The sequence below is a fragment of the Pongo pygmaeus genome, chromosome 18 (assembly GCF_028885625.2).
Source record: "Pongo pygmaeus isolate AG05252 chromosome 18, NHGRI_mPonPyg2-v2.0_pri, whole genome shotgun sequence".
Classification (NCBI taxonomy): Eukaryota; Metazoa; Chordata; class Mammalia; order Primates; family Hominidae; genus Pongo; species Pongo pygmaeus.
Genome location: NC_072391.2, coordinates 85,174,792 through 85,461,465, shown reverse-complemented (window position 1 = coordinate 85,461,465; position 286,674 = coordinate 85,174,792). Strand labels below are relative to the sequence as shown.

General features: G+C 51.5%; 4 protein-coding genes, 1 long non-coding RNA gene and 1 pseudogene across 31 annotated transcripts; 5 read left to right on the top strand and 1 right to left on the bottom strand.

Moving 5' to 3' along the window:
* Positions 1 to 55,007: 55,007 nt before the first annotated feature.
* Positions 55,008 to 56,689, top strand: LOC129015415 (uncharacterized). The gene is made up of 2 exons (XR_008494581.1): positions 55,008 to 55,373; positions 56,568 to 56,689. It is a non-coding gene; the product is annotated as an uncharacterized LOC129015415 (long non-coding RNA).
* An 8,657-nt stretch (positions 56,690 to 65,346) lies between these two features.
* Positions 65,347 to 66,068, top strand: LOC129015407 (uncharacterized). The gene is given in 3 exon segments (XM_054453324.2): positions 65,347 to 65,855; positions 65,857 to 66,046; positions 66,048 to 66,068. Coding segments are annotated over 3 exon segments (720 nt in total).
* A 12,727-nt stretch (positions 66,069 to 78,795) lies between these two features.
* Positions 78,796 to 79,834, top strand: LOC129015408 (large ribosomal subunit protein uL6-like). The gene has a single exon (XM_054453325.2). It carries the CDS (start codon positions 78,833 to 78,835, stop codon positions 79,319 to 79,321), a length of 489 nt encoding a protein of 162 aa, XP_054309300.2. The 5' UTR covers positions 78,796 to 78,832; the 3' UTR covers positions 79,322 to 79,834.
* On the bottom strand, positions 79,822 to 203,898 carry BANP (BTG3 associated nuclear protein). 25 transcript variants are annotated; one of them, XM_054453300.2, is made up of 14 exons: positions 203,551 to 203,894; positions 179,718 to 179,874; positions 174,023 to 174,114; positions 170,863 to 171,062; positions 154,023 to 154,139; positions 152,168 to 152,343; positions 139,135 to 139,374; positions 130,101 to 130,268; positions 124,481 to 124,617; positions 122,331 to 122,402; positions 119,710 to 119,748; positions 92,199 to 92,264; positions 85,025 to 85,168; positions 79,822 to 80,486 (listed from the first exon to the last, which is right to left on the bottom strand). In XM_054453300.2, the coding sequence occupies exons 2-14, from the start codon at positions 179,803 to 179,805 to the stop codon at positions 80,415 to 80,417; spliced, it is 1,611 nt and encodes a 536-aa protein (XP_054309275.1). In that variant the 5' UTR covers positions 179,806 to 179,874; positions 203,551 to 203,894; the 3' UTR covers positions 79,822 to 80,414. The 25 variants fall into 25 exon arrangements, with proteins under 25 accessions (XP_054309275.1, XP_054309276.1, XP_054309282.1 ...); XM_054453301.2 differs by having other exon boundaries at positions 122,331 to 122,393; positions 203,551 to 203,892; XM_054453307.2 differs by having other exon boundaries at positions 85,052 to 85,168; positions 122,331 to 122,393; positions 179,736 to 179,874; positions 203,551 to 203,892.
* Positions 203,899 to 209,518: 5,620 nt separating this feature from the next.
* LOC134738527 (small EDRK-rich factor 1-like) lies at positions 209,519 to 210,943 on the top strand (annotated as a pseudogene).
* Positions 210,944 to 218,920: 7,977 nt separating this feature from the next.
* On the top strand, positions 218,921 to 268,399 carry CA5A (carbonic anhydrase 5A). Of its 3 annotated transcripts, XM_054453321.2 has the most exons (7): positions 218,921 to 219,188; positions 228,572 to 228,769; positions 250,743 to 250,861; positions 253,120 to 253,215; positions 253,670 to 253,732; positions 264,616 to 264,771; positions 268,141 to 268,399. In XM_054453321.2, the coding sequence occupies exons 1-7, from the start codon at positions 218,930 to 218,932 to the stop codon at positions 268,282 to 268,284; spliced, it is 1,035 nt and encodes a 344-aa protein (XP_054309296.1). In that variant the 5' UTR covers positions 218,921 to 218,929; the 3' UTR covers positions 268,285 to 268,399. The 3 variants fall into 3 exon arrangements, with proteins under 3 accessions (XP_054309296.1, XP_054309297.1, XP_054309298.1); XM_054453322.2 differs by lacking the exon at positions 253,670 to 253,732; XM_054453323.2 differs by lacking the exon at positions 264,616 to 264,771.
* The last annotated feature ends 18,275 nt before the right edge of the window (positions 268,400 to 286,674 follow it).

Genomic DNA, 286,674 nt, shown 5'->3' with positions numbered 1-286,674 from the left:
CTCCAGGAGAGAACATCCCTGTCCTTCCTCCTCACTTTGTCATCACCTGGTGCTCCAGGGTCTGTAGGATGCCAGCGCATAGATAAGACACCCCTCCTGTGAATTCAACCCTTGTAATAGCAATATGATGCAGGTATTAATTTTTATCCTGATTGCAAAGATATAAATCTAACACTTCAACTTCTAATATGTAGGTTCAATTGATTTTCAACAAAGGCATCAAGACTATTCAATGCAGAAAGAATAGTCTTCAACAGTGCCAGGACACCTGGATATCCATGTGCAATGGGATGGAGCTGAACCCCTACCTCACACCATACACAGAAATGGACTCACAGTTGATCAAGGGTAATGTAAGAGGTAAGATTATAAAAGCCTTAGAAGAAAGCAAAGGTATTAATATTTATCATCCTGGGTCAGGCAATGGTTTCTTATATACGACACCAAAAGCACCATAAGAAAAGAACAAATAAATAAATTGCATCAAGAGGAAAACTTCTGTGCAAAGGATATCATCAAGAAAGTGAAAAGACACACAATGGGAGAAACTACTTGCAAATCACACATCTGATAAGGAACTTGTATCTGGACTATATAAAGCACCTCTACAACTCAATAATAAAAAGACAGATAACCTCATGAATATATGGGCAAAAGAACTCAATAGGCATTTTTCCAAAGCAGATACACAATGGCCAGCAAGCACATGGAAAGGTGCTCAGTGTCATCAGCCACCAGGGAAGTACAATTTGTCACAATCATGCAAGAGGCACCTCACACCTACAAGCACGGCTGTAAGAAGAAGGCAGACAGCAGTGAGTGTGGATGAGAACGTGGCGATGACGAGGCCCTCATGCACTGCTAGTGGGAACGTCATGGTGCAGCTTCTCAAGTTAAACACAGAGTCACCCTACGATGCAGCAATTCCACTCCTCCGTGCACACCCAAGAACAAAAAGCTGATGCCCACGTAGAAACTGACGCACCAGTGTTTTCAGCAGTGTTATTTGTAATGGCCAAAAAGTGAAAACGACCTAAATTCCCACCAAATTCATGCATAAACTGTGGTCCATCCACACCATGGAATATGATTCAGCCATACAAAGGAATGGGGTTCTGGTCCACGCTGCAACATAGATGGAGAACGCCATTTGGAGTGAAAGAGGCCAGAGGCAGAGGCCACATCTTGTGTGATCCCGGTTCTGTGAAACATCCCGAACAGGCAAATCCACAGAAGCAGAAAGCAGAGGACAGGTTGCCAGAGGCTGGGGGATGAGAGGATGGGAGTGGCTGCTCAGTGGGGACAGAGTTTCCTTTTGGGGCAACAAGAATGCTCTAAAATTGATTTGGTGCTGGCTGCACACCTCTATGTCTATAACCAGTCATCACTGACTTGTACACTTTAAAAAGCTGAATTGTATGGTAGGAAAATTATGCCTCAATAAAGCCGTCATTCAAAACAGTGGAGGTTCGGCAGGGTCATCAGGGGGCTGCGCACACACCAACGGCAGAAGCAGGACTTGAACTCAGCCATGCGGGCCGGCGCTTGCAGCTGGGCTCCATGGCCCACTCTGGACTTGGAGGCTCTGTGTCTGTCCCCAGCTCTGCATCTCCTCATCTGTGCTAGCCTAGCCCTGTACCCCGTGGAATGCGGTCTGTGAACCAGCAGCGTTGCAGTGCCTGGGTCTGCTGGTGATGCAGAATCTCCCGCCCTACCTGGACCTGCAGACGGGATCTGCATTTTGTCTGCCATACAGGTGGCTCATGTCCGCATTAAAGCATGGGTTGAACCCTGCCACCCACACCCCACTGCCCAGAAGCGCTTGCCAGCTGTTCCTGGATGTAGATGAGTCACATCAGTCACCAGGTTAGTGAGGAAAAAAGCCCACGATCTGGAGCGAGAAGACCCAGGCTTAAATCCCATCCGTGCCACTCCCGTGCACATCCCTGCCTGCGTTCACCATCCCCTCGATGGCACGGGCAGCTGCCTGTGATGTGGCAGATGCTGCTCTAGGGACACAGACAGTGATAGACAAATGAACAGAATCTGCCCTACGCAGCTCACAAAATAGCAAGTCTAAGCAGCCCTTACAAACAGGAAAGTCAGCAGCCAGCTCTTCTCTCTGAGCCTCAGCTCCTTCTCAGCAAATGGTGATGGGGATATGCTGGCCTTGGAGGCTGGCGAGGCTTCAATCAGGAAACACAGGGGCCTGGAAATGGCAGAGCTTTCTACGATGGTACCATGGCTCTTCCCAAAGCGTTTTTTGACAGAAGCAATGGGGCAGACCGGGCGCGGTGGCTCACACTTGTAATCCCAGCACTTTGGGAGGCCAAAGTGGGTGGATCTCTTGAGGTCAGGAGTTTGAGACCAGCCTGGCCAACATGGTAAAACCCCATCTCTACATCTCTACTAAAAATACAAAAATTAGCTGGGCGTGGTGGCGCATGCCTGTAATTCCAGCTACTCGGGAGGTTGAGGCGGGAGAATCACTTGGACCTGGGAGGCAGAGGTTGCAGTGAGCCGAGATCGCACCACTGCACTCCAGCCTGGGCGACAGAGCGAGAATCCATCTCAAAAAACAAAACAAAAACAAACAAACAAAAAAGATGCTTAGAAAAGCATGAAGGCTGGGCAAGGTGCCATTACACACCGTGACGGAGACTGACCAGAGGACCGGAGAGGCTGGAAGCACGAATTCACACCTCCCGTGGATTGAGCTGTGTCCCCAAATTCATACCTTGAGGCCTTAATTAGGCCCCAGTGTGGCTGTATTTGAAGATGGGGCCTTTAAGGAGGGGGCTCAGGATAAATAAGGCTTTGAGAGGGGGGCCCTGATCCAATGGGGCCGGTGCCCCCTAGGGAGAGGAGGAGACACCAGGGATTTCTGTCTCCCCTTCTCTCTCTGTCTCATCCTCCCCCGAGGTGTGCACAGAGGGAATGCCCTGTGAGGACACGGCAGAGGAGACGCCTTCTGCAGGCCATGGAGAAAGGCCTCGGGGAATCCAACCCTGTAGGGCCCTTGACCTTGGACATGCAGCCTCCAGAACTGTCAGCAGCAAGCACCTGCCTCAGGCCCCGGGGCCAACACGAGGCCTCCCGCACTCCGCAGTCAGCGACCTCAGGCCCCGGGGCCGTGTGCCTTGCAGGCGGCCTGGGCTAACAGGAGGCCTCCTGCGCTCCACAGTCAGCGACCCTGCTGAGGGCTGCTATGACCTTCTCGCCTGCACATGCCATTTGTGTCCCCATAAGCAAAGGTCAACCTCACCCTGTGATGGGCAGGTGCAGGGCAGGTGCATCCTTCTACCCACTCGGGAAAAATCCTCAGGGCAATGGGTAAATTCTACCTTATTTTCCCAGCCACTGTTTTTCTTCCAAAACACCAGGTAGCATCACCGACACCGCGGTATTAGCATCGGAAGAGACAACGGAGACTCTTCTAGACCAGCCCATTGCTTTACATGTGAAGGGATACAGGGAATAGCTGGGGTTAGGGTGCTCAGTGTGAAGCCCGGCACCACCGCAGGCCCCCACGAAGGCGAGGGACACCCCGGAACACCCTGGTTGGAGCCTACGCTGTGGTGCAGCCACTCAGCCCCTTCACCTGGGTTCCAGGGGTGCAGAGAGAACGAGATTGGGCTGGAAATGGGACACCCCGTCCAGCCTGTGCTGGGCACTGTCCACACCCCCGGCCCCGCCAACCTGCCCGGGGCAGCAGGAGTTCAGAAAGAAATATCCTGTCGTGGGAGGGAACCCTCACGCTATCCCCCCATACAGCGCAGAACGTCACCACAGCAGCAGATGACAGCCGGAGCCAGGGTGTTGGGGGCGCGCCGCGCCAGAGCCCTTCATGGCCAGTGAGGTGGAGGAGACGGCATTTGGAGCACATCCCCTTGACAGAAACTTGCCCCGGCTCCAAAACCATTAATGAAAACGCAAATGGTTTAAGTCTGGGAAATCATTAGACGGCGGCTTGTGTCAGAAACACAAAGCAAATCACCGGGGCTGCAGCCTCCCTGGCAGCTCTGCAGTCCTTCCAACCCTCGCTTTCCCAGAAAGGGACAGTTTCTCTGGAAATGAAGAGAGGGAAGCGGTTTACCAACTGCTAAATAATTCTTACATTTTAAAAAAATCCATCCAGAGGCCCAGGTAGAGGCAAATGGTTTTTTCCAATTAGCATAGATGTAGCTACAAAGCACCACAGAGCCCGCCTGTGGACGCCGGGATTCCGTCAGGGCTGGCACAGGGGGGCTCAACAGAAGACCCAGCCAGAGACAGATTCCACGGAGAGGCATCCAGCGGGCCAAGCAGACATCAGCAGCACGGATCCGGGACCGCGGGGGCAGCCAAAATCCACAGCTGCCAAGGCCCCGGCCCCAGCCCCGGCCAGCACCATAGAGGGAAAAGCAGCTGCGCTCCCCCAGCCCCAGAAGAAACCCTGCAGAGGAGTGTTGGAGAGCTATGGAAACCAGAGCGTGTCTGTGGGCTGCCCATGGCTGCCCATGACTTTTCCAACGCCAAAGCGCATCTCAGAGGGCCACGCGCTAGCGCCAGAGCAAGGTGGGGCCTGGTGCAGAATCTTAGCCAAATGATTTTTTCAACACATTTAAAATGAAATCTTCCTTTCGCTACAGTTCTCAGAATTGTTTTTGCATCCACAGCCTGAGACGCCTGCCCTCCTCCGCCCACGGCCTCACCTCCAGGCCATCTTCTCCAAAGCCAGCTCTCTCTGTGGGGCTTTCCCCACACCCTGCCCCCAAAAGCTGAGACGCAGGCGTTTCCATCTCTTCTGTGTGAGAAGGGAGTATCTACTGCTGGTGTGGGAACATCAGCTCCTCCACAGAAACATCCTTTACACAAGTATTTATTTATCAGAAAAGGGTTTTCTGAGTTTCTGCGTTCCCATGACTTTGTTGCTCAGAGCAATTCTGCACTTTTGCTGTGATGAATTTGGGGACGTCCTTACTAAGATGCCTTAAAAATTGTTTGAGGCTTCCTGCCAAAGCCTGGGCTCAGGTTCTTGGGAGCTGTAGCTTGCAATTCAGAAGTGGCCGAACGAGGATCCTTCTCGACCAGCGGGTTGGGTTACGGAGAACATTTACAGCAGCAGCCAACTGAGGGTGCACACAAGTATTGTTTGGTTTTAAAAGAATGATTACGATACTAATGGTGCCTACCAATCCACACGGAAGACACTAGAAGTGGTGGTGTGACGCATACAATTATATTAACAGCAAAGGACTGCAGCAGACGCCACCTTGGCAGAGGTCTCACCCAGAGCCCTGCGCATCTGTGGATTTTTCGACAATCTCTTACAGGTGAGCACTGCAAAGTGAAATTGGTTGGAAGCAGGAGAGTCTGCGGCCATTTCTGTCCCGCCATTCCATCGGGAAACACTCATTCTCTGACACGCAGCTGCCCAGCGCTCCCCAGCTTCCGTGTTTTAAGCTTTGGCTGAGTCACAGAACACATCAGGCTGGCTGACCACGTGGATGCTCCCGGCTGACCACAGCCTGCGCCCGTGTGATCTGGGGTCGTCCCGGCTGACAGTCCAGGCCTGGATGAAGCCGGTCTGCTGGGTTTGACAGTTGGCACCAGCCCCCGGGCGGCCCCTGAGGGTTCCTGTTTCAAAGGAATAAGACTTTGTTTGCAGAGGGGCTGCCCTTGGGCTGAGCCGGCGGAGGAGCTCGCTGAGGTCCCAGAAAGCTGCCCCCTGTGGGGCTTCACCTGGACGGGCGCTGGCTCTGGAGTCGTGTGTCGCTTCTGTGCCACTTTCATTAGTGAGTCATAAATTACACGTAAGCACTTTCCTCCCAGACTTCTTTGGATGATACTTTCAAACTCTATGGCTCCAAATCCCTTCCCGGGGCCTGAGGAATTCAAACCCCTGCCTCTACCCTCAGTTTCCCCACCGTGGCGAGAGACGGATGACGTGGCGCGGAATTCCACAGCCTGCCTACCGGAACCCCACGGCGCTTCTACGGCCGGGCCAGTTTCATGTTCTTCCTTAGAGGCTGCTTCCCCAAAATTAGCGCCCTCCCACCCCCTGTCCTGAGTGTTGCCTCCCAAAGTCCAGAAACTTGAACCTGGAAAGCTCAAAGCTCCCGAATCGTCCCCACCCAGTCCTGGTGCTTCCTGTTCACGGCACTTTTCCCAGGCCGGCAGGATTTTCACCGTGGGGTCCAAAGACCACCTGCAGCCAGTCGCCTGAAGGGCTGATTCACAATGCAGCTTCCTGGGCACTGTTCCAGGCGCTGAGAGTCCACCCACAAGAGGGGGAGCAGCTATTTGCTGTCAGCAACCCCTCCGGATGACCCTAACACCCACCTGAACGTGGAGGCAGCTCAGAGGGCAAGTCTAGATTTTACCCAGATGCTATGGATTGCCCTTCGAAATATTTATACAAAAACCAAAAAGCAGCTCTAACTGAATCCAGAGAGGAAAATGGCTCTAAATTGATTTTTGCAGCCACTTTGTAGTTTATTTGTTTGGTTTTTTTGTTTGTGTTTTGAGATGGAGTCTCACCCTGTCACCCAGGCTGGAGTGCAGTGGCGTGATCTCGGTTCACTGCAACCTCCGCCTCCCAGGTTCAAGCGATTCTCTTGCCTCAGCGTCCCAAGTAGCTGGGATTACAGGCATTTACCACTACACCCAACTAATTTTTGTATTTTTTAAGTAGAGACGTGGTTTCACCATATTGGCCAGGCTGGTCACGAACTCCTGACCTCAGGTGATCCACCTGCCTCGGCCTCCCAAAGTGCTGGGATTATAGGCATGAACCACTGCTCCTAACCAACAAATGTTTTTTGAACCCAGTGATGTGCTGGAGGGCTGTGCCCCTGCCTGACAGAGGTAGGCAACACCTGGAAAGTTCTATGGGGAGCACAGCAAAGCTGGAGGATGGCAATGCCTGTCCACCTGGAGAGGAAGGGCATGTGAGCAAGGCTTTGAAGGATAAGTAGGAGTTCACTGGGGGCAAAGGAGTTTATAGACCAGTTCCTCAGCCTGTTTTCTGAGGAGAAACCTGAGACTGAAAGAGGGAAAGAGAGCCTACCCAGCACGTGTCAGGGGTAAAGCTGCAGCCAGGAGCTGAGGCCCAATGCCCCGGCATCATCCGTGTCTCCGGGAGCTGCTGGGGATGCGGGGGGTTCTTCAGTGGTGAGACCACGTAAGAAATAAGTCCCCTTGCTACTTTTGGACTGAGTGCAAGACTCGGCCACTGCTTACTAAACTCCACTCCTCAAGCCGCAGCCCTGCAAAGGGTGTCAGGAGAAGCAGAAAGGGTTGTTCAGGGATGCGCCCATCTCTGCACTCCGGCTGCGGTTGCACGGAGACAGGGCGGGAGAGGCGGGGGCCGACAAATGGCCTCTGTCAGGACACAGACACTAGCCTGACAGATAAGGGGCGGCTGGACGGCTTTGGTCTTTTCTGTGAAAACGAATCCATGGAAATCTCCCCCGCCCAGCACTCACCAGGGGAATTATCTCTGGCCGAGTGAAGGCCGGAGAGCCCACGGAGGTCTCCCATGTGGCCTGTGCACATCTCTTTCCAGGAATAGCACAAAGAAGCGGGCCTGGCTGCTGTCCTTCAAGGAGAATGCTCCACAATATCAGCTGATGTGGTACCAGGAGACCTTGTGTGACCTTGGAGGAAAGACTGTGAGCTCAGCTTCCGACTCTGAACAATGACAAATGAACCAGGCCCAGCCCCTCCCGACCCCAGGGAACACAGGTGGCTTTGATTTAATAAATGGAGCAGGCACAAAGACAGCCAGAAGGGCCTGACCTCACCCTGGAGGACATGCTACGGTGGCCCGCAGCGAGGGTCCCTGCCACCCAGCCACGGCCAGAGCACCTGCCACGTGCCAGGCACTGTCGGAGTCCTAAGGACCCTGCAGCGTGTCCCACACATGAATCCCCCTGGCACAAGAGGTCATGGCCACACAAGGGGATGCTCAGCTCCATGCCGGACTCAGGCCAATGGCCCAATGAGAACAGAGTTGGCCCCAGCACGGCGCCTCCCACCAGCCCAGCCCCAGAATGATGACAGCCTCACCGCCACCAAGGCAGGGTGGTGGCAGACGCCCGAGACAGGGTTGCCAAGCCCAGAGGGAGGAGCCCATCCAAGGCCCGGATCCGCTGACAGCTTCTGGAAGGGTGTTTGCCTCAAGGACACCAGTGACCTGGGAGCTCAGGGACCCCGGAGAAAGGGTCCCATGAGCTCTAAGGAGCTGCGATTCACAGAGACATTGGTGCCGCAGCCAGGCTTCCACATTGCCCCTCTGGCCAGTTGTGCCCCACAGGAGACCTCCTCCCTTAGGATTCATGATTAAAGAAAGACTTCGCAGAGTGGGGTGCTGGCGGGAGGCACAGCGCCGGGGCCAGCTTCACCCTCCTTGGTCTGTTGGTGTGTGTCCGGCACGGAGCAGGGCGTCCTCTTGTGTGGCTGGACCTCCTGTGCTGGGGGATTCATGTGCAGAACACACTGCAGGCCCCATGGGGGTGGTGGAGCTGGGAATGAGGCCCCGAGGGAGTCTCTGAAGGAGCAAAACACCGCCCGCCTCTGCCCCTCAGAGGGGCAAGTTGGTGAGTGAACACACATTGATGCGTGGGAGGAACTGGGGGAAAGTCCCATTGCAGGCTGCACAGTGGGGTGCAAAGACAGGTGACTGCCGGCGTACACACAACGACGAAGGAAGCCGAAATCGCTGCCCCCTGGAGGCTGCAGAGCGGGGTGCAAAGACAGGTGACGGCCAGCGTACACCCAACGACGAAGGAAGCCGAAATCGCTGCCCCATTGCAGGCTGCAGAGTGGGGTGCAAAGACAGGCGACCGCCAGCGTACACACAATGACGAAGGAAGCTGCAATCGCTGCCCCCTGGAGGCTGCACAGCGGGGTGCAAAGATAGGTGGCTGCTGGCATACACACAACGACGAAGGAAGCCACAATCACTGCCGCCTGGGGACTCCAGGCTGTGGTTTCTCTTCGACACTCAGATTTCCTCCACATGGGATATTCTCTGAGCTCAGCCGCCTGGTCAGCTGCACGTGGGCTGTGGAGGGCAGGAAGCCCCTGTGATGACCAGGAGGCCAGCGTGCATCCAACATGCTCTCAGTCTAAGGGGTATGTTGGAATGGCCCAGGGTTGAGCAAGCAGCTGCCCGGGGACTCCCTAGCTGGCAGGGGGCACAGCGTCCCATGACCACACCACACCCAGCAGGTGCTCTGCACACTGGCCTCGAGGTCCCCACCTCCTCCAACTCACAGGCCCCTCCCTGAGAGTGAAAGCAGCCTGGCCTCTCCTCCCAGCACCGACCAGAACCTCTCCTGGCTCCCACCCACACCCCTGGGGGCTGGGATTCCATCGGCCTGAATTCGCAGCCCTGGACCCCAGTAGGTGCTCCCCACCCGGGAGCTTCCTGTGTCTCCCACTGCTGCCAGAACGATGGCCACAGTCTCCGTGGCTACAACAACACGGACTGACTTCGGCTCTGAAGGTCAGAGGTCGACGTGGGACTCCAGTCTCCCTGGGCTACGGTGAGGGCGTGGGCAGGCTGGTTGCTCCCGGAGGCTCCAGGGGAGAATCTTCCCCACCTTTCCAGCTTCCCAGAGCCTGCATCCCTTGGCTTGTGGCCCCTCCTCCGCCATCAGAGCCAGCTGCGTGGCAGCTCCAGCCTCTCCGTGGCCTCATCCTTCTGCCTTCCTCTTCCAAGGACTTGAGATGACAGGGAGTCCAGGGTCCTCTCCCTGGAAAGGGAACCTCAGTCACATCTGCAAAGTCCCTTTTGCCACATGAGGGCACATGTTTGCAGGGTCCAGGGATCAGGACATGGACGCCTCTGGGGCTGTTATTCAGTAGACCCCTCCTGACGTGGGGACAGTTTCTCTGAGCTTGAGACACCCCTAGGAGGCCACCCACGCTGTACCGTGGTGGAAGCCCCACTGCCCTCTCTTCCAGTGTGTTCTTCCAGCCCCTTCAGCCTTAGTCCACCCGTTGGTCACGTTCAGCCCCAGGGGTCCCTTCCATCCTGGCAGCCCCGTGAGTGCCCTGGGGTCCCACAGGCCCTTCAGACAGCAGCCCCTTCTCTCAGGTGCAGATGGATCTCATGGGCTGGAAACCACCCTTGTGCTGTGTGGAGGGCCAGGGAGAGGTGTAAGGAATGCCCCCCACAAATGCACAGCACACAAGAGCAGCCGTCCCCAGGGCAGAGGCCGGAGACGGCGGGAGAGAAGAGCTGTCCCCATCCCTGGGGTTTCTGCTTCGGGCCCTGGCCACCAGATTCTTTCCCAGGAGCCCAGAAAACCCCATGGGGGCTGAGACTAGGGGGAGGGTGCCGCTCTCCCCGGGCCTCACCTTAGCTCCTGCTGTGCCTGGGGGCGTGAGGCCCGGGTCCACAGGGAGGAAGACTCCAGCCACGGCTGCCACTGCAGGTGGCACAGCCCTCTAGTCACCCAGGCCCAGGTGGGTCGTGGTGCCGCTGGCGCATGGATGCCTGAGGAGCCTGGACTGTGCCCAAGGAGCTGGTGGTTCCAGGATTACAGGCAGCAAGGAGGGGTGCACAGGCAGCAAGGAGGGGTGCACAGCCAGGGCGAGCAGGCAGGCCCTGCACCGGGCGCCATGTGGAGGGAGGTGGTGCTGGATGAAGCTGCTGTTCCTGTTCTCAAGCCCAGAAAACACAAAGTGGCCCAGTCTCCCAACACGGGACTATGAGGCTGGCTGGGAAAATTCCAGCTTCTCGGCCGCTTCACAGAGGCCGGACCGCTGGGCCCTGGTCTGAAGGCCCCATCAGGACACTCACCACTCATCACCCCACATCTGCCACCCACTGCCCTCATGGCCTCGGGCCACAGGAGTCTCCGGAGGCAGGGGGAGCCCGTGCATCTCCCAAGCATCCTTCTGCAGAGCAGCTGCCCGGCAATGGGGGCTGGGGCAGCACCCTAAGCCTGCAGCGAGGGGACAAGAGGCCCCCTGGGATCGGGAATAAGGAGGACGTGAAAGCCCAGCCAGGACACAACATCCAGCTCTGGTCTTCACTGGGCCCCTAGGGGAGCCAGAAAGGGGAGCTCTTGCCAGAAGCAATTAGAAGCCATTTGGAAGACCAGACCTGGCAGCAGAGCCGCTGCCCTGGGCCCATCGCAGGCGCCTCTGCACCAACAGCGGCAAACCCAAGAGGGCAGCTCGGCCCGGTGAACAGCGGCCAAGCACAAAGATCTCAGGGGCTGGATGGCAAAGCTAGTGCTGTGGGATTCCAATGCATGAGTTTGAGAAAGGCATCTGGGATATGCCACCAATAGCCCAGTGGGAGGGGAGGTGGGGGGAGCAGAGATAGCACGAGGGGCTGTGGTGTTGTGGCAGATCCCCAGGTGGCGTGCATTCATTATGTGTGTGTGTTTGAAATGCTCCAAAATAATTGCTTTTAAAATGCTAGTCGGGTGACTGCAAAGCTGTTTCCTTACAAATGACACATCACCCTTCCCTGGGACTTAAGGTCACTTAAGGCTTAAAGATTTTTTTTTTTTTGGTAATCGTTAAATAGGCAACAATGGGCCGGGTGCAGTGGCTCATGCCTGTTTGGGAAGCTGAGGTGGGCGGATCACTTGAGGTCAGGAGTTCAAGACCAGCCTGGCCAACATGATGAAACCCTGTCTTTACTAAAAATACAAGAATTAGCTGGGTGTGATGGTGGGAGCCTGTAATCCCAGCTACTCAGGAGGCTGAGGCTTGAGAATTGCATGGGCCTGGGAGGCGGAGGTTGCAGTGAGCCGAGACCACACCATTGCACTCCAGCCTGGGCTACAGAGCGAGACCCCGTCTCAAAAAAAAAAAAAAAAAAAAAAAGGCAAAAACAGGGCACGTAACTTCCCAAGATAAGAGACTCTAGAATATGGACACGTCTAGAAAACAAGGTGAAAACAGCTACAAAGCCCAACGTGTTGAACTTCTAACTTCACCGTCTGAGGTTGAAAAGCAAGGATAGAGCTTCGCCTTCTCCTTAGAGTTCAGGATTTCGCTGGGCCACATGGGTGATGACAGACAGAACATATGTCTTAAAGAGGCTTTGGAATTAAAGGCCAAAAATTAGCCTAAAACATTTCAAATGCAGCACACACTGCGTCTGTGACCTCATCTGTCCTTGAAAATAGAAAAATGTGCCTCAAAGAGCACATTTAAAGACAAAAAAATCTTTAAATGTCACGTGTCATGGGCTGGGGTGGCTGGAGGGGCGTGATGGCCTCCGTCCTACCAGGGCAGAGGCAGCTGGCGTTAATCACACCAGCCCCTTATCTCTGCCCTACCTCCTGGCAGGACATGAGACAGCTACGTCGACGCCAGGCAGAGTCCTGTTTTATTCTGGTTACGGCATCTCGTGGCCAACACTGTGCATGGTTCTCGAAGTTAAACATGACCCAATCAACAAACAGACGTAGTAGTGACTGGCAGCTCTGCCGGGACCAGAGAGACGCCCCCCGCCCTCCCCACCACGCCTTTGGCCTTGCTGTGGCCTCTGTGCCACCGGCTGCTCACTGCCACAGGCTGGACCAAGCCTCTGCTCTGCTCCGGGACGGCCCCCGGCGTACCTCCTCCATCCCCTCCTCTGGGGTGTGAGGCCACTCTCCACTCCTGTCTCCCCAGCAGGCGGGTTCTGCCTCCAACCCTGCGCCGTTTCCCCCCCACCTGGCACGTGGCAGACCCTCATAAACGCTGGCGATGGGCGGGAGGAAAGGCAGATGGGAGGTCCAGAGTCAGGGGCTCTCGGTGGCCTTGGGAAGAGGAAGGCAGCGAACACAGGGAAATAGCGGCGGGTCCTTGGTCTGGCGCCGCTGGCTGCCAGCCAGGCAGACAAGTGAAGATGCAGGAGACACAGCCAGCTGGGACAGCTCCCCCCCAGGCTGCAACTTGTTCACGACGTTCCCTTAATGAGAGCAAACGTGTGTGATGTTTCTGACAAGCTGTCATTGTTTAACAGCAAGAGACAGACGTCAGACACAAAGGCAGCATTTTCACCCGTGTCTGACACATGTCAGCCCTGGGCCTGGGCCACCTCCTGGCTTTCTCCTGCTGCAGGGAGACGCATGGCCGTGGCCACGTGTTGGGGCAGCAGAGGCCTGCAGGTGGGGGAGATCCCCACTTCCAGTTCCAGGCTGGTGGTTGCGTCTTGGGGGAAGGAGTTGGGGGGCATCTGTATCCCCCCAGCAACAAGGAACACAGCCTCGGCGCCCCACCCCGCTCGGCGCCCTACCCCGCTCTGCGCACCACTCCTTAAGGCTGGAGACAGCCCTGAGTGCATTAAGCACGCTAACCTATTCCATCTTCATGGTGTTGTACAGGTTGGAACTGCTAAAATCTCCATTGACACAGGAGGAAACTGAGGCACAAAATCATCAAGCACTTGCCCCCGATGCCATGACTGAAGAAGCCCCAGGTGGGCATTCCGTGGGCAGGGCTGCTGAGCTCCCCCCCTCCCCCCCAGGGCTTCTCCAGATGAGGATTCGGTGAGTGCTCACCGGGTGACGGTGAAGTGCCTGGGGCCCCGTCTCAGGCTGTCTCCTCCCATCCTAATCACAGGCCGGTGAGGTGGGGATGGCCACCCCCAGTTTTCAGGCAGAGAAACTGAGACCTCTGCTTGCCTTTATTCCTGAGACTCTGACTCTGCCGCAGGGGCTCTCCCTAAGGGGCCCTGTGCTCTCAGGCCCCTGTGCGTGGAGGGTGACAATGCCATCCGTCCCACCCTCGTGGGCCATGCTGGTCCCAGGCTGCATATCCAGGTGGGGCTGGGGATTAAAGCCAGCACATAGGTGTGACCCACATCAGGGACCTTCGGGTGGGATCCACAGCGACGCAGCTACTGCCGGCCGACTCCCTGCAGAGTGAGCTGCTGAGCCTCCCCGAGCCTCAGTTTCCTCCTCTGTAAAATGGGGTGGTGACAACATGTGCTTTATAGACCGGGCAATAAAGTTCGAGCCCCAGGGCCACACCTGGCACATCACGCGTGCTCAGTAAACAGAAGGAGTTCTTCAAGCTCCTGAGACTTGAGGCTCACGCTGAGGTCTGTGCTGTTGATAAGGACCTGCTCAGTCCTGAGGCTGGAGTTCAGTGCTTGAGGCTCACACTGGGCTGTTGATAAGGACCCGCTGAGGCATCACTCTGGGCTTTTCAAGGTCCCTCCCATCTATTTCCACCTTCGAGCCTCAGGATAACCCTCACAGGATTCTGGCCTGCCAACATCATCTGCCTAGCCTGGATGGCAGGGCCAGGGCCAGGAGGCGAAGGTCAGGTGCCCCCATAGCAAAGCAGGGCAGGGCTGTGGCTGAGAGCCCAGGTAACCTGCTCACCCTCCCAGGGCAGCCTTTCCCAGACCACCCACCCAGCCAGGTCTCGCAGGAAGGACAGCTGATTTATTTTCCCCTTCTTTCCCTGCTTCCCTGTGCTGAACGAGGCCCTGCAGTTTCACCCTGGACGCGCCCTCGGATGTCGCTGTGTTGTTCTCCTGGAAGCCTGTTGAGATCCTGGCCGCTGTGGACTATTTCCTATTGTCTGCATCAGGCATCTCGAGCTCAGCTCCGATCTGCACACATGCGCCTGTCTGCGTAGCCTCCTGCGGCTGCAGTCACAAATGGCCCACAGAGTTACTGCTGAAACAACACGAATGCATTCTCCCACAGCTCTGGTGGACAGAAGCCCAACCCGGCTCTCACGGAGCTGAAATCAAGGTGTCAGCAGGGCTGGTCCCTTCTGGAGGCGCAGGGAAGTATCCATTTCCCACCTTTTCTGGCTTCCAGAGGCTTCTGTGTTCCTGGGCTCATGGTCCCTCTGACGTCACCATGACCTCTGCTTCCATTGCCACTGCCTGCTGCTGACCCTCCTGCCCCCGACCTCACGCCTCCCTCCTACAAGGATGCCCGTGATGACCTTGGGCCACCCAGATGATCAGGATGGTCCCCACCTGGAGGCCCCTCGCTCAGTCCCATCTGCACAGCCCCTGCTGCCGTGGGAGAGGCACATCGCAGGCTCCGGGAACTGGGATGCAGGCTGAGCGTTTCATCACAGGCTCCGGGAGCCGGGACGGGGGCACCTCCCAGGGCCTCTTTCCCAGGCTGAGCGTTTCATAGCAGGCACCGGAGACCAGGACGGGGGCACCTCCCAGGGCCTCTTTCCCAGGCTGAGCGTTTCGTCACAGGCTCCGGGGTCCGGGACGGGGGTACCTCCCAGGGCCTCTTTCCCAGGCTGAGCGTTTCGTCACAGGCTCCGGGGTCCGGGACGGGGGTACCTCCCGGGCCTCTTTCCCGGGCTGCATGTTTCTTTCCTAGTCCGACTCTTGTCTTCTAACACTGGTTTTGGTGTCTTTTGTTACACAACTGCTTTAACTTCTTATGTAACTGAAGATGTCCATCTTGTCATTTTTGGGTTTAGAATTTGGGGTAGAAAGTCTTTTCCTCCACCAGAATTATACAACTATTCTATTTTTCTTCTAATACTTTTATACTTTTTTTGCAATTTAGCGGATTAATCTGCACAGAATTTATTGTGTCCGTAGGTGAGGTTCTAACTTCGTTTTTCCAGATGGGGGATTGATTGGCCCAATGATGCCTTTGAATGATTCTTTCCTCTCTTTCAAACGTGACCAATTTCCTGTATTAAATTCTCTTGTAAAGGGCCATATGCTAGACTTGATTTTTTTGTTTGTTTTTTTGAGACAGAGTCTCCCTCTGTCACCCAGGCTGGAGTGCAATGGTGTGATCTCAGCTCACTGCAACCTCCACCTCCTGGGTTCAAGCGACTCTCCTGCCTCAGCCTCCCAGGTAGCAGGGATTATAGGTGCCCGCCACCACGCCCAGCTAATTTTTTTATTTTTTAGTAGAGACGGGGTCTTGCCATGTTGGCCAGGCTGGTCTGGAACTCCTGACCTCAAATGATCCACCCAACTCGGCCTCCCAAAGTGCTGGGATTACAGGCGTGAGGCACTGCACCCGGCCTCAATTTAAAATCCACTTACCTGTTTCTAAACTGAAATTCCTCCTGGATTAACACAGTTTTAGAGTATATTTTGGTAACTAGAAGAGCAAGGCCCTGGCTTTTCCGAAGGATCTTTGAACATCGCGTCTCTCACACTCTGCCTGCTCATTTGTAAATCAGTGTTGTCGCTGACTTTCCACGCTACTCCCCGATTTCTAAATGGCTCCATCCTCCTTTCCAAATATTTATTCCTCTGTATTTTATTTCCCTGGCCACTTTTCTTACCAGCTCTGTTACAGCTTCCATTTAATATAGCCAAAGTGTTTTTTTTTTAATGACTATATTTTTCTTTTAAATCGGTTCTGCCACTTCAATTCCAAATCCATTTCTCTTGCTCTGGCCTTTCATTACGATTCCCTCTTTTGTATTAAATAATTTTAGATAAACACATGTATTTCCTGCTGTTCAATTATTCCCCGTTGCACAGTGCTGATTCTGTGTTCACTGCACTTGATCCTGACAGTTCATTTCTTCCTGTGGCTGTTTATTTGAGCTCAAACGCGGTAGGAGTTGTTTTGTGTATCTTTTGTTGTTGATGCTGTTGTTTGGAGACTGTCTCATGAATGCTGGGTTGAGGAAATGTCCTCATTTACCAGATCCTCTGGCCTGGGGTTCTGTGAATTTCTGTCTTAGGGATCCTGTGCTGTGCCAACAATGCAGTCACCAGACTCAGGTGTCGAGAAGGTCTGGAGATTCTATTTCTTATGGGAAACTTCTTTCCTCTACTCAAAGCCTGGACAGACAGCAATTTTCCTCATCGCGTCCCCATGCCAGGGGGCAAAAAGGTTTCAGATCCACTTTTTGCAGCATATGCAGTTCTTTAGGGCTCTGAGCCTCCCGGCCGGACTCATCCCAACTTCTGGCACGTGGGATGCAGAGCAGTCTCCGCTCTGACACTCGTCACAATTCTCAGGGTCTCAGAAATACCCTCTCATTTCACTCTTCATTTCTAGTCCTGAAAGCTTTCCCGGTCTTTCTTTCAAGCTTGTCTATGGACTTAAAATGTTGCAGGTTACATGTCACCCAGAATGTCTACGTGTTTACAGTGGGAGAGGGTCCCCCCTGTCAGCACAGCCTAGCATTTCACCAAAGGCCTCCCTCTAGCATTTTCCAGGTAGCCGAATGGTGAATAGCCGAATAGCTGTGCTTACGCTGCTTATTTCTTTTTCTTGTCTTATTCCTTTGGCGATGACCTCAGATACAACATAGAAAAGTAGCAGCAAGGCCGACACCCTTGTTTTGCTACTGACTTTAGTGGAAATGCTTTAAATGTGTTTCCGTTAGGAATAATATCCGATGCAAGTTTATGAAGTTAAGAAGGCTGCTTTTTGTGTCTAGTTTACTGAAATCAGGAAGAGGTGAATTTGGTCACATTGCATTTTGAATGGATTTAGAGGTTAATCTGGTGATGGGTTGTTATGTTCCTTTGCAGAACCAACCTTGTATGACTACAAATGTCCCTTTTATTCAGACACTGCCACATAAAGTTTACTAATATTGTGTCTAGGGGCAGATTCCTTTTAAAAAGATGATTTTTCTACTATTCCATCAGGCTTATGTAGAAGGAAGATGAAAATTAGGAGGTTTATGTGTTATGTTATTCCAAGAGGTAAGGAAGCTGGGGCTATGACTCTGTGTAATCATCCCTTGACAACCCGCTGGGCATTCCCAGGCCCAGCCAAGACTGGTGTGGCATTTGGGAAAGTGAGGTGAGGGCAGGGGAGGGGCCAATCCCAGCACTAGGACATGGTTTAAACAGGATTATGATTAGAAGACAAACAACAGTGAACTCTTGCCAGTGAGTAATGATTCACCAAGTACTACAAAATTATGGCTGAGTTTGGAATAGTAAAGTCCCTGCTCTTGGATGCCAAAAGAGTCCATGGAACATTTTAGGATGTGATAGTTTCAACACACCTTGATAGTTTGTGTGTCTGATTCCACGGTTCTGCTGTCCAGCATCACAGACACCGAGTGAGATGGGCACTCCCTTGGACCGGGAGTGGTGGAATGCTCCATGATGGGGTGAAGGCCACACCAGCTCCTCTCCAGGCTCTGCTGTTGCCTTAACCCAGCTCTATGGTCTTGGGCAAGACAGCACCCCTAGAGCTTTCCAATCCCATCTTCCTCTTCCCACCCTCTGTCTCCTTGGGCTAGCCATGGTCCCCCAGCCAAATCTGCAAACCCAGGGCTCTGCACCTCACATTGCTCCCTGAGCCTTGAACATGCCTTGTATCAAACATCTTTCTCCTCCTCAGTTGTAAAGAAGCTCTTCCTCTAAAGACTATAATAACCCCTTGGCTGTCTTTCCTTTCCCTCTTGCAGTGAGTTACCGTGGCTCATAGCATAGTTATACACGCACAGTTACATGCACACATGGTGGTATGCGTACATAGCCGTGCACACCCCGTGGTGGTACACACGCATAGCTGTATTCATGCACAGTTGTAAGCATGTATAGCTGTATACATGCATGGTGGCATGCACATATAGCTGACACGTGTTTGCATGCATGCGTGGAGTATGCACACATGGTCATATGTGCATATAATTGTATACATGCATGATTGCATGCATGCATGGCTGCACACACACGGTTGCACACACATATAGCTGTCACACACTTGGTTGTATGCACACATGACTGCACACATGGTGGTATGCACACATGACTGTTTACAGTTATACATGGCTGTATGCATGCATAGCTGTATACAGGCTTGGTGGTATGTATGCATAGCTGTATGCACACATGGTCGTACACACACATGGTTTTACACATATGTGGCTCTATGCATGTGTGGTGGTATACGCGCATAGCTGTATGCATGTATAGTTGTATGCTCACATAGCTGCATGCACACATGGTTGTATGCACAGGTGGTTATTGCATGCATGGTTGTATGTGCACATGGCTGTATGCACACATGACTTGCACATGCATGGTTGCACACACATGGTGCGTGTGTGGTGGTATGCTCACATAGCCATATGCACACATGGCTATATGCACACACAGCTGTACATGCACATGGCTGTATGCATCCATAGTTACATACATGCATGTCTGGCCAAGGATGCTGAGATCTTTGAGTGTGGAGGACAGAACTTATCTTTGCATCCTCCCCTCCCAGTGGTCAGGCTCAGGACAAAGCCCTCCACAGTCATCACTTAGGTACAAACTGCACCAACCTGAGCACTCACCCAGGCCCTGCCCTGTACTGGGCATGCTCAGTACGTGAGACTCATCTAATCTTCTCCACAAGGAAGGCAGAGCTGGCAGGATGGCAGCTGGGGACAGACTCGTAACAGGCACAAGGCAATCTCTGGATGAGATGAGCCATCGGATGTCCATCGTTCAGGCTCCAGGCCTCCTCTTTGAGTAACTAGCAAAATGTCAACTGGCCCCCATGGGCAGGGCCCACGCTACATCTGCTAGCTAGGTTTATTTGTGAAGGGCACACGATACAGCAAGTGCTGCTGACCAGGAGCGCACAACTCATTCATCTAAATGTTCAACCTGGCCTGGGGTTACGAATAGCCAGAAATAGACCCTGCTGCCGCCATCTGGACCCAGCCTCCTGGCCAAGCTGGAGACGGCTGCAACACGCCATCCTCAAAGCTTGGGACAGCTGCATGCCTTGAACATGTCTCTGCTTTATCCCAGCAATCTGAGTTAACAAAATGAAAATCAGAGTTGTGAGAGGGACATCTGTGCCTGTAGGGCGGGCCGGATGAGATGAGGAGGAGGAGGGCAGGGGCCAGGCTGGAAGACAACACTGGAGGTGGCTCTACTCCTCGCAGCCTCCCCAGCGCAGAGGAACCTGACTTAACAGCAGTGGCTTGCATTTCACAACGCCTCTGGTGCTGCTACCCAGCTGCACTTTCTTAGGTCCAGGGACTAGGACGTGGACAACTGGGGGACCTTTGTCCAGCTGAACACATAGAATAAAACATGGCTGGCCGGGCACGGTGGCTCATGCCTGTAATCCCAGCACTTTGGGAGGCCGAGGTGGGTGGATCACGAGGTCAGGAGATTGAGACCATCCTGGCTAACATGGTGAAACCCCATCTCTACTAAAATATAAAAAATTAGCCGGGCATGGTGGCAGGCGCCTGTAGTCCCAGCTACTCGGGAGGCTAAGGCAGGAGAATGGCATGAACCCAGGAGGCAGAGCTGGCAGTCAGCTGAGATCATGCTGCTGCACTCCAGCCTGGGCGACAGAGCGAGACTCCGTCTCAAAAAAAAAAAAAAAAAAAAAAAAAAAAAAAAAAAAAAAAAAAAAGAATAAAACATGGCCAGCTTCACAGTGAGATCCCTGAAGACAGATCTGTGCCTGTGGATCATGGGTCCCAGCACCAAGCCAGTGTTGCTGAGGAACCGAATGCCCAGGAAAGAGGGGCCCCGGGTGTGGGTGTTCCTCTGGGTGTGAGTGCTCCCCTGGGCGTGGGTGCTCCTCACCAACAGCTAACGTACGGGGCCTTCCTGTGCCCCAGCCAAGGTGACACGAACACCCCAAGTTTTCACCCCTCAGGCACCCATGAGATGGCCCCTGCCCGGGAAGCAGCAACAGGCTGGCACTGTTGGCCCAGATCGACCCTGGCCAACCCCGTCCATCTGGAGTCAGCCCCATCTGGCGGTGTCACTGACAACAGAGTCAACCAGCCCCAAATTCTCCCCAACAGATGACTTCTCAGTGAGCCTGGAATTCCAAACATTGAGCAGCAGAACAAAGCAGACGACAAATGATGTGTGCCAGAGAGGATTCCTCGGGGGAGACTGGGCTCAGCCAAGAGGCCTTGTGAGATAAAGGAGGGGAGAAATGAGGACACTGAAGATTTATAGAGACGATTCCTTCATAGCCCTGCCCCACGGAATGCTCGGGTCCCCAGGCCAATAGGCTTCTGTTCCAGACGCCAGCAGGGAGTGCCAATTCTTTCCAGGTGGTCAGCAGCCCCTGCTGCCTGGGGCCTCACCCTGGCTGCATCAGCGAGGCAGGCACATGGGAGTGGACTGACCCCTGTCTAGGAGCTGCCTGCAGGGAGGAGCGGCCTGGGGACTTTCTTTTGAAACAAGATGAAAACTCTGATGAAATGAATCAGTTAACAGAGAGAAAAATGGCAACGGGTGTATGGCAAGGAGTAAATATCCTCCATATAGAAAGACCTCTTATAAATCAATGAGGAAAAGACAAATCCATTTAAAATTTTAAAATAATATACACTGGCAATCAGCCAAAGAAAAAATGCAAACAGCTGTCAATCCTGACTCACAATCAATGACACCAGCTTGCTCCAGGCACAGGCCACCTGCCAGGCAGCAGGGATTTACAAGCGTGGCCACACCCTGCTGTCAGGGTGAGAGGGATGGGCACACCCACACGGGGTCGGCAAATGGAAATTGATGCGGCTTTTTCGGAGCTACTTGGACATCCGCCTGACTTTTAAATGTGCTTATTCTTGATTCTGTAATTCCACTTCCAGGAACTTATTCTAAATAATTAATAGATACATATGCAAAGATGGATAAGTGAAGACATGCATTGCAACATGGCTCATTGCAGAAAATAACCACACGGAATGATCTAGACCCATCCATAAGGGGTTTGTGAAATGGATGGTGGTGCATCCACGCAGACCTCTCTGTCCTCCTCACTGTGTCCCCAGCTCCCAGCACATGGTTCCAGCACACAGCACATGGTTCGTAAATGTTTGCCCAAAGAGTGAGTACAACAGTGCACCGTGCAGCCATGAAAAGGAACAAAGCAGTGTGTCTGGATGGCCACAAAATACCACTGGGTGGAAAAAGTGGTTATAAAGCTAAATGCGAAGGGCAGCCCATTTAGATGACAATACATTCAGAAAGATGATACTCTAAACCTAAGTACTGGGATCACTGTGATGATTCCATTCATTCATTCATTCATTCATTGAGACAGAGCCTCGCTCTGTCGCCCAGGCTGGAGTGCAGTGGCGTGATCTCAGCTCACAGCAACCTCTGCCTCCTGGGGGGTTCCAGTGATTGTCCTGCCTCAGCCTCTCGAGTAGCTGGGATGACAGGCACCCACCACCACGCTTAGCTAATTTTTTGTATTTTTAGTAGAGACGGGGTTTCACCATGTTAGCCAGGCTGGTCTCAAACTCCTGACCTCAGGTGATCCACCTGCCTCGGCCTCCCACAGTGCTGGGGTTACAGGCATGAGCCACTGTGTCCAGCTGATGTTTCCGGTTTTATGTATAACATACAATCAGAAAGCCAGGTCGAGGTATTTCCAATATTCAAAACACAAGAATTTTACAACTTTAATATCCTATGAATGTTGTTAGTTAATTAATTTAATAATTATTTAATTTTATTTATATTTATTTTATTATTTTGTTTATAATTTATTTTATTAATTTATTGATTTATTGATTTATTAAAATTATCGAATGATTTAATTTATTGCTTGAATGATTGAATTTACTGGTTAAATCTGTTGGTTTTATTTATTTTTAATAATAAATTTAATACATACAGTATTAAATTAAATCTTCCTGTGAGAATCCGCGTCCGGCCTGGACTAAGAGCCCCAGGTGGGGTATGCCATTCCCACCATCTGTGTGAGCTGCGGCTTCCTCAGCCCTTCCCTGAGAGGCCCCAGGGGCTGCTTGACAGGGAGGGTTGAGGAGCAAAGATGAATCCTGTGTGCAAAAGACGTTCTCAAGCTGCCATGCGCTGGGAACGTGCAGGATCGCCAGCAGTAATGATTTGACCACAGGAATCATCAGAAGTAACCCTTTATTCTTAGGCTGTCAGAAACAATACCAAGGATGAGGGCGGAAGGAGCCCTAGCAGGGCCCTGTCTCAGTGCCCGCCTTCCCGAGTGAGGTGCTGTGGCTGGTATGCTGCAGCACAGCTGGCGGGTGATGCTGATCACAGGCAGCAACTCTGCCTCAAAGCCAAGCTGCACAAGAAGGGCGGCCCCCCACCGGCCCCCATCCCGTGTGTGGTGACCCTCCCATGGGAGCTGCCCATGGGTCTCCTTGCATCTCTCCCAGCGTGCCCACTGCACCTGTGCCTACCTGGAGTGTCACGCCTTGGCTCTGTGAGCTCTTCACCCGTGGCGGTCTGCTCGGGGGTCCACAGTGCTGCCCAAGGCAGCTGCTCTGTGCAGGGCCCTCAGCTGACCTGTTTATGCCCAAATTCGCTTCACCTTCCTGTAACTGATGCTGCACGGAGGTCTCCACCTCTGACTTCACTAAAGAGGAAGCATGGGCTGACATGGCAGACGGTCACTGCCCCTGGACACTCAGCCAGGTGCACAGCCACCAGGCCCAGGAGAGCCGCACTTATGTCTCCGTTTAGTTTGAAAACTTGAATCCGCTCTCATAAGATGAAAGTTTGTCACCACCGAGAGCACAGGAAAGAATGTGATATGGATTCTTTAAACAATTCTGAAAATGTTTTGCTGATGGTAGCAGAGCTGGGGCCAGCGTGTGTCTCCAAGACCCCGGGTTGTGTGAGTTCAGATGAGTTTGTGACACTGGATGGCCACGTGTTGTTGGGAAACGCTCAGTCTCTCAAGCCCCATGGAGCTGGAGAGAAGGGGCCAGTCACAGATCCAGCCCCACCCAGCGGCGTGCCCTGGGTGGGCTGAGCACCCAGGAGGGAGCGATGGGGACGATGGAGCTGCAGCCTCTCTTCTGGGCAGCCAGTCGCCACGCAGAGCCGAAGGCCAGGGCATGGGGAGGACAGAGAGAGCATCCGTCCCCGAGCACCGAATGACTGGGATCACTTTCTGGGTGCAGGAAGGCGGGGTCGGAGGCCGAAAGCAACCTCCCCGTCCTGGGCAGGGGCGGGGGCCTGGCGCTGTGGCATGACCCCAAGTGCAGCCTGAGCCAGCTGAAGTCATCGGTACGGCCGGGGCCACAGACGGCGATGTCTAACACATGGGGAGGAGAGTGGCCACGAAGCATCGGAACTCCGGGCCGTGATTCAAAGCAGATGGAGAGGCTGGGAGTGCCGTCCCGCCACTGCCCATCTTCCCACGGGCGGAGCATCGCTGCCCTGTCTTCAGCAGCCCCGGAGATGCGCGGGCCGGGCAGGAGCCATTAGAGGCTGGCAAGGCAGCATCCCACCCAAAGCGGGCAAGTGGGCACGGGCAGCTGGGGGCCCCAAGCCACCCACCAGGAGGGGAATTCCCCACCAGGAGGTCACAGAGCTGACCCCAAAGCACAGCCGTGTCCCAGGGAAGCATCTAGGCAACAGCCAAACCTGTCCCTGACCTCATCCCTGGACAGAGTGTCCACTAAAGACATGCAGTGGATGCCATGCGGCCAGGTCAGCCCCTGCCTTCTGCGAGCGGCCCCTCCCTGCACCGGCACGTGGGGTCCAGGAGCACCCCAGCCTGCCTCGCCTCGCCTCACAGGACGCCCAAGCGTCCTGTGTTGTTTTCAGAACTGGGGAAACATAAGACCTTCTCTGCCTGACTATGAGAAACCCGGGGAAGGGGTGGTTTAGGAGAAGGCCTGGGCCCCCAGGAAGGGCAGCGCCAAGAGGTTCTAATGGGCCCCTGGGAAGGCAGCGCCAAGAGGTTCTAATGGGCCCCCGAGAGGATCTAACAGGCCGGCCCGTCTGCATCCATTCCCGAGAGGTTCTAACGGGCCGTCCCGTCTGCATCCAGACAGGGGTCACAAGGGCTTAGACGACACGCCAGCCTTTGTTTTGTTTTGCCTTCTTTTGTTTTGTTTTTCATTTTTTTCAAGTCTCTGGCTGAGAAAAGCAGTCACTTTTGAAATTTCTTCAACGGGGTGTGATTCTGCGCGTTACTCAACACGGAATGGCCCAGACAGCCGGTTCGGCCGCACGTTTGTTCTGAAAATGCCAATTGGTTCCAAAGCAATTGATTTGTAGGAGACGATCTGAACACGATGCAAATTTGTGTTTGCCTTTGTGCAATTTCACCCGCCAGAAATGCCAGGCGAACACCGTGCTGCCCGCTGTGGAACCCAGCCACGCAGGAACAGAAGCACATACCCCTCGCACCCCCGTCCCCGGCTGCCCAGGCACCTCGTCCTCATCGGGACACGACTCCCGCCTGTCTCTGCCGACACCCCACGGCCACTTCACACCCCCCACTCCGCGGGGCCTTCCCACGCACCCGCCATCCCAGGCAGCGTCGTTTCCCAGCGCCGGTGCTGTGTTGAGACCAGCCTAGGTAACATCTGTATTGCTGTCTTCGTGTGTCTGAATGACTAAGTGCGTGGGAGGCTGTGCTGCCGTTTTTATTAGGTGCCTCTCCTTTTTTTTTTTTTTTTGAAACAGAGTTTCGCTCTTGTGGCCCAGGCTGGAGTGCAATGGCGTGATCTCGGCTCACTGCAACCTCTGCCTCCGGGGTTCAAGCGATTCTCCTGCCTCAGCCTCCCGAGTAGCTGGGACTACAGGCGCCCGCCACCACGCCCAGTTAATTTTTGTATTGTTAGTAGAGACAGGGGTTTCACCATATTGGCCAGGCTGGTCTTGAACTCCTGACCTCAGGTGATCCACCCGCCTCGGCCTCCACTCCCTTTGTAACCTGGTGACGGTGAAGTTCTTGAGTGCTGCACCCTTGGCTTCCTTTCCCCACACGCCCTGTGGTTTTTAACTGCACCATTCTGTGTGCGTGGTAGTTTCTAGGAACGCCGACGTCACGTTTTGGCAGAACCGACTATACCTGCTGTGTGTGGCGTGTCGTTTGTCCACAGCATACAGCCAGACCTCTCTGAAGACCCCCAAGTGGCCTCGACCCCGGCTTTTGAGGGAGGGCTGAACAGCTCGGCCTCGCGTTTCCTGCGCACGTACCCCGATGCTGCAAGCTGCCATCTGGGAGGCGTGGCATTCAGCTTAGAGACAAACAGCGCCTGACAGTAATGGTCCTCGAGCCCAACTCCACCGACCCACGCATTCGGTTTAGTCCTCTTAATGCAGATCTAGAAATGTTTTTCACTGAAGACAATGCTACAGAAACTTCTCCCACTGCAGGACCAGGATTTGATCACAAGCAAGAAAAGCTGAGTCTGAAACTGGTAACTTTTCCAAACCAAAGACCAAAGCACGCCAGGATTCCCTCGGAGGGGCTTCGGTGGCTGGTGTGGCAATAGCCTCCTTTATCTTTTTTTCTCTTTTTAGACAGAGTCTCGCTCTGTGGCCCAGGCTGCTGAAGTGCAATGGCACAATCTTGGCTCACTGCAGCCTTGATCTGGACTCAAGTGATCCTCCCACCTCAGCCCTCCTGAGTAGCTGAGACTGCAGGCGTGTGCCACCACATCTGGATAATTTTTTGTATTCTTAGTAGGGATGGAGTCTCCCCTGTTGCCTAAGCTGGTCTCAAAATCTTGGGCTCGAGCAATCCTCCTGCCTCAGCCTCCCAAAGTGCTGGGATTATAGGCATGAACCACCACTCCCAGGCAGCTTCAATTTAACAAAAATATATTTATCACCTATTGAATTCCAAGCACTGTGTTGAAAGAGGGCAGGACCCCAGATAAAGAAAAAGATATTTGCATAAGTCAATGCAATGCAATATAGAACTTGTAGCAATAAAAAAACTGTATGTGCAAAGTACAGAAGCAAAGGACGATGAGTTCTGTCTTCTCGGCTCCACAGATTCCAAGTAAGAACAGAGACAGTGGCAAGACTCACCGAGGGCCTCCTGCCCGCCAGACCCCGCCGAGAGCCTGCCGTGATGGCTCACCAGAGGCCGAGACAACCCTAAGGCTAACCCCATTTTAAGATGAGGAGGCTGAGGCTTGTGTTAGTTTGGTGCCCGGCTTGACGGTGTGGCAGGGCTGGGGAACTCATCTCTCTGACCCAGAGCTCGCAGGAATGAGCTCCAGTTGGAATGAATGAGTCAAGTACTTTTTGATAGTTGGGGTTTAACGCTTTATCACTGTATTACCGATTGTTTCTCTTAACTTATTTTACGTATTCTTCTCCACTTAATGCTATATCTGTAAGCACAGCACCTTCATTCAAAGCAAACACGCGTATTTCACACATTCGTAGTGTGGTGCAGTTTCCAGTCATTGAAGATTCTCTCCATTCTTGGTCATTCCTGTGAGCCAGGAGCTTTCTCAGCAGCGGCAGATGCTGGCGAGGGGAGTGCCTGCCCTGCGCTCTGCTCTGCCTACCTGCCTGCCTGTCAGATCCTCCCAGCCCAGGTGAGCAGAGCCCCGGGATGCTCTGTCTGGACTGTCCCAGGAAGCTTAGCAGAGGCCTGGAGGGGCTGGGAGGGCCCCAGCTCTTGCCCAGGCAGCTTGGGGAACCCACAGCCTAGAGGGGTTTACGTGACCAACGCGTCATGGGGAGCAGGCTCAGGGGCAAAGGGAGACCTGGGGTGGCGGGGAGAAGCCCCTGCCTCTGCTGGAAGTGGTCTCTTGTCTGGGCTGTGGGCTTTCACACCCACAAAGGGAGTGCCCACACCTTTGCTTAGGAGCTCAGGTCCTTCCAGGTGGAGCACCTTCTAAGCAAAGTGTGAAGTGTTCTGAATCACAATAGCGCCACTTCATGGAGGATCGATTGTATTTGAGGGTTGGAGGGTGAGAACAGCAAAAAATAATAATTCAACCAGTTGGTTATTATGAACATCATTTTCATATTTTTAAAAATATGCTATATCATGGAATTCAATGTAAAACCTCAAGAGACCCCATCCTTGGAGAGGGCTGCACCAGCCTGTGCCCCAAGTTACCCGGGGTCACCCCCTACTTCTCCTGACAGCCCCCCGAGAAAGGCCTGCATTCTGGGTGACGTGGCCTTCAAGAGCTCAACCCTTGGCCTCGAGAGGGGCCACCCATCCTCAGCGGCTGAGGCATCTGTGCTGGTGCCGTCTTGCCATCTGGGTCACTCAACAGCTGCTATCCTCTGCCCTTCTCCCAGGGCCCAGGGAGTAATTCCCACAGAATTCACACAGACCAGAGGCCGGTGGGCTGAGACCTAAACAGGGACACGGCCCCTCCTGTGCAGAACCCTTGGCCTACACTGACTGTTGTAGCCGCTGGTGCGGGCAAGCCTCGTGCCTGTGTGTCCTGGAGCTTGGTTCTGGGGAGGCATTTTGGGAATAAACTCTTTGATCTTCAGTGTTGGGCTGGTCCTTTAAAGTCTCCCTTATTTAACTGAGGTGAGGAGATAGCAAAACCCTCTGGAAATTTGGAGTAGATGTTGCTTCAAGAAACAGAGTTTTCCTTCTAAACACGGGTCCTGTTGTCACCAAATCCAACCTTCTTCATCTGAAATACAGAATTCAGATGAAAAGGAGGCCACCCCACCCTCAGCCCAGTGCTCAACTCACATAGCACCTCCCAAGGTAGAGGCGAGACAGGGCATCCCCAGGTCCTCCCTGCCGCCTCCAGCACTGACGGTGCTCATCATACCAGCCTTTCCACTCTCAACAAACAGTTTTGCCGTATCTAATACCACCCTCCTCCTCCCGCCCCAGAATGCTGTTCACTTATCTTTCTTTAAACAGATTTGCTCATAAGCGGCAATGCAAGTATTGAGAAATCAAACTTGATGTTGCTACTATAAAGGAAAAATCAGAATCAACTGACCAAATAGAAAGTCGCCATAAAAATGAAAGCAATGAAATCAAGGCAATAATATTCTATTCTAGCGAGATCCTGGAAGCCAGGGATTTGTGGTTGAATTCTATTAGACATTTAAGGAAGAGAATGACGTCAAACTCATACAAACTTCTTCAGAAAGTGAAGGAGGAGGGACTGTTTTCCCATCTGTGTTATGAGGGCTGTGACATGGACAACACTGGAAGGAACCTGCAGGCAACAGCAGAGCAAGGCCCTCATGAGCATGGCAACATTCCTCAACAAAAATGAGCAAATCCATCCCAGAAAACATGAAACTGGGCCGGGCGTGGTGGCTCACGCCTGTAATCCCAGCATGGTGGGAGGCCAAGGCAGGCTGATCACCTGAGGTTAGGAGTTCAAGACCAGCCTGGCCAACACGGTGAAACCCCGTCTCTACTAAAAATACAAAAATTAGCCAGGCGTGGTGGCGTGTGACTATAATCCCAGCTACTCAGGAGGCTGAGGGAGGAGAATCACTTGAACCCGGGGGACAGAGGTTGCAGTGAGCCGAGATCGCCCCACTGCACTCCAGCATGGCCAACATGGCAAAACCCCATCTCTACTAAAAACACAAAAATTAGCTGGGTATGGTGGTGCGTGCCTGTAATCCCAGCTACTCAGGAGGCTGAGGCAGGAGAATCGCTTGAACCCGGGGGGCGGAAGTTGCCGTGAGCCGAGATCGTGCCACTGCACTCCAGCCTGGGTGACAGAGCAAGACTTTGTCTCAAAAAACACAAAAAACAAAAAACATATTATCGCCAAGTGAGATTCATCCCAAAAATGCAGAGTTGGCATTCAAAAATCAATCAACACAATTCACTATATAAGCAGAATACGGAGAGAAACAATAAGATCATTGTGGAAGAGGCAGTAAAGGCTTTGGCAAAACTCAACATCCAGTTATGATTAAAATCTCCAAGCACAACTGGGATAGGAAATAACTTCCTCAACTGATAAAGAACATCTCTGTAAAGTCTAGAGCTAACATCTACCTTAATGGTGAAATACGAGACGTTCTTCCCAAGGCCAGGATGTCTCCACACATCACTTCTATCTCACATTGTACTAGGTTCCAGCCAGTACAGTGAAGACAGAAACAAACAATAAAAAGCATACAGGAAAGGAAGAAGTAAAACTGTTTTATCTACAGACAATGCAAACATCTACTTGGATAATCCCCCCAATTTTTTTTTTTTTTTTTTTTTTTTTTGGTGATGGAGTCTTGCTCTGTCACCCAGGCTGGAGTGCAACGGTGCGATCTCGGCTCACTGCAACCTCTGCCTCCCAGGTTCAAGCGATTCTCCTGCCTCAGCCTCTTGAGTAGCTGGGATTACAGGCACCCATCACCACTCCCGGGTAATTTTTTATATTTTAGTAAAGACGGGGTTTCACCATGTTGCCCAGGCTGGTCTCAAACTCCTGAGCTCAGGCAATCCACCCGCCTTGGCCTCCCAAAGTGCTAGGATTACAGGCGCGAGCCACTGCGCCCAGCCGGAACTTTTAAAAAAGTTATTAGAACTAGAATTAAGCAGGGTCTCAGGATAAAGGCCAGTATGCAAATATTAACAGTATTTCTGTCTATAAGCACAAGCAATTGGAAATTTAAATTTTTAAAAAATACCATTTGCAAAAAAATAAAATACCATTTGCAAGTGAATCATAAAATTCTTAGGGATAAATTTAACAAAATATGAGCTACTATACTCTGATTTCTCTTCAGATCATATAAATCCTTCACCTTTTACAAAGTATGAGCTAGACCTGATAGTGAAAACTGTAAAATACTACTGAGAGAAATTAAAGGAGATCTAAATAAAAAGAGAGGCAAACTATGTTCATGGATTGGATTACTCGATAGAGTTAAGATGGCAACCCTTCCCAAATCGGCGAATAGATTTAACTCATTCCAGTCCAAGCCATGCAGGCTATTTTTGTAGAAACCGACATGCTGATTCTAAAACTTATATGGCTTCATAGAATGACTTAGGGAGGATTCCCTCTTTCTCCATCTTTTGGAGTAGTTTCAATAGGATTGGTACCAATTCTTCTTTGAATTTCTGAAATGCAAAGGATCTATAATAGCTAAAATAATTTTGAAAAGAACAAATTTAGAAGACATACTATCTTAAGATATAGTATAAAACCATAAGACAGCATGCCAGTGTAAAGATAGATGTGTAAATCAATGAAAGAAGTCCAGAAATAGACCCACACATAAATGGTCAATTTTCAACAAAGTGCTAAAGCAATTCTGTGAGGAAAGAACATTCTTCTCAACAAATGGTGCTGGCACAACTGCAAATCCATATGGAAAAATATGAACCCCACCTCACAGCACATACAGAGTATCTTGAAATGGAACATAGATCTAATTATAAAAGCTTAATCTAGAAAACTTCTGGAAGAAAACATAGGAAAAATTATTCATGACCCTGGGATAGACAAATATTTTTTGGATAGGACACAAAAAGTATTTTTAAAAGATTGATAAATTAAACATCGAAAACTTCTATTCTTGGCCGGGCACAGTGGCTCACGCCTGTAATCCCAGCACTTTGGAACACTGAGACGGGCGGATCACCTGAGGTCGGGAGATCAAGACCAACCTGGCCAATATGGAGAAACCCCGTCTCTACTAAAAATACAAAATTAGCCAGGTGTGGTGGCACATGCCTGTAATCCCACCTACTCGGGAGGCTGAGGCAGGAGAATTGCTTGAACCCGGGAGGCAGAGGTTGCAGTGAGCCTAGATTGCACCATTGCACTCCAGCCTGGGCGACAAGAGCAAAACTCCATCTCAAAGAAAACAAAAACAAACAAACAAAAAACAATTCTATTATTCCAAACACATGATTAAGAAATTAAAAAGCAAATCAGCCTGGGCATGGTGGTTCATGCCTGTGATCCCAGCACTTTGGGAAGCTGAGGCTGGTGGATTGCTTGAGCCCAGTTCAAAACCAGCATGGGCAACATGGTGAGGCCCTGTCTCCACAAAAAATACAAAAATTAGCAGGGTGTGATGGCATGTGCCTGAAGTCCCAGCTACTCAGGAGGCTGAGGTGGGAGGATGGCTTGAGCCCAGAAGGTGGAGGCTGCAATGAGCCATGATTGCACCACTGCACTCCAGCCTGGGTGACAGAGTGAGACCTTGTCTCAAAAAATAAGTAAAATAAAATAAAAATAAAAAACAAGTCACAGACTGGGAGAAAATTTTGGCCAAACAGATACGTGATAAAGACTTGCATCCAGACCACAGTCAAAAGCTTTTGAAACTCAACACAAACATCCCCATCAAAATGAATGAAACTGGCTGGGGCGTTGGCTCATGCCTGTGATCCCAGCACTCTGGGAGGCTGAGGCAGGTGGATCACCTGAGGTCAGGAGTTCGAGACCAGACTGGCCAACATGGAGAAACCCCGTCTCTACTAATAATACAAAAATTAGCTGGGCGGGTGGCACACGCCTGTAATCCCAGCTACTTGGGAGGCTGAGGAAGGAGAATCGCTTGAACCTGGGAGACGGAGGTTGCAGTGAGCCGAGACTGCGCCATTGCACTGCAGCCTGGGCAACAAGAGTGAAACTCCATCTCAAAATTTAAAAAAGAGTGAAATATCTTAATAGACGCTTCATCAAAGATTGCAAAGAGGTATAGGAAAAGATTCTCAAAATCATTAGTCACTAGAAAATGAAAAATAAACTAGAAAAATAAAAAAGAAAATCATAATATGCCACCCACCCCTACACCTATCAGGGGAACAACCCCTTTGGCAAGGGTTTGGCGCTGCTGATGAACTAAGACATATACTCACCACGTGGCCCTGCAATTCTCCTCCTAGGCCCTCACCCAAGAAAAATGCAAACCCAGGCACACACCAAGACTTGCTGTTAATATCCACGGCAGTTTATTCCTAACAACAGCCCAAAATTGAAAACAACCCAAATCTTCATCCACGGCAGTTTATTCCTAACAACAGCCCAAAATTGAAAACAACCCAAATCTTCATCCACGGCAGTTTATTCCTAACAACAGCCCAAAATTGAAAACAGCCCAAATCTTCATTGACAGGTGCACATGCAAACAAACCATAGTACATCCAAAAATGAAGCACTACTCAACAATAAAAGGAATGACCTTCTGAGAGGCAACACTGCATGGATAAACCTCGATACTCCGCTGGGTGAAAGAACAGACACACAGCCAGTGAGTGCTGCCTGACTCCACGGACACGAAACCCTGGAAAACCCTGTCTCATCCAAGTGAGGGAAGGCAGACGGGTTGGGGCATAGACGGGGTGGAGCAGGGCCTTTCCAGGTGATGGGTAGTCTCAGGGTGGTGCTGGCTATGTGAGTGCAAAAATGTGTCCACACTCACCAGCATATGCCATTCAAACCACTAAAATCATTTAGCAAAAATAAATAAATAAAAGTGACAGCCAACAAAGAGGCAATTTGAGTATCAAAAATATAACAATTGCAGCTGGACCCAATGGCAGGCACCTGTAGTCCCAGCTACTCGGGAGGCTGAGGCAGGAGGATCACTTGAACCCAAGAGGACAAGGCTGCAGTTAGCTATGATTGCACCACTGCACTCCAGCCTGGGGGACAGAGTGAGACGCCGTCTCTAAAATATATATTTATATACACACACACACATATATACACAGAGTTAAGCACATATATACATATATACACACATATATATACACACAGAGCTAAGAATATATACATAAAGTATACTTATGTACACACACATAAAACTGTGGTAGACTAAAGCATACAAATATGTGTACAAATCCTCCAGCTCCTGACCAAACTGACTATGTTTGCCTTTTGGAGGTCGCCAGCTCACACAGGGTAAATGCTTGACCTCCCCATTTCATTGACCAAGTATCCGAGTGGCCGCCGTGGCTGTAGCGAGTGACAGAGTGTAATCTGAGTGGCCGCCATGGCTGCAGTGAGTGACGGAGTGTGATCCGAGTGGCCGCCGTGGCTGTAGCGAGTGACGGGGTGTGATCCGAGTGGCCGTCGCGGCCATAGTGAGTGACGGAGTGTCTACACTGTTTATTTGGCTTCTGTGGAAGTTTGGCAAAAGGGAGAGGAATCACTTTGATGAGAGGACAGGGATGCACCATCTCTGTAGGCGTTACCATGAGCCTCTGTTCTAGTGGCCAGTGAGTAAAAAAGAAGCATATTTTGACAAATAAATTCCTAATCATAAACAGTAAACTTCAGCAAACCGGGGACCTAGTGGGCGAGTATTCGCACAGTTACATCAGAACTGTGCAGTGCGGCCTGCAACCGCCTGGCCAATTTAGGATTAGGAAGGCAGGCTTAAAAGTTACTGAACAACAGACAAAATGATATATGATTCCTTAGGTCATTGGAATAAATTATAGATAAGCTTAAATATGTATGGAATTTTGCCTACTCAACTCTCACAGCAGCCCAGGGCCAGATTTCAGCCTGTGAGCCGGGGTTGTGACGTGACAGCCAGACTTTAAGGGCCCATCTGGCCAAGGCTGAGCTCTCTTCAAGGTCAATTTTGTTTCTTTGCAAACAATATCATTCTGGAAGTTCACTGAGCCAGCCTCTCCGATGGCCAGAATCAATACTGAAATGTTCGGCCCACAACACGGCGCTGGCGACAGCGGCTTAGTTTCTCTCTCTTTAACTCTCTGAGTATGTTTTTTTGTTTGGTTGGTTTTTGTTTTGAGTTTTAATAATAGGGTGAACTCCTTGGAGGGTCTGGACAAGGACCAAAGTCAGTGTAAGGAGAGCGCCAAGTACAGCGCCCCCACCCCTCCGACCCCCCCCCCACCCCACCGTGCATGGTACACAGAGGGTGCCAAGTGCAGTGCCCCCTCCCCGACCCCCCACCCCACCATGCATGATACATAGCGGGTGCCTCATGCAGCGTCTCCCCCAACCCCCCCACCCCACTGTGCACAGTACATAGCGGGTGCCTCGTGCCACCCCAGTGAAGCAGAGGGTGCAAAACACCCCACACCTATGGTGAGGCCTTTCTAGAACCTCACCCAATGCCTGCAGCCAAGAAAGGCCGCATGGCTGAGGACCAAGAAACCACATGGCCTCCCACCCTCGGGTGAGGCCAAGCGGCTCCAGTGGACACAACCAGCCGGGGCTCACGCCTGGATTCTAATTGCCCTTGACACGGGCGTCTCCTCCAGGATTCATACGAGACGCCGTCGACAAGCTTTGTTCTCCGAGTTCCATTTTCCAGCCAGTGTTCCCAGGGCTCAGGCCTTCCGCCATGCTGGGAGCTGCCACGTGTCCTGACGTGTCCCAGCGCAGTGAGGCCCGCCCGGGAGCTGCGGTGACTCAGGCATTCTGGTGGGTCTGGATGCTCTGTGGACAGGGAGGCTCTGTCCCTGGTTGAGGGCTCTCGCCTCCCTGCTGCAGCCTGCCGTGGAGCTCAGGCTGTGGGTCCAGCATCCGGCAGCCTGCGACCGCCCAGTCCAGGTGACCATCACGGTAACACCGCCCACGTCCTCCAGCTGCCTGTGTTCTCCGAGGTGGGGCGCGCCATCTCCGCTGTTTCCCAACCCTCTGGCTAATGCGTCCCGCCGGCCCGATGACATCACTCCGGGAAATGAGCACCAAGCTCTGATGGAGGAATTAGTTTATCATCTGCCATTTCTGTAACACACATGCTGCAGAAGGCAGGGGCCTGGGCCTCCTGCATGGACCCCAGAGAAAGCAAGTGTCCCTTAGCAACCACGGGGCAGTTCTGTGCTCCCTGGAAGCAGGGAAGCTGGAGAATAGCTCAGGGGTGATGCCTCCCCCTCCACGGGACATGTCCACCCACCCTGGCCCCAGCACACTCTCCCCGGTGCAGCCTCCACCCTCCCAGGCAGACTTGGGGGCCTCTTGGTTGTGTGTGGTTCCCCATCCCATTCTTCTCAGAAGAGAGTGCTCTCCTCACAGCGCACACGGAGGCGGCAGACAGACCCAATACCAGGACCCCACGGGCCGGGACTCCACAGACGGCTCTCGCTTTGCAAATGTGGTCTGGCTGAACCATCCTGTCCCAAACCGTGGGCAGGACAAAAACCAGATGTCCCCATCTCTTCCCTAACCCCACTCCCTACCACACGCTCCCAGTTAACCAAGACCAGGCGTCAGGGAGCTGGGCAAAACCTTATCAGTCAGCCGTCGACTTCCTAGCAGAGAACCAGGAGAGGCAGCCGCCTGGGAACAGCCCAGTCCCACACATCCAGAGCTGAGCCGGCCAGCATCCACCCAAACGGCTGGACCCGGTGGGGGACCGTTTCCGGCACCTGTGTCTCCACCTCCTCCACCCCACCCTCTGTGTAAAACACATCCAGGCTGCCGGCCCTGTGACCCAGGAGCAGGTGTTCATCAGTGCACGTGGAGCGAGGCATTCTGATGAAAACTTTGGTATTTGGTTGCTTTGAGCAATTGGCTTGGAGGGAAAATTGGTGACCAAGAAGAATGCTGAGTTGCTCCCAGCAGTACAAGGTTATTCTCATCAGGGTCACTTAATAATGACTAACGCCCGGCACAGACGGGCCCTGAAGGTGCACCACAGGCTGCGGACGGCCAGGCTTCTGCACTGAGGGATGTGGCCTTAAGGAAGAGTGTGGGGATGAAGCGAGGGAGGGAGACAGACCTATAGGAGATCATGAAACAGTGAATTTCAGACCCGGTTCCCAGGGTGCCCAGAGCTAACCATGAGACCGCCTCGGCTGATACAAAGAAGCCTCTAGAAGACATTTCTTCACTCACTATCTTTCTTTTCAAGCTTACAACTCCTCGAGGACTGGACAAACTTTATTTTCATTCCACAGATGGCAAAACAAGCCCAAGAGTTACGAGTGTCAGGGAAAATTGCAAAAGACTTTGAAACGAGCAAAAACAGTGACTCAGTTCCTGCCTAGCGCCCTGCCTCTCATTGTCTTGGGGCTATTTTACAACTTTGTAAATCCTAGAAAAGTGAGAGCAATGGAAACACAAGTGAACTGCATCTCCACAGAACGCAGCCGACAACCGCCTGGAGATAAAGCAGCTCCGCATCTATTTGTAAACTCATCTCAGCATTCCCTATTTCTTATCCGTGAGGTTCTCTGAATTCTCTCCCAAATGCCGGAAACATCTTACTGGTGCCTGCATTAGTTAATGAGTTAAATAAAGTCTTTGACATGTATGTATCCTGTATTTGTGAGTCAGAATTGTATCTTCTTTTAAAAGCAGTCGTTTGACACCAGGGCCACTCTGCTAAGGAAGCTGTAGAGTCGGGAATCTGAGCCTGGATCAGCGCACTCTGAAGGGAAGAAAAGAGGAAGATGAGCCTCCAGGAGCACCCGGGGCGTGCCTGACCCCTGTGCGCCATCACCCTCCTTCTGCAGAGGCGGAGGCGACAGGTGAGCTGACACAGAAAGCAGAGAGTCAGCCCAAATGGTAGGCGTTGCTCCCACGGTCCTCTGGGCCCACAGCGGGCAGGACCAGGTCGAGCGGTTGAGACTCTTGTGCCTCCTTTGCTGACACCGGCCCCATCCGAAGGGCTCCCGTCCTCAGGGTGGAGCTGTGGAGAGCCCATGAAAAAACTCAAAAGGCTCCACCAAAACACTGTGAAGAATTCTAAAAAGAACTTAGAAGAAATGTACAGTCTTTAAAAGCTGCGAGGCAAGATTTCAATGAAAAGATAGGAGCCGGGTGCGGTGGCTCACGCCTGCAATCCCACCACTTTGGGAGGCCGAGGCAGGCGGATCACCTGAGGTCAAGAGTTCGAGAGCAGCCTGGCCAACATGGCAAAACCCCGTCTCTACTAAAAATACAAAAATTAGCCAGGTGTGGTGGCGGGCGCCTGTAGTCCCAGCTACTGGGGAGGCTGAGGCAGGAGAATGGCGTGAACCTGGGAGGCGGAGGTTGCGGTGAGCTGAGATCGCACCACTGCACTGCAGCCTGGGTGACAGAGCGAGACTCCGTCTCAAAAAAACAAAGAAATAAAATCACAGTATGGCGCCTCCCCTCACGTTCCTCCTCCTGCTCTGCTGACGGGCGCTGTGTGCGGAGCCTCCCTTTGCCGGAGCTGCCTCTGACGACATGGCGGCCTCCCGCCTTCACACAGCTTCCCTCACCGTCGCCCCAACAGGTCCACCTCCCAGGTCACTTGCACACGACCGGGGTTCCGAGAAGCTGGGTCCCAGCAAGAGTGCAGCAGCGTCAAGCCCTTCCCCAGGAAAAGCCCCTCTTCCACGGTCCCTGAAGACACGTGGCACTTCCACAGGTGTGAACTGGCCTGAGCCTCAGAGGCCCAGCCCTCCCCAGGGTCTTCTAGGCAGTCAGTGGCTGAGTATTCAGAGACCTGAATCATCTCTCCAAATAAAAAAAAGATCAAAGGGACAAAATAGGAATTTGCGGTGATTTTTTCTTCATTTTTTTCTTTTTGTAAAAAAACTTTTATTTTTGAAATAATTATAGATGCACAGGAAATTGCAAAGAAAGGCAGAGAGAGCCGCACACATCTGTCCTGGCTCTCACACATCCCCGGCCCTCACACACCCCCAGCTCTCACAGGTCCCCAGCTCTCACAGGTCCCCGGCCCTCACGCGTCCCCAGCTCTCACACGCCCCAAGCTCTCACGCGTCCCCGGCTCTCACACATCCCCGGCCCTCACACACCCCCAGCTCTCACAGGTCCCCGGCCCTCACGCGTCCCCAGCTCTCACACACCCCCAGCTCTCACGCATCCCCGGCCCTCAAGTGTCCCTGGCCCTCACACATCCCCAGCTCTCACACATCCCCAGCCCTCACACATCCCCAGCCCTCACATGCCGCCAGCTCTCACACGCCCCCAGCTCTCACAGGTCCCCGGCCCTCAAGCGTCCCCGGCCCTCACACGTCCCCAGCCCTCACATGCCCCCAGCTCTCACGCGTCCCCGGCCCTCACGCGTCCCCGGCCCTCACACATCCCCGGCCCTCACGCGTCCCTGACTTCCAGCCAGCCACACCCTTCAGAGCATCAGACGCGCCAACACAGCAGCACGCAAAGCCATCAACCTGGCATGACCCACAGGGCCCGTTCAGATTCTCCCAGCTCTGCGTGCCCTGGTGTGTGTGTGTGTGTGTGTGTGTGTGTGTGTGTGTGTGTGCACGCACTTCAGGCAAGGCCACTTTATCACATGTGTAGATTCATGTAACTGCCGCCACCACCAAAGCACTAACCGTTCCCCTCATCACAGGCTGCCTCCAGGTGCCCCACCTGCGGACCCTACTCCCCCCACCCACCATCCCCAGCCCTGGCAAACCACCAACCTGTTCTCGGTCTCTGGTTTGATTACGCCAGTTCCATAAACAGCATCATGGCATGTAGAGCCTTTTTGAGGTCGGTTTTTCCCACTCGGCAGAATTCTCTGGAGATGGTCCAAGTTGCTGTGTGCAGCTGGTCTGTTTGTTTTCACGGCTGAGTAGCGTTCCACGGTGCGGCCGTTCGTGTGTCCACTGAAGGACGCTCGGGTTGTCTCCACGTTCTGCCTGTTACAAATGCAGCTGCACAGTTTTTGGCATGAAGATACGTCTTCATTTCTTTGGAATAAACACCCCAAGAATGTCATCGTGGGGTTGTACGTTAGTCGGGTGTTTAGTTTTGGGTGAAACTGTCAAGCTGGTGTTTAGAGTGGCCATGCCATTTGCATTCCTGCCAGCAATGGAGGTCCAGGCCCCATGCCTACACCACGATATCGCCGGTTCTGGAGGTCCAGGCCCTGTGCCCACGCCGCAGCACCGCTGGTTCTGGAGGTCCAGGCCAGCCCTGTGCCTACACCGCGGCATCAGTGGTTCCGGAGTTCCAGGCCCTGTGCCTACACCGCGACATCGCCGGTTCTGGAGGTCCAGGCCCTGTGCCTACACCGCAGCATCAGTGCTTCTGGAGGTCCAGGCCAGCCCTGTGCCTACACCGTGACATCGCCAGTTCTGGAGGTCCAGGCCCTGTGCCTACACCGCAGCATCTCTGGTTCTGGAGGTCAAGGCCCTGTGCCTACACCGTGACATCGCCAGTTCTGGAGGTCCAGGCCCTGTGCCTACACCGTGGCATCAGTGGTTCTGGAAGTCCAGGCCCTGTGCCTATACCACGGCATCTCCGGTTCTGGAGGTCCAGGCCCTGTGCCTACACTGCAGCACCGCCGGTTCTGGAGGTCCAGGCCCTGTGCCTACACCGCAGCATCAGTGCTTCTGGAGGTCCAGGCCAGCCCTGTGCCTACACCGTGACATCGCCAGTTCTGGAGGTCCAGGCCCTGTGCCTACACCACAGCATCTCCGGTTCTGGAGGTCCAGGCCCTGTGCCTACACCGCGGCATCAGTGGTTCTGGAGGTCCAGGCCCTGTACCTAACCGTGGCATCGCCGGTTCTGGAGGTCCAGGCCCTGTGCTTACACCGCGACATCGCCGGTTCTGTGCTGGCCGTCCTGACGGGGGTGCGGTGATCCCTGCCTGTGGTCTCAGTGCGTTTCCCGATGGCTGCTGGTGAGGGGCACCTGCCACGCCCTGATCGGCCGTCTGCATCCTCTTCAGGGAAGAGCCCCCCTACATCTCGCCCATTCTCACATTGGCTTGTTTTTTCACGGTTGAGTTTTCAGAGTTCTCTATACAGTCTGGACCCCAGGGCTTTAGTTGGGCGTGTATGTTTGTGAATATTTTCCCTGCTCTGCAACTTCTCTTTCCATCCTCATCACAGAGCCTCTCCCAGAGTGCACGCTTTTCACCTGAGATGGGGAGGCCACCCTGGATGACCAGGTATCCTTACACGAGGGAGACGGGGGGGCGGGGTTTGCCCCCAAAGATGAAGAGGCCACACGAGGATAAAGGCAGAGATGGGAGCGATGTGGGCACAAGCCCAGGTATACCTGGAGTGCCCAGGAGCTGGGAGAGGCTGGAAGGGCCCAGAGCCTCTGGAAGGAGTACGGCTGGAAGGACCCAGAGCCCCCGGAGGGACTACGGCTGGAAGGGCCCACCCCAGAGCCTCCGGAGGGAGTACGGCTCGGCGGGCCTCTTGATTTCCCTTCTGGTCTCCAGAACTAAAGTTAGGAAGTCCAGGAACAGGCAAGTCCCCCGAGGCCACAGAGCTCCAGCACCTTTCTCTTTCCACTCCACTGTCCTGGACAGTGAATATTTTTAGCGGAGCCCATGGCCATCCCAGATAAACCAGGGTCAACTCAGGAGGGAAAGTGGGAGGGGACGGGGTTGTGTGCACCGTGCAAGGCTGACATGAGCTGGACGGGTGCAAGGTGGTGACCCCCGAGCTTCTCCAGAGGAGCAACCTTGGCTGATCAGCCGGGACATGTGAGCGTCACACGTGTACTTGTCTTCCTAAAGCTTTTTATAATGTGTTTTTCTGATTATGAAAATAATATATATCTATTGTAGATCAGAAACGGCAGCAATGCATAAAATAATCCAGCCCCTGGAAAATAAACACAGTGGCTGTTTTTGGTGTGCTTCCTGCCACGTTTCCCCTTTGCACACTAAGGTTTGGTTTAAGTATTAATTAAATGAATCACCCTGAACGTGCAGAGCCCGGCACAGAAGACCAGGCGGCATGGTTAAGACAGGCTGGGCAGGGGCAGAACCAGCTGTGTTTTCCTGCAGAGCCACCATTCACTGCCCTGCGACCTGGAGGGTTGGTGGCTGTTTTTTAAGTCATCTCTGGGTTCTGCTTCCCCGGCCCCAGAGGCATCATCTCCATGAGAGGTCATGGCAAGAGAAAGGCGGCTGAAGTTTTTTACAGACTGATAAGACATTTTCCCCCTGGCCTGTTTCCAGTACCCACTTCCTCCCAAAGCAATGGCGCCCAGGAATCCTCAGTGCAGCGGCCACAAGGAACCAGGTTTGCTGGGCTTGTAGGTGGAGAAGGGGAGACACCTCGTCCCCAACAGCCCCTCTGACTTCCCTGTCCCTCTGTGGGCCCAGCAAGCAGACTCATTGCACACACAGCAGCAGCTGGGGGCCAGGCCCGCCCTCGCCAGGCAGCAGAGAGGCTCAGACAGGGCCCCGGACGCCCAGGGCAACACTTGCAGAAGCTGGAGGCACAGAGGAGAACCAGAACCAGAACCACGGCTCCGTCTACCCTGGCTCGTGGGCTGGAAAGTCAGCTGGGCACCGCACGTTCCCTAATCCAATCTCACCTCAGACTCTGCAGTGAGTGTGGTCCCTGTCGTTCCCCACCCTGGAGACCCCCGCAGTGGGTGAGTGTAGTCCCTGTCATTCCCCACCCCAGAGACCCCCGCAGTGGGTGAGTGTGGTCCCTGTCATTCCCCACCCCGGAGACCCCCGCAGTCAGTGAGTGTGCTCCCTGTCATTCCCCACCCTGGAGACCCCCACAGTGAGTCAGTGTGGTCCCTGTCATTCCCTACCCTGGAGACCCCCGCAGTCAGTGAGTGTGCTCCCTGTCCTTCCCCACCCCAGAGACCCCCGCAGTGAGTGAGTGTGGTCCCTGTCATTCCCCACCCCAGAGACCCCCGCAGTCAGTGAGTGTGGTCCCTGTCATTCCCCACCCCGGAGACCCCCGCAGTGGGTGAGTGTGGTCCCTGTCATTCTCCCCCGAGACCCCCGCAGTGAGTGAGTGTGGTCCCTGTCATTCTCCACCCCGGAGACCCCCGCAGTGAGTGAGTGTGGTCCCTGTCATTCTCCCCAGAGACCCCCGCAGTGAGTGAGTGTGGTCCCTGTCATTCTCCCCCGAGACCCCCACAGTCAGTGAGTGTGGCCCTTATCGTTCTCCCCATTCACAGGTGGGCAGACTTGGGCACAGAGAGGTGGAGGGACTTGCAAAGACCATGCTGGGGGTGGGGGACAGGACTGGCTGTGGGGTGGGGGAGCCCCTTCCTTTGCCACCCATGGTGCTCACCGGACATCATGGGACCACAGGACCTCTCATCGCACAGCCCACAGCCCTGCCCAGTGCGGCCCTGGCAGGAGCCAGGTGTCCCATCCCACAGCACTCTCAGTGCAGCAAGAACTTTTTCCTCATACCCGGGAGCTTCTCCACGCTCTAGACCACACGGTGAGCTTTTCAAAGCAAGAGGCTACACGTGTATCTGATCTCCCTGCAGCCTGCACCGGGGGATGTCAAATCAGCCGTGTCGGTGACATTAAGCAGAAGGGACGCACGCCTCACAGCTGGGGCCCTGCACCGCCTGTCCCAGAGGGGCCACTTGTTACCCGTTTAAGACAGGCCAGACGTGACTTACGATAGGCCCTTCAGCTGCAAGAGCCTTTGTGCTTTCACCACAGTCTGTGGAGGTAACTGAGACCCAAAAAGCATGGCCTTGCCCAGGACCGGAGGTAAACTGTTCCTCCCCGAGCCAGGCTTCGGCCACAGGTCCTCATGTCCTGCATCCACAGGGCAGGATCCCTGCTCACCAGGCTATCCTGCCACCAGGTGTCAAAGTGCCAGAAGCCATGGAAACTCACCAGCTGGAAGAGCCGCCCATTACCCATGCACCTACAGTGAACTCACTTTCAACAAAGGTGGCAAGAACGTACACTGGGGAAAGGACAGTCTCTTCCATAAACGGTGCTGGGAAAACTGGCTACATATCCTCAGAAGAGTGAAACAAGACCCCTAGCTCTCGCCACATACAAACATCAAGCCAAAATGGATTAAAATCTGGAATCCAAGACCTCAAACTATGAAACTACTACAAGAAAACACTGGGGAAAATCTCCAGGACATTGGCCTGGGCAAACATTTCTCAAGCAATACCCCCACGCACAGGCAACCAAGGCAAACACGGACAAATTGGGCCACCTCGAGTTAAAAAGCTTCTGCACAGCAGGCCAGGAGTGGTGGCTCACACCTGTAATCCCAGTGCTTTGGGAGGCAAAGGCGGGCAGATCACGAGGTCAGGAGATCGAGACCATCCTGGCTAACACGGCGAAGCCCTGTCTCTACTAAAAATACAAAAAATTAGCCGGGCGTGGTGGCAGGCGCCTGTAGTCCCAGCTACTCGGGAGGCTGAGGCGGGAGAATGGCGTGAACCCGGGAGGCGGAACTCACGGGTGATCTCAGTGAGCCGAGCTCGTGCCACTGTACTCCAGCCTGGGTGACAGAGCAAGACTCCATCTCAACAACAACAACAACAACAAGAAAGCTTCTGCACAGCAAAGAGAGCAATCCAGAGTGAAGAGACCCCCCCACAGAATGGGAGGAAATATTTTCAGACTACTCCTCTGACAAGGGATTCATAACCAGAAGATATAATGAGCTCAAACAACTCTATAGGAAAGAATCTAATCATCTGATTAAAAATGGGCAAAAGATCTGAATAGACGTCTCTCAAAGGAGACACACAAATGGCCAACAGGCATCTGAAAAGGAGCTCAACATCATTGATCGTCAGAGAAATGCAACTCAAAACTACCATGAGACATCATCTCACCCTGGTTAAAATGGCCTTTATCCAAAAGACAGACAATCACAAATGCTCGCGAGGATGTGGGAAAAGGGAACCCTCGTACCCCGTTGGTGGGAATGTAAATTAATACAGCCGCTATGGAGAACAGTTTGGCGGTTCCTCAGAAAGCTAAAAATTGAGCTACCATAGGATCCAGCAATCCCACTGCTTGGTATACACCCAAAAGAAAGGAATCCATCTATCAAAGAGATGTCTGCAGTCCTGTGTTTACTGGAACTCCTGACCTCAAGGGATCCGCCCACCTCAGCCTCCCAAAATGCTGGGATTCAGATGTCAGCCAATGCGCCTGGCCGGCACACCTGTGTTTACTGCAGCACTGTTCACAGTAGCAAGATTTGGAAGCAACCTAAGTGCCTATCAATAGACGAACAGATAAAGAAAATGTGGTATGTACACAATGGAGTACTATTCAGCCACAAAAAAGAACGAGATCCTGTCACTGGAACAACGCAGATGGAACTGGAGGTCATTAAGTGAAATAATCAAGGGATGGAAAGAAAAACAACATGTTTTCAGCCGGGCGCGGTGGCTCACGCCTGTAATCCCAGCACTTTGGGAGGCCAACGCAGGCGGATCACAAGGTCAATAGATCGAGACCAGCCTGGCCAACATGGTGAAACCCCATCTCTACTAAAAATACAGAAATTAGCTGGGTGTGGTGGCAGGCGCCTGTAGTCCCAGCTACACAGGAGGCTGAAGCAGGAGAATCGCTTGAACCCAGGAGTCGGAGGTTGCCGTGAGCTGAGATGGCACCACTGCACTCCAGCCTGGTGACAGAGCAAGACTCCGTCTCAACAAACAAACAAAACAAACAAACAAACAAAAACACGTCTTCACTTATTCGTGGGAGCTAAAAATCAAAACGATTGAACTCATGGACATAGACAGTGGAAGGAGGGTTACCAGAGGCTGGGAAGGGAAGTGGGGGCTCGGTGGGTGGATGGTTAATGGGTACAAAAAAAAAGAAGAAATGAATAAGACCTATTATTTGATAGTACAACAGGGTGAGCACAGTCAACAATAATTTGATTGTACATCTTAAAATAACTAAAATAAAATCACTGGCTTGTTTGTAACAGAAAGGATAAATGCTTGAGGGGATGGAGACCCCATTCTCTCTGATGTGACTGTTATGCATTGCATGCTTGCGTCAAAACATCTCATGTACCCCATGAATATATACATCTACGATGTACCCACAAAAAAAAAGTCTTTAGAAAAACAGCCCATTGCAGACTGGCCACTGTGGGGAGTGGTTTTAGTTCAAAAGCGCTTCCTCACGCTGGCCTCTTCGGCAATGGCATCACAGCCCCATCGCTGCAGGAAATGGTTTGACATGGGGCGGTACGGGAGAGGCCCTGACAGTGGGGTTTGGGAAGCCCCACCCGGCCCGGGTGCCTGGGGGCTGAAGAAAAGCAAGGGGCCTTCGACACTGACTGCAAGCGCCAGGAGTGCCCGTCTGGGCCGCAGCGTCTTCATCTGTGAAGGGGGCTGGACCACAAGCTTCCTGAGCTTCCCTGCCACGGACACTGTGCCATCACTGGCCCGGGTCTGCAGTTTCTAAGGTCTCCCAGTGCCTGTCCGAAGGCCCCATGGAGCCCGGCTGCAGACACGTCTCCAGTGAGGCTACTCCTGGCCGAGCTGCACCTGCTGCCCTGGGCCCCTCGTGGAAATCCATTTGTTAGCGCCCACAAGCACCTGCCCAACCCGCACAGCACTCCCTGGGTTGGAGGCCATTTTTTTTCTCCCCTCCCCACCTTCGATGGAAAAGGCGTTTTTTGTCTAGAGAAGGCACTTTAAGACGAGTGGTTCTGAATGACCACGTTATGATTCTCACCCACAGGACGGCAGCCCACGCTGGGAGGACATCTCTCCGATACAGTTCACACCGAGGCAGAGACGGGCCTGGAGTCAGGAGGCTGCACCAGGGCTGGAGAAGCTGCTCACGCCACGTGGGTGCGGAGGAGCAGGAGAGGGGCCTGGGGTATTACACACAGACCCTGTAAGCAAACTGAATTGAAACAACCAGGCACTCGGTGACACCTGGGAGAGCCAGCCCCTGCCAGAGAAGATGGACGGAGACTGTGGTAGGCTGGGCAGCAGCCAGCTCAGTCCAGCGTGAGCCGGAGCAGAGTTCTCCAAGCGGGCCGGCAGCGGACCACCTGCAACTTGTCAGCAATGTGGCGCCTCAGGGCCCGCCCCAGTCTCCTGAACCAGAAGCCCAGGAGGCGGCCCCCCGGGGGTCTGAACTCACCCTCCAGGGGGTTCTGATGGGTACTAGGGTGGGGCGGCCTCGGCCTGGGTGATTTGGGGAGGGGCAGTTGGACTTGTGTGTGACTCTGAAGCTGCTTCCAACTCTAAAGTGTTAATGATTACATGCCTTTGCCTTCCTCATAGTATTTGCATTCTACACATGAGGAATGAGGGAAAAAGGAGTCACGAATGGTGAGGCCCAGGCATTCTGGTGCTAGGTTCCAGGAGGCTGTTTGCAGGAAGAGTTTTCTAGAATTGCTCACACAGATGGCCACCTAGCCTGACTCCTCCCATGCCACTCACTCACATTTACTCAACTAACATTTGGTAAGAGTCCATCATGTGCCCAGGGGCCAAAGCTGAGCAAGCTGGCAAAGCCCCTGATGCCAGGGAGGAGACAGCATGGACACAGACGCCCAGCATTGCCTGATCCTGGAGAGGAGACAGCATGGACACAGATGCTCAGCATCGCCTGATCCCAGGAAGGAGAAAGTGTGGACACAGACGATCAGCACCTCCTGATCCTGGAGAGGAGACAGCGTGGACACAGATGCTCAGCATCGCCTGATCCCAGGGAGGAGACAGCATGGACACAGACGCCCAGCATTGCCTGATCCACGTGACATCAGAGGCTGCCAGGGAGAAGCCTCATGCCTGGGTCCCAGGAAACAGATCTGAGTCTGGGAAGAGGGGCAGAGGCTCCTTGGAGAAACACCTGCAGGGGTGTGGGAAGCGGGCCTGGGCAGGGGGAGCCACTGGGCTGCGATGCGGTTGCGGCAGAGGCCTCAGCTGAGTCTCACTGTTGAGGTCCCACTGTTGAGGCTCACCCACAAAGAAGAGAGACCCTCTGTGGGTGGTGGGTGTCCTGAATGGAAACATGAGGACCAGTCTTTCTATGCAGCTGCTCCCAGGAGAAGGCACTACGTGGGGTGACACAGCAGCCATTTCCAGAGGCACCCAGCTATGAGCCGTTGACAACCCTGGCAGCTGGTGCATTTGTTTTCTGCTTTTGCATAACAAGTCACCTCTGAACTTAGTGGCTAAAAAGAAAAACAGTCATTGATTATCTTGGTTTCTCTGGGTCATGAACATGGTGTGACTTGGCTGGGCAGCTGTGGCACAGTCTCACTCATGAGGCTGCCATCGAGATATCCTTGCTGGAGTCATCTGAAATCCCGACCGGGGCTGGTGGCTCAAGCCCTCAGCACTCCCCTGTTGAGCCTCCCCACAGAGCTGCTGGCACATGGCGCTGGCCTCCCTGGGAGCAGGTGGTCTTGGGGAGTGGGGGCAAGAAGCTATGGTACCCATGATGACCTAGCCTCAGCAAACACATGCATGGCCCCCGATACAGTGGACAAGGCACTGAAAGAGGGTGAGGCCAGGAAAGGAGGCCAACACCCTACAGGGTCACCACCACCTGCTTTCAGGGAAGTCATGCCAAAGTGGGGACCCTTGAGCCGAGAGTTCTCTGGGGAAACAGAAGTGGGGAGAAGATCCTAGGACATCAGCAACTCAACCCCCAAAGATCCTCACCCCCAGAAGTCCCCTTCACCACAGTTTTGTGCAACTTGACAGCCTGTTTCTTCGGGGTGGAAAGAGCAATTGAATTCTGGGCAGCAACCCCAGAGTCCTGCCTTCTGCCTGCACCCAGGAGACGTCCAGTGTGACCATTGAATCTCAGTCCAGAATCGAGATGTGCTGCACCAGCAGCCAGACCCAGACGCGCTGGCCCACAGGGATGGGCAGGGCCACAGTGTGATGGTGCAGGGCTCACCGGAAGGCGTCCTCTGTGCACCTCCATCCGCACATCCCCACAGACATGCACCTCCGTCCTGGGATTCCCAGAGATGTGTACCTCCGTCTCTGCGTCCCCACAGACGTGGACCCCCGTCCCCACATCCCCACAGACGTGCAAATGGACTTATTTCTTTAAAGAGAAGGGGACAAAAATCCTCAAGAAAGTCTTCTCTTCTCTACCCTGCATCCACCTCCAAATGATACACAGATCGCACGGAGGAGTTCAGACTCGGGTCAGCGAGGCCTGCATGCAGGGCATGGGAGGGCACCTCAGCCCTCAGCTGTTACCAGGCTCCTGGGCTGCCATGACGTCACAAACTGAGGGCCTTAAAACGCAGTGTGGGGCCGGAGCCCAACATGGGCCCTGTGGGGACAAAGCCAAGGGCTGCAGTGCTGTGCTCTACTGAGGGTCCTTCCTGCCTCTGCAGTGTCTGCAAGCCAGGCATGCCCTGACTTGTGGCTGCTTCGCTGTAATCTCTGCCTCTGCGTCTGTGTCCCAGGGCCATTGCCTCTGTGTGGGCTGAATCTTCCTCTGCCTCCTCCTTAAAAGGACCCTGCCATTATGTTGGGCCCAGCTGGATCATCTGGGAAGACCTTGCCTCGTGACCCTCAGCCACCGGCAGTGCTGTGTATGGCAGTGGCATGGTCAATTTCTGTGTCTCCACCCAGCTCTCACCTCGAATTTAATCCCCATGATCCTCACGTGTGGAGGGAGAGCCCAGGGGGCGGTGACTGAATCACGGGGCGGTTCCTCCATGCTGTTCTCATGATAGTGAGTGAGTTCTTGTGAGAGAAGATGGTTTTATAAGAGGCTCTTCCCATCTTTGCTCTGCATTTCTCCTTCCTGCTGCCTTGTGAAGAAGGTTCTTGCTTCTTCTTCACCTTCTGCCATGATTGTCAGTTTCCTGAGGCCTCCCCAGCCATGCTGAACTGTGAGTCAATTAAACCTCTTTCCTTTATAAATTACCCAGTCTTGGGCAGTTCTTTATAGCAGTGTGAAAATGGGCTAATCCAGGCATCAAGCACAGGTTCTGGGGATCAGAGCATTTGGGGGAGCCTTTTCCAGCTGGCCACAGTCAGCTTGTCTGAAGCCTGGGACAGTCATGGCACCTCCCGCGTGGGCCTGAGAGAGCCGAGGCACGCAGACCCCTGCCCGCCTGCCAGCACGCCCCAAAGGCAGAACTCATGACCCTTGCTGCTGTTACTTGGATATTACGATGGCTCTTTGCCCCATGAGGCTGAGCTGGCCATGGTGAGGGCCCAGTTTCTGGGATCTAGAGGGGTCTGTTTCTACCGAAAATCACCCTGGAGAGGCTGGCGTTGCTCCGCCCCCCCGAAGGCAGACAGTGGGATTCCCTCCTGGGGGTGATGGTTTCAGCTAAATTCACCTCCTGGCCTGTGCGGCAATGGCAGGTGGTGGCTGAGCTGAGCTCCGTCCCGTGGCATCCCAGGCTGGTGGCCAGCAGGCATCCATGCCCAGAGTGCGGCGCCATCCCCACCCCAGCCTGCACCTGAATGCCCGTCGCTGGGACCAAGAGCAGCCATGGCCCACCCAACCTGCCTCGGCTCACGTGGTGCAAAATGAACAAGGGAGTGTCTGTCAAGGCCACAGACAGTGGGGGCTGCTCCGGGTGCAGCATTGCGGAAAAGCCACTGGTTGGCCTAGACACGTGGGCACAGGCAGCCTACTCCTTTCTCTGTTCACATTTGCTCTCTGAATCGGTTTTTAAAGTGAAAAAACATTTCAAAAGAAAATTAGGCAGGAGGTTGCAAAAATAAATAAGGTGACACCAAAAGAAAGTTCTAGAACACAAGAGTACACAGGGTTCTCCTCTGCTAGACAGCCAATCTCATCTGTGGGAGTTTATCGTACTGCCTCTCAGATGGAGAAAAATTCCTTCAGGAATCCCTGTGCTGAGCCCCATAGGTGAATCACGAGCAGGGAGAGGCGGGCGCAGGAGCTGCATGGAGGAAGAGGAGGGGCTGTCACAGCTCTGCAATGCACTGACTCCAGGGTGTGGGGGCGCGAGTGGGGGCTGAAGCACGGCCTGCTGGCACCCGGCCACACTGTCTCCCTCTGCAGGGACCCGGCTACCCAAGAAAGACACACACTGTGCTGGGCCAGATGTTGCAGATGTGGCAGGGCAATGGGGTCTGGTTTTTAAATCCTCCACTACTCAGAGGTGGCTGACCTGAGAGGCAGCTCCTCACAGACTCCCTGAAAGCAGCTTACTAGGCCCACACCAAGACCCAGTCGGCCTGCAGCTTGCAACCATGATGGAGCCTCCTGGGCCAGGCCAGCCAGGCCCTGCTGTCCACACACGAGGTGGTGTGAGTGCTTGCTTCCTGGGTGTGCCCACCCTGACTTCTGGAATCCAGGGACTTCTCCCACCCAACCAAATCTGCACCAGATGCCACCACGTAGCACATGTGCTGTTAACTCCCTACCCAGCCATGGCAGACATCATCAATCGACTACCGAGCTCCCACCAGGGCTTCCAAGTCTTTACAACTTAACACTCAGGCTTTCAGCTCTTCATCCGTTCCCAATTATGCTTATTTGCTAATCCTGCCTGGGGTTGCTGGGTTCACTGTGTCTCCCTGGGCCCTTTGAAAATGCTGTATGTAGTCAAGCACGGTGGCTCACACCATAATCCCAGCACTTTGGGAGGCCGAGACAGGTGGATTGCCTGAGGTCAGAAGTTCAAGACCAGCCTGGCCAACACAGTGAAACTCCATCTCTACTAAAAATACAAAAATTAGCCAGGCGTAGTCACAGGCATCTGTAGTCCCAGCTACTTGGGAGACGGAGACAGGAGAATCACGTGAACCTGGGAGGCAGAGGTTGCAGTGAGCCAAGATTGTGCCATTATACTCCAGCCTGGGCAACAAGAGTGAAACTCTGTCTCAAAAAAAAAAAAAAAAAAAGAAAGGAAAAAGAAAATGCTGTATGTGTTATAGAGGCCTTTATAGTGTTGAGGATCAAAACTCCTCTTTCCTTTTTTTGAGACAGGGTCTCACTGTGTTGCCCTGGCTGGAGTGCAGTGGCACCATCCTAGCTCTCACTGCAGCCTTGACCTTCCCAGCTCAACTGTTCCTCCCGCCTCAGCTTCCTAACTGGCTGGGACTATACACACGTACCACCACCCCTGGCTAATTTTTAAAAATAGTTTCTTGTAGAGATAGGGTCTCACTGTTTTGCCCAGGCTGGTCTCAAACTCCTGGACTCAAGTGATCCTCCTGCCTCAGCCTCTCAAAGTGCTGGGATTACAGACATGAGCCACTGCTGCGCCCGGCCAAAATTCCCCTTAACACCCAAGTAGTGTCCTCTCCAGGAAAAAAATAACCAGAGGTCCACACACTGATAGTGAAACGCAGGCCTGAAGGAAGTCTAGCTGGAGGCCTCCAGGTGTAGGAGAAAGGGAGGGGTGGGGAGCACATTTTGTCAGGCTGTGGGGACAGGCAGAAAACAGGCTCACAGAAGGATAAGGGTGTCCACACTAGCTGGAGCCAATGAAGCTGAAGTTTCTAACCTTTCTTTAGGAATCTTTGTAGGCTGAGACAAGAACATCTGGGGTGGTGCTGGCTGCATGGACAGGCCCCCCAGAATGTGACGCTGAGCAAGGGAGACACTCCCAAAGGGCCACGCGTTGTGTGACCCACACATGGGACAGGACCAGAGCTGATGACTCCTGGACTGAAGCAGAGTGTGGCTGGCGGGGCCGGCGAAAGGCTGGGGGCTTCTGTCCGGGGTAATGAAAGGGGCTGGCGAGAGGCTGGGGGGCTTCAGTCCGGGGTAATGAAAGGGGCCGGCGAGAGGCTGGGGGCTTCTGTCTGCGGTAATGAAAGTTTCTGAGTTGATAGTGGTTGTGGGTGCACATCTCTCTATGTTCTAAATGGAATTGCACTTTAATGAGTGAACTCTATGGTATGTGAAGTGTATCTCAATAAATCCCTTGTCTTTTTTTTTTTTTTTTTTTTTAAGATATTGTCTGGGAGGCAGATGACGTCCCCATTGGACAGTCCTGGTGCAGGCGAGGCCCGGAAGCTTCCCGGCCAGTGTCTTAACCTCTCTGATGTCCCATTTCTTCAGGCATGAAAAGAGTTGAACACTGTTTGCCTTGCTGGGCTGTCTGGGCTTCTTTGGCAAGGAGTAAAAACCACCCTACGAACCACCTGGGGCAGAGCAGACACAGGCAACCCCGTTCCTCAAACAGCAGCCCTGGCGACTGTTACAGGCGCTGCAGCTAAGAGTGACGAACGCGGTGACCGTCCTCGTGCCACGGAGGATTATTCCACCGCCCCCGCCCAGCCTCGGCATCCCAAGCCTCCCGTGGGGTGAGGAGATGATCTGATTCATGCAGGAGAAATGAAACTAGGAACCCCCACTCTCCCGATGCCCCCCAAGGGATTAGGGAGGGGGAGATTCGGGGGGGACAAGGAGGGCAGGCCCCCAAACTTGGGCAGTGACAGCACCAGCCAGGAGCCCCAGCACCAGGTCTTCACGCCAGTCCCGAGGGCGGGCGGCTGGAAGCATTTCTGAGTTTCTGAGCTGGGTCTCTGGCAAGGGGCACTGGGCAGCCACAGCAGGTGGAGAGCTCAGACCAGCTTGGTGTGAAGGATAGAGAGCAAAGCGTCCGGTGCCCAGCCTTTGAGATCTCACGGCCCATGGACTGCTGTGGGGACAAACAGGACCAGCGGAAGGTGGCCAGGAAGCTCTGCATCGCTAACAGCCACCACACTGGGCGAGAGGCCCTGCCAATGTTTTTAACCAAAAAGCCACCGACACCCTCTGTCCTGTTCCTGCTCTACCCAGGGGAGGGGGGAGGGGCCGGGAGGGGCGTCCATCAGAAACCAGCCCCTGCAGTGGACACATGAGAACAGCTTTAGCAACTGATGACGGTCCCATTCTTGGCGTTGAAGAATCGCATTACCGTCAGGCACCACATAAAACACGAGAACAAAACTCCTATCCATGTCTAAAGAGTTGGAGGAGAGCGATTCCTGTCCTTGAAGAGTCTTTGAACACCTTCATCTTGGGACACCCTTTCCAGAGAAACCAAAGCCATGAGCACATGCATTCTGCCACGTGTCACGAAGCCAAGGGGCCAGGTCCCTGCGGATGGAGGCGGGGAGGCAGCGATCAGGGGCCCCGCAGCGGATGCCTTGGTAGCAAGTGTCCTGCCACCCGCATCTACCCCAGGGAGAGTTTCTCCTCTTTCTCAGCCCAATCCAAGTACTGGGTCTGCAAAGAAACTCTCCTTGAAGTCTGGGAGGACAATGAGGGCTGTCGGTACCTTGTGATTTAGCCCCTGGACCGCTGTGAGAACAGATGGGACCAGAGCGGAAGTGTGGCCAGGAAGCTCTGCATCCCTAAGCCATCACACTGGGTGAGAGGCCCTGCCCATGTTCTTTTGTTTGTTTGTTTTGTTTTGTTTTTTGAGACAAAGTCTCACTCTTGTCCCCCAGGCTGGAATGCAATGGCGCAATCTCCGCTCACTGCAACCTCTGCCTCCCAGGTTCAGCCTCCCGAGTAGCTGGGATTACAGGTGCCTGCCACCACACCCAGCTAATTTTTGTATTTTTTTTAGTAGAGATGGGGTTTCACCATGTTGGCCAGGCTGCTCTACAAACTTCTGACCTCAGGTGATCCACCTACCTCGGCCTCCCAAAGTGCTGGGATTACAGGTGTGAGCCACCATGCCTGGCCTGCATGGCCCTGCCTATGTTTTTAACCAAAAAGCCACCGACGCCCTCTGTCTTGTTCCTGCTCAGGACACTGGAAGGTGTGATAAATCACCACCACATGGGAATTCTGCACCAATATCTTAGATCACACCAGATTTCTGCACAAAGCGTAAGGACACTGGGTGGGGGTCGGGGGTTGGGGGGGGGGATGTCACTTCTGAGGCCGGCCTGTCGCTAAGCTCAGCCACTTTTCTTCCCTGTTCCGTCACTTAAGTCCCCTCCTGGAGTTTACAACCCTGACCTGCCACCCTCACCAGGATCATGACGGAGCCAAGACGCACCCGCGGCCGACCTCCCAGAGTGATGGCTTTCTGGTTATGTCTACACGTCATGGAGGAACCTTCTAAAGGAGTTTCAGGAAGTTTATGTTTGGAAGCTGCGATTGTCACTTTCGTTCAAGGCCCAGCTTTATAATGGGAAACAGACACCTCACAGAAGTGCCAGGAAGGGGTCTGCTTTGAAACGTGTTCAAATAAAAGGACCGAGGAGAGCCTAGTTCTTATAAATATCGTAAAGGCACTTTGTTATTGACGGCGCCTGCCTCAGATTCGCTGTGGACTTGCAAGCCCCAAACTCATCCTGCCCCTAGGTGGCCGGGGAACCCAGCCCTTCTGCCTCCACACTTTGTTTTTCTTTTCTTAAAAAAAAAAAAAAAAAAAAAAAAAGCCGTAATGAGATGCACATTTAACAACATGTTTAGCTAATTGAATCTGTCCACGGCATAGCCCAATCCGGGCGCTGAGAGATAAGTCGGTCACCTGGAGCATGCCACAAAAAGGAGAGAAGACAAAGCCAGCAGCTAATAGAAATTGTTAATTGGGGAGGACGCCCCTAACCACGTCAGATCAAAGACGCAGATGGACTCTTCCCACCAAATGAATTCGCCTTTGAGCTCTTGGCGTTGGGTTCAGCACTCCCTATTATCAACTGGAAAGCAAAACGCTTTGTTTTGCCTGAAAGACGTTCCCAGATGGCACGTTCCCCTGCGTGCACCCCCTCGGTTGTGAGTCTGAAGGCATCGCGATCATCACCATCGTCAATCCGGATGGCCCAATCGCATCGAATCCAGCCTGTGTGAAAACACTTCACTTCTGACCTCCTTAACACCAGAGCCACCCCACACACCGCACACTGCACTTACCCTGGAGCGAGCGGGCGTGTCTGCCAGCGCCCATCCCCTGTGGCGTGTGGCTGCAGAAGGACAGCTGCCCCGTGCCCCGGCTCCACACCCCAGGTGCCCGCAGCGGCAGCAGCGAGTTAGGCCTGCGTCTCCGCACACTGGCTGGCTCTGGGCTGGGAAGTTTCAAGTTCCAGGCGGTCTGCATTCCCTTCTCCCCCTTCACACACTTAACCCTACCTTGTCTGGTCAAGAGAGATCCAGACAAAATCAACCTTCTGCGTCAAGAGCCGCGTCCGGCTGCCTCAGAGGTACAGAGTCTGTTTCTGGCTCCACCTGGCTTTCACCATAAACTACAACCAGCGGCCAAGACCCCAGATGCTGCGGCTTTGCAAGGGTGAGCGGGTGTTTCCTAACCCACTGGGCTTTTTTCCTCCTAGGCAGCAGAGGGGTGCACCTGCTCCAAGGAATTCAGGATGTCCAGCCCTCTGGTCTCTGGGGGGGTCACCCTCGGTGGGGGTTCCCCTGGAGAGTTTAACACTCAGACCCCAATCCAGGCTCAGCAAGGGGCACTGGTTGAGGGGGGGATTTCCAGCCCACTTCTCAATTCCGTGTGGGGACCCTCAGCCAGCCTTTGTGCTTTCAGAGCCCTGGTTTCCTCGTTCGTAGGAGATAAACAGCACCCAAAACTGAGCTGCAGCCACTGAGGCAGGCTACTGCCGGGCGGAGTGCAGGTGCATCAGTGATCCTGCCTGCCTTCCCCTGAGCCCTGAGCCGCCGTTCCATCCACTTAAGGCGTCCTGGGCTCTTATGAGCTTCCAGGGAAGCCGAGTCACAGGAATTTAATCATGGCCAAAATTTAGCCAATAAATAGCTACTGAGCGGCTTCATGCAGGATGGGGAGATGTGAGGCGTGGGTGCAGGAGGAGGCGTGGGCAAGTACCCCGAGGGCAGCAACAGGCCACGCCTTCTCAGTTAGGTCTGGAAGGCAGATTCGCAGCACCTTTTCCCACTTTCTACTTTCCTGTATTTTTGAAGTTTGCTACAATGAGCATACATTGCCTTTATAATCAGAAAACAGACATTTAAAAACTGTTTCAGAAGCCCGTCCTGACCGCCCCCTCATTTTCCCCAGACCCTCCTTCCATTGCTTCCACACTGCTGTTTTCACACTTGCCTTCTGATGGGCACCTCCCACGGCCCGAGCACCCCAGTTTCACACTCGCCTTCTGACGGGCACCTCCCACTGCCTGAGCGCCCCAGCAGCCCCCTTTACTCCCCTGAAGCAGGTGTGGCCAGTGAGCCTCTGGGAGGGAGATGTGCCTGTCCTTACGGGGCCTCCGGCCTGAGCGTTCCCCGTGCCTACACAAAAACCGGCTCTCGCTTCCTGGAAGCTTCTAGAAAGGCCCCAGCGCTGTGGTCGGAACACAGAGTCCCAGCATACCGGTTGGTGCACCCTCAGCCGCCCCTAAGTGACGGGTCTGACCTCGAGAACATGTGGGTGGGGCAGGGTCCACCCGAGTGACGCACTCCCCCCTCGAAGCCCCAGGCTGCTAGGACACCATCCCATTCTTTTGGGGGCTTCGTACAGGTCGTTGACCCCAGGAGGGCAGGAACGGCACCAGGTTGGGAGTCTGCAAGTGTGTGTGGGGTGTGACATTCATCTCACATGCACAGAGCACACAAGGAGTAAACAATTCTCATCCTTGGGTACTTCTCTTCCTGTTTTTTAAATTGAGGTGAAACTCACTGCACATAAAATTAACGTTTTAAAGTATGACACTGTAGGTGGCATGAGGCGCATGCTGTACTATGCCCTCTGTTTACTTCCAAAGCGTTTTCATCATCCCCCAAAGGCCACCCAATGACTGCCCATCCCCTCCAGCGCCAGACAACCACCCATGGGCCCCCATCTCCGCAGACCCACCTGCTCTGCCATGTCACAGGCATGCAGGTGGCCATGTGTGGTCCTCGCGTCTGGCTTCTTCCACTTCCATGATGTTCTCCAGACTGGCCCACACTGCAGCACGGATGAGGCCGTCATTCCTCTCTGGCTGAGTCATACTCCTTGGTGGGGAGAGACCCCATGTTGGGTAAGCAGGCATCAGTCCACCCAAGGACATCCGGGTTGAGTCCACCTTTTGGCCATTGGGGGAACTCTAGAGATAGAAGTGCCATTTTCACCCCGACCCACGGTGCTCCCCCAAAGTTTGAGCTGGAACCACCCACCTCTCAACGTGTCCAGACGGCCCTATTCCTCCAGCATTTCCGAGAACGCGCCTGGCACACATCGTCACCTGGTCTCGATCCCATGGAGGGACCCTGGGGTTGCTTCTATCATTGCTCAACGTTTACCGTCTCTGCACATGGCTCAGGAAGAAGGTGGGGTGGGGAAGAGAGATCTCTGGGTGATCAGGTTGTCTCGGGGCTCAGGACGCTGCTCTCAGTGTTGGTTGACATTGGTAGATTCCAATTTCTGGAGCCTCTGGCGGCTCAGATGAAATATCTAAAGTTGGCACAAATGCAGCCGTCCCCCAGCAGGGCCCCATCACCCTCAGGAAAGCCAGGGCATCTAGCAGGGAGCTGGGCAGCTCCATCACCCTCAGGAAAGCCAGGGCATCTAGCAGGGAGCTGGGCAGCTCCATCACCCTCAGGAAAGCGGGGGGGTCTGGGCAGCGGGGAGAGTCCCCTGTCATATTTTGGACATCCTGTGGACATCTGTTATTTGTGCAGAAGCATCTACATAAGATAGAAGCAATGTTTCGTGGAAGTTTCTTACAAACTTACACCAAGGACAGAGGGTCCTAGAGGAATTGAGGGGCTTGCTGTCCACTTTAAGTGGAGGGAATTCTTTTATTCCTTTACTGTCACTAAAGGTTGGATTTCAGAGCAAGCACTCAAGCGCATGGAGGAAGATGAGGGAGGGAAGATGGGAAGAGAGTGAGGAAATGTGGGCATCCAGTTCCCTGGCTGCGCTCTCAGGGGACCCTGGGGGACCAGCTGCTTAACAGGCAGATGGCTCTGTGAGTCACCGTCAAAGTGAGGACGTGGCTGAGCCCAGTTAACACTCAGGGCGCCCATGCACAGCTGGAGCCTGTGCACTCTCTTGGTGACAGCAGTGACCACATGGTGTCCTCCTGCAGGAACCACATGGCTGGCTTTTATTCTCTCTATCCTTGGGCAGAAAGAGGAGGCAGAAGCGATGAGTCCTGCCCTTCTACCTTTGAGTAAGTCAGAAATGTTTTCATAAGATAAAAGTTACAACTGAAAGAAACAGCAGGTCTGGGCATAAAAATCCTGCATTTTCAGCCTCGAGTGTGTGTGAGAGAGTGGGAGCTCAGGGTGTCTCTCCTGGGGGCCATGAAGCAGGAACAAAGGGCTGTGGGGCTGATGCCGGCCCCACTTCACATCCGTGTGCTGGGGCTGCCACAGCAAAGTGCCACAAACCGGGGGGTCCGTGTGATAGAAATTCACCCTCTCCCTCGCTGGAGGCTGAGTCTGAGAGTCAGTTGTTCCAGGGCTGTGCACCCTCTGAGGGCCCCAGGGAGGCCCTTTCCCACCTCCTTCAGCTCCCAGTGGCTCCCGGGGTGGGCAGCTGCGTGTTCAGAGCTCCCAGGTGTCTCCAGGGCTTAGCCAAGGCTGACACCCTGGTTTGGCACTAGGACTCTGATTAGGCATTTTGGACAAAGCATTTCCTCCACGGGGCAGACACAGAGCACACCCGTGGGTAATGGCATGCTCAACTTTTTAGAAGAGTCACCGGTCAAACACTGGCCACCCAAGTGAGAATCAGTGAGATTGCAAAGTGGTTGTCATTAGTGAGGGTGTCAGATGGCCTGGCATGTTTAAGTAACCAAAAGCAAGTCCTTCTCATACCTCGCATCTTAGAGGGGACATGCCAGTGCTGGTTAGAATTAAAACCCAAAGCAGGTCATTGATTCTGATAGGAGTGCCCTGACCCCAGGATCATTAAGAAGGGTTTCAGGGAGGAAAAACAGATGATATTGTCTGTCCCTGGTCCAAATCCATCCCCACTTCCATAGGAATTTTGTGCAGGTCTTTTATATGCTGCTATATTTTATATCTGTTGCTGTGTTGCTACACACCCAAAACTTAATGGCTTAAAGAGCAAAACTCACTTTTTATCTCTCACAGACTGTTAGCCAGGAAAGTGGGAAGTGCTCAGCAGGGCGGTTTTCCTCAGGGTCTCTCATGTGGTCTTATGTCAGCTTGGGCTGCATCACCTGAAGGCTCAACTGGGGCTGGTGGCTCCCTCACGAGGCGGGTGGGCTGGTGCTGGCTATTGGCTGAGGGCCCCAGTTACTCTCCAGGGCCTGCCTGATGTCCTCACAGCATGGTGGCCAGCTTCTTCTAGAGTGAGTGAGCCAACAGGCCAAGTGGAGGCTGCAATGACATTATAATCCAGCCTCAAGGGGAAGTCACACGTTGACCACCACCACACTCTATGCTGAGCACACAGACCAGCCCTGCTGTGTGGGAGGGGAGCACACACAGACAAATACAGGAGTTGGGGGGTCACTGGAGCCATCTGGGAGGCTTGCCACCATCACCTGTCCTGTTCCCTAAATGACCTGCATCCCCAGGTTTCCTATTCTTAGCATTGTGTGCCACCTTGAGGGGCTGGGGATGAGAAAAAGTATTGTTTTCAGACAGAAAGCGTCTCTTTTATATTTAGCAGCCCTTCCTTTAGTTTATCTCTTCCCTCTCTTATTTTATTTAAAAGTAGCAAGAGGCCAGGTGTAGTGGCTTATGCCTGTAATCCCAACACTTTGGGAAGCTGAGGCAGGTGGATTGCTTGAACCTAGAAGTTTGAGACCAGCCTGGGCAACATGGCAAAACCCCATCTCTATTTTATAATATTACTATTTAAAATAAATAAATAAATAAAATAAAGTACAAGATATGCCACCCTCAGTGCCCTCCTTGCAAAGCTTGCTAGCTTGATCATTCAGCTCATTGGGCCACTTTCTACATTACTGCAGTCCATGGTCTTGCTAATAGAATAAGAGCCCCTATTTCTGGAGGGGTTTGACTAAGCATTCTTTCCTGAAGTCTCCTGAAGCTGTAGTATTGCATCAGCTGGAGTTGCAGTCTCATTTGAAGGCCTGACTGGGGTTGGAGGAGCCACTTCCCAGGTCACTCCATCACACACTGGCCAGTGGTGCTGCTGGCCAGAACTCAGTTCTCTCCAAATGGACCCTGCCATGAGGCCACTTGAATATCACAGCATGGGGCTGGCTCCCCTCGGAGTGGACAGCCCGAGAGACCAAGACAGAAGCTGTGGTACCTTGTACAGCTCAGTCACGGAAGTTACACGCTGTCAGCTCTGCCACGTTCCACGGGTCACATGCATCAGCCCTGAGTCAATGTAAGAAGATGATAAACCCCAGGAGGCGTGGGTCAGTGGGTTATTCTTGGAGGCCACAGAGCTGTCTCAGCATTGTCCCAGAGGGGGATTCAGTGACAGGGCCAAAGGGATTCCAATGACTCAACCCAAGAATGACCAGATTAGACAGGACTGATCAAGATAAGATGATGAAAGGCCGGCTGACATGACACATGTGACAGGCCCTGGGCAGAGTCCCTGGATTGAAATCTCCACCCCAGCACTTCCCACCTGGGGTTTGGGCTTTATCCATTGGCAAGGCAGAGATAATAGTGAAACCCAGCCTTCTCCCACCCGTGTGCTGGATGATCAAAGGAGCAAACAGAAAAAAAAAAACAGGAAAGTGCCAAAGAGTCACACTATTATCATTTATTTTTGTTATTAGAATGATAAATCCCTTTAGAAATAGCTTTCTTGGATATAGTTAACATACTATACATTTCACCTATATGAAGTGTACAATTCACCAGTATTTAGTCTATTCAGAGTTGTGTGACCATCATCATTATAGAATAAGGTCTTATTGATGCTTGAGAGATGATGATGATGATGATGATGATGATCATGATGATAATGATGGAGACAGAGTCTGCTCTGTCCACCAGGCTGGAGTGCAATGTTGCTATCGTAGTTTACTGCAGTGTCCACTTCCTGGGCTCAAGTGATCCTCCTGCCTTAGCTTTCCGAGGACTCCAGGCATGAGCCACCACACCCAGCCGAATTTTTTTTTTTTCTTTTTTTTTAGTAGAGGTGAGGTTTTGCTATGTGGCCCAAGCTGGACTCGAACTTCTGACCTCAAGCAATCCTCCTGCTTTGGCCTCCCAAAGTGCTGGGATTATTTTTAGACCACAATGAAAAGTTCCAGTTGGTGTTACAGGAAGCAAGCCAGGGAACACTTGACCCCCAGGCTCTAGGAACCATCAAGGTCAAGCTAGAAAAGGGCATCGGCAAGAAGGGGTGTCTGGAGGCGTCAGGGCTGCGCTGTCTGTGCAGAGAGAATTCCACTGTGTGGAGCAGCTACGCTCCCTTGGGGTGGCTGGGTATGAGGGCTATGGCCTGTCCTCGAGGGTCCCACCTCTTCCCCAACTCCCAAGATTCAGGGGGTAGGACTTCCCCTGGAACCCTGGAAAGCAGGGAGCACCGACCGCCCATGGACGCCAGGAAGGAGGGAGTGTTGCTGCCTTTGGACCCTGAGAAGGAAGGAGCATTTCTGCCCGTGGATGCCGGGAAGGAGGGACCACCAGCCACCTGTGGACCCTGAGAAGGAGGAAGCATTGCTGCCCGGGGACCCTGAGAAGGAGGGAGCATTGCCACCCGTTTACGCGGGGAAGGAGGGAGCATTGCTGCCCGTGGTCCCTGGCTGCGTGCCCTCCCCTTGTCTCCTCCACCCAAGAGCGAAGTCGAAGCTGTTTTTCCAAAGCTCTGTCTCCCCCACCTCCTCCAGCTTCCCTCTAAGAGTTCCTGTTGGTGTCCTCCGCCCCCAGTCCACAGTCCAGGAGCCAAGAATTCGTGGCAGACCCCGAGCCACAGCTCGCCAAATCATTCGCTCATTGTTAGACATCTGGGGTTTTCAACTTTCTGTTTTCATAAAGGACAAGCTAAGTGCCCCTGGGCAGCGGCTCCTCTGGAGCTCCAGTCTGAGAACGTTGGGGGTGAAATTCTGTTCTCAGCTCCGCCCCTGCCCAGGCTGCTTTACCATCCCACGAGAGGCTGGAGTTGGAAGCCCCTTGACGTCCCGGCCTCCATGGGCATGAGCATCCCGAGCACCCAGACCTCGGCTTCTCAGTATCGTGTTCCATTCAAAGTGGCCAGGACTCCTGGGAGAACTGGCCAGCTCCAACCTGGGCAGGGAAAACACCAGAGACTTGTAGGAGATCGCGACCCTCTGGGGCTACGAGGCCGCACCAGAGCACTCAGGAGCCTGCTTGATGGGGAGGGTGGGGCAGTGGGAGCTGACGGTGCCAGGAGATGGCCTGGGGCACAAGCGGCCCCACAGCTCAGGCTCAGACAAGCAGTTGGAAGCCTGGCGCGTGTGTATGTTCCCATGGCTTTAAAGGACCCCCCACAGAACACGGATTAATCATAATAGAGAGAAAGGACAACGTTGCAGGGGAGCCTGCAGACACGGCATCAATTAAACCGTCAGCGTTCACGTCACCAGAGACAGCCCAGGGTGAGATTTTACACCCGCTGCCAGGACACCTGCGGAAGCGCAGCCTCACCCCCTGCTGTCCCTGCCCACCCAGGATCTCATCACCAGGAATCCACAGGCAAAGCAGTTCGAGTGCCCACAGCACGGAGGGGCCAGGAGCCTGCACAGGCTGACAGAGATGGAGGAGAGACGGCGGCTTGGGGGAGGGTGTGACACCCTCAGACTCCGCTCTCAGAACCTAGTGGGGACAGTGACCAGGCTGCAGTGGGGCCTCGCAGGGACCTGTCCATTCCCTGATTCTGACGGTGCTGAGGGCTTGTGAATGTCCTTGTGTGGAGGAAACACACCAAAGAGCCTGGCTGTGTGGACCGTGGTACAGCCCGGTTGCACACACTGCGTTTCCTGTACCATACTCGGCACTCTGGCCTCCTGCGCACTGCCTAAGTCTGCGTTATCTCTGTGTGTAACTCGGCCCCGCCCCGGGATCAGGGGAGGCTGATCCCCCACGGGCCTCTCCCAACCTGAGCGGCGCCCTCCTGGTCACTGTCCACTGCTGCCTGAGGCCCTGCCCCAGCAGAAGGCACAGGCTGGGGCGGGCCTGCAAGAGTGGCCAGCAGGGGCCTCCCAGGGTCGAGGCATCTGAGCAGCACCCTGCAGGACCGGCAGGCCCCTCGGGCCCCAGCACCCGCACAGGGCCGGCGATCTCGTGCATTCGAATGGTGCCGCATGGGCCGGGGTGTCCTGGGGGATCCTGTCGGGCGCCCTCCTCAGCTCTTCCACCTTCCACAGTAAGTACTTCAATAGTAGGGCTCATGGTCACCCCAAGTCCCCGAGAAGGAAAGAGAGTGACGCCATGGAGATGGGAGGCCAGCCCTGCGAAGGGCACCATAGTCCTGGGCACTACCTCTCCTGGGGAATGGGGGCTTGGGCACCTTCTTCTCCTCCTTCCCCCCTCCGTCCCTCCCTCCTCCCTCTCTCCCTTCTTTCTCCCTCCCTCCTCCCTCTGACTTATACCCCCAAATTGCCAGTATCGCCCCCTCCCCAGTTGCAACAACCCCAAACATTCAGATATTGATTTGTGTTTCCTGCTTGGGGGCAGAATCACTCCTGTTCCAGAACCACTGAGCCCCCCCATTCCCCCACGGGCAGGGACCCACCTCACTGCCCCCATGCCCATGAGGCTCTGGCCCCCACCCCCATGGCTGCTTGGTGAAATGACAGCCCTGCTCTGCCGGGAGCCGGGGAATAGGAAGGGGCTGGGGCAGGGAGTCCAGCTTGGGAGCCCTGTGAGCCCCTCTCGGAGCCTGGCCCTGGCTAGAGGGAGAAGCACTGGGATGAGACACACTTTATTCACACGGCACAGGATTGCCATCTGCAGTGCTTGTGCTAAACTCCAGCAAAAAGCAGACGCAGGCTTTCCTTCCTGGGTCCAGCCCGGGGCCTGGAATCAACTACGCCCACTGCACCGAGATCAGCTTTGAAAAGTCCCCATTGCAGACATGCGGCAAAGGCGGGGGGAAGCTGGAAGCTTTGCTAAGGCTGCTCTGCTGTGATCAGCCTGGCCTGGGGCGCCCTGGGGGATTCCTGAGCCGCCTCCTGCACCCCTCCCCGTCCTCCAGTATGAGGCCCTCACTCAGGCACGCCTGGCCCCTGGAGGCGGAGAGCCTGGGACTCCACGGAGAAGCCGTGCCCTGCGCCCACTTGGCCTGGATGGGAGCCCGGGCCCTGTGTGGTCACACCCGGAGGTCCTCGCCGGCAGCGGCGGGGGCAGACTCTGTGGGGGCACCCCCTCCTCCAGCAGGGCTGGCCCCAGTGGGGTGGGAGGGTGTGGTGGAGGGTGTGACCTCTAGGAGAAGCTTGGCCGGAGCAGCCCTGGGGGGGCAGCCAACTGCCGGGCAGGGGCTCCGGTGGCCCATTTCCCATGACAGGCGGCCTGGCCGGGAGGCAAGCACAGTTCCCACCACCTGGGCCCAGCTCCCCAGCTCTGGGCATTCAGATGGGCTTGTGGCCACCAGGCTGTCGGGTCCAAGGCGCCCTGTTGCTTATTCCAAGGGTTGGCGGCCAACAGGGTCTGAGGGCCACCGAACGGAAACGTGCCCCAACTCAGAACCCCTGGCCATGGGCAGGCGGCCTCAGCGCACTCCTCTCCTCTGGGTCCTTTGCCCGCAGTGAGGACTCCGCGCCCAGCACCTTCCTGTGGTAGAAATGAGGGAGTTTGAGATGAGATCAAGGCCGATCCAGGCCTTGCGTGGCTCCTGCTCACAGGATCCTGGGGACCGTTTCAAGAAGAGCCTCAGGACACGGAGAATGCTCAGTTCCCTGGCTGTCCCCGCCAGGCAAGAGGGCCTGGGGGTGGAGGGAATCCAGGGGCCACGGTCCTCACCCCACTGTCAGCGCCGGCAGACCCCAACACTCATCCCCCAGCCCCAGGCACACAACCCACCCTGCCACCCCTCGCCAGGCCCTGCCGGGTGTTCACCCGCTGCAGCAGCAGGCCGGGGAGGAGACGTGCTGGGGAGGGGCCCAGGCCTGGGCGGGCGCTGCCCTTCCTTTCACTCCCCTTCCAGGCAGTGCCTGCGCCCACCCCCACCCCTCGACCCCCCGCTGGCTGGGAGGAAATGAAATGAGCACAGGGCGGTTGGTGTCTTTGGTGCTGCTGGGGCGGAGTCAGGGGCCAGATCCCATCGTGAATTTGACAGAAAAGGAAATGGGCTCCGAGCGCAGGTGAGGCTCAGCCAGGGCTCCGCGGCTCTCACCCAAGAGCTGAGCTCCAGCCTTCCTGGCCCAGCTCTGTTTCCCGAGCTGTGGAAAATGCCTGTCCACCCGGCATGGCTGGGGGTAGTGCCTGCTTCCTGCTTCCCCCACGCCAGCCACGGGCCGGCTCCCCAGTCCTCTGTGGGAGGGTTGCTGGTCTCTGTTAAAAGCCCCCCGGGTGACTTGCATGCCGCCAGGGCCTGTGTCCCCGGGAGACACTCTGGGGAGGGGCCACCACAAGGAAACCTCAGTCCAAGCTGCCCAGCGGAGGCTGGGCATGGCTGTGCCAGCACAAGAAGGCAGGTAGGGGTCTCCGGGGCAGGCAGCTCTCCTACCGGCCCAGCCCCCTGTGTGAAGTGCTCAGCCTGGGTAGGAACGTGCTTCCCACTCAGCCTCCTCCAAGCCGCTGGAGGTCCCGCTGGTTCCCCAAATGGCTTCTGTCCTGAGCCGTGGGCTCCTGACCACACACCTACCTTGCACGGTCTGAACAAGAGTCTGCGCCAGGGACCCCGCTCAGGAGGGGCACAGAGGAAGCCAAGGGCCCACACAGGTGAGGGGTCTCGGGTCTGAGCTCACCCAGCCCAGGCTCAGCAGCAGCCTCAGAATTTCCTGGCATCTGCTTGCCTGTGTTGCAACCCAAGTGGGGTGTGCACGCTGCCTGAGAGAGAAAACACTCGGGGAGGATTATATAAGCACTTTCCTCCCCAGCACAGGGCCGTCTTGGGCACATTGAGACCAGACCATGTGCAAAAGCACTTCGGGAGAGTGGCAGGAGCTGAGCCTCCAGGGAGGGATTAACCCCTTCCGGGATGCTGGTGGCTCATCCTGGGGAACGTGGGGCTGGTCAGGATTGCAGGACACAGAGGGGCGGAGTGTGAATGTGGAGGCACCGGTGCTGCGTGATTTTCCACAAGTTGTCTAACCTCTCTGTGCCTTCATTGCCTGACTCGGCTGTTTCCAATGCAGCTGATTTTAACAGCACCTGTTTCATGAGGCCGCAGCCAGGATTCTGGGAGGCAAAGCACAGAAAGCCCTCAATGCGGTTTGAGGCTCCAGGCGACGCTCAGCTGATAGTAGCTGAAAACAGCAATTTCAGCCGCAGAGTCGCCCGCCCTGTGCACCACAAAACGAATAAGGCTTTCCAGCTTTGCTCGGATTTGTGGGGACCACTGGGTTTGGACTTTAGGAAAAGCTCATTTGCCTTTGGGCAGAAGTGACTGGAGCTGGGGTCACCCGAGGTCTGGGCAGGAACCTCTCGTTCGCTGACGCAGGACCTGGGGAGGGGCTGTCTGTGTGGGGCAGCTCTGGACTCAGACCCGTCAATACCTGTGAAACCTGTCAGGCTGAGCCACCATCCAGCAAGCGAAGAGACTGCAACTGGGCCACTGCGGAGTCACTTGGCCGCCACCCCCGGGTCCTCACAGCCCTCATGTGTGTCCCAACCACGAGCAGGCAGCCGACAGTGCACCCTGACAAGGCACGCGTGTACCATCGGGGACACCTCCTTCTTTAAAGTGACCGGACGGTGCCCAGGACCACAAGAACCAGCCTCGCAGCAGGGTGCCCAGCCTCCTTCCCCCTCCACTGTTAACTTTTTTGCCCAGATTCCAAAAACGAAGCTGCAGCTGAAAATAATTTCTTTTTCTTCTATAGCCCAAATGAACGATGGTGTCGAGATTTTCCCATCATAGAACTGCCGTCTCCATTTGTAGTAGGCCCAGGCGGTGACATGTCTGAGGTTGGGGTGCCTTGGGGCCAGAGCCCAGAGGCGAACCCACATTGGCGTCCTAGTAATGTGAACCCTCATAAGAGCTTCAGGACAGCAGAGGCAGTGGAGATGCCGGCAGGCAGGGAGAGACGGCCTGGCCAGCCCCTCAGGAATGAGCTTCAGTCCTATTTTAGCTCAAAATGATAAATCTCATCTCAGGCGGCTGCTTGTGACTCCAAGAGACCACCAGGCCCTGGTGATAGCCAGCAAGGTACCTGGCACATAAATCCCGCCCACCTGCCTGGCGTGGCTGGGAGACCCGCCCGGGTGCTGTCCGTCTCTCCCTCCCTCTTTCACTGCTCCCTGAAGGCAGCATCTAAAGAGGCTGAGGCTGTCCTGTCGCTGCCCCGACCTCTGGGGAGAAGCCCACAGTTCTGATCACGGACCTCAGACGGCGAAGCGCACAGGAGGCCTCGGGTGGCCGGGCTGTGCTGCTTCTCCCTGGACGGGCAGAGCTGGCACACAGGAGGTGCTTCACAGGTGACTAAGGAGGCACAGACCCGAGGCCTGGGGGACTGCAGTGTCCGGTGGATCCCAGCTGCGGCCATCAGGCCCATGGGTGGGAGATGCAAGTGGGCGGGGGACACTGCTGGGAACTCCCTTCACTGCACAGCCAAGAATGTGCGTAAGCAAACAGGGCGGGAGAGCTGCATGTGGCCTCGGGCAGTCACTCAGCCTCTCCGCCCGTTTTCCTGGTCTGTAAAATGGGCCGAAACGCCTGCCCCGTGCTGTTCTTTGGGCAGTTTCTATAAATGCTTGGCCCAGCCTCCCCGGCACACGGTTGCTACCTGGGTGACTGTTCTGTTATTTTCATCCCTGCCCCTGCTCTTTGCTTAGACTGACTTCCACTGACTCCGGTGAAATCAGCCTCCACAGGCATTTTGTCAGCCCTTGTTCGTCCACAACACAGCTAGGCAGGTGTGCTCACGGGGTCTGAGGCTTTCATGGACGTTAAATGTATGTCCCTGCAAGAAACAGGTTTCTGTACAGCCCCAGAGACCAGCAAGGTTAGGGGCTTGAGGGGCAAAGATCTCAAGGATGCTGGTGCCAGGGATGGGGCTGTAGTCACGGGGGTGTTGGGGAAGGAACACCTGCCCTGCCAGGACCTCCCACAGCCGAGTCCACTGAGAAGCCAGCCTGCAAGGCCTAGGGTGGGGGCACAGGGAGCCCACCCAGCAACACGGGGAGGACCCAGAAGTGGACAGAGAACCGCAGCGGCTCTATCACAAGGCCACACACGTGACACACATCTCTCGGGACCGGGACTTCAGCTCTTGGAGGGCCATTTATAGAAACGAGCCGTCTCCTTACACAGAGTTCACTACCCTTTGTTTCACGGATGTGCCAAAGTTTAAAATCAGGACGGTTTCCTTCCGCCACTGTGTAGAAATGCCTGGTGTTCTTTCAATGTGAGATGTCGTTTCCCCACTGGGTGGTGGTCTCGGTTCGTCCATCACACTCACGGCTGCTGGATCCTGATGGTCTCAGATCAAACCCCCCGGGGAAGATGGGCCGGGCAATCCATCATCCATCCGAACCTTCGAGCTGGTTGCGGCGAAGGTCTAGTCTGACTCCAGGGACCAGAGATGGAGGGGAGCTTGCCACAGCCCCCATGCCATTCTGCTGAGGGGCACCCCTGCCCGGTGCCAGGCTGACGTCCACACCATCCTGCTGTTCCCACCAGCTGAGCTGACCGCCTGCTGCCAAGCACTCAGAGAACTGACTCTGGCCCATCTTCTTGCAGCCGGGCTGCTGGGGGAGCCGGGCGGGCACCCGCCCATGTCGGGGAGCAGAAGGAGGCAAGCGTGGGGCGGGTGGGTGAGTGGATGTGGCTGGGGTGCCCATGGGGTTTCTTTTGATTACTTTGGCTGATGAACAGGGAGGCATCCCCAGCAGTGGAGTGGAGGTGGGGAGGCGGCATACAGGTTCAAGGCAAAGGGAAGGGAAGTGGGGCTGCTGGGCAGAATGAAGAGGCTGCCTGGAAGCCTGTGGTTTCACAGCAAAAATGCAAACAGGTGTGTGCTGCTTCTCCAGCTCTCAGGTACAGGGCAGGTGAAGGTTCATATCATCTCAGTTTGGGGCTTTGTCTAGGTGAGTCCTACGAGGTGAGTCCTCGGAGGTGCGAAGGGGTGGAGGGTGTGTCCACGCAGAGGTGTGCGCGGGTCTGGGCTCCTGGCCCGGCTGAAGGAGGGGCCAGGGGAGTCAGCTACAGGGGAGGCGGCAGAACAGGGGTCAGCGCAATGTGCTCTGCAATCCACGGATGCGGGACGGGGCTCCTTTAATTTAGGTCTGCTTTAACCTCTTTCAGGAAAGTTTTATGATTTTTTTCCCATAAACATCTTTTGCATCTTTAATTGGAGTTATTTCTTGACATTTCTATATCTTAAAGCTTTTTGAATGGCGGCTTTTTAAAGTTTCCTTTTCGCATGACTGCTGATGACAGAAACGCAATGACACCTTGTTACTGACTTTGATCCCCAAAAACGTACTGACATCTCTTAATATTTCCGATATTTATCCCTGGGAAATATTTTAGGTTTTCTTTGGAAATTGTTTGGAGTTTTCCAGAACACAGTGACATCACCTGCGAATAGTGGGTTTTGTTTTGTCTGTTCGTTTCCACAGTGTACCTCTGGCTTGTTTTCTTTCTCTGCTCCCAAGACCTCCACACAGCTGAACAGAAGCTGTGAGAATGGCACCCAGTCCTGCTCCCGATGATGGGGACGCGCGCTGTGGCTGCAAGGCTTCTGTGGAAACTCTTGATCAAGTCTAGGGAATTCCTTTTATTTTCTAGAATGCTTTTTTTTATTTTTTAAGAGTTGGCTGGGTGCAGTGGCTCACGCCTGTAATCCCAGCACTTCAGGAGGCCAAGGCGGGTGGATCACGAGGTCAGGAGATCGAGACCATCTTGGCTAACACGGTGAAACCCTGTCTCTACTAAAAATATAAAAAAACAGCCTTGCGTGGTGGTGGGCGCTTGTAATTCCAGCTACTGGGGAGGCTAAGGCAGGAGAATCGCCTGAACCCGGGAGGTAGAGGTTGCAGTGAGCCGAGATAGCGCCACTGCAGTCCGGCCTGGGCAAAAGAGCGAGACTCCATCTCAAAAAAAAAAAAAAAGAGAGAGAGAGACGGAGTCTCACCCTGTCACCCAGGCTGGAGTGCAATGGCGCGATCTCAGCTCACTGCAACCTCTACCTCCTGGGTTCAAGTGATTCTCCTGCCTCAGCCTCCCCAGTAGCTGGAATTACAGGTGCCCGCCACCATGCAAGGCTGTTTTTTGTATCTTTAGTAGAGACGGAATTTCACCATGTTGGCCAGGCTGGTCTCGAACTCCTGACCTCCAAAGTGCTGGGATTATAGGTGTGAGCCACCGTGCCTGGCCTTTTTTTTTAAGCATTTTTCTTGGATGCTGAATTTTCTCAAAAGCTGCGTCTGCCTCGGCCGTGAGGATCACATCACATGAATTTCTCCTCCTTTAATCTGTCAGTGTGTCAAGTCACATTGAGTGATATGCTAAGGTCAAGCCAAGCTGCAGTCACAGCCCAAACACGTGTCATGTTGAAAATCTAAAGGACTGAGATTGTTATATTATTGGAAACTGTTATGATTAATTAGAGAGCTTAAAAGGGTACAGAATACAAGATATGACACCTGATTGAATCCAGCCACAGTTAGTTACCAAATGAGATTGTTCACTGCTAGATTTGGTTTGCTAGTATTTTGCTTAGAATTTATCTGAGTAGGAGGCTGAGGCAGGAGAATCGCTTGAGCCTGGGAGGCAGAGGTTGCAGTGAGCGGAGATTGTGCCACTGCGCTCCAGCTTGGGCAACAGAGCAAGACTCCATCTAAAAAAAAAAAGAAAAGAAAAAGAAAAAAGAAAAGAAAAGAATGTATCTGCGTAAGATTGGGCTGTAATTTTTTTCTCTCTGCTGATGTCTTCAGATTTTGATGCCAAAGAGATGCTAGCTTCGAAACATGAGTTGGGGGATGTCCACCTCTTTCTGCTTCCTGGAAGAGCTTGTGAAGGAATGGAGTCCTTTCCTCCTTCGGTGTCTGGTGCAACACACATCATTTGGGATCTCTTCCTCCCTGTTTTCCAGTTCACCTCCTCCCTCCTCAGATGTGTCTCATCTGCTATTATACCTACATACTGAATTCTTAATTTTGATAATTCTGTTTTCTAGTAGTAGAGCTACTGTTTGGTACTTTTTTTTTTTTTTTTTTTTGAGACGGAGTCTCGCTCTGTCGCCCAGGCTGGAGTACGGTGGCACCATCTTGGCTCACTGCAACCTCTGCCTCCCGGGTTCACGCCATTCTCCTGCCTCAGCCTCCCAAGTAGCTGAGACTACAGGCGCCCGCCATCATGCCTGGCTAATTTTTTGTATTTTTAGTAGAGATGGGGTTTCCCCGTGTTGGCCAGGATGGTCTCCATCTCCTGACCTTGTGATCCGCCCGCCTCAACCTCCCAAAGTGCTGGGATTACAGGCGTGAGCCACTGCGCCTGGCCTGTTTGGTACTTTTTAAAAGTGTCCAGTTCATCACTGTGGGTCTGTTTCTATTCTCTGCTATTTCCATAGGTTTTTATTGACATTGTTTCCTATCCTTTGCCTCATTGTTTCTGTGTGCTGGATACCGTATTTGCAAAATTGCTCACAGACGTAATTCAGCATTATCTTCCTCCCAGAAAGATTAGTGTTTGCTTCTGCCTGGCAGCTGGGGACACCAGCCGTGCAAGACCACGTCAGTCCAGGATCATGACTGGGACGATGTGAAGCTGAATGGCAGCCCCGGGAGACTCAGGGTGCAGCCCTCCCACGATTCAGCCCAATGGGAAGGGGTACACTGGGGCCCTCGTCCTTGGCAGCCCCAGGTCCCAGTGCCCATCCCTCCGGCTGTGAGGCTGGCCAAGGCCCCACACACCCACCCAGGCAGCACTTGCCAGGGCAGCCACCAGCCCAGGAGAAAAGTGACCCCGGGCTGCCCCGATGCCCAGGCACTCTCCTTGCCCGGACCCTTGACTAGGAGGGCTGCACTCCCCTGAGACTCTCAGCACATTTGTACATTTCAGTCAGCTTTCCTGTTGACCCCAAGGAGGGCCAGCAGCACTGCCAAGCGGACACCCCCCAGGCTAGGCCCCCGTCCTTCCTTGCCTTCTTCTGGACAGACCATGTATTTTTCTAATTGTAGCTTTCCCCTCTACTAGCGTGGAAGTTACATATTCTGGGTGTAGCCTTTAACGGATAAGGGATCCTGAAGTTTCTTTTACATATGCTAATTCTTATCTTTTTCTCTTTTTAAGCCCCACAAGACCTCTTCTTTTATAAATCCAGTTTTTGGCCTGCCCACATATTTACCACTTTCTCTGCTCTTCCTCCCTTCCCCATCTCGGATCTTCCGTCTGGAACCGTGGTCCTGCCGCTTCATGTACAGTCTTACAGCATCTCCTAGTGCAGGTCTGCCCGTGGCCAGCTTTGGCCCTTTGTGTTTTAATTTTTTTTTTTAATTGAAGAATGACATTGTGAAGTGTGCAGATCATAGCACACCATCTGACAAAGTGAATACACGCAGACTGGGAAACAATGCCAGCCTCCCGGAAGCCCTCTGCCTCGCTTCTTCATCCCTGCCTCCTCACCCTCTGCAGAGAATGTCTCACCCACTGATGATTTCATTGGTTTCTGAAAGGGGCAAGACAGGATCACACTGCATGTCTGTGTCCCACGTCACGCACACGTGCAACTTGCTGGTGTGACTGTGGAAGCTGCGAGCCACTCCTTTATGTTGCTGCAGTCTTCCATGGGACGAGCAGCAACTCTGCGTTGGTGATGGGTGTCTGAGGCTCTCCAGGATCGAGCTCACTATGGCTGCCGAGGCCATCCTGGCGGTGTCTCCTGAAGCCCACTTGCTGTTTCTGATGGGTACACCCGACGTGGGCCGTTGCAGCCTCGGTGGCCTCAGCTCACTTGGCAGAAGGCACCACACCGTCTTCCACCCCACCAGGGTGTGCGGGAGGCCCAGTTGCTCACACCCTCCATGGCGCTGGCCTTTTACACCTTAGGGATTCTAGCGGTTTTCATTTGATCAATGAAGCTGAGCACTTTTTCATGTTTACTGGCCATTTGGAGGCCTTCTCTTAGGTGACTCTTCATGTCTTTGGCCTTTTTTCTTTTTTTGGTAGAGGGGAAAATTCACTAACTGTCAGATAACCCAGCAGCAAGGAAGGCAGGCAGGCTTCCGAGGAGGATCAGGAAGCTCTGGTGTCTGCTCCTGGCAGAACAGAGTCCATAAATCAACTCATACATATATAACCAATTTATTTTTTATTTTTTTGAGACAGAGTCTCACTCTGTCACCCAGGCTGGAGTGCAGTGGCGTGATCTTGGCTGATTGCAACCTCCACCTCCCAGGTTCAAGTGATTCTCCTGCCTCAGCCTTCCAAGTAGCTGGGATTACAGGCACGCACCACCATGCTTGGCTAATTTCTGTATTTTTAGTAGAGACGGTGTTTCGCCATATTGGCCAGGATGGTCTCGAACTCCTGACCTCAAGTGATCCACCTGCCTCGGCCACATTTTCTTTATCCAGTCTATCACTGATGGGCATTTGAGTTGATTCCATGTCTTTACTATTGTGAACAGTGCTGCAATGGACATATGCGTGCATGTAAATTAGTTCAGCCATCGTGGAAGACACATGTGGCAGTTCCTCAAAGACCCAGAACCAGAAATACCATTCGACCCACCAATCCCATTACTGGGTATAGACCCAAAGGAATATAAATCATTCTACTATAAACATAGCAATTTCCACAAAAATCTCTGCTTGGATTTTCACTGAAATTGCAGTGAATGTACCATTTAGAGAAAATGATCATCTTTATGATACTGAGGCTTCCATTCACCAAGACGCTACATCCCTTTTTGTCCATTCACCAAGACGCTACATCCCTTTTTGTCCATTCACCAAGACGCTACATCCCTTTTTGTCCATTCACCAAGACGCTACATCCCTTTTTGTTTTGTTCTGTTTTGTTTTAGGTTTTCTTCACTTTCCTAATATTTTATAGCTTTCTGTCCCAGACATCTTTTGTTAGATTTGTTTCTACATAGTTTAAATTTCTTAGTGTCTATAATATCATTTGTAAGTGATTATTACTGTTCTTTTCTGGAATTTAGAAATATAATCAGTGTTTTGTATGTTGGCCTCGTGGGCAGGAATCTTGTAAATTCACTTATTAATGGTTTGCTTGTGAGTTCCTTTGGATTTTCTTCACACATAACCATACTACCTGTAAATACTGACAGCTTCATTTCTAGTTTTAAAGCCTTTTAAGTTTTTTTTTTTTTTTTTTTTAGACAGTTTCACTCTTGTTGCCCAGGCTGGAATGCAATGGCACGATCTTGGCTCACTACAACCTCCGCCTCCCGGGTTCAAGCGATTCTCCTGCTTCAGCCTCCCAAGTAGCTGAGATTACAGGCACGCCCAGCTAATTTTGTATTTTTAGTAGAGATGGGGTTTCTCCATGTTGTTCAGGCTGGTCTTGAACTCCCAACTTCAGGTGATCCGCCTGCCTCAGCCTCCCAAAGTTGGGATTACAGGCATGAGCCACCACACCCGGCCCTTTTAAGCCTCTTTTCTTGCCTTGGTGTGCTAGCGCAAAGCAGTGAGGGGCAGCCATCTTTGTCTGTTACATCTCAGGGAGTGGTAGAGGGGGGTGGGGGCAGCTCTCCACTTTCCACCCTTGAGTGGGCTGCTTGTTGTAGATTTCTTATAGATACCTTTGATCAAATTAAGGAAGGTCCTTTCTATTCCTGGTTTGCTAAAGGTTCTCTTAACACATTTATGCCTGAGGTCGCCTACTGCTTGGCAATGAGCTCAAGCAATAGGATATAAAGAACTCCCACATGCTTGGTGTTCCAATAATGGAACACTAGGCATAGTTCATCATGAATGGGTGTTGAAGTTTACAAATTACTTTTCTGCATTTATTAAGATAACCATATAGTTTACCTCTTTTGTTAATGGATTACATTGACTTTTAAAATATTATACCAACCTTGCATTCCTGAGCCTAACTTGATCATGACATATTATCCCTCAATGTCACTGGATCAGGGTTATTCATATGTTGTTTAGGGTTGCTTAGGATGTTCAAGAGAGACACTGGCCTGGATTTTCTGTTTTTCTTTGAAACATCCTTGTCAGGGTTATGCTGCCTCATAAAACAAGATGGTAAATGAGAGTCTCATGTTTTTTGTTTTTTTGTTGTTGTTTTTTTTGGTTCTGTGGAAGACTTTTAAAAGACCGTTATTCTTTCTTAAACATTTGGAAACACGTAACATTGAAATGCTGAGCCTGTAGTTTTTCTTTGTGACAAGATATAGGTAAGATTTCTGAAACACAGGGGCTAGTAAGATGTTCTATTTCTTCTGATAGCAGTTTTTTCCTAGTAATTTGTCAATTGCATCTAACGTTTCCCACTGACTTTTGAGACAGCCTCAAGTTTTTATGTCTGAAGGGTTCGTAGATTCTGACTGTAATTTGTCCTTGCTCTCTTTTTTCTGACTAGTGTACCAGGGTTTTCTCAAGTGTACCAATCTTCTCAAAGAATCCAATTTGGTTTTGTTGGTTGTAACTACGTTTTGTGCCTCATTTCCTTAATTTTTCCTTGTCTTTAAGCTTTTCTCTAATACAACTGTCAATGTATTCCCCGAGTTTTGATCAATTTGCACTTGTCATTCAATTACAAATACCTTCACATGTCCAGTTTTCTTTCTTATCTGACCTAGGGGTTATTTAAATGTTTGTGATTTAACTCCCAAACATTCAGGGATTTTTCTACTTTTCTTCTCATTAATTTTTGCCTTAATTCCATTTGGTCACAAAACATATTCTGCAAGCCCCCATCCTGTGGCGTTGAGGTGACTTCACAGTCTAGTGGGTGGCAATTTGGAGAAGAGCACATTCCCTGAGGTTGCTGGGCGTGACATTCCTTACACGTGGCTTGGGTCAAGGTGTTCGTCACCTTGCTGCAGTACCTTGCATCTCTACAAACGTTTTCTATGCCTTGTTTCTGAAGTGTTTGTCACAGTGAATTCCAGGACTTAAAATTGCACGACCCTTGGCCGGGCATAGTGGGACATGCCTGTAATCCCAGCTACTCGGGAGGCTGAGGCGGGAGAATCGCTTGAACCCAGGAGGCAGAGGTTGCAGTGAGCCGAGATCACACCACTGCACTCCAGCCTGGGTAACAAGAGCGATACTCCGTCTCAAAAACAAAAACAAAAACACAAAAAAACAAAAAACAAAGCCAGGCGCGGTTGCTTATGCCTGTAATCCCAGCACTTTGGGAGGCCGAGGCAGGCATATCACGAGGTCAAGAGATTGAGACCATCCTGGCCAACATGGTGAAACTCCATCTCTACTAAAAATACAAAAATTAGCTGGGCGTGGTGGTGTGTGCCTGTAATCCCAGCTACTCGGGAGGCTGAGGTAGGAGAATCACTTGAACCCAGGAGGCACAGGTTGCAGTGAGCTGAGATCACACCACTGCACTCCAGTCCGGGCGACAAGAGTGAAACTCTGCCTCAAAAAAAAAAAAAAAAAAAATTGCACGGCCCTTCCAGCCTTTTTCTGCAGGGCAATACAGGGGCTTTAAAACAATTCACCTCCCTTCGTCCATGGCCCAAGTTACACAGTAATGATGTTTTCCAGTATTTTGTTTTTAAGATTTCAATGAAACGATTTATGTATGTTTATTATTCTTTGTCCATCGCTCCATCTTACTCTAGGCACCTCCCCTGGATGCATACTCCTGCTCTTGAAGAAAAATTCCTAACAATTCCCTGTAAAGGAGGTGTCATTGGAAATGACAGCTTTTTTTTTTTTTTTTTTTTTTGAGACAGGGTCTTGCCCTGTCACCCAGGCTGGAGTACAGTGGTATAATCATAGCTCACTTCAGGAACTCAAGTAGCTGGGACCACAGGTGTGTGCCACCACACCCAGCTCATCGTTTTTGTATTTTTTTGTAGAGATGGGGTCTCACTGTATTGCCCAGTCTGGTCTCTAACTCCTGGGCTCAAGCAATCCTCCCACCTCAGCCTCCCAAAGCGCTGGGATTACAGGCATGAGCCACCGCACCTGGCCTCAATTCTTATTTATACATTCTTTTTAAGTATCACCTAATTCTTTATTTTTGTAATTTTGAGATAATTTATATGCCAACAAATTCGCCCTTTTAAGTGAAGGATTCAGCGACTTTCAATTCCACAACATTCTAATCACCCAAAAAGAAACCCCATGCCCACTCGCAGTCACCCCCGATCCTGCCTCACCCCAGTCCCTGGCAACCACGAACCAGTCTCTCTGCAGTTGTCTTTTCTGGACATTTCATATCAATGGATTCAAACAGTAAGTGGTCCTCTGCACGTGGCTTCACTCGGCACCGCTCCCCCGAGTGCTGGTCACGCTGCAGCACGCATCCACGTTCCGTTCCTTCACGTGGCTGGATGACGTCCTATTCTTTGGAGACTCTGCTCAGCACGCATCCACGTTCCGTTCCTTCACGTGGCCGGATGACGTCCCATTCTTTGGAGACTCTGCTCAGCACGCATCCACGTTCCGTTCCTTCACGTGGCCGGATGACGTCCCATTCTTTGGAGACTGTGCTCAGCACGCATCTACGTTCCGTTCCTTCACGTGGCCGGATGACGTCTCATTCTTTGGAGACTCTGCTCAGCACGCATCCACGTTCCGTTCCTTCACATGGCTGGATGACGTCCCATTCTTTGGACAGTCAGCTTTGTTTCTCCCTTCATCTGCTGATGGAAACCCAGGTTGCGTCTACCCTCTGGCTGGTATGAGCCGTGCTGCTGGGCACATCCAGGCACAAGTGCATGTGTGAGCAGCTGTCTTCAGAGCTCCAGGGTGGATCCCCACAAGTGGAACTGCTGGGTCAATTGGTGGCGTGTCACCAGCATCCTGAACAACAGGTTCACTGAAGACCCAGCCCCACACCTAGAGCTCCCTCCTCTGCACCAGTGGCTCCCCCTCCACCCAGCACCCAGTGGGGGCCCACGCCTGCTGCCTTGCTTTCATCCCATCGCAGGCATCTGTCCTTTCTCTCTGGCTGCTGTCAAAATTATCTTTGCCTGTGATACTTGCGTGTGTCGAGGCAGAGACTGATGTTCGTTTCTCCTTGGAGTTCTATTCTACTTCCTGAATCCTTGAAATGCATCTTCCTTCTGTTCTCTCCATTCTCTCCTTCTGGGATTCCAATCATACACGTGTGGACTTGACTTTCTACACCCTGCCTCCCAGCTGGTCCTTTCTGTCTCCTGGAGAGTGGCCAAGCTCCGGTGAATTCCCGGGAGGCCTCGGCCCGGCTCCTTGTGGTGGCCATCTTCAGAGGCAGCCCCACCACGATGGAGACGCAGAACCCATGAGCGCCATCCCCCTTTCAAGAGCAGCTCATCCAAGACCCTCACCCCCAAGGGGACCCGGCCCAGGATCCTGACGGGGTGGAGCTGGAGCTACGACCGTCTGGATGGCGACGCAGAACTCCTCCCAGAGAAAGCACAGAGAGGCCCCGCTCTAAGTCAGCAAACACGACTCCACGTAGGCCCTTCCCAAGCCCCTAACGTAGCTGCCACAACGGTGTGGGTGAAGCAGGCCAGGCACGGCTGGTCACCAGGGATTCAAACTGCCTCTGGCTCTTCTACTTGCAGATATTATCTCTGCCTTAAAAAAAATGTGTGCTTTGCTGCGTCTACTGCGAGAATGAAGACCATTCTCAGCAATCAGACTGTCGACATTCCAGCAAATGTCGACATTACTCTGAAGGGACGCACAGTTATCGTGAAGGGCCCCAGAGGAACCCTGCGGAGGGACTTCAATCACATCAATGTAGAACTCAGTCTTCTTGGAAAGAAAAAAAAGAGGCTCCGGGTTGACAAATGGTGGGGTAACAGAAAGGAACTGGCTACCGTTCGGACTATTTGTAGTCATGTACAGAACATGATCAAGGGTGTTACACTGGGCTTCCGTTACAAGATGAGGTCTGTGTATGCTCACTTCCCCATCAACGTCGTTATCCAGGAGAATGGGTCTCTTGTTGAAATCCGAAATTTCTTGGGTGAAAAATACATCCGCAGGGTTCGGATGAGACCAGGTGTTGCTTGTTCGGTATCTCAAGCCCAGAAAGATGAATTAATCCTTGAAGGAAATGACATTGAGCTTGTTTCAAATTCAGCAAGCCACAACAGTTAAAAACAAGGATATCAGGAAATTTTTGGATGGTATCTATGTCTCTGAAAAAGGAACTGTTCAGCAGGCTGATGAATAAGATCTAAGAGTTACCCGGCTACAGAAAGAAGATGCCAGATGACACTTAAGACCTACTTGTGATATTTAAATGATGCAATAAAAGACCTATTGATTTGGGAAAAAAAAAAAAAAAAAAATGTGTAAACAGTAGGGCCTGCCCCTGTGGCTGCAACTTTCTCTAAGGACCCCAGGACTGTGCCTTCTGGAGCTGGCAGAGCTCTGTGGTTTACGAGAACAAGAAGTTCCACAGCTGTGTCCTAAACCAGGTTTCCCCTCGACAGTGCCTATGACATGGAAACAGAACTGACTGTCCCGGGGTGCCCACACCTACCGTCTGCACAGTGAAGAGGGCAGCAGCATGGCCTGAAGGCCAGCGAGCCCGACCCCCCAGGGACAGGCACTCTCTGGCGAACCGTCTCACAGGAGGAAAAGCGTAAGGCTGCTGTGGTCATAAATACATTTTATTTCATTAGAAATGCATAATTACAGTGTTTGAGAGCATTTCCCCTAGAAAAGTAGGTCAGCAATACCCCATCGGAACCGAGAGCTGGCTTTGCAAACACCTGCCTCATGACACTGGACAGAGCACACAGCAAAGGGCTCCCGTCTCATGACACTAGACAGAGCACACAGCAAAGGGCTCCTGCTACTCCCCTGGGATTTTTTTTTCAAATTTTCTTTTTTTGTTATAAACACCATAGCAAATTAAAAAAAGCTGTTTAAACAGAAAAATATCATAGTTCTTGATTTCCCGCGCATACGCGATGCTCTCCGCACTGTGCCTCCCCTCGTCCTCCAACACCAACATCATGACTCAAACGAAAGGGGTCTCCGGCTGGGGGCGGCGGCGGCTGCTCTTTCAGTTGATAGGATGCTCTTCCCCGCGGAGGCAGCAGCCTTCAGACGCACTTCAGCAGAACAGGTGCAGCCGCTGCCTGTGCCGAGGCCGCGAGAGCAGGGCGCGTGGGGGCCGGGCTGTAGGCAGAGCCCGCGAGGGGCTCCTGGTGCCGGGGGCTCCTGGTGCCGTGGGCACCGCTCACTGGATCTGGATGGCCCCGTGCTCGAGCTGCATCTCCGGCTGTAGCGTGGGCTGCAGGGCTTCGGCCGTCTGCAAAAGGGAGAAAGGAGGGACTTTCTAGAAAAACAGCCAGCACTGCATGGCCAGCGGGTGTCATGAACAGCCAGTGACTTTAAGGCAGAATCAGAAACACGCACACAGGAGTGCGAAGGAGCCCTGACGGCCCCGAGGCTCACCCGACTTGGTACAGAACGCCTGGCTCCCAGCGGAACGACGAGCCCACGACCCTGGCGCCCAGGGCAGCTCGGGCACACCCAGGCCCCGGCCTGCCCCCCACATGGACTCGGTCACCCGGGCCGGCGCGGCAGCTGCTCCTGCCTCTCCAGCCCCAACCTGCTGCCTCACTGGGAAGTAACCTGGAAGTGGAGAATATCCCGGCCCTCCCTAAGATTTCCCTGAAGCTTCAGGTACCATTTTGCCTTCCTATCAACACTGTCCCAATGTTTCAACAAAGGATTTTCGGGGCAGCTATGTTTCTTCCCTCAAAGATACAAGTTCTGGTCAATGAGTTACAGATATTAAAAGGACTTTAAATATGAAATCACAGCTTTATCTTAAAATGAGTTAAAGGAGGTCGGGTGCAGTGGCTCATGCCTATAATCCCAGGACTTTGGGAGGCTGAGGCGGGTGAATCACTTGAGGTCAGGAGTTCAAGACTAGGCTGGCCAATATGGTGAAACCTCGTCTCTACAATAAATACAAAAATTAGCCGGGTGTGGTGGTGCAGACCTGTAGTCCCAGCAGCTAGGGAAGCTGAGGCAGGAGAATTGCTTAAACCCAAGAGGCAGAGGTTGCAGTGAGTCGAGATTGCACCACTGTACTCCAGCCTGGGCAACAGAGCCAGACTCCATCTCAAAAAAAAAAAAAAAAAGTAAAGGAAAAATATATAGTCATGGAATAAGTCAGTCATCCTCCAGCTCAGCCACGCGGAACATGCCCCAAGTGGAGGAGCCCACTCTAGGGCTTCCGTGCACACTCCCTGAAGCTTCAGCTGGAGGGCACAGGAACCACAAAGGAAGAGCCAGGAGAAGCCACGAGCCCACGGCCGAGCCCACGGGAGAAGAGGCCTGGCAACTTCTACTATAGTTAAGGTCCTGCTTCATTTTATTTTTTAGAGATAGGGTCTTGCTCTGTTGCCCAGGTTGGAGTGCAGTGGTGCAAGCACAGCTCACGGCTGCCTCGACCTCATGGGCCCAAGTGATCCTCCCACCTCAGCCTCCCAAGTAGCTGGGACCACCAGTGCACACCACCACGCCTGGCTAAATTTTTTTGAGATGGAGTCTCACTCTGTCACCCAGACTGGAGCACAGTGGTGCAATCTCGGCTCATTGCAACCTCCGCCTCCCAGGTTCTAGTGATTCTCCTGCCTCAGCCTCCGGAGCAGCTGGCATTACAGGCACCTGCCACCATGCCTGGCTAATTTTTGTATTTTTAGTAGAGATGGGGTTTCACCAGGTTGAGCAGGTTGGTCTCGAACTCCTGACCTCAGGTGATTGGCCTGCCTCAGCCTCCCAAAATGCTGGGATTACAGGCATGAGTCACCGTGCCCGGCTCCAGCTAATTTTTTTACGTTTTGTAGAGATAGGGGTCTCGCTACGTTGCCCAGGCTGGTCTTGAAGTCCTGGGCTCAAGCAACACCCCTGCCTCGGCCTCCCAAAGCACTGGGATTACAGGCATGAAACACTGCACCTGGTCCAGGTTGTGCTTTTTCAAGACAAATGTCAAATGACACTCGACATATACTGTTCCCCGGATGGAGGAGGGCCTTCCAGGGTGGGATGAGGGGTCAGTACGGGGACTGTCTCCTGAGGGCCCGGCCACAGCTGGGAAGGCCTAACGGGAAGGGGCGAACCTCAGCTGCCCTGGAGGAGCTACACCAGGGCCATGGGAGGCTGGGGTAGGGGGGCCACTGCCTGGGATGCAAAGCCCCTTCCCCCAGACAGCTGGAAAGGCAGCTGGGGACGTGGGTGGGTGGGGACAGTGGGGCACAGGCCTGGGCTGGCTGGGAGGGACTCACTTGCCCTCCAAGGACAGTGGCCAGACCCATGTTCCGGGCAGAGGCTGGTGGAGGTGCTGCCTCTGCTACAGATGGTTCAGGGAGCCTATGACACCCACAGGCCACCCTGCATTAAGACAAGTGTCTTCCCCTGCAAATGGCACCCCCCTACCCTCCCAACCCACTGCTCCAGGGAACAGGCCCCACTCTCCACTTTGAGGATTGGCCACCCCCACAGGCCAGCCACCTGCCTTCCATCCTAAGGGAACCCCAACTTCTCAGAGCCAGGCCCTCACAGCTGAGCCACAGGTTTTCCTAGAATTAGCTCAAGCGCGTGACCCTGCTCTGACCCATGCAAGATGCAAGGCTATTCCCAAGCATGACTGGGGTGGGGGCTTCATGTGGATAAGGAGGCTCAACCAGAAACCTGTCTCTGTTGGGTGCAGTCACGCCTGCGGAGTCACCGTGAAGGCCTTCGGTCACTTCCCAGTGGGGCAGAGCTAGCCTGAGGACAAGCTGAGATGGTAAGGCAGAGAGCTGAGCCCTTGGTGACAATCTAAGGCACCCTGCAGCTGTCTGGCCTCAGATGGGCAAACCTGCTCACCACCAAGTCCAACCACGCTGGGGTTTTCTGCAGGGAAAGCGGCCCGTTAAGCATGCCGTCTTCCTTGGCTATTACAATGGATCCTAATTAAATCGTTCATCTGGGGCCTGCCAGGGAGGGCATGGTGACAGAGAAAGCTTACAGGAAGCTAGGGGTGTAAACACCAACCATGGGACACAGGTTTCTTCAATTCTGAAATCTGAAAATGACCAGAAACTTATAATGCAGCAGGACGCCCTCAGGCATGGCCCCCACATCTAGTTTCCTGGGCGCTGACCTCACTGCCCTCCTGCAGCGCTCCTATCTGGAACGGCACGAGGGGCCGCCACGCGTCCTCAGCATGGGCTGAGGCAGCCACGCCTGACTGTTCTTCACGGACAGGCCAAGGTTCACACCACATAAAATAAGCGCTGCCGAACGAGTTTGCCTTCACCATCCCACCCACCCCCTCCCCGCTGCCTGCGCGTTCTGTGCCCATGGCCCTCACGTGCTTCCAGCCCATCTCCAGTGAGGTCAGCGACAATGTGGAACCAAACACCACGCAGAGTACAGGGCGTGCCTCTGCGGGGGCCACCGCATCCACGGGCACAGAGTACAGGGCGTGCCTCTGCGGGGGCCACCGCATCCACGGGCACAGAGTACAGGGCGTGCCTCTGCGGGGGCCACCGTGCCCGTGGGCAGAGAGTACAGGGCGTGCCTCTGCGGGGGCCACCGCATCCACGGGCACAGAGTACAGGGCGTGCCTCTGCGGGGGCCACCGCATCCACGGGCACAGAGTACAGGGCGTGCCTCTGCGGGGGCCACCGTGCCCGTGGGCACAGCAGGAAGGCTCAGGCCAGAGGAGGGGCCAGGAGGAGGGTCTAGGAGGAGGGGCCAGGCCTTCTACAGGACACGGGTCCTTAAACTCTGGGCCCGCAGCTGCCCCGCTGTGAAGAAGACGTGAGTGTCAGGTGAGCACTGACATCATCACACGGCTGCCGCGGCTGAGGGACCACAGAACCGCCCAGCCTGGCGACTGGCGCACCCTCGTGAGCGTGAGCTCTACTGAGCCCAGCCCTCTCCTCCCGAGGGCTGAGGGGCACACCTGCCCTCAGCAGTGTCCAGGTAGCAGGGAAAGGCTGCTCAGATATCTAGGATTTTAATTCTAAGCATTGAAGGCAGATGGCATCAAGACACAAGTGGATCACCAGAGCTGCGTCCACAGAAAGGAGAGAAACAGACCCAAAGACAGCAGCCAGAATGTTCCAGAAGGGCTGGGCAGCAGCCAACCACCAGGCTGGAGGTAGAACAAGGACAAGGTCCCCGTTGGGCACATTCCCAAAGCAGGTGGCACGGAGGCTGCGGGGCCAAGACTGCTCCTGGATGCGGGGCCACCTTCCGCCTCCTGTGTTCAAACAGCCCACGGCATCACAGGGCTCTTGTCTGGGCCTCGGCCACGCTGGAGATTTCAGCACAGCCTCACCCTCAGGGGCTTCCGCCTGCGAGGTATGGAGATGCTGGCCATGAACCCGTCCGGCCATCCACCGAGCACAGCAGCCCTGCGCTTTGTTTTGGCGGACGCTAGGGTCACAACAGCCCAAGGTGCTGGCTCTGCCCCAAGCTAAGACCTTCAACGAGGGGCAGGGAGCTCTTGGGCTAAAGGGGCCCCCATGCTCCCCAGCCCACAGGAAAGGGCTATGTGGAGGGAGGACAGGGCAGAGCTTCACTTCTGCCCCTGAATTTACAAACATTTCCACAGGACAGTCTCAAGAATCAGTTGGAATTTGGAACTGGGGCAGGATCTACCTTCTCACCTTCACGTTCACGGCGAGTGTGAGACATAGAACCCTCAGATGGGCATCCGTGTCCAATCACGTGCCCTCCACACGGGAAGAGTCACGAGAAAGCCCCGGGGCCATGTGTGCCCGGTGGCAGCAGCAGGCGGCCGTGCCATCACTTCAGTGTCCCGGCGCGGGGCCCCAGACTCACCTGCGCCCCGGCCGTGTGGTCACTCACAGGCGCCAGCTGCACGTACTGAACCTGGATGTCACTGCCCTGGAGTGGCGACCCATCCACGCCCGCCGCAGCGGGGTCCGAGGAGGCCACGGCAATCAGCTGTGCGCCCTGCAGCACCTGGAGGGAGAGACACGGGGGCCCGTCAGTGGCGTGGCCCACAACCCACAACCCACATGGCTCCACAGACCGTAGACCCCAGCCCACAGGCGCTGTCCCCTGAGCAGCAGGGACACGGCCTCAGGGCCACACCGAGGACTCTGCGGCACATCCTGTCTCCCCATCACTCTTGAGTCACATCAGATCCAGTGAGAGAGTGCCGTCGAGTCTCTGCTGGATCTGCAACTCCCCCCTCGAGCACCTACAGAGCGGACAAAAGGGAAAAAAAAAAAGCAAGGCAGAGTTTCCACATTGAGAGAGAGCAACAGCAAATGCCACAGAGCCTCCTGGAAAATCCCAATGGCAACCATGAAGAGCACAAGTGCTCCCAGAGTGCCACTCAGGGCTAAAATCCGAGCCAGGACCATGAGCGTGAGGCTGAGACCCAAACCCTCCCCATTCCCAAGGCAGAGTGACCTCAAGGGCTCAGGGAGAGCAAAGGAGCTGCTGGTGGGCACTGAGAACCCAGGAGAAGCTCGCAGGAAAGCGAGGCCCAGTTCCAAGAGAGGCGGAAGTGAGTCCTGGTGGCAGAGAGCCCCGCTGGCCCTCCCGACCTTGTACCGCCTCCCAGAGTATGGGATGAGAATGGGGGATAGGTGAGGCCCCTGGGTGGGCTCTGGTGACCCCATCGCCTGTAAGCACCCAGGCCCACTTCCCAGTCAATCCTCCGGGTGCTCCAACATCCAGGCAGGCAGCTCCAGTGTCAAGACGGCCCAGGCAGGCGAGTGGGCAGCCCCAGCCCTGACGGCACTTGACACGAGCCATGGGGTCTTCACTTGGGGTTGCATCCCACTATGGGAGGGCCAGGAGACGCATCCCACAACTTCCACACGGAACCGCACTCTATGCACTGAGGGTCTCACCGGTGGCCCTGGGAAGAGGAGCAGCCCCTGTCGCAGGGTGCCCCACCCCATGGAGCCTGGCTGCGGCAGCCCCACCGTGGGACCTGCCCTGGACAATAGCAGCACTGCACAGAGCAAACACGGCCCCCTCAAACACACTGCAGAGACAGCCCCGGACCAGGGCTTTCACCTATATGTGCTTTTAAAAATAGTTATGTTTCTAAGCAAAGTTCACCTGCAATACTAGAAGACAAGCCTTTTAAAGACACGAAGTATAATTCACTCTACATTGAGGTTAGCAAAGTACGGCGCCCAGAGCAAACCTGCTGGCTGCTTTTGTACAGCTGTGAGCTGAGAATGGCTTTTAAATGATTTTTAATGACAGAAAAAAAATGCAAAAAAATATTTTGTGCCACATGACAATTCTAGGAACCTCCATCTTCAGTGAGCATCTACAGGCCTGCAGGCCCCCCACGTGCTGGCCTGTCACGACCCAAGGGCCGTGGTGAGCAGCTGTGATGAGACCAGGTGTGCCCCCCAAAGCTGAAAACCCATCCCCCCTGGCCCTTTACAGACAAGCCTGGCAACCCTGCCAGCCACCACTTGCGAGCACACCAGCCTCAGGGACCAGCCTCGGGGGAATAGCTGAGCCATCAGAATGAACCTAAGGAGCGGTCGACCTTCTGCCTTGGGATTTTGTTGTCTCAAACAGATGCTATACAAGAAGGAATATGGCTTGAGTCAGATGTCCTGCTGGACTCTGGGGTTTCTTTACCCGACGGCCCCTACTGCAGAGGCCCTCTGAGTCCAGGTGTCAGATGCCAGCCCGACACGGTCCTAGGGATTAATTCATTGTGCATCTGGCCCTTGAATACCACAAGGGTTAGAGGCACTGACCCCTTGTGCAGCTGAAGTCATGTACAGCCTTTGACTCCCCAAAACTTTACTAATAGCCTGTTGACCAGCGGCCCCACCGACAGCAGTCAATGAGCAGGTATTTTGTGTGCTGTGTGTACCATCACCTGTATTCCTCTAATAGAGTAAGCGAGGGAAAACGTGGTATTCAGAAAGGCACAAGCGAGAGGAAATATGGCTGCCATTCATTAAGCGGAAGTGGATCTTTATTAAGTGGAAGTGGATCGTCATCCAGGCCTTCGTCCTCACCGTCCGCGTGCTGACTGGGGCTGGGGGGAAGAGGAGGAACAGGAGAGGCTGGCCTTGCTGTCTCACGGCAGCAGAGGCAGGAGAGATAGAGGAGGTGGAAGAGGAGGCAGGCACACTCAGTATAATTTTTACTGAAAAAAAAATCCGCGTATAAGTGGATCCTCATAGTTCAAACCTGTGTTGTTCAAGGGTCAACTGTAGTCTTCTTCCAAGGAACAAACGTTAATCTTTTGGTGATGGACAGAAAGAGCAGAGCATTGTGAAATGCGTGCATTGACATCAGAGCGCTGACAAAGGGGCTGCTGGCCCTGGGATCCAGGTGCCATTTACAGATGAGAAAGTGAGACCTGGGCGGGGTTAGGAGCAGTTTAGGGGCTGGGCTTCCATCACACAGCAGGTGGGGGCAGCGTCCATACAGGAAGCACCTGGGTCCCCGAGGCACTCTCCTGGGCCACCACCGTCCATAGTGGAGCAGCACGATTACCCTCTGGCTCCCTCCAGCCTGCGGTTCTTCGGTTCTTCAAGAGGGAGCGGAGAGAGAAGGCAGGGACTCTGTGAGGGGAGGGCTTGGGCGTGGGTCTCTCAAAGTCCTTAGAAAATACAGCCTGTGGTTTTAAAACAGCATTCTAGTTTTTGATGAGCAAATGCCTTATATTTTTTTAACAATGAATTTGTCAGTGGAAAAGAAAAAAGAAAAAGGCAGGTCAATGAGCTGAATGTCTGGCTGGCAAGAATTCCATCTTTCTGCTGACATGAAATAAACGCGGAGAGTAGCTGGTGCACCGAGGAGGAGGAGCTGCCAGCACAGCTGCCCCTTCCCATGATCTTTACAGGCCCTGAGGTCCTGCAGCGACAGCACGCCATTCAGAACCCAGCCTGACGATGAGAACACTGAGGTTTCTGGACTCTGTTTCACAAGATGGAGCAAGCCCACTGGAGCGCCCTCTATCTGGGCCTGGGGCCGGAGCTGGGCTGGGTGCAGGGACAGGGAGCTGGGGTGGGTGCAGGGACAGGGGGCTGGGCTGGGTGCAGGGACAGGGGGCTGGCCTGGGTGCAGGGACAGGGGGCTGGGCTGGGTGCAGGGACAGTGGGAAGGGCTGGGTGCAGGGACAGGGGGCCGGGCTGGGTGCAGGGACAGTGAGGAGGGCTGGGTGCAGGGACAGGGGGCTGGGCTGGTGCAGGGACAGGGGGCTGGGCTGGTGCAGGGACAGGGGGCTGGACTGGTGCAGGGACAGGGGGCTGGACTGGTGCAGGGACAGGGGGCTGGGCTGGTGCAGGGACAGGGGGCTGGGCTCGTGCAGGGACAGGCGGCTGGACTGGTGCAGGGACAGGGGGCTGGGCTGGTGCAGGGACAGGGGGCTGGACTCGTGCAGGGACAGGGGGCAGGAAAGAGAGACCAAGTCCCTGTCAGCCGCAGAGACTCCGGCTCAGACCACAAGGCTGAGGACGACAGCACCCAGGGAGGTGGAGCCCCTGGAGAGAGAACCTTCTTCCCGAAGAAGGAAGGGAGAGCAGACATTCCTGCCGATGTACAAACCCACCAGTAACTTTTCAGTGATGCCTGGGAACAGACCGGGCAAGGCTGCACTTGGAAAGGGGGCTGGGGAGGAGTTCCGCACTCAGTTCCACCACGTGCCCAGGCAGTCACTCTGTCCTGGGTGGATCCGCAGCCACCCACGTTCCTGCCCCAGAACCCCGGGCTGGCGCCCACTGGAGGAGACAGCCAGCACCCGCACTGGTGGGCTCTTCTGTGAGGCCCTGCACAAACTGTGTTTCCCACTCATCACAGCACAGGCACACTCCTGGCCCCAAGAAAGTTCAGGGAAAAATATCCTCAGGGGCTGTCCCAGAGGTGTCTCAGGGCTGTGAATAAAGCAAGCTGCCTGAACCAGCATTTCTCAACTATTCCCACCAGGCCGAGGCCTTGAAAACTCCTGACCAGCAGGAAATGGTCTGTGCGGCACAGGGACTTGACTGGTAACTCCCAAGCACCCGCCCACCTGTCTGCCCTCCAGGACAGCACGGGGACCCTGGCACACGCCCAAGGTTCACGCCAACCAGGTGACCACCAGGAAACCTAAGCCTGGGGTGAGCAGCAGAGGAGCACACGGCAAGCCCCTCCATCCATCCCCAGCTCTCAGGAGCCTGTGCCACACAGCCGGAGCTCTGCAGGGGCCACAGGTGGGCCGAGTGCACGACGCTTTCCACTTCAGGCACCTCTGCCGGACACCCAGCTCTAAACTACGTATGAAAATGGAAACGAAGTGCGTGGCCACATGCAGAGCAGTGCCACTCCAAGCACCACGTCATCACACACGCGGCGTGTCACAGACTGACGACACAAGGAGGCAGACAGTGGGGGGAGGGCGAGTCTGTTGGGGATGGAGGGGGCATTGACACAGTGGATGCTACGGGGAGGCCCCGTGCAACGTGTAACTGCGGGAAGGCAAGGCTCAGCCAGGAGCATTGTCAGGGTCCCCTCATCTCAGGGTGTAACCATGCAGGAAGAATGGAGTGGGGAGACTGACAGGTTGGGTGGAGACCTGGGTTTACCCTGGGGTGGAGCAGGGCAAGGTCAGTGAAAGGGCGGAGGACCAGGACTGGGGCAGCTGGCCGTCCAGGGCAGGGGTGGCCAGAGCATGGCAGGGTGAGGGGGGACCGGGCACTGGGGAGCAGCTCTGAATGGAAGCAGCAGCAGCTGACCCCCTCAGATTTGGAAATAGTGCCAAGGAAAAAAAAGTACTCTGAAACTCTAGCATAAAATACCCATAAAGTATCTCAAATCAGGTTTGAGCGGTGGCAGTGCAGCAGGTGAGGTGGGGCTGGCCTAGAGCCCCTCAGGACACAGCCCCTGGGTCCCGTCTCGGCGGGGGGGGGAGGGGGGGGCACGCGGCAGGGTGCAGGGCCACAGCCTGGTTCCAGCTCGAGTCTCCCCCCTGAGGGAGGCCCCGGCGCAGATGTGGTGTAGGGGGGAACCATGCAGCATGGGGCAAGACACCTGGGTGACACTGGCTGGGGACCAAACAACTGTGACGCCCCACACCCAGCCCAGCGGCTCTGACCCCCTCAGCCCCATGAGACCAGCCACACAAGCCAGTCGGCCACTCCACTGGCACCAAAGCAAAGAACACATTGAGTGGCAGGCGGCACAGAGCTGCAAAGGGTCAAAGGTCAGCGGCTTCATCCTCCCCCACACACCTGGGCCCTAGGACCCCACCACGTGCTGTGTGTCCAACACCAATAAATAAAAAAGAGAGCGAGCATGCATTCCTATAACTGGGTTTCCAGGCGAGTTCAAAACTCCGCAAAATAATTTGCCTGGTACCTCCATCCAAAAATGTCTAGGCCGCTGTGGCAACGTGCCCCGGCCGATGGCTCTGACCTCTGCCCGGCAGAGTCACCCAGCCTCCCATGGCCACTGACAGCGCCGCTGCCTCCCCTCCGCTCTGGAAGACCCTCAAGTCTCCCAAGGAAGCACGAGAGGGAGCGCCCGCACCGCTGGGAGTGGCGTTTTGAAGGCTGATGGCAAAGACACACACAGGCAACGTAGGCAAGGTTTGGCACCTTTCTGGGGAAAAAAAAAAAACTGAACAAAATGATTCAATGTTTTGAGTTTTTCAATAATCTATCAACAGAAACTTCTAGTTTCCTCCCTGATTAATGGGTTAGGATTTTCTCATTTCTGCCTCAAAACTACATTTTTCCAGGCAATGTGGTTTTACTTTATGTGAACAACACAGCTCAGCTGAAAATAAACAGAATTTTAGGCAAAAGGAGCAGGAGGCACTTGTTTTTGGGAACAGAGGCCACAGTGTCAGACACCGAGTCGAAGCTGGGTTCCTTCAAGCTCCTTCTGGCTGTGGGCATGGCCGAGGCCCTTCACCAGGCGGCCAGGCCCGCAGTACCCAGCAATCCATAAGGCAGCAGCAACGCCACAGAGAGAAACGACACCAAACTCCCAAGTTTCACTCAAAGTAAAATTACAGCCTGTTGGTAATGTCAGCCTCAGGGGTGAGGAATGTTCCCTGGACATTCACTTTCCGTTAATACATTTATTGGGCAGTTCAGTTCCACGTTCGTGAACCTCATCTCAGAGTCTTAAAAGCTGTGTACCTGAGGGATCCCCTGGCAGGGGACCCCTTCATGAGGAAAGGCTCTTTCGAGCCCTCGGTGCTCTAAGGAACGTGTCTGGGAGAAGCCCTGTCTGCCCCGAGGCCGCCTTGCTTGGTCACAGCTCGCCCTGCACCTGCCGCAGTAGTGGGACAGCAGAGGCTGCTAGGACGCTATCCCAGGCTTGTAAAAGCCACAGGCGCAGGCGCACACCCTCTCCCGCGCTCCCATCCCCACCAAGAATCCTAAGCTGGGCAGTGGGCCCAGGAGGGACAGGAAGGAGCTGGAAGGCAAGCATGGCTGGGGTCCTCCCAGAGGGGAGCTGCTCCGCTGGGGACACCGTGGGGCTGGGATCCTGTGGGCCTCCCGGGATCAGGATGCCCTTCCATACTCGCTTTCTTTGTGCGCTACCTGAGCAAGCATGCAACCTGGTCCTGCCACCAGCCCAGTTTCCCCGAATAAAAACAAAAGCAGAGCCGGTCCCTGCTCTCCTCCCTCCTAGGTTGACCAGTTCAGCCTGAGGGAACCATCACCACTTGTGCCATCAATTTTCTGAACAAAAGATGGTGAGAAATTCTTCCCCCGTTCCTGCTGTGTCTTCAGAAAGCACCTGCAAGCGCGTCTCACCCCACCTTGCTGCGCTAGGCAGAGCTACCCACCCCACAAAGACACCCAGGTCCCAATCCCTGGGTCCTGTTTAGGTGTTACTTTACATGGGCAAAGGGATCTCACAGATGTGGCTCAACTGATCACCCTCACATGGTAAGATGACCCTGGATGGCCAGGTGGGCCCAGTGTCATCGCGGGGGTCTTTAAAAGCAGAGACTCCTCCCAGCCACAGAGGGTGGGAGAGATGGGATGTACAAAGGACTCACCTGGCCACTGCTGGCTTTGAAGACGGATGGGGCCAGGAGGCAGGGGATGCGGGTGGCCTCTAGAAGCTGGAAAAGGCAAGAAAACGAATTTTCCCCTGGAGCCTCCAGAAGGACCAACCCTGCCTTGCTTTCAGCCCACTGAGACCCAGGATGGGCTTCTGCCCTCCGGTAAAGCCATGGGGTCTGTGGTCATTTGTTATGGCAGCCACAGGAGCCTCCAGCCAGGTCCCCAAAGGGCTCTTTATTAAAACATCAAATTCCCAAACAGCAAAAACAACAGAAACAAAAGGCCTGGCAGTCCCTGCCTTCAGGGCGGGCTGGCAGCTGCAGGGAGAGCAACCGCTTTTTTCCATTAGAAGGAGTTTGCACCATAGGAGTTGTTAAAAGCCAAAACAAAAATTGGAGGAGAAAAAAAATGAAATGTCCTCTATGACTCGTGTTCCCCTGGTGGCCACTGGGCTCTAGCTGCCTCCCAGGGCCTCCTGACAGCCTGAATGCCATGGCCCTCAGAAGCTGAGGGGTCCTGGCTGTCTCCTATCCCAGCCGGAGGAGAGCCCTGCGGGCAAGAGAGGCAGCACCCCCAACCACGTGAAGGCACCAGGCTCCCATCTGGCACTGCCAGCCATGAGAGCTGCACGGGAGCCTCTTGTGTCTGGCAAAAGCATTGTTGTTTTTTAAGGGAGGAAGGCATGTCCTGGAGGGGTCCCCAGGCCTCCTCGGTGAGTGCCACGTGGTGCCACACAGGCGCCCAGCCTGGCGATGCCCTCTCCTCAGCAAACCCTCGGCCAACCCGATTCTGGCCTGGACACCTGGCCGCATCCTGGGAGCATCTGTCCATGGGAGGCAGGTGGGTTGTTTTGCTCATTCAAGGCCCACTCGTTTCTTGAACCCTAAGTGAATGCGCACATCTGTCCTCCAAATAAAAGCCACTCTCCCAGCTCCATGATGCCACCACTGCTTCCAAAGGTGCTAAGGGAGATGAAGCCACTGTCCCTGACCACAGGTGACCACAGAGCAAGGGTGCAAGGGACACACAGGGTGCTGGGAGCACCGCCACAGAGGCAGGCCCCGCCATGGACGCACACCTGCCTCACCATCCACCGCCTCGCTGTCCACCTCGCTCCCCTCTCCCCCTGCTCCCCTGCGCCTCTCAAGCCCCCGACACCTCCTGCCCCAGCCTCGTGCTCTGCCGTCTCTGAAGACAGCCCCCCGACCCTGGTCCCCCAGCACCGGTGCCTGCTTGTGGTTGGCCCCCACGAAAACACGAGTTCCAGGGCAGCAACAAGGTCTGTGCCTTTGTTCCCCACAAAAGCCCTGGCACCTCTTTCTTCGAATCTTGGGTGTACTTTAAGTGTTTCGCTCATTTCTGAAAAATTTATCAAAACAAAATCAATGTAGAAACATTTGAAAGTCACGACTTTTCAAATGCATTCCCAGTTGAGAACATTTTCTACTTTTATTTTCATTCACCACTTGGGTATGCCTACCTTCATGGTTATTGTAAAGCTGCAAAGTTAGATTCTGAGGTTTCTGACCTTGTAATTCTTCCAATGTAATGAGCTGCATAGATCATGTGAAAAGTTGTGTCACTGGCAATGCTGGCAGGAACAACATCACTGTCAGGATGCCATGACGTGCCTTCCACAGCCAGAGGAGGGCAGAACCCTCTTGGAAATCAGCAACACGGTTTCCCAAGTCTCATTAAGAACAGCTGTGATCTGATCTTAAACTCATCTATCAAGGGATCTTTTAAAATGTAAAGTGATTACAAAATCATCACAGGAGCTTGTGCACAGAAGGCGAGATCAGAAATGACCAGCGGTCACCCCACAGACGGGCCGAGAGTCCAGGCTGGGAAGGGACTCACTTTCTCTATGGACCTGGTGGATTGTTTCATATTTTTGCCATATGTGGATTTCATAATGAAACACTGAATTCCTATTAACTAAGCAAGGACGCTGAGCCGGGCCACGCGGAAGGGCAGGGAGGACCACAACGACAACACAACTCCTCCTCCTGGGCCAGCTCCCAGGCCAGGGCAGAAAGCGTCTATACCGGGGAGGGGAGGGCCAAGAGGCGAAAGCCAAGGCACTGGGCCTAGAAATAAGGGAACCGGGGTCAGCAGATACCACAAGGGCAACGCCGTGAAACACACAGAAATGAAGGCACAGCACGCTCTGAGAACAGTCACACAGAAGGCCGCGGTGCGCCCTCCGCTTTGTTGCGCTGCTGCAGGCTGAGGGCACCTCCATGCACTGCGCAGCCTCTTAAAACACATGGGAGGCTGAGATATAGTTTGTTGATTTGGACTTGATTTTAAATTGGTAATGAGTAAAACTCAGGGGTCAGATCTTAAATGTGAAGCAGCAAAAATGAGGTCATGCCAGGGTCCCTCCAGAGCGCTGCATGCCCCAAGATGAGCGCCCTGGGATCCGCGCAGTTGATCCTGCTGCCAGTAGGATGGGGCCCTGCGATGAAAGGAACCCCAAGTCTGATGCAGGCCTTCAGGGGTAGAGCAGGCTGGGCCGAATTCCGACTTAGTGCCCAACAATGAAGGTTCAATCCCTTCTTTCCTCTCCTTGCCGGCTTTACGTCTGGACCAGGGCCCCAGTCTGAGGCATTTCCAAACCAGCTCTGGAATGCAGAAGCCGCTCATTGGAATGGACGGTGTCCTGGCTCCCAGGCTCCAGGGACGCTGGCCTGCGGCTGAACTTGAAGCGGACTTCCCAAAGGGCAGCACCTCATCATCTCAAGAGAGGCCTGGTTGGGGACAGGGCTGGAGACACGTGCTACTTTCCCAGCTCCATTCAGAGGGTTTTCCCCTGAACATTTTTGAAACAGAGCCAGTTGTTTTCAGATAAAAGAAGGCGGCAGAAGGTAGAAATGGGAGCAGCCTACTGAGGGAACCCCGGCCTAAAGGCACTGCATTTTGAGCACACACATCTGGTTTCCTCTGTCTACTGAGAATGCAGAAATTCTGTGTAATGCCCAACTCAGATCATGCTAAACTGGTGTAAATCTAAAGTCAATGCAAGAAGCCCAAGGACTTCTCAGTACTATTTAGATACAAAATCCTGAATCTAACCAAGAATCCACTCAGGTGCAACGCAAAACCAAACAAAAGAACCCCACCCCCCATGCATTTAAAAGAACTCTGAACACTGCTGAAGTGTGTGGACAGAAACGAGGATGAAACCACTAATCCACAGGTATGCTGGAAAAGCCAAGAAGTCCTTTGTTTTTGTCACTTAGCTTTGAATCCAACTTGTTAAGGTATGAGGGCTGAGACTGTAACCAAGATGCCTTTTTCAAATCTAGATGTTCACTTCAAAGTAGCTTCCTCAAACTAGAAAAATGAGGTGCTCAGGCTGGGCGTGGTGGCTCATGCCTGTAATCCTAGCACTTTGGGAGGCCGAGGCGGGCTGGTTACCTGAGGTTGGGAGACCAGCCTGACAACATGGAGAAACCCCGTCTCCACTAAAAAGACAAAATTAGCTGGGCGTGGTGGCACATGCCTGTAATCCCAGCTACTCAGGAGGCTGAGGCAGGAGAATTGCTTGAACCTGGGAGGCGGGGGTTGCGGTGAGCCGAGATCGTGCCATTGCACTCCAGCCTGGGCAACAGAGCAAAAACTCCGTCTCAAAAAAAAAAAAAGAAAAGAAAAATGAGGTGCTCAGAGAAAGAGGCTCATCCCAGTGATGCCCCCAACTGGCCTAAAATCTTTCTCCTACGTTCCTACAAGAAATGCCAAAAGGCCACATCATCATTCTTAAGCCTTTAAACCCACTGATGGGAATACTAATACTCGTCCTTAAATTCCATTTCTAATGCTTTTCACAAACCAAATCACCCATTAGTGGATGGTCAGAAACAGAGCACACACAGCAGGCCAGCGTGGGCAAATGCAGAAACCCGCTTCTCCTGGAGAACAAGAAACAGCACACAGAAGCTTCTTGCAGACCTCAGGGTTTAAGTCAACTGATCCAACGTTTTAGAAAATCGTCCTTCAGGCCAAAAAGGCTAAGTTTCAAAGCTAACAGGCTAAGAGCTATAAGCCAGATTTACAGCCCAGAGCGATGGCAAGATGCCCCAGGGGACCCCACATTCACACAAAGGTGCCTTGTGGCAAGCGGTAGGCACAGCAGTCTCCGTGGTGCTCTGCGGCTGGCTCCAGCGTTTCAGCATGAACCTCAATCAAGCACAGCCTTGGGAGAAGGCAAAACAAAGGCTAACAACTCGATCGAAGGAAGGGAAGTGGAGGCCTGCGGGTGCTTGCCGCCCACCCCACCCTTCTAGCAGGGCGGCGCTCCTGGGAGTGACCTTAACCATGGGTGTGTCTTGGGGTCTTCTGACTGACTAGGGCAGGGTGGGGGACGTTTAAGAACACAACCAAAGTCACCCCGAGGCCTGTGGTGCTCCCCATGGACCACAGGCCTCTGGCTTCTGGTTGGTGAGAGGGATGGTGGGCGAGCAGGGGACGAGGAAGAGTGGGAAGAAAATAAGGATGTATCTGCATGACGCGAGCACAAGCCTGCCATCACCGTGGCGCTGCTCAGGCGTCCCCAGGAAAGGGAGAGGGGCAGGTCGGGGAGCCCGGCCGGGCTGCCATCCAATTTCGCACCTCGAGGGGCTGAGATGTCAGCCCAGAGCTGATGGTGAGAAGAGTCTCTCCCTCCCCGCAGAAAGAGGCCACCTCCACGTGCCTCCACGCACCCTCCAGATGGCACCGTTCTCATGGCTCTGGTCATTTCTTTAACTTGGAAAACTTACTGTATGACACAAAAAATACGTTTGAATCCACCGTGATAGGGCAAAAGAACAAACTTCTAAAAACACGTGATCCAACGTTCCCACTAAGCTCACTTCAGTCGGAAGCCTCTGCACAGGATCACTCGCGTGTCCAACGTCAGCTGATCTCCCACCTAATCGTGATGGAAAAACGTGGCTTTTAAACAGAGGGTGGGCCAGCCTTCCCAATCTCAGCCCCACACTGACCATCCGAGTGGAGGAGTGACAAGCAGGCCAGGCGAGGCTAGGGAAACCCAGAGAGACCCCTCGTCAGATGGGCTCTGCCCGGAGGGCAACGCACGGTGGTCTCTGCACACACTTCAAACTATGTTATGCTTAGAAACATACGGCCTTGCCACTCGTGCCGACAGGTGGTTGCTATGCGCTGGTGGCTAAGAGCACCTTTGTACACTTCTCACACAAGCCGCTCACACTTCGGCACCTTCGGCCACAGCAGAGCACCCCTCACTTGGGTAAGTCAGAGCACCTTCAGAGGAAGGCCCAGAGATGGACAGCTGCGCCAAGCCAGTCTCACCACACACTACACGGAGAACCCCACCATGTACCAACCTCAGCCCTGCTGGGGTGTGTGTGCAGGTCTGGGGCCTGAATGTGACTCTTCCCCACCAGGCTGTGGCTCCAGGTCACTCCACCCCAATGCCGGGTCTCAAGTACATCTGACCTGGGCGCATTCAGCGGGGTGTCCGCGACCGTGCAGTCTCACACGGGGAGCAGAGGAGGGGGCCTGGCATGTGTCACGTCCGACAGTGCAGCTGGTAGGGCCCTGACAGGACGCGAGGAGTAGCACACGTCTCCGTTGGGAAGCCCCAAACCCCACCAAACTCACATCTTCCTGCAAAAAGCTTCATCTGTGGTGTTGAGCCAGGGCTCAGCACATGCCTGCAGGAACGTGGGACTGAGGCGAGGCGGTGGCCATCATTCTGCCGAAGATAGTATGGGGATGGGGAGGGTCCTGTGGCCTGAACCGTGTCCCTTAAAAAGCAACTCTCAATAACCTCTGGTACCTGTGAACTTGGGCTTAATTGAGAACAGGGTCTTTGCAAATTTAAGTTAAAGCGAGGCCACACTGGACTCAGGTGGGCCCTAACCCAGTGACAGGGGCCTTATGAAAAGAAGCAGATCGGAACACAGAGAAGCAGAGGAGGGGCAGAGATTGGAACAGTGTGGCATCAAGCCCAGGAACAGCAAGCACTGCCGAGAAGGGAAGGCAGTGCCCCCTCTCCACACCTTCACACACCTCCTCCAGCCCTACCCCACCCCCCACCCCACCCCCCACCCCACCCTTACAGCAGAGCCTCCAGGAGCATCCCTACTGTCCTCAAGGTCATGTCCCGCCACCAGCAGGAGCACAGACCTCAGCACACCAGCAGAAGCACGGACCTCAGCACACCAGCAGGAGCATGGTCCTCAGCACTGCAGTACAGGGGTTCCGACCAGGCAACATCCCTAATACACACCGGGCGTGAGGGACACCACTGGAGGAGCAGCTGCCGAAAGCAGGAGCACCAGCTCAGGGGCCGACCAGGAAGCAGAAGGAAAAGCAGGCAGGGGCCGCTTTATGGGCTTTTCATTGATCTCACTTTGGGAGTCAACGTAAACAATGCCTCAACGTCATAAATAAGAGATTGTCTACACGTGAAAATAATTCTAGGTTACTTTTCTACTCTTGATGCATATTTTATGTCCAGAGCCAATTACGCAACACAGCCAAGAGCAGCCATGGGTCCGAGTTGCTTCTTAATTACAACCTCCCAGTCCCATGGTCTCAAGATACCACAGGCTCCCTACAAACTCCGGGGCAGGACACACACATTTCATCTGGGGCTGCGACTCCTTAGAGAAAATGGAAAGAACGATGGTGGTGGGTTTTATTAAACCTTTGCCAAGTTCCCCTGTACTGCCTGTGTGAGAGGAAACAGCCCGTCCGGTGGTCAGAGTGAAGAGGGCTCTGGTCTGCGGATCAGAAATGGCCCCTGTGCTTGAGTCACTTAGGAAGCCACAGCACTGCCGTGGAGCTGGGCCCTGCTGCAGACCAAGCCCCATTTTTACACCTAAGGCCTTACAGGACCCAGGAGGGAGCTCAGTCGACGAAGGCGCCTGACATCAGCACGTCCCGGCCCTGCCCGTCGTCCTCCTCGGGCCCACCCGCGTGAAACCCAACAAATCCCAAGCTCCCGTTTGAGGAAGAAAGGGATCTTTGTTCGCACTGTCCTTCAGTTTCCCAAAGGCCAGTGAGTCAAAAAACATAAGCTTCTCTTTCAGGCATCTCAACACACTTTAGCACCAGCTTTAACGTTTTAACCAGGCACCGGCACAGTCCTGCATCTACAATCTCTAGATGAAAGATTCCTCGTAAATACACAATGAATTTAACAGCCACTCAGCGGTTCACTCTCAGAATGAAAAAAAGGTAGGAAATTATATTACGCTTGAACCTTTTCTTCCCGTGTAACTCCGCTGTTTCATAGTTTAAGGGGACAGGAGTGTGACTTCAATCAGGCTCGCTGGCCCACACCGAGCCTCGGTGCCTGGCTTGTCGGAACACAGGTGGCCACTCGCTGCCCCGCACCGCACTGTCCGGAAAGCGCTCGCTGTGTGCCCCGCACCTCCTCACTGTGGGCATCCAGCCAGCACCACTCGCCCTGGAGTCCAGGGTGCGGGGACAGGGCCAGCACGAGTCACTGCACGCCCCCGCCCAGATGGCCCCGCCGTCTCTCTGACTTGTCAGAAGTCAGATCGTCTCGCACAGTGCCGCAACTTCCCTTCTGGGATGTAAGAACCAGGACCCAAACACTGCCAACATGAAGGGTGTGAAGAACATTCTTCCAATTTTACACAACGTGGGCCAGTCAGAGTGCCTGCATTTTGCACGAGGGAAAAGCCAGGACCTAAACAGAATCAGCATGAAGCGACCTGAGGGGTGTTTTCCACTCCTCGTTTCTTGACTCTGACGAGGTGAACATGTGGAGGGGACCGCAAGAGTCTCCAGGGCATTCCCCTGGAGAAGGCTCACCTTCAGCCACCATCTTTCCTCTGGAGGCCAGGAATCCTGGTGCCGCAGTAACGCCCAGGTTTCCTTTCGCCAGCAGCTACTCTGATAGCCTTCCAGAAGATAATTCTTGGGGCAAAAGAGTCCTTTACACATCCATTAGATGCTCCGCACAGAGGCACCCAAAGCAACAGTCGCGCTGGCTGAGCTCTTGGGGGCTGGCCTGTACCCCACATCGAAGCGTCCCACGCCAGCTGTGTGAAGTCGCTCCCCGCAACAACGCAGCAGGCCCGCCCACCAGAAGAGGCAGATACGGCTCAACAACGGCAACAGAAAAGTCTCAGAACACCCAAAGAATCACCAAAACTCCCTTATTCAGAAAAAGTTCTCACATTTGGATCCTACCAAAAGGATATGTAAAATTATTCAGAAGTCACACTTTTTCTGCTTATTGAGTTACAGAGTTTTAAATCAGTACTGTTCTATATGTTTTCATGATTAAAGATTTGGTGAACATAAGCCGTAGTTTTAAATGGCTCAAACAAGAGTATTTCCAAATGTTTTCAATGTGTGCATCATACAACTAACTGCTAACTTGCCACAGTTCCCATTGTCTTCATTCACTCAGTTCACTCAGTGTTGCTAAGTATACTACACTGGGTATGACAGGTAATAGAAATGAATAAAATTTGGGTTTTACATTATTTAAACTCTTTTACTTAACCTTTTAAATATATATTTGAAAATGGTAAAATTGATCAAAAACAATCTTCGAATCATCAGGCCTGCCATCACTGTCTGACATCACAGAGTCTGATGCGGGGCTAAACAAAAGGGCCAGGAGTGCAGGGGCCAGCGTGAAGCGTGGCCAGAGCAGCGGGAGCGTCTCAGGGGTTGTGATAAAGACACTTCAGCTTCAGCTAACAGCGAGCCCTTCGAAGGCACCATTGTTTCAACTGAGTAAAACACTGAAAATGTACATTTCAGTCATCATTTCATCTAAGTTCTCTCCCTAAAAAAAAAAAAAAAAGAGAGAGAGAGAGAGACAGAATACATTTCCCAGCCAAACACTTTGTCCAGCTTGTCCTGGGCCCTTGCCTGACTTAAAGATTCTTCTATGCTGCAACCACAGACAGTGTCCCAAGAAATTCAACAGGACAAAAATGATAGCCCTCAAAACAGTACACCTATTTTACTGACTAGTCATCACTCAAGCCTGAAACTACCTTCCTTGCTGCTTGCCAAAACAAACCAAGAAGCAAAGGAGCAGAGGGTCCTTGGAGTTCCACAGCCACTCCACTCTCTCAGAACACTCTGCTGCATACGGCAAGCCTGTTAGGGGCCACAAGGACCCCTCCAGTGTCAGAGCCACAAGCAGGAGACACCACGGCCTCCCTTTGTAAGTCAGGGCCCCACCTCCCCAGACAGGGCAAGGAAGCTGAAGAGCCAGCTGTCCAGGTGGGCCTGAACCCCTCAACAAGGCAGCAGGAGGCATGCGGGCGGCTCCACACCTTTCCCAGGGGGTTTCTTGGGACTAGTCAACACCAAACTCACTCCACTTCTGACCTTTTATGGTTTAAATTACATTTTCCACCATTTCTGGTAGAGAAGGCTTTTCCATAAGAGATTAATTCCCTGAACCACTGAGAGTCTCCAAGATTTCTGCTTGTGTTTTGGCATGTAATGCAGCAATGTATTTTCTTGACGGGAGCATTTTTATTAAAAGTGACACAAGGGTGTGTGTCTAGGAAGGCGAGATGATCCTCCCTCTGTGACAAACCATTTAAAGTGGACTAAAGCCTCCGGGAAATACAAGAGGCCATTTTTCGGCTATAGATAAAGACACCCTGCACACACACACTCCTCCTCGCTCTCTCCAAAAAAATCCTACACGTAAAATGTTGGACATTTCCCATGTCTTCTGATCTTTTTCCCAGCTGGGTCTAGAAGGCCTTATTTCATGGAAAAAGATTCTGAAGGCCTCTGAAACTTACCCTTAAGCAAAGTATCAGGAGGAACACAAATGCCAAAGATGGGAGAGAAGCTGAAAAGCTTCAAGGTCACCAAGCCTGCTGTCAGCTGAACCCTGGTCAAGTCATTGCACACATGCACAGTAGGAAAGCCCTGGATCCGTCACTGCTTTGCTTAACTTTACTAAATATACATGCGTCATGTGTACGTACACATATTCAATTATTCAGGGGTGTGTGTGAGGAGGGCGTGGGTGGGTGTATGCATTAGAGATGGGTTTACCAGAACATACACAAAATACCTCCTAGCTTTTCCAGTGATTTCACATTGTTTAGCCTATAAACGTATATAAGCTTTGTTTGTGCACATCTTAGGTAACGTTAGCTACATCTGTTTTAAAAAAAAAAAAAAACAGTATTAAAGTACACACGTACTAGAAACAGCACTAAATAATTTCATGATTCATGATCTAAGCAGCATGATTAATACTCAAGCCTTGAAAAGTTTCCCATGTGACTGAAAATCTTCCAAATATAGCAAAAGAACTGACCCAGATTTGAACATCTCAATAGATATAATATCCCCTAGGAACACAGTTTGGTACTAACTGTTCAAAACATACTGCACATTGGATTCAATCTGCAGAATCCAAATTCAACACTGTGAAGGCTTTATCCTGAAGCAACACTGAGGACCTTCCATTTCTATCACACCTAAGCTACTACTCAAGGCCTACATAGTAAGGACAGAAGCCATGCCCACTGACCCTCCATAAACATTCCTATGAGCTGGGCAAAGGAAGCACTGTCATTTCAGTCTCGACAGGAAGAGGGTGAGAGGCCAATAAGTAGACAGATTAGAAAACAACTCAGGATAATCAGGAAATTCACCTGACCCCTTGACGGTGCTGGTGCTGTTGATGGCTGTGATAGCACTGGGAGTGGTGGTGGTTGTGGAGGTAAGGGCAATGGAGAGGGTGACAGGGACAATGGTGGTAGAGGTCATGCTTGTGATAGATGTGTTGTTGGTAGTGGTGGTGAGGATGAGGGACATAATAGTGGTGGAGGTGGTGGTGGTAGTGTTTGTTAAGGTGGTTGTGTTGGTGATGATGATGGAGATAGTAGAGGTGGTGGTGGTAGTGGTTGTTAGGGTGGTTGTATTGGTGATGATGATGATGGAGATGACAGAAGAGGTGGTGGTGGTAGTGGTTGTTAAGGTGGTTGCATTGCTGATGATGATGACAGTGGCGGAGGTGGTGGCAGTGTTTGTCAGGGTGGTGGTGGTTGATGATGATGATGATGATGATGATGATGGAGATGATGGTGGAGGTGGAGGTGGTTGTGTTGGCGATGGTGATGATGGAGATGACAGTGGCGGAGGTGGTGGTGAAGGTGGTTGTGTTGGTGATGATGATGACAGTGGTGGAGGCGGTGGTAGTGTTTGTTAGGGTGATTGTGTTGGTGATGATGATGATGGAGATGACAGTGATAGAGGTGGTGGTGGTAAAGGTGGTTGTGTTGGTGATAGTGATGGTGATGATAGTGAGGGAGGTGGGGGTGGGAGTGGCTGTTAGGGTGGTTGTGTTGGTGATGATGATGATGGAGATGACAGTGATAGAGGTGGTGGTGGTGATGAAGGTGACTGTGTTGGTGATGGTGATGGAGATGATAGTGAAGGAGGTGGGGGTGGTGGTGGCTGTGTTGTTGATGATGATGATAGTGGTGGAGACGGTGGTGGTAGTGTTTGTTAAGGTGGTTGTGGTTGTGTTGGTGATGATGATGATGGAGATGATAGTGGTGGCGGTCAGGGTGGTAGTGGTTGTTAGGGTGGTTGGATTGGTGATAATGATGGAGATGACAGTGGTGATGGTGATGGTAGTGTTTGTTAGGGTGACTGTTGGTGATAATGATAGAGATGGTAGTGGTAGAGGTGGTTGTGCTGGTATGATGATGGAGATGATAGTGGTGAAGGTGGTGATGGTGGTGGTGAAGTTGGTTGTGTTGGTGATGATGGAGATGATAGTGAAGGAGGTGGTGGTGGTAGTGATTGTTACAGTGGTTGTGTTGGTGATAATGATGGAGATGACAGTGGTGAAGGTGGTAGCGGTAGTGGTTGTTAAGGCGGTTATGTTAGTGATGATGATGGAGATGATAATGGTAAAGGTGGTGGTGGTAGTGGTTTAGGGTGGTTGGGTTGGTGATGATGATGGAGATGATAGTGGTCGAGGTGGTGGTGATAGTTGTTAGTGTGGTTGTGATGATGGTTGCAATTATGATAATTGTGAAGATGATAGAGATGACAGTGGTGGAGGTAGTAGAGGTGGTTGTGTTGGCAGTGGTAGTAGGTGGAGGTGATGATGATGGTAGAGCTCTGGGGGATCTGCAGGCAATGTTCAGGAATCATGAGAGTTGAGTTCTGGATGTATCCCTGACTTTAACTCCTTGAAAAGCTCCTGTCTACTGTCTTCATCTCCAAAATAAGAATAGCACTCAACCTAGTCACCAAACTTAAGCTCATTTCTCTTCAGAAATGCAAGACAGGTGAAGATATAGGAGAAAGCAAGTCTCTAACTTCAGACAGGGGCCCCTGAGTCAATGCAGGCAGAGCGCTAGCTTGCAACAATGCTTTAGAAGGTGTATTTCAGCTTTCTAAGGATGACTTGGATATGCCAGGGAATGTCCATACGCTGCATTTGAGCTGAAGTGACCTCTTACGTATCTTTCTTGTGTTTTGTTTTGATTTTCTTTAGTAACAATTTAGTAGTAATTAGAACAACAAATACACCAGCATCTGTCCAGGAATGGGTGCCTGTCCTTGGCTGTTAGAGTGCCCAGTGAGAGAAACTCCAGATACAGTGCTCCAAGAGGTATCTGAGGTCAGCTAGTAGCAGCTACCAATTCCAGAAACATACTGATTTGGAGTATTATTTCTTGGTCATGTGAGGAAATGTTTAGGTCTTCACTTTATTTTCTTAAACTCCTCAAACAAATGAGATGAATGGAATGCAAACGATACCACAGAAATTGCATAAATCTGGATTTTTTAAATCTAGATTTTTTAATATAGGAAAGAAAGCTCTAAGTCTATTTAACAATTATTATTTAATGATGCATAATTATAAAAATGTACTTATCATCAGCCGAGCTGCCCCCAACAAAGCACACAGTTAATAAATCAAGAGAAATCCTGAATTTCTCTATGTGGATTTTTATGTCAGGTGGGTGGGCTGCCTTCTTCCTGAGATCACAATACTGAAGGTGACAGACCAGCCCCACAACCTGCAACTGTGGCAGGGAAAGGCACCCCTGAGAGAGGGAAGTGTGGCTCACCAAATCCGTGTCTACGTGGGAACACATTGCACTCGGCACTGCAGCAGTGCCTGGGAATGGCCGCACTTCCCATGTACCTACTGCGCGTGGGGCACTGAGGCTGAGCCCGAAGGAGGCATGGGCTCCTGCAAAGCCCATGCTTCCTACAAGTTCAATGCGTGCTGGGCACGGGTCCTGCCCTTAAGGGGCTCCACGTCTACACATGCAGGGCAGCGACAGGCCCTGAAAGGTGCCGTACTCCACCCACGCCCTGCAGGCCACCCCACACCTCAATCTTTTCAAATTCAAGATTCTGGCATGGACATTTTGCCACATCCCTCAAGGGAAGCAGTTTCCACAGAGGTTCAAGGGGTCTGCGGCCTCAGCCCTAAACCACCGGGGAGCCCCCATCCTGGAGCCTTGATCTCATGCTGTGAGGCCTGCCACTACACGGGGAGGGACCGGGGTGCTGCGGTCAACAGCTTGGCTGTGGCAGCAAGAGATCACGGGAGAAGAGTGACTGCTCAGCTGGCTATGCAGGACAACACCCTCGTGTTTAGCATTCTAAAGAGTTCTGGGATGTCTGCAACCTACCAGCAAGCAGATGAGAAACAAGCAGGTTGGGCGTGGTGGCTCACACCCATAATCCCAGCACTTTGGGAGGCTGAGGCAGGCGGATCACTTGAGCTCAGAAGTTTGAGACCAGCCTGTGCAACAGGGCAAAACCCCGTCTCTATAAAAATAAAAAAATTAGCAGGTCGTGGTGCTGCGCACCTGTAGTCCCAGCTACTCGGGAGGCTGCGGTGGGAGGATTGCTTGAACCTGGAGGCAGAGGTTACAGTGAGCCGTGATTGCACCACTGCACTCCAGCCTCGACAACAGAGTGAGACTGTCTCTAAAAATAAAAAATTAAAATCAAAAAACAGCAAATACACATCCCCCACACTTATCCAAATGATGGGTTTCTGAGTGCAGATGCTCTTACACAATCACAGCTCACTCGTGCCCGGTCCTAATTCTGCCAGGTCTGGACGAGACTCCTGTGGGCTACAATGCCACTTAGGCTGCTGGCAGTTCAAGATGCTCAACACAACCAGTAGCAAGTGCGTGTCTTAAAGAGGCACAGCTATTAGTTTAAAACCTTCTTGTCGGCTAACCCGAGCCCTCTGGGAGGCCGAGGGCAGGTGGACTCCTTAAGCCCAGGAGTTCAAGACCAGCCTGGCAACATGGCAAAATCCTGTCTCTACAAAAAAATACAAAAATCAGCTGGTATTTTTTGTGGTAGCCCAAGCTGTGGTCCCAGCCACTGGGGAGGCTGAGGTGGGAGGATCACCTGAGCCCGGGAGGCAGAGGCTGCAGTGAGCCAAGATCACACCACTGCACTCCAGCCCGGGCAACAGGGAGAGACTGTGTCTCATTGATTAGCTAGCTAGCTAGCTAGGTAGCATCTCGGCTCTGTTTAGCTGGGTCTGTCCCTGTTAATCTTCACTGACACATCAGGAATAAGACCGGAGGACAAGGATTCCCATCCCTGTGAACGTGACTGAGCAGCTCACCAGCCGGCCACACCCACACACCAGTTCTTTCCTGAAGAGGGTTCTTAATTGGAAGAATATCATATTATACTCCAATTAGAACAACACATTTCCTATGCTGTATGTAATCTAAATCCCCAAGAAAACAATTGTCTGTAAAGAAATCAGAGGGAGGAGGAAACACGTTTTCCTTCTGGCACACTGAAACGCATTAGAGATGTCTGGTGTTCATCCGATGCCGTGTGGCTGGGGCGTCGTGTCACTGAGCGTGTGGCCACAGCACTCTCCATTCCCGGAGTGCCTGAGTCCAGCCATCTCCCCCATGACTCCACCTGAAAAACCCTTTGAAGAGCTGTGGTGTTTATGAGAGATACTGGTTTTGTCCCTGGTTCCTGGCCCATAACTCCCACAGCCCTGGTTCATCTCTTGTTATGATGCCAGGTGTGTGGGCCTCAGGGGCGGGCTCTCACCCTCCTTTCACTCTAATGATCCCTGGCTTGCAGACTGTGAGTCTTAAGACCCTCCCATGAGAGGGTCCTGCCCTAGACCCTGGGGAAGGAATGCTGATGTCATGAAGTTTCCATAAAAACCCAAGAGGGCAGGTTCAGTGAGCTTCCAGGCAGCTGGTCCAGCAGGTCCTAGAGGATGCTGCCCAGGGAAGGCCTGGAAGCTCTGTGCCCCTTCCCCCGTACCTCGCAGCATGTGTCTCCACACCTGTAGCCTATGTAGTATCCTTTATGATAATAAACACAGTAAACAAAAGTGCTTCCCTGAGCTCTGCAAGCCACTCCAGCAAATTAATCAAACCCAAAGACGGGTCGTGGGAAGCCCAATCTGAAGCCGATTGGCCAGAAGTTCCGAGGCCCGAACTTGTGACTGGTGTGGTTGGGGGGCAGTCCCTGAGCCCTCAACCCATGGGATCCGACGCTCTCTCCGTGTCAGAACTGAATTAGAGGACACCCAGCTGGTGTCCACTGCTTGCTGTGTCCAGAAAAAAACCCACGTTTGGTCCCAGCAGTCTTTTTGTGTGTTGATGATGGTCACGGTGTGAGAGCAGAGGAAACATGTGGTCTGCAGAGCTTTCCCAACACGAGAGTCCAGTGCGCCGTGCAGTCTCAAAGACCCCACACCCCACACTGACGAAGACACTGACTTCAGCGCCTTCAACTTTGAGGTCAGAATCTGTGGTGAGTGCCAATTCGATACCGACAACACTGTTAGAATGGACGTCCTTTCTTTAATCTGTGGTGAGCACCGATTCAATGCCGAGAATACTGTTAGAATCCACCTCCTTTCTTTAATCTGTGGTGAGCTCCGATTTCATACCAAGAACACCGTTAGAATGGACATCCTTTCTTTAATCCGTGGTGAGCGCCGATTCGATACTGTTAGAATTGATGTCCTTTCTTTAATCCGTGGTAAGCGCCGACTCGATACCGAGAACACTGTTAGAATCGAGGTCCTTTCTTTAATCTGTGGTGAGCGCCGATTCGATATCGAGAACACGGTTAGAATGGACATCCTTTCTTTAATCCATGGTGAGCGCCGATTCGACACTGTTAGAATCGAGGTCCTTTCTTTAATCTGTGGTGAGCGCCGATTCGATACCGAGAACACTGTTAGAATGGACGTCCTTTCTTCTGGCCCCTTCTTTCCTCCATTACTGAAATCCAACCTCCCATATGGTGTCTGCGCTTTATTTAATTCTACAATTGTGCTGCAATCTCCTCAATGAGGCAGATTAGTTATTTCTCCAAATGATTAGATACTTCTGGAAAATTATTTTTAGTTGGCTAAGTCTTCGATCACATCAAATTAATCAGAACCATAGCAAATGTACCTCTTGCTATTTTAAACTCTGATAACTGACTATCCCCTATATGATATACCAAAATTCTACTCATATTTCACTGTCCAAATTGAAAAACTGGTATGACAAAGTCATGGCCAGCTGCTGAAGCCACACAAGTCAGAGGACCCAGCAGGCCTTGGTGCTCTTTGAGCAGGCCCTGCGCGTCCCATCACCCATCAGCTTTCCTACCTTCCCCAGGGGGCAGCCCCCTAAGTCCCAATGTTTGCTTTGGCCAAGCCCTTGCAGACCTTGCTAATCAGGGTTAAATTTAGATAGAATCTTCAAAATTTTTAAATGACAGTATATACTCATAGCAGAGTAAAAAGAAAGCACAGTCAAACCCAACATTTCGGTGCATTATTGCCAAGTACACCAAACATAGGAAGGAGTTCACTACGTACTACATTCCTAGCTCACTGGCACTTTAAATCCTCTGAGGACCTGAACATGGTCTGCAGGAGTGCTCTGCGCCCTGTGGGGAGAACGGCTGTTCTGGGTGACTATTAGGAGTACACTAGGGTTGTTCCCACTAAGAACATCAGACCCCAGTGAGGCCCGGCGCCCTGAATTACTGCCCTTCTGGACATGTTCAGGAAGAGTCTGGATGTGAATAAGGATGCCACCTACAGCCATCCCAGCTCACCCCATGGGCATTGATCTTTGAGCTCCAATGAGGGCTGAAGGAACAGACATGCACCATGTTCCATTCTACCAAGCCTGACTGATGCGCACCCAAGTGGTGGGCCAAACTCAGCTTCCTGGTTTGGGGGAAGGAGCAAGGCCCATTCACTGACGTGCATGAAATCACTGCCTTGACTGACACTCTCACTACCTAACAGAGATGTGGGGAGAAACTGGCAGTTTTCGCCAAGGAACTGGGGCAAACATTCTTGACCCTTCCCCGTCCTGGTGGTATCTTACTTTGGGCCCTTTCCCACCCTGCGTTACGTGACATGCATCAAGCCCAAACTCCTGGCAGCCCCGGGAGCTCTGGCTTGGGATTTTAAACAACACAAACAATGCCACCTCCCACCCAGGACCGCACGAGTTCATGGCTCCCTAAGATCACCAAAACACGTTCACATGATAAGGATTTTTTTTTTTTTTTTGAGACGGAGTCTCGCTCTGTCGCCCAGGCTGGAGTGCAGTGGCGCGATTTCGGCTCACTGCAAGCTCCACCTCCCGGGTCCATGCCATTCTCTTGCCTCAGCCTCCTGAGTAGCTGGGATTACAGGCGCCCACCACCACGCCCAGCTAATTTTTTGTATTTTTAGTAGAGACGGGGTTTCACCGTGTTAGCCAGGACGGTCTCGATCTCCCGACCTCGTGATCCGCCCGCCTCGGCCTCCTAAAGTGCTGGGATTACAGGTGTGAGCCACTGCACCTGGCCAACATGATATGGATTTTAAAGAACACAAACACAACATGGTGAAACCCCGTGTCTACTAAAAATACAAAAATCAGCCGGATGCGGTGGCGGGTGCCTATAATCCCAGCGACTCAGGAGGCTGAGGCAGGAGAATCGCCTGAACCTGGGAGACGGAGGTTGCAGTGAGCCAAGATGGCACCACTGCACTCCAGCCCGGGCAACAGAGCAAGACTCCGTCTCAAAAAAAAAAAAAAAATTAAAAACATTTTTTTAAAAATTAAAAAAAGAACATAAACAATGCCAACTCCCACCCAAGACTGCACGAGCTCACAGCTCCCTAAGGTCACTAGAGCATATCCACGTTACGCTCAGTATTTCTTTACCAAACCGTTTAATTCACATGAAAGAATGAACTTTGTAGTCCAGATTGCTTTACAGCGATGAGGTTCAGATGATCTGCTTTAAAAGGTTCAGTCCTGGTCATCATTTTCACAAGACAATACTTCCTAGTTAATTAACTAATGCTTTGAGTATGCAGTTTTAAAACAGTATCTCTAAAATCACACACACACACACACACTCTCACACACACACACACACTCACACATGCAAAAGGCAGAAGTGAAAGGCCCACCTCTACGTCAGGAGGCTCTAAGGGCCGCAGTCCAGTGACGTCACTCAAATGAGCAGCTGTTACTCCTCGTATGTGTACAGGGTAAAGCTTGTGTCTGCAGACCACAGCCCCCCTACTCATCACCTGGGCGCCAGTGCCTGTGTGGTCAGTTTTTGAGGATTTGCACCGCCCCTCCCTGAGTGCTGGAGTGTGGACGGCACCTGCCAAGGGCAGCCCAGAGGCTGGTGAGTGCCAGGTGCGCCGTGTGCACCCAGCGAAGCCCACCAACTTCCTGAGCAGGTGCTGCTGCCACCCCACTATAGTGAAGAGGGCACTGAAGCACAAGGAAGCAATACTGCTGCATCCCAAGACGACAGACATTGAGGGAGCAGCCGCCCTGAGACTGGGACCCATGGCAACTCTCCCACCCTCCAACCCATCCAGTTCTCTCCCAAAAGATCTGCCAACCACAGCTGGGCCCTCATCTGTGGCCAAGAAGAGTATTTGAGAAGGTGGCCTCAGGGAGAAGAAAGGTGCTGTGGTCAGGGTGGCACCACACCTCCAATTCTCCACTTTACTCACAGGCTCTCCCCACCTCTGGCTGGTTTGAGTGCCCGGCACAGCAGGGCTCTGTCGGGGGTGAGGGGAGCGCTTCTCTGCCGGGAACGATTGAGGGAGTCCAGCACCTTATGTCCGACAGGTGCTGCAGAGGGAAGAAAGGTCCTTCCTGTTGCTGGGAGAGCCTGGGCTCTGGCCCCCAAGGGCTGCTCCTGCTGAGGCCCCTCGGCACAGCTCAGCTGCAACTGAAGCATTCCTTTGGCCCCGGCCTCTCCTGCAAGAAACGCTCAAATGCATGCACGGACAACTCTGCCAGAGGCTTGTGGATGGCGTAGAGGGGCATGGACAGCCGCGGCAAACATCGAGCCATCTTCCGTCCCATGCCTACCATTATGACCAGCAGAAGGCCAGCCACGCCAAAAACCTGACTGCAGTTCTCAGGAAACTTCATTCTAATGCCCAAGTGACACGGATGATCCTAATTTTCCTGATCTAGATGAAAAGCCCTGAGAAGCATGCTAAACATTTTTTTAACTAGCACATTTATAATCATTTTTCTTAGACTTGAATGTGATTTTTTTAAAAAGCTTCCCAATTCGAGAACAATTATCTTTTGATTTATCAAAATATGAGAGGAAAAATATTAATATTTGCAGTGTAAACTTTATATAGTTGTAAATTTTTTTTTTTTTTTTTTTTTTGAGATGGAGTCTCACTCTGTCGCCCAGGCTGGAGTGCAGTGGCGCAATCTCAGCTCACTGCAAGCTCCGCCTCCCGGGTTCAAGCCATTCTCCTGCCTCAGCCTCCCGAGTAGCTCGGACTACAGGCACGTGCCACCACATCCGGCTAATTTTTTGTATTTTTAGTAGAGAAGGGGTTTCACCATGTCAGCCAGGATGGTCTCGATCTCCTGATCTCGTGATCCACCCGCCTCAGCCTCCCAAAGTGCTGGGATTACAGGCGTGAGCCACCGCGCCCGGCCTATATAGTTGTAAATTTTTAAAAATTACTTAATTACACAGGTGCAGTGGTGCACACCTATAGTCCCAGCTACTCAATTACAACTTTTAGAACTACAAACTCTTAAGAAAGAGACATTAGCGATCATCTATTCCAGTATTTTTCAAAGTGTGGGTTGCAAAATCAATGCAATGTGTCATAGCCAGTTTTCAAAGAGACAAAAAGGAAGAGGAACAGAAAACAGAATAAAAAATGAGTGCAATCAGCACGCAGTAATACCACTCTGGGGACCTGTTCTGACTGTGTAAGTGCACACACGTGAGCGAGGGAGGAGGGCTCTGGAACCACAATGGAAAGCTGCCTTCTCGCTGTGGCCCGTTGTTCTGTGGACCTGTTCCAACTGTGTGTGTGCACACGCATGAGTGAGGGAGGAGGGTTCTAGAACCGCGATGGAAAGCTGCTTCCTGCTGTGGCTTGCACAGATGCTGGTAGAGTCCAGCCATGCAGCCCGCGTGCACTCATCACTCCAGAGGCAGCATCGCCGCGGAATGGGACTTGGCCTTTACAGGGAGTCTGCCCAGGTCACGTAGCACTGGCTCGGGGTACCCACGGCAGCAAAGCAGCTGCACCAAGATGTGGGTATGACCAACCAGTGGTTCCCCTGCCAGCCCCCTGAAGTGGCCAATTGGTCTATCTACCTTATGCAAAAGTTCCCATGACCTCATAAAAAAGCCATCAATTTTCATTTAAAATGCACTCAAAAACAAAATCATCCACCTCCCTGCAAATTTCGATCCTTACGACTCTTCATTTTTAAGGGCTTTTTTTGTTTTTCAGAATCTTCTGAAAATCTGCACCAAATTAAAGATTCTATTATCGTTACCACTAACTGAAAATTGAAATTCCTTAGACAATAAATTATTTTACACTCCTGGCACCATCTGTCTGAATGTACTCTCCCCCTCTGTGAATCGCTGGCACACCAGACTGCCTCTCCCAGCTCCAGGGTACTTCAGGGAATTCCAGATGCCCCTGATTCTGGTCTAATTTACCATACAAGGCCTGTCCTCTATTCAAACCAATTCTGCGATCCCTTAAGTTAACCATATGGGTAATACAGTAACACCTCTACCTAAATCATTCCGAATTTCTGCTATGATATCATTTGATCTTCATGCCCAGGGCAGCAATGATTAATTTCAAATACTCACTGAGCAACAAAGCCAACACCACGGGGACTGTCCAGTAAAGGAAAATGCTGCCCGGATGCCTCACACCCCCAGTGAGACAGGGACAAAAGAAATCAGCACAGTGTGGTCAGCTGACGAAGGAGCCATTTCTCCACAACTCCACTCTCAACGAAGAAGCACCCAGAACACAGCCACAAATGCATCTAAACAGCCAAAGACCCAGGCTCAGCTCTACGCAGCTCACCCGAAGGAGCTACCTATGTCTGGAGCCATGACCAGAACCAGCCGCTGCATTTTAATTTCAACTCCAACAGCAGCGGCTGTTTGGCTTCCCTGGAAGGCAGCAGATTAGGTGCACGATGAGGATGCAGTGGAGGGCGGGAGGCGAGGAGGGCAGCACACGTCCACACACACAGGGGCTCCGCTCTACAAAGCCCGAGACTGCGACTCTCGCTTGGGCACCTCCCACAGTGACCCGAATGCTTGTTCTTCTGTAAAGTTGTTATTCAGGAGGAAAGATAATACACAACCTTTGAAACCAGGCAAAGTGGTTCCAAATCATTTTTTAAGTATTTTAATTTTTTTAAACCATTGAATTGTACACTTCATTTATTTTGAGACAGGGTCTTGCTCTGTTGCCCGGGCTGGAATGCAGTGGCACAATCACGGCTCACTGCAGCCTGGGCCTCCTGGGCTCAAGCAATCCTCCTGCCTCAGCCTCATGAGTAGCTTGGGACTACAGGCACGCGCCACCAGACCTGGCTAATTTTTTTTTTTTTTCTGTAGAGACAGGGTCTCGCTGTGTTGCCCAGGCTGGCATCAAACTCTTGGGCTCAAGCGATCCTCCCACCTCGGCCTCCCCAAAGTACTGGGATTACAGGTGTGAGCCGGCACAAAACAATTTTTTTTAAAGATACAGCTGCAATTTCAATGTCAGTGTTCTAAGGAATCCCTTCACCTTCTCTTCCCTCTCCCAGCCAGCGATGCTGGAACACTGGGGCACGACAGCATGTGCACCTAGAGGTCAAAAAGAACAATAAAGACAGAGATAGCACTGGAGTGGAAACTGGTCATCACGGCTGAGCAGCTGGCAAAGCAGAGGCCACAGGGGCCCAGAGCTGAGAGGAAGTGAGTGCTCCTGGAGGGGAGGCTGAGACACAGCGCTGGAGGGCACAGCTCAGGTAGGAGGAAGCGGGCACCATGCAGCCAGTACGTCCCCACACCTGTGCACCCACCACCATCCCCTGAACGTCGTCTTCCCAAATGGCTCTTTATGAAGCCTCTGGTGCTCTGCCAACCTTTCCAAACTTCTCGCCCACATTTGGGATGCACCGTCCGCTACTGCTACCCCCCAACACTGGTCACAGGAGGCTGAGAACCGGGGGCTCCGTCCGACCTCACTGGACCTGGGTGCCCATGGCCTCCGGCCTTGCACAGGCAGTCACTCTCCCCATGGCTGTGACATTCGCTGTCCTGAGGCCTTGGTGCAGGTGGCTCTCCCAACCCCTCCTACTGCATCTCTCACCCTCCTACTGCGTCTCCCACCCTCCTACTGCGTCTCCCGCCCTCCTACTGTGTCTCTCAGGCTCTGTGGTTCTTGCGTACTCCCAGTGTGCCCAACAGGGCCTGAAATGGACTCTAATCAGCATTCCTTAGTGCAGGCTCACGCTCACCTGCAGAGCACCTGTCAGCAGACAGCCTCAGCCAGGGGAGCCCTCCCAGAGTCAATGAACAGCTGTGAGTCCCACCCTGCCTGCAACCCAGCACCAGATGTAAGCGCACACCACGACTGTTGGCAAAGAAGCCAGAGGATGCGGGTGTTGTGGGCTACAGGGAAAGGAGGCCGAGGCAGCCCTCCTGGAACCTCAGTATAAGAGCAGACAGAGACGTAACGGCAGAAAGAGCGTGAGACGGGGCATTCCATCTCTTAGCAAGGAAGAAAAGCAAGGCTGCTATGGACATGAAACTGACCACATGGCTTCAAATCAGGCGATTCTTCATATTTTCTACTCAGACAGCAAATGGCAACTGTGGGATGTGACTAGAATCTCTCAATATCTAATTTGAAGAAAACATGACTCAAAAAGAATGGTCCCCTGGCAGCAGGTGCCACAGGGTCACATCAATGCAGCACAATGGCGCTTCCCAGCACCGCAGCCACCAAGGCCCTCCTGGAACTGACGTTGCTGCTGGCTGCAGACGTGGCCTCAAACCCGTCGCCCCAGCAGCAATCCACAAGCACAGCGCACACCCCTCCCTCCATGGAACTAAGAATGGAGGCTATTTTCAGAGAAGCGGTCCACTGATTCTGAAAATAATCAATTAACTACAAGAAGTAACAGCAACAATTATCTCAGAAATGGAATAGGAGAACAGCAACAAGTGTGAGCCCAGCACAAGGAAAGGGGGTGGGGTGCAGGATGTGGGGCACAGGGCGCAGGGCACAGGCCCCGGCCCCAGGACGGAAAACGGATGGCCGGAAGAGGGAAGGCCTGGTCACCCTCCCAAGAGGATTTCTAGCTGCTCTGTCAGATTCTGAGTCTATTGCCACATAACCATTCTTAAATGACAGTTGGAACTAGGGAATCAGAAGGGAATACTAAGCTAATCCTCAGTGATCTAGGAACTTAAAGCAGCCGCGTCCATTTCTTTGTGTTCTCTTACTCTGGTTGGGGTGCTGTTCCTCACCTTCCCCCAACCGCCTGGAACAAGCATGGACTGCAGGGTCTCCCATCAGTCAAGCCAGTGCTCACACCAGAGCAGGCCAAGGGACTCCGGGACAGGATGGGGAGCCGAGCCATCTGCAGTGTCACATGAAGGATGCTTCTGAGATCAAGTCTGGCTGGAGAAGAGAGAGCCCTAGACCTGTGTGCACTATCCTCCTGTGGGCACGGGGACGGAGAGGAGAGCGAATGGGCCGTGTGACCACCCCCCCCCGGCCCCCGCCATGGCTCAGGGCTTCTGTAGGGACAGGGACGGGGAGGAGAGCGAATGGGCCGTGTGACAACCCCCCCCCTCCCCGGCTCAGGGCTTCTGTAGGGACAGGGACGGGGAGGAGAGCGAATAGGCCGTGTGACAACCACCCCCGGCTCGGGGCTTCTGTAGGCATGGAGCTTCTGTAGGCATGGGAACGGGGAGGAGAGTGAATGGGCCGTGTGACACCCCCCGCCATGGCTCAGGGCTTCTGTAGGCACGGGGACGGGGAGAGCGAATGGGCTGTGTGACCGCCCCCACGGCTCGGGGCTTCTTAGCCCAGCCGACAACATCGAGGCGAGTGGGCTTCTCTGTGCTTTCTGAAACATCCTTCTATCTCGCAAACATGTGGCCAGCCTGGAGGATGAAGCCTGCATGAGCAGGGTGTAGCTCAGCAGGAATGAGAACTGGCCAAATTATAGGAAAAAAAAAGAATTTCCACAAATGGAAAACGAGGGGGTTCGCTACACAGATTTACCAGAAAAGGCAGCTTCAGATGAACACAGCAGTTTCTTTAAATCACACAGGAGTTTCCTTCCCAAGAGAAGCAGGGGCCATGTACTGAGATTCCGCCAGCTACCCTGAGTGGCAGCACCGGCCTCTCCTGAAGCCGTCTTTGATTTGAGGTCCCAGAAATGTGACCGATAATAGGAATAAGGAGCGTATGAGTGTTCACAAGGGGAAAAAAAACCAAGTGATTTATAAATTATTATTTGTTTCACATAAAAAGTGGTAGTACGGCAGCTTTATTCATTCTGCAGTGAGGCCACTTAGAGTGGGGACTCGGGGGGGCCACGGAAGACGCGGGAATGAGCAGCAGTTGCGACCCTGCTTGCAGTGCAAAGGCACGTGGGGCAGCAGCAGTGATGGAGGAACAAGAGACACCAGAACAGGGTCTTCTTCAGAGAACTCCAGACAGCAACTCCTCTGACGTCAGCCCTGAGTCCTTCCTGAACTCAGATCTGTGCTGGAGCCAACGGGCCTCCATGCCTGCTGAGAAAAGCTGGAATCTCTGTCCCCACAATAGAGTTGGAAGAATTCTGTCTACAATCATAAACAGAAGCACTGCAGTAACACAGTGTAAAAGCCTGGTTCTATCTTTACAATTCCAAGTCACTGCAGTGACACAGTGTAGAAGCCTGGTTCTATCTTTACAATTCCAAGTCACTGCAGTAACACAGTGTAGAAGCCTGGTTCTATCTTTACAATTCCAAGTCACTGCAGTAACACAGTGTAGAAGCCTGGTTCTATCTTTACAATTCCAAGTCACTGCAGTAACACAGTGTAGAAGCCTGGTTCTATCTTTACAATTCCAAGTCACTGCAGTAACACAGTGTAGAAGCCTGGTTCTATCTTTACAATTCCAAGTTACTGCAGTAACACAGTGTAGAAGCCTGGTTCTATCTTTACAATTCCAAGTTACTGCAGTAACACAGTGTAGAAGCCTGGTTCTATCTTTACAATTCCAAGTTACTGCAGTAACACAGTGTAGAAGCCTGGTTCTATCTTTACAATTCCAAGTCACTGCAGTAACACAGCGTAGAAGCCTGGTTCTATCTTTACAATTCCAAGTCACTGCAGTAACACAGTGTAGAAGCCTGGTTCTATCTTTACAATTCCAAGTCACTGCAGTAACACAGCGTAGAAGCCTGGTTCTATCTTTACAATTCCAAGTTACTGCAGTAACACAGTGTAGAAGCCTGGTTCTGTCTTTACAATTCCAAGTCACTGCAGTAACACAGTGTAGAAGCCTGGTTCTATCTTTACAATTCCAAGTCACTGCAGTGACACAGCGTAGAAGCCTGGTTCTATCTTTACAATTCCAAGTCACTGCAGTGACACAGTGTAGAAGCCTGGTTCTATCTTTACAATTCCAAGTGGGTTGTGTTCAGGGGTAGAGACAGGAACAAGGGAGTATCGAAGGTGATGTGTCTTACTTTTCCTAGGAATTAAAAGTCCAGCAGCGTTTCAACTATGATACAGTCCTACTGCCAGCAGAACCATAAACCACTATATGTTGCAGAAAACTAAGACAGACCGCCAGGTATGAGTCCTGTCCTCTGCTGCCCCAGTGACCGCGAGAACCACGGGGGAGAAAGGCGCGCAGAACTGACCTGCACTGCGCCGACTGCAGCCTCATTACCCCAGTGCAGTGAACACAAAGCCACAACTGTGGATTTAAAAACTGCGCATTCCTTTGGCTCTTTTCCGGAGCAGCAATTTCATACTTACAGACGAGCGATGCTGCAGGACTACCTGAGAAAACCTTGTGCTGATCTTTAAGATGAAACTTTCCAACTAAGAAACTCTGACATAAACCAGTTCTGGAGGGTCTGCAGCCCTTCTCCCAAGGTGCCTCTGAGGGGTCAAGGGAAAGCCCACGGGAGCACATGCCCTTCTGTCCCCCTCTGTGTGAAGCACCCCGCTCTGGGGGTGACCCAGGCTCAGTCGGGTCAGAGATCCACAGGGCCTGGCCTTGACAAAGGAAACGCATGCAGGTTTCTCGAAGGACAGTGCACTGTGGTTTTGAAAAATTAGTATTATCTTTCTACGCAGTGAGCTCTGTTTATGGTTCTCACTGTCAAATTCCCAGCTTCTGTTTTATGAAATGGGAAGATCACCCAGATTCTTCAATGATCCAGAGGTGACAGCCGTCTCCTGAATAGAAAGGGTCTTCACCAGGACCTAGGAACACACAGCCTCAAAACCACCAGCGAGCTGACTCTGTCCTGCACAGCAACACCCTCCCCAGGACCCGCACCGTCGGAGCACATCATTTCGTAAAGACCACTCGTACTGGAGTGTTCAACCAACGGTCACTCTTTTTGTCAAGGATTAGAAAGCAGGCAAGTTTGTGAGTTTGATGGCAATACACAGGAGCGAAACCACCTTTTTCTAAGAGTTATCTGTGCAAACATGACCACCACCAACACACGCATGCGTGTGCAGAAAATAACCATCTGAAGGGGGTGGGGTGGTGGGGGTGGGAGGGCACGTTTCCGCCATAACGCAAAAGCTGCTGAAATCCTACGGAGCAGCAGATATAACCCCCAAGCCCCGCCCTCCCCCTTCCAGGCCTGCGCATTGCCATGGTGAGGAAAGTCAGTCCTGCTCTGGGGCTCACACTGAGAGGCCTTCGCACCCTCGCTCCCTCCCGTGAGAGCCCCCATTCCTTGGCAGCACAATGGCCTGTATGTGAGAGGGGGACTGTGGCACTCACCTGACCATCCGCCCCCCTCCCATGAGAGCCCCACCCCTCGGCAGCGCAATGCCCACATGTACATGGGGACCAGGGCACTCACCTGACCGTCCCACCCCCTCCCATGAGAACCCCACCCCTCGGCAGCGCAACGCCCGCATGTGCATGGGGACTGGGACACTCACCTGACCGTCCTGCCCCACGTGATGGATCTGGAGGTTGCCCTACAAAGAACGAGAGGAGGAGACGGTCACGAGTAGAAACACACCAAGACACCCGCAGACACGGCAAACACGCCAAGACACATCACAGGCCACTTGAGAATAACAAGAAAAACACTAGTTCTGCAAAAATTCAACCTCTAGTAGCAACAAAAGCCCCAAAACAAAATATTTAGATTTCTAGGTACTATTTATTATTTTAAAGATGAACAAACAACTCAAAAAGCACTGTACCCGTTCCCCTACCCTGACCCCAAATGAAAATGTCATTTTTACTTCATTTTTTATTTTGAAAGAATCTGACTCACAAAAAGTACAGAAAGTAGCAGAGAGAGGTCCTACGTGTGTGTCGCCCAGCTTCCCCGAAGGGGGACGCCTTGCTGAGCTGTGCGGCATCACCACGCCAGGACAAGGGCTGCACACAAGGAACCAACTCACTCAACCACAGAGCTACTAAAAGCTCTCCAGTTAGAAATTCATTTTCATTTGTTGTAAAAAGGAACTGTTTTATGTCTGCTAGGCCCTGCTAAATGTTTATTTGCAGATATCCTGCTTTAACAAAATAATTTTAAATGAACACGGTATGAATTTATGGTGAGGAGACTGCATATTGTCACTTATCACAAAGCCATCGTTAGTATTATTAGCAATTTCTAACTTACTGCATTCAATTCCTAATGAAAACGAAAGACAATCACCTATACAAGATGGATTGTTTTGAAAACTGAAGAGGATAAAACTAATAATAAAAAATTGAAATTCGAGTAGTCAAGATTTTTTAGCATAAACTATAAAAAGCAAATGTGTGTTGATTTTTTTCTTTTGCCGCTGTTTCAATTTTCCTGCATTTTCAATGACTCTAAGGAAATTAAGCATTCCGACGAGCTTCATAGGCTTCCAGGTATTCAAGAACTCTGGCTGGGCTCTCTGACAGTGAGCTTAGCCTCCCAGCCCCCACCTGTCTGTGCCTTGAGAAGCAAACCTTCCCTGCCCCTCAAAGGCAGCTCCTGCACTGGAAGGTGCTGCTGGGATCCTGCACCTCACAGCTGCTCAGGCCCCCAACTCCTGCACCTGACCTCGCTGAGCTGACAGGCGCATCTCACGACATCTCCACAGAGATGGTCCCCGACACACCCACAGACACAGAACCAGGCCCTGCTCCTTCCTGGACACTCTGGCCTCCTGGGACCATCCCCTACCTGCTCCCCGCCCTGGTGCTTCCTTCCATCCATCCATCTGACTACATGTTTCTTAGTGACCTGGTCATGTCGCTGTGTGGATGAGCCCACTCATTCCCAGTTGCTCACGGCCCCCACATGAATTCGGTCCTCCCCTTTCACCTCATCCTCATTCCGCCCTCGGAACCCTCATGCATGTGCTCCCCTCTCAGGATAACCCACTGGGAACTGCTGGTGTCCAAATTAAAGCCACTGCCAGCAGACATGCCTGAGTCCCTGGTGCTCCGCATGCCATGGAGTGCATGTGTCCACAGTCTTGCTCATGGGCACTTGGGCAGGAGCCTCTGCGCCCGCTGTGAGTCCCCGAAGGCAGGGCTTCTCTCTCCTCTGCTCCCCCACAGCACCTGCACCCAGCATGAGCTCCCGGGAGGCCTCGCACACCAACATCTCCATGAGTCCCCTTGACCTCAGCACCCAGGCTTCCTAGTCTCTGCTGCTGGTGTGTGTGGGGAAGCCTGAGATCTTTGTAGCGACACACTATTGTGCACCAAACACAAAGCTGGTGCCATTGTCACGACCTAGAAACAGCCATGTTCCTCATCCCCCAAAGCGCACCACGGTCACTCAGTACAACACATGTGCGCTGCTTAGTGCCCTGTGCCTGCTACTGCCTGTGCTGCAGGAAACAGCCCAGAGTCGAGGGACGGTTACCAGCCACCCAGGAGACAGTCCTGCTCTGGCACGCAAACACGGAGCACCGCAACCGGCTGGCCTCGGCTTTCCAAGAACTCAGACTGTCACTCCCGCCTTCACATTCCAGACCCCAACAGCAGCTGAGCCCACACTTCTGAGTGTGTGGCCAGGTAGAGCTCCAGAAACTGAGACAATCACAGACCCGGCAGGTGCGTCAAGGGCTATGACCAGCTCTCAGGACTGGCAGCATCACCTCGTGGGATTCCCCACCATCCCATGAAATCGGCACTAATCCCGTAGAGGCCACGAGGAAGCTGGGGCCACATGGCAGGTGAGGGGGTATGTCAGGTCACCTGTGCAGGGGCAGACCCCATCTCGGCCACACTGGGGGCCTCCCCTGGCAGGAAGGGCAGGGACAGACAGGGAGAGAAGGGTACTCAGAGGGCACTTCCAGCCAGGAGCAGAAACATCTACCCAGGAGATCTTTACCAAGACAGACCAGAAGCTGTGGAGACCAACGGACAGGAGGGGAGGCAGTCAGGTCACAGAGACTGCAGGCCCGCTATGTGCACCCTGGAAGCAGAGTCCTGCAGCCCTCGCCCACGTTCCCCGTCCTGGGGGCTCCCTCTGCCCTTGCACTGTGACACCAATGAAGGTCGGGAGCATGCGGGCACGGTGCCTGCAGGGACAGTGCTGCGGCAAGAGCTGACTCACCTCGCTGTCCTGCGTGATCTGGACTTGTTCCCCCTGTGGCACCTGGGCGATGTGGAGGTGTCCCTGTGGGATCCGCAGCAAGAAAAGACACCAAGAAGCATCAGAAGAAAATCAAAAGCAAAGCAAACAAGAAACATCTTCCGGAATGTTTGTTCTTGATTACCTGTTTACAATTCAAAAAGATAACTAAATCCTGAATAGTGCAATATAGTCTGTGGTCACCTCTTAAAATTAAGCTTTTGGTTCACAGTAGTCCCCCTCATCCATGAGGGTTTCAAGAAGCACCCGCTCCCCCCACCACGTGGACGCCAGAAACCGTGGATGGTGCTGAACCCCGTATATGCTACGCTTTTTCCTGCCCATACGTGCCACACAGCTTGGACATGCTGGACAAAGGAAGGACTCACGTCCCAGGCGGGACAGAGCAGGACGACCAGACTTCATCATGCTGCTACCCAGTAGAGTATGCAATCTGAAACTTACAAATTGTTTATTTCTGGAATTTCTCATCTAATATTTTCAGATCACAGTTGACCATGGGTAATTAAAACTTGGGAAAGTGGAAGCATGGGTAAGGGGGGGCCACTGTGTAACACAGAACATTTTCCAGTACTTCACAAAGGAGCAATAGGTCCCAGGAAAGATATTTGCATCTTTAAATGTTACTAAACAAGTAAATTTTAAAATGTGCATGATACACAGAAAAGAGGGGAAATAGAAAATCACAATGACGCCTCTTTTCAAATGATACGTTCAGCTCTCTGGGGATGCTGGGAGGCTACGCAAGCAGTGTGTGGCTGAAGCAGGGGAGCTGTTTGCGTGCCTACACTCACAACAGGGCAGGCAACGTTTTTCAAATCAAAGAAACACTCATATGACTATTTAAACAGTTTGGGTAAACACTAATAAATGTGATTCAAAAAAAAATCAAAGAATCCAATGTTTATACAAACGGGCAGACAAATAATTCCTATAAACCTATAAATGAAATGAATACTCCTTATCGTATTTGAAATTCTCTCTTAGTCGAAATGGATCTTAAAATAAACTCCTGTAGAATGTTCTATGTAAGCCTTATGACAAAGTTATCTACTCTGGAACACTTTCAAAGAACTTCTTACTAACAAGATGAGAGGAACTGCCATTGTGAATGTCAAACAAATTAATAAGCTTATTAAATAAGAGTCACTATTCATAACTGTCTCATCTCCTTTGGAAGAGGATAACGTCCCCTCTAAAAGCCCCAGAATTTTCTGGAAGTCTTCCCTCTTCCAGACAGCATGCTGAAGCCACACTGAGATGAGAGCCACACCCCACTCTCAATAGTGGAGGACCCTGTTTCCAGGAGAAAGCCCTGGCGACACAGAGGCATGTGATGACCTGTCTTGAGAGGTCCCAAGGGGGCTGGTGCCACTAAAAACATAGGCGATGTCTAGTGGTACATGTAAAATTTCTAGTCACCCAGCAAAGCTTCCAGAAAAGTCTTCCTTCCTTCTCAGCCACTCCCTACTCTCGTGCCACAGAATCCAGGAGGTGTTTGTAGAGGGACTTCACCCGGGAGCGAGCCCCTAGGCGCATCAGGCTGACCACAGCTTGGGCCACAAAACCCCAACAGAGAACTCCCCACGGGCAAGGCAGGACATTGACTTGCTGCTGGGACAGTGCCCGCCCAACCTGGGTGTGCTGAGTAACTCCAAGGGAAAAGCTGCACGGGAACAATGACCTCAAGCTTTTGCCACTGATCCTAGAAGGAAATTACTCTTTCCCTCAGTAAGAGGGCACCTGCACTTCTGAACTGAGAAATATTTCCGATGCTTCCCAGGAGCACAAGCTGGGGCAGGGACCACTGCACGGCCTGACCCTTGGAACTGACTGCCCGCCTGCCTGCTGGCAGGACTGAGGTGAGCTGACTGAACACCCCACCCCACCATGTGCTTCAATCCCTAGGCTCTGCAGCAGCCGCCCCCACCTGTGAAATGTTAAGAGCTCATGGCCACGATGACCTCTACTTTAAATGGGGACCTTGTGCCTCCTCCCAAGCTATCACTGTGCTCCCGCAACACAGCGGAACCGGTGGAAGCCGCCATGGCCCTGCCGTGGCCCACCCCGCAGGCCCCTTTCCCAAGGTGCAAGGTGGAGAGGGTACGTACTACTTGCACCTGTCCGTCTTCTCCGATCTGGTGGATCTGCACCTGCTGCGCGTTGGCCAACGCGTAGTGCAGGGCTTGCGGCTGTGGCTGTGGCTGTGGGAGCTCGCTGGCGGGAGATGGGGTGCTCATCATCGGCTCTGTGGGGGCAACAGGTGTGAACAGGGTGAATGAGAAGTTTCTTAGGCATTGCCTTGTGCGGCATGTGTGCACCGCCATCCCTCACTCTCGACTCCCACAGCAGAGAAGAGGAAATGCTTCATTTTTCCTCGACTCACTGCATCTCCACTCTTCTGCAGAGATCACTACGAGTGAGTCTTAGGAACTGAGGCTTCCGACATGGAATGCAGAAGGGCCTGAGAGTGGCGTGATGCTGCTATGATAAAACCCCTTCTAGTCCCCAACTTATTTAAATGAATGAAGTTCTTAAAGTGGACATTAAAAGCTGTTTCAGGCTGGCAATATTTGTCCATGGGTAATTAAACTAACAGAGCAAAAGTCTCATCCATGCACTTAAAGATACATTTCCAACAAATTTTACTTGCTGTGTTTAATGAAAATGAGATACATTTGCTTTGATGTACTCTGTATTAATTTTCACTGTAATGATGTCGCAATCATAATTTTCTTAAACTCTTAGAATATTAAGAGCGTAGAAAAACTTTTTAATTTTCAATGTATACACCTAGTTTTGTTGCAGAGAATTATAATGACTAATTTAAAAAAGCTTTTAAGCATAAAAATGTAGTCCGGGCACAGTGGCTCACACCTGTAATCCCAGCACTTTGTGAGGCCAAGGCAGGCAGATCACCTGAGGTCACGAGTTCAAGACCAGCCTGGCCAACATGGTGAAACCCAATCTCTACTAAAAATACAAAAATTAGACAGGCGTGGTGGTGGGGGTCTGTAATCCCAGGCACTCAGGAGGCTGAGGCAGGAGAATCACTTGAACCTGGGAGGCGGAGGTTGTAATGAGTCGAAATGGCACCACTACACTCCAGCCTGGGCAACAGAGCGAGACTCCATCTCGGGGGGACAGGGGAGGGAAGCAGTAAGATGAAATTCTGTGAGAGAAGTAGAATGTTGATATGAATGAAAGGAGAAAAATGAAATACATAAAATTTCTGATCATTAAAGAGAAGCGGGCCAGGCGCGGTGGCTCACGCCTGTAATCCCAGCACTTTGGAAGGCCCAGGCGGGCAAGATCACTTCAGGTCAGGAGTTCGAGACCAGCCTGACCAACATGGTGAAACCCCGTCTCTACTAAAAATACAAAAATTAGCCAGGTGTGGTGGCACACGTCTGTAGTCCCAACTACTTGGGAGGCTGAAGTAGGAGAATCACTTGAACCTGGGAGTAGGTGGTTACAGTGAGCTGAGATGGCACCATGGCACTTAGCTCCAGGCAACAGAGTGAGCGGGGGAAGGGAGGCAGAGGGGCAAGAGAGGGGAGGGGGGGGAGGGGGAGGGGCAGAGAGGGGAAGGGGAAAAGAAAAGCTTTCCATGTATTTTTTACCAATAGCTAATGGTAGGTTATTAAATTGCCATAGTACACAGATTCCACTGAATACATTTTTTAAAGTAACAATAAAATGTTGGGTTTTTTTTTTTTTTGAGACAGAGTCTTGCTCTGTCACCCAGGCTGGAGTGTAGTGGTGTGACCTTGGCTCACTGCAACTTCTGCCTCTCAAGTTCAAGCGATTCTCCTGCCTCAGCCTTCCAAGTAGCTGGGATTACAGGCACCCACCACCATGCTGGGCTAATTTTTTTTTGTATTTTTTTGTAGAGAAGGGATTTCACCAGGTTGGCCAGGCTGGTGTTGAACTCCTGACCTCAAATGATCCGCCTGCCTCGGCCTCCCAAAATGCTGGGATTATAGGTGTAAGCCACTGTGCCCAGCCACATAACAGAATGTTGATACTTGCAATATGCTAGAAATTGCCTAGCTACACTAAATCAGAATCTGAAATTCATGAGATTCAAAGGAGATTCAACATGCCCACCTGCACGTTGCACGTGGAGAGCTCGGCTCCAGCCAAAGACCCTGACTCCACCTGAGCACCTCCAGTGATGGGTCATGTCCCAAAGCAACCACCGCCAGGCAGTGCTGCATGCTCCACAGCGGCTTCCTGTCTGCCCGAGCAGTCACAGAGCACTCACCACCACAGGTCCTCGAGCAAGCCTTGTGCACCCCAGGAAGAAAACGACAAAATCCCAGCTGGACTGAAGCCCACCTCCGCTGAGCTGCTGTTCCTCCACTGACCCTCTTAGCACCTACAAAACCAGCCTAATTCTTCACTTATGCGCTGCTTCTGCAGGCATCTAACCATTATCAAACCTTGTGAAATCTCAATTTCTAACCGTTTCCCCAAAGAGAACGGTTTCCAGCCCACTGCCACCATGACAGTCTGTCCCTAGACAGCTCCTCCCAGCAGCTCCAAAATGCTCCACCGGGGCCACAGGGCAGACAAGCTAAGAATGGGTGTGCTCCAGAGTGCACCTTCCAACCACAAAGGCTCCGAGGAAGCTCCTGCACATCAGCGCAGCCAGCAAAACACTCGGCTTCACACGCTGTTACACCACCATCTACTCCTGTGCAAATGCTCTGAGTCTACATTTCCAGCTATGAAATTTCAGCTCATTAAATTCACCCTTTCAAGATTCTGGTATCCTAATGACGCAGGCCAACATATCCGGCAGTCGTCAGGTTATGTAACAGCAGCTTCTTGCTCACTAAGGTCCTGGCAAGTCATTTAACTTGGGTTTTGATTCCCCATTGGATGAAGCAGACCGCTAACCTTACCAAATGCACGCACCCGAAACACATGGAAGGCAAGCCTGGCAACAACTCTCCTCGCTCTTCGAGTCTAGGAGTTCCATACGGTTCTTTTTTATGTCTCCTATTTCTCTTCTTGCTATGTTCCTTTTTTCCTTTAAATTCTTGAATACAATTTTAATAGATTTCAATGTCCTGGTCAGTTAATTCCAGACAGGAATTAACTTCCTATTTGCTGATTCTCTGATCATAGGTCACAATCTCCTGCTTCCTGGTACTCTGGACTAGATACTGGAGATTGTGAATTTTACTTTGTTGGGTGTCTAGGTTTTGTTGTCTTTCTTTCAAAAGTGTTGTTACTTGTGGTTCAATATGATCTTTCTCAGGCTGTCTTAAGCTCTGCCTTTATTCTAGGGATAGTTTAGCCCACCAGTAGGCATGGCCTGCTAGTGCAGTGACTGATCACTGAGGACTCCGGCTAGTGGGAATCCAACCACCACCCAGCCTGGGGTGAGCTTAGGAGCCATTGAGCTCATGCCTGCCTTGGAATCCCCCAAACACCCAAGAAGGCCCCCGTGTAACCCTCTGCTCTTAAGAACTTGATTCCACAACTTTCTGCTGCCTCAGCCTCTCTCAACTCCAACCCATCTCCTCCATGCAGTGATGCAGCTGTCTTTGCCTGGCATCTCCCTGTCCCCTCCTCTCGGGTTCCTTCTCTCAGGATCACGGTCCTGTGCTGTTGCTTTTCTAATGTCTTAGGACAGCCAATTCACAGATTTTTGTCCAGATTTCAATGGCAAGAAAATTCAATCTGGTTCCTGCTACTGTGCCTGACAGAAATCTCCTCTCCTTGACTTTTTCTTTTCTTTTTTTTTTTTTTTTTTGAGACGGAGTCTTGCTCTGTAGCCCAGGCTGGAGTGCAGTGGCGCGATCTCGGCTCACTGCAAGCTCCGCCTCCCAGGTTCACGCCATTCTCCTGCCTCAGCCTCCCGAGTAGCTGGGACTACAGGCGCCCGCCATCATGCCCAGCTAATTTTTTTGACATTTTTAGTAGAGACGGGGTTTCACCGTGTTAGCCAGGATGGTCTCGATCTCCTGACCTCGTGATCTGCCCGCCTTGGCCTCCCAAAGTGCTGGGATTACACGCGTGAGCCACAGCACCCGGCTTTTTTTTTTTTTTTTTTTTTTTTGAGACAGAGTCTCACTCTGTCACCCGAGCTACAGTGCGGTGGCATAATCTCAGCTCACTGCAACCTCTGCCTCCTGGATTCAAGCAATTCTCCTGCCTCAGCCTCCCAAGTAGCTGGGATTAGAGACATGTGCCACCACACCCGGCTAATTTTTGTATTTTTAGTAGAGACGGGGTTTCACCATGTTGTCCAGGCTGGTCTCGAACTGCTGACCTCAGGTGATCAGTTTGCCTCAGCCTCCCAAAGTGCTGGGATTACAGGCATGAGCTACCACGCCTGGCCTCCCTGACTTTTAAACAACATTTTTTACAACTATAAAACTAATGCAGTGCTTATTGGAAATAACTGAGAAACTACAACGAAAGACAAAGGAAAAAATAAAAATTATCCTACTACCTAGAGATAGGCGCTGTAAAAATGATCACACATAAATTTTTAATCAACTTCCACATATACCTATATATTTGCAATAAAAATGGTATCATGCCGTAAGTATAGTCCTCACATCGCTCTCTGCTGCCTAGCTATGAGTATCCAAGAGCAGAATTCAAGTCATGAGCAATATTCCTACAGCCGCATTTCAGTAGCCACAGGTTACGCTGCTACATGGTATTTCAGTGAATGCCCTTAACCCACACCCCAGGACTGCTACCTCTCTCAAGTTCCAAGGCAGAATTCCTCATTGTAGTAGAAAGGCCTAGAATAGAAGAGCTTCTTCAATACAGGTCACTCAATAAAGCGCTGCTTTAGGGACACAACTTGTGTGGCCCACTACAGGCAACCACCTCCCATCCTCAAGCCCCTGGGCAGCAGCTGAGGCTGAGTATCTGATAACTAGCAAAACAGCCCAGGAAAACCACTTCCTGAAGTCCGGTTCAGAAAGAACGAGGCCCCGGGAGAACTCCAGGTGATCTCGTCTGTAACTCCCAGGACTTCCAGAACAAAGGGTTCCCGCCGACAAAGACTCCACTGAATAGGAGAGCTGGCCCTGCTCACGGCTGCCCTCGCATCCTAACCCCAGCCCCAGTCAGAGCTCAAGTTCCAAGAGTTGCTGCCAATGCAGCTACTGTGGGGAGCTTTAAGAGAATAGTTTTCATTCAAATACTTATTAAAATATTTTGAGATGTCTTGGGGGAAAGGCAATATCAAGTCACATTGTCATTCCTAGTGAAAATTCTCCAAGGAGAACAATCCCCCCAGCAATGCCTGAGAGGCAACTCAAAGAGAACTGTTTCCATTATCTTGTGGATAAATCCAACTAAGGCCATGAATTCAAAGTAAAAATAAAGCACAATTCAGAATCCACCCCCACTCCCTCACCCGGAGTCACCAGGCAAATCCTGAGAATACAATGGCCGGCAGCCCCACCAAAGGCCTCGGCCTCCTTGCCCCCATCCAGAAGACTTGGAGGAGGCCCAACAGGCCCTCTGTCCCTCGCGGAGGAGCCTGGAGCAGGCCCGAGGCTCTCTGTGTGAAGGGCGCACAGGGCCAGGCACAGGTCCTGCGGCTCCACTGCTCCGTGTGCACCACACAAGCCTCTGGCCTTGGCTCCTGGCCATTGATGGAGTCGCCGGCCTCGCTCTGGCTGCCCCAAGGGTGCCACCAGGCCAGCTGCCCCGAGCGGGGGAGGGCGGCCTCTCCTGCAGCACGAGGCCTACCTGAGGGGCAGTAGGAGGATGAGTTGGGCGTTCTCCGCGAGAAGCTCTTGACCGCCAGGCTCTGGCCCCGCTGCTTGCGCCGCCACGCCGTGCGGCACTTGGAGTCGATGCTCTGCTTGATTCGGTACCAGTCAGATTCTGTGATTCCAAATTTATAGAAAAGGTGACCTGGAAGGACACATCCAAGGAGAAGAGGTGAGGCCTGTTCGGGACAGCCACCAGGAGCCGCCTGGCTGCAGGGCCGGGGCCCGCTGAAGAGGCCTCACCCAGGCACCCCAGCCCGCAGGCCGGCCCCGTCTTCCTGCAAGGGTCCGGAAAGACCCACTGCACAGAAGGTGCTTAGCTGGTCCACCGGCGGGGCTCCCCATGAGATATAAATGCTCACTAAGGTGTCATGACACGCTCTTTCCATTCACTTAACTTCTCGATCCCTCTGACTTGGTCGGCCCACACCAGGTGCACACTTGGGGCTCTCCCAAGATTCCCAGACCTTCCACCCTCCAACTTCCCTCTGCCCTGAACTCACAGCAGCACCTAAGGTCCTGAATGCCCAGAGGGTGAGATCAGGGACCTCAACAATTGAATCAGAACTCACTGGTCCTCTGCCTACTCAGGCCTGCTCGGCCACCACCTTGCCTTCCTTCATGTCTTGGCTTCACCATCCCCCTGGATAACCACCTGGCCCTCCCGCCCTCCTCCCACTTGTTTTGTCAGAGCACTGACCACCTTCTGGCATTTGGAGAATTCATGTGTGTATTGTTACTCTGTCCCCCTCACAAACACAGTTTCGAGAATTCAGGTGTGTATTGTTACTGTTCCCCTCGCAAACACAGTTTGGAGAATTCACGTGTGTATTGTTATTCTGTTCCCCTCGCAAACACAGTTTGGAGAATTCAAGTATGTATTGTTACTCTGTCCTCCTCACAAACACAGTCTGGAGAATTCACGTATGTATTGTTACCCCGTTACCCTCGCAAACACAGTTTGGAGAATTCAAGTATGTATTGTTACTCTGTTCCCCTCGCAAACACAGTTTGGAGAATTCAAGTATGTATTGTTACTCTGTCCCCCTCACAAACACAGTTTGGAGAATTCACATATGTATTGTTACCCCGTTACCCTCGCAAACACAGTTTGGAGAATTCATGTATGTATTGTTACTCTGTCCCCCTGGTAAACACAGTTTGGAGAATTCACATATATATTGTTATTCTGTTCCCCTCACAAACACAGTTTGGAGAATTCAAGTATGTATTGTTACTCTGTCCCCCTCACAAACACAGTCTGGAGAATTCACGTATGTATTGTTACTCTGTTCCCATGTATTGTTACTCTGTTCCCCTCGCAAACAGAGTTTGGAGAATTCATGTATGTATTGTTACTCTGTCCCCCGCATAAACACAGGGGCCTTTGTTGTGTCCACCCACGCGGGTCAGGCACCCAGAACATTCTGGCGCACAGGGGCTGCTCCTGTGTAAACAGTGATTACAACGGACTGCAAGACACCCTCCCATCGCTGCTCAAGTCCGGGGCTTGCTTATATCATTCCCGACGCCTCTCCATCGTGCCTTCTCAACTAGAGCACCAACTCCTTACAGGCAGGGCCTGTGTCCTCATCCCTGGAGTCCCTACACCACAAGCCGAGTGGGCACAACCTACTCTCACTGTGGGGCCAAAGCCAGGTGCATCGTCTTCCTGAGGCTTACCATGCACACGCAGAGAACTGTCCTGGGACCCCCAGTTCTCTACCACCTGCGCTAGGGAGAGCTCTCAGCACTGAGCAGCATCCAGAGATGCCCGGTATTCAACAAGGAGAAAACTGAGGATCCGAAGGCCACGGCGGAGCAGTTGACAGGATGGAGCCAGCGCCCCACTGCACGCCCGGCCACTTCCCACTAGGCCACAGGACCCCATCCCTATAGCGATGACGAATGTGGGCATGATGGGAAGGGCTCTTCAATGCAGTGGCCTCTCTAGCTGGCTCATGCAACTTCACTAATTTACAGGAAAATACATGGATGGAATCCAAAATTGTAGTAATAAAAAGATTAAGCTGAAAAGTGTCCTGTTTCGACTACCAAGAGCCTCAAGTTTGGACTCTACTGCCCCAACCCTAAAAATCTGTTCCCATTGAGACTAAAATGGTGGAAATAATTAAAACAGAGGAAGAAGTGTTTGGGTTTTTTTTAAGTACTCTATTAGGTATCAAAAGTCCCTCGGGTTTTGGAAACACGCCTCTTGACTTTTTTATCAGTAGATACTTGAGACATGTTTTGACTCTCTGTATAATGACAACCAACCTGTCTGTGCTACAGACAAAAAGAAAACAGCCAGGATGGTGGGATTTGTAGGATGAGAGGAAAGAACACGCTAAAGTCGTTTCGGCAGCACGTTTTCATCCTCACGCAAAAAGAAGCCACACATGAAGCAGCAGCTCTTTGGCTTCCAATTTTCCAGTCATCTCTAAAATAATCAGAGTCACCCTCAAATCTTGGCTGGGTGACTGGGGTGCCTCAGGAAGCCCCAGGCTGAGCAACTTTAGTGACTCACAGAGGAACCCAGCCGCTGGCTGCGGTCATGAGGGAACCCAACCATTAAAATCACTAGGAAATCCTTACAGGAGAGCCCAGCTGCTGCCAGAGGTTGCCCCATAGTTACCGGAAAACCCAGCTTTCAAACTCCACTTCAATAGCTTCAGGAGAGCCCAACTACTGACTCTAGATACACAGCAGCCCAGCTGCTGCCACTGGGAGGCAAGAAAGAAACAGCCATCCCACCAGCAGGAAAACGTCTTTGGAGCACGAGTCGATAAAAAGAAACATCCTCAGAACCGCCCTTCTGTGACCCTCCCACCTTCACACTCCAGGAGAAAACTTCCATAGACCTCAAAGGATGAATGAGTCCATACGAAATTTAAAAACGGGTTAGTAACAGGAAAGAAGATAAATCTAAAACACCCAGGTGTATAGGTAAGAGAAATGAGTGAAAACATTCACATTTAAATTCAACGTTGTAAAAATCAAGTTGCCAGTTCAAACCCTGACTCATACTTATTAAATAAAAAATATATATTCATCTGGTTACCCGCCACCGAGTTGCCATTGTCCTCAGACATCAAATGATCTAATTCCTTCCGTCTGCGCTTTAGGCCCCGGCCTGGGCAAATGCCCCCTGCCAGCCACCAAGGAGATCCAGAGAACGGATCAGCCACCCAAGTGCTGCCCGTAGAGCGCGGTGGGTGAGGAGAGGAAGGATCTGAACATGCACAGATGGCTGCAGGCGCCGCCCACGGACGCTACTGGACAGCAGCTGGGGCAAGCGCCCGCTTCTGGGCAGCCCTAGGGGCTCGGATTCCTTTACCTTTTCTGACAGCACTGAGCAGCTGCACTTAACAGAGAGCGGGAAAAACCCTATCACGATGGGATCAAAAGACCACCTTGAACTTAACTGCTATTTTCCACTGTAAGCGTTTGATCTCATGTTATTTGACAGACTTTTTTTTTTAAAAGCCTCATGAAGTAGGAATGTCACTACTCTCATCACTTTGGTTTTGAGGCAAAAGCCAGAAAAAGGAGAAGTGATGTGTCCAAGTCCAATTGCTAGTTAGGAGTGAGCACCGGCCTTAAAGTGCAAGCTTCCTGGGCCCACCAGGTGGAGAAGCAGCGGCCCTCACTGGATCCTGAGAACCCATGAGAGATGCTCGGGGAGACGGGAAGAACACGCACAGCCTGGCACAGGTGCCTCTGCTATCCTGAGCTCCCTCAGCCCCAGGCACCCGCAGCCCCTGCTCTGGGAGGCCTAATCGGACTTCGATCGAGGCAGAAGTCTCCCCCGCACAGTGCCCACGACACAAGGAGAACAGAAGTGCTCGGCATCCAGCTGAGGCTCACGGGATCCCCACAGCGCGGCATCACCTGGTAGCAGAACACCCTGTCTGGCCTCAGTCCCTGCTTTCCCCAGCCATATCCCCACACCACGCCCACCGAGGCCCCTCAAGGCCGGGATGGGCTTGCCTTCCAGGCTCAGCCAGGCAGCATCCCTGCCACCGTGCACACCTCTATTTTCCTGGAGAGCGGTCCTGCAGTCCCCAAAGAGCTAAAGAGTCTCCATTACACCATTAGCTGCCTTCCCACTTTCCAGAACCCCCGTTACTGACTCTGGTGGTTCAAATCATAAGCCGATTCCCAGCTCTCCATCTGTGGGGCCATGAGAGGCACTGTGGGAAGCGAGACGAGAGAGCCAGGAGGGCTTGTCATCGTGCGCCTTGGTGGGTGGCATGGGGCTTTATCAGTCACAAAGGAATGAAGAGCACCACCTGCTAACGCACTCTCATGTGCAAGGGAAGGCAGCACAAAACCAAGTGCCAACAACTGATTTCTTCAAATTACAGACTCGACGTGACAGCACTGCCTAGAAAAACAAAAGGCGTCTTGAAGCCTCTGCCCGATGGAAGCCAGCTGACACGCTCCCTCCCGGGGGAAGCACGCGCAGCCCACGCCCCGTGCACCTCACATGTCCAGCCTCTAGGCCAAGCCGGCCGCCTTCTTCAAGCCCGCTGACTCACTCCTTTATGAGAAAAAATGATGGAGAGGCACCTGTCCTCAGTCTATTAGCAAGAGAGCCCCTCACAGCCACCTGCAGGACCACCTCCAGGTCACAGCATCTGGTCACCTGCTGCGAAGGAGACTCTGCTCACTTTTCTGCCTGGAGCCCACACTGACCACACCTTCCTCCCAGCTCTCAGTCACCGTGAGACACTCAATGTCCTAAGACAGACAGACAAACACCCACCCCTGCGTGGAGTCTACATTCTGCCCTTAAAGACACATACAGGGCAGCGTCACCATTTCACCTCACAGAGAACCTGGAGAAGAGACGGCATTTGACCACCCGTGTCCTGTGTCCTGGGCTGAACAGTGTCCCCACAAAACTCATGTCCTGGCCCAGGACCCCGGAATGTGACCTGACTGGGAACTAGGGTCTCTGCAGATGTGATTCCTTAGGCTGTAATGAGGTCATCCTGCAGGAGAGGGAGCTCCAAATCCAGTGACTGTCCTCGTAAGGAGAGGGACACAGAGGGAGACATGGAGGGAAGACAGCCGTGGGGGACGCGGGCAGAGACTGGAGGGATGCGGCCACCACCAGAAGCTGGGAGAGGGAAAGGGCCTTCCCAGGCAGCATGGCCCTGCCCACACCTTCATCCCAGGCATCTGGCTTCCAAACCTGCGCGAGAACACGAGCCTGTGTTCTAAGCCAGCCAGGCTGTGAGCTTCGTCCCAGCGGCCACAGGAACCTGAGGCACCCTGCAAGACACAACGGGGCCAGGATGCACACCTGCACTCACAGGGACAGGTGTGGGTGAAGTGGCCCCCGCTGCTTCCCGCTAGGAAACACCACCTGCGCTTGGAGTGAATGATTTGAAAAGAAGTACAATCATCTGACAGGTCAACTTGAAAGCATAACTTTTTACTTTGTGCAAATGAATCCAGTCTTTCCGTAACTGCTAGGAGGTCTCATGGGGATCGGCCATCCACAGCAGCATTCTTTAGATCAGACGAGATCGGTGTGTTCAGGGTGGCATGGCCATAGACAGCATTCTTTAGAAAAGCCCTCAGATCCGGGGTCGCCGGCTTGGATGCACAGTCCAAGGAGAGGCGTAAGTGAGCCGTGGATAGAAATCCTAAGAACTAAACCAATTTCTCTTCACAGAGAAAACAGGCGAATGCTGCTATCCTGAGAGCACAGTCCTTAGGAAAATGCTCCAAGGTTTTCCAAGTTGCAATAATATGCTACTTTTGCATAAAACACACAAATTTGGTTAGCTGCCCAAATTCGGGGGGTCCACCAATCCTTGGGAACCCTAAGAAAGCCAACACCCCAAAAAGCAAATTTCTCTCTCTCCCTCTTTCAATAACCTCATTTCCTCATTTTGAGAAGGTGGTACTTAGAGACTTTACCTACTGTGTGTTTCAAAATGTAGATTTTTTTCTCCAGAAAAAGAAAGAAAATCTTTCTGCTGACAAATAAGGAGAAACTTAAATCAAAATCTTCTCCCTCGTGAGCTGCCTGGGTTGAGTGAGGACAGCCGCAGGCCTCTGACTGCTGAGGCTACAGGCGTCACTGCGGGCTCTGAAGCAACAGCAGAGAGTAAGGTGGGGCGATGCGGCCAATTCCACTCCTGCCGCTGTTCAAGCTGTGGCCTGGGAGGTTTGGTCCATGCATTTATTTGATTTGTTTTGGTTTTTTGGGGCAACAATCAGCAATAAGAATGAAACTGGGCCACAGGGAGAAAAGGTAAAGCCATGCTTTTAACATTTCAACAATTCCATCTAAGCATGAGCAACACAGGCACGCCTGGCCTGAGGCAGAGGGAGAAGGCACAGCCCTGGTCCATACCCAGCAGTTGCTCCAGGCCCCTCCACACGGCCCTGTGGACAGGCCAGCCTTCCTCATGCAAAGTCACCCTGAAGGTCAGCCTCGCCATGACCTTCCCAAAGCTCGGCTCTAGAGACCAGAATTCACTGGGCATCTCCAAGGGGCCGGGCGCTGTGAGCAAGCCCAGGAGCCCCGCCCCGGAGGGACTTCCAGCAGAATGACGGTGCTAGCGGACGCCCCTGCCAGGGGACCGTGCTCCAGAGCCCAGCTCACAGCCTGGGGAGGCAGGGCCAGTGGGCCCCAAGCCATGAGGTCCAGCAGCCTGGTGAACACAGCCAATGACCTCAGCTGTCTGGAGGACGGCCCCGCAGCCAGCGGACCCAGGGGAGAGGGTGGTGGCCCATGCCAGGCTCCCACTCCCCTCTCCGGCCTCCAGACCCCCATCGAGGTTGGCAGCACTTCCCAAGCAAGGAGAAGCTCAGCAGGGAAGGTCAACTCATAGCCACGACACGCAGGGAATCGGGGCCTGCCCCATTCTGCCCCATGCAGTGCCTTCCACCGCCCCACACGGACTCCCTGAATACAGACACAGCCACCCCACCACCATGGGCTCTGCTCTGAGTATCGCCCTGCCATGCCCCTGTCACCTCACTGGAACATTCCCTGTGCTCGATTAATAAAAAGACCAATCGCAGCCAATGCCCTGAAAGCCCAAATGCTTAGCCTGACATTCCAAGGCACCGTCACCAAGGCAGAGCCAGCCGGCCTCCAGCTTCACATCCAAGGCCCCTGTCATCTCCCCAGAGGAGCAGGGACTCCTCACCTGGGAACAGGGCCCAGCCCAGAACGCCACTGCCCCACACAGCACAGCACACTCATCCCACATGCCACCATCCTCTCCAAAGAGCACCCGTTCCTCTCTGTCCAGGCTGTGCCTCCAACCTGTAGCCCAGCCTGACACTCCTGCGACGCTCCACAATGCCACCTCTCAGGTTACAGACGCTTCTATCTACCTGACCGCACGCTCTGCCATCAGGGCCATTTCTCATTTGTCTATATATCTCAACGCACTCCACACTGTGATCCACACAGCAAGCACCAGCACGACGCAACCCCCGGGTTTCAAGCTGGAAGCACATCACGTGGTCAGGTGCGCAGATGTGTGCTCTCGGCCACGCCATGCCCTAAAGCAGAGGGTGAAGGCAGTGTCCTGTTGGAGCACAGCCACGACCATGCGCTGACACCTCGTCTGTGGCTGCTTTCAGAGCTGAGCAGTTGAAGAGAGACCCCAGGGCCTGCAAAGCATGAAACATCTGCCGTGTGGCCCTTCAGAAGGAGGCTGCGGGTGACCCCTGGGCATGGCCCTCTGATCCTCGTGGCCTGCTTTACTCCACCGCTGAGAAGCTGTGAGGAGGCCCCACGTGTGGTCTCCCAGGCAGTTATCGGAGACTACCCTCAGGGTCCAGGATGGGCGCCCGCTGGTGTCTGACAGCTGGGGCACATGCCTGGGACAAGATATGGCGCGTGGGAAGATGCCATGACCTGCTCACACACATATGGGCGGGACCCGGACCCACCTCTCAGCAGCTTCCAGAAAAACCTGCAGTCAGCACGACACCCCAGTCTTACTCAGACCCCATTTTCACAGCAGCTACTGAACAGCCGAGCCCTTCCACTCCCCACTGCTCCTGACAGAGGCTCACGGGCCACACCGTGCTTCCCAGAGGAGCAAGGCTCTTTCCTGCTGGAACAGCGGACCCCGCACGCTGAGATCCCGGACGCCCCCTGCATGGTGAGATCAGGGACACTGAGTGCTCCGCCTCGCTCGCCTTGTTTCGAGATCAGATTTACATTTCACGCTCCCCTGAGGCAACTTTCCAGAGCCCAGATTGCCGGAGGCCGCTGCACCCTCCCACACCCTCCTGCCAGGGGCCTCGTGTCTCTTGCGTTTGCTGCTGCTTCACTTTACATCTTCGTTAGAAGCCAGGAGGACGGCTTCCGAAGCAGACAGGCTCTGTGGAGCAAATGGACCATGGACGCTGGCAAGGAGGACCTGAGCGCCCATCAAACGCCATTGAAGGGCAGTACCGCAATCACCAACTGGAGCAAATCTCGCTCTTCAGAGGGGAGGGAAACGTCACAGGCCGGGCTGGGCACGAAAATCAGGCTTTGGAGCTCTCCTGGCTCCCATCACAGTCAGGTCAGCTGAGGCTCTGGCACGGCTGCCAAGGCCCAGCCCTCTCGGAAGGAAGGAGGCAGGCGGCACTCCACCCGCTGAGGAGAGACTCAGGGGGGCCTGACGTCAGCGTGGCCAGGACGGCAGGGAAGGCCCTGGCTCTCCTCCTCCTCTCTCTTCCTCAAGAGTGGCCTACAGACAGGAGGCGAGGAGTTTTTTTTACCTTCTAAGGGTACACAGTAGGTATATATATTATGGGGTATATGAGCTATTCTGTTACAGGCATGCTGTGCGTAATGAGCACATCAGGGTCAACCAGGCATCCATCCCCTCGAGCACTGATCCTCGGGCTGAGATTTCAAACTGCCTGGAGAAACGCAGCCCCGTGCTGGTGCTACTGATGCCAGCGTCCTCAGCATTGAAATGTGGGTCCTGACCCAGCTCCCCGCACACCCCATTCCCCCAAGGCGGGGCCCAACTTACACCGGATGCCGTAGATGGTGAGCGGGTCCAGCTGCTTCTTCCCGTGCTTGCCCTGCCCCGAGAGGTTGGACACGGCCTGCACCTCACGGTGGAAGAGGTAGTCCAGCAGCGTAAGCGCCATCTTCTCGGCCGTGCGGCAGTTGGTGCTGATATGCAGCATGTCGGAGGGGATGATGGCGCAGCGCACCCGCATCTCGGGGTTGTTCTCGTCGCCCAGCCAGGTGCCATTTGGGTAATCCTCTGAAAAACAGAAGACAGAGTCCTCAGATGGCCAAGGCTCAAATAAGCTCACATTCAGGACAGCAGAGCGCTCTGCTCAGACACACTCGGGAAAGGTGCTCCGCGCAGGGCTGGGCAAATCCCTCCTAACTTGTGATGCAGTCACCAAGAGCGGTGGACTGCTGCCCAAGAACTGACGTGGAACAGAAACGATCCCACTGCCCCCAGAAGCGGCCAAGGTGTCCTTCCATCCATTTCACATGGATCAATGTGGCAGGCAGGCCGCGTCCTGGCAATCCTCCTTGCTCTGCACTGAAGGCCGGCACCTCAGAGCTGAGCCCGCTCTGCTAACTTAGTGAAGCAAGCAGATCGCAGCGCACCTACCGCCGTCCCCCCCACATCCCACATCTGAACCTCCTGGGACGGCCCTGCCTGCTGCTCGCAGAAGGCTGGTGGGTGTGTGCCCAGCAGCAGGAGCCTCTGCAGCCCCCAGGGGGAGCACAGGCCCAAGTTCGTCCTCAGGTCTGGAAGAACTGACATCAAACAAGCTCTGGTCTCAAACACCAGGTTCTCTTCACAGCCCCAGCAGGGTAAAAAGCTTTAGAAAAATAAAAACGTCAATGTTTGCCCACATCTGGAAGGAGACCACTTGGCACACCTGTCTCTGGGACAACGGAGAGCCAATGCTCGTTCCTGTGTTTAGAGGACTGCACTGAGAAGACGCTGTCGGGCCCTCGCCATGGCCCGAAGAGCCGAGCGTGCCCCACCACGCCCTCTGTGCTGTTGAGGGTCGGCCCGGCCTGGTGCGAGAAAACGGCTCCGTGTGGGACATGTGGAGCTCCAAGGGGTTCTGCGCTCCTCCCCGTAGAGTCCCGGCCACCACAGTGTTGTGGGCCACTGCCCTTTCATGCTCCGCTATGTGAGCCTCACGCCTCCCCCTGGGCAGCTCCTCAGTGAGCCTGGGGTCTGTGCACCGCACCTACTCTGACCTCCCGCCCAGAGCACTGGAATCTCCTCCCCTTCTCATAGCCAAATTTCCTTCTTTGCCACAAACGTCCCTTAACCATGTGGAATGCACCCCTTGTGATCTTGTGACCTCAAAGGTCACTAAAAACAGAAGGAGAAAGCCAAGGCTGTGTCCGGGGGCAGGGGCAGGGGACACGAGAGCAGCAGGGTCAGGTGCCTGTGGGGCTGCGGGGCCTTGGGACCTGAGCGCCAACACGGTCACACACTCTGCTCATCCTGGACCTGGGACCCCAGCAATACCGATATCCTTGCACACAGTTGGTACCTGCCCCAGCCACCTGCAGAGCGGAACCCTCCCCGGGGCCCCTCACACCTCACTGCCAGCCATGCTCTCCCACTGGCCAGCCACTCCCACCAAGAAAGACGCAGAGGTGAGGGGCTCTAGCACCAGCAGCCGGCTTGGCGTCGCCCCCCGTGCACACAGTGCCAGTCCTTGCCTCTGCACAGTGTAAGTCAAAGCATGCCCCGGACGCCAGCATTCTCAGGCTAGTTACAATGCAGCCGCCCAGAGCAGCGCATTCAGGTGTGGGAATGCGCCATGTTCTCCACTGTCAACGAAGCCACAGCAAGGACCTGTGGACAGGCCCACGCTCTGCACGGAGGAGACAGGGTGGCCAGGCACGTGGAGTGGCCTGAGCTTGCCTGCAAAGCACACTCCTGTGGTGATAGAGTGGGACTTCCCACCTGCCTGCCCAGGCAGTGACCCCCGCCAGCCCCTCCACACCTCTCCATCTCCCTCCCTCCCAAGCGCGGGCTCTCAGCTTCCTAGCTGACCCTTCGCAAGTCACTGGTCTTCACTGAACCACGGACTCCTCTGTGTAACGGCATCTCCGGGTTGTCCTCAGGTTGACCAAGTACAGTATGTGAAAGGCTGCATTTTCAAAGCCTCCCCATGTGACGGAAGAAAGCTCCACACATGATCATAAACAGGAAAACTCACACTCCTGCTTGGAAGCTCAACAGCTTCCCAATCTCTTCTGACCCTGAAGCTGAACCAAAGTGAGGCTGCGAGAGTCTCCCCTCCCCCAGCACGTCCTCCCCTGTGGAAGGGTGGAAACACGAATACCTCCCAAGAGGGGCTGGGACCTAGAAGGGACGCCACACTCTGCCGGAGCCTCCGAGGCCCAGGGCCGGCTACAATCATGCCACGCTGGGCATCGTTGCCTCAGAATGTCTGTGAGCTTTATTCTGAAATGTCCCAGTACTGACTTTCCAGCTCCTACAAGGGCAGCCAGCCCTGCCTGCCGGGCCAGGAGGCCTGGAGCACAGCCGAGAAGCCTGTGTCTGCCATGTGCTCCTAGCGTGCACAGCTCCCTCCACAGGCAGCCTCTCCCATTCCCTGAAACATAAGATTTCCATGAAATATCAGGGCAGGGCTGGTCACCCTGTCTTCAAACACACATTGTCACAGGGGCAGGGCAGTGTGGCTGGGCTCTTGGCTGTAGCTAAGGATAGAAAACAGCTCTAATTTTTGAAATTCAGGACAGAGATGAGTAAGAAGCATCGATGCTCAGAGGTGGTTCTGAAGTACAGGGATGCTGCTAGGAACATAGGCTCAGACGTGCATTTTTTCAGAACATCCGTCAGTCAGCCACTATTACATTCCACCTGATATGAGGAGCAAAATGGAAACATGTGACCTCAAGACTAATGGATGGAGTCTCATGGCAGGGGCTGTCTAAAGGCCACAGCTGGAAAGCTAAGAGACTCCAACTCCTGGGGATTTTATGAATTTATCTACGAATCCTCATGGGACACCCAAGAACCTGGCAGTGGGTCTAAAGCTCCGCATCAAAGCCCTTGCTCAGAGTCACAGGTCAATGTCATCGAACACAGCGGCGCAGGCCCTGGCCAGCAGCAGCCCAGTAAGGAGGCCATGGGGAGGGGAAGAGGGTGCAGAGCGGACGTGTGAGCCAAGGCAGGAGTGGTCCAGTCTCCAAGATCTGAAGCCACATGCTGGTCACACCACGGCTAGAGATGGTCATGGACTCCGTGGGACTGAAGATCTAAATGGGAATCTGCAGGGGAAACCCAAGATGTGGGACGACAGCGGCCTAGGTGGCTCCGGAGCATTGGCGCCTGCACCACGCATTTCCCAGCACCGCATGCTTCTCCCGCATGGACAGGAGGCCCCAGACACAGCTCCCCGTTTGTGCTGACCTTAAACCATGCCACAGATTTCCTGGTCAGATTAAACCTAAGGGGCTGAATCCTTCCCTGTGTCTGTCCTTGTGAAGGAAGGATTTTTTAAAATGTTCTGCCCTGGGGCCTGGGCAAGGGGCAGAGATTTGCTTGTGGCCCCTGGTGGCTGGGAAGCAGAGGCTGCGGAGGCCCATGCTGGCGAATGGGAACTGTCCCACTGCAAGGTCTCCCGGACTCCCGCACCCGGGCTGGGCTCAGGCCAGGGTGACACCCTCAGATGCCATCCAATGTGAACCAGGGCCACGGGAATCAGCCTCAATCCCACACAGATGCTGCTCAATGTGGGCTCCCGGCCCGGGCCAGCCAGGCCTCCTGGCAGCGCTGGTACAGAGCCCTAGGTAAAGGAGCATGAATGGAGTGAAAACCACTGAGGCGCTGGAGGAGCACCTGAGTACCTGAGTCCCTGTGGCAGCCGCCCGGTAGCTCCTAGAGCGCGAGACCTCGGCCCCGCTCCTCCTGACTCCCAACTGCCAGGGACAGGGGCCTGCAAGCGAACAGGGAGACAGGCAGGGGTAGAGCTGACCTCAGACGAGAACGGGTGACCCCAAGCAGGGAAGGGGGAAGAAGCCACCCAGGGGAAGAGCTCCAGAGAACATTCCAGAGCGGGGAGCAGCACCAGCCTGGGCCAGGAGGGGCCACGTGCTCCAGGAAGGGAAGGGAACCAGCGTGGCCAGAGCAGGGAACATAGGGCAGACAAGGGACAGGGAAGGGTGGAGAACCGAGCAGGGCCCGGTCACCTGGACAGAAAGCAGGCGCCCATGCCCAGCGTGGTCCAAGCTGAACTGGCAGCGGGCAGAGGGGACTGGCAGAGGAGACGGGCAGAGGGCACGAGCTGAGGGGACACGGGCAGAGGGCACGAGCTGAAGGGGCACAGGCAGAGGGCACAAGCAGAGGGATGGGCAAAGGGCACAGGCAGAGGGGACGGGCAGAGAGCATGAACTGAGGGGGCACAGGCAGAGGGACGGGCAGAGGGGGCGAGCAGCTGATTACAGAGCTGCTCAGTAATCCAGGAATAGCCGAGGGCCTGGTGTCAGTAGGGCTCACAATGAGACCCACTGTCTTTAAACTTCCCAGGGTTCCTAGCACTAAGGCTCATTTAACGGGAACTCTGGGTAGATGAGGGTGGTCTCTAGCGACACCAAGCATCTCTGGACTTAGGACCTGGAGATCACAAACAGAGGACCCGAGGCAGGCAGCAGGAAGGGCAGCAGCATCCTGAGCCACCAGCCTCCCCGACCATCACCCACCCACACCAGGATGTGAGTGATGCAGGACCAGTGCGAGCATGGTGTGGGGACGGTGGGCGGGGGCTTTCAGCTGTAGCCACCAAGCTGCTAAAGGTCCCTGCAGCCTCCCTCAGGAATCAACAGTGCTGAAACACACTTAGCTGAGCTCCCTGTGGTGAGATAATATTTTTAAAGTAAACACTGGACAAGAGTTCAGAGTTGTTTTTCAAACAGTGAGTCAAAATCATGTCAAAGTGTCACTGAGACCCTCCAGGAGGGATGACGTGGGCTCTCCATGCCCACACTGAGAACCTCCCTGACTTAGGGTGACAGCCAGCTCCTGGGGGAGGCTGCCACCCACCACCTCTGTCCTCCCTAAGCTCCACCTCAAGGCAATGTCGGGGCAGCTGCTGAGCTCATCCTCTCGCAGGCTCAGGAGCCACCGAGGGCCAGTGTGCAAACATCCAGACCCAGTGCACCAAGGCTGGCTGTGCTCTCCACCCTACACAGAGCTGCCCCAGCTCTGGGTGACTCCTCCTGCACCGCAGGTCACAACAAGCCCTCCCTCTACAACCACTGGCCTCGTCCAGGCCTCAACACTTCTTCCTGGCCTTTTTTCAGCACCACAGGAGACTCTGACTCTAAACTCTGCCCCCACCAGAGTTACCCAAAGGCCACCTGGCCTGTCCTCCCAGGAATCTCCCGCCTCGAGCGTCCAGCAGGACCCAGTTTGTGCCGGCATGTGTTTGCGGCTCACAGCTCCACGCCCTGCGCTTCCTGCTCAGCACAGCCACATTATCAGTGCTGACCCACCCCAGTCTACTGGTTCCCATCCACAACTGTGTCCACGGATTTCCTGCTGACAACATCACTCCCACCTCACTCCTCTTAAGTACTAGAGATTTTCAGGCGTGTTCTCAGACCAGCAGCATCAGCAGTGGCAGGGAACTTGCTGAAAATGCTCATTCTCGGGCCCCACCAATCAGAGGCTGTGGGGTGGGCCCTGCTTAGCAAGGGGGTTCTGAGGCAAGGGGGGTCTGACCTGTGCGAGGAAGGCCCCGTGTGTAGAGACCATGAAGGATACCACTCCTGGCGCCTCCTGCACCAGGAGAGCACAAAGGCCCGCTGAGCTCTGACGGGTGCGGGCAGCGGTCTAAGGACTAGGCATGGGGCAGGCCCACGTCACATCGCACTGAGGGAGGGCCCGTCCTGTCAGGCAGGCTGAGCTCTGATGGGTGCAGGCAGCGGTCTAGGGACTAGGCATGGGGCGGGCCCACGTCACACTGCACTAAGGGAGGGCCCGTCCTGTTGGGCAGGCGGAGCTCTGATGGATGCAGGCAGCGGTCTAGGGACTAGGCATGGGGCGGGCCCACGTCACACTGCATGAGGGAGGGCCCGTCCTGTTGGGCAGGCTCCTGAATCCACACCTCCACCACTTCAGAGGCCTCATTTCCTCAGTCCTCACAGTAACTGCAGCAGCTGAGCCAGCCCATGATCCATCTCACAGGAGAGGCGCTCCGACGTCTGCAGAAATGAATGACCCTGATCGAGGTCGCAGGCCAAGTGAGAGGCAGACTGGGATGGAGGCAAACGCTCTAGGCCATGAGAAGTCCCTGCCTACTAACAACCAGTGATTCACACATTTCTAGTGTCTCTTCCTAGAAAGCTGCGGATCCTCAAAGACTCTGAGTTTAAATGATGCCTTTTCTACACTGAAATGGAAGGCATTGTCTCATATCTGCTTCCTGATACAATTTGCTGTATTACTCAACTTTTTATATATTCAGAATTCCCTATTGGGGGGAAAAAGGGGAACAAAACGATGATTTAAAAATCCCAGCCTGGAATTTGTACCGTCAGACGACAGTGAATAGTTATTAATTTACCCTTTTTTCTTAGGCAGTCTATAGAAAGGAATTAACCAATAATTGAAATACAATCTTTTTAAGATCCCTCTCTCTCCTACTTTCATTTGAATGCTGACTTTCCAAGAACAGATGAAACAATAATTCCGATAAATGTTATCTGTGTGTTGTCCAAGACCGAAGCCCTAACTTCCATGAACATCCTGGGAAGCGCAGCTCCACGGTCACTCTTCAGGCGATGGCTCAGAGTGTTCCTGTCCCTGGGATTCCACACGTTAGTCCCCTGCAGTCACAGAGGTGATGAATGCCGGATTTCTGTCTCCAGCAGGACAGTGAACAAATCAGAAGGCCATCCTTTGTGAGTCACTGGGCTGCAGGGCTGTTCAAAGCCTTAGAGCGTGGTGTTAATTTCCACAACACAACCAACTCCATGTCAGCTCAGTTCAAGGTCAGCCTCACCATCTCCAGGTAAGTCTTCAGAGAACAGATTCACGTTAGATATGCCATCCACGCCAAAAATTAATTTTCATCTGGCTTTTGCAAAGGCTTACTCAAGCTGTTTATGAATTTCAAAGGCAACTCTGCATAAAATGAAATAAATGGTTCCAACAATGGATAACACAGAGCAAACCCACACAGAATTCAAACCTAAAGGCAGCCCCGGGCTGCGTCGTTACACACATCATGGCTCGAAATGCTTCCAGCGCCAGGACATGACGAACCATAACTGCCAACAACTCATCTCTCCTATTCAAGGTAGAGAGTAAGAATTCTATGTGGAATGCATGAGACACTTTATCTGTTGGGCTCCTCGTAATTATTTGCCCCACAAGAAAACATAATGTGTTGGGGTACGCCAGGATCCTGGGGACTAGGGACACCCCATAAAGGTAAGGCTACATTTGTCCCAAACACACCAACTCTGGCCATCTACTGGCTAGATGTCTATGATGTCACATATGGATGCTTCAAAAGAACCTCCATTCCCATCAGGTACTAGTGGATGCTTAATTAATATTTGGGATGGGAAAAGGGGAGCAGAAAGATTAAAAGGGGAGGGGAGAGGAAGAGGGGGGGTACCCTGAACAGCAAAAAGTGCACACTCCTGGAGGACAACTTTGAAAACCAGGTGGGCTCCTGATAGGGTGGCCTCGCTCTAAAATCAGAGACTTTATGATTATGTGACATCCTATTTAAAAATTTTAGACACCTGTAACACTGACATTCCGCAAGCTACACATTACAGAGACCTCAGTTTAGAAACAGAACACTACCATTTTCTTTCAAAATGCTTTTTTGGTGTGGGCTACTTTTATTTTGTTTGTTTTTTTGAGTGGGCTGTTTTCCATCAACAATTCTATTGTAAAGATTTTGCCTGTAATGCTTAAGCATTTCTTAAAGTGAAAAACAATTTAACCCTGAGTTAAAAGGATCCTGCACCTCCGGGTCACGCAGAGAACCTGAGTCTAACACCAGTCGGTGGCCGAGCTCTGGAGAGCTGAGCGCCTCTAGCGCCTGAGAAGTTTGCTCTCCAAGTGTCTGGTCTCACAGGGCAGGGATGGAAAGGGCGTCTTTCAGGGTGGGGGAGGTGGTGGGGAGGAGCCTGGGTGAACTCCTGACTGCTCAGCACCAACACTGCCATGGATCAAGACTGCTCCCGACACCTCCATCCTGGGGCACAGGCTGTGCATCCAGAAACTCAACCCAAGCCACTGAGACGCCATCACCCCCACTCACTTCCCCAGAATGCCCTTCCGGCCACTCTGTGGCACTCAGAGCCGCGACTGTTCTCACGCTGCTGTCTCCCGCTTCCCCTGGTTTTGCTGCGGTCACTCATCTCTCTGCAGTCCTGCTCTTATCAGCGATCACCTCAGGACTGCCATGAAAAAGTGTTTCCCTGTTACCTCACACATACAGCACCTACGTTAAAAACACTTACATAAGATGAATTCTATAAATAAATGTTCGAGGAACGTTTGTAGCTAAATGTTCTTCTTTCCATGTGCACGAATAGCATTCCGTGGACTGCAAGGTCTGTGAATCTGCACAGCACAGCGTGGCTACACGTTCTCCTTTCCACGTGCATGGCTGACGTTCGTGGACTGCGAGGTCTGTGAATCTGCACAGCACAGCGTGGCTACATGTTTTTATTTCCATGTGCACGGCTAACATTGTGTGGACTGTGAGGTCTGTAAATCCACACAGCAGTGTGGCTACATGTTCTTATTTCCACGTGCATGGCTGACGTTCTGTGGACAACGAGGTCTGGGACAACAAGGTCAGCACGGCGTGCCAGTAGCAGCTGCAGGATGGCCACAGCTGACAGCTCTCACAGCTGCCCAACTCTCCCAGCTGTGCCTCACCAGCCTTCACCGGCATCACCAAGAGCTACCACGTAAGTCATTCTACTGACTGGGAAGTCCATGGGACCAATTCCTGGCAATAATTCAATTAGAATTCAACGACAATCCTTCCCCCACTGAAATGAAGTACCTAACATTTTGTGTGTAGGATCAGTCACGTTTTGTAAGAATTATCAAATGCATACACAGCAGAAATTTAAACTCTTCATTAAGAAGCGAACTAAATCCCTTAATGGACAAACAGATCCCATGCTAGGTCCATTTTAGCTCAACTTGTTTCTCTAACTCAGCTGGCAGCTTAGTCATTGAATGATGAGGACCCACACACTTTCAATCACAAAACAAAGCTATGAGCACACCAAGACCAAAACTACTGACAAAAGGCAAGCACAAGAATGAAGACATAGTCTACTGTTCCCTGCTTTCAACAGTCAGGAGCTACCATCCTTATTCCAATGAGACACAGTCTACTGTTCCCTGCTTTCAACAGTCAGGAACTACCGTCCTTCTTATTCCAATGAGACACAGTCTACTGCTCCCTGCTTTCAATAGCTGGGAATCACTGTCCTTCTTATTCTAATGAGACACAGTCTACTGTTCCATGCTTTCAACAGTCAGGAGCTACAGTCCCTCTTATTCTAACGAGACACAGTCTACTGCTCCCTGCTTTCAACAGTCAGGAACTACCGTCCTTCTTATTCCAATGAGACACAGTCTACTGTTCCCTGCTTTCAACAGTCAGGAGCTACCGTCCTTCTTATTCCAACGAGACACAGTGTACTGTTCCCTGCTTTCAATAGCTGACAGTTACCATCCTTCTTATTCCAGTGGAGTGTGTGTAATGACAAACGGAATTACCTAAGTGAAAAAAACTAGAATAAAATGATATGGCATCTTTGCAGTACAATAAACTGATTCCAAATTTGATACAAAACAGCATGTCAATTCACACAAGCCACTTGGAATTCTTAAGAAATAACCGTTTTGAAATCTGTGGTTCTCTAAGACTTAAGGCACTTAAATACTTAAACGAGAAGCTAAGAACAATCTGTCTCCTGCGGCTCCTGTCTCTTATCAGGGCCTAAAACAACTAAACAGAAAGACAAGCACACCCCCTTTAGCACCTCCCATATTCCTAATGCTTTCCCTCGTAGAAACTCGCCGATTCACCGCCCGCCCAGGTGCTCTGGGACAGAGGGCCACAGGCAGGAAGATGCTGGCCCCATTCTCGGCACATTCGCACCCCCCATGGAAATGCTGAAGAGATGACCCCACTACAGGTTGAGAGTAAATCTGACGTAAGAGACATTAATGGATTGTCTATTTTCCCAACATTTACATACACAGCAATCATTTAAAGGTGACTTCCTCATTTTCACCAAGCCACTATGCCAAATAAGGCAGCTCAAGCATATATTTTCATAACACCCACCCCACTGGGATATACATTCCCAAGGACAGAGTCAGTGAAACAGATTTATTACAAAAAATGTTTCCTCGTAATGAGATAAGAAAACAGAATGGCTCTGGATGATGACCCCTCCTTCAAAATAAAGTCAAATTTAAGATGAGAAAAAGTTCTTTAATTCACCCTAATCCTAACAAACTGTGTTGTACAGTAAAATTATGTTTGATGAGAACAATCAGTGGCAAACATGGCTATAAAACTCTGCTCAAAGCCTAGCTAAAGAAAAATGTCTTACACAAAACATCAAAAGAACCTAAACTCAGACACAAAGAAAATTTGTATTTTTCCTTATAGATACAGATCAATACTAAGTAAGCTCCAAATTTGATATCTTCTCATAAGTTCATTTAGTTTTTTTATTTTTATGACCCTGGACTCCCCAGAATTACCAATTGTTTTGCCTTAGCTAACACAGTTTAAATCAAACAAACATCAGGCCTGAAGGGGGTGGCCAGATCTATGTGGGGATTTACACAAAATCCACATCGAAAAATAATTACAACAATTAGTCTGTCGTTACTGCAATGTGATTTTCAATTTCCATGAAAATGAAATCAGGAGCATCCCACCTTTCCTCAAATTTAATGTGTGAAAAACTCTATTGCCCTGATCCTGCAATTCATAGATACACAAAAACCTGCACCTCAACCTTCATAGCAGCATTCCTGACAACAGCCAAAAAGTGCAAACAACCCAGATGCCCATCAACTGATGATGGATCAAAAGAATGTGGGCCATCCGTACCTCGGCATATCACGCAGCCATGAAAAGGAGCAAAGCACTGGGGCAAAAGCTACAATGTGGGTGATGCTACAGGATTCCATTTAGAGTCAAGGTCCACAACAGGCACATCCACAAGGACGGAGATGAGTTGGGTGCCGGGGCTGGAGGCTGGGAGAATGGAAAGTGACTGTTGATGGACACAGGGCTTCTTCTGGGGGTAATAAAAAATATTCTAGAATTAGTCCGAAGTGATGACTGTACAACCTTGAGAATATACTAAAAACCACTGAGACATATGCTTTAAAACAGTCAATTTTATGGTATATAAATTAGATCTCAACTTGAAAAAAAAAAAAAGATCAACTCAACCTCTCTTCCTCTCTTCCCGCCATTCTGCCATCTGAATCCTAGCAATTTGTATTAGAGGTAAAAGCAATTTTTGTGGAAAACATTGTTTTCAATGTTTGAGATATGGTAATGAGTCTTCCTAACAGGAACACCTTTGTTCAGTAGACAAAGCAACATCGAGTTGCTAGGAAAAATCAACAACTCAGACGCAGAGGCAGAAAAACTTTTGAGTTCTTCTAAATAAGGAAAACACATGCTTTACAACTCCACGCACAAAGCTAAGTCTGTCTGGTTCTTTCTCTCCTCCACGCTGTAGTAACTGACAGTCATCTGGTCACTTACGGTGACAGGATGAAGGGCTCACAGAGGCTCTCGGGGAAGAGGGCTCTGAAAGGCACACTGGGCAGGCCAAGGGCCAGCCGGGAGGGCACCTCAGAGCCCTGCAGGAGAGAAGCCCCCGCTAGGAGTCCAAGTAGGACAAACACGTTCACATCCTTCCAGATCTCGGGGGAAATGGGCAGTGCATCCTGTGCCATGGACCCCGTGGAAGCCGCGTCCTCTAGCCCAGCGACCTGCCTCTGAGAGCCCATGTCCAGACACTGATACAAGAGACGTGAAAACACAGCAGGCCAAGGCTACTTTCAATAATGAAAGGTTACAGGGGGCCATCCCTGGAAAGCATCCAGACCCGATGAAATAAGCAAAACTGGCTAAAAATGACTCTGTCCATCTGCACTAACGTGGAAAGATTTCTACTGTGTAGGGGAAAGAAGTGAGTTATAAAATCATGAAATGTGCACAAAAAACCCCAAAAGGTTTAGAGATCTCAGAATGGTGGGATCACAGTTATTTTCCCTTTATTCTTCATTTTTATACTGTATCACCATTTTTTTTTTTTTTTTTTTTGAGACAGAGTCTCTGTCGCCCAGGCTGGAGTATAGTGGTGCGATCTCAGCTCACTGCAACCTCTGCCACCTAGGTTCAAGCAATTCTCTCGCCTCAGCCTCCCAAGTAGCTGGGATTACAGGCACCTGTCACCGTGCCCAACTAATTTTTGTAGTTTTAGTAGAGACGGGGTTTCACCATTTTGGCCAGGCTGGTCTTGAACTCCTGACCTCATGATCCACCCGCCTCAGCCTCCCAAAGTGCTGGGATTACAGGCGTGAGCCACTGCGCCTGTCCTATACTGTATCACTTTTTTTTTTTTTTTTTTTGAGACGGAGTTTCGCTCTATTGCCCAGGCTGGATGCAAAGGCATGATCTCGGTTCACCGAAACCTCCACCTCCCAGGTTCAAGCGATTCTCCTGCCTCAGCCTCCCGAGTAGCTGGGATTACAGGCACCTGCCACCACATCTGGCTAATTTTGTATTTTCAGTAGAGACAGGGTTTCTCCATGTTGGTCAGACTGGTCTCGAACTCCCGACTTCAGGTGATCCGCCCACCTCAGCCTCCCAAAGTGCTGGGATTACAGGCGTGAGCGACCGTGCCTGGCCACTGTATCACTTTTTTAAAAAACAACAAAATTTCTAAAAAGCAAAACAAACAAAAAATCCTACTGGTGCTCTGGCCGAGGAAAGACGCCTGGGACGCACCTTCTGAGTTCAGGGTGATGAGGGTGACGTTGCTCCCAATGCTCTGGCTGCCCGCCTGTCCACAGCTGGACACAGAGTCGCTGGCCTCCGAGCCGCTCTCCCCATCTTCGTGGTGGCTATCTTCTTGGCCCGGCACCTTCACCACAATGGTGTTCTGCCGACGCCCAGGCACAGCGCTAAACGGGAAAAAAAACACACCAGCCCAATGTGGTAAGAGCCGCAAGCAGCACGCGAAGGTCGGCGCTTTCCTTATCACAAAATCTAACTCTGCATGGACCAGTGGATCACACAGCCTTCCCATACCGCTCTCTCTACCAAGATTAATAGCAACTCCATGGGAGAAAATGGCCTGGGGCTGAAAGAAACTGTGTAAAATAAAACTTAACCATTTAAAGAAAATGTTTGTATCACAAAAGAAGTAAAATCGTAACTCACTGGGACTCAGGCCTAGCATGCTGCCTTCTGAGTTCAGCAGTCATCCCAAAAAATGCCGGTAAGAGTCTTTTTTCAGGCGAGGTTAAAGGAAAGACTAAATGAGGAAAACTGCCCAGAGGCCTGGGTCAACTCGATCCATGCTGCCAGGCTCGCTGGAGATGGCTCCGCCTCTGCAATGCGAGCAGCACTCCCAAGTACGCCCACAGGCAAAAAACACTGAAGGGGCTTAAAAAACCCACTGAGATCCCATCGGAGCTGCCATCATCCCAAGGGCTGCTGATGTGGAAGGACAGAACACTGCTAGCAAAGCAGGGCGAGGCCACCTCCACAAGTGCTCAAAAAGAGGATGATTTAGAGACTTACTACTTCCCTTTTTTAAGGACCCTTTCAACATCCCCTACCGTGGACTGCTACGCACCAGGAGAAGAGAAAGGAGCACAACTTCTCTATTTGCAAAGTCAAAAAAAAGGGTGTTGAAAACACTGGCCGCACCCAGAGGAGGGCGCTGCACTCTGCACTTTCTGGCCTGGATTCTCTGGAGCGCTGTCCATGCTGAACCCGATCTCAACACTGGCCATCTGCCTGGCTGACCCCAGCGCAAAGCCCCTGAGGCACAGCTGACCCTGGCACCTCCTCACCGCCCATCACCAACTCCTCTCCCTTCACCCCACGTATCAGACCCTTGCGACCACAGCTGCGGCCCTGGAGAACTGAGCTAAGACAATACAGAAAGGGGACGAAGCTGGAGGAGGAGCAAGCCACAAAGGAGACTGAGAGAAAAAGCAAATAGAACTTTGTGAAGACACAGATGGGAAAGAAAAAGCAACAGCATCCTCGGGGGTTCACGCAGCCCCAGGGGGCACTCCTGGGGACAGCAGGGCCTGGATGCCAGCCAGAGGCCACTGCACGGCCTTCCCCACACACAGAGCGGGGACGGTGTCTTCTGTCCACTCCCACCTCTGACCAAAGTTCCATTCAAAATGTCTCAAGAGAAAAAGGTATAAGAAAAAAGTCATAAACTCAACATGCCTGCACCACTTAGCAACCGTGGGGGAGGGCGTCTGTTTGCCTGACACGCTCTGCACAGACAGACGTGAGGACCACTGAGCTAGGTGGGAGGATGAACGCTTTCACAGACTGCTGTGAGGAGACAGAGCCAGGCCCCTCCACAACCCCGGCCAGCACGAGACACAGAAGTCCCCGGCGGCAGCTGCCCCTGGTGTGGCTGGACTCAGCACTCAGCATCGCCCAGCCTCCCGCCCCGACCTCACAGAGCTGGGGTGGTGCCTGCCAGGCTCAACCCTGTGACCACAGAGATGAAGCATGTGCTGGACTGTGCCCTGGCTTGGGGACATTGACTTATTCTCACGGGACTCCTCACAGTGGCAGGGAAAGGTGGGGTTGGTGCCGTGCTACTGACTTGCTAATGACATTTTCCAGGGAATCCGGTGCCCTGTTGCTCAAGGGGTCTTCCATCTTGGCTACAATGGCGTTCTGCCGATCATTGTTGAGTATTACTGTAGTCTGGGGGACGACGCTAGGGAACAAAAGAATCACAAAGAAAAAGAAGGCCTTAAAACAACAACATTCATGGTAAAGAGCACATAAGAGTCATTCAACACAGTCCACTCCCAGGGACCCGCACTGAGGGGGAGGCCTAAGAGTCATTCAACATAGTCCGCTCCCAGGGACCCATCCTGAGGGGGAAGGAGCCCCAAATGCTAAGGAAGAATAAACTGGAGATGGGGTTTTTAGCAGAATGTACTTTTCCTAATTGTTGGTGTTCTGTCTGCACAACTGGATGGCACAGGACAGCTGGGCTGAGGATGCTGAGCTTGAGACACAGAATAGACTGCGACTGCACCAGCTGTTATCACACCCAGTTAATAAAGCTTCTAGGGTGGCACACTTGCATGAAAACCGGCTTGACATTTTCAGTCACTCCATCCCAACTCATTCCTATGGGACAGATCTAACGTTCGTAACCATGTAAGCGTTGGTATCATTCCAAAACGGTAGCGCCCTGGAAAGAAAGGGGCAAACATCACATTGGACTTGGGATGGAAGGACACACATGCTGCCTCCAGGTCCTGCAGGAACATGTGTGAGCTACAACCAAAGGGCTCAGGGTTCTGCTTTGAAGGAAAAGATTCTACAAAAGAACAGACCATGGCCCAGAAACCACCAAGCCTGGCGCCACCCTGGAGGAAGCACGAGTGTGTTCAGACAGGCGGCAGCTAACACAGCTTCATCTCAAAGTACAGACTCACCCACAGTTTTCAATCATGCGTTTTTAAGCCTTAGCACTTTCTGGTCACAAGGGATATCTAAGGTACACTTTGTTGTGGAAGGCTGGGGAGAGAAAGAACTAGCACTAGAAATACAAAGTGATTATCACCTGACAATAAAACACCATTCTTGGATTTCACTCTCCAAAAACCAACCTGGGAAGCCTGCCTTTCTGTGATCTGCACACAGGAAATTCCAGCCTAGTGTCACTGTAACTGTCCCCACATTGAGTGCAAGCACAGCACCATGCCATGCCCAAGTAAATCACGGGACCACCATGTTTTCTCCTAAAATAAAGGCATAATCAACTGCATTTCATTCAAAAATATTATTTTTAAAATTCCTCTACTTGTTATTGGTGACACCTAACATTAACACAGCAAAACCTGACAAATGACCTATAGGTCAGGTATGAAAAGTAACCCAGGTCACCTACAGGCTGTGACAGTCCTATGCTCCCCAGAGATGTAGAAATGGAGAGGCTACCGGCTTGCACGACCTTGGTATGTTCCCCAAGTGGAGGCTATGGAACACTGGTGTCCCCAGGATCCTAGGCTCACAGCATGTGGGAAGGCTGGTGTCCCCGGGATCCTAGGCTCACGGCATGTGGGAAGGCTGGTGTCCCCGGGATCCTAGGCTCACGGCATGTGGGAAGGCTGGTGTCCCCGGGATCCTAGGCTCACGGCATGTGGGAAGGCTGGTGTCCCCGGGATCCTAGGCTCACAGCATGTCCACACACACATTCATTCTCTCTCTCTCCCAGTGAGCAACTGAAGAAGGACGGTGCTGCTGAGTAGCCAACAGTCCCCTAATGACTATTCACAGTGGCCACTGGCACATTGACAGTCTGAGAAGAAATTTTAATAGAGTAAAATGTATTCAGGCCACCATTTGGCAATGTCATTTGACCAAATATACCTTTTTTTCCTTGAAGATCCTTATTAAGGTGAAGGAAATCATATTCTAAGACAACCAGCTCCCAACTGGAATAATGTGCCCCTCGGGTGCCCCACAGCTTTCTGGGGGGGGCTCATGGAAGCAGACAGCTCTCAGCAACACAGTCTCCAGATCCCCACCTTCCAGAATGTCCTGTTTCCTAAAGATGACTCTCCTTGAGTGAGCATCTCAATGTGCGTGTTCCCTTCCACAGAGCCCTTTTCCCACCTAAAAAACAACCTCTGCTCTGAGCACACTGGACGCACCATCCACCTAGGGCGCAGACCCCAGAAGCCAGCGCAGGGCCACCTGAACACTAGCACGGGCATGACAAAACTAGCACCTCACCAGCTAACTAGAAAGCCCTTGGTAAGTCAGCTGGGTTGCAATCCTTTGCTTTCAACAAAATAGACAGAGATCATCAAAAACAGTTTCTGAGGACAGACCACTGAGACCCCTGGCACACAACTCAAAGAAGCCGAGGACTCCTTCCTCTCCCACATATTACTGATGTGAGCCAAGTTTCCCAGCACCCAGAGCTATAAAAACCAAAAACAGCAGGACCAACGTGGAATCCTGTCTCATCTAAGCAGTCAAACATAATCATCCATCGATTCAATAATTAACCAAAAAGCCCTACCCAGCTCTTCAAAAATACATTCCCAGTATTTTATTATCAAGAATTAGTTCTAAGTGAGTGACATATTCACATTGTTTTGTTCAACCATTGTAGTAGGAACTCAATCCAGAAGGTTGTTTTTTTTTTTTTTTTTTTTTAAGCCCTTAGGGCCTTATGGTTAGGAACATAAATTTTTTCGGCTTCGATTTACATCCCTATTTCTGTTGCTAAGGCACATGACAGCCAGGCTAACAGGATAAAATTCTGTGAGGGAAGTAAAATGGAAACGAAAGTTCAAAGAACAGAAAAGTGACGTAACATTCAACTGCCAAAAGCTCATTGGTGAGATGTTCAAAATGCATCATGATATTTAGATTATAATGGAAAAATTAAAAAAATAAATAAATCAGTTTTGTTTTTAAAGATCAATATTATAATATGCTGTAAAAGTAAATTATTTTAATGTTTAAACAATGCCAGATATGACACGCTTTCAACTAACACAATTTAAATCAACCTCAAATTGCACAAAAGAATACTTTTTTTAAAATTATGGAACATCTTTATCACATTAAGGAGAATGAAGTCCCTATCTAAGGACTGATGTGGAAAAAGTGCCACAACAATACTAAGCAACAAAAAACACAGGTAAGTACAGCTGCGCACGTGTGTGCATGGAGACGTGTCTGGAAGGACAGGTAAGTACAGCCACACATGTGCGTGCATGGAGATGTGTCTGGAAGGACAGCAAGAAACTGAGAAGCAGGTCATCGAGCCTCAGGAGCCGGGTCCTGCAGCATCTTCACGGCACAGACAGCAGCCCACGCAGAGAAGCTATTAACCTGTTCAAGGCCACACAGCCAGTGAATGGCAAAATTAGGTCTGAGGCCAAAGTCCCCCTGTGACAGACAGCTGACATTCCTAATCAAAACCACTCACTGCCCCTACAGCCCTCAGCACTTTTTCATCTATTTTGCCATCTCCTTACTATACTTTAGTTTTCCGTGTGGCCTTCCCCTGTACAGGGGTCCTTCTGTTCGTCCAATGATGTCTCCCAAAGTCCCTAGAAGAACGCACAGGACATGGCTGAAGACTGTTTGGGACACGGAGGAATTCAAGAGTGAGCTTCCCATTTTGGAGGGAAATGCCTCTCGATCCACTGGTTCACACGCTGCTGCTATGCATGCCGAAAGCAAAGACTGAGAATCCCGACTCAGAGCAGAATCCACCAAGCTGGATGCCAAAAGACAGCCTAGAATGTTCTCATCCACTGTGCAAGGTCAGTTCTGAATTCCACTAGGAGGTGCTAAACTAAAGGTGACTTAAAGTCTGAGGGCTGACTGGTGGGAGCCAGCAGCCACCATGAGACCCAGCCGAGAGTGGGCACTCAGGGACTCACCAGGAAGTAACAGTCCTGATTCTGCTGAGCTCAAGGAGTACTGAGTGCTTCGTGTGCATGGTCTCACTCCCAGCCATCCTGGCTATTTCACCCACTTTACCACGAAGACACTGATGCTCAGAAAGATCAGGATCTGACCCAGGTCTCACCATTTATTGGTGACAGAACCTGTGTTCAAAACTAAGTATTTCTCATGCTTTTAGTCACTTGCTGGACAGGAACAGCAATGATCCTATTTCAACTACTGCTACAACTCACCCTTTCAGTGTTTGAGTTTTTTAACTGTTTTACTTTGATGGATTTAAAACAAAACCTCTTCAGCCAGGTGCGGTGGCTCACACCTGTAATCCCAACACTTTGGGAGGCTGAGGCAGTCAGATGGCTTGAGCCCAGGAGTTCAAGACCAGACTGGGCAACATAGCGAGACCCCATTTCTACAAAACAAAACAAAACATCTTCCACTTTGAAAGCTGTCACGGCAAACATTTTCTACGCTGAGCTTATAAAGTGGCCTTCCATTTCTCTTCTGCTTCAGGGAACCACCTCATCACAGAGCCCTAAGCACCTGCCCTGTGCTCTGGGCAACTGGCATGGCGGCCCCTGTTGCTCGTGGACCACACAAAATGGAGCACATGTGAACAGACATCAAGAGGCTTTGTCCAAGTACATGCAAAACAAGCCACCAAGATCAGACATAAAATTAAAAATCTTGAGAAATGAAGGATTTAAACTATTTTCAGAGATTTGTGTCTGCCATGTTTTATTACAAAAGGAAATGAAAACTAAGTTATTCTGAAGCAGAGACTTGAAAACCTACGCAATGGTTCAGTGCAGACAATGACACAGGGAGGAGGGAGGGACGGGAGGGCAACGCTGAGGACCAGAGCCCAGCCGGCACCCAGGACGAGGGCCCAGCAACACTCAGAACCAGAGCCCAGCCGGCACTTCAGAGCAGCAGAACTCCGACCCATGCAGCCAGTGAGCAGAACCCGAGAAACCTCGCAGCAGAGGTTAGCGTCAGAAGCCATCTCCAACTAAGTGGCACAGGCAGCTGAGACGCCGGGTGGGTCCCGGTCTCAGGCGGTGACTGGGCTCCACGAAAGCTGTCGAATGTGGAAATGACGGGGCAAGAGAGCCACCTGATCTACAGTGGTGACTCCAGACACCGCCATGGGTGCCTGCTGGACACACACCTCTGCCTGGGCACAAATGATCACAGGACAGAGAACAGACATGACTCTATTCTCCGCCTAACCCTCAACTCACATGGAGATGCCAAGAGGACAATCTGAGGAGAAAGCAAGCACCAACCTTCCAAAGATGAGTTTAAACAACTTTCAAATGCCCCAGGGCCAAACCCGCTAAATGTGCGTCTAACGCGTCTGCACTGAATGCTCAGCAAGTGAGAAGCCCACCCTGGGCACTGCAGGAACCCCAGCCTCCAGGGGCTCCCGCTCCAGCTCACCGCATGAACAAGGCCGGGCGCGCTGCTTCCCCTCAGTGCCCCACTGAGCCCAAGATCTTGACCCAGAGCTCGTTACCTGTGGAGTCAAGTCACCGGCCACTCCCATTCATGCCGTGGTATCTGACTGTTTTCTACAGCAGGGAGAGGAGGAACTCCATCAGGATATCTGACGTATATTTGAACAAGAACAAGTTTTTGTCTCCTTCCCACCCAGAGTGCAGCCTCACCACGTGAGACACTCTGCCGCCACGGGTGGCCATCCCTTTTATAATTCAAAGTAATTATCATCAAGTGCAGGTTAGAAAAGCTGATACTAGTTTTCTAATTTTTATGAATTCTCTCAAGGAAAAGTATTTCAACAACAGCCATGTAAAAAGAATTAAGTAATTTTTTCTGCTTTCTACTTATTAGGAAAAAATGGACAGATTTCTTTTAAACTCCAGTAACTGTTCCCTAAGAACATTTTCTCCCATGGACATTTATGCTCCTACATAACACACAAGGACCGGGGCCAAATAAAAGAAGAAACTCGTTTGATGTAATGTACTTACAAAAAGAGGAGTTGCTCAGAGCTTCAGCAGGAGGAAAAGCAGGCCCCCCAAAACCCCCCAGGCCAGGGCAGCCCACAGCCTATTTCCCTGGCCGTCAGGGGCTGTCCCGGGAACCCCCACACATCCAGACTGCATTTCCCAAGCCCCTTCTGTGCACACACGGCCCTGTGGCCAGACTCCATCGATGGACTCCAACAGGCGAGAGGTGTGTCATTTCCAGGACACAGGTTTTAAAAACAGGATGCACCTTTTCACGTCTCTCCCCTTCCCAGACTGAGGACCCCAAGGCCATAGGGTGAGCACATGATAGAAGGCTCAGGCATCAGAGGCACCCAGGGCAGTTGTGGGAGGACCAGAATCGCCCACACTGCACCCGGAACATAAGCAAGATGCACCCTCCCACCGCACTAATCACAAGTCCAGGGGACCCTCTACTGCCATGGCTTATGTCACCCAATGAATACAATCAGCACTCAGACTCATCAAACATTTACTAAAAGTATATTTCTACTGCTTGCAGGTTCGAGGGGCTTTTTATTTTATTTTATTTTTATACACGGGGTCTCACTATGCTGCCCAGACTGGTCTCAAATTCCTGGTCTCAGATGATCCTCCCACCTCAGCCTCCCGAGATGCTGGGATTACAGGCCTAAGCCACTGTACCACGCTAAAGATTAAAAAGTCATCAAAACACGATCTAACAAAAAATACCCACGGGTAAAAATAAATTGGCATTAAAATTTTCTTCCTAATATCTCATGAAATAAGCAAAACAGAATATAAAACCAACTCTCCAATTAACCACTGCACCAGAGAAATGGGACTAACCTAATGTAACAAATTTTAAAACCTCATTGCTAAAGAAAGAAAGAATCTTCTAGCTTCTGCCAATCAGCTTTGAGAGGCTCCAGATCTAACTCCTCACCCTGCTCTCCCCAAGGAGCCATGCTTGTGCTCCGACAGAGATCTGTGACTTCCACCCAACAGTCCCAAATCAGAGGGCGAGCAGGTCAAGGACGGGTATGTTTTCTTCCTCTTTCCTAGAAGCTACAGAAATGACTACTAGTGAGAGAGGGAAGCAGCGTCAGGACTGACTCCACAGAAGTCAGCATTCTGCAACGACACAGGATGCAGGGCTCCTAGGCAACATGTTTGGGTGAAAAGCCGCCCAGGGCCCTTCGCATGCTCGGAGGACGCTGTGCACCGCCGCGCACCACATCCTGATCTCTAACACCAGGGCCCTCCAAACACCGCAATGTGGTCTCTAATGTCATTTTTCAATTCACGGAGAAACGGCTGATTCTAGGCTGGGACAAGCACTCACAATGAGCCCGAAGAAGCATTTGGTAGTGCTGTGCAGGTAAAAAGTGCTCAGGCCGGGCATGGTGGCTCACATCTGTAATCCCAGCACTTTGGGAGGCCAAGGCAGGCGGATCACCTGAGGTCAGGAGTTCGAGACCAGCCTGGTCAACATGGTGAAACCCCGTCTCTAATATAAATACAAAAAATTAGCCGGGTGTGGTGGCACAGCCTGTAATCCCAGCTACTTGGGAGGTTGAGGCAGGAGAACTGCTTGAACCCAGGAGGCGGAGGTTACAGTAAGAGATCGCCCCACTGCACTCCAGCCTGGGCAACAAGAGCAAAACTCTGTCTCAAAAGAAAAAAAGGAAAAAAAAAACACTAATGATGAAACACCTACAATGAAGAGGGAATGGAGGGAATGTCAAGGGGCACGGGAGCCAACTGACGAGCTGCCAATGGCCAAAGCTGGAAGGATGTGAGCACCAGAATGAAGCAGAACTAGATTCTAACCCAGAGTGTAAAATACATCTCCATGAGCACACACTGATGGAAACGGATGAGTGAATAAATAAATAAATGGGAAAGAAGAGACAAGCCTCCCGGGTAGACTGACAACAGTATCTGTGACGCTCCACGCCCGAGGAGGCGGCACACAACTCCCCACTCCTTAACTGGGTGACGGGCATAGCAGCTTCCTTCTAAAGTGCAGGATGAAAGCGGGAAGAGTCACTTGACTGTGAAAAATGCTGAAGAGCACATCTCAGCCAGGTGACCCGCATCAGCATCAAGCACTGCGTCCTGCTGACGGTGCTGGCCTGGACAGCATATGATGAGAAGGGCTTCACTTCCGTGTCCTTCCTCCCCAAAACCCGTGACCCCAGTCTAGTCAGGAGACAAATTCCAACAGAGGCACATCCTACAAAATACCCGACCCAACGCTCCTCAAAAAATCGCCAAAAACAAGGAAGTGTGAGAAACGGTCACGGATCAGAGGAGCCCAGGGAGGCTTGGCAGCGGAGCATCCTGTGGACCCACAGACATGGAAACATACAGTGGGTACCATGAGGAACAGTGTGCGGACACACTCTAGAATTTGGGGGAAAAGAAAATAATCTTGAGAGACACAAACAACACTAACTCAAGAAATTCTACATTTATCAAAGTTCTTTTCTTTTTCTTTTCTTTTTTTTTTTTTTTTTTTTTTTTTTTTTGAGGAGTCTCACTCTGTCTCCCAGGCTGGAGTGCAGTGGTGCAATCTCGGCTCACTGCAACCTCCGCCTCCTGGGTTCAAGTGATTCTCCTGCCCCAACCTCCTGAGTAGCTGAGACTACAGGCGCCTGCCACCACATCCGGCTAATTTTTGTATTTTTAGTAGAGACGGGGTTTCGCCTCGTTAGCCAGGCTGGTCTCGAACTCCTGACTTCAGGTGATCCACCCTCCTCAGCCTCCCACAGTGCTGGGATTACAGGCATGGGCCACCGCGCCTGGCAGTTCTATATTTATTAAAATAATTGAATTTATTATTAAAAACCTAGGCTTCACTGGCAAATTCTATCAAATTTTTTAAAAGAAAGAAAACTAATCTCACTGAAACATTTTCAGAAAATAGACAATGAGGGGCAGCTTCCCAGCTCCGTTGCTAAGGTCAGCATTATCCTGATAACAAAACAAAGACGTGGCAAAAAAAGAAAACTGCAGACTAACATGTCGCACAAACACAGACGCAAAAACTCTTCATTAAATATTAGAAAACTGACCAGTATAGCAAAAGCACAATACACGCAGATGAAGTCAGGTTTATGATAACAGAAATGCAAGGTTCGGTTAGCATTCGAAGTCGACGTAATTCACTTTAACAAAAGAATCAAGAAGGATCACCACACCATCATCTTGGGAGATACAGAAAAGGCATGTGAAAATCCAATGTCCATTCGTTCATGCAAAAAAACTCCCATGAAACAAAGAATAGAAGGAAACTTCTTCAACCTGATTAAGAGCATCTGGGAAAAACGTACTGGTAACATCAGACTTAATGGTGAAATGCTGGATGCTTTCACTCAAAGATCAGGAATAAGGCAAAAATATTTTTATAAAGAAAATACACGAAATAAAGATCATGGCCAGCACATTAAAGTAAGAGAAGGTATAGAAATTCTATAGGAAGAAGCAAAACTCTATTTAAAGGTAACATAATTATGCATATTTAAAAAAAAATCCCACAGAAAATCTAAAACAAGTTCATTTAGAAATAACACAGGATAAAGGTCAGTAAAGAAAAATCTATTGTACTACTACATCCTTCCAATGACAACTGGATACTGAAATTTAAAATACAATACCATTTATGATAGCATCCGTAAGTATGAATATGATAGCATCTGTAAGTATGAAGTACTCAGAGATAAATGTAACAAAATATGCACAGGAGCTGAACACTGAAAACTGTATAACACTGCTAAGAAAAATTAAAGACCTCCATAAATGGAGAGACATACCATGTTCAGGAATCAGAATACTCAATACTGTTAAGTTGGCAATTCCCCCAAATTGATCTACAGATTCAATACAATGCCAATCAATGAGTTCTGAGTTATTCTAAAACTAGAGAAGTGCTCCAAATTATTAGAATGTGCATAATCATTACAACATTTAAATTTATGTTTCTCATTAGTTTGGTTATTAGATTGTATCTCTAAAGCATACGATTATGTTAATAATTCCCAAAGTTGTATGTATGTAAACTGTATCATATGATTATGTTAATAATTCCCAAAGTTGTATGTACGTAAACTGTATCATACAATTATGTGAATAATTTCCGAAGTGATATGTATGTAAACTGTATCATACGATTATGTGAATAATTCCCGAAGTTGTAGGTATGTAAACTGTATCATACGATTATGTGAATAATTCCCAAAGTTGCAGGTATGTAAACTGTATGTTTTCCTTGGCTAGTACTCAGCCCTAGCATGTAGAGGGTGTCACTATTAGGTCACCAAAAGTATGCAGCTGGCCGGGCGCGGTGGCTCACGCCTGTAATCCCAACACTTTGGGAGGCCGAGGTGGGCAGATCACAAGGTCAGGAGATCGAGACCATCCTGGCTAACACGGTGAAACCCCGTCTCTACTAAAAATATAAAAAATTAGCCAGGCATGGTGGTGGGCGCCTGTAGTCCCAGCTAGTCGGGAGGCTGAGGCAGAAGAATGGCGTGAACCCAGGAGGCGGAGGTTGCAGTGAGCCGAGATGGCGCCACTGCACTCCAGCTTGGGCGACAGAGCGAGACTCCGTCTCAAAAAAACAAAACAAAACAAAAGTATGCAGCTGTGCAAGGAAGTATAGACCAGTCAGGAAGAGAAATCACATGTACACAAAATTAAACGAAAGCAACCAAAATTCAGTATCAAATAAGAAAAGAATTAAACAAAACCATCTTAGCTGAGACCAAACCATTTCTTCACAATTCACGCAGCTCTCCCTTGAGTTTGTCAGACTCTAAAGCCTATGAAACGCTATAATTTTGACTGAGAATGTCAATGACCCAAAACTGAAAAAACTGGTTCACCCTGGCCAAGACCTCTCATGCTCCCATGCCAGAACAGAGACGCTCAGAACGAGGCCTAGCTCTACACACCACAACAGCCTTTCCACGGATATCTATCAATAAAATAGATACAAGACCCTCTAGGAAAAATACAAGACCCTCTAGGAAATCAAATAAAAGACACTCTAGGAAATAAAACAGAGAATCAGCAGCCAGCACACCAGAGGGAATTAAAATCATTCCTTAATCAAATATTTCAATTATCCACGGGTCAACAGTCAGTTCTGAGGAAAAGAAAAATTTCTCCCTCATTGAGCCTTACACGACACATCTCTGGAAGACATACTTTAAAAGAAATCACACTTTAAAAAATTTCCAGAACTAGTCTTATACAGAAGCCTATGGTTTATAATTGCTGTAAAATTGTAGAAACATGCTTGCTAGTTCTTTAATTGTTTAATGTTCTTAAAGATAAACATCTATGACTTTAAAAAGCAGATTTTAAAATCTATTTTTAATTAAAATAAACTAAAAATAAAATTAGCTTGTTTTTATTTTTAAAAATAATTTTTCGAGTCAGTATGTTCAGTTAATGAAAACAAAGCAGAAAATCCTGGGCTGTGAGCTGCGGTCTGAGCTGCCCAGTAGGCAACTCCACAGGTGTGCTGGGCACACAGAGCCCTGTCACCTGCCCTGTGTCCTGGATGTGCGCAGCCACACGGGCCTGCATCCCGTCGCCCACCATGTCCTGGATGTGCGCAGCCACGTGGGCCTGCATCCCCTGTCACCCGCCCTGTGTCCTGGATGTGAGCAGCCACGCGGGTCTGCATCCCCTGACGGGCAACACTCCATGCTCTGCTGCATCCTGTTTACACCACTATCTCTGTCCAACTTCGAAGTACAGACAAAGGATGTTAACATTTACCTGTATAAACGTGAGCATGTGCACACCCTGGGTCCCTGCAGGCCATGTGACATAACGAATGCCCCAACTGAACTGTCCACACTAGCATTCAAAGGACAGACCCAAACATCTTTAAAGTTAAAATCTCGGGTCACTACACCAAAATTACAATGAAGCAAAATCCAAACTGATGGCGCACCTGCAGGAAGAAAATAAGCCCCTACCTACAAAACTTAAAAGACCATTTTTCTTGTCCCCAAGTTGATGACGACTGTTGGATGAGGCCCATCCAGGTGACTCGCATTTTTATTACAATGATTCGACTTTAGCTTCAAATAAAAGGGGCTTTCTTTTTCTTTTCTTTGTTCTCGAAGTTATTTAAAGAATCTCATTCAGGTGTAGAACCCAAAAATCCGGATCCAAAATGCCAAGTGAGACAAGCAGTACTCCAGTGCCTTCTTGTGTTCCAGAGAGTGAAAGGAAAGAATAATCAGCTCTCAGCACTGATAGTACAGACCAGTGCAAGTCAGTTTTAATGAGAAATAACCAACAGGTGGGGTGGATTTCAACACACAGAGAGGGGGCCTTAGTGACACCCCTGCTGCTGCAAGGCTGTGCCCGCCCTTGAGGGTTGGGCTGGCTCTGAGCAGATGCAGCCGCTCTAAACAGAAGGGCAAGGGATACCGCAGGGGGCAGCTTCTCGCACTCTCCCCTGGGGCCTCGTCACAACTCAAAGCCCCTTAAGGTGTCTGCCTCTGTGCTGTAAGATTACACTCAGACTTCCCAGCTAATCCCTCACAGCAAGGAGTGAGCCCTGGGAATCCTGGGCTATTTTAACAGCATATGATTTGGATGTAATACTATCTGTGACTTACATACTTCTAACCTTCATTTTAAATATTTGAGTCCCGGCCGGGGGCAGTGGCTCACACCTGAAATCCCAGCACTTTAGGAGGCCGAGGCGGGTGGATCATGAGGTCAGGAGTTTGAGATCAGACTGACCAACATGGTGAAACCCCATCTCTAATTAAAAAAAAAAAAAAAAATTAGCTGGGCATGGTGGCCTGCATCCGTAATCCCAGCTACTCAGGAGGCTGAGGCAGGAGAATCACTTGAACCTTGGAGGCAGAGGTTGCAGTGAGCCAAGATCATGCCATTGCACTCCAGCCTGGGTGACAGAGCGAGACTCCATCTCAAAATATCTGAGTCCCAAAATAAATAATCTATAGAAGCACCTTATTATTCAGAATGCTAACCAATTTTTAACTTTGGAGACTTTTCCTTTTCAATGTTCCACTGCCCAGTTTTAGACAGACAATTCTCATTCACTCATCTGTGTTCACAAATTAGTAACTTTCTAATTTAAACATACTTTTTTTCATTGACATACTGGAATTACGCTCTTATCCGCTATTTCTCCCCTACAATTTTCTGTCAACAGCTTTCAACTGTTGGCAATTTTTATATCTAATTTTCAGGACTTGTATGGAAAGATACCAGCCTGGCCAACATGGCAAAACCTCATCTCTATCAAAAAATACAAAAATTAGCCAAGCATAGTAGTGTGTACCTATAGTTCCAGTTACTTGGGAGGCTGAGGTGGGAGAATCGCTTGAATCCAGGAGGCAGAGGTTACAGTGAGCCGAGATTGCACCACTGTACTCCAGCCTGCATGACAGAGTGAGACTGCCTTTTAAAAATAACTTACATGGAAAGAAATGTCAGACATAATAACATCCTTTTTTTTTTTTTTTTTTTTTTTTTTGAGTTAGGGTCTCGCTTAGCCTGGAGTGCAGTGGCAGAGTCACAGCTCACCATAGTCTTACCCTCCCAGGCTCAAGCAATCCTCCCACCTCAGCCTCCTAAGGGATTACAGGCAGGTGCCACTGTGCCCAGGTAATTTTTTTATTTTTTTGTAGAGATGGGGGTCTCACTATGTTGCCCACGCTGGTCTGGAACTCTTGGGTTCAAGTGATCCTTCCATCTTGGCCTTCCAAAGTGCTGGAATTATAGGTGTGAGCCATCGCACCCAGCCTCCTTCTTTAAAAGTCATTCAAATATACCATATTTAAAACTTTACTATGAAAGGAAATCACTCCACTAGGCGTGGTGGCTCACACCTGTAATCCCAGCACTTTGGGAGGCCGAGGCAGGCAGATCACCTAAGGTCAAGAGTTCAAGACCAGCCTGGCTAATGTGGTGAAACCCTGTCTCTTCTAAAATTACAAAAATTAGCCAGGCGGCATGGTGCATGCCTGTAATCCCAGTTACTCGGGAGGATGAGGCAGGAGAATTGCTTGAGCCTGGGAGGCAGAGGTTGCAGTGAGCCAAGATCGCACCACCGCACTCCAGCCTAGGTGGCAGAGCGGAGTCTCAAAAAAAAGGAAACCATTCTTACATTTTCTTGTAATTTTGAATAGGATATATTTTAAATAGAATTTTAAATAGAATATAATTTTATCCTATTTAAAACTATGAGAAAATAGAAGAACGATTTTTCTATTAATCTTAATTTTTACAAATAATGGTTTTATTAGCAATATTAATAATCCCCATGCTGATAAACAATAGATATATTCTACAATAGGTTGATTTTGCCTTGCCAATACAGTTCTTTCAAACCGGAAGATCTCACACATCTGAGTTAACTGGATTGTGCATCTGAGTCAGTATTAGGCAACTTTACTCTTATTTCACTGCTTGTTGACAAGCAGACAGACAACCACCGCAGGTCTGTGAATGATAACATCTGCCCCCAGCAGAGGGAAGCATGGGGGATTCCTGCCACAGCAGGTCTGTGACTAACATCACATGTTTTCGTGCGCACAGACACTGTTACCCTCAGAAAGCTGGAGGAGGACCCTGGGCCGAAGCAGCTCCAGAGGAGCTCCAGGTCCTCTTCCTCTTATCTTAAACTAGAAACTCAGATGGAAATGAATGCATGACTTGGCCAAGGTCACCTCAGTGTCTGTCAGGGCAACTGTGACAGCCAGAGGCCCAAGCTCCGCCCTGTGCAGATGGAATCCAAGCAAGGCACCCTCAAGGCCAAACCACGACAGAAACCACACTCAAGCCTTTGGAGTTCTTCACAGAGGAACTTCTCTCCCCATCACACATTGTCAGTGGTGGAACCTAACGACCAATTTTGTCAATACTTTTCCCAAGTGGTGACAATGACCTGCCCAGCACTGGCACAACGTGACAAGTGACAAGTGACACATGATGGGCAGCCGTCCGCCAGCATGCAAGGCTCCGGGGGCAGGAGAGGTTCGTTCATCCTTGTGTTTAATTCCTTAGAACAATGGTTCTCAATGCAGGTGCCCAGGTGTGCTTTGAGATCCCGTGGGACATCTTTGGTGGTCAAGATTCAGAGAGTACTGGAATTTGGCAGGCAGAGGTAAGGGAGGTTGAGACGTCCTTCAATGAGCGAGACAGTCTCACCCAACAAAAACTCTCCACACACAAAACTTACAATGAACCACAACTTCATGAGTGGAAAACATGCTTCTAACTTTCTGAACTCAGAATCTTACTCTATTCAACATTTACACACAAAACATTTTTGCACGGTCTTACTATGACTTGAATTTTCCATGAATTCAACTATTACATAAGTCTAGAAAAAATTATACTTTGCTTTATGTGAAAGTTCATTAGGAACTGCTCACCATTCTGTAATATTCCATCACCAGCTGGGGGCTGAACTCCCAGTGTCACACCTGGGTCCGTCTGCAGGGAACGCCCCCCAGTCACCAGGACGCAACACACCAGGTGGGACGTCCGGCTTTTTCACGGCCAGCCATCAGCATGTTGAAACGTGTTGTCTTATCACACAAAACTGCCATATCCATTCTCTATAGCTAGGGCAGTCTATTAACTCTAAGTTATAAATTACATTTTCTTTTTTTTTTTTGAGACATAAATTATATTTTCTAAAAACTGCATTTTAGGGTAAGAGGACATTACCCCAAAAAACTATCCCAAAAAAAAAAGGCATTGGGTCCAACAGCTTTGCACACCTGACCTGGGAGCCCAACAGCGTCCCTGCACAGAGGACACGGTAAACAAACTCCTGATGAGGGGAAACACGTGAGTGACAGCATTTGTACAGGGCGAAGGCCCCATCTCAGAGTAACACGTGAACGATCCCCAGCTCCTGCCTGCGAACTGAGATGCCAACTCCACCACCGGCAGCGGAGCTCGGAAGACGGCCGGGTAGCGTTTCCAAAACCCCCGGCACGCCTGAGAATTCAAAGAGGCACCACTGCTTCAGCCAGCACAGCAGCCATCATCTGGAGCTGCCCCCAGACTTCCCACACTCCCTGGTGAGGTCCACAAAGCACCTAACCCAGCGCCAGCCACCAGCACACACGGGCAGGGTGGCACCCGCAGCACACACGGGCAGCAAGGTCACAACAGTCCTTCCAGGCTTGCTGCAGCTCCCATTCCTCGGCGTCCACATTCCCGGCCCCCCCCCCGCTGCTGTCCCACCATTCTCTCTCCTCCCAGACACACCGGGCAGAAGGCTACAGCCAGGCCAGGGAAACTGAAGTGAGTAGCGCTCAGTCAAAAGGCCCCTCATCAAGCACAAAGCCATGCCGTGTCCACTGCCTTAAGCAGGACTTCTTTCTGGCCAGGTGTGGGGAAGGCTAGCGACACCAGAGCCTGCGCTTCAGCGCGAGTTGTCAGCTGGAATATCTGACAGGAAGCCTTGGATGAGTGGACACCAAGCAGGTCCGAGACTTTCTAAGACATCATAAAGGCTCTACTCAAACAGTTCGCAAACTACCACACAGCTTTCGAAGATTACACTCATTAGACTCTACTTTTTAAAAATAAGCAAAATAAAACCTGCAGATTTGAATGAAAAGTTTGATATATTCACGTGAAATGTATAAACATGACATACGAAGAAAAACATATCTAAAGACTAGCCAGGTAGAGTAGGAAAAAGGAAACAAGCACATGTACATCTTCTAAGATCTGGTGGGTTAGTTCCAAAGAAAAGGTGCATGGGTCAGCTTTATGTGGAAAGGAAACGTGAGGATGACTTCAGGTCATCCTGGCAGGATAGCATGTGTTCGGTTTCGGTCTAACTAAAGTCAGCTTGAGTTAGAAACTGCTGAGACTGCTGAGGCAGACACCGCGCATCTCCAGCAAACTGAGCCACTAAGCTGCGGGCCTGGGCGAGGAGGTGACGTGCTTCTCCCCAAGTGACCTGAAGGCCCCAGCACCCTGGTCTGTTCTTACCATCGCACTTTGTTGCACGTCTGGGTTGCCCCGAGAGGGGAGCCGGCCACCATGGGAACCTGGATGGGGCTGTGCTGCTTGTTCGTGACCAGATCCAGCTTTTCTTCTAAAGATTTACAAGTAGCCTCCAGGGCTTGCAGTTTGGCTTCAATGCTATCCAACCGCAAGCAGATTGTCTGGTTGATGGAATACAGGAATGACTGGAAGTGAAAAAAGACCGGCTTTAGGAAGGGTCTCCTGGACTGTAAGAAGACAACCCCAAGAAACACCAAACAGCTACTTCCTGATTTCCACTCTATCTATTCAGACAGAACAATCCCCACACTGGAACCAGCTCGTGAGCTACGAGCCAGAAACACGTGAGTAACCAGTTCACATTTCACACACGAGTCACATGTCTTGTTTCAAATGTGATGATTTAGTCATGGTTTCACTTCTATGTGCAGTTGCAATTCTTGGTTAAGCCCATTTAATTTTTAAAAAGTATGTACTTTAATATGTTATTATTAATCAGTAAATTTACACATAAAACTAGTCAAATCTTCTCAACAATAGAAACAGATTACACCTAACATCAAAACAGCATAAAAGCCACAGGCCATGCACATTCACCTCACACCCTGCTGCCTAATCCGAAAAGGCGATTGGATCCCCTGTGGCCCTGACTTGGGATTTGGTCCTGAGGCTCCCGTGGGGCTCTTGAGCGGCAAGCTTGCCACCTAGTGGTTGGCAAAGCCGGGCTCCATGTCTGACCTTTCCGGCTGAGTCTCCTCCGGATTCCTAACTCCAAGTAACCACAGGGAGCAGTGACGTGCTGGACTCCAAACCCAAGAAACAGAGAAACACACAAACCAGAAAGGGAAGAACTTCATTTCCCCAGCTGCCGTCTCAGCCAGGAGCCAACCGTGAGCACACGTGGAAACGTGTTAATCATGCAGGAATTGCACTGTGCAAAAGAGACACCCTCCACCAGGTCTCACCAGCAGACAGAAGGACACTCCTTCGGGTCTAGGGAGGGACAGGTTGGGGGAGCGCCCACCAGCCCTGCTTAGTAGTCAGGAAGGCTGGCACCTGCCTTAAGAATCAATAGCTGAAAATAGCACAGAATTTGTGTTTTGTCTTTTCTCTCTCCTTTCCTGCCATGACCTAATAAAGAGTGTGGGGCCCAAAGTGCACACATCAGAAGGAAGGGGGAGGTAGGCTCGGGACAGCAGGGCTGGCTGCGGAGCTCGCAGCACAGCGGAGCGGGAGGCCAGCCCACACTGACAGGGGAGCGGGAGGCCGGCCCACACTGACAGGGGAGCAGGAGGCCGGCCCACATTGGAGCTGGAATGGCTTTCCCACTAACTGCAGCTGACCTACAACGCTGCTTACACCCGCTCTCCTTTCTGATCTCAAGGGAATCTGCAGAATGTCAAAATTACAGCGATGTCACACATCATGTAGCCGGCATGGAAACCTGGTGTACACAGTGGCAGGGACAGCACTGCAGGAGGGAAAATCCACACATTGCCCAACAACTCACCTTTTCTCAGGTCACCACCTCTCCTGGCAAGATTCAGCACTGGGCGCTGATATAGACAGGAGCTAAAGAAACCAACTGAAACTCACCCTCCCTGACTGACTACTCCCTGTTGAAGGCGCGTGTGAGACAGGGAAGGAGCCACGGCGTCGGGTGGACCAAGCCCACGTGATGACACTCAATCAGCTTATCTACAAAGGAGGCACGGTCCATGGCATGACAAACGGGCATCGTCTTGAAAAGCAACAATAGGTGGCTGAATCCCTGAATGGCCACTGATAACCCCGCTATTTTCAACAACCGGAGAACTTCAAATGTTTGGCTCTCAAATTCTTTAAACAGTACACCCATATTATTTTAATTCTGAATTACAAATGATTCTGCCTGGGGTTTTGGGGAAAATCACTCTTATATACCAATAAAACAACCTAAAGCCATGCACACGACTCTATGCAAATTGCATTCAACCTGGGGCCCAACCTCTTCTCAACAGTGGGACAAGGACAAGGGCAGGGCCACTTTATCTATTTCTGTGCTATGTGTAATAGTTGTGTCTTCTGTGACAAAATCACAACTGCGTTTTATTTAGGGAATGATAACGCAGTGTTTACTAACAGAGCCACATCCTATCCATTCGTTGGAAATAGGCATTTTACAGTGAATTTATTTGTAAGTTTTTCATACACATTTACACTGCTTCTCCTTGTTAACAAAACAAATTAAATATTACCAAATAGACACCCTGTGTAAGTAGAGGAATTATATGAAAAGTGACTTTGGTTTTGTGTTGCTCTCATAACCTTCTCACATGTGCCGATATTTACCTCTGTGACTCTGCATACACTGGAACCAACCAAGCAAATTCAAAGATCCAAAAATAATTAACTGAATAAGCAGTTCCCAAGAACCCCATCTAGTAAACTTTAGAATCTAAGTAACTTAAATGGCAGACACAGAAGTCATTCATCACTGGTAGAAAGTTCATTTTCCTTCCATCCAAAATGGGCCTGCAGGTGTGTGGGAAGATGCCTCCTTCAGCAACATCTCAAGGTAAACAATTCTTACTCTTCGTGCTCTTCAAGAGAAAAAAATGGCTCACACTCTTTTGTAGCAGGCTGCCTAGTGATATAGCCACATCCTAAAGTGATATAGCCATATCCTAACTGTCGGAACCTGCCCATGTGGTCTCTTTGGAAACTGCGCAGATGTAATTTAGAAACTCTTCAGGTCTGTGTAGATGTAATTTAGTCAATAAGATCAACCTGGATTAGGATGGGCCTTAAATCCAATGACAGGTCCTTACTAGAGGAGAGAAGGGGAAACAGTCACAGACACACAGAGGCGGCAGCAACATGAAGAGGAAGGCAGAGCTGGAAGGAGCCCCACAAGCTGAGGCAGGCCCGGAGTCACTAGAAGCTGGAAGAGGCAGGAAGGATCCACCTTCTAGAACCTTTGGAGGGAGCGAGACCCTGCCTGCATCTTGGTTTTGGATCTCTGGCCTCCACAGCTGAGACGCTACATTTTTAAGCCATCCCATTGATGGTGATTTGTTATAGCAGCCCTTGAAATCTGCAATGCACTACACATCACAGAACACTGCAGTGCACTACACATCACAGAACAGAGTCAGATTTTTACCTTTATAGACGGATCCTGGCAATTGATTTCTAGTCGCTGGCGTTTCAAAGCAGGTTCATCTTCATCTGTCACTACATGATTCTCCAAAACAACTGAAATCAGTGACAGAGAAAAAAAATGTTTAACATGAAAAGTTTTACAGAATTATTTTAACATTAAGATAGTAAACAGTGCTGACACCTTAAGGTTGAATGAAAAATAGCAGAACCTATTTCATATTTTACCTTTTTAAACTTATTCCCAGTCAGGCAGAAAAATAGGATAACTCCTTAATCCCAAGAAAAGCCCAGACACTGGGTAATTAATGTGCCACTGAGTCAATCCTAACTCCAAACCTGCAAGCTTCTGACTTCTGACTCAATGTTCTGTGGGGCTGCCCTATTTGGTTTGATAAAACCCACAATAAAACCCAATCAATAATAATGACTTCTTCTCAACTTCAAAGTTTTATCTGTTAGTCACCTCATTCCAAAATCAAAGCCACTCTATCTGCAGGTCCAGAACTAAAAGGGGAAAAAAAACACTGAATATCACATTGTCATAAGTGCTGATAATCAAAACAGTCTCAACCTAACACACTAAGTGACAGAACCCCCACCCTCCCAGGCACAGCTGAGACCAGCTGCCCCCATCACACAGCAAGCATCAGGTGATCGTCACGGCTTCCCACAGGATAAGCAACTCAGCCCCAGCTCAGGGCGGCCACAGTGTGGTCCCAACCTCCTTCCTTTTGTCTAAAACTGACTACAAAAACAATGTCAAAGATAACCTCAAAATCAAAGACCAAAATTGGCCACAATTGCCCCATCTCTGCAAATCACATTTCTATCTGTCTGTGACCCTTCTAGTCCTTTTCCTTAGACCTAGTCAATTTTTAAAAATTTACATATTTGCAGTTATAGATAGAAGTTTAAGGTCAACAGTTCTTGTTAAAGATTGTACATTGTGCCATGAGTGTTTCTTTCTTCTCATTTCCTTGCCTGAAATGAGAAGTGTGAAGTGTCTAGTGCACTCCTACCGCACTCTACTCTACATGCTCACACATTGAGATAAACAAACGGCATACATGTGGGAGGTGCGAGACCATCTACCTCATCAACAGGTTTGTCTGCAGCCTTCCTCTTCACTGAGCAACAAATATGGACTCTGGGTTAATATTAATCGTTTTGTTTGTTTTTTGTTTTTGTTTTTTAAGAGATGAGTTCTTGCTATGTCACCCAGGCTGGACTCAAACTCCTGTACTCAAGGGACCCCCCCCCCCACCTCAGCCCTAGTAGCTGGGACTATCCAGGTTAATAACTTTAAGTTTTTAACAGTAATACCAGTGTGACTATTTACAAAAATGAATGCCAGTATATAAGAATAGATATTATATAAGCATGCTTACTGTAACACTTCTGGTAGAAAAAAATCAGAAATCTGAATGCTGGGAATGCCCTTCAGCACATGCACACCTTGGCACACCTACTTTCAAGGACCCACACCACAGCCAAGCACAATGACCTCACTGTGGCCAGATGACACCTGCCCTGCTCTGCTGGTGCTGTGCCCCGGCCATTCCCACACTACCAACCCTCCAGCCACCTCCACCAGGGAAATCTAACCACTTTCTGTCCAGCCCCACTCAAATGCCGCCTTGTTCGGAAAGCCATCCCTGGAAGAGCCTCAACTCACACCTGTTTATACTGTGACATCAACAAGGTCACAGCACCCACCCCACAGCAGACCACCCTCCCAGCACCTTACACACAAGGCTGCCCACAGATGTGGGTGAAGAACTCCTGGCTGGCATTCAGATTCTCCAGGTTCTAGAGGAAAGCCAAGTGCACAGGCCTCTCTGGTCCCTGCCTCCACCTCCACTAAAGCAACTCCCCTCAGACGTGTTACATAGATTGACATTCCAAAGAAGATCTTAACAGGAAAACAAAAAAGAGTGTCCATGCCTTTAAGCCTGTACACACTAGACGATTCATCTCAAAACTCTAAAACTTAAAGATGCTGAATCGTCCCGCAGTCCTAACAGGAACCTCTCACAGGTCCTAGGCAAAAGCTGTCAAACCTGATTTACCTGGTGGGAAATTATCCAAAGCCAAGGACCACTGTCGGCCGATTTTGGTCTTTGATTTTGAGGTTATCTTTCACATTGTTTTTGTAGTCAGTTTTAGACAAAAGGAAGGAGGTTGGGACCACACTGTGGCCGCCCTGAGCTGGGGACGAGTTGCTTATCCTGTGGGAAGCCGTGACGATCACCTGACGCTTGCTGTGTGATGGGGGCAGCTGGTCTCAGCTGTGCCTGGGAGAGTTGGGGTTCTGTCACTTATTAGTGTGTTAAGGTTGAGACTGTTTTGATTATCAGCACCTATGACACACTGGTCACACACTGCTATTACTGTTAAAGTTATTAACCTGGATAGTCCCAGCTACTCAGGGGCTGAGGTGGGGGGATCCCTTGAGTACAGCACACGGCTCTGCCTTCAGCCTCATGACTCCTCACAGGCAGGGAGTGCATCAACCATCTCCACCTAAGCCTTTGCAGAAGAATTCTCACTTAATGGAACTTTTAAAACTCCATGCCTACAAGTGCCTGTGGTTAGTCAAAGGTTCTCAGGACCTCAGTCAAAGGCTCTTTACTCTCATTGGAAACTGGTCATCACAAAAGGCCTAGAAGAACAGACACAGACCCTCGTACTCATTACTCTAATCTTTTAGTTTGCTGAGAAGAAAACAAGTTCAGAAAGGTTACGGGACTTCTCTGGGGTCACAGAGCTAGTTTTGTCATAACGGCAGAAGAGAGGCATGCAGTAACTCCAGTAATGACTCCACAGGTAGTGGGACAGCAAGTGACATTTATTTTCTTCTTTGTACTTTGCTGCTTTTTGTATGTGTTGCTTTTTATAATTTTGTATGCATTACTTTTAGAATTAGACAAAAGAACTCCTTGTTCATTTTAAAGATATCACAATCAGGCTGGGTGCGGTGGCTCACGCCTATAATCCCAGCACTTTCGGAGGCCAAGGTGAGTGGATCACCTGAGGTCAGGAGTTCTACACCAGCCTGGCCAACATGGTGAAACCCCCGTCTCTACTGAATATACAAAAATTAGCCAGGCGTGGTGGCGGGCGCCTGTAATCCCAGCTACTTGGGAGGCTGAGGCAGGAGATTCACTTGAATCCAGGAGACAAAGGTTGCAGTGAGCCGAGATCACGCCACTGCACTCCAGCCTGGCAACAGAGCAAAACTCTGTCTTAAATAAATAAATAAAGATATCACAATCAATCAACTGCAATGACAGGCCTGATGCAAGTCACAATTTTTGCATTCACACAGGTAGAGTAAGCACAAGCCATGGTCGGTACACACCAAGTCAGATGATCCTAGAAGTCTTTCTTTTAAATAAAAATAAGGAAAAATTGGAAAGACATACACATCAACAACTTAAAAGCTGCTACAACCAGTAGAATTATGGAAAATTTTTATTTCTTCTACCTTCTTGACTATCCTGTTAAACTTTTATTAGATGCATACTTTCGAGATGAGGAAAGTACTTTAAACCCGGTATGAATGCAAATGTGTTTGACACATCAAGGTACCTGCAGCTGTGCGCACCTTCTCCTGGGTCAGAGACTGCAGGCTTTGTACTGGGACAGGCCTCAGAGCTCTGCGCACAGCAGGTTTTTTTGTTTTGTTTTGTTTTGTTTTTTGAGACGGAGTCTCGCTCTGTCGCCCAGGACAGAGTGCGGTGGCGCAATCTCGGCTCACTGCAACCTCCACCTCCCAGGTTCACGCCATTCTCCTGCCTCAGCCCCCTGAGTAGCTGGAACTACATACAGGCGCCCACCACCACGCCCAGCTAATTTTTTGTATTTTTTTGTATTTTTAGTAGAGACGGGTTTCACTGTTAGCCAGGATGGTCTCGATCTTCTGACATCGTGAGCCGCCCGCCTCAGCCTCCCAAGGTGCTGGGATTACAGGCGTGAGCCACCACGCCTGGCCGAAACAGTAGGCTTTTCACAAATACTCAAGAAATCATAGTTCTCAGGCATTTAAGGAACAGAGTTGGAACAAAATCAAGATTCAAAATTATTTCTCTAAGCCTTTCTTGGGCCACAGTCTACAAAGATTTATTGGGGAAGTAGGCTGTCAGAACTTTAATGGTTCTGAAATCACTGAAAATGATGTAACTGGAACAATTTCATTTTACAAGATTACAGTGTATGTTTTCTAAAGAAACTGTCATTTGCCTTCTAAACTAGAAACAGGGATTTGTAAAATAATGTGCAGTGATGGTGTGGAAAACTAATCAGCAGCACTCCTGAAACGCTGCCTTCGTGTTCCCCTGGGACTGCTCACCTCACCCCAAAACTATTTCTACCGCCCTCCCCTTCCATACTACAACTAGTCTCCAAAGGTAGTTTTCTCGACTAACGAAGCAAATAGATCATATGAACGGACATCAGACTTTCTTAGAAGATTTCTGAAAATTCTCTCTTCTGGGGGAATAAATTGTGAGCATTTCGATTGTGAACATTCCTGAAAGAATAACCAGGCAACCGAAACACTCAGTGACTTAACTGTGGTGGGCTGGTCACTTCAAACTTAACAGAACAACAAAACATATACTACTTTATTACAAAAAAAAAAAAAAGAAGAAATCTTTTTAAAACAGTAAGTGTGGACAAAGTGTTTTCACATATGAAGAGATGAAGTTCCTGAAATTTAGGGTTTCATTTTTCAAGGGTCTCCTTTAAACAAACAAACAGTTATGATTTCAAAGTAGACATGTACCTTTAACATCATTTTTAAAAATTAGCAGCCTCAGCAAAGGTGTAGAAAAAATTTGTTTTCAAGCACTGTTGGTGGAAGAATTAGTAAAACATTTCTAGAAAACCTGTCACTGTCTTAACAAAATTTTAAACACATGTAGCAATTCTACTTCTAGGAACTTATCTATTTGCCAAGATATATATGCAAGGATCTTCCCTATAGGGTTGTGTATAAAGGAAAAATCAGACAGACTATGCCAGGAGCCCTCTGAAAGGGAAGAGTCTACTGTGGAGGGGGTACCTGTGAATGAATCCTGCGGAGCTGCTAAGAGAGCAGACTTACACACACAACACGGTAAAGTTCCATAACGCCACACACAGGGGATTACACACACAACACGGTAAGGTTCCATGACGCTGCACACGGGATTACACACACAACACGGTAAGGTTCCATGACGCTGCACACAGGGGATTACACACACAACACGGTAAGGTTCCATGACGCTGCACACAGGGGATTACACACACAACACGGTAAGGTTCCATGACGCTGCACACATGGGATTACACATACAACATGGCAAGGTTCCATGATGCTGCACACAGGGGATTTCACACACAACATGGTAAGGTTCCAAGACGCCGCACACAGGGGCACAGCAGGGGAGAGAGTGTAGAACACACGCATGCCCCCGAGGAGTGGGAGCAGGGACGGCCCTCGAGACAAAGTGTCACAGGGGCCCCCTACAGAAGGGACGTGGGGCTGAGGCTACAGGGGCGAGGGAAGGGAGGGGCCGACAGTGTTCACATCTCTAGGATTCAAACTTTTCATACGCAGCATGCGTTACTTTTTCTTCTGCTTAAAGAAAAGAAAATAACTGCAGCAGCTTTTGGTTTTTAAAGAATAAAGAGAATAATATTTCACCTACTGTCCCACAGCTCTGTACCTGGGTGGTCAGGGCTCAGGTCTTCCACTGCAATCTGAACCACATCCGCCAGGTCGTGTTCCGACATCATCCAGAGCACAGGAGAGTGGCCGGTCAACACGTAAGAGTCCAACTCACAGCAGGGCTGGCTTTTGGTCACCTACCAAACACAAGCAAAGGAGGAGGAGAGGACATTAACCATCGCTACACGTGAAATTAGGAAAACCACGAGCCGTGCATATGTGTGCAAGAGGCAGTGAATGTCTGTGGAGTTTTACATGCAGGGTTCTTCTTGCCTCAAACCACCAAAAGGTTAGTTTCTTTGAAAATTAACAAATAGTTGAAAATGCCACCCGCTGCCTCTTTCCTTAACCACTGGACGAGCCACCCAGGGCCTCTCTGTTTCCACTGCATTCCTCATGCCCTTCCAAAGCCACCCTCTCAACACTGGCTTGGAAACGTCCTCTCCCTCAGCCCCAGTCTCCAGTGGGGCCTGACTGCCTACAGCAAACGCCGTGTCACTTCCAGCTCCCGAGGGGACTCAGCCCTGCTGCACTCACCACACCCCAGAAAGCAGCATCCCTTCCCACCCACACCACTGGTCTCCATGGTGATACGCCATCTCTCCTCCTAAATCTCTCCCAGCTGCATGCTTCCATCTAGACTACAACCCATACTCCGTTTCTGCTACCCCACAGGCCTGGCGGAGTGGCAGCACCTCTGTTCTGCTTTCTTTCTGCTCTCAGGTTCTGTCCTGAACCCGAGCAGCATCCTGCCACCATGACCAAGGAGGAACCATCTGTCCTGTCCACAACTGTGCTGTCCAGGGCGAGGCTGTCCCCGAGCCTCGCACAGTGTCTGAAACACAGTCAGGGGCTTTCCTCCAGCTCCTGTGACACTCTGATTAGGCCTCAAGAGAACTTATTTTCCAAAGTAAAAGTAAAGCTGCATCATTCAAACTATGGTCTATGAACACACAGATCCAAATACAGTACTGCACAATAGGATGTCACAGAAATGAGGAATGAATGTGACCATAATATTTTTTATCAGATTACACTTTATATTTTAATTATTGACACATAAATGGTATAAAGTGAACTGTCTTCCCTGAACCACACTACACACTCCTGAGGGCAGAAACGCTGTGCCCAGCTCTGTACAGCACAGCTCTTCTCATCAGGAAGAGTCCGTTCACTGTGCCTAACCACAACCCCCGTCGCAGAAGGAAAAGTAAGGTTTTCAGGTCACATGGTTTCAACTCTTGAGTCTGTTCACAACTTCTGTTCATGGATAAGTCCCAAAAGGAATGAAATTACATAAGCAGGCCTCACACATGTCCTTAAATCCAATAAATAATGCAGTTCCTCCTCTCCTTTGTCTAGATTTAAATTTTACAGCTTAAATGGCAACAGCTCTAGAATTTTTTTCTTTTTCTTTTTTTTTGAGATGGAGTTTTGCTCTTGTTGCCCAGGCTGGAATGCAATGGCGCAATCTCGGCTTACCTCAACCTCCACCTCCTGAGTTCAAGCGATTTTCCTGCCTCAGCCTCCTGAGTAGCTGGAATTACAGGTATGCGCCACCGCACCCAGCTAATTTTGTATTTTTAGTAAAGACGGGGTTTCTCCATGTTGGTTGGGTTGGTCTTGAACTCCTGACCTCAGGTGATCCACCTGCCTCAGCCTCCCAAGGTGCTGGGATTATAGGCGTGAGCCACCGTGCCTGGCCTCAGCTCTAGAATTTCTTGGGGATAACAATTTGTGGAAGAAGGAGCCAAGTGCTGTCTTAAATCTTCCTTTATAGAATAAAGGCAATATTTTTCATAAATGTGTGATCAAATATACGATCAATAAAATAGCAAAGGTGTTTTTATTCCCACATTATAACTTTACACAAGATTAGATGAACTGAGGAAACATCAATTAACTGTCCTTAACAAAAAAAAAGAGCTGATGACAAATAACTGGAGGGAGAGACACAAAGCCTCAGAGGGACCAACGGTGAACCTCTAAAAAGTCCAGCTGGGAAAGACGGAATGAGACCGATGTTTAATCTCCCTAAATCCTCCCGTGCAGACACACAGAGCTCCAAGGATAGCAAAACCAAAATCCAAGTCAACACCGACAACAGAACGAGGTGACAGGATATTCTTCAAGAACCCCAAACACAAGCAGATGGGGACACTGGAAGCCACAAGGTCAGCATGGCTCACGGACATAGGATGAAGGAAGCAGAGGGAAGCAGGAGCCGGGCTGAGAGCAGCAGCTGCCAGATCCACCAGGAGACCCACACAGGGGCCTGCAGGGCTGACCCAGAGGCCAGAGTGTTCTGGACCCCAAGCCCTCTCAAAACGCATTATCCAAAGCTCCCTTTTAGGCCAAATACATTGAAAAGAAACGGCCTGGAATTGAACACAAAATGTGCAGGGCATGGAAACTAGAGACTAAGGAACATGAAAGCTAATTAAAGGTGGGAGGGGAGAACAGAGCCTAGAGAGCTGAGAAAAGAAGCTGCTGCATTTTTTAAACTCCCTAAAAACAACACAGGAAAGAACCCAAAACACTGAAATTAGAGAAACGATTCTAAACCAAGCCTCCCTTCTGAGCATTCAGAAAAGCAAAAGTCACATAAAAATGAGCAACAGAAAGTACTGAGGCCAAATATCATGCAAAAACAATGTATTTCTTAAAAGAATAAGAAGCAAAATAACACCACTGCAGACAATGAAAACATTCTAGAAACATGTCCCCCAAAAAGATGAAAACTAAAAAGAAAAAAAAACTATATCCTGATAATTCAAAACAAACTGAAATACATTAAACACGTAACATACCATTAACCAGAAACCAGCATTAGAAAAACTCAGAAACAAGGTGCTAGAACTCAGAATATATTAGAAACAAAAGAAAAAATAACTTCAGAAATGAACACTAAACTAGAAGAACCTTAGAACAAATAAACACAATGGTGCCTTAAGAAAAACAAAACGAATAAACACAATGGTGCCTTAAGAAAAACAAAACGACAAAATTTTCAAGAATAAAAAAGAAATGAAAGAGATGAAAAAAGCTCAAGAAAAAGTAGCACATAAGACAGGAAAAGAAGACCCAACATATGTATAATAGGAGATGCTAAAGATGAAAACTGGCCAGGCACGGTGGCTCACGCCTGTAATCCCGATACTTTGGGAGGCTAAGGCAGGCGGATCATTTGAGGTTGGTAGTTCAAGAGCAGCCTGGGCATGTACCGAGACCCTGACTCTATAAAATATTTTTTAAATTAACTGGGTACAGTGGCACGTGCCTGTGGTCCCTGCTACTCAGGAGGCTACGGCGGGAAAATCACTTGAGTCTGGGAGGGCAAGGCTGTGGCGAGCTGTGATCGCACCACTACACTCCACCCTGGACAACAGAACAAGACCCTGTCTCGAAAAAAGGAAAACTAAAGCAATGAAATGGAATACTAAAAACTGTAATTCAAGAAAGCTCTCCAGAAAACAGGAGGGAGGGTGCTTGAAACTACTCATTAAAAGGATACACTACAACCTAGGGGAAAAAAACAAAAACAAAACCACCAACACCAAGACACAACACCAAGACACAACACCCAGATACAGCCCAATAAAAACACTATTTAAAGAAAAATTTTTTAGCCATCCAAGCAAAACACTAGATGACTTATAACGTAAAGAAAATTAGACTATCAAACTCCAACAGAAAAAAAAAAAGGATTAACGTATTTAAGACACACAAGGAAAAAAATGTGAGCCAAGAATTTTATATCCAGACAAAATTACTTTCAAGTATAAAGGCAGCATCCAGTCCTCAGAGAACAGTATTCCCAAAAATCCCCTCCTGAAGGCACTGGCAACAAGCTTCAGAAAACCAAACCACTGGAGAAGCATCAGGAAGAGCGGCTAGCGGAGCACCCTATCTCCACGCAGGACTGAGACAGAGGAGATGAAGGAGCAGCATGCAAGGCTATGTGCTAAACGCAGACACAATGTACTGCTTGAAACTGGGAGGAATTGGGAATACATATAAAAAACAAATGTAACAACTTTCAAAAACAAAAACCACTGTTACAATGTTAACAATGTTCAGTGGCCATAAGGAGTGGTAGAGTTCTTTCTGAGCAATTTTCAAAAACTAACAAAAACAAATGTTACAATGTTCATTCAGTGGCCAGAAGAAATGGTAGAGTTCCAGAAGAAATGGTAGAGTTTTGTTTTGTTTTGTTTTGTTTTGAGATGCAGTCTCACTCTTGCCCAGGCTGGACTGCAATGGCAGGATCTCGGCTCACTGAAACCTCTGCCTCCCGGGTTCAAGCGATTCTCCAGCCTCAGCCTCCCGAGTAGCTGTGATTATAGGTGCCCACCAGCACACCTGGCTACTTTTTGTATTTTAGTAGAGACGGGGTTTCACTCTGTGGCCAGGCTGGTCTCGAACTCCCAACCTCAGGTGATTCATCCACCTCAGCCTCCCAAAGTGCCGGGATGACAGGCATGAGCCACCGTGCCCGGCCGGTAGAGTTCTGTCTGAGAACGCCTTGCCTTGTGTGCAATTCTGCCATCCCTGATGCCCTTGTGAACAAGCAAAAGCAGACTGTCAACAACGGTAACAACTTCACTAGGTTGAAAGGGAAATATTTTTAAATTCATGAGTTCATAATATTATTAAGCCTTTAATTTGTTTAATGGTAATAAAAAGAAAAAAATCAAGAATTTATTCTGCCTTTCTATACAAATCATATCACTGAAAAACCAAATCATAAGCAATAGAATGTTTCTCTGCATAAAAGTATTCTAACAAAAGAACAGTCATCGTTTTGCAATCCCTGATGAATTAAGAATCTAGGTAACAGAGGTGGCTGTTACCATCAGAAAAAGAAAAACATACACTATCTGCCTCATTAATGAAGAATTCAACACCATGTGGGAGGCTCCCCTACCGAACAAACAAAAATGCTGAATCTAATTAAGCTTCCAGAATCCTAACATTTCCTAAGCGACAGGATATACAGAGGTCAGAAGAACATGCTAAACTACACCACAGAAATGCAAATAGGAAAATCAAAATCAAGACTAGGAAACTCGGCCAAGCGTGGTAGCTCACATCTGTCATCCCAGCACTTTGGAAGGCCAAGGCGGGTGGATCACCTGAGGTCAGCCTGGCCAACACAGCGAAACCCCATCTCTACTAAAAATACAAAAATTAGCAGGGTATGGTGGCACATGCCTGTAATCCCAGCTACTAAGGAGGCTGAGAAAGGAGAATCGCTTAAATCCGGGAGGCGGAGGTTGCAGTGAGCTGAGATTGCGCCACTGCACTCCAGCCTGGGCAACAGAGCAAGACTCTGTCAAAAAAAAAAAAGACCAATCAACCTAATCAAAAATGAGCATAAGGAAATGAAAATGAATTCACAGAAAAACAAATTATGTAAAGATAGGCCGGGCGTGGTGGCTCACGCCTGTAATCCAGCACTTTGGGAGGCCAAGGTGGGTGGATCAAGAGGTCAGGAGTTCGAGACCAGCCTAGCCAACATGGTGAAAGCCCATCTCTACTAAAGATACAAAAAATTAGACGGGCATGGCGGCGCGTGCCTGTAATCCCAGCTACTGAGGAGGCTGAGGCAGGACAATCGCTTGAACTGGGGAGGCAGAGGTTGTAGTGAGCTGAGATCACACCATTGCACCCCAGACTGGGTGACAGGGTGAGACTCTGTCTCAAAAAAAAAAAAAAAAAAAGTCAATCTCGATGTGTAATTAAAAAAAAAAAATTTAAACAAGACACCATTTTTCACCAATCAGATTGGCAAAAATCACAAAATATGACACACTTCGCCAGAAGATACCAGAAAACATGGCTGTTGTACTTTTGCTGGGGGGTGTAAATGGGTACAACCTCTTTGAAGGGCAATAACTATCAAAATGCTAAATGGCCACAGCCCTTAACCTGGCCATGCCCCACGCAGCATTCAGCCAGCACAGACATTCACATATGTGTGCAAAGACCTACATACAAAAAGAAAAATACCAACGTAAGGCATTGTTTTTAGCAGCAAAAGAATGGATGTCAGCATTGCATAGCTAAGAATGAATATACCACGCAGCTTCAGGAGTCAACAAGAGCCCCTGAAAAGCGGCTCCCAAGGTGCAGGATCCCGTGAATATCAACGGGGCAGGGCAGTGTGGACAAAGGCAGTGCAGACGACATGCTTTATTTGTAAGAAGTATGTTAGATATGCACAGAATATTTCCGGGTTAAGATATACAAGACCTACAACAGCCTGGGGCATGGGGGAAAAGGAAATTATTTTTCACTTTTCATCCTCTAATAATATTTCCATTTTTATCTTGTGCATTTATCATTTTTTTCAAAAAGAAAAAGTATACTTTTAAAAAATGATCAGACAGGAAAACATGCAGATCTAAGCTGCGGGGGGAGGGTCCATTCCAACTCCACCTACGCACGCTCATGTTCTTCAAACACTGGTGCTAGGATCAACACTGGGACCTTGCCCAGCCTTCAGAGCTGCTCCAGGGAAGCAGAAGCCACATGGCCTGACTGAGGGGCCCTGTCAGGCGCAACTAGCATGAAACTTACATGGTGACGCTAAAACTGCATCCTCTGAAAAGGATCTTCCAGCTCAGAGTCCTGGGTAGTCAGCTTGAAGATCAAAGCTACATGTCATCAATACAGCCTTCTTTTTTCCAGATTAAGAACCAGAAGCAAAGATTATTAAAGGGATAAACTGAACTTTTTTTTTTTTTTTGAGACGGAGTTTCACTCTTGTTGCCCAGGCTGGAGTGCAATGGCACGATCTCAGCTCACCGCAACCTCCGCCTCCTGGGTTCAAGTGATTCTCCTGCCTCAGTCTCCTGAGTAGCTGAGACTACAGGTGCACGCCACCATGCCCGGCTAATTTTGTATTTTTAGTAGAGATGGGGTTTCACTACGTTGGGTCAGGCTGGTCTCGAACTCCGGGCCTCAGGTGATCCACCCACCTCGGCCTCCCAAAGTGCTGGGATTATAGGGGTGAGCCACTGCACCCAGCCAACTAAATTTCCTAATGAAACCAGTAGTTCTCAGTCAAAAGCCACCCAGCCAACCTTGGCATTGGTGCATTTAAAACATTTTGGGGTCACAGATTGCTTTCAGAACCTTTAAAAAAAAAAAAAAAAAAGGCAAAAAAACTGTAGAATCTTTTCTGGCCAGGCATGGTGGCTCACGCCTGTAATCCCAGCACTTTGGGAGGCCAAGGCGGGTGGATCACCTGAGGTCAGGAGTTCGAGACCAGCCTGACCAACATGGTGAACCTGTCTTACTAAAAATACCAAAAAACGGCCAGGCACGGTGCTCACACCTATAATCCCAGCACTTCGGGGGGCCAAGGCGGGCAGATCATGAGGTCAAGAGTTCGAGACCAGCCTAATCAACATGGTGAAACCCCGTCTCTACTAAAAATACAAAAATTAGCAGGGCATGGTGGCGCACGCCTGTATTCCCAGCTACTCGGGAGGCTGAGGCAGGAGAATCACTTGAACCCAGGAGGCAGAGGTTGCAGTGAGCCAAGATTGCGCCACTGCACTCCAGCCTGGGCGACAGAGTGAGACTCCATCTCAAAAAAAAAATTAACTGGGTGTGGTGGGGCATGCCTGTAATCCCAGCTACTCGGGAGGCCAAGGCAGTAGAATCACTTGCACCCAGGAGACAGAGGTTGCAGTGAGCCGAGATAGTGAGCCAAGGTTGCAGATGAGGTTGCAGATAGAGGTTGCAGTGAGCCGAGGCCACTACACTCCAGCCTCAGTGACAGAGCGAGATCCATCTCAAAAAAACAAAACAAAAACCAAAAAACAATAAAATAAAATAAAATGTACAATTAAATTATTATTGCCGGCCGGGTGTGGTGGCTCACATCTGTAATCCCAGCACTTTGGGAGGAGGAGGTGGGTGGATCACCTGAGGTCAGAGTTGGAGAGCAGCCTGGCTAACATGGTGAAACCCCATCTCTACTAAAAATACAAAAAAAAAAAAACAAAAAAAAAAACACCTTTTCCAGGAAAAAGTACAGACAGACAAAACTTTGCAAAGTTTCTGAGGCTCCCCTAATCCCAGAGAGTCCTGGCTGCCTGTGCCAGTACCTGCTCTCCCCAGAGCTCACAGAAGAGCCCATGACATCTAGGGGTGTGGGGCATCAGACACAGACTTCCCTTCCCAGCCTGTCCCACAGCAGCCCCCTGGGAAACCTCCTTCAGGGGCCCTGGCCTCTGGCCTTGTCCCTTCTTCCGTGCTCCTCCTCCCGCTGGTGCCAGGGGCAGAAGGAGGCAGAAGGAGCTGGCGCGGAGGAGCAAAGCCACACCGGCCCAGGCTGCCTGCCTCAGACTTCCTCAAAGCAAAGGAAAATAACCAACCACCTGGTTCAAAACAGGTTCAAAACAGGGTATTCGGGAACCCACCACGTGCAGCCAGACTAAACCCAAGGATATGCCCTGAGGCCCTTCCACAAACGGCCCTGGGTCCAGAGTCCAGGTTAAATTCCTGCCTCTCTTAAGGGGCTAGTGGAAATAGTTTTAAATGCCCAATTCAAGCTTTTTCCTAGTTTCTAAAAGCTCTGCAAGTGGCTTCAGAAAATGCTCTGAACTCACCATAAAATCCTGAATCCTAACCTCTTCCAAAAGAGGACACCACATGTTATTCGAGTTGTTTACTCAAAATGCCTCTGTTGCCAGGATCAAGAGTCATTTGAAATTCTGCTAACAGTAAAGATTTCAATAGAAAAAACTAGGGCAACAAGCCCAAGAAAACTGGAACACAGCAATGCCTGTGGTTGCTATTTTGGCAAATTAAATTTGCCATTTCTCAGAAGTCCTGGGGATAGTCCAGTCTTAATACAATAAAACAGCTGGACTGAGACTAATGCTCAAGCAAGCCTCTTACTGTGACGACTATTCAGAACCCTACCAAGGCCACCAAGAGATGCAGGGCTCAGGGCGCATATGGGAAAGCAGGGCCTACAGCCCGGGGTAACACCCTGAATGTACAGTAGAACAGCAGTGGTGAAGAATCCATGCCCATCCAGACACCACAAAGCCATTCACATGGATGACACTGATTTAATCACATGAACCAAAATGGGAAGATCTCCAGAATAGGATAGCAAAAGGAAGGCATACAAATGGAAAGTTGCACAGTGGTGCAGACGATATGATCCCAATTCTGCTTCCTAAACACGGTGTCCACGTGTGGTCATCTGTCCATGTGTGCCAACACATACAAGACAGTCGGGGATGACAAACAGCAAACCTCAGGCTACCTAGAGTAGGGAAGCTCCAACTGCACGAGCCCCACTCTCCTGTCCACTCCGCCCTCCTTGACTGCTAGCTTTCCATAGGCCTTATTCCATAGGCCTTATTCCATAGGCCTTACTTATTTATTACCTGTGAAACTGTTTCTAAAACCAAGTGATGTGTCTACAGGCAAGGCCAACTACATCAAATCTTGATAAACTTTACAGAACCATCTTTAACCTGGCCTTAAATCCACTTCTCAGCCACCAAGGCATGGGGACCCACACATCCAGGCAGGGATGGGGAGAGAATCCACACCCAATCAACCTCAGGTGCGCCTCATGCCGCGGGCCCCGCCCAGTCCCGCCCAGCCCCGTCCAGCCCTGCGAACTCTCCCCTGCTCCTGGACCCTCTGCGCCTCGGGCTCAGTGGGTGATCCTGCTCTCCTCCCTCTCACTTCCCAAGAATGCCCACTCCTGCCTCCTCGGGCATGTGCCCCACACACAGTCAGCACCCCTCCCTGGTCCCTCAGCATCACCCTCACACACCCTTCCCCCACGGTGCTGCCCTCCCTCCTGCCCCTCCAGCCCCAGCCCCATTTCTCTGTTCCCTTTCAGATAAAATTCCTCAGAAGCCCCGCCTGTACTTGCGGTCTCCATTTTCAGTGCTCACATCCCCTCCAGATCCCACCCGTCGGGCTATCACTCAGTTACTCCCCCAAAACTGCTCCAGCCCAGATGCTGCCCCCACTCTCCCCACCACAGGGCCTGACGGGGCTCATTCTGGCTCCTCCCCACGCCGTCCTCCCTGCCTGGCCCCCACTCCTCTGTCTTTCTGCTGGTCCCACATCCACTTCCTGACTTGAGGATGCACGCCCAGGGCACGGCCCTGGAACCTTTGCTCAGTCAGCACTGACCCGGCGGCTCATCAGTCTGTGGCTTCAGATACATCTCCACGCCGATAGCGCATATCACCCTGCCAGCTCAGACCTCGCACATGAACTCCAGGCCTCACGCCACACCACCTACTAGGCATCTCCCCTAAGGGATCGTCTCAATTCTAACACGTCCAAACTGAGCTCCTGGCACCCACCCCAAACCAACCTGCTTCTCCCACACTTTCCACCTCAATTTAAGGCAACACCTGCTTCCCAGATGCTCAGGCCAAAACCTCAGTCCTCCTGGGTTCTCCTCTCCTTCGCCCTGATCTGGCCTCGTCTTCCTAGCCTGGCACTCCCAACCTGGACCCAGGCCGCCCCTCAGACCTGGCTCACATGCGGCCGTCTCACTGTCACCTGCACCTCTGCTGTGATCACAATAAAGAGCGCTCAAGGCGTCACATAAAAACACGTGCCAGGCTATGCCCCTCATCTGCTCTAAGCCCTCTGAGGGTTTCCCATCTCACGGGCCCTCTGCAGCCCCTCGGGCTCTCCTCCCCGCCACGCTCACTTGGCCCCTGCATTTGGGCCTCCCCGTGCTCCTCAGGGATACACCCAGCTCAGGGTCCTACCACGGAGCTGGCCACCCCTGCACGCTTCCTGGACGCCTCGGCAACAGTGACCTGCACAGCAGCCTTTCCTGCTCTGCTGTCTGACTTACTACCATCTGAAAGGTTTCTCTTGCTTAGTGCCTCCCGCTAGAAGGTGAGCTTCACGATGGCAGGAACTGGCATGGCTATGCTCTCAGCCGGGCACCGGGCCTGGCCCGTACCACACCCAGTGAATACGTCCGTGACGAGTCCAGTGAGAACACACCACTGACGTCATTCCCCAATGCACAATGATGAATGTCAGAAATTCTATTTAAAAACCATGGATTAAGGTTTTCAAAGTGTGTTGTGCCCATGTCCTGATTTCAATAAGGACTGCTATAATTAAGTTGCTAATCTAACTACTCAGTTCATGAATGTGGAATCAGGGTGACTGACACATCTGATGAACAGTGCCCATCCACTGTCAGCAAAGGCTAACGGCAGCTGGTCATCAGGTGAAATGGACAGCTGCAAAGGTATTTAATTTTGCTATTACTATTTCAAAATTATTGGACACCTATAAAACAAAACCACAAAGCCATTAAAAGAGGACTAAAAGGAAACCCACTGTAACTGGGCAGAAAACTTGGCTTTAACAGTCAAAGTTAAAAAACAAACTGCTATAGATTATCAGTATCACATGAAAAACAGCAGCAAGAAAAGTCAAGCCAGGCTTCCTGTGTTCAACACTAGGGCTTCCTTCAACACCAGGGCTTCCTTCAACACCAGGATCTTCTCCGTCGCTACCTAAGCCGCATCACATGCATCATTAGGGGTGTTGCAACGTAACAGGTTTTTTCCCGTCAGTATTTTTAGGGCAGACATTCTTCATAGAGCTGTTTCTTCTATCAACCCTTAAGAAAAGCCCTAAGGCTGCATCTGATTTGGACGCAGTTATTTCCACAGGAAGTGGAACAATATAGCCCAGATGTGTCACCTCCCAGAGCAGGGCTGTGACATGGTGTGAATCACAGCACCTACCCGTGATCAGATCCATGCAGAGCGGCCAGTCTATAAAGATGCATTCCACAGCCATAGATACTCCTTACATGTCTTGAAGGGGCCCACCTCACTTTACAGATGACAAAAATACCCTGAACTGAGTATATTCCCTGCTGTAAAAAGTTAGCACAGGGCCTGGCCTGCACCGCACTCGGGAACTGAGGGTGGGGAATGCCCAGAACAATAAGCTCACAGTGCGTGCGACCAGGGAGAGAAGACGCTTGAGACAGTAAAATGACAAGGAGGGACCACGGCCACCAAGCTCCCAGCCCGTCCCCAGATCGTCCTAGTGCCCTTCTCCTCAGATGGCTTCCGTGTGGAGACTCCCAGGCCACCTGAGTTGGAATGGCAAGTCCAAAGAGCCATAAAAATTAGGACAGGAACTCCCACTTAAAGATGAGACTAAGGGGTACCTGGTAAAAAGCTAAATCTCCAGAAACGAGGAAACTGCCAAGAAATAAATCATATTCCATTTAGTCAAATCCTCTCGGGATGTAAGTCTAGAAACAAAGAAATAATGAGAAAAGCAGGATGAACTGACACGAAGAAGTCAATTTTTATTAAACTGAGACATGTGAAAAAGTCTCAGCTTACTTCTTTTGCCCTAAATCAGTCTGAAGTGGAACGTATAAGAATGAGATGGGAAATAACAGGAAAGAAAACTATAAATAACCGATCAGATGCTAGATAGGCGGGAAATCAGAAAGAAGCAAGAACACTTCTCCCGACAGCTCCCACTTACTCTTGGGGTCATTCAGGCAACACTGCTTTTTCTTTAAGATGGCCCCCCAAATGTGTGCTTGCGGGGGAAAGGGAGGAAAAATTCAAATTTGTAAGTAAGTAGTCAAATTCCAAACCTGAACATATTAGCATGCATAATTTCACCTGAGCATGCATAATTTCTAGGGACACATCTTAAGAAGCGTGTAGGTTCTAAGGCAGTAAGTAGTTCTGACTTTCTGGCCTCAGGGTCCTCTTCACCATCCTAAAGCTGCTGAGGGTCCTGAAGAGCTTGCACTTGTATAGATTATACCTATCAATATTTACCATATTTGAAATTAGAACAAAAAAAGTTTGAATATTTGTTAATTCATGTAAAAATCATACAAATCAACACATTACATATTAATGCTGTCTTACTCCGTTTTCTGTTGCTATAACTGAATATCTGAGACTGGTAATTTGTTACATAAAGGAAAGAAATATGCTTTTTTTTTTTTTTTGAGACCAAGTCTCGCTCTGTAGCCCAGACTGGAGTGCAGTGGCAAGATCTCGGTTCACCGCAACCTCCACCTCCCGGGTTCAAGTGATTCTCCTGCCTCAGCCTCCAGAGTAGCTGGGATTACAAGCACACGCCACTGCACCAGGCTAATTTTTTGTATTTTTAGTAGAGACAGCGTTTCAGCACGTTGGTCAGGCTGGTCTTGAACTCCAGACCTCAGGTAATCCACCCGTCTCATCCTCCCAAAGTGCTGGGGATTACAGGCATGAGCCACTGCGCCCAACCTAAGAAATGTATTTCTTATAGTTCAGGAGGCTGAGAAGTGCAAGGCCCGGGGGCCCCATCTGGGGAGCGCCTTCCTGCTGGTGGGGATATGAGAGACACCCAAACTGGCTTTTATAACAGACCCCCTGTCATGATCACTAACCCACCACAAGGAGAGCCCATTAGTCTATAAATGCACTAAGGCATTCCTGAGGGCTGAGCCCTCGTGATCCAATCACCTCTTAATAGACCCACCTCTTAATACTGTGACACTGGGGATCAACTTTCAACACGAGTTTCAAAGGGGACAAACATTCACAGTATATACAAAACATGTTTTATGAAAAATAACTATAGCTTCCAAAGAACAACAAAACCTTAGTGAGAAGGGGGATAATATTGTTTCACATTTTTACAAGTCTCTAATGCCGGCTTAATTGAAAATAACTAGAGTTTCCTATCTGCTTCCACTCATGGTCTGCTCTGATACGTTGTTTTGGTCCATGCATATGACAAAAACGCAGCCTCGCCAGGCGAAGTAGCTCATGCCTGTAATCCCAGCACTTTGGGAGGCCCGGGGGGGCAGATTCTGTGAGTCCAGGAGTTCAAGACCAACTAGGGCAACATGGCGAAACCCTGTCTCTACAAAAAGTACAAAAAAAAATAAAATAAAATGCAGCCTTACAAAAAGATGCAGTTAGACAAGGGAAAAGTATTTTAACAGCCTCTTCAGATAATTGTGGAGATTCTTCTTTACCACCACACCAAAACGCAACAAGTGTGTTTTATTTTTCCTTAAAGGCTGTTTGCAATATGGAATCTGAACTGTATCCATGAGCTTCTGAACTTTATGGCTTTAAAATCCATTGGCTTGACCTGTACTCTAAATGGATCTTTTAACCAGGCATGATGCTGCATCAATCATCTGGAAAATGTTGGTTCACCAAGTTAGGCAGCTCTTGCAAATGTTGTTCAGTCTATAATATCAAAAGCATACGGTTCATCGGCATTAGCACTGGCATCCTCTTTATTGGGAGCTCTCGGGCTCACGGTGGCAGAGACAAACTTTCCAAAATTCCAACTTCACTTGACAGCTCAAATTTTATCACTGGCAACAAACACTGTTAGTTGACTTCTTTGAGGTGACAGGCTAACTTCATTCATTTAGTAAGAGATGTCAATAATTTGTCAATTATTCTTTTATAGTGTTCCATGAAAAAAACAGCTAGCTCAACTAGCAACTCAAATAATCCCTCAACAATCACCCAACTTCAAAATACAACGAAAGTGCTTTCCGTGGACTTTCCGTTTTATCAGAGCAGAATCACTGATTTTGTGAAACAGCTCATCTGCTGAGTTGGCCGGGGCACACCCAACACTGTGCCGTGAACTGCTGTCACGTGTCTTGTTAGCAACGGGAGAAACTGGGTACCAGGCACAAGGGCACTCCCTATGCTATCTCTGCCACATATGTATACATCTCAAACTGTTCCAAAATAAAAGGTTTGCAAATAAGTATGTCTTTAGGATAAAAATAACAAAACCCTGCCAGTACACGATGTGCCCCACCTGCTACCACCAAATCCTTGCCTGCCAAACTCTTTCAGCATGTTCCAAACCCTCACCCAAGCCCATCCTCAAGTGTGGCTCTTCCCAAGAGCTGCTAAATCCCAAGCAAGCCATCTAGGTCCAGATCCACCATCAGACTGAAATTTATCTCCCAGGTGTCAGACAAGAGCCCCACAAGCAAGCTCCAGACTGCACGGGCACCCGCACTCGGCCAGTGTTTCGCATCTCCTCTCCCTGGGGCCATCCTCACAGTCCGCGGGGCCTCTGCTCTGCTCCAGAAGCCCCCAGAAGGTGGGCAGGGGGTTCAGCTGGTGAGCATGAGGGCCAGCCCCCAGTGAAGGTGCCCCTGGGGACCGTCTCCCACGGCGGGGGTAGTGGGTGCTGGGGACACTTGTCACCCCCCGGTCTCCGTCTCCTGCCTTGACCTCTCACCGGCACTTTCTTCAGTCCAGGGTTTCAACCCCGTCTAGGCCACGGTCACTCGGATCAGCCATCCCAGCACTTCCACAGCTGAACCCTCCTCACTTCCTGTTATCCTTCTCCCCAAGAATACCACCAGGAGTCCCAGCCACCTCCCTGCGGCCCCGCCCTCATCGCCCCGCTCTCTCCCTTCCGCATCCCGAGGCTCCTCCCTCTCTGACTCCTCCTCGGCCCACCCCCTCACCAGGGACCTGGGCTCTCACCGAGTACCCTGGCACCCATCTCTCTGAAGGGTGGCATCGCCCCTCTGCCACACACACTCCGATCTGGCCGTCTCCTTGTCCCCCAGTGCTCCATGCGTCCCTCCCAAAACCACACGGGCTGCAGCAGGAAGACCATGGCCGCCAAGCCCTTCTGTGGCTGGGGCCAGCACTGTTCCTCCAGGGGGCCTCCTCCCCGGAGAGCCTGCTAGTACCAAGCCTGGTCAGCCGCCTCCCTTGCAAGCAGCCTCACACCTCAGCTCCTCTGTGCAGGGCCCAGGCCTCTCCCCGTCCAGCCACTGCCTCTCTACACAACCTCGTCTTATTCCTTCCCAGGGCAAACACACTGTAGGTCGGGGGTGGCACGTGAGGGCCCACAACCCAGCCCAGCTCTCCACCTGCTTCTATGCAGCCTGTGAGCCACGAATGGGTTTTACATTTTAAAACAAAAAAATAACAAAAGAACAATATTTCATGAAGAGAAAATTACATAAAACTCAAATGTCAGTGTCCACAAACAAGGTGCCTGCTTCTCAGCACAACAGCAGAGTCGAGTGGCTTCACAGTGGCACGACACATCCCACACCCCACACAGCCAGAAACACTTACACTCTGACCCCACACAGAAAAGCGTGCCATCCCGTCCTGGGCCTTTGGGATCCATCAGTGAACTCCACAAAGATCTCCAGCCTCATGGGCATGCATGCTGTCACCACCCAGTCCCCAGTGTACGTGCGAACATCATGCTGACGTTGCTCTCCTCACTCCCAAGGCGCCGCCACAAGGTTCTCCCTCCCCCATGAGAATTCTGTCTGCAAAGGATGGATCCCGAAGCCTCCACACATTCTGGGCCTTCCCCTCTGCAAACCCTGCTGGGCTGTGAGTTTGTGCCGCTGAGCTCACTGGTGGGTTTTCTACTGCGAGGTTATTAGTCTGATCTACATAGAGATTAAAATCAACTTGGATGAGAGGCCACATGTTCAACTACAGCCACCCCTAAGCAAGTGGCTTAAGGGGAGTAGTTTTTGTTTGTTTTTTCTTGAGACAGGGTCTCACTCTGCTGCCCAGGCTGGAGTGCAGTGGCACAACCATGGCTCACTGCAGCCCTGCAGCCTCCAATTCCCGGGCTCAAGTGATCCTCCAGCTTGCGCCTCCCAAAGCACTGGGAGCTTTGGGCCACCATGCCTGGCCCAGTGAATGGTCTTTTAAAAAATACTTTATACACTACATACAGTTACCCAAATTCAGTCAAATGCTGTGCGTAACCATCCGCTAGTAGACACACATCACAGAAGAGTGGTTTTCACGCTCTCGACTGGGGCCTACAATAAGAAGTTCATACACTCATCACTGGAAGTTTCCTGAGTCAATACCTACCCCTTAGCCACTCCGAGTTACGCTCCTTTTATCCAAGGCATGCTCCATTTTATCCAGTATTCTTAATGCTGGCCATGGCTCACTCAATTGCTTTGGGTTCAGACCCAAAGTTTGAAAAAGAATGCACTCAAAATAAGACCAATGTCAGTTTAGGGACTCAGAGTTCAAGAATATGAGGGAACGTGGCACAAATGACCAAGGACCACCACCTAACATGACCTACACCACAAAGAGGAGAACCAGAAATTATAAGACAACAGGCAAATTATTGCAAACTGTGTTTGCCCACTGACAGCCACAACAACTGTTGGCTGGGAAACAGGGCACCCAGCCTTCTAAAAACACATAGGGTGTGAACTTTTTGAATCTCAGGGAAAGCATTTCGGCATAAAACGCAGGCTGGCGGTGGCAGCACTCTGCTCAGGGACCCACCCCCAGCTCCCACCGACACAAGAGCTGAGCTCACATGAGGATACGTGGCGGCAGGGGTTGTCCGCATCCTGGCCACCACCGCCCACGGAGCTTGCAGCGTGCCATGATGACAGCAGGGACCGTGGCCCAATTCCCCCCGCGTCATCTGGTGAAAGGCAAAGGCGTTCTGCCATATTTACGGGAAGCGCATTCACACTGGCAAGGAAATGCCAAGCGCGCACCAAGTTCTCCCTCCTGGCTCCATCCAAACACGTTTCTACTTTCAGAAAGATTAAGCTTTGCTTCCAGATACTTGATAACTTTTCATCTCGAGGAAAAAGGAAAACCACTACAGGCCACAACGGCCTTCTCTCAGACACAGAAGGTAACTGGTTATCAGTAAAGGGTTTGTCAGTGCAGGCCCTGCGGCAGGCCTCCGTGGGCTTGGCTCAAAACCACCCCAGGTCTCCTGACAGGACTCCACATCAGCCCACCCGGTCCACACAGGATCTGGTCTCAACCACGACAGAATGTGGACACAGACGAGCAGAGGGGAGGTGACTGCGGGCAATAACCACCCCGGCTCCATCCTGCCCAGCCTTCCTCAGGTGTTTCACTGCAGCCTCCTCTCAGCCTTTCACCTCCTCGGCTGCCTCTGCTCCACGTGTCCTTCCACAGCTCCCACGCTGTAAGCTGGCAACCTGTGGGTTCTGACTGGAGCACCGCGCCATCCTCCACCACCACTGACCCCTTCCCCAGAGAGACACCTCCCATGGGAACAGCGAGTCCTGGAGTCTGCTCCACCATGGACACTGACGATCCAAAATGTTTAATCAAATTGGATGGTTCTTGACGAAGTGTAGATGCGAAAGATGCAGAGTGGTTCTTTCACAACAGGAATCAAGTTCATGTGACTTCACAGTATCTCGGCACACCATCTGCTGGCAGCTTAGGAGTTAACACTTCCCGCACATTTTAACCAAAGACACTCACAAGCTCCTGCCACAGAGGCCCCGGGTGCTCCTCTCTCTGAGACTTACGGCACCCCAGAGAGAGGGCTTCTGGACGGCACTTCATCCTCTGCATGGGGGTCAGGATGGAGGGTGGGGGAGAGTGTTTCTCTACTCCCTGAGGATGAAGACATCCTCTCTTCCAAAGGGACGGGCAGAGTGGAGTCTTGTACAACAGACAAAGGGGAGTCCCAGGCGAGCCCACCGGGATGTGCAGACGCAGAAACCTGAGCTTGCCTACGATTACAACCAAAGCAGGCTGGGCGTGCCTATGATTACAACCAAAGCAGGCTGAGCTTGCCTACGATTACAACCAAAGCAGGCGGCTCTGCAGGCTGGGAAGGCTGCGTACCAATCGCTGGCCCCATTCTTCTCCTGCAGGGACTGAAGGGCCCCAGGTGCAGCTGAGAACGAAATAAGTGTAGATTTTTCAGAGCAAATTGCAACAGTGTGATTCCACCCAATACTGTTTTCAACTTCCTGAAACTCCTCCCCACGGCCCCCAAAGTTCCTGATGGTTCAGAGCACTTCTGCTGACCACGTCAAATGATGTCATGCTTTCACCACCATCATCCGTGTGAAGAGAAAATACAGATGTTTATCTACCGCAGGCACAGGGAGGGCTTTCTAAAGCTTTCATCTCAGACACTCTCATTGAGACACTCAAATTGACTTTCCCCAAGAAGTCTTTCCTTCAAAATGAGGAAATGTTTAGTTTCTCTAGATTGCAGTGGCTAAACTGGTGCTGTGAGTTACACGGTAATTTTCAAGTCAGCCTTGCGACGCCATGTCATGTCAATCACTTAATCGTAGAACTGGAGATTTTGGGATTTGTACAGTATCATTGCAGGCAACGAGGAACCCAAAGGCTAACAAACCTGACAGGGGAGCTGCAAGACCACTGAGGCCCACCACCCAGCACCTGTGCCTAGAGCCCCCAACCCCCTACTCCCTCACCTCCCTCAAGGTTGTGGGAAGCCCTTCCGTGTGGACCAGGGTGCATACATCACCTGGCCACCTGCCTGCAGGAAATTCTGAGCCTCCCTGTCTTTCAAGACCTGGACACTTTTCAGAGGCACTGGTCAGGACTGTGGTGAGCATCCCTCAGTTTGGGTGTAGCATTTTCTCATGATGAGACTGCATTTCTGGCAACACTGCCAGAGAAGTGATGTGTCTCACTGGGTCCTTGGTGTCAACATCTTATGACTGATGGTGTTACCCTGATCACTTGCTTCACACAGTATCTGCTGGGTTTTTCCACCGAGAAGCTACAATTTTATTTTTCCCTTTGTGACGTGTATCTTGGGGGAGATACTTTGTGACTATGTAAATATCACAGACAGAAGGACATTAAGGAGACATGGCAGCCACACACACCAGTGTGGGGTCCTGGAGGGGATCCCGAAACAGCAAGAGGACACTGGTGCAAAACTGAAGTTCGAATAAGGTCTGTCATTTAAGCAATAATGCTGTGAACTTTCTGGCGTTTATATGGATGCCTGGTTACATAAGACATCAACATTAGGGGAAGCAGATGAAGACAACAGGGAAGCTCGGTGAAGTATTTTTTGCATCTTTTCTGTAAAGTCAAAAACTACCTGAAAATTAAAAGCTGACCAAGCTGCAGTCTGATTCTGCATGAGAACCTGGGTGGGGCCTGAAAGTGTGTGTTTCTCACCAATACCCAAGTGATGCTGATGGACACTGCCAGTCCCTGGACGCTCTGCTAGCAAGGCTCTGGCAGACAGAGCCCACCGCACTACGCACAACTTCCCAGTGACAGTCAGCTACCATGCAGCAAGATCATGCTCCCAGTACGCTCACCACTGCTTCACTACAGGCCCTCCTGGACCCCAGCAGGGCAGACGGCCCGCTTGGCACACTGACCCAGCGAGGAGCCAAAGTCAGGGTCTTTGCTACCACACAGGTCTGCCAAGCGTTGCCCAGGTACGCTGGCAGCCCTCCAAGGCCACAGGGCCAGAGCCACCAGCCCACACTGCAATTCAGAGGCAGCTGTGGAACGGTGGCTTGGCACCTCATCCCACTGACTGTGGGCAATTACCAACGCCACAAGGAAGCAGGAAGGTGGAGTGAATAGAACAGGCTTGCAAATTCCTGCTCAAGGGGAGTGACTGGCCACACGGGTGACCTCCTCTCACCCCATTAACATCATCTTTAATAGAGTGTTATAAACCCACAAGAAAGAACACACTCCTGACAGATGCAGAGGACCTGATCAGGGCAGAGGGAAAGCACCGGGGGCACAGACGTGGGGCTCCAAGCCTCGCAGAGCCCTGAGGGCAGGCCACACCCACACCTGCCAAGTCAGTCCCACAGAGGAGAGCTAACTGCCCCACGGCCAGCAAAGGGGACTTCCTAAAGAAGTGGAACAGCCCAGAGAAAATATCTGCAAGTTGGTGCTCCAGGTCCCACGGTGACAGGCTCCCAATCACCCGAGGGGAAACTGGACTCTTTCAAAAGCACCCCACAGACCCGGGGCTCTCCACAAGCTTCCTCCTGCCTCAGACAACAGTAGATATCAGTATTTGAGGAGGACTTGCCATACAGAGGAAGAAGCCAACACTTTTTTTTAAGTGACATTAGTGGAAACAAGAAATCAGAACAAAGGAGAACTGGAAAGAATCCTTATTAGTTTCCTTAGAGTCATGGAGATGAGGCATTTGTAAAACAATAAGCTACTATGAAAAAGAAACAATACACGCTTGGAAATTAAAAATTTGATTGTGAAGACATATTAAAGCCCTCTCCCAGAAATGAGAATAAACAAGACACAGAAGGAAGGATAAAGACGCAACTCCAGGGGTCCATCTAGAACGTCCATCACAAACAAGAACTCCTAAGACAGAAGAGCAGAGCTGGAGAGGAAGAACTTCTCAGACAGAACAAGGGAACTTCCCAGAGCTGAAGGACAAAGCACCAGAGCCAGAGTCCCTGGCGTAGGAATCCACACACCTCAGCACACACAAGGGTAAAACATCATTAACACCAAAGAGAAGATCCAAGAGCATTCAGGGAGGGAGAGGGGTCTCCACAAGGAGGAAGAGCACTTGCCAGAGGTTCCTGTGGAAATGAACAAAACCAAGATGAAAACATTCCTGAACACACCCAGCTATAGAAGAAAGGAAAATAGCAGGTTGGCTCGTGTGCAGGATAACCCATCCAGATGAGAAGAAGGACAGGGGCTAAAGGAGGAAGGGGACCTGACACTATCCTTGAGAATTTAAAACAATGTAAGGAGTCGATGGGAACAGAAAGTGCTAAGAGAAAAGCCATGACTAACAGAAAAAACCTCGCTGTACAGGAAGGGAAACACTCAACTTGTCTGTGAAGAGAACAGTATTTGCATAGGCCTAACACAGTAAGTCCAGGGGATAGAAGAGGTGGAATATGACAGAAGGGCTCCATCACCCCATCCTAACAAAGTCAAAGCTGTGTAAAACAAAGTATCAGCTTAGAGCTAGGTGCAGTCACTCACACCTGTACTAACGGCTACTAAGGAGGCTGAGGATCACTTGAGCTCAGGAGTTCGAGTACGGCCTGGGCAACAACGGGGGCTCCTATTTCAAGAAAAAAATAAAAAGGATCAGCTTACTTAGAGCTGTGGAGAATGACCTAAAGAAACCACTCAAGATGTAAACCTCTTTGAAGAACGGGGCTGCGAGGTGGGGCTGGGGACCATTGCTTTTCACTGTAAGTCTTTCATTGACGTTCCTATTGTATACATTATATTGATTAAAATACTAAATATATGGGCTTTTTTTTTTAAGAACATAGGCTTCAGACAGACTGAATTCGAACCCTGGCTCTGTAAATCTGAGCAAGTCCCTTAGTGTCTGCGCGCCTAGTCACCTCATCTATAAAGTGGGGGCAGCCTCTGCCTCCCGGGTCATGATCAAGTACCCGAGATGTTGAGCTGCCCCCACGCAGCGTGGAATCACAAATGGAAGCTCTTTTTTAAAAAGATTAAAGCCCCGGGGGGGCAACAAGGCGAAACTCCCTCTCTACTAAAAATACAAAAATTGGCCAGGGGTGGTGGCGTCTGTGGTCCGAGCTACTCAGGAGGCTGCGGTGGGAGGATCACTTGAGCCAGGGAGACCGAGGCTGCAGGGAGCCAAGATCACGACACTGCATTCCAGCCTCGGGGACAGAGTGAAACCCTATCTCCAAAAAATAAAAATATAAACGCCAATGATGACAGAATCCAACATCGCAAGAATATATTCTTATTTTAATCGCCAGACACGGGAAGTGGACCTACATACAGAATTTTAACCGCGTTTTGGTGTTTTCTTCTAGCACTGGATATCTGCGAGCTGCGTGTTAAATGACCAGATCCAGTTTTTATTTGATGTTTCCTGAGCTTACTCAGAACCACTCACTACTCCAAGTCATTTTTCTGTCCCCCAAGAACTTCCAGCTAAAAGTGGACCCTACAACTGCCTCCTCTTATCAATTATTTACTGTAGTGCGAGTTCCACCATCGCCATCAGGCCCTGGAGTACATTCCTGGGCAGAACAGGCAACTCCAAACAGGGCAATTACCTGTTCCACATCAACAACTGTGTGACCCGAGCCCTCCCCGGTCAGGGTGCAAGCTCGCTACCCTTCAAAGCCCACACTCGCTCCACTTGCTCACAGTTCTTCAGGGATGATGTATTTCTCCAATAGCAAGACAACCCCTACCATCTCATCAGTGAGAAACATCAGTCCTCTATCAAGGCAATCTCTCCAATTTGCTCACACAGTGTGGATGGAATGTCATCTACTTTCTGCATCCTAGGGGGGAAAAAAACGGCCACCTTTCTTAACGACTAGATCACAGAAATCGCACAAACGTGCTGGGGATGGGGCACTCCGAAGTCTTCATTCATTGGGACCCCTCGGGGGACGGGCTGGGGTCCTCGCCGAGGTCTGCGGTCGCCCCGAGAGCGCCCCTTCCGCTGCCTCGCCAGAGACTTGCGTGTGCAAGTCCTGGGCTATGGGGCTCCGGTCCACAGCCACGGAGGAGGCACAAAAACGATGCCTGTCGCTCCCGCCTGGCTGGCAGGAGCGACCCCCTTGGGAGACTTCAGTCCCCAGAGGAGCCCGGGCGCGGTTCTAGGCCTTTCCAGTCTCCCCGTCGTGGCTCCGGGTCCTTCCCGCGGGGCGAGGCCCGGGACAGAGGTCGGGAGCGCGAGGCCCCCGGGCCGGGCTGCGGCAGCCGCGGCTCAACGGACGCCGGGCGCGGCGGGGCCGGGGGTGCGGAAGCGAGGAAGCCGGAGCCCCTCTTCCGGGGCGCGGCCGAGGACGGGGAGCGGGGCCCGGGGGGCGCTCGCCCGGCCCCGGCGGCTGACGGCGGCGGGGCTGCGGCGCGGGCGGCCCGGCGGGCGGGAGGAGGAGGGAGGAGGGAGATCTCGCTCTCGCTCTCGCCCCGCGGGAAGGGGGAGGCGGAGGCGCGACCGGCTGCGGGAGCTGCAATTACCGTGTGGGCTGCGGAATTCTCGTGGTGTTTGTCGGGGAGATGCGATAATGGCGTCCGTCCTCGCGAGAGAAGCCGCCGCTCTGCGCAGGCGCCGCGAGCCCCTCCCCGCGACGCTCGGCCCCCGCCCTCCGCGCAGGCTCACTGGGCGCGCGGGCCCGGGGGCGGGGCCCCCACTGCGGCAGTGAGGCCCGCTGCGCGCGCTTCTCCCGCTCGGCCTCCTGGTGAGCATGCGCAGGCGGCCTTCTTCCGCGACGGTACCTGCTTCCCAGGGCTTTTTTCCCCCTGTTTTTCGCCCAAGCCCATGGCCTGCGTGAGAAAAACCACCTCAGTGGACGGTCTGAGGAATTTGCATCTTCTTTGAGACGGAATGAATAGGCATCAGCTCCCTCAACTACTACACCTCCCAGGGTGCCCTGCGCAAGCTGGGAGCCATGCATTCGGGGACTCGTAGTCCCTGCGTCTGGGCCATGCCTGCCGGGACTTGTAGTCTCTCCGGACTCCGGTCGCCCGTCCAGTCCCCGCACCAAGGGTTGCTGGGACTTGTAGTTACGATGTCTCAGGTAGGCTGTGCGCCCCCAGCGGGTCGTACCTGCTGCTGCGGCGGTCCTGCCCTGAGGTTCCGGAGCGCTTGGTGGCGTTTTCCCAGACATAAGTGGTCAGGGGTCCCCAGTGTCTATCCAGAGGGGCCTGAGTGCACGCGCGCGGGAGTTAGCACACGCTGTAGTGATTATGGTCTTAGTTAAGTCCTATAGGTAGCACATAATATAAATAAGTGATGGCGGCCGGGCACTGTGGCTCACGCCTGTAATCCCAGCCCTTTGGGAGGCCAAGGCGGGCGGAACACCTGAGGTAAAGGGTTCGAGACCAGCCTGGCCAACATGGCGAAACCCTGTCTCTACTAAAAATACAAAATTATGCCGTGCGTGGTGGCGGGCGCCTTGTAATCCCAACTACTCAGGAGGCTGAGGCAGGAGAATCGCTTGAGCCCAGGAGTCGGAGGTTGCAGTGAACCGAGATCGCGCCACTGCACTCCAGCCTGGCGACAGAGCGAGACTCTGTCTCAAAAAAAAAAAAAGTGATGACGTGAATGTGCACACGTTATATTTTATGTAGAATAAATGTGCAAATGTGCGTTTGTGGGTAATCACAGGAAAAAATTCCCAAACTACATGGCAGTTCCCAGAAGTGTCATTCCTGGTTATCTCCCTCTGCTTATCTAGGATTACCTTGCCTTTCATTTTCTTCTTTATACTCGCATCTGTTTCCTGAATTATTTGCAATGAGCAAGAATGCCTTTGATCTCCCAAACACGGGCAAGAGAGCTATTTTCACTGGGAAAAAGAAAATACTGGCCAGGCGCGGTGGCTCACGCCTGTAATCCCAGCACTTTGGGAGGCCGAGGCGGGTGGATCACGAGGTCAGGAGATCGAGACCATCCTGGCTGACACGGTGAAACCCCGTCTCTACTAAAAATACAAAAAATTAGCCGGGCGTGGCGGTGGGCGCCTGTAGTCCCAGCTACTCGGGAGGCTGAGGCAGGAGAATGGCGTGAACCCGGGAGGTGGAGCTTGCAGTGAGCCGAGATGGTGCCACTGTACTCCAGCCTGGGCAGCAGAGCGAGACTCCTTCTCAAGAAAAAAAAAAGAAAGAAAGAAAGAAAAAGAAAATGCTTTACCTTGAATTTCCTACCCAACTCCCTTTTGCCAATAATAAAAACAGGATTCAGCGCAGTCATGGGCTATGCGACCCTGGGCAACCTTACCGAGTTAAAGTCTCCTCCAGAATTAGGCTCGGAGGCTCCACTGAGGCTGGTGGCTGGGTCACTTCGTGGCAAAAGTGTCTTACAGACACTCCAGGGAGGACCCTTGGCAGAATGGCAGCGCTGGGACAGGTGTTGATCTGAAGATGGGACTTGTCCTTTTTCAACATGAAGATCAGCTCCAAAGAGATTAGAAAAATTGCCCAGCGAGGCCACAGGGCTGGAGAGAAGCAGAAGCTGAGTTTGCAGTCCCGAATGCCTTGCTTAGAGTGTGGAGTCCACTCACGTGGAGGGAAAGGGTGCGTGCGGTAGCTGCCACAGAATATTCCCTCCGGCAGTGGGGACGAAACATGTTCTAGGGAGGCACGCCTTTTGTCTCCACCTCCACCTCAATCAGGGCTGCATTCAAACATTAATACTTGCCCATGTGAGAATTCTTAGCATCCACGCCTGAATATCTGGCTTGAAAAGACAAACCTAGGGTGATGTTGTTCCTGTTATTTCAAAACATTCCCAAGTCCGTGTCTGGAGCTGCCTTTCCCCTATCCCCAGTCCTTGTGCAATGCTGGGCTCGGCGTCATGAACAGGTGTGAGTGGACGAGAGAAGGAACTTGTGGGCAAAGGTGAATCCATCTGTGACCATCCAACAAGCTACAGTGAGGTTTGTTGAAGGCCACTGCTGACTCGGTCATGATCAGAAATTAAGCCAATCAAAACTATGGTTGTGACTGTGCTGCAGTTAGTGATTGTTTTGTTTTGTTTTGTTTTGTTTGCATCAGAGTCTTGCTCTGTCATCCAGGCTGGAGTGCGATGGTACAATCAGAGCTCACTGCAGCCTCTACCTCTCAGGCTTAAGTGATCTTCCCGCCTGAGCCTCCAGAGTAGCTGGGACTACAGGCATGCACCACCACCATTGCCTAATTTTTTTTTATTTTTTGTAGAGTCAGAGGTCTCAATATGTTGTCCAAGCTGGTCTTGAACTCCTGGACTCAAGCGATCCTCCCGTCTTAGCCTCCTAAAGTGTTAGGGTTACAGGCATGAGCTACTACACTTTTTTGTTTTTGATGGTTTTTATTTAGTTTTTATTTTGCTGCTCAGGAAGCTAAAAGAGGAAGGCATTGTTCAATATTGGCATATAGTTGATTCACCGTAATTTTTTAAAAATGAAGTAGCTAGTCATCAGCAAAGACAGCTGTCTATAGTGAAGGTTCACTTACTCACCAGTCAGTACGAGGATCCAATCTGGTCCCCTGGAGTTAATGAAGTTACAGTCACATTAGTGAGGGCATTATAAGAGGAGCGGGAAGTGCACTCTGGCGTATGTGGCACCAGATATGGGGGCCACTTACAAGTGTGTGCACTAGGCCATAAGTAAAGGTCACAGAGGTCCTTTCGTCAACACCTCGAAATGCCCACGTCAAGAAAACCCTGGAACCTTCTGACAGTTCCTCTTTCTGAGAATGTCACTAGGGTAGAGAAAGAGAAATTAAACACGATGCACTGAGTGGCCCAGGAAAAGCCCAGGAGGCCGAGTGGAATGCTGAAACGCTGAACCTGGTTGTTGTTAAGTGTGAGGACTTGGAGTTTGCCCGGCCAGGGCTTAGAGTCTGAGCCTTCCCTGGGCAAGTTGCTGAGGCTCTCAGGCCTCGCTTCCCACTCTGGGAACTGGTGTTTAGATCTCACAGCTCACAGGGATATTGGGAGGGGTCCATGGCATGGAGGTGATGAAGCGTTTAGTAGAGAGTCCGATTCCGAATGTACTCGTGTTACCATGGGCTGAGTGACCACGAGCCGGGCACATTTCACTGTAATCCCTATTCTTTGTGAAGAACAGGAAGATAAGAGAGGTTGAGCGATACACCTGGGGTCACACAGCTATAGTGGAGGTAGAGACGAGAGGAGGCAGGTGGTGAGATGTGGCAGCAAAGGTAGTGAAGGCGCAACTGCGTCCTTGTCGGCGAGGAAGGGGTGTCGTCTTGCTCCTGAGGCAATGGGGAAGACTTTACAAAGTTTGGGGCCAGAGCGGGTAGGATCAGATTTGTGTTTGGAAAGTCCATCTGGTGGCCTGGCACAGTGGCTCACACCTGTAATCCCAGCACTTTGGGAGGCAAAGGCGGGCAGCTCACCTGAGGTCGGGTGTTCGCAACCAGCCCAACCAACATGGTGATACCCCGTCTCTACTAAAAGTACAAAATTAGCCGGGTGTGGTGGCGCATGGCTGTGATCCCAGCTACTCGGGAGGCTGAGGCAGGAGAATCGCTTGAACCCGGGAGGTGGAGGTTGTGGTGAGCCAAGATCGCGCCATTGCACTCCAGCCTCGGCAACAAGAGGGAGACTCTGTCTCAAAAAAAAAGAAAAGTCCATCTGGCTGGAGTGCTGGAAAAGGAATGGGAGGAGGAAATACATTATCCTGCATGAATTTGGGGAGAGCTGTGGAGAAGGCTGTGACAGGCTCCAAGTGAGAGACGGAGGCTTGCGGCAGGGGGTTGCAGTGCAGACAGGATGAAGAGAAATGGACAGATTGGAGAGGTTCCACAGGGTGAAATCCACAGGATTTGCCCATGAGCCCGATGCTGGGGACTGCTAAGGGAGAGGGGGCGTCCAGGTGCTGTACTGGATGGTGGACGCACAGCTCCAGGAGGTGGGAGACCGGACGTCATGGCCACCGCTCATGGTCGTGAGGCCTGTCCCTGAAAACACATCTTTGCAATTGTCCCCCCGGGGGGCTCCTTCTGTAATTCATCCTCCACTCTCCCCCACCCCCGACTTTGCCACTTCATGCAAGGGCACCGTAAGGGTTTGAAGGTCTCACTGGAAGAGGTCAGCTTTGGGGTGAACTAGAGCCCTGAAAGGAGACCCCACTGGGAAACAAGATGATGATCCAGGGGTGACAGGAGGGGGTGGCAGTCAGCACCACTCAGCCCCACCTGGCATGGATCCCACCCTCTCCGGGGACAGGCCACACACTCTGGGCTGTCGAGAGAGACCAGGACCTACCCAGTCACTGCTGTGTGGATACAGTGCCCTCTGAAACTGGGGAAGCAACCTACGCTTCCTGTACCTTACCTTCCTCACTTGTAAAGTGGATCAGCAAGGCCTCAAATATGGGGGCCACTTACATGTGTGTGCACTAGGCCATTTGTAAAGGTCACAGAAACCCTTACTATCTGCATAGTAACATGCATTTGAGAGAGAGAGGAGAGAGAGAAAGAGAGTGGCATTGCTTCGGCCCAGCAATTTGGCTGATTTCTCCTTTGTCTGGGCCAAACATATGGCCAAGCAGCCTGCATGGTCAGTTCTCAATCTGGGCTGATATGAGACCCTCTGAAAACACCAAAGCCTGCACCTCCAGGAGTGGGGCCAGGTTCAGCGGCTCCAGAAACCCCCGGGAGTCCACTGCACAGACTCTGTCATCTCTGTCTCTGACTCTGTCTCTCTCTCTCTCTCCACCCTGCCCTTCCCATCTGTGGGCTTGGCTTTTCCCTATTTTTTTTTTTTTTTAGGTGGAGTCTCGCTATGTCACCCAGGCTGAAGTGCAATGGTGCGATCTTGGCTCACTGCACCCTCCGCCTCCCGGGTTCAAGTGATTCTCCTTCCTCAGCCTCCCGAGTAGCTGGGATTACAGGCGCCTGCCACCAAGCCTCGCTATAATTTTTGTATTTTTTTAGTAGAGACGGGGTTTCGCCATATTGGCCAGGCTGGTCTCGAACTCCTGGGCTCAAGTGGTTCTCCCACCTACGGCATCTGAAAGTGCTGGGATTACAGGCATGAACCACCTCGCCTGGCTGGTTTTTCCCCATTCCTGAGCAGGATCTCACGAAAGGGGGTCCCAGCAACCACCAACAGGTTTTTCCAGTTCAACCATTCCCTGGGAGAGAGGGCCTCTTTCCTCATCATTCCAGCAAGGCTCCCGGGGGCGATGCTTACTGGCCAGACTGTGTACCCGGCAATGACCCCCACTCCTAGTGGCCAGTCCTGAGACATGTCTGGGGGAGGGGTCAGCCTGGCCCAGCCTCGTGGAGGGCGGGTGGGGAGGGCTGGTCTCCCAGAGCAAACCCAGCAGCTGCCAGGGAGAAGAGCTGGGTGTGAGCAAGCAGAAACAGCACCAGTCCCCAGCGGGGTCCCTCAGGGCTCTCCTCCTGCACACGTGAACGCTGACGTCAGCACTGACGTTCTGTCCGGCTGGCAGCTCTCTCCTCCTGTCTGAGAATGGGAGCGGCCGTTGATGCGAACTCCCCGGGAGAGGCTGCATATGGTGCAATTAAACCAGACCACCCAAGCCAGACAGCTGATTAGCATCTCAAAAGGGGCTACTGGGCGTTCGAGTCCTTGTTAATGGAAGTTGCTGCCACGAAGCAGGTGGGGAAACGCGTACAAACCCGCGCAGTCAGTAAAAAACGCCTGCGGGAAATGGACCCATAAAAAGTCCAGCGGCAGTGACGGTAGCCCAGCCTGCCAGGGAACTGTTGCTTTTCCGACTTGCTCTCTTCCAGGCTCTGTCGGTGGTCGGCATGGCCTGTGGAAATCAACGAGAACTTGCCCGCCAGAAAACATGAAGAAAACCCAGGAAATTAGCAAGGGAAGAAGAAAAGAGGATAGCTTGACCACCTCTCAGAGAAAGCAGGGGGACTCTGAGATCATGCAACAAAACAGGAGGCAGCTAATGAGAAATCTACGCAGACAAGAGAAAAATGATAACTGGCTATTTGGAAAACCTGAGTGCATCATAAGCCCTAAGATTAAGATTTTGTAGAGTGAACAGTCATTACATATAACTTATCCTTTAAAAGGATTTTAAACTTTACCTTTCAGATTGACTTAGTGCGATGTTTTAGAAGCATTCTTCAAAGAATAAAACACTAGGCCGGGCGTGGTGGCTCATGCCTGTAATCGCAGCACTTTGGGAGGCCGAGACAGGCGGGTCACCTGAGGTTGGGAGTTCGAGACCAGCCTGACCAACATGGAGAAACCGCATCTCTACTAAAAAAAACCACAAAATTAGCTGGGCGTAGTGGCACATGCCTGTAATCCCAGCTACTAGGGAGGCTGAGGCAGGAGAATCGCTTGAACCCAGAAGGCGGAGGTTGCGATGAGCCGAGATCGCGCCATTGCACTCCAGCCTGGGCAACAAGAGCGAAACTCCATCTCAAAAAAAAAAAAGAATAAAACACTAACCATGGGGAAAAAAAAGTCCAGTGGCTCAGCAAAAGAAATGACTGTGAACAAAACTCGTGCAGAAACTTTTGTGTGTTTTGAAGGATTTTGTCCAACACAAGTTTTTCTTTCCTATTTGATTTTTTCACCTAAAATAGCATTTCTTCATGGACAGTGTATCATTTTGAGATCACGGAGTACTATGGAGCGCAGTTGGTGCATTTAGAAATGACTTTCAACTTCTGGCCGGACACGGTGGCTCATGCCTGTAATCCCAGCACTTTGGGAGGCCGAGGCGGGCAGATCACCTGAGATCAGGAGTTTGCGACATGCATTACATCGTTTCTTACTTTTCAAGGAAAAACATGTTTTGTGACTTGAGCAACATGGAGAAACTCGTCTCTACTGAAAATACAAAATTTGCCAGGCATGGTGGCTCATGCCTGTAATCCCAGCTACTCAGGAGGCTGAGGCAGGAGAATCGCTTGAACCCAGGAGAAGGAGGTTGCGGTGAGCCGAGATCGCACCACTGCACTCCATCCTGGGCAACAAAAGTGAAATTCTGTCTCAAAAAAAAAAAAAAAAAAAAAAGAAATGACTTTAAATTTCTATCACATGAGAATAAAGCCCTATTTCAAAAAGTGATGCAGAGAAATTTGAGGGTTCTCAGAGAATGGTGGGCTCCAGGCCTCTCTCACTCACTCACACACGCTTGCCATGAACATGCATACATGTAAATTTATATCTGTGTGTTAGGTACTAACGTAGTGTGTGCTCTACGGAACATATGAAAAATAGAAAATCTTAACAGGTGATAAAAAAACAAGCATAGAAATTTCAATCTTCTGCACGTGGAAGGGGTAGCTGGGTACATGTGGTCCATTTTAGAAAAAATCAATTAAAGAAGGTTTGACTTAAACATTTTGGGTTCGAATATGAAGAATGTTTGTAAACAGGCAGAGAGGAGCAGTTTCTTGATCTCCTACCTTCTAATTTAAGAAAGGAAGGCTGGGTGCAGTGGTTCCGCCTGTAATCCCAGCCCTTTGGGAGGCCGAGGCGGGCGGTTCATGACGTCAGGAGTTCAAGACCATCCTGGCCAACATGGTGAAACCCTGTCTCTACTAAAAATACAAAAATTAGCTGGGCATGGTGGCGGGCGCCTGTAATCCCAGCTACTCGGGAGACTGAGGCAGGAGAATTGCTTGAACCGGAACCCGGGAGGCAGAGGTTGCAGTGAGCCGAGATCATGCCACTGCACTCCAGCCTGGGCTACAGAGCGAGATTCCATCTCAAAAAGAAAAGAAAAAAAAAAGAATGAAAAAATCTCCTTTAGTTATGGATTTTTATTAACTCCTGTAAGGTTCTCCACAGAAACAGACCAACAGGATGTGTGTGTGTATGTGTGTGTGTGTGTATAGTGTGTGTGTGTGTAAGTAAACCTACACCCAGCTACCTATCTATCTATACATTGGGAGAGGGAGGGAGATTTGTCAGATTTATCTTGAGGAATTGCCCTATGCAATTGGGGAGGCTTGACAAGCCCCAAATCTGACGACAGATTCGCAGTTCAAGTCCAAAGGGCACCTGCTGGCAGAATTCCTTCTCAATGCGGGGTGGGAGAAGGGGTTTGGGGGAATAGGGAGGGAGGTCAGTCTTTGTTCTATTAAGGCCTTCAACTGATTAGATGAGAGCCACCCACATTCTGGAGGGCAGTCTGCTTTATTCAACGTTCACTGAGGTATAAATGTTAATCACATTCAAAAAAACACATTCATGGAAATATCTAGAATAATGGTCCACCAAATATCTGGGCACCACGGCCCCGCCAGGTTGACAAAAGTAACCATCATGACTCTGCATGAGAAATTTTCAACTCTGGCAGAAAATTGCAGACTATATGAAGCCCACCGATTGGTGTTTTCTGTGGGAGGTAGAAACTAAGAAATTAGAAAGTGTTGGGTTGGATACATATGAGACATTTTGGCCCAGAATACAAGGTGAGCAGGTGAGAGCACAATCCCTTGGGTGAGTAACTTGGCACATCTATCAGCAGTTCAATGGATTTGCCCTTTGACCTATGTATGTCAAACCTAGGAATTCTATTCAAGGATATTCAGTGCAGTGTTAATTTTTTTATTTGTTTGATTTTTGTTTTTTGTTTTTGTTTTTATTTTTGTTTTTTTTTTTGAGACGGAGTCTCGCTCTGTTGCCGACGCTAGAGTGCAATGGCGCGATCTCGGCTCACTGCAACCTCCGCCTCCCGGGTTCAAGCTATTCTCATGTCTCAGCCTGCCGAGTAGCTGAGATTACAGGCACCCACCACCGCGCCCGGCTAATTTTTGTATTTTTAGTAGAGACAGGTTTTCACCATGTTGGTCAGGTTGGTCTCGAACTCCCGACCTCAGGTGATCTGCCCGCCTCAGCCTCCCAAAGGGCTGGAATTACAGGCATGAGCCACTGCATCTGGCCAAGTGCAGTGTTAATTATAAAACCAAAAAAAAAAAAAAAAAACCCATAAAAACTAGAAAAACAGTCTCGGCACAATGGCTCACACTCGTAATCCCAGCACTTTGGGAGGCCGAGGCGGGCAGATCACTTGAGGCCAGGGGTTTGAGACCAGCCTGGGCAACATGGTGAAACCCCATCTCTACTAAAAATACAAAAATGAGCCGGGTGTGGTGGGCAACGCCTGTAATCCCAGCTACTTGAGAGACTGAGGCAGGAGAATCACTTGAGCCTGGGAGGCGGAGGTTGCAGTGAGCCCAGATTGCGCCACTGCACTCCAGCCTGGGCAACAGAGAAAGACTGTCTCGAAAAAAAAAAAAAAAAGGAAAAGCACTGTAAGATAATTAATTTAATAAATTATGATATATATGTATATATAGATATATATATATATTTTTTTTTTGAGACAGAGTCTTGCTCTGTCGCCCAGGCTGGAGTGCAGTGGCACGATCTCGGTTCACTGCAACCTCTGCCTCCCAGGCTCAAGTGATTCTCCTGCCTCAGCCTCCCAAGTAGCTGGGATTACAGGCACACGCCACCACACCCGGCTCATTTTTGTATTTTTAGTAGAGACGGGGGTTTCACCATGTTGGCCAGGCTGGTCTTGAACACCTGACCTCAAGTGATCCAATTGTCTCGGCCTCCCAAAGTGCTGGGATTGCAGGCGTGAGCCACCACACCCAGCTGGTACTTATTTTAGTGGAACATTCTGTAGTTATTTCTTTAAAAGAAGAGCTATGTACACCACCTATAAGATAAGTAATTTAATAAATTATGGTACATATTTCAGTGGAATATTTTGTAGTTATTTCTTTAAAAGAAGGGAAGAGTTATATACACTGATATAAAAGTTATTCCGGATAAATTAGTAGGTGGCATATATATGTGTATCTATATGTACATGTCCTCTATACATAATTATTTCCTGTATTTAAAAAGAGAATACGTATGTAAGAGATTTCTGATATGGAAATTCCCAAAGAGAGCCATAAGAAACTGCTAACCGGCCGGGCGCCGTGGCTCACGCCTGTAATCCGAGCACTTTGGGAGGCTGAGGCGGGCGGATCATGAGGTCAGGAGATCGAGACCATCCTGGCCAACATGGCGAAACCCCGTCTCTACTAAAAATACAAAAAAATTAGCCAGGCATGGTGGTGGGCACCTGTAATCCCAGCTACTCAGGAGGCTGAGGCAGGAGAATGGCATGAACCCGGGAGGCAGAGCTTGCAGTGAGCCGAGATCTCACCACTGCACTCCAGCCTGGGCGACAGAGCGAGACTCCGACTCAAAAAAAAAAAAAACTGCTAACCACACTTCACTCTGGAAAAGACAGATTGTTACTTTTCCCTTCTGGGCTGTTTGACATTCTTTCCAGAAGTGTGCGTGTGCGTGGCCTCCTTGCCTCTAGTAATGGCGGGAGTTTCCATTTCTACCGTAATAGAATGGAAACGGCGCCACGAGTCCACGGTGAGGAGGGTGCAGGACAAGCTGGGTGTGATGGCTCAGGTAGGGGTCAATTGGACTGGCTGCAGGACACCCAGACACCTGGCGGAGCTTGATTTTGGGGTGTCGGGAAGGTGTTTCCAGCAGAGACTGGCGTCTGAGCCTCAGCGGACCGGGTGGTAAAGAGCTCTCTCTGTTGCAGGATTGATAAGGAATCAGAGAGACTAAGGGGTTGAGGAGGATATTTATTATTTAGGTGCACCGGCCCAGTCGGATTAACAGCCAAAGGACTGAGCCCTGAACAACGAGTTAAGTTACCTTTTAAGCATTTCGTGGGGTGGAGGGAGATCTGTGCAGGGGGAAGCATATTACAGAACCGAGAAACAAAGACAGTTATTCAATTAATTGAGACATGCTTTACATCATTTCTTACTTTTCAAGGAAAAACATGTTTTGCGACTTGAGTTGATCTGTTTATGGCCTTGCAGCTGCACGGCTAGAGAAACAGGGTCTTCACAATGCCTGGGAAAGGGAGAGATAAGGCTCACTAGCCACAGAAAAGCAAGCAGTTAATTTTAAAGGACTTCAGCACTTTCTCTTTCCCAGGGGGAGCTGGGTTTTCTTACATACAGCTGAGTTTCTGCTTACATATTCTTAATTTCTTTTAATTCCTGTTCCACCTCAATGTGGACAGCACCATCCAATCTGCTGGGACCCAGAGAGAACAAAAACAGAGAAAAGGTGAATGTGTCTGTCCATCTGCTGGACTGGGGCGTGCTCTTCCTCCCCTTCCCTTGGACAACTCCCAGCTCCCTGGCCGTGGGACTCCAGGACTTACACCAATGCCACCCTCTGCCCCAGGGTTCTCAGGCCTTTGGCCTTGGACTGAGAGTTACACCCTCAGCTTCCCTGGTTCTGAGGCCTTTGGACTTGGACTGAGCCATGCTACCAGCACTCCAGGGTCTCCAGCTTGCAGTAGCCTGTCCTGGAACTTCTCAGCTTCCATAATCATATGGGCCAATTCCCCTAATTTTCCTCTCATCTATCTATCTATCTATCTATCTATCTATCTAATCTATCATCTATCATCAATCTACCTATCATTTATCTCTTTATTTCTATCTATCACCTACCTCAGGCAGGAGAATAGGGAATGAGGGTAACCCAGGGTTAAGGCAGAAGCAAAAGGGCAGCAGGAGCAGCCGGTTCCAGGCAAGATTGGGCAGCACACGGGCCACAGTCTCACTCCTGTGGTAACAGAACAGAAGCCTCCACTTCTGCCTCTGATTGGTCAGGGGCCAATCCTTCATAGGACGTAACCAATTGGAATCGTCTAAAGGGCACCTGGGGTTGTTACCAAATTCTTTTAGCTTAATAAAAACCCTGAAGAACATGGTAATCAGGGTTCTTCAGCCACTTGCTTGTTCTTCTCTTGCTTGTTTGTGTGTTTTGCTCAATTCTTTAACACGCCAAGAACCTGGACAACTCGAAGTTAAGACTTTCCATCTGGTAACATGTCTATCATCTATCATCTAGCTATCATCTACCTACCATCTATCTACCTACCAATCATCTTTCTTCATCTATCCTTTATCTACCATCTATCTACTTATCTGTCTACCTATCTATTGTCTGTCATCTGTCTACCTATCTAGCTATCATCTCTCTCTCTAATCTATCATCTATCTATCTATCTATCATCTCTTTCTCTCTCTCTTTCTCTAATCTGTCTATCTGTCTGTCTATCCCATTGGTTCTGTCTCTCTGGAGAACCCTGACTAATACACTGGGGCTGGTGATATTTTGTAAGTAAAGCAGAGTCCTGCCATGGGGCAGCAAGGAGATGAGGAAGACAGGGAGACCCCCAGCCCACAGGTACTGCTGCAACGCAGTCAACCTAAACTGGGCAGGCTGAAGAGGGCAGGACGGCTGAGGATGGCAGAGGACATGCCCCAGGAGCCTGTGGGGCATCATCGGCTGCCCAGGCTGAGGATGGCAGAGGACATGCCCCAGGAGCCTGTGGGGCATCATCGGCTGCCCAGGTGAGCGTCCTCAGGAGATGCCACTGCTCACATGGGGCTGGCAAGGCCTGGGGTGGGAGCTTGGCCTGCAGCAATGGAAGTGCCACTCTAAGGATGTCACTTGTGTCAACAACAGCTTGACAGAGTGTTATCATGTATGATGGAATCCTAGAATCTTCCCTGCTTTACAGATGAGGAAATGGAGGCAAAAGCCAATGAATGAATGAGTGAATGAATGAGTGAATGAGTGAATGAGTGAATGAATGAGTGAATGAGTTGAGTGAATGAATGAGTGAATGAATGAGTGAATGAATGAGTGAATGAGTGAATGAGTGAATGAATGAGTGAATGAGTTGAGTGAATGAATGAGTGAATGAATGAGTGAATGAATGAGTGAATGAGTGAGTGAGTGAATGAATGACTGAGTGAATGAATGAGTGAGTGAGTGAATGAATGCGTGAATGAATCAGACTTCCCAAGGGTGGGTGCGTTTCCACGATGACTGTGTGAGAAGGAGAGAACATATCATCCAGACTTGGTTTTTGTTGCTCAAAACAAATGCAAGCAAACTCTTGGGCCCACTAGGGCAATGGCCAAAAGTCGCAGACCCTATCCATTGTGTGCGGGATTTCGGTGGGATTCTTGGGCTTTCAGGAGCCTACAAGTGGACTCGCATTTCAACACCTGTGTTCTGTAGGGTTTTCTAGATCTAAGATTCTAGGATTCTATGAAAAGTTACGATATCCCTGCCCCCTAAAAGATTGTAAGTTTGAACAACAACAAGAAGTCACAAACTGGTGCATCCCAATCCCATAGGTTCCATTTCACAGGTAAAAGGTGTCTGGGTGAATAAACTGCTGTGCCGCTCAAAGGACCCAAAGGAGGGTTCTTTGTGGGTTGGCATCTGCAAATATCACCAGCTGCCTGGCTAGGGTGACCAGCTAACATACTGTCCCCATGTGGACCCTGGGCATGAAGGGAGGTACCAGGCCGGGGCAGGGGGCAGTGGCTCACGCCTGTAATCCGAGCACTTTGGGAGGCCAAGCTGGGAAGATTGCTTGAGCCCAGGAGTTCAAGACCAGCCTGGGCCACATGGCGAGAACCTGCCTCTACAAATAATTTTTAAAATTAGCTGGACATAATGGCATGCACCTATAGTCCCAGCTACTTGGGAGGCTGAGGAGGAAGGATCACTTGAGCCTGGGTGATTGAGACTGCAGTGAGCCATGATGGCACCACCGCACTCCATCTTGGGTGACAGAGCAAGACTTCAACTCAAAAAAAAAAAAAAAGAAAGAAAAGAAAAGAGGCTGGACACAGTGGCTCATGCCTGTAATCCTGGCACTTTGGGAGGCCGAGGTGGGTGGATTGCCCGAGCTCAGGAGTTTGAGACCAGGCTGGGAAACACAGTGAAACCCCATCTCTACTAAAAATACAAAAAATCAGCCGTTGTGGCAGTGTGTGCCTGTAATCCCAGCTACTCAGGAGGCTGAAACAGGAGAATCTTTTAAACCTGGGAGGCGAAGGTTGCAATGAGCCAAGATCACGCCATTGCACTCCAGCCTGGGCAACAGAGTGAGACTCCATCTCAAAAAAAAAAAAAAAAAGAAAGAAAAAAGAAAAGAGGCCGGGCGTGGTGGCTCACACTTGTAATCCCAGCACTTTCGGAGGCCGAGGCAGGCAGATCACCTGAGGTCAGGAGTTCAAGACCAGCCTGGCCAACATGGTGAAACCCCATCTCTACTAAAAATACAAAAAATTAGCTGGGCATGGTGGTGGGCACCTGTAATCCCAGCTACTCAGGAGGCTGAGGCAGGAGAATTGCTTGAACCTGGGAGGCGGAGGTTGCAGTGAGCCGAGATCACGCCATTGCACTCTAGCCCAGGCAACAGAAGTGAAACTCTGTCTAAAAAAAAAAAAAAAGAAAAGAAAAGAAAGAAAGGTGGCCCTGTTAATGTTTATGCCAAGACAGCAGGCATGACCTGGAAGTGTCCCAAGCCACAGGGCATCTTGCTTCCGGGGAGAATGAATGAATCAAATCGCACCTATTTTGAGGCAAGCAAGAACTCTATGACTTCAGGAGCCCTGGTGGATGGACAGAAGCTCCCTGCTCCCCCGACCTGTCTACTCAGCAGTGCTTTAGCCAGTCCCATTCCTGTACTTCTGAGCCTGCCTGCCAGTCCCTCCTCACACACACACCGTGGCTTTGTGCCTGGTATTGAGTGTCCCGGAGCCCCAAACCACAGGGTCAACCCCATGAAAGAAACAGGGACTCTGCTCTCATCCACTCGCCCCCACCCCCTGTGTAATCCCCTGGTGCTCACGCAGCCCCACCGTAAAGTTTTCCCAGCTCCCTGGCAGACTTGTGCCGCTGTTTGCCAGATCAAAGCCCAGTGACCTGAGTGGCCTGTCCCCAGCAGAGGCCACTAGTCCCTGTGGACCCACCCCATTGGGAAAGGCATGGGTTGATCTTTAACCATTAGGCTCAGGGGTTGGGATGAGTTTCTACAAAAAAGAGGTGGGTACACGCCAGTCCACAGTGGTCCTGATCAAAGTGAGAACAGACAGCAGGGAACATCACCCTCTTCAGATTGGAGTCAGTGGGAACAAACCCAAGATGTTGGGGAGGAACACTTGGAAGACCTCAGCTTTCTCCTTGGTTGAGCAGATGTGGGTCCCTCTCTGGAGTCGTTCGATGAGGCCAGGGCGATGGTGTTCTCAGCATTCCTGTGCACGGCGAACCAGCAATAACACTTGTAAGTAGAGCCTCAAATTTCCCAAATGCAACTGGATCCTTGTCTTAGCTGATGGGGTCTTTTGAGAGGAGAGAGGAGAGACCGTCCCAAGCCACATGGGTTCGGATTTCCACTCCGTTTCTAATTTTTTTTTTTTTTTTTTTTGAGATGGAGCCTCACTCTGTGGCCCAGGATGGAGTACAGTGGTGCGATCTCGTAGGCTCACCACAACCTCCACCTCCCGGGTTCAAGCGATTCTCCTGCCTCAGCTTCCTGAGTAGCTGGGACTACAGGCACATGCCACCACTCCTGACTAATTTTTTGTGTTTTTAGTAGAGACAGGGTTTCACCGTGTTAGCCAGGCTGGTCTCGAACTCCTGACCTAGTGATCCGCCTGTCTCAGCTTCCCAAAGTGCTGGGATTACAGGCGTCAGCCAAGGCGCCCGGCCCTCTTTTTTCTTTTTTTGATGAAGTTTTGCTCTTTTGCCCAGGCTAGAGTGCAACGGCATGATCTCGGCTCACTGCAACCTCTGCCACCCAGGTTCAAGTGGTTCTCCTGCCTCAGCCTCCAAAGTAACTGGGACTACAGGCACCGCCACCACAGCCGGCTAATTTTTTGTATTTTGGTAGAGATGGGGTTTCACCATGTTGGCCAGGCTGGTCTCGAACTCCTGACCTCAGGTGATCCACCCACCTCGGTCTCCCAAAGTGCTAGGATTACAAACATGAGCCACCGTGCCTGGCCACACTCCATTTCTCTTGTATTTGGTGACCTTGGGTGAATCATTTAGCCTCCATTTCAGGGGTCCTGGGAAGGGCAAGATGCTGGGAGCAGGCGGGTAGTCCGTGTTCGCACAGGACACACTGGCATGACTCACCATCCAGACCCGGCGGAATGGGCTGCATTAACCAGTCACGATCGCTCCTAAACTCTTCGGCAAAGAACGCTTTCAAGCAAACCTGTAACAAATAAACCACTCAGCCAGCTCTGCCAAGAAACTGCCCTGTGCCAGCCTCTCCTGGCTTCATGGTCAGTGCCTTGTGACCTTGGACGAGGCTCTTCCTCTTTCTGGGTCTCAGGTGCTTCCTCCGTAGAATGAGAGCCTGCTTTGGCAGCTGCCAAGTTCTCTTCTAACTCAAATCTTCCACGCGTTCCGTGTTTGGGTCATTGAAAGAGCATTGGCTTAGGAGCCAGACTCCAGGCATGCGGTGCTACTGACGCTTGCCGAGGTGGAGCCTCAGCAGGTCTTCACCCCCGAGCCTCCGTGTCCTCATCTCGAGATGGGGGTGGCCAGACTTTCTCTCCAGGGCCATGTAAGGATGACACAATGCGTGTAGAAAGCCTGGCCCACCCCAGACTCTCAGTGAGCTCCACTCATTCCTTCTGTTGGGGTCCACACCTGTGGACTGGAGTGCAGTGGTACGATCTCGGCTCACTGCAGCCTCCGCCTCCCGGGTTCAAACGATCCTCTTGACTCAGCCTCCCAAGTAGCTGGGCCTACAGGCGTGCGCTGCCACGCCCAACTAATTGTGTATTTTTAGTAGAGATGGGATTTTGCCCTGTCGGCCAGGCTGCTCTCAAACTCCTGACCTCAAGTGATCTACCTGCCTCGGCCTCCTAAAGTGCTGGGATTACAGGCGTGAGCCACCGCACCCATCCCCCTTTTTTATTCTTAGTACGACCGTTCAGAGCGCTGGGCTGCCTGGATTGGAATCTTGGCCCCACTGCTCTATGGCTGTTGCCCCTCTGTAACTTTCCTTTATTTTTTGAGACTAATTTCTGTCTTATCGCCCAGGCTGGAGGGCAGTGGTGTGATCTCAGCTCACCGCAACCTCCACCTCCCAGGTTCAAGCACTTCTCCTGCCTCAGCCTCCCGAGTAGCTGGAATTACAGGCGTGCGCCACCACATACGGCTCATTTTGTATTCTTAGTAGATACAGGGTTTCTCCATGTTGCTCAGAGTGGTCTTGAACTCCCAGCCTCAGGTGATCCGCCCGCCTTGGCCTCCCAAAGTGCTGGGATTGCAGGCGTGAGCCACTGCGCCCGGCTGTCCCGTCCCCTCTGTGACTTTATTAACTTCCCCTAGCCTTGGTTTTGTCGTCCGTACCAGGGGGTTGATAATGGTGCTTACTGCACAGGTCGTTGGGAGAAGGGTCCGAGGCGGGGCCTGCAAAGGCTAGGGACAGCACATGGCTCCAGGAAGCCCTTGCTAGACGCCAGCTGCTGCTGTTGCTAACACAGGCAGTGGTGGGTGCCCTGTGTCTATTTAAGCGTTTCCCTGGCAGTGGGTAGCAGGTAGCACTCCATTTCTTACTATGGCAACATGTCCTTTTACATCTTGTGCTAGAGAGAGTCATATTCTGTATCAGCACCTAAATCCATTTACACTATGGTCCTCAATCTGTTCCCAGTGAACAGAGGGCTCTGCCAAATCATTTCAGAGTTCCACAAAGAGCAGAATATTCTGCCAAGCAGAGAAGATTGGAACATCGTAAGAAATTCATACTTCTATGTCGGTGTTTTATTTATGGGCATTCTGAAGATTATTTCATTTGGGAAAAGAATATTGTTACTAAAAATTATTGAAAAATCACTGGTGGTTTGGCCTTGAGAGAAAAGTCAAAGAGTTACAAAACGTTCAGTGATAATTTTAGAACCAGGCATGGGGGCTCACGCCTGTAATCCCAGCACTATTTTGGAAGGCTGATGTGGGAGGATAGCTCAAGCCCAGGAGTTCAAGATCAGCCTGGGCAACATAGCAAGAACCCATCTCTAAAAAAAAAAAAATTAAAAAATTAACTGGACATGGTGGCACACACCTATCATCCCAGCTACTTGGGAGGCTGAGGCAGGAGGATTGCTGACTCCAGGAATTTGAGGCTGCAGTGAGCCCTGTTCAGGCCACTGCACTCCAGCCTGGGCTACACAGCAAGACCCTGTCTAAGAAAAAAAAATAATAATAATTTTAAGGATCATTTAATGTTTTCTAGTCATGTTTCAGGGTGTGCACCGGCAGTACCCATCTGTTCCTAAGTGTGTGATCAGCAACATTACGTTGGTAACTTAAAATTGGCCATGGTGAAAGTATTTACACCACAGTCATTGGCAAACACTGGAAATCAAAGATTCTAAAACCCTGGGAGAATGGCTTATTAAACCTCAGCCAGCACACCGCTGCACGTTGTTGGACATTTTACTGGCTATTTCCTGCTCAGGTGTGTGTGAGTCTTCTTGGGTTTGGCTCCCCCCGGGCTGAGCATGGCTGGGCTGGGCTCCCCACTCTGGGTGGGTCCAGGCCAGCTCACTGCATCTCTCATCCTCCCTCCACAGCCACCTGAGGCCTGTTCTTCTCACGGCGGAGGGCGGGCACTCACAGGGCAAGGCCAGCAGTGCCCATGTATTCCAAGCTACTGCTCACGTCACGTCTGCTAATGTCCCAGTGGTCAAAGCAGGTCACCAGGTGGCCAAGCCTAGTGACAATGCAGGAGGGGATAGCTCCTCCCATGGAGGTCAAGGCGGAAGGAATTTGAGATTTGCTGAACCACCATCAAACCTGGAGACTGAGAATGCATCAGGGCGAGGGGGTCTCCTTCCAGACTGCGCCTGTGTGAATTAGGGGCAAATACTGGCCCCCCGGGGCAGGGGACTTGGCATCTTTGATTCCATGTCCCCTGCACCTGGGCCAGGGCTTGACCCATAGGAGCAGCTCTGTAAATATTTGTTGACTGATTGAAAAAGAGGATACCATTTGTATTGCCTCCCATAGGAGCCCTACTTGAATTAGCACAGAACCCACGTGGCTGTGCACCAGGGTCGGCTGTGTGGAGACTGGAAGCCTATTCAGCATCCAGGTGGCATCGCCTCCGTGCAGGCGGCAATGAGCCCATCCTTTTGTTGGGTGACACACGCTGAGTTCAACGCGGGTGTTTCATTGTTGGTGGGCCCATTGGTGCAGCTCAGCAAACAGAACCTAAAATGACCTGCTCTTCCCACATCCTGTGTCTCTGTGAGCCAGGGAAGCCTGCGTCTCCGGTCTAGATGAGCGCCTCCTCTGAGGCATCAGTGGCTTTTGGGTTCTGTCTACATTCGGGTCTGTGCAGCCGCGTTAAACGCCCTTTGCCCGGCAGGGAGGACCGGAGGCAGCGGCCGTGGGTGACGGGTAGAGCGTGCACTAAATCCTGCTTCCCGTTGGATGCAAGGAGACCTGTGAGGCCTCAAAGGGGCTTTTTTTTTTCTTAGTTGGAGTCTGCCTCTTGTTGCTCAGGCTGGCGCGCAATAACGCAATCTCAGCTCACTGCAACCTCCACCTCCTGGGTTCAAGTGATTCTCCTGCCTCAGCCTCCCGAGTAGCTGAGTAGCTGGGATTACAGGCAGGGACGACCACGCCCGGCCTCAGAGAGGCTCTTTGGAGAGAACAGTCAATGGAAGTTCAGGGCTGCTGGTGTCGTTCTGAATTAAAGCAGACGCTGGGACAAAGGACACACAGACAAAGGCCCCTGTTGTGGCCGCCGGCTCCTGCGTCCATAGTCGGCCATCACGTGAGAGAGAACAGAACGCATCTGCCGGACGCTGCAGGGCCCACCGTTTCCCAGTGCCGGCTTAGTCACTGCTTTCACGCACTTAGCGAGTTCTGTGTGTGACCACAGGGTTGTGGCTGGGCTGTAAGGCAGGGGCAGGGAAATGCATCTTCCCCGTCTATCACACGCGTTCCCCGTCTATCACACACGGGAAGGCACTCCAGGCCTTCGCCACTGCCAGCGAGCTTATCTTCTCAGCAAAGCTACTGTGATTCTACTCCCTTTTTCTCCTTCCTGCAGATAAAGAAACTGAGGCTGGGGGAAGGTGGTAAATAATATGCCAGGTAACTCGGAGAGTGAGTGGGGAGAGCCGCCAGGGTTTTGGCCCACAGATGTGTCTTCCCCACTGCACAATGTGTAAAACTTAAAAAATTACTTGGCGAGGCCAGGCGCAGTGGTTTATGCCTGTAATCCTAGCACTTTGGGAGGCCGAGGCAGGTGGATCATCTGAAGTCAGGAGTTCGAGAACAGCCTGGCCAACATGGTGAAATCCTGTCTCTACTAAAAATACAAAAATTAGCCAAGTGTGGTGGCGAGCACCTGTAATCCCAGCTACTCGGGAGACTGAGGCAGGAGAATCACTTGAACCCGGGAGGTGGAGGTTGCAGGGAACTGAGATTGCACCGCTGCACTCCAGCCCTGGCAATAGAGTGAGACTCCATCTCAAAAAAAAAAAAAAATTACTTGACAACACCTGAACGTTGGGACACCCTACCTGAACATCTGTATTTCTGTCTTCTCTTTAAAAATCCAGGCCGGGCACAGTGGCTCACACCTGTAATCCCCGCACTTTGGGAGGCCAAGGTGGGCGGATCACGAGGTCAGGAGATCGAGACTATCCTAGCCAACATGGTGAAACCCCGTCTCTACTAAAAATACAAAAATTCCCCAGGCGTGGTGGCGCATGCCTGTAACCCCAGCTACTTGGGAGGCTGAGGCAGGAGAATCGCTTGAACCAGGGAGTTGGAGGTTGCAGTGAGCCGAGATCGCGCCACTGCACTCCAGCCTGGGCCACAGAGGGGACTCCGTCTCAAAAAAAAAAAAAAAAATAGATCCAAAGATCTGGCAGCAGAGGGCTCCCTCTCCCTCCCTCTCCCTCCCTCTCCCACCCAGTGGGGTAGCAGCAGCCCCTCTCAGAACCACCCTGTGCTCTCCACACGCCGCAGTCCCCACCGCTCCCTCCTGCCTACCCAGCCTGCCAGGGAGGGCCCGTTGCCCGCAGCAGCTTTACTCATCATTTACTCATCAGCATCCTCTGCCCTCACAACACGTCCACTTCAATAGGGAAGCCAGGTGCCCGGGTCTGATGTTGATGGGATTCAGGCCTCAGGTTCCACTGGGGAAGGGCCCGGGGGGGTCCTCCCTGCTGGTCTACAAAGAACAGAGGAACACTCTGGAGACCTGGACACCAGCCTGGAGCAGCCAGAAGCTCTAGCAGAGACTCCCAGAGGCCAGGATCTTAGTTCAGACTGCAGCGAGCTTGCTGGATGTCTTGGAAAAGTGACTCCAGCCCCTGGCCCTCTGCTTTCCCATCTGTAAGGGGCAGGGGCAGTTAATCCACACTAGGGATTATTCATTCAACAAACATTCATAGTGCCAGATGCCGTTGGAGCATGGGTGTGCACGGGCCAGCAAAATGACCAAGCCCCTGCTTAGATTCTGGTTGACGAGACAGACAGCAGACCCCTAGCAGATGTTACCACGCACGTTGACGGGGGAGAGAAAGACCAAGAGAGAAAATGGAAATAAACAGGCACACAACCAACCTACTATCTATCATCACCATTATCTCCCATAGGGCTTTATAACACTGACAAGTAGAAAAGATGCGATTTTAGAACAAACATTCTGCGACTTTGCAATCTAACTTAAAAATGTATTGTACATTCTACTGACCTCTGATGGTTTACTTTTTTTTTTGAGACGGAGTCTCGCTGTATCGCCCAGGCTGGAGTGCAGTGGCACTATCTCGGCTCTCTGCAAGCTCCGCCTCCCGGGTCCATGCCATTCTCTTGCCTCAGCCTCCCGAGTAGCTGGGACTACAGGCGCCGCCACCACGCCCAGCTAATATTTTGTATTTTTAGTAAAGACAGGGTTTCACCCTGTTAGCCAGGATGGTCTTGATCTCCTGACCTTGTGATCTGCCCGCCTCGGCCTCCCAAAGTGCTGGGATCATAGGCGTGAGCCACTGCGCCTGGCCTGATGGTTTACTTATTAAATAACAGCTAAAAATTTTTTCAAGTTCATTAAAGAACAAAACACAGCAATGCGCTAACCATTTGACTTAGGTGGAGACGCATTTCTGACAGGGCTATACTTTTTTTTTTTTTTTTTTTTTAGACCGAATTTGCTCTTGTCATCCAGGCTGGAGTGCAATGGCACCATCTCTGCTCGCTGCAATCTCCGCCTCCCAGGTTCAAGCCATTCTCCTGCCTCAGCCTCCCAGGTAGCTGGGATTACAGGCATGAGCCACCACACCTGGCTAATTTTTGCATTATTAGTAGAGACAGGGGTTTACCATGTTGGCCAGGCTGGTCTCAAACTCCTGACCTCAGTTGATCCACCCACCTTGGCCTCCCAAACTGCTGGGATTATAGGCGTGAGCCACTGCGCCCGGCCAGGGCTATATACCTTTATCCTTGTTTTCTAGACTTCTGCTGGACACACCCTTTGATCCAGCAATTCTGTGGTTAGGAATTTGTAAGAAGAAAATAATCCAACGCCAGGCGCGGTGGCTCACGCCTGTAATCCCAGCACTTTGGGAGGCCAAGGCGGGTGGATCACAAGGTCAGGAGATGGAGACCATCCTGGCTAACACGGTGAAACCCCGTCTCTATGAAAAATACAAAAAAGTAGCCAGGTGTGGTGGCACGTGCCTGTAATAGAGCTACTCAGGAGGCTGAGGCAGTAGAATCACTTGAACCTGGGAGGCAGAGGTTGCAGTGAGCTGAGATGGCACCACTGCACTGCAGCCTGGGCGACTGAGTGAGACTCCGTCTCAAAAAAAAAAAAAAAGAAAAGAATCCAGATGAGAATACAGAGAAAAAACAGCAACTTCATCACAGCTTTGTTTAATTGCAAGAAGTTGGAAATAACCTAAATATCATCACCAAATAATGGATTTTAAAAATTGTGTCGTAACTGTACAATGGAAATGTACCACCATTAAAAAGAATTGTATATATATATATTTTTTTATAAAATGAATTCACAATGTTAAATGAAAAAAGGCAACTTACAAGATAATATACACAGTAAAATCCTTGTTCATTAAAATAAAAAATCCTGGCCAGGTGTGGTGGTACACACCTCTAATCCCAGCACTTTGGGAGACGCCTGCCTCACTTCGGGACAGGCAGGAGAATCGCTTGAGGCCAGGAGTTTGAGACCAGCCTGGGCAACATAGTGAGATCTCGTCTCTACAAAAAATGAAAAAGTTAGCCAGGCATGGTGGTGTTTACCTGTAGTCCCAGCTGCTCAGGAGGCTGAGGTGGGAGGATCGCTTCAGCCTGGGGACTCGAGGCTGCAGTGATTGGCACCACTGCACTCCAGCCTGGGCGGCACAGTGAGACCTGACCTCCAAAAAACACTATTCCATTTAATCCCATTTAAGAACTGGTTTAGCTCAGGCCTGTGAAGGTGAGGACAGGAGCCACAGGGCACGCCAGGCCTCTGGGGTGACGTCCCCAAGCAAGGGGACTCTGTATTTGGAAGCTGCTCTAAGGCTTCGAGAGCGGGATATCCCAAGGATCCTGTCTCTTAAGGAAAAATAAAAATAAAAGATACAGCTTTCTCTTTGCATGAGGCCATTGCACAGAGAACAGGTGGGGCAGACACACACCAGGGGGTGCAATCGTGGGACAGCTGCTTCTTCACTCATAAGCTTTTCTGCATTTTTTTTTTTGTTTTGTTTTGAGGCAGAGTCTCTGTCGCCCAGGCTGGAGTACAGTGGTGTGGTCTCAGCTCACTGCCACCTCTGCCTCCTGGGTTCAAGCCATTCTCCTGCCTCAGCCTCCCGAGTAGCTGGGATTACAGGCGCCCGCCACCACGCCCGGATAATTTTTATATTTTCAGTAAAGATGGGGTTTCGCCATGTTGGTCAGGCTGGTCTCAAACTCCTGACCTCAGGTGATCCACCCACCTTGCTTCCGAAAGTGCTGGGATTACGGGCGTGAGCCACTGTTCCTGACCTCTGAACTGTTTTTGATTAATGGCTTTTACTTTAAAAATGACAATCAAAGCAGCCTGAAATGAGCCTCGAGGAAGTGGGTAGAGGGGCTGCCACTCTGCTTAATTTTCTCCACACTGGGGTCTCATTTCCTCCTTGCCAGAGGGCTTGGAGAGTGAGAGTTCCAAAGCAGCTCCAGTTTCCACAGGACCCATTAGGTGGGATACCTGTGAGTGGGAAGGGAGGTTTCAAGCCCTTCCCGAGAGACAAGAGCCCCACTGCACTCAGCCTGCCTTCCCCACAGCGCCCTCCTCCATCCATCTGCCCTCCCCAAGGTGTCTCCGGACTTCCTGTAGCCACTGTGATGAGGGCGACACAAAAGTCAAAAACCCATCAACACAGGCGGCACGGGCCGAGAGGGAGTTGCTTCCGGGTGGGAAAGAAAGTCCCCGAGCGGTGCGGAAAGGAGAGGAGCAGGCGAGCACCCTGCGGGCGCGCGTCCAGCTGCGCAGGGGCCCCCACGCACCCGTTTCCCGTGGGTCAGTTTCCCGTGAGCCGGGACCTGTGGGGTCTTGTGCGGCCAGGTTTCTGCCCTGTCCGTCCAAGCCACAGGATGAAGCTCATGCCTCACTCAGGGCCTCCTTCTCTCTCCCTGCAGTGCACCCACTCTGGACGGGCCCGGTCTCCGTGCCAGGGGGCACCCGGCAGTCTCCTATCAACATCCAGTGGAGAGACAGCGTCTACGACCCCCGGCTGAAGCCACTCAGGGTCTCCTATGACGCGGCATCCTGCCTGTACGTCTGGAACACTGGCTACCTCTTCCAGGTGGAATTCGACGATGCCACCGAGGTATCAGGTGAGTGCCAGCTGGGGCTCGAGGGCTTTCTCCTCTCCCGTTGTTCTGGGAGCAGGGTCGGAGGCTTCGCGGAGAAGGAGGAGGAGAGCAGGAAGGTGCTGCTTTCCTTGTGCTGCTGGGGCAGGGACAGAGACTCGCTTGAGGGAGGACAACCGGGGGGATGGTGTGAAGGTTCTCGAGGGGACGGGAGCCTGGTGCTCACTTTACAGATGAGAATACCGCCGGCACCTGCATGCACACAGGTGCACCTAGTAAAGAAAAACCCCTTCCCACGGCTCTCGCCTTGCAGCCGGTGGGAGGAAGAGACAAGCTCACTGAAATGCGAACACTTTGCGCATCGGAAGAGGAACTCAGAAGGCAGCAATGGCTGCGACGCCCACGCTGGCCTTGATCGTCTAGGCAGAGGCTTGCAGGGGCATCCGGAGCCTGGAAATGAGACCACTGCAGGCTTGAGCAGGTGGTGACCTGGCCGACATTTTATTTATTTTATATTTTATTTTATTATTTTATGTTATGTTATTTTATTGAGACAGTCTTGCTCTGTCATTCAGGATGGAGTGCTGTGGCGCGATCTCAGCTCACTGCAACCCTCTGTCTCCTGGTTCAAGTGATGCTCCTGCCTCTCAGCCCAAGTAGCTGGGATTACAGGTGTCTGCCATCACGCCTGGCTAATTTTTGTATTTTTAGCAGAAATGGGCTTTTGCCGTCTTGGCCAGGCTGCTCTTGAACTCCTGACCTCAGGTGATCTGCCCACCTTGGCCTCCCAAAGTGCTGGGATTACAGGCGTGAGCCACCGCGTCCAGCCCTGGCTGACCTTTTAAATGGACCCCTCAGCTGCTGTGAGGACAGACTGAGCAGGCGCCTGGAGGGAAGCAGGGGTTAAATAGGAGGCAGTCCGGGGAGATGCAGGTGGGAGACGGTGGTGGAGGGATGGGGTGGGCTGGGAGGTGACTTGAGAGGTCCTGAAAGCCACCAAGCCCTTACTGGGTTCCAGCGCTTGGCCAAGGGCTTCTGCGGATCATCTCATCAAACCTTCACCATGATTCTCGGAAGTTCCAGGTAGATGCTCTGAGGTTTGGGAAGGTTCTCTCTCTGCCTATTATGCTTGCATTTTTATCAGGACTGGCTGCCAGGTCCTACCTGGTGTTTTCCCAGCACCACCTGGTGTCACTGTAAGCCGCCTTCATGAGGAATGCCTGCTCTCCCTCCTGCTGCGAGTCTGGAATTGGGCCATGTGCTGGGTATCAGGTGCCTATGTGAACAGCTCCCAATAAACCCTTGGGCATTGAGTTGCTAGTGAGCTGCTCTGGTACAGAACACGTCACACTGGTTTAGTGTCGCAGCTGGTTTAGGGGAGAATTAAGTCCGTCCTGTCCGTCTCCCCTGGTGAGGACTCCGGAAGCTCCTGCCTGGGGCCCTCCAGACAGCCCGGGCACCTCTTTGCGTGGCTGATCTCGCTCTGTGTCTTTTTGCTGAAGGTAGCTTAGCTCTGAGGGTGGCTCTGTGCTGGACCCAGTGACTCTTCCTGGGGAATCATCAAACCTGGGGGCCCCGACGCAGCTGCAGCCCCACGTCCTCTCCGGCAGGCATCCCATCTGCCTCCTCCTGGGTGCGTCCCACGTGCCTGGGGATCTTGCTCACTCACTGTTGCTCCCATGAGGATGTAACTCCGCTGGGGCAGGTCTTTGTCTTATTTGATATTTTATGCGCCAGGCATCCTAGGCACTCAGGAAATTGATGGATGAACAGAGTTGAAGGTGTAAATGAGCCTCCCTTTCTTCCTCTGTGATTGGGGAGAGAAGGGATGGCCACTGCAAAGGCTGCGGGGAGAGAATCGAGGCCACCCCAGGCCAGCACTCAGCACCACATCTGCACAGAAACTCCCACATGGCTGCCAGCATGCCCGGACCTGCTTCCACGCTTCTGCGTTATCCAAGCAGGACCAACAAGCGGAACGGTGCCCCCACGCTCACCTTCCTGCCCTGTCGCTGTGCATGCAGAGGCGGCGTTCACCTTCCTTACACGAAACACGCTCACCGGGGCTTCCCCAGCTCCTGCTGTCACGGGGAGGTCTGTCCAGCTGCGTTCCAGCTTCGTCATGACATGGTGCTTGCGTTTCAGCCACTTAAGTCTGCATATGCCTAGAAATTCTCAACACAGGGGACCTCAGTGAGCAGGCACAGTGCCCATGGATGAGTGCGCTGAGCCATGTGTGCAGGCCTTCCTGAAGCCCGAAGAGAGGTGCCCCACAGAGAGTGGAGGCCCAGCCTGAGCCTGCTCCTGCCTCTAATGCACCTGCTGTCAGGGGCAGGGCGTGAGAGCTTCTTCTCTGTGCCAGGCCCTACACAGTGCATCGCAAACACCACGGCTCGGTCCTTCCAGTGTCTCTTTCTCCTTTCAAAGGTGAGAAGGAGCCACGCTGCCTATACACTCAGTGCCATTCACAGTTGCTTCATCAGGCTCCACTGCAACCCCCAGGGATGCTTCCCGTGTGGGGCTTGCTGGGTGCCAGCAGCAGTAACCCCAACTCCAGCCAACAGAAGCAAAGTGCAACTTCGTGGAAGGACAAGACCAGCTCGGAGAAGAAGAGGGAAAGTTGGACAACCAGATCTTGGGAGGCACAAACCAGGCCAGCTTCGGGGACCAGGGAGCAGGGATTTCTGCATTCATTTATTTAGTTGCCAATGGTTTTCTCCCCTTGTTGGTCTGTTCCAAGTTCAGATGCCCAAGAAGCAACTCAGATTGGCTTTTCAGTTTTAATGTGGTTATATTATTTAAAAATTCTTCATGCAGCCACTTCAAAATATTGAACAACCAATAATAGTTCCTGAACTTTTAATTAATTGTTTGGGTTAATAGTTGTGTGAATGTATTAGTAATTTTGAGAACAATAGTTGTCATGGATACAGATGAGTTGCTATGGGATTCATATTCCTCTTGTATAATTTTTAGATGTGGCTGTGGGTCTCACTGATATTTTAATAACCGATTTGTTTTCTTCTAAGTCGTAAAGTATAAACTTTGAAGGTTATTTTGGACTTTTGTTTGTTATTTTACAAAATAAATTCCCGAGGCAAAGGGTCTGGTGGCTGACCCTAAGCTGACACTCAGCCCTCAGCTGGTGGAGCATCAGGCACCCGGCTAATATCCTCACCAAGACCTCATGCAGTGGGGAAGAGGGTGCCCCAGGGGAATCCTGATACTACTCCTAGAAGGAGGAAGGTAGTGGACAGACCCCCTTTAAAAGCACTGCCAGGCTGGGCAAGCTTGCTCATGCTTATAATCCCAGCACTTTGGGAAGCTGAGGTGGGTGGATCACCTGAGGTCAGAAGTTCAAGACCAGCCTGGCCAACATGGTGAAACCCCATCTCTACTAAAAATACAAAAATTAGCCGGGTTGGTGGCGCACACCTGTGGTTCCAGTTCCTCGGGGGACTGAGGCAAGAGAATCGCTTGAACTTGGGAGGTGGAGTTTGCAGTGAGCAGAGACTGAGCCACTGTACTCCAGCTTGGGTGACAGAGCGAGACTCCATCGTGGAAAAAAAAAAAAAAAAGGCACTGCCATCTATGAATAGCAGCATGGCAAAAAACAGAAGCCACTAGAGAGAGTATTGCGGGACCCTCATTTTATGTAAGAAGAAATGGAGGCTCAGAGAAGGGGCAACTGCCAAGGGTGAGTGACCCAGTGCAAGGAGCCGGCTTCCGTTCCGACTGCAGATTCTAGCCCTTCACCAACTCACTTCTCCTCACCAAGGGCTTCACTTGCACCACTGCAGTCTTCCTTTCAACAGTCGTGGGAGACACAAACCAGTCCCCATTTTACAGATGCGAAAAAGGAGGCTTGGGGAACTCCTTGGCCAGAGGCTACAGAGGCCTCCCAATGGGACTCCATACTCTGCAAAGAAGGGAATCTGGGGAGCGGGCACCGTTTAGAGAAAGAATCTGCATCCAGCATCCACAAAATCCAGCAGGAGACCACCAGGAGCTGACCTCCACGCAGAGAGGAAGCACCAGCACCCTGGGTGAGTGAGGCCAAGGTCACAGTCGGTCCCCAGGAGAGCCAGCAGCCGGCCCAGGGCCCAGACGGGCCTCTGGCTCAAGCCCAGCAGAGGCTGTGTCCAGTGGGCCTTGAGGTCTGCACGGGAGGCACGTCCCTTACCCCCCCAGGGCACGAACAAGCCCACGCCTCAGCCCTGTTGGCGGTGGAGCAGGGACATCCCTGCAGTGCTTTAAGGGCACACTTATTTTTTGTTCAGCTTGTGGCAGCATGTGTGCCTTGGAATCTAGATGTTTCTGTATCCCCAAGGGAACCCAGGCTCAGGTTTTAGGCTAGAAAACAAGACAACCGCAGATGGTAATCATTCCCCAGGATCACAAGTCAAAGCCTGCTTTTGGTCAAGAATTTCAACCTGCGTGCCTGTCTGTGTGGCACACTCTCCTCAGGAACAGCCTCACAACTTTCCCTGGAACCTCCCCTTCCCCACCGCACCTGGTCCTGGCGAGGATATTATTCACATCAGTGAATAAAATGCTAATTTTAGTGAGGGGCTGACAAACAGTTCTCACACACCAGTGTGCACCAACATCCCCTGGAGAGTGTGTTAGAGCACAGACTCCTGTCGGCCCAGCGGCTCACACCTGTAACCCCAGCACTGTGATAGGCCAAGGCGGGAAGGTAACGAGAATGCATCTCTACAAAAATAAAAATAAAAAAATTCGCTGAACGTGGTGGTGGGCGCCTGTGGTCCCAGCTACTCGGGAGGCTGAGGCAGGAGGCTTGCTTAAGCCCAAGAGATTGAGGCTGCAGTAACCTGGGATTGTGCCACTTAACTCCAGCCTGGGCAACACAGCGAGATCCTGTCTCTCAAAATAATAATAATAATAATAACAATAACACGCACACAAAAGAACACAACCTGTGCTTCCTCTAGACATTCTGACTTGGCAGGTGCAAGGCAGATCCAAGAATCTCATGCTAGCAGGCTCCCAGGTGTTGCTGATCCCGTCAGTCCGTGGCTTTGTAAGGGCATCTGCTGTGTTGCTGGCTCAGCTTCCATCCTCCTGCCTCCTGGGTCCAACATTCCTGTTTTCCTTGGGAGCCCATCCGCAACTCCCATTCACGGGGTCCAGGGACAGGAGTGGGTGGGGACCTGGGCGTGGCCACTCAGAACAGCCCTGTCACTGGCTGCAGCAATTGGTACAGGCACGGGCACGTGACTCAAGACCAGCCAATGAGAGCCAAGGAGTTTTTTTCTCGGACGTATTTAAACAGATTATTTCCATGATTGTGCAAAGGTCAGCTGTGCCCCGCAGCAGGTGAGGGGCCCTCCTAAGAAAGTGTCCACACGGGAGGGCAAAGCCAAGAGGGGGGGAAATCAAGGCCCAAGGCAATTTCGGGGCCTCTGAATGTAGCTGTACCTGAAGCCAAGTCAACCCCTGTACTAATAAGCCTCTTTTTAAAATCAGTTTGATTTAAGTTCCTATCACTTGCTTCCAAGAGTCCTGATACAAGCAGACAAATGAAAGTGGCCAGGCGCGGTGGCTCATGCCTGTCATCCCAACACTTTGGGAGGCTGAGGCAGGTGGATTGCTTGATGTCAGGAGTTCGAGACCAGCCTGGCCAATATGGTGAAAGCCCATTTCTACTAAAAAATACAAAAATTGGCCGGGTGCAGTGGCTCACGCCTGTAATCCCAGCACTTTGGGAGGCCGAGGCGGACGGATCACCTGAGGTCAGGAGTTCGAGACCAACCTGACCAACATGGAGAAACCCCATCTCTACAAAAAATACAAAAGTAACCAGGCGTGGTGATGCATACCTGTAATCCCACCTACTTGGAAGGCTGAGGCAGGAAAATCGCTTGAACCTGGTAGGTGGAGGTTGCGGTGAGCTGAGATCGTGCCATTGCACTCCAGCCTGGGTGACAAGAGTGAAACCTGGTCTCAAAAAAAAAAAGTAAAAATACAAAAATTAGCTGGGCGTGGTGGCAAGCACCTGTAATCCCAGCTACTGGGGAGGCTGAGGCAGGAGAATCACTTGAACCTGGGAGGCGGAAGTTGTAAGTGAGTCAAGATCAAGCCACTGCACTCCAGCCTGGGCGACAAAGTAAGACTTAGTTTCAAAAAAATAAAAATAAAAATAAAATAAAAGTGACTAAATTGGCCAGGTGCAGTAGCTCATGCCTGTAATCCCAGTGCTTTGGGAGGCAGAGGTGGGTGGATCACCTGAGGTCAGGAGTTCCAGACCAGCCTGGCCAACATGGTGAAACGCCGTCTCTACTAAAAATACAAAAATTAGCTGGGTGTGGTGGCAGGTGCCTGTAGTCCCAGCTACTGGGGAGGCTGAGGCAGGAGAATCGCTTGAACCCAGGAGGCGGAGGTTGCAGTGAGCCGAGATCATGCCACTACACTCCAGCCTGGGCGACAGAGCAAGACATTGTCTCAAAAACAAACAAACAAACAAACAAAAAACAGTGACCAAACTGAGAGCAAAGAAATGGAAGGGAGGGAGCAGGAGGATCGTCAGTTTCCGTCCTTTTACTGTGTGCTCAAATGGAACTTGGCTGCAGGTGAGGTCTGTGCAGACCCCGCGTGAGGGGCAAGTTGGCTATGGCCTGTTTAACTCCACCTGTGCAGCCTGTGACTCAGCCTTGTCCTCAGGGAAGCTGGGCCTGGTGCAACTTTCAGAAGTGGTCCCAGGTAAGCCCGGCCCTCCTGAGTCCATGGGTGGGGAATGCTGGTACAGGCCTAGCAGCTGGCTTTCCGGGGCTGGGTGGAGGGACAAGAGCGGTGATGTGTGGTGTTCGCCACTTTCCATGGTGCAAATACTCCTGCTCGGCCGAGTTCAAGTTTTCAAGGTGCAGTCACCGATAGTGGAGTTGGGAAGAGATTTGCACAGTCAGCTCCAGAGCCAGCATGAGCCATCTCCCACCCACCGCTGCCCCCTGCCTTCCTCCCTCTTGTCCGTGCAGCCTGGGATCTCACTGCTGCTCTCCAAGTGAGGAATTCCAGTAAGCCTTCTTAAGACTTCTTTTTGGTTTACCTGGCAGAACCCCACCTCAAACTGGCTTAAGCAAAGAAGAGGGAGATTTGCCGGCTCCGATCCTAAAGAGTCCAGGCTGCAACCAGGTGCAGGGGTCATCGACTGCCAGGGCTCTGAGTGCTCCCCCAGGCTCTGCTTTCCCCAGGGGACACTCACAGGGGTTCCCTGATGGGGCGAAGGTGGCCGCCCGAGGCTGTGGCTTGGCCTCCAGTGGAGCGACGTCGCCTCTTTCCCGGCAGTTCCAGCCACCATCCCAGGGCTGATTCTCAGGGGCCCGGCTTTGGCCGCTCGTCTGGCCAGCCCGAGGGTGACCCCGCCTGCAGCAAGGTGTGTTTGGAGAGTGGGAGGCAGCACTCCCGCAGGACAGCCGAGGACGCTGTTCCCAGAGTGAGGATGGGGCACCCTGCTCACTGGACGTGCACCCTGGCCATGGACGCCGAGCTGACCTCGGCCCCCCCCGACTCGGTTGCTCTCAGGTCCAAGGCCACTGCTGCTGTCTCTGTCTCCCAGCGTCAGCCTCTGACCTTGTCCCGACCCCACTTTTGGCTTCCCCACCGGCTTCACATCTGCTCAAAGGATCTAGGCCCTCCCTGCCACAGACCAAAAGAAGGATCCGGTGTCTCTCCCGGGCCATGGAAATAAGCTGGGTCATCCCTCCCTTGGCTCCCGTCCACGTGGGCCAATCTGGTTTCACTTTATTTGTCATTTTCTCCAAAACCCAGTTTCCTTTTTATTTCTCTCCTACTCAGCTTCACGTGCTCCCGGTCCCCTCCCCGTCTCTGCAGCCGATTTTTCCAGGTTCTTGGTCCTCTCCTTCACAGATTTTCTGTCCTCTTTGTTCACCCAGATTGGGAATCGGGAGCCGCTGGGGATGGAGGGAATGAGAACCTCAGATGAAGGACAGGTAGGGCTAGAGAAAGGTTTTCAGAGAGAAACAGAGAAGAATGAGATGAAAACACAGCAAACCCTGGATGGAAGGAAGGGCAGTGCCTATAAGAGGAAGGGAAGGGAGCGGACAAGGTGCAGAGAACTGCACACAGACAGGCTCCCGAGGCCTGGGCCACGCCGTGGCAGGGCCAGAAACAAAGCGAAACAAACGGAGAGGCCGAGGAAATTTCCGTCGGCGCAGACACTGCCAGCAGTTTTCCTAGGAGCTGGGGGTGCCAGTACTTGGAGCAAGCACAGGCCAAGGACGATGAGTAACGGAGGTGGCGGCAAACGCTCTTTCCAGGGAATGTGTATGGCCTTGAAGGCCAAGGAGGAAAGGCTGGGGGAGCAAAGCGGGTGGAGGAGGGAAGGGGGAGAGGAGAGGTGCCAGTCACAAAGGAAAACAGCAGCCAGATCCACGCGCTGCCACACTGTGCCTGTCCCACCTCGAGTGCCCCCGCAGACAGCTCAGCTCATTCCCTAAAGGTGCGGGAGGGCCCAGCTCATTGGGCAGGGCTGTGTGAAGCGCTTGGCACCGTTCTGGGAGAATTAAGCATTTAGTAGACAATAGCTTCCTTCAAAATAAATCCAAACGAGGCCTGAGAGCCCGGAGTTGGGGGATGCCTGCCAGGCTGTCCGCATGAGAGGAGGAGGCTCTAGGGACCTCTTGGCTCCTCTAGTGGGGCACAAATAGGCAGCTCCAAGATGAGAGACAGGGGAAGAGTGAATTCCTTGGAGGAGAATCCTGGCACTGTCGGGACTGGGACTGTGGCTGTGCGGTTTGAGGATGACCCCTGGACTGAGAGGAAAGGATGTGACCATCATGCTTATTTCCTGGGAAGTGATTTATCATCGCAAATTCATAAACTGGCAGTCTAGTTCCTAAAACGACTACGTGTGTGCATGTGTGTGTGCATGTGTGTTTGTGTGTGTGCATGTGTGCACATGTGCACTGTGTATACGTGTGTGCATGTGTGTTCATGTATGTGTGCACATGTGTGCATGTGTTTGTGTGTGTTTGTGTGCGGGTGCGCATGTGTGCACTGTGTGAGCATGTGTGTATACATATGTGCACGTGTGTTCTTGTGTGTGCGTGCACATGTGCACTGTATACATGTGTGCATGTGTGCACATGTGCACTGTGTATACATGTGTGCATGTGTGTGCACGTGTGTGCATGTGTTCATGTGTGTTCATATGCGGGTGTGCATGTGTGCGCTGTGAGCATGTGTGTATACATATGTGCATGTGTGTTCATGTGCATGTGTGCACGTGTTTGTGTGTGCACATGTGTTGTGTGTGCATGTGTGCACACATGTGTGTTTCCATCTCCATTCTGTATGTAGCTTCTGTTTCTTCCCTCAGGCCTGGGTGTGAATATTTTGGGGAAAGTTAGGTAGAAGTCAGTGTCCCCTCTCTCTACAGATGTTTTCTCTGCTTTCTGGTCCTCAAGACTGAAAAATGAAAATGTACCAAACAGCTTCCAAAGTTTACCTGTTAGAGATTCAGCCACTGGGGAGCCACTGTTCCTGTTCTTGCTCACTTCCAATTCTAAATTCCCAGAGCAGTAACTCTGATTGGCCCAGCCCTGCACTAATTAGGAGCGAGACTGAGGAAGGGGCTGTGATTGGTCCAGCATGGTTTGAGTGCCCATCCCTGTCCAATCACCTGTGACCAGGGGTGGGATCATGTTGGACAAAACGTCAGGCAGTGGAGCCACTGTTGTTATCATTTGGATCCAAAAGCCCATTTCTTTTTTCTTTTTCCTTTTCTTTTTTTTTTTTCTTTGAGACAGAGTCTCGCTCTGTCGCCCAGGCTGGAGTGCAGTGGCGCAATCTTGGCTCACTGCAAGCTCTGCCTCCCGGGTTCACACCATTCTCCTGCCTCAGCCTCCCGAGTAGCTGGGACTACAGGCGCCCGCCACCACGCACAGCTAATTTTTTTTTTTTTATTTTTAGTAAAGATGGGGTTTCACCATGTTAGCCAGGATGGTCTCGATCTCCTGACCTCGTGATCCTCCTGCCTCGGCCTCCCAAAGTGCTGGGATTACAGGCATGAGCCACTGTGCCCAGCCCAAAAGCCCATTTCTAATCGTCCAGCTTCCCAGATGCTTCCCAGGTGCACCTCGACCCCTGTGTGCTGTGTGGTCTTTTGTAGGGAGAAAGGATCAATCAAGACAGGGAAACCCCTGCTCCCATGGAGATTGTGTTCTGGTGGGATAAGAAAATTAGTAAACATTAATTAATAAATGGGTACTTCTCTATGCAAGTTTACAGAAAAATAAACAAATATGTACATAAGAAAGAAGATGGTTTTGGATAGCGATAAGGGCTGTGATGAAAATGAAACCAGGTGATAGGCCAGCGATGACTCCACTGAGGGAGGTTGTGAGCGTTACACAACGTGGTCAGAAAAGACCCCACTGGACCCAAGTCCCAGCTGGTAAGAAAGTGCCAGCTTCATGACGGTGGGGAGAAGCATTCCAGCATCACCGTTTTAAAATACGAGCATCCTAAATATTACACAAACCATACTTATGCTAAATATTTGGGATCTACACTAAAAATGTAGTGTAGTGTAAAAATGGGATTTCACCATGTGGGCCAGGCTGGTCTCGAACTCCCAGCCTCAAGCTATCCACCCACCTCAGCCTCCCAAAGTGCTGGGATTACAGGCGTGAGCCACTGCACCCAGCCAATCTATGGGGTTTTTGGGTTTTTTTTTTGAGACGGAGTCTCGCTCTGTCACCCAGGCTGGAGTGCGGTGGCGCGATCTCTGCTCACTGCAAGCTCCGCCTCCCGGGTTCACGCCATTCTCCTGCCGCAGGCTCCCGAGTAACCCCTTTTGCTTGGTTCTCATTCTCTCTCGGCTGCCACCATGCAAGACCTGCCTTTCGCCTTCTGCCATGATTGCGAGGCCTCCCCAGCCACGTGGAACTGTGAGTCCATTCAACCTCTTTTTCTTTGTAAATTACCCAGTCTCGGGTATGGCTTTATCAGCAGCATGAAAACAGACTAATACACTGTTGTTTCTTATTAAATGTTATTGGCTTATTTTGAAAACAAAAGCTTACCAAATACATGTGGTTATGGGAAGGGGCCAGAACATTACACTGCAAGTAAAAATATCAGTAACTATGTTTACTGGGTGGTGATGGCATAAACAATACTTTTTCCTTTGTTTTTTTGTTTTTGTTTTTTTTTTGAGACAGGATTTTGCTCTGTTGCCCAGGCTGCAGTGCAGTGGTGCAATCACAGCCCACTGCAGCCTCGACCTCCCGAGCTCAACTGATCCTCCCACCTCAGCCTCCTAAGTAGCTGCATCTACAGGTGTGAGCCACCAAAAAAAAAAAAAAATTATTTTTGACACAGGATCTGGCACTGTTGCCCAAGCTGAAGTGCATCTGGGCTCACTGCAAGCTTCTCCTGAGCTCAAACCACCCTCTCACCTTAGCCTCCCAAGTAGCTGGGACTACAGGCTCACTCCGCCACGCCCGGCCTTGTTTTTCCTTTGTAAACATCATTGTACAATGCTGTGGCTACATCGCTTTTTCAATATGAAGTTTTCTTTGGAAGTTTTTACATCCAGTTTGGGCCTTGGAGGAAAGCAGTCAGTGATAGAAATTTCGTGACTCCGAGTGAGTCTGGTGGAGCTTCAAATTGTAGATTGTTTCCCAGGGACCCGGGGCAGACACAAAGCACTGACTGCAGGATCCCCAGTGATAAAAGTGATCAAAGGCGAGTGTGGTTGGAGGTGCGCTGCAACGCGAGTCGAGGTTTCATCGAGCCTCATTCAGTGGCTCCTGGGACAGTTGTGTGGATGAAGAGGGCCATGTCCGTGAAGTGCTCAGGATGGAGCTGGCGGTGGGGCGGCCATGCCGGCCACATCGCTCACACCCCTCACCCGTCAACTCGGGGCCACGCGTTTTCCTTGGCTCCTCTGTGGATTAATTCTCGTTCTGAAGACGGGAGGCCGAGGTTTCATCTCGGCTCTGTTCCTGGCTCATTGCTGCGCTTCTCTGTGCCCGTCCCCTCCCCTGACGAGGGGAATGAGAACCTTGCCTAGGGAAGCATTTAGGGGACGATGGACAGTGACTTCATGCCAGCCCCTCCCAAGCCCAGCCGCCAGCTGAGGTCCTGACCACCTTGTGGACCGCCTGGTCCTCCAGCCCTGCGTCCACCCCCCGAGTCCTCCCTCCTGCTCTTCCGTGGTTCCCTCGTGTTGTTCTGTGCCAGTAGCTGAGCCCCCGTGCCCACCCACTGCAACTGCACCTTCCCTCCCTCCCGGCTTCCCCACTGCGTTGCTCACTGCAGGAGCCAGTGAGTGGCTCTGGCTGTGTTCAGACGGCTCTGTGCCTCCTCCTCTCACCCCAGTTCCTCAGCCTTGGAGACGGACGGGGGTGCAGCGGGGCTGAACGGCACTCCAAGCTCGTGGGGCTGGGGGTCCGCATCTGCACCCGGCGCGTGGCTAGCACCCCCTGAGCGTTTTGGTCAATTTGCCATCATCCCACCCCCCAGTGCCGTTGGCGGTTGCCTGACGAAAAGCTGCACTTAGTAGAAATCACTGTGGATGCAGGAGATGGACGGTGATGAGCTCAGGACCAGCCAGCAATCCCATCAGTTGGTAATACCCACCATGGTCACCCATGACTTCCTCTCGCCACTGCTCGGAGCTCCTGCAAAGCCACAGGCAACAACACATTTTTGCTCCATACGAGAAGCTCCTATTGTAAATCGGTGACATGGCTGCGGTTTTCTCTCAGCAAACATTGAGCAAACACTGTGCCAGGTGATGTGCTGGGTCCCAAACCCTTCCCAGACCCGGCCCTGGCACTCACGGAGATCCAGCTGGGAAGCCCGGGAAAAGGTCATCGGGGAAATAAACGAAGTCAAGCACGGTGGATGAACGCGCTGCCGCCGCTCCCCATGCCTCTTGTGGTGGACGTCACTTATGCTTCCTGGTGCCCTCCCAGATGACCCCCCTTGGGCCACTACACACGGCTGCACCCGGCAAGTGCAGACAAGGATGGTCTACTCACCAAGCCTGCAAGGCTGGTGTGCAGGACGGGCCAGCTATGCTCCCCAGGTGTGTGCAAGACCAGGGACGAGTCAGTCATTGGGAGGTGAGGTGCTCGGACAGTGTGGGGTGGAGGAGGAGGGAGGGAAGCTGAGTGTGGGCTCTTCGTATTGGAGAGGAGGGGAGGGCCATGGCACAGAGACTCAGATGGGAAGGTGCGAGAAAGAGCAGAGATTTCAAAGGAGCTACGGTGGAGGCCCACGGAAGAGGAATGCTGAGGCTTTTCTGTCTGAAACGCTGAATAGACTCTAGCACACGCAAAACAGCCCACCACAGCAAGCTGCAGGATTCTTCCGGGCTCTTAACAGTGGTCTTGTAAAAAAAAAATTAGCCAGGCATGGTGGTCCCAGCTACTCAGGAGGCAGAGAGGGGAGGATGGCTTGCGCCCAGGAGGTTGAGGCTGCGGTGAGCCATGATCGCACCACTGCGCTCCAGCCTGGGTGACAGAATGAGACTCCTGTCTCAAAAAAAAAAAAAAAGACTGGAACATTCAAAACCTGTTGATGGGCCAGGTGTGGTGGCTCACGCCTATAATTCCAGCACTTTGGGAGGCCGAGGCAGGTGGATCACCTGAGGTCAGGCGTTTGAGACCAGCCTGGCCAACATGGCGAAACCCTGTCTCTACTAAATATACAAAAGTTAGCCAGTTGTGGTGGTACGTGCCTGTAATCCCAGCTACACAGGAGGCTGAGGCAGGAGAATTGCTTGAACCTAGGAGGCAGAGGCTGCAGTGAGCCAAGATTGTACCACTGCATCCAGCCTGGGTGACAGAGCGAGACTCTGTCTCAAAAAAAAAAACCCTGTTGGGGTTTGTTGATGAAGGCCACCCTTCCTTTCGCCACCACCGGTGCCAACCCTATTGCCCCTCCAATCCCATCTCCCGCTGCCCCTGACAGTGCCTTTGCCGGCTGGTGCTTCCGCCTGTTTTGTCGTGGTGGCTGCTCTCACCAGGGTCCTTTCCACTGGTCGTCCTTTTCTGCCTGGAGCCGCCATTATCATCACCTGACAAATAGAAACCCATCTTCAGGGCTCCACTGAAATACCGCTTCCACGGGGCCCCTCCTGGGCGTCCCAAGCAAGTTTAGGGCCCCAAAGCCCACGCCCTCACCTCTCAGACACACAGCTTTTTATCTCTACCACCGTCTGCCCCTCCTGGATTCCAAGCTCTGCGAGGGCAAGTCTGAGCCCAGAGCCTCCTCCTTCTGTCCCCCGTACTGAGCGTGGTGCCCAGCACACGGGAGAAACTCAGTGGGTGTTTTCGGATGAATGAGGGACTTTTCTTCTTTTATGCTTGCATGGCTGGCAAAGCCCCTTCTCATGGACGTGTTCTTCAGACATATTTATCTTTCGATGTCTTTACATGCAGGTCTTACCTTGAGACTCGTGGTATCTGTTTCAGGGAACTGCGGATCTCTGCCGTGGTGAGATGATGGCGATGGCAGTGATGATAGCAATTTTATTTTATTTTGTTGTTTATTTATTTATTGAGATGGAGTCTCCCTCTGTCGCCCAGGCTGGAGTGCAGTGACGCGATCTCGGCTCACTGCAACCTCCACCTCCGGGGTTCAAGCGATTCTCTCACCTCTGCCTCCCAAGTAGCTGGGACTACAGTCGCATGCCACCATGCCCAGCTAATTTTTGTATTTTTAGTAGAGACGGGGTTTCACCATGTTGCCCAGGCTGGTCTCAAACATCTGACCTGAAGTGATCTGCCCGCCTCAGCCTCCCAAAGCGCTGGGATTACAGGTGTGAGCCACCGCGCCTGGGCGATGACAGTAATTTTAATAATAACAATAACACCAGTCATAATAATAGTAAGTGGCTACCATTATTTGAGCTCTCACTGCATGCCAGGGACTGTTAGGGAGGTACTTTGTAAGCATCACAGTACTCAGTCCTTGTCATGGGCCCCTGAAGTAGGCATCATTATCATTTTACAAACATCTAGTCTGGGCCACAGATCTATAAAACAACTTGCAAAGCCCCACCGTGTGAAGCCAGGATTGGAGCCCACGTTTGCCTGGCTTTCAAACCAGTGCCAATATGTGATGGTCTCAGAGGCTAACTTCCAGGGAGCAGTCTAGGTTCCATCGTCGCGGAGTTCTGTGGGCAGGGGCTTGCAGTGGCTGCGGCCCCTGCCTGCCTGGGGAGGTGGCACACAGAAGCCGTCACCCTTTACAGCTTGGGAACGTGCATTACCCCCCAGAGCGGCACCGGAAGCAGGCCGGTCCCTTGCAGCGTCGTGTTATTTGAAATTTCCAGTAATTAGAACATCTCAAACTTCTCTTTTACTAATTTTAAGCCTTCAAACAACCCGTGCCTGCCAAAAGCCTGCTCATCTTGGTAAAAGCCCCAAACTACAAATAGATGGCTATTAACAGCATCTGTTGTAATAGCAGAGACAATATTCTCTGGGGCCAGCACGTCACAGCCTGGAGCCGGCCCCAAATGTCATCTGTTATTATGTTTGGAGAGTCTGGCACGCGCTGAGGCAATCGTTCAAATATATCTCCATGAGCCAGTTCTGACGCACCTGCTTGCATAGAACGCTGAGGCAACAGTGGCCAGTGCTGCCCGGTGGACCAGCCCTGCTGATAGCAGAGTCTGGGGGATGGGGACTGGCAGCTTAAAGACCCCTTTTTGTGAATTGGGCTTGCCTTTTTTTTTTTTTTTAAATTAAGGAGAATACCTTGACATTGTATTGTCATTATGAAAAGTCACTTTAGGCTGGGCACAGTGGCTCATGCTTGTAATCCCAGCACTTTGGGAGGCTGAGGCGGCAGATCACTTGAGGTCAAGAGTTCAAGACCAGCCTGGCCAACATGATGAAACCCCGTCTCTACTAAAAATACAAAAATTAGCTGGGCATGCTGGTGGGTGCCTATAATTCCAGCTACTCAGGAGGCAGAGGTGAGAGAATCACTTGAGCTCAGGAGGTGGAGGTTGCAGAGAGCCAAGATCTGGCCATTGCACTCCAGCCTAGGTGACAGAGCAAGGCTCCATCTCAAAGAAACAAAAACAAAAACAAAAATTAGTGGGGTGTGGTAACACATGTCTGTAGTCCCAGCAACTCAGGAGGCTGAGGCAGGAGAATCACTGGAACCTGGGAGGCAGAGGTTGAAGTGAGCCGAGAGCACCCCACCACGCTCCAGCCTGGGTGACAGAGTGAGACTCCACCTAAAAAAAAAGAAGTCACTTTGAGATTATTTTATCCAGGTCTGCAGACTTAAATTGGGTCCCTAACTTTACTGGCAAGGCAAGTAGCAGAGTTTGGCCTGAACCCTACTACAAAAGCTGAGGGCCTGGACCGTCAGACCTGGGTGAGGTTGCCGGCTAAACTGGGGCAGGTGACCGAACCTCTCTGCGTCTCAATTTCCTCATCTCAAAGTTGGGCTCACAGGACCTGCTCTGTAGGGCCATTGTGAGGAGTTCATCCTGGGAGGAACATGAAGTTACCTCGCAATGCCCAGCAGGTAGCAGGTGCCCAGTGAACGCCATCTCCTCCGCCGCGCTCTGGTATGCATGAAACCTTCTCCATCACGACAACGACGTGAGCTCATGGACAGGATGCATGGTGCCCGGGACACGCCAGAACCTGGCCAGCGAGAGCCTTTGCCCCTTAATCAGCTGTTTCACCCCATGAAGGCTTCAGTGGCTTCCAGTTGGTTGTTTTTTGGTTTTTTCTGTTTGTTTGTTTGTTTTAGAGTGCTTCCTTTATGTCAAGCGTTGTGCTAAGGATTTCGTATTTCCCGTGTGACTTAATCGTAACAGCAGTCCTATGGTGGGGGTTCAAGGATCATCCCCACTTTACAGATGGGGAAACTGAGGCTAGGAGGGGTGCAAAAGCTGGACCTAGAGCACACAGTTTGGGAGTGGTGGCCCCAGCCTCTGAACGTGCGTCCGAATGCACACAGTTTGGGAGAAGTGACCCCAGCCTCTGAACGTGCGTCCGACTCCAGACCCCACTCCTAACCCCATGTTGTGTTATCTACAGGAAGAGCAATGAAACACGGCTTTCCAGTTTTTAAAGAAATACGTTTGGCATTTTGCTATTGGGCGGTCTTCGCGACGCAGGTCTAATTTTGGAATTGACAGTGGGATTTAAAATTTGCAGTGAGATTCTGTTTCACCTTGAAGGAGGCTCAAGGTGTATGAATCCCACACTAGACTGATGCTGAAGAGGATCCTGTGGAATCCACACCCGCTGGCATTTTCAGTAAAAAAGGCCTCTGTGTCTTCCTGAAACGCGTGCGCCCCGCGCGGGCCACGTTGCCAGGTTCCGGGTGCCTCTTCACCGAACTGCCACCAGGGGCCGCTCCAGCCCAGCCCCTGCACCTGCTGTTCCCGAAAACGCAGCGGCCCAGACTTCCTTTGCAGTTACCCTCTTAGAAGAACGAACGTTTGGCTTCCTTCCTTATTTGCGTATCATAGAGCCAGTGAGTCACAGTAGCCTTTTTGGGTTTTCCCCTGAGGGTGCTTGGTCCCCAGCCCAGGGTGGCCACCGTTTCAAGCAAGTCCCTTGTTCAGGTACAGGTGTGCAGATGCCCCGAGCCAGCCTGAGGAGGGGCCGTATGTCCCGAGGGCCCCATGGTTCCCCTCAGGAGGCAGATTGGAAAGGGCTGACTTGTCTCTTACTCCAATGGGTAGAGAGGCGGGGGATCCAGCCCATCAGAGGCTGCTGCAGTAAAGAATTATGTGACAGGCTGGGCGCCGTGGCTCACGCCTGTAATCCCAGCACTTTGGGAAGCCAAGGCGGGCGGATCATGAGATCAGGAGATCGAGACCATCCTGGCCAACATGGTGAAACCCCGTCTCTACTAAAAATACAAAAAAAAAAAAAAAAAAATAGCCGGGTGTGGTGGTGCGCACCTGTAGTCCCAGCTACTTGGGAGGCTGAGGCAGGAGAATCTCTTGAACCCGGGAGGCGGAGGTTGCAGTGAGCTGAGATAACACCACCGCATTCCAGCCTGGGCGACAGAGTGAAACTCCGTCTCAAAAGAAGAAGAAGAAGAAGAATTCTGGGACAGCTCAGGGTCAGGAAGGGTGAAGAGATGCCTGTGGGCTCCAGCCCTGCTGGAAGCCCTTGGGAAAGTCTTCTAGCCCCAGAGTTAGCACAGCACCTTACCCTGCAGAGGCTCAGGGCTCACAAGTCCCTTCTGGTCCCAGCAGCTCCCGTTCCTGGCCCTCGTTGGTTGGCCACAGTCTGGAGGGTGACTTTTCTACTAGGTTTTGTGGGTGGGGGTCCGGCAGGCATCGGCTGTCAGTGGACTTATGCCTCATGCAGTTGGCGTCACTCTTTTTGGAACCCTATTTATGTGCCTACGTAGAACCCTAGGGTGCTTGAGCTGGGACCAGGAGAAACGTGTAGTAACTCTCTTTACACAGATGAAGCTGTAGAGCCCCTGAACAGTGTGCGATGCACAATCACCACCACTGCCATCATCAGGCGACACTTTACAAAATGCTTCCTGCCTTGTCTCCATTTATCCTGCCCGCTCTTCTCATTTAACAGGTAGAGAGGCTTAGGCTCAGAGAGGCTAAGCTACTTGCCCAGGGTCACACAGCAAGTTAGAAGCAGAGCTGAGTTGCAAATCCAGGTCTTTAACTATTTTTATGTTCTGTGGACTTGACTAGAAATCCCAGGCAGTTCCCAAACTGCCATGGGAAAGGCTCGATTCCACTGTAACACACAGAGCTGCTTACCAACCAAGTGATTCGATGAATAAATCAATGAACTGACTAATCCCATTCATTCGTGTATTCATTCATCCCGTGAGGGTTCATTGTGTGCCTTCAATGACCCCTTCCTGCACTAAGTCCTGTTGATACAGTGATGGTCCAGACAGAAACAGCCATTTTTGTTTGTTTGTTTGTTTGTTTTTGTTTTTTTTGAGATGGAGTTTCGCTCTTGTTGCCCAGGCTGGAGTGCAGTGGCGCGATCTCGGCTCACTGCAACCTCCGCCTACCCGGTTCAAGCAATTCTCCTGCCTCAGCCTCCCAAGTAGCTGGGATTACAGGCACCCACCACCACACCCGGCTAATTTTTTGTATTTTTAGTAGAGGTGGGGTTTGACCATGTTGGTCAGGCTGGTCTTGAATTCCTGACCTTGGGTGATCCGCCCACCTTCGCCTCCCAAAGTGCTGGGATTACAGGCGTGAGCCACCACACTCAGCCTAGAAACAGCCTCTGTCCTAAGAGTGCAACTGGATGGGACTTAACTCAGTCTTACAAATGGCATCTACCAGGCCGGGTCCAGTCTAATTTGTCCCTGAAGCATCCACCATCCCTGCCTTCTAGGCATTTCTATTCTAGAAGAGATGATACAGACATGCATGAATTTCCACACAGTAAACTTATCATGAGTGAGCCCATCCCAAGAGCGAGAGGTAGACCCCCTGGCAGGCTCCACCCTCAGCCACCAATCAATGCACTTTGATGCCGCTGGGGCTGGTCGGCTGCAAACCCCGTTTCCACCACAGACACAGGCCGAGGCAGAAGTGAGCACAGAGCTCACTGTGCTCGCATTTTGTGGTTCTGTAAGTTCCTTAGATTGTGTTTTGGAGGCCAGGCACGGTGGCTCACGCCTCTGTTTTGTTTTTGAGACAGAGTCTCGCTCTATCGCCCAGGCTGGAGTGCATTGGCGCAATCTCGGCTCACTGCAACCTCCACCTCCCAGGTTCAAGCGATTCTCCTGCCTCAGCCTCCCAAGTAGCTGGGATTACAGGCACCCACCAACACACCCGGCTAATTTTTTGTATTTTTAGTAGAGACGAGGTTTTACCATGTTGGCCAGGCTGGTTTCGAACACCTGACCTCAAGTGATATGCCTGCCTTGGCCTCCCAAAGTGCTAGGATTACAGACGTGAGCCACTGTGCCTGGCCTAACAAAGTGATTTTATGTGCTTATTGTGGGAAGGACTCTTTCTGTGTATTTTTAAAAATTGCGATGTAATTCATCTGTGTGTATTTAAGGAGAATAGAAGACTTGCTCATAATGGTAGAATTTTAAAACTAGATATGACTCCGAGGTTGCTCCAGACCAACACTGAGATTTTGAGTGAAGAGGGGCAGTGAGCAGCTCTGTGGCTTGGTCCAGCACTTGCCTAGCCCCTGACTGGACCAAAGCCAAATCCATTTTCCATTTTCCAGTTTACACCTTGGTGCCTCCAACTATGAGTACTTTTTTTTTTTTTTTGAGACTGAGTCTCACTCTGTCGCCCAGGCTGGAGTGCAGTGGCACGTTCTCAGCTCACTGCAACCTCTGTCTCCCAGGTTCAAGCAATTCTCCTGCCTCAGCCTCCTGAGTAGTTGGGATTACAGGCGCCCGCCACCACACCCAGCTAATTTTTGTATTTTTAGTAGAGATGGGTTTCACCACGTTGGCCAGGCTGGTCTCTAACTCCTGACCTCAAGTGATCCTCCTGCCTCAGCCTCTTAAAGTGCTAGGATTACAGGTGTGAGCCACCACGCCCAGCCCAAGTACTTTTGGTGTCAGGAAACCACCAGGAGTCAGCAGTGTCAAGCTCCCCAAGGCATTCATCACGTGCTCAGTGCTTTCCTGGCTTTTGCCACAGTGGGAGGTGACATGAGCAAGGCGGGTGACACGAGGCTCCTCCACAGCTATGGGAGGCACTCGGGCCACCCTGAATTTGTGATCAGTGCTCCAGTTCTTCCGGCGCCTTCCAGCCTTGCCCAGCCATCCCAGGAGCACGCTGTGCTCCTTTCAATGAAAACGTGTGGAGCAGGTACCCCATTTGTAGCAGCTGTTGATGGAAATCTGTTAGTGACAAAGTGCTTAGACACAGGAGAAGCCACCCACGTCAGAACCCCTGGGGAGCTCGTTAAAAGGCAGACTCCCAGCACTACCTGGACCTGGGGACAGCAGCCATGACTCTGCAGGGCAGAGCCAGAGGCCTCAGTGAGCGATGCTCATGGCTGATTCCCAAGTGTCAGGAGAAGCAAGTTCCTGGGAGGCTGCACCTGGCACTGTGCCATGGAGAGGGGCACCCCGAGGCCTGCAGGTGGAGAGTGCTGACTCCAAGGTGAGTGTTTAGGGTGACTTAGGAAGGAAGGAGTGTTCCAATAAAAGCTGGCCCTGTGGTGGGCCTAGATTAAGCAGGGACTGCCAGAGATCAGGACTGATGCTATAGCTCAGGGTCTGCTTATTTAAAAACCTTGCTCATCCAGGTGCAGTGGCTCACACCTGTCATCCCAGCACTTTGGGAGGCAGAGGCGAGTGGATCACCTGAGATCAGGAGTTTGAGACCAGCCTGGCCAACATGGTGAAACCCCGTCTCTACTTAAAATACAAAAATTGGCTTGGCCTGGTGGCACATGCCTGTAATCCCAGCTAGTCAGGAGGCTGGGGCAGGATAATCACTAGAACCCAGAGGTGGAGGTTGCAGTGAGCTGAGATCATGCCATTGTACTCCAGCCTGGGCAACAGAGTAAGATTCTGTCTTAAACAAAACAAAACAAAACAAAAACTTTGCTCACTGTGTGTTATTTTATAACATTATTTGGTGATAGGATTTAAGCTGCTTTTAAAAAATATTTGGAAGACATCTCTTTTTTTTAATTAAAGTCTAGAAATCTTATAGGACAGGCAGGCATCTCAGAAACGTTCTTTGCCGATTTCTGCCTGCGGGGAGTTGAGGCCCTCACCACCACCCAGTGGCAGCACTGGGGCCCTGCCTTCATTCCGCATTTACTATGAACCTCTGGGCAGGCGCTGGGCTGGCGGTGGGGCAGAGTGAATGGGACAGAGCCCACCTTTCACGGAGCCCACCTTTGGCTTGTCACTTCAACCATACAGCAACCCCTTGCGAGTGAGCTCATGTAACCCTAATGTAGACAATGCCTCAGGTAACACCACAGCTCAACAAACGGACAAAATGACACACACGTCTCGCTGCCTTTATTTCCAGGAATTAGTGGTGGGCCCTTGGAAAACCACTACAGACTGAAGCAATTTCATTTCCACTGGGGAGCAGAGAATGAGGGGGGCTCAGAGCACACAGTGGACGGCCACGCGTACCCCGCAGAGGTTTGTAGACGTGGCCTAAGAGCACATATCTGGACGCTTTCTATGTCTCCGGCTCTATGTTGGGGGGTGAACAAGCCATGCCTGCTGCTCAGATGTGAAGGATTTCCTGGGGCCTGGGACTGTCAGTGCTCAAACCAGAACAGTCAGCCGCCCCACCCATTTAGTCACACCCCTCTCCTACGAAGAAGGCACTGTAAGCTCTCTCATGTAACGGAAGAAGAGACTGAGGTTCTGAATGGTTACGGAACTTGCCAAAGCCAGACAGCTGGGATTCAAAGTCAGAGCTTGAGCTCTTTGCCGCGCTTCACTCAGCTGTGTGCTTGCAGCCGTAGGGACTAGCAAATCCACAAGGCCTTCTGCTGAGAAGCTGAACATCTTTGCAATAGAGGTCATCTTCTTTTGTTTGTTTGTTTGTTTTTTGTTTTTTTGTTTTTTTGAAACAGGGTTCACTCTGTCACCCAGACTGGAGTGCATTTGTGCAATCTTGGCTCACCACAACCTGCGTCTCCCAGGCTCAAGCGATTCTCCTGCCTCAGCCTCCCGAGTAGCTGGGATTACAGGTGCGTGCCACCAGGCCCTGCTAATTTTTATATTTTTAGTAGAGATGGGGTTTCGCCATGTTGGCCAGGCTGGTCTCGAACTCCTGACCTCAAGTGATCCACCCACCTCAGCCTCCCAAAGTGCTAGGATAACAGGCGTGAGCCACCGTACCCGGCCAAGATCATCTTCTTAAAGCAGTCTTATTTTCAACATTCCAAAGCGGGAGTCAGTAGAGAAAATGAGTGCAGATCAATTCTGGGAATTGGTTTTTGTAGTTTTCTAGGGTGATAAGTGATGCCTTATAGATTTCCCCAAATATTTTATTATGAAATTTTTGCAACATACGAAAAAATGAAAAGAACGAGAAGAATCTACGAGTTTGACGTCTCAGTCCTGCGATGATCATTTTTGCGATATTCACTTTATCACACCTCTGCTCACGCACTCACCTGACTTTTTGATGCTTTTTCAAGTTGAGGACTCTTTCTGTTTTTTGAACTTGTTGTTATGAAAGTAATGCTGCAGTTAATAGGGAACTAGAGTCCACCCAAACCAAAAAATGAAAATTGTTTGTAATCGCACACCCAAAGGTGACCCCGGGACATTTTATAAATAGGGAGTGATATCTGTTGTCATAATCATGCACATATTTATAAATAGTTCCAAGAATGAGCGCAACAATGGCTTCTGTGTGCTTCCTTTCATTTAACAACATGGCTTTTATTTTAGTATCTCTATCTGCAACTTTGTTTTTGATGAACAGATATTTTATTTATTTATTTATTTTTGAGACTGAGTATCACTCTGTTGTCCAGGCTGGAGTGCAGTGGCATGATCGTGTGATCTCGGCTCACTGCAACCTCTGCTGCCCAGGTTCAAGTGATTCTCCTGCCTCAGCCTCCTGAGTAGCTGGGATTACAGGCACCTGCCACCACACCCGGCTAATTTTTGTAGTTTTAGTAGAGATGGGGTTTCACCATCTTGGCCAGGCTGGTCTTGAACTCCTGACCTTGTGATCCATCCACCTTGGCCTCCCAGAGTGCTGGGATTACAGGCATGAGCCACCATGCCCAGCTGAGGCCTGAGTTTTTTCTGGTAATTCTTGTCCAAGGATAACTAGGAAGTAGAAAATAATGAAACCACCCATTTCTATTGGATGAGGTTAACATGATCCTCTCCTTTTTCCCCCCACCAGGAAGACGAGGCTCTTCCTTCCCGTGGCTTACGTCAAGTGCCTGGGAACTCAGAGGTGCTGGTGGTGCTGGGATCTTACACATCTGGCTGCAACAACTTAGTTCTTTTTTTTTTTCTTTTTTTGAGACGGAGTCTCGCTCTGTCACCCAGGCTGGAGTGCAGTGGCACAATCTCAGCTCACTGCAAGCTCTACCTCCTGGGTTCACGCCATTCTCCTGCCTCAGCCTCCTGAGTAGCTAGGACTACAGGCACCCGCCACCATGCCTGGCTAATTTTTTTTTTTTTTTTTTTTTTGTATTTTTAGTAGAGACAGGATTTCACCATGTTAGCCAGGATGGTCTTGATCTCCTGACCTCGTGATCTGTCCGGCTCGGCCTCCCAAAGTGCTGGGATTACAGGTGTGAGCCACCGCACCTGGCCATTTCATTATGATTAAGTGGACACATAGGTCAGCCATTCAGAAGGGGAAGTGACTGTCTTATTTCTTGCTGATCAATTTACGTTCTCTTTCCACTGTGTTTCAGCTGCATTTAGTTCACTGGAATTCTGTGAAATACCAAAATTACAAGGAAGCTGTCGTAGGAGAGAATGGTTTGGCTGTGATAGGCGTGTTTTTAAAGGTAATCGCTTGCTGGGTGTAGATCTAATGAAGAAAGTGGTGATCCATCATTAGGATTGCTTTTTTTTTTTTTTTTTGAGACAGGATCTCACTGTGTCACACAGGCTGGAGTGCAGTGGCATGGTCTCGGCTCATTGCAACCTCCACCTCCTGGGTTCAAGTGATTCTCTTGCCTCAGCCTCCCCAGTAGCTGGGACTATAGGAGTGTGTCACCACACCCAGCTAATTTTTGTATTTTTAGTAGAGACAGGGTTTCACCATATTGGCCGGGCTGGTTTCAAACTCCTGACCTTAGATGATCCGCCCACCTCAGCCTCCCAAAGTGCTAGGATCACAGGTGTGAGCCACCGCGCCTGGCCTAGGATTGCTTTTAAAACGTGGTGTATTTACAGTGGAGTGAGCTTCCCCCCCATCCACTGCCTTTTCAGCTAACCCCTTGTGTGTCTGCCACGCAGCTCGGGGCCCATCATCAGACGCTGCAGAGGCTGGTGGACATTTTGCCGGAAATAAAACATAAGGTAAGCTGCATATTTGAAATCAGCAGGCCGGGCGCGGAGGCTCACACCTGTAATCCCAGCACTTTGGAGGCTGAGGCAGGTGGATCACCTGAGGTCGGGAGTCCGAGACCAGCATGACAAACATGGAGAAACCCTGTCTCCACTAAAAATACAAAATTAGCCGGGTGTGGTGGCACATGCCTGCAATCCCAGCTACTCGGGAGGCTGAGGCAGGAGAATTGTTTGAACCCAGAAGTGGAGGTTGCAGTGAGCTGAGATCACACTGTTGCACTCCAGCCTGGGTGACAAGAGTGAAATCCCATCTCAGAAAAAAAAAAGAAAGAAAAGAAAGAAATCAGCATAATTTGACAAGCAAAATTGTTTAGTGTGGCGATTCATTTGCAAGGAAAAAGAAATGGCGTAGTAGAAAGAGCCCCGCTGAGGGGCTGTGGTTCCCTTTCTGGAAATGGGATTCCGCAGGGTTGATGCTCGTGTGTCCACAGCTAGCTCTCTCTGACTTTGAATGCGTCACCACTGTTCTGGGGCCCTGTTTCCTCCTCCATAAAATAAGGGTGTTGAGCTCAACGGAAGTTCCCAAAATTCAGCCATACAGGCAAGATCCTGAAGACGTTTGACGTATCTGCCTGCCGATGGGACAACTTTCTACTGAATATTTTTCTTTTCTTTTCTTTTTTATTTTTTCGAGGAGTCTCCCTCTGTCACTCAGGCTGGAATGCAGTGGCGCAATCTCGGCTCACTGCAACCTCCACCTCTCGGGTTCAAGCAATTCTCTTGCCTCAGCCTCCCATGCAGCTGGGACAATAGGTGTGCACCACCACACCCAGCTAATTTTTGTATTTTTAGTAGAGACGGGGTTTCACTATGTTGGCCAGGCTGGTCTCAAACTGCCGACTTCAGGTGATCTGCCGGCCTTGGCCTCCCAAGGTGCTGGGATTACAGGCGTGAATCACCACGCCCAGCCTACTTAATATTTTTCTTTAAATTGATTAGCTCGAAAAATTTTTAGCCTTGTCCTGGGTGATGATATTCACTAATGATAAAGTTTGTTTTAAAACAGATTGAAACAAAAACCTCAAATCCCTAACTGATAACATTTAAGAATGTTGACTCATGTACCACGCAGCACTCTTCTTGAACAGTCCCTGTCTGACCCCAAGCCCAAGGGCAGAGAGAAACCTGCCCAAACCGCAGCTCTCCGCCCAGCAATCCATACACTTCCCTGCATCCAGCGCCCAGCTCTCCATACACTTCCCTGCCTCCAGCACAGCTCGAAAAGATGGTAGGGACAAGAGGGTCGCCTTTCTCCAAGATCAGCTGGGAAAAGGCTTTCAGGGAGAAGGAGAAATTCCAAAGAAATGTAGTTTATTTATTCAGCAGCAAACAAAAGAATTCCAGGGCAGAAGGAGTCAACAAAAGCCTCAGATGTGCGGACGGATGAGGCTTCAACCTGTGTTATAACAATGGTGTGGGCTGGTCCAGATGGAGCTGGGGCCAGCCCTTCCTCGAGGTTCAAGGAGCCGTTTGATCTGTACGTGGCCTTCGCCTTGATGCTGGCTTCGGGGCGGCCTCCTGGGACTGGGACCAGATCACCCCCTGCCGCCCCATCTGCCTGCTCAGGAACTTCACAAGGCCACGGTTCTGAGAGCTCTGACGCCCCATCCTCTTCCTCCGCGCGGCTCCACAGCCAGAGGAAACCTGGGGAGGGGATGTTTTCCCAGCCAGCCTCCACCTCCCACACCAGGTGGTCCCACCTCTTGGTGGGAAAGAAGAGAGCTGGCTGTGAAGGACCCTTTACCCAAGGGCTGTTTTCCTCCCAGGGAAGGTTCTGGAGCATCTCTTCCCCATGGGGTAAGTCAGAATTTTCTAGGCAAACCAGAGGGGAGGAATGATGCCAGGGACAGGGGAGGAAGTGGCACCGGGGACTGAGCTCTGGTCCTGATGCTGATCTCTGGGCTCATCCCCTCAGCTGAAAATAAAGAGTTAGACTCTTTTTTTTTTTTTTTTTTTTTTTTTGAGATAGAATCTCGCTCTGTTGCCCAGGCTAGAGTGCAATGGTGCGACCTCAGCTCACTGCAACCTCCGCCTTCCAGGTTCAAGTGATTCTCCTGCCTCAACCTCCTGAGTAGCTGGAAGTACCAGTGCCCACCACCATGCCTGGCTAATGTTTGCATTTTTAGTAGAGACGAGGTTTCATCATGTTGGCCAGGCTGGTCTCAAACTCCTGACCTCAAGTGATCCGCCCATCTTGGCCTCCCAAATTGCTGGGATTACAGCCGCGAACCACCGCGCCTGGCCAAGTTAAACCTTTGAGAAATTAAAAGACCTTAAGAGGCTGTGTGCGGTGGCTCACACCTGTAATCCTAACACTTTGGGAGGCCAAAGCAGGCAGACCACCTTAGGTCAGGAGTTCAAGACCAGCCTGGCCAACATGGTGAAAGCCCATCTCTACTAAAACTACAAAAATTAGCCAGGCATGGTGGCGGGTGCCTGTAATCCCAGCTACTCGGGAGGCTGAGGCAGGAGAATTGCTTGAATCTGGGAGGTAGAGGTTGCAGTGAGCTGAGATTATGCCACCACACTCCAGGCTGAGTGACACAGCAAGACTCATCTCAAAAAAAAAAAAAAAAAAATAGATCTTAGGAGGTAAAAGGCCCAGCCTTGGGGGCAAGAGTCTGTGCTTCATGGGTCAGGGAATGGAAAGAGACTTGAACAACCCTCTCGCCTAGAGGCTCCTAGCCTAGGACTTCTGGGAGCTTCTCCCATAGCACAGTGTATCAGAGAGCCCCACAGTTGGACTCCTGGGTCCAGAGCCCAGATCCACCACTCCTGAGCTGCGCACCTCTGAGCCTCAGCTTCCACACCTGTGAAATGGAGATATTAAACATCCACAGTAGCCCAGGCGTGGTGACTTACACCTGTAATCCCAGCACTTAGGGAGATTGAGGTGGATAGATCACCTGAGGTCAGGAGTTCAAGACCAGCCTGGCCAACATGGCAAAACCCCGTCTCTACTAAAAATACAAAAATTAGCTGGGTATGGTGGCACTCTCCTGTAATCCCAGCTACTCAGGAGGCTGAGGCCGGAGAATCACTTGAACCCAGGAGACGGAGGTTGCAGTGAGCCGAGATCGTGCCACTACACTCCAGTCTGGGCAACAGCTCAAGAATCTGTCTCCAAAAAAAAAAAAAAAAAAATCCACACTAGAGCAGCATTCTCACCATGTAATGGAATAAGGAGCATGTCTGGTTCTTGGTTAAATGTGCAGTTGAGTTTAAGGCCCAGCTGTGGCCAGCACTCACACACACACGTCTGCTGTGGAATGCACAGGATGCTGCTGCCTGTCACGAAACGAAAATCCACCAGTCCAATCATTAAGGTTAAAATCGCTTTTTGTTGCTGCGGGTGCTTTCAGTCAGCTGATTCCCAGAGAGAGCTATTACCTTTTGGGAGTCCATGAAACTTTAGAATGATGGCCTTGTGATGGAAAATGCTAGAAGTGTGGTTGAATCTAACTCCTGATTGGTGGGCAGCGCAGGCAGGATGGGGCCGTGGTGGCCTCAGGCTCAAGGGCAGATGGCCTTGGCTTCGAATCCCAGCTCTGCCACTCACCCCCGCGGACTCAGCAGTCCTCACCCAGGGACGGGCTCACCTGCAGCTTCTGGGCTGCTTTCCTGGTTTCCTCCAGTTAAGGAACAAACTGTCCTGAACTAGGGCAGGAAAGACCAGAGTCACGTAGTCCCCATCATCTCTCCTGCTTCCAGGCTGGTCCGGGCCCTGCTGTGGGACTGACTCGGCAGGGACCCTCCAGGAATCCCTGCGACAGTCGCTCCCTGGGGACCCAGCTGGCTTCTATGCAGTGCTCAGGGCTCCAAGGTACAGTTCCAGAGACAGCCAGATGGACATGATGTCCTTTTCTGCCCTGGCTTCCAGAGTCACAAAGCACTGCTCCTGCGGCATCCTGCTCACCACTCCCGCCAGGAGCACCTGCCCAGGCTCAGGGCAAAGGGACATCACCCCACACCTCAGTGGGAGGGGTTCAAAGAAGCGATAGCCCTCCACATAAATTATCACACTGAATCTTCCAATCACTCCACGGGGCAGGGCCTGTGATTCATCTGTCTTGCACATACAGGGAAACCAAAGCTCAGAGAGGCAGAGAAGGCCTTGCCCGGGCACACAGCTGGCAGGTGAAGAGCCCGTTTTTCAACCCAGGAAGTGGGTCCATGCAGCCTGAACTCCCAGTCGTCCCAGCGCCCACCTCCCATATGCAGTCAGAACCCAGGCTGAGCTCCAGCCCCTGCTGCACATTTCTTAGCTTTTCAGCAGCTTAGAGGGAAACACAGGCAGTGTCTGTAACCAAAACCACATCAGGCGCTGCCTGGAAGCCCAGACCCCCACCCCCACCCCCAGCGCCATCCCATCTGCACAGGCCCCTACCAGTGCTGTCTTGTCACTATGCACTCAGCTCCCAGCACGCAGGCACAGCCCCAGTGTGGCCCCAGTGACCCTGGGCAGACAATCCCAGAATGGAGACCTCGAGGCTTCGCCTTTGACCCTCTCACCATAGCCAGAAGTTTTGGCAAAAACTGCCCACAGAGGGTCCCCACCCTCCATGCCTGGACAAGCTGCAAGCTCCTCAGGCTGCTGGGGACCCCCCTTGTCCCTGCCTTCGCAAGAGTCAGGGCTACAGGGGAATTGGCTGCCTTGTGGAGTTGGAAACAGCCCACCAGGTCCAGGGGATCCAGGGAACGGCTCTATGCCCAGTGGGGGCTCTTCTAGCTTTGGGAGCAGCAGCGACAGCACCTGCTGAGCCCCACACCCATGTGGCAGGCACTGATGGAAGCCCATTACAGCCACCACACTGCCTGTCGTACACCTGGGGAAACTGAGACTCTAAGAGGACAAAACAAGGGCGGAGTTAGGCTGGGTGGGGCTTGACGTTCATAAGATGTGGGGTCCTGTTTAAGAGAAAGAAGACAAAACCAGGAATAGGGCGGTGGCTCACGCCTATAATCCCAGCACTTTGGGAGGCTGAGGCGGGCAGATCACCTGAGGTCAGGAGTTTGAGACCAGCCTGACCAACATAGAGAAACCCCATCTCTATTAAAAATACAAAATTAGCCAGGCGTGATGGTGCATGCATGTAATCCCAGCTACTAGGGAGGCTAAGGCAGGAGAATCGCTTGAACCCAGGAGGTGGAGGTTGTGGTGAGCCAAGATCGTGCCATTGCACTGCAGCCTGGGCAACAAGAGCGAAATTCCGTCTCAAAAAAAAAAAAAAAAAAGAAAGAAAAGAAAAGTGGAACAAGTCACCAACCCACTTCCGCCAGCAAAGGCTTGTGGTGCTTTCCACAGGTAGCTGGGCCATCCATGCTCAGATAATGGATGTGATGGTCTTCAGCCTCCTTGGTGTGCTCACCGGTGTCCCATTCTAGCTGCCTGGGGCTCACCACACGCATAAAGGAAGGGCCCTGACTTGCTTTGGGGGCCCCGAGGGGGAGTAGCTTTCTGTAACCACATGGCTGCTCCAGCCCTCATGCATCTTAGAGACAGTACAGGAACTCCTGGGCACGATGATGTAACACACAGGCATCCTCTTCTCAGCCCAAGGCTAGAAAGCTTAATTGGAAGAAACGTGCGCGCAGTGGAACGGCTGGGGCCTGCCGCTCCCCCAACTGATTCCTGCAGCCCTGGGGAGGGAGGGAAGAGCCCGCACCTCGGAACAGGCCAGGCCTCAGTGGCCCTGACTGGCAACGTGGCTTTGGGCAAGTTGTTTATATCTGTCTGTCTGTCTTCATCAGTAAACTAGAAATACTTCTCGAAGGGTTGTTCTGAAGATTTGAAGTAGTTGCTCAGAAAGTGACTAGCACATCTATGCCCTGGGAGCAGGGACGTGTGGCAGGCAGGAGGAGACGGACATCTTGCTGCACACCCGCCTGTTACCCATGTGCACAGACTGATGTCTCACTGCACACCCGCCTGTTACCCACATGCACCACTGACGCCTCACTGCACACCCGCCTGTTACCCATGTGCACCAGACTGACGTCTCACTGCACACCCACCTGTTACCCACATGCACCACTGACGTCTCACTGCACACCCGCCTGTTACCCACGTGCACCAGACTGACGTCTCACTGCGCACCCGCCTGTTACTCACGTGCATAGACCAATGCCTCACTGTGCACCCACCTGTTACCCATGTGCACAAGCAGCCTGCTCCTTCACAGCCCAGCTAGAGCGTGCAATGGGATGTCAACCCAGCTAGACCATGCAATGAGATATTACTTGGCAGTCAGAAAGGACACAGCTCTAACTCACGCTGCGGTGTGGGTGAGCCTCAAAAGCACCATGCTAAGTGAGAGACGCAAGACACAAATGTTCCACATGTTACATGACTCAGTTCCTATGAAACCCACAGAGGCAGAAGCATCAGGGCAGGGGTGGGGACGAGAGCTAAAAAAGTACCAAGCTTCCTCCTTGAGGTGCTGAAAATGTTCTAAAATTGACTCGGGATGGCTGCACAACTGTGAATATACCCAAAACCATAGAATTGTGCACTTCAATTTTTATTTACTTTTTTTTTTTTTTTTTGAGATGGAGTTTCACTCTTGTTGCCCAGGCTGGAGTGCAATGGCATGATCTCAGCTCACTGCAACCTCTGCCTCCCGGGTTCAAGCGATTCTCCTGTCTCAGCCTCCCAAGTAGCTGGGATTACAGGCATGCGCCACCACACCTGGCTAATTTTGTATTTTTAGTAGAGACACGGTTTCGCCATGTTGGTCAGGCTGGTCTCGAACTCCCGACCTCAGGTGATCCACCCGCCTTGGCCTCCCAAAGTGCTGGGATTACAGGCATGGGCCACCGTGCCCGGCCTATTTACTTATTTTAAGAAAGGATCTCACTCTGTCACCCAGGCTAGAGTGCAGTGGTATGATCACAGCTCACTGCAGCCTTGACCTCCGGGGCTCAAGCCATCCTCCCACCTCAGCCTCCCAACTACCTGGGACCACAGGCGTGTACCACTGCATCTGGCTAGTTTTTGTGTTTTTTGTAGAGTCAGGGTCTTGTTATGTTGCTTAGGCTGGTCTCAAACTCCTGGCCTCAAGCAATCCTCCCACATCGGCCTCCCAAAGTGCTGGGACTACAGGCATGATCCATCGAGCCCAACCAGGTTGTACCCTTTAGATGGGAGAGTTGCATGGTATGTGAATTCTATCACAATAATGCTGTAGGTTTTGTTGCTGTTGTTGTTGTTTGAGACAGAGTCTCTCTCTGTTGCCCAGGCTGGAGTGCAATGGTGCAATCTTGGCTCACTGCAACCTCTGCCTCCTGTGCTAAAGCAATTCTTGTGTCTCAGTCTCCCGAGTAGCTGGGATTACAGGCACCCGCCACCATGCCTGGCTAATTTTTGTATTTTTAGTAGTGACGGGGTTTCGCCATGTTGGTCAGGCTGGTCTTGAACTCCTGACCTCAGGTGATCTGCCTGCCTTCGCCTCCCAAGGTGCTGCGATTACAGGCATGAGCCACTGCGCCCAGCCTATAATGCTGTTTTTTTTTTAATTAACTGGATAATTATAAACATGAGCACGTGTGCACAGAACTGATGCATGTGTCTGCCGGCGTGGACACTCCCGGGCTTCCTTCTGGTAGCTCAGCCGCCTCTCTTGACGCTGACCCTCACTGCTTGATGTTAGGAGACAAGCCCAAGGCATCTGGGTTGCCGGCTTCCACCTCAGAAGGCCAGGGCCCAGCAAAGTCAAGGTGATGTGGCTGAGCAGGGAGGCTGTCTTCCTTGCAGACAGGGACTCTGTCACTTTGGACTGGACTCTTGTCCCACAGTGCTGGCCAGGGGCAGGTGCAGAGTTGTGCTTGGTTGGCATGGGACACTGATGAGGGCTGTGTTGCGGCCAGGCCCAACCACCATGAGCCGAGATCACACCATGGCACTCCAGCCTGGAAGACAGAGTGAGACTCTGCCTCAAAAAAATAAAAAAAATAAAAAGTTATAAATAGAACTACCCTATGATTCAGCAATCACACACTTCTGGGTATATATCCAAAAGAGCTGGCTGGGCACAGTGGCTTATGCCTGTAATCCCAATATTTTGACAGGCCAAGGCAGGAGGATCGCTTGAGCCCAGGAGTTGGAGAACAGCCTGGGCAAGATGGCAAGACCCCCTGGCTACAAACAATTAATTTTAAACCCTGGTGTGGTGTCCTAGCTACTTGGGAGACTGAGGCGGGAGGATCGCTTGAGCCCAGGAATTAGAGCCTGCAGTGAGCTATGATGGCATCATTGCACTCCTGCCTGGGTGACAAAGTAAGACCCTGACTCTTTTTTTTGTTTTTTGGCGGTGAGTGTATTCAATGCAAAATAATCCTCTCTAATTTTACTGAGATGGCTGGCCATGTCCACCACCAAATCTGCGTCTAAACTGGAATTCAGTTGCTGACCCAGCCCAGCTCGGCTTTCTTGTCGGCACCAGGGGCACAGCACTCCGTCTGTAGGTATGTCTGTCGGCTTCCCCTCCTGTGAGTCTTGCAGGTCACCCACCCTCCAGACCTTTAGGCCGAGGCCTGCCAGTCCCTGGACGGCTGCAGCGTGGGGTGGCAGGCACAGTTTCCAGGGACAGATGAAGGTAATCATGGAGATACTGGATACCGTCATTGGTAAGGTAGTAGTAGAAATGTCTCCAGGCAAGCCGGGCGCGGTGGCTCACTCCTGTAATCCCAACACTCTGGGAGGCCGAGGTGGGCGGATCACGAAGTCAGGAGATCGAGACCATCCTGACTAATATGGTGAAACCCCATCTCTACTAAAAATATAAAAAATTAGCTGGTCGCGATGGCTTGAAGATGTAGTCCCAGCTACTCGGGAGGCTGAGGCAGGATAATCGCTTGAACCAGGGAGGCGGAGGTTGTGGTGAGCCGAGATCGCGCCGTCGCACTCCAGCTTGGGCAACAAGAGTGAAACTCCATCTCAAAAAAAAAAAAATGGAGCTCATAGTGACAATCCGGTTCTTCTTAGGCATCAACATCTCAACGGCTCTAAGGTCTGGGGCCAGGGGGCCCCGACTCTTAAAAAAAAAAAAGAGTTGGAAGCAGAATTTGAAGAGATATTTGTATACGCATGTTCATGGCAGCACTATTCACAACAGTGAAAAGGCGAAAGCAACCCTAGCGTCTATCCACAGATGAATAGATAAACAAAATGTGTTCCATCCATTACAAGGGAATATCATTCAGCCTTAAAACGCAGGGACTCGGCCAGGCACAGTGGCTCACGCCTGTAATCCCAGCACTTTGGGAGGTAGAGGTGGGTGGATCACGAGGTCAGGAGATCGAGACCATCCTGTCTAACATGGTGAAACCCCATCTCTACTAAAAATACAAAAAATTTGCCGGGCATGGTGGCAGGCGCCTATAGTCCCAGCTACTGGGGAGGCTGAGGCAGAAGAATGGCGTGAACCCAGGAGGCGGAGCTTGCAGTGAGCAGAGATGGCGCCACTGCACTCCAGCCTGGGCGACAGAGGGAGACTCCATCTCAAAAAAAAAAAAAAGCAACAATGCAGGGACTCCTGACACATGCTCCAATGTGGATAAACCTGAAGGACATTATGCCCAGTGAAATAAGCCAGACACAAAAGACAAAAACCACAGGATCCCACCCGCATCAGGTCCCCAGAGTCCTCAGATTCAGAGAGATGGAAGCGGAATGGTGGGTGCCAGGCTTGGGGAAGGAAGCTGGACTTAGTGTTTAGGGGGTCAGGAAAGAATTTGAGTTTGGGATGATGGAAAAGTTCTGGAGACGGACGGTGGAGATGGTTGCACCACAATGTGACTGCATTTAACGCCATCAAATTTTACACTTAAAAATGGTTAAAATGGGCCGGGCATGGTGGCTCATGCCTGTCATCCCAGCACTGTGGGAGGCTCAGGTGAATCACCTGAGGTCGGGAGTTCAAAACCAGCCTGACCAACATGAAGAAACCCTGTCCCTACTAAAAATACAAAATTAGCGGGTGTGGTGGCAGGTGCCTGTGATCCCAGCTACTCAGGAGGCTGAGGCAGGAGAATCACTTGAGCCTGGGAGGCAAAGGGTTGCAGTGAGCCAAGATCGCACCATTGCACTCCAGCCTGGGCAACAAGAGCAAAACTCCATCTCAAAAAAAAAACAAAAATGGTTAAGATGGTAAATTTTATGTTATGTATATTTTATCACAATAAAAAGTAATATTTTTTGCAGCCAAGTATGCTAAAAGAAATGGTTTTATTTTTATTTTTTATTATTTTATTATTATTATTATTATTATTATTATTATTTGAGACAGAGTCTCACTCTATTGCCCAGGCTGGAGTGCACTGGCGTGATCTCGGCTCACTGCAACCTCTGCCTCCTGGGCTCAAGTGATTCTCCTGCCTCAGCCTCCTGAGTAGCTGGGACTACAGGCGCCCACCACCACATCTGGATAATTTTTGTATTTTTAGTAGAGACAGGGTTTCACCATATTGACCAGGCTGGTCTCGAACTCCTGACCTCAAGTGATCCACCCGCCTCAGCCTCCCAAAGTGTTGAGATTACGGGGTGAGCTACTGTGCCCCAAGAAATGACTTCAAAAGGAAAAATGTAAGCACCAACGTAAGCTGGTGTAATGTAATGTAATGCCACCAATGTAAGTTGGCAGGAATCCTTGCTCCGTATAGAAGGGTCACATTTTCTTATCACTGCTTCCAAGTGTGACAGCAGTGGCCTCACGGCCTTATCTCGGGGAAAGCACTTCCTTCCAAGCACCATGAAGGCCTCACGTGCTGAGACAAGATGGAAGCTCCTAGTCTCGCCTGAGGACTGACACGGCCTGTGCTTCTCGGTCTCTCAGGACGCGCGGGCGGCCATGCCCCCCTTCGACCCCTCCACTCTGCTGCCCACCTGCTGGGATTACTGGACCTACGCGGGCTCGCTCACCACCCCGCCGCTGACCGAGTCGGCAACCTGGATCATCCAGAAGGAGCCCGTTGAAGTGGCCCCAAGCCAGGTGAGCCATGCCCGTAACTGGCATGATGGCACTTCATGGAAGGCATCTCTCTTGCTTGGCAGCGTCACTAAGATGCTGCATAAGAGCGTTGTGGAATTATATTCTTTCATGCATTTGGGGCGCTCTTACACAAGAAGAAATTTCCAATTGAAGCAGGAGCTTGTTGAGATTGGACAGCGGTTCCAGTGATCACAGCGAGCATGTTCTGAGCAACACCCTAATCTATCACACACAGACACACAAGGCATTCATGGGAGTTGTCCCAGGGTCATGGGTCTGCATGGTTTTTGTTTTCTTCCTTTTTCTTTTCTTTTCTTTCTTTCTTTTTTTTTTTTTTTTTTTTGAGACAGAGTCTCGCTCTGTTGCCCAGGCTGGAGTGCAGTGGCGCAATCTCGGCTCACTACAACCTCCACCTCCTGGGTTCAAGCGATTCTCCTGCCTCAGCCTCCCGAGTAGCTGGGGCAAGAGAATAACTTGAAGCCAGGAGGCAGAGGCTGCAGTGAGCCGAGATCACACCACTGCACTCCAGCCTGGATAACAAGAGCAAAACTCCATCTCAAATAAATAAATAAAAATACAAAAATTAGCCGGGCATGGTGGCATGTGCCTGTAGTCCCAGCTACTTGGGAGGCTGAGTTAGGAGAATCACTTGAACCTGGAAGGCAGAGGTTGCAGTGAGCTGAGATGGCACCACTGCACTCCAACCTGGGCGACAGAGTGAGACTCTGTCTCAAAAAAATAAAAACAAAAAATAAATAAAAGTTATACTATCATTTTTTTTCTGGAAATCTTAAGAATCTGTAGCAATTCTGTCTGTCCAAGGCAGTTTAGAGCCACAGGCATGCTGCCTATGCCCCGCCCCCGCCCGGCAGACCTTTCTCAGCAGTCGCTTCTCAGCAGTCGCAGCAGGACTTAGCATCTCTGGTTCATCTCTTTCCGAGGGCTCCAGGTGAGCTCTTAGAGGGTGTTCAGTCTCCTGGGCCTGTGAAAATATTCCCTTATATACAAACCATGGCATGATGTCATTTGCACTTGGAGATGTGGGATGCAGAATATCTGCCTGCCTCCAAACCAGAGCTGTTGGACATGGGGAAGGGTTTTGTTGAAGGTGGCCCCTTGTCAGGAAGGCCCTTATGCCACTCAACAAGCATATATGTGACAAGTGCCCACTCTGGGTCTGCGCCACCAACAGAGGGTGAGAGGGGGGCAGGTGTGGAGCGGCGGCACAGGAACAGGGCATTTGTCTCAGGACACTGCTGTCTGGCAGGAAAGTAGAAACAAAGCCAATCGTATTAAGCCAGGGTGGCCGGTGTCATATAAAAATGCAGGGCAGGAGCCCCTTATCCTGAGCAGGGGAGCCAGGGAGGCACATGTCCTGGAAGGCGGGGAGTTTTCCAGGGGAGGAGAAAGGCTGCCTTTCTGAGGCAGTCAACAAATGTGCAGACCACAAATGTGGATGAGCACACGGTGGTCACGGCCCAGGAGGCCACGAGCACCATGCGCGCTCAACTCTAGGGGGCGCTAGATCATCACGCAGGGCTAACTGGCCCAGTATGCTGTCAGCACGTAGACATAATCTTACTTCTGAATTTAATTAAATGCGTGAGTTACCTCACAGAGTTCATAAGTATATTCTGTGAACAAGTGAGACAATACATAAAAAGTCTTTTTTTTTTTTTTTTTTTTTTTTTTTTGGGACGGAGTTTCCCTCTTGTTGCTCAGGCTGGAGTGCAGTGGTGTGATCTCGGCTCACCACAACCTCCACCTCCCGGGTTCAAGTGCTTCTCCTGCCTCAGCCTCCCAAGTAGCTGGGATTACAGGCATGTGCCACCACACCTGGCTAATTTTGTATTTTTAGTAGAGATGGGGTTTCTCCATGTTGGCCAGGCTGGCCTCAAACTCCTGACTTCAGGTGATTCACCCACCTCGGCCTCCGAAAGTGCTGGGATTACAGGCGTGAGCCACCACACCTGGCCTCCCAAAGTGCTGGGATTACAGGCATGTACCACCACACCTGGCTAATTTTGTATCTTTAGTAGAGACAGGGTTTCTCCATGTTGGCCAGGCTGGTCTCAAACTCCTGACCTCAGGTGATTCACCCACCTCGGCCTCCCAAAGTGCTTGGATTACAGGCGTGAGGCATCACATCCAGCCATAAAAAGTAGTCTTTTAGTTCCTTGAGTGAAAAGTAAATTCAAATGTTACTTTAGCATTTACATTATATGTGTTAGTTATCTATTGCTGTGTAACAAATAGCTCCAAAACATAGTGGCTTTAGAAAACAATCGTTTGGGCCGGGTGCAGTAGCTCATGCCTGTAATCCCAGCACTTTGGGGGCCGAGGCAGGTGGATTGCCTGAGGTCAGGAGTTCAAGACCAGCCTGACCAACATGGTGAAACCCTGTCTCTACTAAAAATACAAAATTAGGCCGAGCATGGTGGCTAATGCCTATAATCCCAGTACTTTGGGAGGCCGAGGTAGGTGGATAACCTGAGGTCAGGAGTTTGAGAGCAGCCTGACCAACATGGAGAAACCTCTACTAAAAATACAAAATTAGCCAGGCATGGTGGCACATGCCTGTAATCCCAGCTACTCAGGAGGCTGAAGCAGGAGAATCCCTTGAACCCAGGAGGCAGAGGTTGCAGTGAGCAAAGATCACACCATTGCACCCCAGTCTGGGCAACAAGAGCGAAACTCCATCTCAAAAAAAAAAATTAGCTGGGCGTGGTGGCTCGTGCCTGTAATCCCAACTACTCAGGAGGCTGAGGCAGGAGAATCGCTTGAACCTGGGAGGTGGAGGTTGCAGTGAGCCGAGATCTCGCCAACAACACTCCAGCCTGGGAAACAAGAGCAAAACACTGTCTTAAACAACAACAACAACAACAACAACAACCAATCATTTATTATCTCCCGTAGTTTCCTTGGGTTGTGAATTTGGGTGGCTCTGGCTTACCATGTTTCATGAGTTGTAGCCCAATGTCAGCTGGGACTGTAGCTATCTGAAAGCTCAACTAGGGTTAGAGGATTCAGTCCAAGGTTGGCCCTCTCAAGTGGCTGGCAAGTTGGTGCTGGCAGTTGGCTGGGAGCCTCAGTTCTTCTCCCTATGGGCCTCTCCTCGGGGCTGCTTGAGTACCCTCCCAATATGGTGACCAGCTTCCCCCCAGAGCAAGTGATCCTAAAGACCAAGGTGGAAGCGGCAATGCCTTTTATAACCTGGCCCTACACACACCATCACTTCCACCATATTTGCTGGTCATTTCGTGCCATCCTGATTCAGCATGGGAGGGACCACACAAGGCCTGAGGGACACCCGGGGGCTGGCTCACCCTGCACTCATACCAAGCTCACACTGGCTGCCCTCTATTCCAGCTCTCTGCATTTCGTACTCTCCTGTTTTCTGCACTTGGTGAAGAGGAGAAGATGATGGTGAACAACTATCGCCCACTTCAACCCCTGATGAACCGGAAGGTCTGGGCATCCTTCCAGGCCACTAATGAGGGCACAAGATCCTAGAGACATCAGGTCCACATGAATAGCAGAACTGACTTTGAAGGAAGGAAGCGTTGTTTCCCAAGTTTCACAATGTGATTGTACTTGACTTCTGAAATTAAAAAGAGAGAATGAGGTTGTTGTTTTAGTCGATGTACTTTTCAGTTGCAAGTGAAAGAAAGATGTGTAAGTACCGTGGGGAACATAACGCTGGGATGGAGGGGTGTGCCATGGCACCCAACACAAGTGCAGGGTGCTTAGTTTCATGGTAACAAAGTACCACAAACTTGGTGGCTTAAAACAACAGAGACTGATTATCTTATGGTTCAGTGAGCCAGAAGCCTGACACCAAGGTGTCCACACGGCTGCTTCCTTCTGAGGCTCTAGGGGAGGATCCTTTTCCGTGTCTTTCCAACTTCAGCTTCCTCCTTGTAAGAACTCCTGGCCGGGCGCATTGCTTCACGCCTTTAATCCCAGCACTTTGGGAGGCCGAGGCGGGCGGATCACGAGGTCAGGAGATCGAGACTATCCTGGCCAGCACGGTGAAACCCCGTCTCTATAAAAAATACAAAAATTAGCTGGGTGTGGTGGTGCGTGTCTGTAATCCCAGCTACTTGGGAGGCTAAGGCAGGAGAATCTCTTGAATCCAGGAGCAGAGGTTGTAGTGAGCTGAGATCGCACTATTGTACTCCAGCCTGGGCAACAAGAGCAAAACTCTGCCTCAAAATAAAAAGGAATTCTTGTGAGGCCAGGCACAGTGGTTCATGCCTGTAATCCCAGCACTTTGGGAGGCCGAGGCAGGTGGATCACTTGAGGTCAGGAGTTTGAGACCAGCCTGGCCAACATGGTGAAACCCTGTCTCTACCAAAAATACAACCAAAAGTAATCTGGCAGGATAAAACCAGAAAACATACACAATTTGATGTCAAGACCTATTTCAAAAGCTAAGTAGGCCAGGTGCAGTGGCTCATGCCTGTAATCCCAGCACTTTGGGAGGCCGAGGTGGGAAGATCACCTGAGGTCAGAAGTTCGACACCAGCCTGGCCAACATGGTGAAACCCTGTCTCTGCTAAAAATACAAAAATTAGCTAGGTGCGGTGGCTCATGCCTGTAATCCCAGCTACTTGGGAGACTGAGGCAGGAGAATCGCTTGAACCCGGGAGGCAGAGCTTGCAGTGAGCCGAGATCATGCCACTGCACTCCAGCCTGGGCGACAGAGCGAGACTCCATCTCAAAATAAATAAATAAATAAAAATAAAAAGCTATATTAATTAAGATAATGTGGTACCTGTCAGAGAAGGACAAATCAACCAATGAAAAAGAATAGCATGTCTAGAAGGTTCCACACATTTGTGATCCCTGAGTCATGCTGTAGGGAATGGATGGGCTTTTCTGTGAATAGTTTTGGATCATTTGGATACTTATCTATCTACGTATTGATTGATCGATCAATTCATCAGTCGATCCACAGGGTCTCACTATGTTGCCCAGGTTGGTCCTGAACTCCTGGGCTCCAATAGTTCTCCTGCCTTGACCTCCCAAAGTGCTGGGATTACAGGCATAAGCCACCCCACCGAGCCAACGGGATATCCAAATGGGGAACCATGAATCTTTTTTCTCACCATACCTCACATCCCCTACCTCACAGCACACACAAAAATTAATTCCTGGCAGACTATAGCTCTAAACAGGAAAGGTAAAACAATAAAGCTCTTAAAAAATAACATAGGAGCTGGGCGCTGTGGCTCATGCCTGTAAACCCAGCACTTTGGGAGGCCAAGTTCCAGACTAGCCTGACCAACATGGAGAAACCCCATCTCTACTAAAAATACAAAATTAGCCGGGCTTGGTGGTGCATGCCTGTAATCCCAGCTACTCGGGAGGCTGAGGCAGGAGAATTGCTTGAACCCGCGAGGCAGAGGTTGTAGTGAGCCGAGATCGCGCCATTGCATTCCAGCCTGGGAAACAAGAGCGAAACTTCTTCTCAAAAAAAAAAAAAGACTTGATCCAGAACTCAATGTTGGGTCTGAGTGTGGCTTTTCTGTCTCTCTTTCGTGATGTTGTCTCTCTCGGCAAGCTCATTCTTTTGGTGGAAAGAGAGCTACCACTCGTGCCAGGATGGTTTCCATTAATTCATGTAACATTTATTGAGTGCCAATTACGTGGCAGGCTCTATTCTAGACTCTGGGGACGGAGCCTAGACTGTTTCAGGTCTCAAGAGCCTTTGCCTCGGAGCTCACATTCTGATGGAAGGAGGTAGACCATGATGCACAACACAGAAAGTCTGGGGTGGTAAGTCACAGGGAGAGGACATGGCTGGGTGGGGAGATCTCTTCTACGGGGGCCATTTGGGCAGAGACCAAAGGAGGAGTGAACCACGTGGCTGCCCCAGGGCAGAGAATTCCAGGCAGAGGCTGGAGGCATGAGCGCCCTCTGGTGTTCAAGGTGCAGCCCGAGGGTGAGGGCAGCCAAGTGCAGGGGTGAGGAGAGAGGCATGGGAGGCAAGGGTGGGTACCGGGGCCCCACAGGCTGGGTGGAGACTTTGGAGCTGCTGCTGGGTTCTGAGCAAAGGGCATTTTCGAGTGGAGAGGCTCTGTTTGGCTGTGCTGCCAAAGAGTTTTCCAAAGTGGTCGCTCCTGTCCTTGCCACCAGGTCATTGTGTGCTTTCTGGAGGGTGTGCCCAGGTGTCTCCTGCGGATTTAATTTTCATTTCCCTAATGATTAATGATGTGGAGCACTTTGTGCAGATTCATTGGCCATCTGCATATCTTCTTTCACCAGATACCTACTTGAGCCATTTGCCCATTTTTCTCTTGGGCTGTCTGTGGTTTTCTTATTGATTCTTAGGAGTTCTTTATATATTCCAATTATAAGGTCTTTGTCCATTTTACAAATCTCTTATCCCACTCTGGGGCTGCCTTTCACCCTCTTTTTTTGTTTGTTTGTTTTTTTGTTTTTGAGACGGAGTCTCGCTCTGTCACCCAGGCTGGAGTGCAGTGGCACAATCTTGGCTCACTGCAACTTCCACCTCCCGGGTTCAGATGATTCTCCTGCCTCAGCCTCACAAGTAGCTGGGATTACAGGCATATGCCACCGTGCCTGACTAATTTTGTATTTTTAGAAGAGACAGGGTTTCTGCATGTTGGTCAGGCTGGTCTCGATCTCCCAACCTCAGGTGATCCGCCTGCCTCATCCTCCCAAAGTGCTGAGATTACTAGCATGAGTCACCACGCCCGGTCTGGATCAAGCTTATAGCAATGGTTGCACCTGATCAGTTACACAAGCCAATAGGTGCCCTTTCATGTAAGCCAGTTTGAGTTTCTTTTTACCTATTACTTGCTTGGAAAAAATCCAAAGTCACTACAGTGTTTTTCTTTTCCCTTTTTTTAGACGGAGTGTCGCTCTGTCGCCCAGGCTGGAGTGCAATGTCACGATCTCAGCTCACTGCAACCTCTGCCTCCCAGGTTCAAGCAATTCTCCTGCCTCAGCCTCCCGAGTAGCTGGGATTACAGGCGCCCGCCACCACGCCCAGCAAATTTTTTTTTTTTTTTTTTTTTTAAGACAGAGTTTTGCTCTTGTCGCCTAGGCTGGAGTGCATTGATGGGATCTTGGTTCACCACAACCTCTGTCTCCTGGGTTCAAGCGATTCTCCTGCCTCAGCCTCCCAATTAGCTGGGATTACAGGCATGGGACACCATGCCTGGCTAATTTTGTATTTTTACTAGAGACGGGGTTTCTCCATGTTGGTCAGGCTGGTCTCGAACTCTCAACCTCAGGTGATCCGCCTGCCTCAGCCTCCCAAAGTGCTGGGATTACAGATGCGAACCACTGCGCCCAGCCTTTTTTTTTTCCTTTTTGCATTTTTAGTAGAGATTCAGTTTCACCATGTTGGTCAGGCTGGTCTCGAACTCCTGACCTCAGGTGATCTGCCTACCTTGGCCTCCCAAAGTGCTGGGATTACAGGCATGAGCCACCGTGCCTGGCCCAGTATTTTTATTTTCATAGCATTAAAAAATATTCCCGCCAGAAGAGACAAAGTTTTACAATCAACCTAATTACGTTATCTTCCAACGTTACCTTACAGTCAGATAAGCACAGAAAAATAAGCAGATGCTAATCTGTTTCCCAAGGTGATAAAGGCCGTTTCATTCCGGGGAGATAAAGAATAAGTAGGTTAGGTCAGGCGCGGTGGCTCACGCCTGTAATCCTGGCACTTTGGGAGGCTGAGGTGGGCAGATCACCTGAGGTCAGGAGTTTGAGACCAGCCTGGGCAACACGGTGAAGCCCCGTCTCTACTAAAAAAAAACGCAAAAAATTAGTCGGGCATGGTGGCAGGCACCTGTAATCTCAGCTACTTGGGAGGCTGAGGCAGGAGAATTGCTTGAACCCGGGATGCAGAGGTTGCAATGGGCCAGATTGTGCCACTGCACTCCAGTCTGGGCAACAGAGTGAGACTCCGCCTCCAAAAAAAAACAAAAAACAAAAACTAGGCCAGGTGCGGTGGCTCACGCCTGTAATCCCAGCACTTTGGAAGGCTGAGGCAGGTAGATCATGAGGTCAGGAGATCAAGACCACCCTGGCTAACACGGTGAAACCCCGTCTCTACTAAAAATACAAAAAACTAGCTGGGTGTGCTGGCATGTACCTGTAGTCCCAGCTACTCGGGAGATTGAGGCAGGGAGAATTGCTTCAACCCAGGAGGTGGAGGTTGCAGTGAGCCGAGATCGTGCCACTGTACTCCAGCCTGGGCAACAGAGTGAGACTCCATCTCAAAAAGAAAAAAAAAAACTAAGGCTGGGCGTGGTGGCTCACGCCTGTAATCCCAGCACTTTGGAAGGCTGAGGTGGGCAGATCATGAGGTCAGGAGTTTGAGACGAGCCTGGGCAGTGTTGTGAAACCCTGTCTCTTCTAAAAATACAAAGAAAAATTAGCCAGACATGTTGGCACACACCTGTAATCCCAGCTACTGTGGAGGCTGAGGCAGGAAAATCGCTTGAACCTGGGAGGCGGAGCTTGCAGTGAGCCGAGATGGCGGCCACCGCACTCCAGCCTGGGCGACAAAGTGAGACTCCGTCTCAAAAAAAAAAAAAATCTAGCCAGAAATCGCTTGAACCCAGGAGGTGGAGGTTGCAATGAGCTGAGATTGTGCCACTGCCCTCTAGCCTGGGCAACAGAGTGAGACTTCACCCCTCCGCGCCCCCCCAAAATAAAGTGTCTGGCTCTTTAAAGGAGATCACACTTGGGGGTGATGCGCGGATGAAAGAGGATTGGGTTGAAGGAGTGAAAGTAGAAGTGGGAAAGCACCAAGCTGGGAAATGGGCACATTTCTGTTCTGCCTCTAAGCTGATGCTCCTGACTTCGATTCCATCGATCAAGAGGAGTTTGCTGAAGGACAGGGTGTACGGCTGCCTCGCCCGCTCCTGAACCAGGCCTGGGATGAAGTGTGTTGTGCACATTCAGCAGCTCCAGCCCCGCTGTGGGTCGCACTGCCATGCTGCGCCCAGCCCACGCCCCAGAAGCTCGCAGCGCCGTTGATCTGGGGAACAGTGTTTTAGGAAAAGTTCCCGAAGTGACAGGATGGTGTCATTGGGCATAAGGGCCACGGCACTCCCACTGAGTTGCAACAAGTTCTACAAAATCGTCCCTGGTTTTTAATAAGGAAACTGAGGCTCACTTGAGAAGTTGAGAAAGTTGTCGCTGACCCACTAGGCCAAGGGATACGCAGCATTTCACTCTTGCCTTCTCTGATTTGTGCAATTAATCAAGGAAAAACTGCAGCAAAGAGAGAACGTCCTGAACCTTAAAACCCAGGAGAAAACTTATCCTGCAATGCCGGGCAGTTCACGCGATGGAAGCAGCAGCCAGAGGAAGGCACTTGGCTGGGCTTCCTGCAGCACTGTGAGAACAGCCCGCTCCTCTGGTGGGGAAGGGGTGACACAGTCAATGGAGGGGGTGGTCTCTGAACCTGGAGCTTGGGATGGGGGCAGAGAGCAGCTATTCAGCCATTCTCTAAGGGCTGCCCATTTCCACGGGGACTTGGGGACAGAGAAAGGCCCAAGCGGCCAGAGGGGCCCTGGGCTCCAGTTCTACCGGCCCCACGTTGACATCGTGTCCAACAAGACACCAAGAGAAGCAGGGAGTGGCTGACCTTCATTTTCCATATCAACACAGGGGGCCCTCTGCACGCACCAACATCTTTGTCTCCTGAAAAATGGCCTTTGTCAGTTATTTTTAAAAACTGGTGTTAATCCTGAGACATGGAGATACATACTCCTGGGAAGTCATCCAAGCCTGGACACACTGAGATGAAACCACAAACACGCCGAGAGGAAAAGACATTGATTCCAGCCCTCAAAGCAACGGGACAAAAAACAAACAGGAGGCTTCCCTCCCGCCCCAGGGGCAGCGGCCAGTGTCTGCGGCTGTACGGGATGGGCTCTCACTGTGACCAGATTGTGGCTTCTGATTGTATTGTAGAATTTCTGGCCCAACTTTTAAGGTTCAAGGCTTCCTCCTTTTGCTTTTATGTTATTTTCTCGTTTAATAAAGATACCCCTGTGTGAGAAGCATTGCCTGTTCCCAGCTGCCGCCGCCTCCTCCTCCTCCTCTTCCTCCCCATCCCCAGCACGTCCTTCCCATCGACCCTCCAGAGAACCAAGCTCACTGCAGAGCAGGCCACGTGCCCAGCTACATCCCCTCAGCCTTGCCCCCTTGGGACAGAATCCACATTCCTGCCCGTCTGCCCCCGCCCTCTCCTGGCAGCCCACTCTGTGCCGACCAGAATATCGGCCCCCTCCTACCCCAGGGCTCTTGTGGCTGTTCTGATGGACCTGAGGGCACCCTTCCCCGCCTGCCCCACACCACCTGCTCGACACCTGCTCCTCCTGTTCCCTCAGCCTGAGCTAAGCCCCCAGATGGCACCTGGCACACAGCGGTGCCCAGCAATAATGGAGCTGTCATTTTTTGACACTTGTCCCTCCTGCTGAAAGGTGGGCTGTCCGTGCACTGCTGTGTCCCCAACTCTGTGCCCACCAACCCCGCCTTGATAAATGGTTCCTCCATCCACCTGACGCCACAGGCAATCTCGGGAGCCCCCTTGGGCCCTCCTCTCCCCTCACTCTTTGCACCCAGGGCAGCAGCAGGCTCTGCTGGAGGACCCTCAAACTGCCGCCTATTCCAAGTCCGTCCACTTTTCTCTGTCCCTTCTGCTGCAGCCTGAGTGACAAGCTGGCCTTCCAGTTTAGCCACTTCCTTTCCAGCCTCTTCCCCTCTTCCCCCAAATCCATTTTTCTTTTAACAGTGGGTTTTTTTGAGAAACTGACACTTGGCCATTCTGCTGCCCTGTTCAAAACTGAGGCTATCCACTAGGCTTGGGGTCGAGCACGAGCTTCTGCCAGCAAGATTCGCAGCCTGGCTCTCTTCCATGTCACCTTGTGTGTGTGGGCCTCTGGCTGGGGTTGCTGTCCCCACGGCTGCTTCACAGTCACTCCTTTCCATCCTCAACCAGCTCTCAGACACCTGCCCCAACTACGGTCTCCCTGTGTCCCCTCCCCAGCTGTTGGCATCAGGCACGTGTTGCTGCACCGATGCTTGCATCCCCCTCTGGAATGTGAGCCCCCAGGGGCGGGATCCTCAACCGTTCTGCTTGCCCATGGCACAGAATAAACGCAGTCGGGTGCCATGGGCTGCAGTGCTCCCACTTGTAAGCTCGGGGACTGCTGTGCGCTGCCCCAGGGCCTCTGGGCGCTGCTCCCTCTCCTGGGCTCGTCCTCCCTGCTCTGCTAGATGCACTTTCTCCTCTCTGCCAAGGCCCAGCCCAGCCCCTCCTCTCCACCACAGCTTCCTCAGTGCCAGCCCCAGGCAGCAGCATCCCCTCCCCCTGCACCCAGGCTCCTGCACATCCCACGTTATCACAGGGGTGCACATGAAAGGGTCACCCGCAGGCTGGGGTGTCATGAAGACACGCATTCTCACAAAGCCAGGTGTATGTCTAGCTATTGTGAAATGTTTGCTGAGTCAATGAATGAATTGCAGGATACTAGATGGATCTGGATACAAATGTTTAGAAACTACCTTAAATCAGGGTAACTGGGGGCTGTCATCATTGAGAAGTCTAGACAAAATGAGTGACAGGGAGCAGGTGTGATCAGACATGGAGCAGACATGGATCACACGTGGAACAAACATGGCTCACACATGGAGCAGCATGGACCACACATGGAACAGACATGGTTCACACATGGAACAGACACAGTTCACACATGGAACACACACAGTTCACACATGGAGCAGCATGGACCATACACGGAACAGACACAGATCTCACATGGAACAGACACAGTTCACACATGGAACACACACGGTTCACATGTGGAGCAGCATGGATCACACATGGAACAGATGTGGTTCACACATGGAACAGACATGGTTCACACATGAAGCAGAATGGATCATACATGGAGCAGCATGAAATACACATGGAACAGACACGGTTCACACATGGAACAGACACGGTTCACACATGGAGCAGCATGGATCTCACACAGAACAGACACGGTTCACACATGGAACAGCATGGATCACACATGGAGCAGACATGGTTCAGACATGGAAAAGACATGGTTCACATGTGGAGCAGTATGAATCACACATGGAACAGACACAGTTCACACATGGAACAGACATGGTTCCCACATGGAACAGACATGGGTCCCACATGGAGCAGCATGGATCACACATGGAGCAGCATGAAACACACATGGAACAGACACGGCTCACATATGGAGCAGCATGAATCACACATGGAACAGACACGGTTCACACATGGAACAGACATGGTTTACACATGGAACAGACATGGTTCACACATGGAACAGACACGGTTCACACATGGAACAGACACAGTTCACACATGGAACAGACATGGTTCACGCATGGAACAGACACAGCTCACACATGGAGCAGCATGAATCACACATGGAACAGACACGGTTCACACATGGAACAGACATAGTTCACACATGTAACAGACACAGTTCACACATGGAACAGACACAGTTCACACATGGAGCAGCATGAATCACACATGGAACAGACACAGTTCACACATGTAACAGACATGGTTCACACATGGAGCAGCATGGATCACACATGGAGCAGGCACCACTCATGCATGGCATAGCATGCATCAGCCTGGTATTCAGGCCCACACAATAGAAGTCATTGTTTTGGTGGTAAACAATATCCACCTGGATATTTTCCAAAACAGAGAATTGAATTATAACCTACAAATTTCCATCCTCACATGGAAGTTTGACCTGGTTGAATGGCATCTGCCCTGCAGCCACTGTGCCCAAAACTGAGAGGTGGGGCAAAGTAGCTGAAGAGTGCAGCACTGAAGCTGGCAGCTGCAAAGAGTGCAGGGCCCTCTAGTCTCTACAAAATTCAATAGCTGCTTCCAGCCTCATGCTGGGACGTGGGCTGAGCAATGAATTCTTCTTGTAATCCAGGGCAGAGTGGAAGAAAGTTCAAGGTGAGCGTCAACTCATTCAATCACTTAACAATAGGCAGGTTCGGCTCATAGTGCAGAGGCCAAGCAGGAGAACCTGGCTCCTGTGTCTCTGGAAATGTTAAAATGCCTGTCAACAGGAAAAAAAGATCTGTTTCTGCCATCCTGAAGGTAAGTTTGCCACCTACGCACTAAAGATTAAGGCCATATTTTTTCAACGTTGAGATTATTCCCTTTGTCCGCAAACAGGGGCTTAAGACAACAGCCCTTTGTTCTCTCACAGTCCTGGAGACCAGAGGCCAACATCAAGGTGGTGGCAGGGCCAGGCTCCCTCGGGAGGCTCCAGGACCCCTCCTGCCTCTTCCAGCTTCTGGGGGCTCCAGGTGTCCCTTGACTCAGAGCCGCCCACTCCCATCCCCGCCTCCATCTTCACACTCCAGCCACTGAGACCACGCCCGACACAGCAAGTGTGGGCTGCTGCGACCGCTGTCCCTCTGTGTTCCCTCCGCACACATTGGAAAGAAAGTCTGAGGGTGGAAGCCAGGCATTCGGCCGGCCCTGGGAGCACAGTTCTGCAGTGAGGGCAACACCAGCAGCTCAGGGTCCTCCACCCGCTGGCCCCGGGAGCACAATTCTGCAGTGACAGGGACACAGCAGTAGCTCAGGGTCCTCCACCGGCTGGTCCTGGGAGCACAGTTCTGAAGTGATGCAATGCCAGCGGCTCAGGGTCTTCTACCTGCTGGTCCCCAGGAAGCGGGCGCAGGTGTCTCCCTGCTTCACAGAAGAGGAAACTGAGACTTCGAAAGCTGAGCTGAGTCACTCGCCTGGTGCCACATTAACCAGCAAGGGGTAGAGGTGAGATCTGAACCCAGGACCGTTCGATTCTAGGCCTGAACTGCTTTTATCTTTTGGAGGTATAGTTCACACATAACATAACATTAACCGTTAGTCATTTAAACACGTACAAATCCATGGTGTTTAAGTCACTCCCAGTGTTGGGCAACCATTCCCATCATCTAGTTCCAAGACATTTTATCACCCCAGAGAGAGACCCCATCCACTCAGCCCTCACTCTCCTTCGCCCCTTCCCCCCGCCCTAAGCAGCCACGAATCTCGTCCGTCTCTCTGGATCTGCCTGTCCTGGACATTCGTGCACTCGGAATCATACAACCCGTGGTCACTGACCCTTTCACGCAGCCCAGTGTTTTCAGGGGTCCTGCACGTTGCAGCGCGTCTTCCTGTGTGCGGCTGAATGACGCTCCAAGGGATGGCAGACTACACTGGGTTTATCCATCATCCACGGATGGACAGGCCTGAACTCTGACCCTGGCTCCTACTGTTGCTTCCATGTCATCTTTTTTTTTTTTTTTTTTTGAAGACCAGTCTCAACGGGCGCAGTGGCTCACGCCTGTAATCCCAGCACTTTGGAAGGCCGAGGCGGGCAGATCACGAGGTCAGGAGATCAAGACCATCCTGGCTAACACGCTGAAACCCCGTCTCTACTAAAAATACAAAAAATTAGCCAGGCGTGGTGGTGGGCGCCTGTAGTCCCAGCTACTCCGGAGGCTGAGGCAGGAGAATGGCGTGAACCCGGGAGGCAGAGCTTGCAGTGAGCCGAGATCGCGCCACTGGACTCCAGCCTGGGCGACAGAGCGAGACTCCATCTCAAAAAAAAAAAAAAAAAAAGACCGGTCCCACTCTGTTGCCTAGGCTGGAGTGCAGTGGCGCGATCTCGGCTCACTGCAGCCTCAATCTTCCCGAGCTCCAACCTCCCCAGCAGCTGGGACTACAGGTGCACCACCACCACGCTGGGCTAGTTTTTGTATTTTTTGTAGAGACAGGGTCTCCCTATGTTGCCCAGGCTGGTCTTGAACTCCTGGGCTCAAGAGATCCTCCCACCTTGGTCTCCCAAAGGGCTGGCATTACAGGCGTGAGTCACCGTGCCCAGCCTCCAAGTCATCTTTGACACGCAGAGCACGTCTGAGAGCAGCAACAAGACTAACGTTGGGGCCAAAGCAAAGCAGTGGGGCGGAGCCTCCCTGGTGGCCGGTCATCAGCCCAGTGCCTGAAATGCATGCAAAGTCTATTTTTATTTTACCTAGTTGAACCTAAGCAAAAAATCTGGCCCTACAATCTCTAACCTTGCTCCTAGCTGTTACTGAGCAATCGCAGGGCTTCGTATTTTACTTGCAGGCATGGATGCTGTTTACCGTTCCCCCATACAAACTTCAGGAAACGGGGGCGCTACCCAAGTGTTCAAACAGAAGCTAGAAGGATTCGGTGAAGGAAAGTCATGAGTGTCTTTTCTTTAACAAGAATGGTGGATGTTTCCAGTGAAGAGGCAATGAGGTTTTCAAGGTGCCACCAGGAGCAGCTGAAATGAAGTTCTCTTTTTTTTTTGTTAGACGGAGTCTCACTCTGTTGCCCAGGCTGGAGTGCAGCGGCGCGATCTTGGCTCGCTGCAACCTCCGCCTGCTGGGTTCAAGCAATTCTCCTGCCTCAGCCTCCTGAGTAGCTGGGATTACAGGTGCTGCCACTGTGCCAGGCTAATTTTTGTATTTTTAGTAGAGACGGGGTTTCACCATGTTGGCCAGGCTGGTCTTGAACTCCTGACCTGGTGATCTGCCCACCTCAGCCTCCCAAAGTGCTGGGATTACAGGCGTGAGCCACCGCGCCCGGCCAAAATTCTCTTTTAACTGGGAGAATCCATATGCTTATGAATCTGGCTGCCTATGTAAGTGGCGCCGTCAGCATGGCCGTCAGCATTGCCACGAGGATTAAAGGCCCGCCTTGGGTCTGAAGCTGGGCTTGGCCACTTACTGAACTGCCCTTTTTCTCCAACTATAAATGAGGACTAACTATAGTTGCTGCAAAAATTAAATGGCATAGAGAGTGTGAAAGGAACATAAATCCTGGGACCCCACACTTGCTAACCAAAGGGAAAAGTGAAGCTGGTGACCGTGTCATGGGAACTGGCCTTCTGTTTTGGTTCCTAATTATTTAGGAACAAATACCTACAGAGATGAAAAGCTTGGCTGGGCTTGGTGGCTCACACTTGTAATCCCAGCACTTTGGGAGGCCGAGGCAGGTGGATCATTTGAGGTTAGGAATTCCAGACCCGCCTGGCCAACATGATGAAACCCCGTCCCTACTAAAACTACAAAACTTAGCCGGTCATGGTGGCAGGTGCCTGTAATCCCAGCTACTTGGGAGACTGAGGCAGGAGAATCACTTGAAACCGGGAGGCGGAGGTTGCAGTGAGCTGAGATCGACCCACTACATTCCAGCCTGGCGACAGAGTGAGACTCCGTCTCAAAAAAAAAAAAAAAAAGATGAAAAGCTACACATCTCCCTCACATTTTGCCCATAAGGAAATTCCCTGTGGGCTCCAAGATCTTTACCCTAAAGTGCTTCTGTTAAAGTTCATCCTGGCAATGTGAACCGTTAGCTTATCTTCACGGGTGCTGGGACGAGGGGCAGAACTGAGTCATCCTCCACCCACCTGAAGCAAATGCATATCTCATTGTTTCCGCTGCCCTATCGTCTACAGTATCTTATGTAAAACGGCAAAGTCACTAAACCAGACAAAAACTTGAACTTTCCCCTACCCCCTTCACATGCAAATTGTGTATTTCCCAATATCCTGCCCTTCCCCCATCACTATTGAAGCCCTCAAAATCATCTTCGGAGAAAGGCATAGACCAGTCTCTCAGGTGCGCGTCCTTAATGTTGGCATTTAAAGCTAAAATGACGGAGACTTGCCTCGGTCATCTTCCTTGACTGGCAAGAGTCTTTAAGGCCTGGCCCAGGCCGAACACTCACTGAGTGGCTGCCCTACACACCTATCTGCCTGGAAACAGAATGGAATTTCTCATCGTAGTCAGGGCAGCCCCACCTTGTCAAGCACGCAGACAGGAAAAGCTCACCTCTGAGCATAATAAAAGCATGGCTTTCAAAAACAAACCTCCAGAAGAAGCAAGGACCCTTGCTATGTTAAAAGATGCAGACATTTCTGCCCTACGACTGAGAACCAGCCCGGCAGGGGACTCACAGGAGAGAGGCGGCCCCAGGAAGCCCCACTTCAATTAAGGGTTGTGATGCCAGCAAATCTGAGACAGGTCTCCGTTAATTTAGAAAGTGTATTTTGCCACGGTTGAGGGCGCACCCGTGACACAGCCTCGGGAGGTCCGGACCTCATGTGCCCAAAGTGGTTGGGGTGCAGCTTGGTCTTATACATTTTAAGGAGACATGAGACATCAATCAAGTACATTTAAAAAATACATTGGTTTGGTTCAGAAAGGCGGGACAACTCAAAGCGGGAGGGGGGCTTCCAGGCTAGAGGTAAATGTAAACATTTTCTTTTTTTTTTTTTGAGACAGAGTTTTGCTCTTCCACCCAGGCTGGAGTGCAGTGGCACAATCTTGGTTCACTGCAAACTCTGCCTTCCGGTTTCAAGCGATTCCCTTGCCTCAGCCTCCCAAGTCGCTGGCATTACAGGCGTGCACCAACACGCCCAGCTGATGTTTATATATATATGTATATATATACGTATATATATATATATTTTTTTTTTTTTTTGAGACGGAGACTCGCTTTGTCGCCCAGGCTGGAGTGCAGTGGTGCGATCTCCGCTCACTGCAACCTCTGCCTCCCGGGTTCACGCCATTCTCCTGCCTCAGCCTCCCGACTAGCTGGGACTACAGGGGCCCGCCACCATGCCCAGCTAATTTTTTTGTATTTTTAGTAGAGACGGGGTTTCACCGTGTTAGCCAGGATGGTCTCGATCTCCTGACCTCGTGATCCACCCGCCTTGGCCTCCCAAAGTGTTGGGATTACAGGCGTGAGCCACCGCGCCCGGCCAATGTTTATATTTTTAGTAGAGATGGGGTTTCACCATGTTGGCCAGGCTGGTCTCTAACTCATGACCTCGAGATCCGCCCGCCTCGGCCTCCCAAAGTTCCCAAAGTGCTGGGATTACAGGTGTGAGCCACCGCGCCCAGACAATTTAAACATTTTCTGGTTGACAATTGGTTGAGTTTGTTGTCTAAAGACCTGGGATCGTCGCCTGGAGTGGTGGCTCACACCTGTAATCCCAGCACTTTGGGAGGCCGAGGTGGGCAGATCACCAGGAGTTCGAGACCAGCCTGGCCAACATGGTGGAACCCAGCCTCTACTAAAAATACAAAAATTAGCCAGGTGTGGTGGCAGGCGCCTGTAATCCCAGCTACTCGGGAGGCTGAGGCAGGAGAATCACTTGATCCTGGGAGGCAGAGGTTGCAGTGAGCCAGATCACACCATTGCACTCCAGCCATGGCGACAGAGTGAGACTCTGTCTCAAAAAAAAGAAAAACACAAAAGACCTGGGATCAGTAGAAAGCAGTGTTTGGAGGCCAGGCACAGTGGCTCACACCTGTAATCCCTGCACTCTGGGAGGCCGAGGCGGGCGGATCACGAGGTCAGGAGATGGAGACCATCCTGGCTAACATGGTGAAACCCCGTCTCTACTAAAAATACAAAAAATTAGCCGGGCGTGGTGGCAGGTGCCTGTAGTCCCAGCTACTCTGGAGGCTGAGGCAGGAGAATCACTTGAACTCGGGAGGCGGAGCTTGCAATGAGCCGAGATCGCGCCACCACACTCTAGCCTGGGCGATAAGTGAGACTCTTGTCTGAAAAAAAAAAAAAAGAAAGAAAGAAAGAATGTTTGGGTTGTGGTGAGGCTGTGGAGATGAAAGCTGTATCATGCAGATGAAGCTTTTAGCTAGTAGGCTTCAAAGAGAACAGGCTGTAAAATGTTAATCTTTAAGTCTGATAGACTTCAAGTCTGTGTTGGTGTTAGTGCTGGAGAGGTCTAAAGAGGCCGTCCAACCCCCGCTTCCCCTCCTGGCCCAAACCAGTCTTTCAGGTTAAATTTTAAGAGCCCTGGCTGAGGAGGAAGTCTGTTTAGATGTCTGGAGTAGCCCTTAGAATTTTATTTTTGGTTTACAGGGTTTACCAGGTAAGTCGTTTTCCTGGGAAAAAGAACGAGTTGAAAGGAAGAGCAAGGGTCCGTTCAGGACCTCACTCCTGCATTTTGCTGAGATGAAAACCACAATCCCTGCACTGCGAGACTCATCTCATAATTAGAAAACAAAGGATTATCCACTGGGTTCTCTCCCCTCGCCCTGCGGCCTTGCTGCTCCCCTGAGGTTGCTCCAAATGACAGAATAATGATGGGTTCGCCTTGTGAGAGAGGGTGGTCTGCTCAACCCCACGCTGGCGCTCTGAGGGCGGCAGAAGATGCCTCATCTCATTTATGCTGCAAATGGCCTTAAGAAGGACCTGCACGGGGCTGGGCGCGGTGGCTCATGCCTGTAATCCCAGCACTTTGGGAGGCTGAGGCGGGTGGATCACGAGGTCAGGAGATTGAGACCATCCTGGCTAAACCCGTCTCTACTAAAAATACAAAAAATAAAAAATTAGCTGAGCATGGTGGCGGGCACCTGTAGTCCCAGCTACTCCGGAGGCTGAGGCAGGAGAATTGCTTGGACCCGGGAGGCGGAGGTTGCAGTGAGTCGAGATTGCGCCACTGCACTCCAGCCTGGGTGACAGAGTGAAACTCCGTTTCAAAAAAAAAAAAGAAAAGAAAGTATTCTCCCAACCAGCTCAAGCGAGAGTGACACAACTTTTTTTTTCTTTTCTTTCTTTCTTTCTTTTTTTTTTTTTTTTTTTTTTTTTAACCTCTGAAAATACACAACTTTTGATAAATTACTGACTGGAGCTGAAAAGACCATTGTACTGCCTCTGTAAAAAGCAAAATGCTGCTGAATCTTTCCACCAGATGGCACTCTTTGCTAAGATTTTTAGAGTCCTAGCTTTCAGGTGAAGGGGTTTCAGGACCGGCATCAGGGAGGTCTGAGATGAGTAGATTTGCTGGATAAATCTAGAATGTTGTCATATGAAAACCCAGTAAAAACCGACAGAGGTGGCGTAATAGCTGTGTGACTTGAACACGCTCACGGCTGTTGTCACCCTTCCTGCTTAAGAGCTCCAGCACTTGCCAGGAGCCTGGCTCTGGGGGCACCAACCATGACTTGCACTAACTGTGCAGGGCCCCCTCTGTGCCCGTGGGGGCCCCTGCGCCTCCCTTATTAATTATCACTCACCCTGGGCTCTCAGCTCCAGGTACCACCTCAGAAAAGTCTATCTGGACCTGCCTGGTCCGTGTCGCTGTCACTGGCTCACCCTGTCATGTCCTTGGCTTATCATGGTTGTAATTTTATGCTTTGGGGTACGACTGTTGGTTGCCTTTCTTGTTGCTCAAAGAAGAATGGCAGAATGATTAAAAGTACCATATAAGTTGAGAGTCAAAAGGACAGCTCCCAGGCTACTTGCTGGCCGGACAAGCGAGGTAACCCTACTAAGCCTCAGCTTCCTTATTTGCAAAATGGCTCTAACTGGCACCTACTCTATTACATAAGAAGCTGTCTAGGGGAGGACTCAGTGAGCACTCAGTGAGTTTGCCCAGCCTTGGTGGTCCCAGCTACTCTGGAGCCAAGGTGCCCAGCCATGTCTCCTTCCCTCTGCAGGCACAGCAGGAAGAATAGGGTGGATGGAGGGCTCTCTGCACCTTCCACAGCCAGCAATGTGGACGGCAGATTACAAGTTAGTATCTGTGTGACCTCCGCACTCCCCTGCCTTTGGCTGCCTGGGCTGCTGAGATTTCTCTTGGTTTTATCACTGCAGAGGAATGCCTGCCATACTGGGGGGCGAGCAAGGTCCAGAACGACAAGACCTGGCATCTCTCAGCCGCCCCCTCCCCAGGGTGGGGCCTGGACATTCCTGGCTGCAGCTAGAGGTCCCAGCACGACAGGGACTCTGACCCCCCTCCACCATGGCTATTGTTCAGAATTCTGTGGATTCCAGAGTCATCTGCCCCAGCAGACCATCTTGCTGTGAACACCCAGCTCTGCAACCGGTGTTTGCGTGTTTGCCCTGGGAGGCTGAACGCTCACCCAGAACAAAGGCCTCCCCACATGTCTGCAGGCTGCCGCTGCTGTGAGCTTCCAAGGACTCGTTAGGACACACGCCAAGGAACCCCAGGTGGGGGTGATACCGAGGAGCTTCCTCCCTGACCCACACACACCCTTTGAACAGGTCTTTGGCTGCTCACCAGTCTGGTCGATCTCAGGGCAGTATTTATATTCCTTCCCGTTTCCAGGCCTAGGAGCCTTGGCATCCTGCTCTCACCTCTAACTGAAATTACCTCTCAACCCTTTTTAGCTAAGATGCCTCTTGCATTCCCCAGCAATAACAAGCTTTAAAGCCCCTTCACACTGAAGCCTGCCTTTGAATTCCCTAGCTAGATTTGGGGGTGGGGGTCTTATGGCTCCCGGTGAACCCCCCGTTCTGCTGATTAAATTGAGCTCAGGCAGATTGCTGGCTTCCCAAAGCCTGTGTTATTACTGCTTCTCAAAGCTGCGGGCACCGGATCGCCGTCTTTGGCAAGATTCTTTTGGGATACAATGGGAATTACTGGGTGGCCTCGGTTCGGTTCTTCCCTCGTCTCAGTTTGCGGCTCACCAGCCCCATTGATGCAGCCCCCAGGCTGGAAGGAGGCTGCAGGAGCTTCCCCTCAGGTCATCCTCTCATCTCTCCCCCGTGCCCCAGGAGCTGGTTGTGGGGGCGGTTCCATCCCCTCGGCCCATCCGGGACAGGAGCCTGGGTTCCCCTCGGGGGGTACCCCAAATCCCATCCTTGGCCTCAGGCCAGCCCTGGTGCATGGCCCGCTCCCAGGCTTGACGAGAGGCTGCGGGCCAGTGGGTGAAGGGGCGCGCCCTGACTGCCAGGCCCCGCCCAGGCGCACCCGGGAGGACGGGCTGGGATGACGCGGGCGCCGGGGGGGAGGTCGCGAGGCCGGGGTCTCCACG

What these genes read in the sequence shown, in the direction of transcription:
- CA5A (XM_054453321.2), top strand. Translation starts at nt 218,930, where the DNA reads ATGAGTTTCTACAAAAAAGAGGTGGGTACACGCCAGTCCACAGTGGTC. An exon ending in CGATGCCACCGAGGTATCAG is followed by an intron (nt 228,770 to 250,742) that starts GTGAGTGCCAGC and finishes CTTTATTTCCAG; the next exon opens with GAATTAGTGGTGGGCCCTTG. An exon ending in TGATAGGCGTGTTTTTAAAG is followed by an intron (nt 253,216 to 253,669) that starts GTAATCGCTTGC and finishes TCTGCCACGCAG; the next exon opens with CTCGGGGCCCATCATCAGAC.
- LOC129015408 (XM_054453325.2), top strand. Translation starts at nt 78,833, where the DNA reads ATGAAGACCATTCTCAGCAATCAGACTGTCGACATTCCAGCAAATGTC.
- BANP (XM_063654175.1), bottom strand. Translation starts at nt 202,793, where the DNA reads ATGTTTCTCACTGATGAGATG. An exon ending in TGTTTCTCACTGATGAGATG is followed by an intron (nt 179,875 to 202,772) that starts GTAGGGGTTGTC and finishes TGTGTTTGGTAG; the next exon opens with GTGACCAAAAGCCAGCCCTG. An exon ending in GCCAGGATCCGTCTATAAAG is followed by an intron (nt 171,063 to 174,022) that starts GTAAAAATCTGA and finishes TTTCACTTCCAG; the next exon opens with TCATTCCTGTATTCCATCAA.